This window comes from Leiobunum rupestre, chromosome 8 (assembly GCF_980474605.1).
Source record: "Leiobunum rupestre chromosome 8, qqLeiRupe1.1.hap1, whole genome shotgun sequence".
Taxonomy (NCBI): domain Eukaryota; kingdom Metazoa; phylum Arthropoda; class Arachnida; order Opiliones; family Sclerosomatidae; genus Leiobunum; species Leiobunum rupestre.
In genome coordinates this window covers 37,811,476-38,099,833 of record NC_143391.1, presented here as the reverse complement: position 1 = coordinate 38,099,833, position 288,358 = coordinate 37,811,476, and the positions used below count along the sequence as shown (strand labels likewise).

Below are 288,358 nucleotides of genomic sequence, written 5' to 3'. Positions count from 1 at the left end.
CACGAGCCGTTGCTTTGTGCAAAGCTACAGTTAGTGAACTTAGAGAAATGAGAACTGATACTAAATTTACTGAAATATGGGACGAAGCTTCCAAGCTTGCCAAAACAGTAAATGTTTCAATACCAGATCCAAAGAGTGAATTTGGTCCAAGGAAAAGGGTAGTTAGTAAGAAATTGAAAGAGTTCATAGTTTACGATAGCTTAGGAAACAGGGAAAATGAAAACATGAACGTGAGCCAGAAATTAAAAAGTACATATTTCGAGATTTTGGATAAATTTAGCGCAGAAATGAATAGAAGGTTGACCGATAACTCTTCTGTATTAAATTATTTATTGGCGTCTGATCCTCAGAGTGTTCAATTTCTAAACGAGGCTAATGTTATAAATTTTTGTAATATTTTTGAGAGATTTCAGTTCAATACTAGAGACATTAAAGAGGGAATAAAAGTTGTTAAACGCCTTATGACAACCGGAAACGTTGTATCAACTCAAGACTGCCACAAGGGTATTTTGGACATCAAGGATGGCTATCCAGAGATTGTGAAGTATTTTAATGTAATTCAGTGTATCCCGGTTTCCAGCGCGGCATGCGAGAGGAGTTTTAGCACCCTTAACAGAATAAAAACAAACACACGAACGACAATGCGAGAAAAACGTCTTTCAAACTTATCTTTGTTATCTCTTAATAGAGATCTAACCAATATTTTGAAAGATAATCCCATGAAAGTTGTTGATGAGTTTTCTAAACAGAACAGAAGAACCGCTTTTTCTTTTTGAATTTTTTTTAAATAAATAACTCAATTTGTCTCACTTAGCACATTCAACAATTTTATAAATTTAACATTTAGTTTTAAGAATAATATGTGGTTGGGGCCCACTTTTAATATTCTAGCCTACCTCGAAAAAAATCCTGGATACGCCACTGTTTAAGAAGGGTTCATTAAATTCTTTATAAGGAAAGGAACATGAAAACCATACCGCCAACACGAAAGTGAAAGATAACAGATGGACACAATGGAAAGAGATACCCCTAGGTCTACTGAGTCACCACTTTCCAGAACTGTCCCGTCGACAACACGATTGAAGAAATCGGCTATCCACATGGGACCAATTACTCAAATATAGGTTCCACAACCATAACCACTTACCCAATTAAAAAATAATTTGAATTTATAGAAAAGAAGCAACTGGAAGTGAAATAATTAAAGGGAAACTAACACATGACTGTTTTCTATTTGAGATTATAAACATAGGTATATGCCTAAGACCTGTCGTTACAATTATCACATAAACCTTCCCGAACTATGTCAGATGATATTTAAACCCAGACAAATTATTGTACTCTATTGGGAATTTGGTTACGTTTTACATATATTGGGGTCTCCAAAACGTTATTTAAAGAAGGTCTTTGGAAGAATAAATCGAGTTTTGATTGAAAAGAATTTGGCAAATACTCCCGAAGATTTTTAGTCTGCAATCAAGGGAATACTTAAGGTTTGCTTTTGGTTTTTCAACGCCCTTCCCCTGAAATAAATAAAGGGGGGAGGGGTGCAAAACGTAAGTGGATTTCAGATCAAAACGCGGGGTGCACAGTTTGTACCTCACCCAAAAATAAATCTTGGATACCCCTTTACTGCAATATCGGATCCTTAATGGGTCACGGGGTGCAATAACTTGTGGCTTTACATATTTACAATTCAGAAAAAATAAAATAAAATTCATAATCTTGACTAAAGATTTTCCATTTGGGCACCCACCGCGTACATAAGTATCGAGAGAAAGGTTAAGAAAGACAACTCTAGACTAAATGATAAAGTGTATCCTTTCGATAAACAATCCATATGACGAGAAAGTCTAATTCATTTAATTAGAGGTTGAAGATTCCGTTATACGCGCAAGCTTTTGGTATGGCAACATTGAAGAAGTGTTTCATAAAAATATTCTCAGATCAAAAGATTGCTTAAGAAGAGGTCATTTGATGCGTACGCGTATTATACGCGGGTACCTCTACAGCGAGACTTAAAAAAATGTCGAGGAAAATAGTGGTATCGTTTTGAAGTGGTTACAGCCAACCTACTACTAAAGTGGTGGCGACTGCCGCTTACGATAAAAGGACTTCAATTATTGGAAGAGGCGTTTTTCTATTTCGCGAAATATTTCGTTTTAATTTCCATTTTCCCATTTGAGATTGAAACAGAGTCGAATCATTAACTCTGCTTGACACGAAGGAAATGTCTTTTCGAAATAATGTATTTCAAGTTCAGTATTCGGCAGCTTTAAGTCGTTCTCGTTCTTTGAAGTTTATAGGTGAATATTTAATAATGAAAAAGGAGCGAAAGAAGAAAATAAAATGTGGTTATCACGTGAGGTATAGGTCATTTCGATTTAGAGGTGTAGTTAGGGGTGATTATATCAATTACGTCATGAGTTTAGAATTTTCAATGAACCGGATAGGTAAATACAGCAGGAATAATTGCAATAGATGAATTTTTTTAAAGGGCCATTTACGGAAAACAAGAGCGTAGCTATAGGGGTAGCAGCCTTTTCGCCGGTACCCCCCCTTGATTTCGAAGTTTTCGAAAACCTCCCCTAGCACCACTTCTCTAGTTGGTGAATAATTCATCCCCTCATAAAACATACCGCACTATGATTGGCCACATCACGATGTACGGAAGAAGAGGAGCTACTCGATTTTCACCCAGATTTATTAAAACGAAGGTGTGACCCTTTAATAAAAGTAAACACGGCGCTTGTTCTCATACCAGAGTGCGAAAATCACAAACCTCAGGCAGGAATTGAACATGCGACTTTTGGTTATCCATACTAACGCCTCAACAATTGAATTACCAAGGCCTCGGACACTCAATTTTGGAAGCAGTCGCTCGGGATCTACATCTGTAGAAACTATATCAAGGATGCTCATATTTTCAATTTAAAAGCAGGACATTTTGAAGGTCTAAATCACCATTTACAAAGTAAAACTCACCGAGTTTATAAGAGTTTTGTTAATTATAAACGTTATGTTTATTTTCGAGGGTGGTCGGTGCCAGGATTTTAGGAGGTGTAGTCTAATTTTTTTCTACGAGCGTTTTATCACTATTAAAGTTTCAAAATTGAGACAGAAAAACAACTTAAAAGCGCGCGCTGCTGAAGACGCAAATATTTGTTTTGCACGCGCGGCGCGTTCGAGTTATAAGAGACCTAAGCCTAAATTGCGCGATTTTAAAAGTTAGGATAGTTCGCAAATCGCTCATACGGGGTTAGGGGCGCTGGCGGCAGCCCCTAAGATGGCGGTGAAAATTTAAACCCAAACACCTGGCTATTTTTTTAAGACAAAATAAGGTACGTGTTAGTATATTGAACGTCTTGTTAATCTTTTGATACGGAAATAAGGCCATATTTGGAAAAGCTTGGCCGTTCCCCTTTAAAACGATCTGTAGGCCCCCAAGGAAAATGTAAGGTAGATTATAACTTGAGTATCCTACCTCTTGCTCCGCTACTGTTTAGGTTAGATAAACGTTTTAAAAGTCGAGATAACGATTTTGAAGTCAAGATTATATTTCAATGTCGAAATCACAATTTACTGAAGATCGCCACTTAGGGCACCCTTGATCTATAAGCTCTGACATGGAAAGCACGCGCCGTTAAATTCTTGATTAAAGTAATTTTATAAGCGTGGTTATATAATATTAAATTATTTGTAAACCGTTTATTGTAAAATTATGGAAAATCCTTTACAATTTGATATTGTAAGAACCACCGGTTTTTGTATTAATTTGAGGTTATGATGTTCGTGTTCTGAGTATATCCAATGGCTATGGAAACAATATCATACAGAATGAGATCAAGCCGCTACCTGAGAGCAAAGTTCACTCAAGTCTAAAATCCTCTATTTCAGAAACTTTGATTTTGTTTAATATCTAGAATAATAACAATTATGGCTATATTTAAAAAAAAGGAAATAAAAATAAAAATCATATAATGATTCAATCTGATGTAAAAACCCTAGAATTGTTCGACTTTTAATTAATGAAATTTAGAACAATATCCGTCAGTGAATTTTCATCCGAAAAGTGAAACAAAAAGAAAATAAAATAGTACAAAGTAAGTTATAATAATATAAAGGTATAAAGCTAGTAATAATAATATAAAGTTTCGGAAAATAGTATAAAGTTTGAGAAAATAGTATAAAGTTTGAGAAAATATTATAAAGTTTGAGAAAATATTATAAAGTTTGAGAAAATATTATAAAGTTTGAGAAAATATTATAAAGTTTGAGAACATAGTACAAAGTTTGTGAAAATAGTATAAAGTTTGTGAAAATAGTATAAAGTTTGTGAAAATAGTATAAAGTTTGTGAAAATAGTATAAAGTTTGTGAAAATAGTATAAAGTTTGTGAAAATAGTTTAAAGTTTGTGAAAATAGTGTCGCGCTACCGAACGGCCCTGGGAACGCCAAGGGAGAACCGGATTGAACCGGACAAGCAACGTTTCCCGCTAGGGAATAAACGGCACTCGTGTCGCTCCCGTCTCCCTTAAAAGGAGTCGTAAGCCCCAACTTTGGGGTCAAAGACTATGTAAGCCATCGCTATTTATATAGTCTTTGTTCGGGGTCTTGAGGTGGACTAACGCTGCAAAAGCTGAGCCGCTCAAGCAACGAGGTAAGGTTGCCGGCTGCAAAAGCCAGCCCTGCCCTCCTACTATCCGAATCCGACAGTAATTTCTGTAAATAAGTGTATGTAAAGAACATTTGTGTGTAAACTTTAGTGTAGTTATTTACCTACGTAACAAAAGTATAACGTTAATATAAAAATATGTTAGTATAAAGACCAACAACAATTAAAAACATATTATAGTATTTGTAGAGTTTAAATGTTTAAATGTATTTTCGTTGTTAAAGAAAAACTCGTATACGCGCAAGTAATTTTAATAATAGGAATAAAACCTGTCTATATGTAAATTATTAAATCGAAGCAATTGTACAATTATAAGAAAAATTAATGGCTCATAGGCGCCTTCGTAACTGGGGTCCCGAATGGCAGTCGCTTTTATCGTCGTGCATTTTTTCACTAACTAAAATATAATAATGCACGTTGAGAATCCCCTTCCTAATGATAACTAATAAAATATACTTAACCGCAACAAAAAAAACATGTTCATCTTCGGTCTCTCGCCTTGAGTCGGCGACACGAAATTAACTGTTTGATCGGATGACGTTATTTCCAGCGCGTCTGAGAAACAGATTTTATGGCGAAGAGCCAAGGTTTCGTCGTATGCATTGTAAATTATTATATTTTTGGAGGGAGAATCACAGTTGTAATAACTTCGCTAATTCTCCGCTTATATTAGAATCAGTTAAGCTTAGAATGGTCATTTCCTCATTAAAACTAGTAATAACCTTCAAATTTTAAGGTTCGTTCTTTAAATAAAACGGTGGCTTCGTCAGAAATAGTGCTGCCAAATTTGTCTTATCACGAGGCGCTAGTTGATATAGCTTATCGGCCAGATGAAGTAAGTTGGTAATTTTTTTCATTTGCCTCGCGAATATTTATATACTAGCTTTGGCGCGTCTATTTCATCTAGGTTTATTAAATACAACGCGGGAAAATTGTAAATTAACAATCTAGGTCATGTTATAATTTGCTAGTTAGAAAAGGCAAAGAAGCAGTATCACACAGGCTATTGACCTTGACCGAAAATTAAAAGTAAGCTATGGCAGTTTATAATTAGCGTTTTAAATTAGGATTCCGTACCCTTATTTTTAATCTAAACTAATAAGAATCTCTAAGTTACTCAGCCAATAGAATTTCACTTTAAAAGCAATTAATTCAGGTGGCTAGGTTACAATGCCAGCCCTTCATGCCACGCTCTAAGCCTCCATTGGCTACTTACTAAAATATTTGATCTTTGTTAGTCCCACCATTTAGCCGCCCATATAGGTGTCACTGTCGTATCATTTGTATGGCTCAATTTACTTCGAACAACAAAAAATTACTTTGGGTAAACTAAACTATACTGAGGGAATAATAAAAGCATATTAATTTTGTTGTTCTTATTATTTAGTATGCAAAGTGTAATATACCTTACGACAGAAGTATCCATCTACGTCAATTGCAATGAACGCGATTTTCCCGCCAAACCACGGATGAGTACCCTGCATTACGGCTGAAACATTTTAAGCCGTATTAGCACCTGGCGATGCAAAAAAGGAGAAATTTAAATGCGTAGAGATATTTAAATTATATTTATTATAGGGAGATGAATACCTCTCTCGTAAGGGGGGTTTAAGGTTTGTTTTTTAAAGTTGATTTTCGTACCATATCAAACGAATCATTGTAAATACCCATGTACTATTTTTAAACCGAACACAGATACTTCAATTCCACAAAATTAGTTACAGATTTTTACAGGAATTGTGCCGTAGGCCTAGTGCTTTCCACACCTTCGCCTGTAAGAAAAGGTAATGTGATTAATGAAAATCGGGAACTTAACATTTATATACCTTTGTTTCAACTTATTATTGTGATAGGACTTATCTATTGATCTAATGTAATGTAGTTTCCCTTGGGGGTGGGATGAGGTAATGTAACGAGATTTTATGTAGGATGTATCTTAAATATTAAATAGTATATAAGCCTATATTTATCATAACACATATTCGAAAAACACGGTCTTTAGAATTATAGGCTTAGCTTCCAACTTTGACCAGCGGGTATTTAACGAGCCCTTTTTCTCAAGTTCACAATAGAACGCAGGGGATATCCCTCAACGGAAATATATTTGTAACGCGAATAGTATTGTATAGCATTTTCGGATATTTTTGGTTGAGTAGTGGAAAACCCCAGAGCGGATATTGGTTGGTAGTGACGTGTGAAGAGTGGAAAGACCCCTATGGCCCAAGATGTGTCGATTTGTGGTGTAAGAACCGCGAAGCTTTTAAAAAGGGAAAACTCGACTTTGAGATGATGCACTCCGAGCAAGAACTCAAAGAGAAGCACGACCAAAATAGTCGCGACAGTTTCTACCATAGCGAAAAACTCAGTGGTACCAATTAGTTCGGGAGTGATAAAATTAATAACCGGCTATGTAGCTAACTATCCGCCGCGTCTCCCACTAGACCTTCGAGGGTGCACCCATGGGTCAAATAATGATAAATCCAGGACATGACTCTGGTACCTTCTCACGTACTAAATCGGTCGTCCACCAAAAGTAACAGGCGGCCATTTTAGTAGGTGGGGAAAAGGAGCAAAAAAAAAATTGGGAGCAAAATCAAGCAGAAATTTCCGGTTTCCCGAACGCCATCTAGTGTTGCTTAAGTCGGAATTCGGAAATAAGTGGCGGTTGTTATTCAAAAATCCTGCCATATTGGCCTCAGTTTTAGATTAATTTTAACTATTCTAGGAAAGTATTATATAATTATATATATTATACTAATTATGAACTTAGTACGTATAAAAATAAGTACTTACATTTATAACCACACTATATATGATAACTGTGAATAAATATTCCGGGATATTTACTACGACGACCACGTGTATTATTTTTGAAAACTGCCCTTAAAAAATATGCCCCCAAAATGACGTAGGTCCGCGATCGCGCGCTTTCCCAATAGGGGGCAATAGTGGTCGGGTGTTAGCGCTATTGGACGGGTTTTTCGCATAGAGTCATGTCCTGGATTTATCATTATTTGGCCCATGGTGCACCGTTACCAAGCTCCACGCACCGGAACCGATGGAGATGATGGAGATCTCTGGAAACCAGTCGCTGGATCATCAGCCGCTCGTATGAGCCACCAAGTGAGATAAGTACAATCACGGGTTACCCGAACTACGTGCCGCAGTAATAGGCCATTCGTTGGCAGCGAAAGAGAACTTAGTGTTCTTATTAATTAGGAGTTCGTCTCCCTTAGTAATTAATCGCGCGCGCACAATCGAGTGGGGTACCCCGGTGCTAATTCGTAACCGCTAACTAAGATCCACTACCAACCAAATAGTAATTAGTCTTACCGTATTAACTAGTGTTTAATTGTTTATAACCTGTTGTTTATTATTATTACCTTGAAGTGTTTTTTAGATTTAGTGATTTTGGCCAAACAGTAGTGGGATTGTATTCTAGGTCAACTATTGATTTAATTAATATTGCAGTGTAAATAATTATTTCTTAAAATTAAACGTATTCAATTAATCAATATTATCTGCGTCCTAATAATTGCAAAAACCTATATTAATTAAGTTACTTTTAATGTCAACGTTATTGACTACGCTGGTCGAGGTAGGAAATTAGTGCCTCAACTAGGGAAACGTTACAGTACCACTCTCAGTTTTAATCAATTTCAAGCGCTACGTTGGAGTTAGATGTCAGTTAGGTTGTACTTCGCAAATCTTACAAAAATTAAAACACCCGGTATTTGATCAACTACCAATTATTTTAATATTCTTTTTTCGAAAATAGAACAATTTAATCACCAATAATTATGCTATATTCTGGTTGGTATCAACGTTAGGAGATTTTTTATCAGAGCTCTACCTTAGGCTGCTAACATTCTGTAACGAAAGAACAGTCTTGATTTTAAACATTAATAATAATAATAATAATCAGCTAAGCTAATACCCAAGGCACCACCTTAGGCCTAAGTCATCAAGCGACTTTTTAAACCTTTAATTCAGGTGGCCGGGTTACAATGCGTAGGGGGTGATTGGGATGCCTATAAACGCACCCTCACCACCTACCACAAGTCTATCCGCGATGCCAAGAAGGCTTCATGGAAAGACTTCTGTGAGAACATAGCGGATGTTCCCAGTACGGCCAAATTAATGAAAATTTTGGCACACGATAATACTAAGCATCTTGACACCATTAAGTTGAAAGATGGAAGTTTTTCCACGTCTGGTAAGGACACTCTGACACATATGTTAGATGTACACTTTCCGGACTCTAAGCTCACTAGCAATGGTAACACTGACACTAGCCCTTTGAGGATCAATCGAACCTTTTTATTGGGCAGTGGCGAATAAGGTCGTCACGCATTCCAGACTTATATGGGCTGTAAAGTCATTTAAACCCTATAAGTCCCCGGGACCGGATGGGATTTTTCCTATCCTCTTACAGGAGGGCGTTGATATTCTATGCCCTATGCTGCTGAGAATCTACAGGGCTTGTATTGCTCTAGGGCATTTACCTAGCACCTGGAAGCTTTCTCAAGCAATCTTCATACCTAAGCCTGGTAAATCTGACTATATACCTGGAAGCCAAGGCATTTAGGCCAATTAGTCTTACCTCTTTTCTCCAAAAAATTCTGGAGAAAATGGTGGACAACTATATTAGAGAGGAGGTTCTTTGCAACTCTCCTCTGTCGGCTGCGCAGCATGCTTACCAGAAGGGCAGGTCTACTGAGACCGCCCTGCATGGTATCAGCAGCTGCCTGGAAAAAGCAATTGAGCACAAGGAAATTGCGTTAACAGTTTTTCTTGATATTGAGGGAGCCTTTGATAAGGTCTCCAGCGCAGTTATTAAGGCTGCGAAAAGGTTTGGTATCAATGACACATTGTGCCTTTGGATCAAATCTATGTTAACTGACCGAAAAGTGGTATCCTCCTTGCTGGGTGACTCCCTTATGGTCTCCACCAGTCGTGGTTGCCCACAGGGGGGCGTTCTTTCTCCCCTTCTGTGGTGCCTGGTGGTGGATGAACTCGTTCGGAGGTTGAACAGGGGAGGATGCCGCTGTTTCGGTTACGCCGATAATATTGCTATCATCATTACTGGGAAATTCCCGGTAACAGTGAAGGACGTAATGAGGAGGGCCCTAGCATCAGTTGAGAGCTGGTGCAGGGAGGTCAACCTCATGGTTAATCCTAATAAAACTGTCTTAGTTCCTATTTAGAAGGATAAAAGGCATGTTTGAGGTTATTTCCTTATTTAGAAAGGACCTAGTGGAGAGCACCGAGGTGAAGTACCTCGGGGTCATCCTGGATAGCAAACTAACATGGAAACCACACCTTGACTACATAGTCAAGAGGGGCAAAATGTTATTTTGGAGAACTAGAAGTGCAGTTAGCAAGACCTGGGGTTTAAGCCCCAGGGCTGTGTACTGGCTATACACCATGATCATCAGACCTATCCTGTCTTACGCAGCTGTGGTCTGGTGGCCAAGGGTTACTTTAAGGACTGTGCAGTTTGATCCGCGCACTCTGCAAAGGCTGGCTTGTGTCGGCATTACAGGAGCCATGAGAACAGCCCCAAGCGCTTCTCTGGAAATACTCCTGAATATGCTTCCTCTCCACCTTTTTATTGAGGAAGCTGCCCTTTTAGGTGCTGCCTATAGGCTTAACCAAAATGGCTGGTGGAAGGCTAATAATTGGGAGCATAGCCACACCAAGCTCTTCCGAGATATTTCCAATCAGATGCCGATTTTAACAATGGGTTCTGATCTGATGGTTACTAAACTCCACTTTAGTAAACCTTTTGAGGTCAACTTCCCTAGCCGTGCGGAGTAGAGTCACTTGACCCTCGGTACCAGAGGAGAGATCGTCTGGTTCACTGATGGGTCTATGACCCACTATGGCACTGGTGCGGGGATGTATTGCCTTACTAATAATTTTGGCTTTTATGAAAGCCTAGGGATACACACTAGTGTATTCCAGGCTGAAATTTTTGCCATTTGCTCCTGTGTTGCTTACTGTTTACATCAGGGGTATCATGGGAAGGTTATCCAGATTTATTCAGATAGCCAGGCTGCTCGTAGAGCTCTCAGCCAGTATAGTATTCTTTCTAAACCGGTTTTTAGCTGCTTGTATTTCCTCTGCACTCTTGGGTTGCACAATAAAGTTCAACTTTGTTGGGTACCTGGGCATAAGGGGCATCTTGGGAACGAAAGGGCCGACGCCTTGGCCCAGGAAGGTGCGAGGGCTGGGTTCATTGGTCCAGAACCTGCTCTGCCCATCTCCCGAGGACTTGTACGCGGCTTGATCTCCAAGTTTATGTCAGATCGTCAACTCAGACAATGGTCTGAAATTGAGGGTCAAAGGCAGGCCAAAGAGTTTACTCTTGGCCCTTCTAGGGAGAGAGCCAGATAATTACTCTCGCTCTCTAGGTCCAGTATTAGGATTGTTACTGGCCTACTTACAGGCCACTGCCATCAAAACAGACATCTAACGCTTATTGGGGTCAGTGATGACCCAATTTGCAGAGCTTGTCTAGCTGAGGAGGAAACTGCCTCACATGTACTCTGTAGCTGCGATTACTATGCAGCCCAGAGGTTTGAGCATTTGGGTATGCATCGGTTGGAGACGTATGACGTCTCTAATATCACGGCCGGGCAGATTTTAAGCTTTATGTCGGCAATAGGACTTATTTAAGTCACCCAGTTTGGGGATGCACAATGGACCTTAGGTCGAAGTGTTTGGCTTGCCACCCCACTCAATAATAATAATACAATGCGTAGGAGGGGGGTGGCAAGCCCTGCATGCCACGCGGGCCAACAGCTCCCTACACTAACTAATAAGAAAAATACCACCAACTCAAATTGACCATTATATCTTTGTATTATCGTAATAGGTACACCGGGCTATAAATTCTGACACACTGTATTATCGTAAAGCAAAAACGGACGGCCCTCAGAAATATTTACTATTTAGAAATTCCATAGAACTGCAATTGGAATCCTATAGAAAATCCATAGAACTGACATGAGAATCCTAAAGAAATTCCATAGAACTGCAATTGGAATACCATAAATATTCCATATAAGTGCAATTGGAATCCTATATAGAAATTCCATAGAAGTGCAATTGGAATCCTATAGAAATTCCATAGAACTGAAATTAAAATCCTGTTGAAAAATCACTTCTATAAAACCTTTTGAAATTGGCAAACATTTTATATAGCTAAAATTTTATTACATTCGAGAATATCCTTACAAAACTGTTCTATAAACTTCCGAAAAACCGCTTATAGACAGTTTCAAGAACAGTTTAGAAATAGCCCCTCTATCGAAAGAAAATGGAGCTCTATATTAAACAATAATAGAAGTTGATTTAATATGGTCATCTGTATGTTGTCAATTTAATTGGCAAACTTAGGTGGTTAACATTACTTAACGATATAACTGTCTTGACTTTTAAAGTATCATCTAGTTGATATAAAATTGAGATCAGCAAGATGACAATTTATTGAAAGATTTTGATTCTTTCACGAGATTACGGACTTGACTTTTTATTTTTCCTCTAGTCGATTTATAAATGTCATCAGCGATAGAAATGTCGTTTAATTGGTTAACTTTGGCTACTCTTATTCTTTAACAAAATTAAACTCTTCATTTTTGAGCTTACTTTCGGTAGATTATTTTTGTATTTAGCAAAAAGGCATTATAACGACATAAAATTAGCGAATAAGTAGATTAGTCCATTATGAAAAGGGATATTAAAGCTAAACCCTAAACAAATTTGAAGAAAATTAAAAACTTACTAATAGCTCGTACCGATAGGTCTTCGAGCAAACAAAAGACGCGAAACTCGGACCAAATAGATCTTAGAGTGAAAAAGTAAATTAAATTAAATAAAATAGCCAGAAATTTCAACGGTAGACCGGTTTCGTCCTCTTTGGGACTCGTCAGTACCGTGCGGGAAATCTGGCTTGCGACTATATCACCGAAAAGAGAAACTAAGCCTAAACATTAAAAATTTCAAAACGAGTTGCATAGCAACGGAAAGCCGAATTGGGGAAGAGTGGTGGAGATTGGCATATACGCAATGTTAAGTTAAAAGGAACCACCCAAATAGGACGAAACCGGTCTACCGTTGGAATTTCTCGCTATTTTATTTTATTTAATTTTTCACTCGAAGACCTATTTGGCCCGAGTTTCGCGTCATTTTGTTTGCTCGAAGACCTATCGGTACGAGCTATTAGTAAGTTTTTAAATTTCTTAAAATTTGTTCAGGGTTTAGCTTTGTTATCCCTTTTCATAATGGACTAATCTACTTATTCGCTAATTTTATCATCCTTTACAATGCAGTCCATAGGTGGTTCCTTTTAACTTATTATAACGACATATTGGATATAATTTTAAGTCTCTATTATGCCCAGTGCTTAACTTGGATAAAAATAAACTGTCTTACCAGAGCTGCGAAAGACATATTGCAAGCTCTTTTATACCCGTCAAGAAGGTGCTGGATGAAATTTTCAAGCCTAATTATAATAAGAACCGTCTAATTATATCTTCCAGGATTCACGATGCGTATAGGGTGCTTTTCATATATTATCTCTTAACTGAAATACATTCTTGTCATTGGTAATGACTGCATGACAAAATATAAAGGACTGCTTATATTTTTGGACAATGATCTGTGGCCCACCCAGGGGGAAGGCATTTTGAATTTTTGGCACTTGTTTTTATTTGCCGTATCTTACACTTCCACTTCCTTCTTTTATTTAATTTTTGGGTGTGCAAGGAGGTTATAAGCAAATGTTTAAAATCAAATTAGAAATAAATAATTAAAAACTTAAATCTATAGAGAAAACAACTCCCGCAAATATATTAGTAAAAAAAGTATAACGTTGTTTCAACCGTTTTTCTCAAAAACGACGTGACGGAAAATTATTAAATAGTCTGGGTATATACAATGCAAGTAATCAATTAAATTGGTAATTTTCGGGAAAATCGAAGCAATTATGTGCGTTTTAGAAAATAGCCATCGCTACCCTCAATTAGTGCGAAAAACATCGTCGGGTATAAAAGTGATTTAAAAACTAGCATAACCGCAGATGCTCAAAAGTAATGCTTTTTTTATAACTAGGACGTTGCAAAAACCGAAAACGGAATTTTCAACAAATACTTGAGCGGAGCGAGATGCAAATTCGGTGGTTAATTAGGCTTAGATTAATTAAACTCAAGTAGAGAAAGGAAAGCGAGATAAATAATTTAGTTTTTAAAGATTACTCTTTATTTCAATTCGTTTGCATTAATGAGTGGAGAAACAGTTATAAGATGCGGGGAACGACTTGCCGGTGTGGAATCTGAGGTCGACGTCGACGTGGCCCATTGTTTAAATGTTCTTTTACGTAAAATTTCAAAATAAATTTTTAAACGTGTTGTTTTTTTTAAATAAAAATATAAATTTCAAAACTTATTTAAACGTTTTGTTTTTTTCGGTCAATAAAAATATAAATTTAAAAATTCATTTAAACGTTTTATGTTTTTCGGTCATTGTCAGCTGTTGAGTCTTTTTAGTTTTACACGAGCCTAGTATAGGCTAGAGTAAAACTCCCGTAGCCGCTACGGTCCCCGCCGCCGCCGCTGCCGTTCGCAAACACGCCGTTTTCGAACGCCACGGTAGGATTCTCATCGTCCGCAATAACGTCGTTCTCTTACGCCACGGTAGAATCCTCCTACGCTCGCGCTTTAAACCAGAGAGGGAAAGGCCGTAGAAAGCTAGCCATATGCTGCTATAGTTATACCAGCTTTTCATCCCTAAAATTCACGCGGTTTAGACAACCAACAACCTTGCAAGTCAGGCAATCGGGATTCGGTGATCTTCTGGCGTTTCCGTCTCTGGCGTTTTGGCGTTTTCGTTCGCACACGGTTTCCGCAACAGCGCTTGCCTCTCGCTTCCATTCGGGTGGGGGAGGGTAAGATATGGCGACTCTCCCACTGAGCGCTCCTATCTATTGTTGGCGACTCTTCGGAGCCCAGCCATTCTATGGAATTTGGGAACTATGCTATCACCTTCCCTGAGCCCCTAGGTGTGAAGGGAGGGGAGGGGGCGGCATGGGTTTTCGTAAGTGCATCTCTAAACGTGGTGAAATCGCTTCTGTTGGTTTTTTAACCCTTTAGCCCAACCACTCTGGGTAATTTTTGAAATTGTCACCCCTATATTTCCCACAAACATATTTCGAGCGGTTCCCATATTACCTACAAAAATATTTCGAGCGGTTTTTCTCGACCGTTTATTTTATTTGTTCATGTTTCCGTTACCGGTTATACTACTATTCGTGTGTTCGTAAAGCTTGGCTCGTGTGAAACTATTATTTGGGACTGTCGGGCCCACTTGTTTCCCCTCTCGTGGCTCCGTCAGACAGCAGTTTTCTGGCGCCGGCTCTTCTGGAGTCGTTTTTCCCCCAACACGACCGATTAACCACTCTTTCCCTTTCGACTCGTTTTCCGAAACCCCCCCCCCCAATTCATCGCAGTGAGAGAATACCAATTTTTTTTAAAGCGCGGAACAATCACCCGTTTTTCCCTCTCGAGTCGTTTTCCGAAACGCCCCTTTTCGTTTCATCCAATAGCTTCTCTAGGACCGGACAGCCACTTTTTCTGCCAGTTTCCACAGTGAGAGCTACGCTCAATAATCAGCTAGGCCCAACCTTAGGCATAAGTCATCGAGCGACTTTTAAAGCCATTAGTTCAGGTGGCCGGGTTACCATGCATAGGAGGGTGGTGGCAAGCCCTTCATGCCACGCGAGCCAACAGCTCCCTACACTAACTATTACCGTTAACCTCCACAAGCTTTTATGGAAGGGGAAACCGAAGAACTCGGGGGGAAACCCCTTAAACCAGTTGGGAGAGAACTTGCAAACTCAACGCTGAAGGAGTTGTTCCGAGTTTTCACCAAGTGCCACAAGTTGGGATCGAACCCGGCTCCTCTTGCTGCGAGGCTAAAGTGCTAACCACTCCGCCACCCCACTTAAGAGAGACTGCTAGTTTTTGTTTATAAATAAACTAATAGGTGGGATTTAAATGTGCAAAGTCTTTATCTTTTCTCTCAAAACAAGTCATGCCGTTACAAAATCCGCTTGGAGTTCCTGCCGAGTTCACGACTAACTTGTCAAGTTCAAACCAATGCAAAAATATTTAGTGAGATATCATTAGGGTTAGATTTATTTCACCGTAATCCCGCGTTGTACCATAATAGCCTATGTTTATCCGTGGAATCTGCCATGTTCAGCATATATAAATATAGGAAGCGTAACGTCCTTGCTCGTATTTCGTTATTCTCGCATATTCGACTATAAATACTTGGTAGATATACTTACGCTACGATCTGGGTTCTGTCAGCTACGCAGGCGACCGTGATAGCTCGTAAATTCAGGGTTTAAAAATTAATTTGGTGAACTTCTCTAACACAATATGAAAAATTTGATTTAATTTTTCATCGCATGTAACCCTGGTTATTGAACCAACACATTTACTGTTAAACTTTCGTTATACCATAAGTAATATAATAACATTAATATAATACTTCCTATTATAGCAAACGCAAATTTTATTTATGATAATCTGTTTCGCCAATAACCGAATAAATCAAAATGTAGCTGGAGCTGTTAGATAGCGACGGCAGAAGCGTCGTCGTCTCCAGTCTTTTAATGGATCCAACCAAGGCTTACAGAAAATTGAAATTCTTAAAAAAGTAAAAATTTTGTTACTTTGACTTTTATTAATACTTGGTTCGTTACTGAAGTTTTTTTCCAAGCTGAAACCTAAACGAGTTTTCGCTCGTGTTTATCGGCATCAAACTATCTTTGCAGTAATTTTGGCAACAAAGGCAGGAGAAAATTACGAGTTCTATGTTCTTGACAGATTATCATTACCAAACAAGTTTCAGTCATTAATATTTGTAATTACGTTACTTATGGTTATATTAATTTTAGTACATACCGATTTCGCGCATTAAGAAATACATCTAGGATAACAAAATTTTGGTTTGTTTCGTCCTGAAATTAAATAAAAACAAATGAACCACTAAATGTGTAATAAAATCTTTTAATTTAAAAAGCGACGACTAGTTTCGCTAACCCATTCGTCGGCAACTCGGTTTTATATCACCTTCGTTCCGGTTATTTTTTTTGTTTAAGTTACAAGGACGATTTTTTTTGTGTACAAAACTAATTTTAAACATTTTATAAATATTTTTTAAACATTTCTAAAACATCTTTAGACATTTTTTAGACATTTTAAACATTTTAAACGTTTTTTCATTCATTTTAAATACAATTCTAGACAATTTCCCATTATTTCCCCCCCCCCCTTTTATAATTTACAATTTTTTATCCATGTTTGCGCTACGTAACATCCGGGACCGTTATCTTTATTTAATATATTACTAGGGTTATTTTTTATTTTTTCATGATTTCAATAGATTCTCTGACGTTTAGATTTTGTTAGTTAGCTATTCTACTTAAAATTTTAACATCTTCAAAGCGTATTACATGTTTTTCATTGGCAACGTGTTCGGCTAGGGCTGATATCTGGATTTTATTGTTTCTAACATAGCCTTTATGGTCATTGAGTCTAACTTGAAGGTTGCGTTTAGTTTGGCCTACATATACTTTATCGCAACTGCAGGGGATCTCGTATACTCCGTAGTGTTCTAATAAGTTTATTTTATCCTTAATCGGTGGGAAGTTATTAAGAAAAAAAAAACTAACCTGAACGAAGGTGATATAAACCCGAGCTACCGACGCACCAGAATTAGACCTGAGGAAGCCCCCGAATGGGTTAGCGAAACTAGTCGTCGCTTTTTAAATAAAAAGATTTTATTACACATTTAGTGGTTCATTTGTTTTTATTTCATTCGTATGTGTAAGATCCGTTCGAAATTATAATTATAATTGTTTCGTCCTGTTCTTTGGCGATGGTCGTAAATATAAAATACCCAACTTGATATTATTAATTTTGGAAATACACCATCGGACCTATCAGATAACACCAATCTTACACTTGCGAATTAGTGCAAATAGAGCGCGCTATGGTGTGTTTACAGCGCACAATACAAGGACCATACAAAACAAGGTTATATCAAGAAGCTATATTTACACTTGAAAAGACTAAGAACCGTTTCCCACCGTGCTGCGAAACGGGCGGGGGTTAAGCTACGTCAAATGTAAGCCGTAGCTCTTTTTTCAAATTTATTGGTTGTCTGCCGTCGCTAAGCAGACGCGGCTCGGGAAGGAGACGAAGGGCACTGACTCAGAAAATAAGAAACTCCGATGAATTTTCACGCTGAATATAATAATAATAATAATCAGCTAATACCCAAAGCACCACTTTTAATGCCGTTATGCGAGACTTTTAATGCCGTTAATTCAGGTATCCGGGTTACAATGCATGGGAAGGTGGTCGCAAAAACTCCATGCCACGCGGCCCAACAGCTCGATACACGAATTATTACCGTTAACCCCAACAAGTTTTTATGTGAGGCGCTTTACGAAACTGATTGAGGTAAGTGAATTTCTATTCGAAACAAGGTTTAATATCGACTACGCGCAATTTTTTGGTTAATTATTTACAATTTCTGTGAAACCGGTTTTGATACCATCAAAGAAAATCGCGCGATGGCAGATCAACAAACAACCACGCCTCTAGGCTACACTGAGCTTTAGTAAGCCCAGCCTGCACTACGTTACTGTCCTAGGATTGGTGTTTTCTAGCTAATCTGGCTTCCTAAGCTTTAGTCTACTCAGTCTTATCGATAGTCCCCCCCCCCTCCTTGACCTTCTTCAAGACTAAAGTACTAAAGCTACGAGTCAACTTACTGGAGTTTGGGATTTTAGCAGAAAATAGTGGATACTGAACATGTTGCAAAAGGTACAAAACAACTACGAGATATATATTTAATGCACGATTTTAATGTTTTACGAGGGTTTGTGGTCTATTTCATGCACTAGAAGAAGCACGCTTTTTTTAAATCAATTTGGCGCGGGAGGACTATTTTTCCGCCTTCCCTGTTGGTCCGGTGTCATCAAACGGTTAGGATATCTGACTCTCACTTACAAATCCCAGCATTGGAAGCGATCGGTCAGAAACTATTTAATCTAGAGTTTTTAAATTGTCTCGGCACCGCGTAGATTTGTATTATTTCTAACTTTAATATCAAATAAGTGGTCAACGTTTTTACTGCACAGTTAGTAGACTACACTATAAGAGATAATTTTTATCAGAACGAGCTTAAAGAGAGAAAAAAAAATTGAAACTCACTAATGGCACGACAATGTAGAAAATCCAACTGGAATCGATATTTTTATACATCTCGCAATAGGATGGGCAATTTGAATTTTCTAAGACGTTTTAGACTGTCGCGCTGCAAGTGAGTAAACACGTAAGCTTGTCCTTCTCTTCTAGGGTTATACTCCCTTTAACATAAATAGAATATAAAGGTCTCTAGAACCGAGGCTACAGTCAACAACAACGACGCGTCGTAACAGAACCAGAAAGCACTGACAATGTGAGTGTACTGGCATTATTATCCGCTTTTGGATTAAACCATGGAAATGTTAATACAGTTATCCAAGGAAAACCTCGAAAGCTACCAAAATAGAAAACAGAGGAATTCTACAGTGTAAGCCGCTTAGCGACAAAAATAGCCTTGAATTTGCGCGAAAGAAATTTTTTATAAGAGGAACTGCATTCACGTGGGACCTCCAGACTTTAGCTCCACCCTTACATCTATCGTAGATGAATCAGGGTGTGGTCACTTCCAATCGCTTGGGTCAGTGTAAGAAGATACGATATCATTTTTACCACCAGGAAAGACTTTGAGAGCTCAGCAAGACACTGCGTGTGTGTAGTTGGTATATAATGACTAAAATGTCTAATACGTTCGATTTTTCTAAATCTTATGATCACATTATTCAAATTTATCAAAATAAATAAAATTAGTATTTGTAATATAATTTAGAATGAGTGATAATATCTTTCCATTTTAGGTTTCAATATAACCAGCTTGTGATCGATCGATTGAGAAAGTGACGCGAAATCGCCTCGCCATCAACCTGAAACAATGTCAAACACAACTATGAACATTCGTCCCAATTCTTCAAATATTTCTCAAAGCGACTCTAATTTGGTTATATACATTACAAGAGGACCAGAGGATGACGCTCCCCTATCGTATCCAAGACTGAAGGACATTCAGAACGCAATTCACGCGGAGCTGGACATCGTTTCGATCGGCATTCCTGCGTTCCTGTATCTGGCGTTACTGGTCTTTGGAATAATCCTCAACGCGATTAACATTTTTGTTTTCACGCGACCGTGCATGAAATCTACGACAAGTTTTCTGCTGGCTTGTTTGGAATCCATAAATATAATTATATTCGTGACCTTCATTCCTGACACGATTTGGCTATTACGCCCGGACATACTTCTCTCGTATTGTTACGCTCTAACTCAATATGTGTTCATCTGCCTCATAGCTTTCGCGGTGAACGCGTCCAACTGGTTGACGGTGACCGTAAGTCTTTGGCGTTTCATGGCCGTAACATGGCCTTTATCTTCGCCTACAATTTGCTCTAAGCGAAGAGCAAAGCTAGCCGTCATTTTAGTTCTCATTTTGTCATTCGGCATATTTATAATAGCCGTGTTTGGAAACGAAATTCATAAGACTAGAGAAATAGTCGTGTTCGATCTTAACGCAACAACGGGTAGAAACGTAACTTTACTAATCGTGCATAACACTAACTTCGGAATTGAGTATATGCCCTTGGTGATCTTTTTCATTACGTTTGTTCCCTGCGGCCTGACAATTGTCTTCACGGTACTGTTATTGATCAGCCTTAAGGTAGCGAGTATGAAGAGGTCTACTCTTACGAAAAATACCTTGAAATGCGCGTTACGAGGGCGTAAGATTTCTGAACGGTTGAGCAATACGCCAAGTAGTGAGAAGAAGATTACGGTGACGTTGCTACTAGTTTGTTTGCTTTCCACTTTGGCGTACACTCCCGATTCCATCGTCAACACGGCATTACTCTTCAATCTAGAAAGCCAATTTCACATCGCTTTTATAAAGAAACTGGCTTATTCTCGAATAGGAATTCTGATTTCAAATTGCCTAACGTTTGTCGTTTATTTTTCTATGATTGATGGGTTTAGGAGGACCATTTTCAAAACGATCTACGACAGTTAATAGCAAAACTCCCGCCAGTATCGAGATTGGTTTGTTCCTCATCTGAACGTGCAGCTGACTTGATTTTCTAAAGACTGTACTGAAACATATATTGACTAGCTTGTCAATATGCTATTAAATCAATATTACACCTAAGAAGATACTAAGATAAACATTCAAATTCTCGAGTAATAGAAAGGGCTGTCGCGAGATGCTTTGACACTGCAGAAAAATGTTTTATGTAATTCCTTTCCATTTCATAAGCCACCGCGGGAGTCAGATAAGAGTGCATTTTTTTACGCGGAAAGAGGGGAGAGTCGTGCTAATTTTACCAATGAAGAAGCGAGTAACGCCGTCAGTAGAAGCGTTTGTGCATCATAGGTAATCTTGGCAATGCCTAGGACTTCGTACTTATTGGAGCCTAGCAGTACACGATCAACATTTCTATAAGATGGCTAATCAGCAATTATCATTAACTTTTTGTGTAATTACGATTAAACGCAAAGAGTGGACGTCTTTTAGGGTTGCTATGATATTCCTCAAACTCAGGTGTGGTCCTCTAAAAACGGAACGTATTTTAATAAAATTAAAATATTAAACATTTTCTGTTTAATTAATTTAGTAATCTATTAAAAATGAGTAAATTATAAAGTTAGTATTTTACTACAATTAGGCAATTACATTTTTTCAAACCAGTTATTTAGTAAAACCGTTTTATAAGTTCTAATTTAAAAATCCATTATAAATGATTAAATTAGATATTAGTATTTTAATACAGTTAAACAATTAAAATTTTTCTGAAACAAGTAAATTATAAAACCGTTTATTTTTTAAGTTGTTAATTTAGTAATTCATTAAAATTTATTAAAAAAGTATTTTATTTACTGCAATAACTACTTTAGTAACTTTTTCAAGTTAACGATTTGCTATAATAGCAACTTATTATTATATAAAAATCAAAATTTAGTAATTTGCAAAATTTGTAATTAAGTAAGTTACTAATTTATTTCAATAAGTAATTTGGTATTTTAAAATTGTTAGTAATTAAGTTTTATACAAAAACCATAACTTAGTATATAAAAATGCTTAAACATTTTCCATAAATGGAAAAATTAGCAATTAATTTGAGAAATTAAGTTACAAAAATGAGAAATCAGAAATTAGCTCCAAAAAGTTGTAATTTAGTAATTTACCAAAACATTATTATTAATTGCATATTTAAGAATTTGTTTATTTTCTTAGTGGATAATACGCAATTTGCTTCGTTACTAAAGTATTTAGTAAATTAATTTCCTTTATAGTATTTCTAATTTAACAAAATAAACAATGAAATTCCATAAAACGATACCAGAAGCTTTTTTCAAAAACCTCAATTTGCCTAGGCACTCACAGACGCCAACATGTCGGCCAGCCGTAATATACGTTCCTCGTCGTATGTGTTAATCTACTTCCCCAGGCATGTCTAAAAACATTATACTCAAAATTTTATATCAGAAAGGGAAACCCAGTATCGTGTAAAACCACGTACAGCGTCATTTAGTACAATACTTAATGGTATTATGTTACTTCTGATTGAACGTTACACAGCTTCATTTAAGGAACGTTACACAGCTTCATTGGAAATTATACTTATGAATGTAAGTTACATGGCTTCATTTAGTGTCATATTTATCGATATTGTTACTTATGATTTTCCTTCCACGTTACGTGTCAGGCTATGATAGAGTCGCAGAATATTTTGAAAATTAATTTGCAAAAACATTGTACGATCGACAAATCGGCTCAATAGGGACGATAGTTTTCGTACGTCTGGCAACGCTGCCCTTTATAGCCATTTCGAGCAAGCGCATTGAGAAACCAAAGGGGGGTCAGAGGAGAACCAGGGAAGACCAGAGCTAGGAGTTCCAAAACACAAAAACTAAGGTATCTTCGAAAGTTAGCGTAAACTCTCTCTCTCGCACGCAGAGAGGGTCGCGAGCGAAACCCACCAAGTCCAAGCGGGTCTCGACCAAGAAGATGTTTGAAAACATTTATCTACGAGTTAAAATTGATGACGTCACCCAGATGAGCCTCCGTTGATTTTCAATACGATATCCTTTGGGTGACGTCATGATTTTACCTAGCAACCCAAAAGCCGTAATATTTTGATAAAAAACCGTGCGATCGAGGCAACCTTTAAGTTCCCTTTTTTGCGAACCTTGCACCAAGTCTAGTTTTAAAAAAATATATTCACTCGACGCTAGCACCATCTTTAATGCTGTCGCGGCACAAAACTACTACTACTATTTCGATCATAGCAATAGTCCCATATATATACGGTTGTATTTTTTGTTCGAGCAAGGGATTTTTTACAAAAACTACTTAAGGTACAAATTAAAAAAATTTATGGTAAAGTAAATTTCATTGTTTTCTGAAAACAAATATGCAAGGATAGTGATCTCAAATTCCAAATTAGGCCAAACCACTCCACGAAACCTAGGTTTTACATTACCAAACTGTTGAAAGTTACTGACTGTAATTCTTAGCAGAAGGCGATCAATGAAGACATTAAGTAAAATTCAACTAATAATTTATTACACGGATTCAATCAGGTAATACTGGACACAATTTCAAGGAGGATTTATGATTATATATTAAAGTTTAAAAAAAGCGGCGATTACAAAAAACTATTATTAAACAATAATAATTAAGTGTAGTTCGATGATAAAAAACGATTACGTTCTCAACATTTCGGCCACCTTAAAATATAGGTCTTAATTTAAGTTGTCATGTTGATTTAATGGCCCCACGGAAGGAGGCATAATTTAACTACCGGACGTTTCAGTTCACTATCGGATGTTTTGATTGTCACCACTCGAACCAGTTCGTCTTGTCCTGGATGTAGTCGAGTCACACGAGCCATTTTCCACTTTGTCGGTGCCAGTTCTTCTTGAACAAGAACCAGATCCCCGATTTGCAGGTTCCTTACTGGTTTGGTCCATTTAGGGCGTTTGTTGCAATTGCGATAAATATTCGGCTTGCCACAGTTTCCAGAAGTGCAGCAAAATTTGAGTGAGATCAGCTTCCGGAATAGCGGTGAGTGCGTCCCCAACAAGAAAATGATCAGGCGTTAGAGCAGCAAGATCATCAGGGTCAGACGTCATCGGGATCAGCGGCCGAGAGTTAAGGCATGCTTCTATTTGGCGTAAGAGGGTTTACATTTCTTCAAAATTCAATTTAGTTTCCCGAATTACTCGTCTCAAGTGATGTTTAACTGATTTAACTCCAGCTTCCCAGAGTCCTCCAAATTTGGGTAAAGCTGGAGGGTTGAAATGCCAGGTGATAAGTTCACCAGTCATCGATCTCATAATGGATGGATCCTTCGATGTTCTTGCCATGACCTTTATATAATCCTTGAGTTCCCGGGTTTCTCCTATAAAATTTTAACCTCAGTCGCTATGAAAATCAGAACATCTACCCCGGAGAGTGATGAAGCGTTTGAAGGCGGCTAAGAAGGCTTCTGTGGACAAGTCACTAGCTAATTCCAAATGTAGGGCTCTTGTCGTAAAGCAAACAAATAGACAGATATAGCCTTTGAACGTCTTGCAGTTTCTTCCCTTCATGATTTTAAGGTTGATTGGTCCAGCGTAGTCTACGCCACATCGATGGCCTAAGGTGGTGCCTTGGGTATTAGCCTAGCTGATTATAGTCGACCGGGATAAACTCGAAAGACTGGTGAAATTGTACTGCATCGCGGAGACCCAGAATCCAGTACCTTGTTTGTAGTGATGTCACCATTAACTGGATACCGCCGGACGTGCTCATGTCTGATAATGAGGTCAGTTAGTTTACCTTGTCGAGGAAGGATGATGGCATGTTTCTGAGATACAGGAATTTTTGCATGACGGGGGCGTCCTCCAACTCTCAATATCCCTTCGTCGTCAATAAACGGGTTTAGTGGAAGCAACTTGTGTGAAATGTAGAGGTTCCAAGCTTGATTCTTTCAGAAGGTAAGTTGAGCGGAACAGGTACTCTCCAACATTAATCGTAAGAGGGATAGCCTAGGAATTTCGATGACATTAAAGACAATGAGTTTAAACTAAATAAAACATTTATTTTAGTAGCAGGTAAATCACAATCATTGAATTCGAACTGATTAATTTAGAATTTTGTATCGTATTATTTACATAGCATAAAATATATATTTTTGCCGATAATTTGGCGATTGTCAAGTTTTTTATTCAGATATGCTAACAATAAGATTTTAATGACGCATTAAATAGAAAAAAAGGGAACGCGAAAGATCATTTTTTAAGTCTATTTTTAACACACTCCCCCGGATGATGTTTCGTGTTGAGATTTGCCGTCCTTCAATTCCATTGGGTAAAGTAGTTGTACTGGTCGACGGAGAGATCCCTTTGCTGTTTTTAGTAGACAGGCTCGAACTTTCCCGTCTCTGCCAGGGTAGAGTTTTTCGATTCGTCCCATTTTCCAAAGATGTCGAGGGTTTTTGTCTTCGTAGATCAGAACTAGGTCGTCAACTTGAAGATTTCCAGTTGGTTTTGGTTTCGAAGAGATATGTGCAGAACGAAGCTCGAGAAGATATTCGCTCCGCCAACGTCGCCAGAAGAAGTTCAAGAGGGATTCTCGGTACAGCCATCTTTTCTTCATCTCGTCTCGTACTGAAATCTCCTTGATTTTGATCTTTGGCGGGAGGGAATTGAGACGTTGGCCGATGAGTAAGTGTGACGGCGTCAATGGGGAGGGTTCAGATGGGTCGCTGTAAAAATACGTTAATGGTCTTGAATTAATATTACCTTCTATTTCTATCTAGTTCTTCATAGCTGACTCGTGCACGACCCAAGGTTTTCTTTAAGCATGATTTCACAGTTTTTACCAGTCGCTCAAAGAACCCTCCCCACCATGGAGCTCTTTCGACGTTGAATTTCCATTTGATGTCAGCGGAAATGAAAAATTCTTTTAGTTCTGTCTTTGATATGTTTTTCCAAAGGATTTGAAGTTCTCCGTTCGCTCTTTTAAATGTTTTTGCGTTATCGGAGAATATTACTTCACATATACCTCTTCTGCTGATGAATCTTTTCAACGCAAGGATGAACGTTAGGTTGGTTATAAGTTCCAGATGGACGGCTCGGCTGACCGCGCATGTGAATAGAGTGACATACGATTTTTCCATCTTTGTTCCGTTTTTATTTTCCTTCACGTATATCGGACCCGCGAAGTCGATGCCAGTCACTTGAAATGGAGCTGATTCTACGATACGGTCGCGTGGCAACGGTGCTGTTTCTTGTGTGGCGGCTTTTGCTTGAAGGTTTCGGCAAATCCAGCATTTTGATAGTAGTCCTTTAACTATTTGCCGTCCTTTGGGAATCCAGAAACGATCTCGAAGATAGCTCAATGTGCTGGTAAGACCCATGTGAAACTGCTTCTCGTGACTGTTGTAGATGAGAAACCTTGAAGCCGAATTTGGATTGATGTAATCTTCCTCCCACTCTCAAGATCTGATGGTCGTCTAGGAAAGGATTGAGATTCTTTAATTTTGAATCGTCTTTGATTTCTTTTTTGGAAATAAGGCTTTGGATTTCGTTGGAATACGTTTCTTTTTGAGTTTGTTTTATCCAAAACGTTTCGGCGGCTTTTATGTCGTCTGATTCTAACTCGTTGCTGCTACGACGATTGTTCTTATATCTCAGGTTATGTAAGTACGCAGTGGAACGTAGAAGTTGGTTGAGTGCGCTGAATCGATTGACGTTTATGATCGGTTCTTCTTCTCGAACTTGACAGGCATTTTGAATGATTGTAGTTGTCTCAGTTTGTCTAAGTTCTGGATCTTCGGGTTCTTCCGATGGTCGAGCTGGTTGAGATTTATTCGTCCATTTTGTGTTAGGTTTTGAGAGGAAATCAGGGCCGCGCCGCCATTTTTTGCTTATTAGGAGTGCGTCGATCTTCATTCCTCTGCTGACGAGATCGGCTGGATTGTCTCTTCCTGGTATATGGAACCAATGAATAGGCTCGGAATTGGACTGTATTTCGATAATACGATTTGAAACGAACGGTTTCCAGTTTGCGGCTTTATCTCGGATCCAATGGTAAACAATTGTGCTGTCTGTCCAAAAGTATTGATTCGGTTGATCGTTTTTGAAGCATTCAGCGACAGATTTCATGAGACGGGCTCCAACGACCGCTGCTAGGAGTTTCTTGAGTGGGGCGACTCGTGATTTAGCAGCGACGATTCTGACATCGAATACGTCGTTGGGAAATGCTGACCTTAAATAGACGACAGCGCCGTAGGCGGTTTTGCTGCCGTCGGTGAAGCAGTGAAGTTCATGAAAGAGTCGTTGATTCTTTGGTAGCGAGTGGTAACATCTCGGGATTTGGATCTCGTTAAGTCGTGGGAGGTCCTGACACCAGTCATTCCATTTTTTTAAAAGATCGTCGGATAATGTTTCGTCCCAGGCGATTCCACGTTCCCACATCTCTTGGAATAGACATTTGATGCGAATGACGTATGGTGACAGGAAACCGATTGGATCATATATACGAGAGGCGGCTTGAAGGACGAATCTCTTTGTATTTTTCTTTCCATGTAGATATGAAAGAAGTGGCGTCACATCGAATCGGAATACGTCTTCGTTCGGTGTCCAAACTATAGCAAGGACTTTGAGAAGTGTGCAAGTGGGTTCGACAACTTCATTTTTTGTCAAAATCGTTTCTGAGGGGAATACTGTTCTCCGTCGATTTTGCAGTTCTTTGGAATTGGATTTCCATTTTCTGAGTGGCATTTTCGCGGAATTTAGGATCTTTTCAGCGTCTTTCGTAACTTCGAATGCTTCGTCTACGTTATCCGCTCCTCCAACCCAACCGTCAACGTAAAATCATTTCACTAATAGTTCGTAAGCTTCCGGATACGTATTCTTGAATTGACGAAGATGTTTCTTGATTGTACTGGCAAGTAGATACGGACTGGCGTTGACCCCAAATAAGACTCGTGCCATACGTAAGATAGTGAACTTGAGACGTTTATCATCATAAATGTTGCCTTCGACCCATAGAAATCTTGCGACGTCTTTGTTCTCTTCCATTAGACAAATTTGCAAATACGCCTTCTCAATGTCTGCCATGAATCCAATTGAAAATCTTCGGAAGCGAATAAGTATTCTCAGGAGGCTTGGATTCAGATTAGGTCCAGTATACAAACAGTCGTTGAGAGACAAACAGTTCTTGGCTTTCGAGGAAGCGTCGAAGACGATTCGCAGCTTTGTCGAGACTCTGTCATTCTTCACTATTCCTCGATGTGGTATATAATATACTTCAGTTGTTGCGGCAGATTCTTGAACCCTTTCGACAATGCCTCGTTGTAAGTAATCATTGGTGACTTCTGAGTATTGACCGTAGTACGTGGGATTATTTTGAAACTGATGAATCAAATGTCGAAATCGGCTTGCCACCACATTGTAATTATTGCTCAGATATTCACGTGACCTTTTCCATGGTAGTTGGACTTTATATATTCCATATTTTCCTTGGTGGATGTGATATTCAAGACTTTGGAGTACTTCCTTCTCGGATTGATCTGTCTGAGCGTTGTCAACGATTCTAAGAGCTTCTATGTCCCAGAAGGATTTCAGCTGTTGAGTGAGTTGGATTTCTTCGACGGTCTCCGCATGATTGGCTAGTATGATTGAATGTTGAGATACTCCGACATTTATAGAAGAGATCGCTGTGGGTCCGTGAAGCGTCCAACCCAGTATGGTATGTACGGCGGTTAAGGAATTTGAAAGTAGTTGTACTACTCCATTAATCATTTTCCAATAGACATCGATGCCAATGAGAACTGTTATTCCTTTTGAAGCGCTGGCTTGGTTCTTAGTCTGGTCAGCTAGCTGAAGGCCTCTGACTGCCATTTGTTTTCTGATTTCGTGACTAGGAACTTCGATAAGAGCACTGCTGACTTTGGGTGTTTCAAGAGCTTCAACAATGATCAGTTCTGAAAGGTCGACGCTCTTCAAGGTTAGGCGTACTCGTTTTCGGCGTTGAGGGACGGCGTTCTCGCCTTCGAATGCTTGAATGGAAATGGTTTCGACGCCAACTACTGGTAGATTTAGATACTTCGATACAGATTCTTTGATGAAAGTTCGAGTACTTCCTCCATCGAAGAGACATCGGACAACTTACTCTCGCTCGTCAGATTCGGCAATGGCGTATGCAGTTTGGAGGAGAGGGGTGACTGTTTTCACGTTAACGTCTTTAGGTGTCGTCGATGAGTTATCGGATATTGGATACCTTGAGGGACAAATGCTCTCGTGGTGGCGTACTTGGCAGAATTGACATTTAACTTTCGATCGGCATTTCTTAGATAAATGGCCTCTTTTAGCGCAGACGAAGCAATAACCCATTTTCTTAAACCTTGCTTGCCTTTCTTCACAGTTTAGTTCTTTGCATTCTTGGAATTCATGATTTTTGGAACAACAGAACAGGCATTGTGTGTTTTTCATCTTAACCTCTTCGATTTGCATATTCAAAGCGGAAGCAGATGTGTAATTTTTTGAACTTCTGTATTGATTTCTATCGTCACGTCTTCCCCAAGAGCTAGCCTTGTAATCATTGGAAGTGGAAGGTGACGGCTCGTGGTCTCGACTGGTTAAGGAAAACGTTCTCTCTCTACTTTCAATTTCTTTTTGTAAAAACTTTAGAAGTCTGTCAACATTCCACTCGGCGTTTGATTCGGAGTAACGACTGAATTGTAAGATAATTTCTTCCGGAATGCGTTGCATCAGGATCGGACACAGTAAAGTTCCATACGTATCGGATTCGACTCCCAGAGATGCCAGACTTCTTACTTGCAACTCGCAAGCGTCGTATAATCGTCTAAGACCAGAAATGTCTTTCACTTGTTTAACTGGTTGTAGATTGAGTAACTTGTTCATATGAGTGTTGATGACTAGGTCTGTTCTTCCGAAAGGTTCCTTTAGTATTCTCACCGCTTCTTGGTAATTTTCATTGGACAGAGACAATCCTGAGATGACATTGAAGGCAACTCCTTTTAGATAAGTTTTGAGGTACGTGAATTTGTCCGTGTCTTCAATATCAGTGTCGTGAATAGCGGCTTTGAATTGTGACCAGAACCCTTGCCAACTGCTAGCGTCTCCGTCGTACTTTTCGATACACTGAGAAAAAAAATCTTGTTAAATTTACAGGAAACTCTTGGACTCCGGTGAAGCCAAGAGGGTCCCGTAAATTTTACAAGTTATGATGTTATCTGATAATCCAAATTCGTAGGTGTAAATTTTACTGACAATATATTGGTCAATTTAACAAGACCTTGCTTGTATTTTTAATTATAAATCCTGTTAATATAACAATCCAGATAATGTAAAATATACAGGTTGGCGGTAAAATTTATCAAATACCATTTATTAAAATTTCAACTATCTTGAAGTAGTTTTTACAAGAGGATCAGTAATACTAATGTGAACAGAAACTAATTTTTACGGTTCCCCATGTAAAATGTACATTAGGTATTATGGTTAAATTACACGGTAAATAAAATAGGTCTTGCAAATCTATTTAAATTATCGTTGAAAAAGTCCATTTTACTGACAATATATTTGTCGATTTAACAAGACCTTGCTTGTATTTTTAATTATAAATCCTGTTAAAATAACATTCTAGTTAATGTAAAATATAAAGGTTGGCGGAAAAATTTATCAAATACCATATATTTCAATTTAAAACCATAATCAAGTACTTTTTACGAGAGGATCAGTACAACTAATGTTGAAAGAAAATAATTTTTCGGTTCCTCGCATAAAATTTACACCGAAAAATTATATTAATAACATTTGGACTTAACTAGCCGGGGTACCAGTATTTCCCGGGGAGTTAAGCCTTTATCAGTAAAAAGCAATTAGTTCCCGAGTATATACGCCTATTTGAGGTAAGGGAAGATTTTTAAAGGGAAATATGTTAATTACCGAAATTTATATTTATTTCCCGGGAAAATGCCTTTTAAGATTGAGTGCAGTTCTTTAAAGAATTGTACTCTGAAGAAAAGCGCCAGTGACGTTACTCCGATACAATACATACGATAATAGAACGCTTACATAACTCTCTCTACTCATGGCAGCGTACCCTATATAACCAACTGATTAATGACAATTTTAATCAATTATTCGTTGCCTACATAATAATTTGTCTTTTATTATACGGCTTAGTGTCTATAGAAGAAGGCTTTTAAAAAAATTATATAATTTAAGCGTTTTTCGTGTGTATGGCCAAAGAAACTCGGTCTTTTGGCTAAGACCAAAGTGTAGTATCTTTTATATATAATGCTAGCCCAGTTACATAAACAAGAATTAATCGTTGAAAAAAAGTAATAATCTGTAATAATATGCATTACAGAACTTATGTATAATAAAAATTTAAGTTGTAAAATTTAGTCTTTTGCTGTGTTAACTTACTAACCATACTGATGTAAAAATTACTAGTAATTAATTGTAAATAAACGAATGCTAATTTTTTATCTACAGTTAGTAAAAGTTAAAAACCAATTACAACAGCTTGTTTTAAAAAGTAAGGGGTGGACTTGTCAAAACCACAATAATGTAGAGTAAAATATATAAAATCAAAGGATATGTAGCTTATATTTGACATAATTGATTACTGTATAAACTATTTTTTCCTCAGTGTATATTAATTTTGTCGATTTAACAAGAACTTGCTTGTACTTTTAAATATAAACCCTGTTAATATAACAATCTATATAATGTAAAATATACAGGTTGGCGGTAAAATTTATCAAATACCATTTATTAAAATTTTAAATTATCTTGAAGTAATGTTTACAAGAGGATCAGTAAAAATAATGTTGAAAGAAAATAATTTTTACGTTTCCTCGCGTAAAATTAACACTGAAATTTTATATCATAAGGTTTTCTGAAAATTTTATAAGGAAGTACAAAACTTTTTTTAAATCAAGTCTGAAAACCCCTATTTGAGAAAAACCAGTTTTAAGTTCGAAATATAGCATATTATAATAATTAAAATTAATTAAAATAAAGTGAAAATATATATTGAAAATTCTGTACCAAGTCACCTTAATTTGAAAACCCACGAGGATTCTTATTTTGAAATGTTTTCAAAAGTTACGTATCTCGACTTACTTGACTCTTGCTCTTACATAATATTATTTATTTAAACCGATTTCAAGCAAATAAACTAATTAAATTTAAATGGTTATATTGAGGTATATTTTATCTTAATTCTAATTAAGTTAAAATATACCTCAATATAACCATTTAAATTTAATTAGTTTATTTGCTAGAAATCAGTTTAAATCAATATTGTGCAATAATATAAACAAGCCAATGTGTTTTTATTAAAAAATAATATATTCTTATTATCACTATTTTAATAATAATATGAATATTAAAAAATAGGTAATACCATGAAACTACACGCAATTTAAGGTCTACAGACCGTGGCGTAACGAAAAATCCCCCCCCCCCCCACAAGATATCAAGATATTAATTTTTAATTCTGTGTATTATTATGTCTATTTTCATTCTAATCATATGATTTACTTCCTGTTTATTTTGATGATTTTTGGTCTAAAACTTGCGGATTCATTGCAATGTGAATTCCTCCCTGTTACAAAAGGGATTTGTTTGTTGCAAAGTGTTCATAAATATTCATTCATTAATTCAGGGCCCTTTTATTTGTTATGAAGCATTTGCACCCCCTTCCCCTCGAGCCTATTCAAAGCGTTTTCAATCGTTTAGATTTGCACGCCCCCCCCCCCCCCGCCCTTGACCTTCTTCGGTGGGCCCTTAAAAACGAAAGGGCCTCCTATTTGTCATGGGCCCCCGGGCGGTCGCGGGCTCTGCGGGTCGTTAGTTACACCACTGTCTACAGACTTAATGTAAAATGAGCTTTACCATGTAAAAATTTAAAAATATTTTGGTTTGTTTTTTAAAAAGTAATATACCCATTTTACTAGTATTCAGTTAGTATAAAATACGTACTATTAGGTAATATTTAGTGTGAATATACTTTAATATCTAAATAATGCTAGCCCAACTACAAAAACAAGAATTAGTCGTTGAAAAAAACAGTAATAATCTGTAATAATGTATTACAGATCTTATGTAAAATTAAAATTAAAGTTGTAAGATTTAGTCTTTGGTTGTGTTAACTTACTAACCATGCCCATGTAAAAATTACTAGTAATTACATGAAAAAAATACGAATGCTCATTTTTTATTTACATTTAGTAAAAGTTAAGGCAAAATTGCACTACAGCGGCCTCATGTAATTTCGTGTTTTTTTTTGGTGGAGAATGTAGCACTTGACGCGTAGATTACGAAACTAATTTTTTTTGGGGCCGCAAATGATAATTAAATTAATTAACTTAATGTTAAAAATGTACTAATTTTAGGGAATTACCGTGTTTTTGTATTTGTGGGTGGCGGAGAATGTAGCACTTGACGCGTAGATTACGAAACTAATTTTTTTGGGCCGCAAATGATAATTAAATTAATTAACTTAATGTTAAAAATGTACTAATTTTAGGGAATTACCGTGTTTTTGAATTTTTGGGTGGCGGAGAAAGTAGCACTTGACGCGTGACGCGTAGATTACGAAACAATTTTTTGGGCCGCAAATGATAATTAAATTAATTAACTTAATGTTAAAAATGTACTAATTTTAGGGAATTACCGTGGTTTTGTATTTTTGGGTGGCGGAGAATGTAGCACTTGACGCGTGACGCGTAGATTACGAAACAATTTTTTGGGCCGCAAATGATAATTAAATTAAGTAACTTAATGTTAAAAATGTACTAATTGTAGGAAATTACCGTGTTTTTGTATTTTTGGGTGGCGGAGAATGTAGCACTTGACGCGTTGATTACGAAACTTTTGTTTTTGGGTCGAAAATGATAATTAAATTAATTAACTTAATGTTAAAAAGTTAGTAGAGTGGAAACCTAAACAAACAGTAACAAGCCGTGGTGTAGGCGACAACCCGACGAAGATAATTACTTCCAAAACACATAAAAGACGTTACTAAACTCCCCGTATTGGCGCCTGACGGCGCCGCGCACTCGCTTCGCTCAAGCGCTGGGGGCGCGCAGCGCCTCCCCAACCCCATACTAAAAAAAGCGATGGGCCATCTATAACGCGACCTAGAGGACAGTACCAAGCCTTACGCATCAAGTATATACTTTTAATCTCAACCAGAAACAAAGTGGCCCAATAATAGAAAACACCGAGAAAATGAACAAAAACTGTAATTGATTTTATACAAAAAGGGAATATCACGTGGAATTCATTAGGACACCGAAACTGTGTTGCCGGCGAACACACGACGGAAATAAGTACAACAAAACACGTGCAAATGCCCAAAAATTAGAAATTTAAAATTACATTAAAAAATTAAATAATCATTTGCGGCCAAAATAAAAATTACCCTCGACATCTACGTGACAATGTCTATCAGGTGCAACCAAAATTAATATAAAATTCAATGAAAATGAGAAATTTTTAAAATTAAAAAAATTAAGTTAAACAATTAAATAATCATTTGCGGCCAAAATAAAAAATACCCTCGACATCTACGTGACAAGGTCTATCAGGCGCAACTAAAATTAATATCAAATTCGATGAGGCCGCTGTACTACACTTCACCCAAAGTGAAAAACAAATTACAACTGCTTGTTTTAAGAAGTAAGGGATGGACTTGTAAAAACCACAGTAATGTGGAGTAAACTATATAATACGAAAGGATTTGTATATTTTACATTGTTGATTACTGTTGAAACTACTTTTTTTTCTCAGTGTAGTTATCGTTGGAAGCTTTATATTCATTCGAATAGATTGGTCCATTTCTTGTCTTTGATCCTTGGAACTGGTATTTTGAAAAGACTTTCTAGTAAGTTTTTCGTCTTTAGCGTCTTGAAGGTTGCGAATTCGTTAATTTGCTCGAGTCTTGGTTAAAACTATTTTCTCGGCGTAATCCATGTTTTTTGTGATTTCTTCTTCGAATTGGACTTCGATGGTTATTTCAGCTTCAATGAGTTCGTCAAGATCTTTCTGTAGTTCTTCTTTCAGCTTCAGTTGATCCAACTGTCGTTCTATTTCTTGTTCATCGTCAAGTTCTATCTGTTGGTTAATACTTGTGATTAGTTTTGTAACTGCAGTTCTAATAACCGTGCGCTTTATCTTTTGTTTATTCAAATTGTTCATCTTTTCGTTTGGTCGTTGAATTCCTTGAATCCCGGGATTCGGCACCAATGTGAAATGTTGAGGTTCCAAGCTTGATTCTTTCAGAAGGTAAGTTGAGCGGAACAGGTACTCTCCAACATTAATCGTAAGATGGATAGCCAAGGAATTTCAATGACATTAAAGACAATGAGTTTAAACTAAATAAAACATTTATTTTAGTAGCAGGTAAATCACAATCATTGAATTCGAACTGATTAATTTAGAATTTTGTATCGTATTATATACATAGCATAAAATATATATTTTTGCCGATAATTTGGCGATTGTTTGTCACAAACGTCTTCCAACGCTGAGGCGGTGCGTTTAGCCTTGCTAATACAATCTTACTATCACTCAAGCCGTGGACTTCAGAAATGGTGGTTTTCATCGAATCTTTTACAAGTTTAGTCAGTCGTACGAGAAGGACAGCGGCGCAGAGCTCCAGTCGTGGCAGCGTTATCTTCTTAAATGGCGCCACACCTTAGTCTTGGCTGCAATCAGACCAGCATAAGCCTTCTCTGAGGCATCGCAGAATCCGTGAAGACTGGAATGCTTGAGATCTTGTTGGCCTATGTACCGCTGGATTTTTAGTCTTTCAATTCCTGTTACGTCTTCTCTAAAGGAGCACCACCTATTGACCAGTGATTCAGTTAGTTCCTGATCCCAGCTTAGTTTAATCTGCCACATTTCTTGTAGGAGTAACTTTGTTCGAATAATAATCGGTGACAATAAACCTAATGGGTCAACGATCCTTGCTGTGTCAGATAAGATCGTGCGCTTGGTTACCTTGATTCTATTCATTGGAGCCTTGACAGCAAAGGATAAGTAGTCAGTTACTGGTGTCCATTGCAAACCCAAAGTTTGAATTGGTTGAGCGTCTTCCAGTTTCAAAGGCCCGGTAATTTCTCGTAGCTCTGACGGCAGGGACTCCAATAACGCTGCCTCAATTGAAGTCCATTTTCGTAAGGTAAACCCAGCTTCGGATGCAGCTCGAATTAATTCGACTTGAAGTCTCAGCACTGTTTGGACGTCATCAGCTCTGGACAACAAGTCATCCATATAAAAATCCCTGGCTAGAGTTTGTGAGGCTTGCGGGTATTCAGAGTGGACGTCCAGTGCCAGTTGTTGGAGCACCTTCGTGGCTAAATAAGGTGCAGCTGCAGTTCCGTACGTCACCGTTGTCAGTTCGCAATCTTGTATGTCCTCTTGTCTGTGACAATACGTTGGTAGCTAGCATCTTCAGGTCTTATCAGAATCTGCCGATCCATCTCTTCGATATCTGCAGTCAGGGCTATGGCATAGCATCTGAAACGAATTAACAAATTTAAGAGATCATCTTGAAGCTTCGGACCGGTACGTAGCACGTCGTTCAATGATAGCCATTAGATGTCTTCGCCGATGTATCCAAAACTACTCGAAATTTTGTCTTAGTACTTGATTCCTTGAAGACCGCTTGAGGTTCCAAGTTTCTTGGCGTCGTCTCGGATCTCACTTCTATATTTTTCTGTGCGTGTAACCAAAAAAATATAGAAGAGATATGAGGAAAATTTTTACTACTATTATACTGAAGATGGCGCTTCACAACACTATTGGCTTTCCTGTTTCTATCTAGGGTACGTTCAGTAACGCTCATCAAAAACATCGCTGAGTAATCGATGCCAACATTTTGTTACTGTACGATTTTTCACGTTTCCGATTTGACGTCACGTGATGGGCATCCGATGCTCATCAAAAAAACCATATCGGAGGGAAGGTTTTTTTGATGTCTTGACGTCAAACAGCGCTGACTAGAAATAACACCGTTCAGTAACTTCCTACGTCACTATGACGATAAGCGCTCATCAAGCAAACATAAAGTAAAAACAGATTTTCCCCAGATTTGCATTACCGAACGTACCTCTTATAACACCCGGCGATGCATGCCCAGCGGTACGTGTTAAGTGGAACGAACTTAAAGGCATGCGTCTCGCACAGTCATTAAATAGACGCGGGAAATATATTTTTTGAAAGCTGGGAGCAACGCTAAAAATCTACTCAAAATAGTCAATGTTTTGATTTTTTTCGTTATTCTTGATTCAAATAAACGCTCCGTTAAAAATTAATGTAATCGCCGTAATATTTAAACGATTTTGATTTAATTTAGTTTTTTTCTTGTCGGTTATTTTTTGTAAATCAACTGTCATCTTGTAAAATGACGTATTCATTTAAAATTGTCGGATTTTCTGGACTATTACTCTACTAAATGCTTGTTACTTTAACAGAGGCAGTTAAGAGAACTTAAAGGAAAACAAGCAGAATAAGTACTAGGCCTTAAAAGGTAATCCTGTGAATGTTTAATAGGTTCCACAGGATGGGAGAAGGAAATAAGGAATACACGAGAAATAATTTGTAGCTAGCCAATGGAGGAAAACTCTGAACGCTCAAAACATTTAATTAAGTCACAAGCAAAATAAGTAAATTAAAAATAAAACTTGTTACGTATTTATAAGTGTTGAAACTGAAAAAAATTGAAACACAGTCTACTATGATATCACAAAAGCCGGAATATATATATTCGACAACGACTTGAGCGGAGCACGCTCCAAGCAAATCTGAGTAATACGCTCCAGATGATCAGATATTATAGAATAAGTGATTCCATATAATAATTTAGTTAATTTTTATTAATTTTGGTGGAAAGGTCACTGAAGCAGCAGAAGAGAAAATTGGTTAAGCCCTAAGTCTGCGTCGGTCGGGAAAACGAGGAATAACTAATTTAAGCGACAGTGGTTATCAGTTGGCTTAAAAATAATGTCGATGACTTTCCCTAACGTAGGAAATCGCAATGATATATATTTCTCAAACCACGTATCGTATCGGTTGGGATAACGAGTACGGTTTGAAAATTATTCATAGCCCTTGCTGAAAGATTTTAATTCATTAAGGCGGGGAAAGATGGTGACACAATGCAAGTCGTGGCCTTTCGTAGCGTGAATGAAAACCGAGAGAGGGGAGACATTCGAATTCAGAATGGAAACCCTTTTTTAAGGCAACAGTGAAGAACAGCCCCCCCCCCCCCCCCCCCACTTTTTTCTTTTTTTTAGATGAAAGCGAGGGGGTAGCCACTCGCGTAATCAGGTGTACACAATAATCGTAATTCTAGAAAAAATTATAAAATAATCCGTGTAATCACAAAAATAATCCATAATCCGAAAAATATTCAGTCATCCTTTAATTTTTGGCGTAATCTTAAAAATTTTGGCAAAATCCCCAAAAAATTCGCGTAATCCCTTTAAATTTGGAAATAATCTTTGAACATTTTGCTATAATCCTTGGGTTTTTTTTTGGTAATCTCTCGTTTTAAAAAATAACCTTAAATTTAAACAAAATGAAAAAATCTGTAATGGTTAAAAAAATTACATTTTTTAAAGAATCCTAAGCTTTTTAGTATAATCTGAAGATTTCGAACTTAATTAACGCCAATTTGTGAGTATCATTCACCGTTCAAAATACAAAAATTCAGAGTACGTTCTAGAAATCGCTAGAAATTCATCTTTTCAGATAGGTAATAATAAAAATACCATACGAAATCCGGAATTCGGAAAGACAAAATGGCAATTATCAACGAGGCGCATAATTTTTAAGTAAACTAGGATCGAGGATGCCCGTTTTGTATATTTTTTCTAAACAAATAGTCCTAGGTTAAAAAAAATACCATTTTCTTCTACAATCATTTTTGAGTGTGATATAATGGAAAGTAAAAATGGAGACCCAACTTTGGATAAAAATCCCGTAAGTAAATATATTTGTTATTGAAATTGACCATTTAATTGGCCCTGGGTTAATTAACCATTCTCGTTTTATTTATATAGCAAGTGCCACTGTCAGATCAATTTTGGGGAATTTTACGTGCTGACCTTGGGATTGAAGTACCAACGTATCTGAAAAACCTTTTGACACTGGAGGACTTCAATAATCCCCTGGCTCTACGAAATTTAACTCTGGGCGATATAAACAACCTCGAAGAATTTGGAAAGACTTATGAAAAACCTCGTGGAACCGAATAGCGACCCAAAAGACTATTACGGTCCTTATTTTAGAGATCCAGAAACTTTCATAATTTCTGCAGGCAACAGGAAACTATTACTTTTAATTAGTGATTACGTGAAGAAGAAACCATTAGATTACTTCTTGAGGTACGACAGTCTCGGATCAGGGAAAAAGAAGAAAGCGACTCCGAAGAAAGCTGCGAAACGCAAATTTAACGAAGAAAGGCCCATTGATGAAATTAACGAATTAGCTACTACTTGTAAAGATTTTGAAGAAATAGATATGAGCGAATCTGCATTAGACAACCCAGAAAAGAAGAAAAATGTCCGTGATAGAGTTAGTGCCGAGGAAGATAAAATTCGAAATCTAGTCGTAAAATGGATTGGCAAGCATTTGAAGGATAACACGGAAGTTGCAGAAACACTTTTATCTTTCACCGTGTTGGTCGACAAGGGTCAGAAAACCAAGGAATTTATAGGACACGTTCAATGTCCAATTTGTGATGAAGCAATTAAAATGGCTACTACACCAAGAAAATATGGACTCAAAAGCTAGGTAATATCGAATTTTCCAAGGCATTTACAGACACATTTGAAGCTTTCAAAATTGGACAATGAGGTTGAAATAAAATCCAAGTCGAAATCAAAGTCTCAACTATCTATCAAAGCTCTTTTTGCAGCAAAAAAATCGTTGGATATGAATAGCAAGACGGTGGAGTTAACCAAGAATCCAACAACTGTGACCGAACCAACCCTTTCCTCGGAGATAGCGTCATATGACGTTATTGACATTACTGATTCTGAAACTATATCGACAGATAGTGAGAGTGAAGATGGAATTATTTTCGATGAAGACCCTCCGACCTCTCAAGAAATAGAAGATAGCAATCTAGAAGAAGACGGACTCAACGAAGATTTAATGGTTCTCTCTTCAGCTGGAGGAACTAGCCTTAAAGCAAATCAACCTACCAAATGATTTAAGAAATATTCAACATACAAATTTTCCCGTTTATATGAATTTAAATGTATTATAAAATCGTCTTGAAAAATCGTTTATTGCTTTATAACATTCAAAAATAATATTCTTAATGCGCCATGTAGATAATCGAACATCTGCTCGTCTAGGTAAAGTTTGCGTTGTCAACGCGCGTATTAGAAAGAAAAATGAGATTTTAGAAAGTAGGTTGTAATTCGGAATGATATTAAAACTTTTCACGAATTTAATCATCAGTGAATTATAAATATGAGTTGAAATAATTTTCAAGGTTTATTTAAAAGCTAGTTTCATAACTTTTCATCCATTGGTTCGTTCAGAATTATTCTTTAAAGTAGACGAAAATTTGAAGGCGGTGAATCTTTCCGAGTCTTAAGCCTCGGTTTAATCTACTGCTTTTTTTGAAACGGAAAAACCCGAGTACTATCATTAAATGATGGCGAACGCTAATTGTAATAGGAAACAAATAACGAAATACGTGGGATTTTTTGCGTTAAATGGACTTAGAACGTATTTCGTTATTTGTTTCTTATAGAGTGTTGTCGTCTGAAACCCTGCGACGTCACCATTGTAATTTGCCTATTGATAAAAATCGGTAACTGTCATGGCGGCCACTATTAACACTACAGCTGTGACGTTACAAATTTTCAAAATCGTATGAGACGACAACACTCTATTACAAGGAGCGTTCTTGTTTTTCCGTTTGAAAATACGCGGCAGATTAAACCGAGGCTTAGTACTGGGCAAGATTCCCTGCCTTTCATTTGCTTTCTAATACGCGGGTTGACAACGCAAACTCTACCTAGACGAGCAGATGTTCGATTATCTACATGGAGCGGGAAAAATATTAATTTTGAATGTTAAACAGCGATAAACGATTTTTCAAGACGATTGTATATTACATTTAAGTTCATATAAACGGGAAAAATTGTCAGTGGAATATTTCTTATATCATTTGGTAGGTTAATTAACGTTTAATTATCGCCAACTTTACATTAATTTCAATGGGGCGGGGAAAAAGGTTTAATCAAGTTACGCGCGAGCGCGCCTCTAGAGGCAGCACAGATGGCGTTACAGTCGTTTTAGCCTAGAATCTAATCGGTGCCTTGTCAGCTATTCGATTAATCGTTCTAGTTTGTTATCCGATTTCTATTTGAGTATGATGGTATTTTTTTTAGTTACCGCAAATGAGAATTAGTTAAGTGAACGCGTTTTCAAAATCGCCAATTTCAATGCATTTTCGTAACTAGTTTAATGGAAGTTCTATACTTTTCCCCCCGAGATAGAGCAGGACACGTGAAATCAAAATGTATGTTTGGTGTGTACTAACAAGGAGACTTAAATTCAGAGATAAAGTAGACCTTAATGTAACTTAAAAAACTCCAAAGAGAAAAAATGCGATGGTCTTCAGTTTTACCAGGGCAACCGAAAACGTTTTTGACAACTAAAATATTATATTTCTCTATGTAAATTAACATGGCAAAATTTCAAAGATTTTTTTTAAACAAAGGTGGTTAAATTTTTGTAAATATCTAATTTTGGGTAAATGTCTAATTTTGGGTAAATGTCTAATTTTGGGTAAATGTCTAATTTTGGGTAAATGTCTAATTTTGGGTAAATATCTAATTATGGGTAAATATCTAATTTTGGGTAAATATCTAATTTTGGGTAAATGTCTAAATTTGGGCATATGTCTAAATTTGGGTAAATATAGAAATTTAAGTAATAATTTGGGTAAATATTTAAATTTTGGTAATTATTTTAATTCAGGTAAATATTTAAATTTAAATATTTAAATTGAATTTAGGTAAATTCATATCTAATGTCTAAATTTGTTTAGATTTATCGGGTACTGTAAAATGGATAAAATTTTGTCAGGTACTGTGAATTGAATGAAATTTTATCAGGTTATTTAATTCTAAAAGCTTTATTAAGTACGTGTAAAATTTTCAATTTAGGGTAAATATCAAATTTAGACATAAAATATGAATTTATCCAATTTACAGTACCTGATCAATCTACCCAAATTTAGACATCTAATATGAATTTTCCCAATTTACCTGAATTTAGATATTTATAGTAAATTTACCCAGTTTACCCATTTGAATTTAGATTTTTACCCAAATTTATTCAGCTTTGTCGACCAGAATAACCGTAAGACTAATTTTTATCCAAATCTAAAAAGGTAGGGTGGAAAATTCCAAAAAGATTTGGTCGATTTGTCGTGGAATGACCCCATATTTAGAAGTTTACCAAAATTTAGATATTTACCCGAATTCAGATATTTACCCAAATTTTTAATACCCAATTTTAGATACTTACTCAATTTAAATACTTACCCGAATTTAAATTCTTACCTAAATTCAATTTAAGTATTTATCAAATTTAGATATTTACCTGAATTAAAATATTTACACAAAATTTACATACTTACCTGAATTAAGATATTTACACTAATTTAAGTAGTTACCCAAATTATTACTCAAATTTAAATTATTATTCAAATAAAAATAATTATCCAAATAAAAATGATTATGTAAATTAAAATAATTATCCAAATTTAAATATGCAAATTTAGACATTTACCCAAAATTTTACATTTACCAAAAATTATATATTTACCCAAAATTAGATATTTTCCCAAAATTAGTTATTTCCCCAAAATTAGACATTTACCCAAAATTAGATATTTACCCAAAATGAGATATTTACCCAAATTTAACCACCTTTGTTTTAAAAAAATCTTTGACATTTTTAATAATTTCATAAGGGGGGAAGAAAATCTACAATTTCAAAGCATTTGCGAGGGGAAGAAAAGTAATTTTTTATTGAAAGAAAATTTTTGGCCAAAGAATAGATGTTTCTATAAATTAACGTGGCCTTCTTGTTTTAACTTAGCTACTACGTCACTGCTTTAACTTCGGTAATATTAAGAGCGCGCGCTTAAGGCGCGAGAAACCTCGGATTTTCACGTGCGCGTGCAACCCGCGCGTGTCAAAACTTTTCTAATAAAGCCAGGACATCGTGACGTAGGAGCAACATAAAAACAAGTTCGGTAAGCGTAGATGAATTTATAGAAAGGCCAATTAATGCACAACAGTGACAAAGTGAGAAAAAAACATCTCAACTTGTGCAATCGAAAACAGAATACTGGCGCCTAACGGCGCCGCGCACTCACTTCGCTCGAGCGCTGGGGGCGCGCGGTGCCACCCCAACCCCTTTCTTCCTATCATGATGGCCCGTCTATAACGCGACCTAGAGGACAGTACCAAGCCATAACGCATCAAGTATTGTCCATATTCCCGATAACTTTTTCAAGTGCTCAATACGCGGAAAACGAAAATAATTAATTGATGTTCAATTCTTCACATTGGCCCAAATAATTAATTGGTGTTCAATTAGTATAGACCAAAATGAAAGTTTGTTTCCATGTGTCCCACTCTGTCTCGGGGGCAGAAGTATAGAACAGCCAGTGAAATCTGCGTATAATAACATTGAAATCTCAAATTCCCGATAACGTTTTATTTACATGTTTGCGGATAATAATTAATACACCATTAAATTCAGCGTAAAAAATGCTATCAATATATCGTAAAAAAAAATAGGGGGGGGGGGGCTATTCTTCACATTGGCCGTCTTGCGTAATTCGGAACACCGTAATCCGGAATTCCGTAAATCGAAGAGCAGCCACGAATCAAGTGATAAGTGGAAATTTATCACAATCCCTCCCCCCCTCCCTTGTAGAATACCCAGGGTCTAAATATGAAGAAGCCGGTGAAAACGGAGAGAATCATTCTTAGAAAGAAAGGATAAACCCTCGCTATCGTTCGGAGAAAGGTTAAGCTCATTCCGTTTCGTGTATTTATACAGTTAGGATTACCTATTTCGTTCGTGCTTTACCCTCGCCTTTGTCAGTTTTTGAGTTAATTATTTGCCATTGTTTAATTGTAGAACCTTTAATTGTAGTTTATTATTTAGTGTTTAGTGTATATTTGTTTTTCCCCGCTATCTTTCGAGCTAGAATGCCCGATTTTAAAAACACCGGAACTGATCCCATGGAGAATTGTAAGAGATAATTTCATTAACAAAGGACATCGCACTTCTTCTATGGGATTTGGCTTTCGACAGATTTTTTTCAAAATGAAACATGTTGCTAAGCTTGATCAAAGGAGCAAAATTGTCTATTGCCATTTTTCTCTAGCTCTTATAGTTTGTCCAGTATCAGCGGTCAAAAGTGGACAAAACTTAATGTAGTCTATTTGTTAAAAGGAGTCACGGCCCATCGGTTAGCGCTCTACGCTCGCGCGTCGCTAGTCCGGGCTCACTATCAATAGAGTTTTCTTGCCAAGATTTTTACACCTCTACTTCATTATTTCTTTTCTCGCAACTTATTATTCGATGAATTTTCGTACGTGGAATTAATTATTATTCAATATTTTATGAGCAATAATAAAATAAAAGAAATACTAAAGAAATCAGAATATATATGATTAACCGTTTCGTTGAATCCCACATTCAACACTCGCTCATAGGTAAGAAACAGTCACTCAACAACAGATCAAACACTTATTTAGCGATACAGCACATCCTCGGTTAAAGTCACGGTCAGTCGGTCACACGACAGTTAAGACTCAATACTTAACTATTTATCTACTGAGTTCGTTCATCGTGCGTTCAGAACGTCGTACGAACAGAACGAAACCAAATACGACGCTCGGTTTTGGGAAGCACCCGTACCCGGAATTTCGGCAAGAAACCTCTATTGATAGTGAGCCCGGACTAGCGACGCGCAAAAATAGAGCGCTAAGCGATGGGCCGAGACTTCTTTTAACAAATAGACTACACTAAGTTTCGTCCACTTTTGACCACTGCTACTGGCCCAACTATAGGAGCTAGGAAAAAATTACAATGGACAATTTTGCTCCTTTGATCAAGCCCAACAACATGTTTCAATTTGAAAAAAATCGGTCGAAAGCCAAATCCCATAGAAGAAGTGCGATGTCCTTTAAGGTCAAAGAGTGTATATTTTATGTTGAAATTTGCCCTCTTATTTTTGAAAAGCTAAAATAACCATAGTTGAGATGGAGGAAAATAGAATTATTCCCTCAGTTCCCCCTCATTTTGTTTAGTTTGTATCTAGTGTTTTATAAATAAGTGTTACATAAAGATTTTATGATTGATCCAAGACGGACTATGTGAAGAATGCCCCCCCCCCCTTATTATTTTTCGATTGGGCTGTTCTTCACTTTGGCCCGCAAGACACAGGCACACGCACACTCGTTTTCTTGGAGGGGCTCGGCGGGGGACTTTTTGTGTCTCGGTGACAGTTCCAAACTGTCAATTCGTCTCGCTTACGGCACGGATGCCCGGATTACGGTAACTAACGAGCCGGATTACGGTACGGATGTCCGGTTGACGACGACGAACTTCTTACAAGCGGGCGTAGGTACTTCGGGTCTGAATCGTCTGGTTAGGCAAGGGAATCGGCTTCGGTCATCTGGGTTTCTTCTCTCGGTAAGGCTAGATATGGGTGATCAACAGGTGATTTGAGGGTGTTGAGGGCATTACATTTCCCTGATTCATGGCTGCTTGGATTATGCTCTTCCGGTCGGAATTCCCTGGATGTAGGTCATCTAGGTAGTCAGTGATGGTTGTTTCGATCATGAGGGTTGCAGAGAGGGTTAATTAATATCTAAGCGCGACTTCATCGCACATTATTTTCTATTTATTTCGACATGGTCTTTCTCTTGCCCGAGAATCAGAGTTCTGTACCCCGCTACCAAAAGCAGAGTTCCGTCGCACTCCAACTCTCCGACTCTTGAGAATCCGAATTCTGTCTTTTTGGGGCTGTCTCCTGGTTTTGTTCTAGGGATTGTGGGCGGAGTGGAAACAAAAACCACTGGTGACCTCCCATTTTACGTGGATCATTGGTGCACCCAAGACTCGTGTCCTGTGATGGTACGGATGACGTCGCCTGACCCAGGAAAGTTCGCTCGGGGTTGCGAGGGGGGGGGGAGGCCAGGGAGTCTTGAGGTTACCTTCATTTTGTCTCCAAGCGGAAACGTCCGGGCGCCTTATAGACCCTGTGGCGACGGACTTGAAATTTTTAATTTTAGCCTTGCTGAAGGTGGGGATTTAGTTTATAACTTATATTAAGTACACTGTTTCATTAATTATCTCAATTTTATATTTTAAAGTGAGGGTAGATCGAGTTCTATCAGTTGTATAAACTATATTTAATTCGTATGGGATATTTAAAAGTAATTTAAGTTTTTAGTTAACGTTAATTTTAATTATATTTAACACTGGGATTAAATTTGATTAATTAGACCTTTGAATTCTAAGACAATTGGTATATTGGACTTTAAGAAAACTTAATATTAACTATCAATAAAAATGGTTAAGAGTGCGGGGGGAAATGTAAAGGCAAAAGTAAATAACACGAAAAAAATAAAAAAATTTAAGTATGCGGGGGAAAGTGAACCTGAAGGGTTACAAGCACCTCTGTCCACAAATTGATGTGCTAAAAGCTGTTCTAGGCCTCGCGCCGTTGCCCCCGTGTAGTTATTTGGTCGCACTTTCATTTCGGTGACGAGTTTTGCCTAAATCGCGAAGCTTTTGTTCGTTGAACTTGACGACCAAAACAACGTTGAACAAGCCACATACGTGCAAGTTGTTGTTTTTGCACCTCCCCAATGCCTTTTTTTTAAACCTCCCTCGGCTTCCCTCAACTCCAGCCAATCTTTCTCTCGCTTTGACCCCTACGTCCTTTCCCCCATCCAACTACCGACAACCAAATTTCCTAGCAAACCCGTTCCAGTGAGAGCATCTATCACTCGCTACGCTCAATAAAGCGCTATTAATATCAAGATGGCTATAGTGTGACTTCAAATAAATTTTTAAATAATTTTTATAAAATATTTAAGGGACTAAATTATAAAGGTTTTAAATTATTAGCTATTTAACCAAATAAAACCATAGAGAAAGAAGGAAGGGGAGAGATATTTAGAAAGGGGGGAAGGGGAGAGATATTTAGAAAGGGGATGACGTAAACTCGACGGTAGCGAGAAGCTCGTACACTAACGCGCATCGCCGTTGCGTATCGTCATAATATGTGAGAATTTGAAACTTTCCCACAGTGAAAGCTTGGATTAACAATAGGGACCGACTGAATAACGTGGAAACTGAATAACGTGCATCCTGATTTACGTGGAAAAGTTAGTAAAACCTGAATAACGTGGAAACTGAATAGCGTGGAAACTGAATAACGGGGAAACTGAAAAGCGTGGAAACTGAAAAGCGTGGAAACTGAATATCGTGGAAACTGAATATCGTGGAAACTGAATATCGTGGAAACTGAATATCATGGAAACTGAATAGCGTGGAAAAGATTCCTTTTGGCGTAGCTAGAAGTCGCCACTAACGGAATTTTGAAGGCGTCGTTCTCCATATAAACAAGTTGGTCGAATCGTACCCATAATTTCACTGGCTGATTTCTTCAGTGTAACATTAAATATTTCTTCCTCTCTTTTCTCGGCTTTTTTAGAGGCTGTTATTTTCTAAGATGATGTTCGCGGTAGTGGTGATCACTTCACGCGAAACGGAAATATCTCATCAACGGTGTATAAAGAAATTTCAATTGATACTTCGTTAGATATGTATTGATCACCTCTATATTATGGGTAATGCCACGAGAGATTGACTTGTTCACCCTACCATCGTGAAATTTAGTGAAAACTTGTATTTCACTTGTCCTAACGTTGCCAAATTTGGAATTTTTGGAGCGTATCTCATGTCTGCAACTCTGTTTCTCAGAAACTACCTCACCTAGGCGGTTGACTTTCAAATAGTCGTAAGCCACTTCCGGTCACTAGCAGACAAAAACTTTAGTCGTGGCTGGACGGAAACGGTGGCCGGCAGAGAATTGCTACCATACGTATAACTTGTGCTTACCGGACTGTCTCGAGCGATGCGCTAAGGGTCCTTGCTGGTATATAAACGTTAGACCTGGTGGTGAGTCGGGAAGCTGCTGTATTCAGGTCCTTCTGTTTCAGAGAAGACAGCAAGATGGAGTTACAAGGTGGTAACTACCTCTACCCAGGTGACTTACGGGAGGGACACCCAGCAGTCAAGGGAATTATAAACATCAAAGAGCAACTACCAATAGGGTAGAGATGTTTAAGGACGGTTCGTTGTCCAGTAGGGGTGCCTGCGTGGCTTTTGTTGTGTATAGGAACGGTGTAGAGGTCTATAACGTGCTCAGTTGCATTAATGAAAAGGTGGATGCGTTTTCTCTGGAGTTCTTAGCAATACATGAAAGTATTTGCTGGTTAAGGACGCAAGGTCAACGTCTAGGTGATGTTGCAACGGATTTACGAATTGTCGTTTTGCTATTAACGCAATAAGCAATCATAAAAACAATCATGGCTTATGCCATAAAATGCGTAAAATGTTGAAACGGATGGTCACGCCGGTCACGTTTACTTGGATAAAGTCACACACTGGGTATGTAGGGAATGAGAGGGCTTACTTTCTTACATATACTTAATTGTGTATGTCTTTTAGGAAGTGACTCCTGACTTCGTATACAAATCGGCGGCTCGGCCAGGACAAATGATGATAAGCTCCTGTAATGCTTAGGCAGTGCACGGGGTGTATAAATACAATAGTCTGATGCCGGCGGCAGCAGTCCCTTAATGGGTCAGATTGTGCGATAATTGGTGGCTTTACTGGGGAGTCAGGGTCCGGCTTTTCTAACCCATAAGGGCGGTCAGGAAGGGGCTGGTAACTGGGTTTCGGCTCAGGCTAACGGAGAGGGTACAGGAAAACTGGCTGCCTCGAAGGATTGGGACGGTGGGTCTCCGTATGAGGCGCAGAGGTCCTGTTTCCCGGCCTTTTGGGGCAACAACGGGTGTCCGGTGCCAACTGTGTAGGGTGTTGGCTGGAGTTGCACCTTCTGCTGGGTTGAGTGGCTTGCGCCGAAGGTGAGACCATCAGCGGTAGGGTTCTCTACCTGCCTTGACTGTGGACGCTGGCGTAAGGTATTATGAAGATAGACCTCCGGCGGCTGCGGTTAGACGGAACGGCTTCCTGCGGCTGCGGCTCGATGGAACGGCTTTCTGCGGCTGCGGCTCGATGTAACGGCTTTCTGCGGCTGGATGGAACGGCTTTCTGCGGCTGCGGTTAGACGGAATGGCTTTCTGCGGCTGCGGCTGGATGGAACGGCTTTCTGCGGCTGCGGCTGGATGGAACGGCTTTCTGCGGCTGCGCTGGATGGAACGGCTTGCTGCGGCTGCGGCTGGGTGGAACGGCTTGCTGCGGCTGCTACTGGATGGAACGGCTAGCGGCGGCTGCGGCTGGACAGGAGCGGCTGATTGCGGCTGCGGCTGGTTGGACGGGAGTGGCTGATTGCGGCTGCGGCTGCGGCTGGATGGAACGGCTAGCGGCGGCTGCGGCTGCAGTGGTTTGGAGCACCGGTATATAAATTCTGATCACATGGCTGCGGCTCGACGGGAACGGCTGATTGTGGCTGCGGCTGGACAGAAGGGCTGGCGGCGGCTTGGAGCATCGGTATATAAATTCTAACCACATGGCTGCATCTGGACGGCAACGGCTGGCTGTGACTGCGGCTGGACGGAAGGATTGGGTAGCCTGCGGGGCGGTGGGTCTCCGTATGAGGCGCAGAGGTCCTGTTTCCAGGCCTTTTGGGGCAAAAACGGGTGTCCGGTGCCAACTGTGCCGGTTAACGTGGGCCTCTGTGTACCCGTAGTTCCCCTTTAGGAGGTCTTTCTGAAGGGTATGGCTCTCTACATACGTGGGTAGGGTGTTGGCTGGAGTTGCACCTTCTGCTGGGTTGAACGGCTTGCGCCGAAGGTGAGACCGTCAGCGGTAGGGTTCTTTACCTGCCTTGGCTGTTCTGTCACCTGTCCAGGCTGTGGGTGCTGGCGTAAGGTATTAGGATGATAGACTTCTGGCGGCTGCGGTTAGACGGAACGGCTTGCTGCGGCTGCGGCTGGATGCAACGGCTGGTGGCGGCTGCAGCTGGATGAAACGGCTAGCTGCGGCTGCAGCGGCTTGGAGCACCGGTATATAAATTCTAACCACATGGCTGCAGCTGGACGGCAACGGCTGGCTGTGACTACGGCTGGACGGAACGGCTGGCGGCAGCTGCGACTGGGCAGAACAGCGGGCTGCGGTTGCGGCTGGACGGGAATGGCTGGCGGCGTCAGAGCTCGTTGCAGAAGCGGCTTATTAGACTCGAAGTCGGACTCATTCTCCCTCCCAAATAATATTTTATTTTATAAATCTTATCAGGAATTTGAGAAAAGTTCGAGGTCGGAAGTTATAGCGTCGTGGCTGGACGGGAACGGTTGGCGGCGGTGGCGGCTGTACGGGAATGGCTTACGGTGTCAGAACTCGTTAGGTATCATTAGTTCCCCTTCCGTTGTTTTCTCTCTTTACAGTTCTCTCGCTTTTGGGATTAGCGAGTCCCCGACTTCTTGATTTAACCCCTTCGCGAACCCTGTCTCTCTTTTCCGCCAGCTCCACTATTTTATTGTCGGTCCGAATTAAGAAATACTGTACAATAGATAAATTCTCGGAACTTGGTAATTGGCAACCCTCAATTCGGACCGACAATAAAATAGTGGAGCTGGCGGAAAAGAGAGACAGGGTTCGCGAAGGGGTTAAATCAAGAAGTCGGGGACTCGCTAATCCCAAAAGCGAGAGAACTTTAAAGAGAGAAAACAACGGAAGGGGAACTAATGATACCTTTGGCCACAAGGATTCCCAGGACACCCCCTTCCCGTGACCCGCGCGTCACCTTTGACAGGCGAGAGCGGTCCACTTTGAAGAAGGCTGAGAGCTTCTCACGAATCCCCCCGGCAACGATGACCAGTATCGTGAGTCGGGACGACCCAGAAAAACCCCATCTATCAATAAGAAGAACGCAGGGTTGAATTCGAAATGACATGGGAAAGTAAAATTTTGAAAACTTTTAAATGATGTGAAAAATATCTGGGGAACTACTAAACAAAATTATATTGAAAGAATTGGTTGCTACAATTACCCTGATTTAATCATTTTACTATGAACAAGACGCACCCAAAATGGAAGTGACCTGCCCCTCGTCTAAGCGTGGAAAAAGATGCGCTACATGTGATTAACTTCAGAGTACGAGGAAAAAGAACGATGAAGGATTAAAGTGCAAGAATTGTTAAGACTGGATTTGTTTCACTTGTTTGAAACCATGTGAAGGAAACTGTGAATAATTACCTAATGAAGTGCCGAAGTATTTATGCAAATACTATTTACCAGAAGAATAAATATTTCTATTTTATTAAATAACACTATAAACACTTATTAAAATTTTTCATATCTAAATATTTAGATTCTGTTTTTAATTGATTCTATGATCTGTATAAATTAAATTTATTATGTATCGCTCAAAATTTATATGGGGTTAAAGGTTAATTTTAATTTTTATTACTCTTAAATCAAAAGGGCTAGTTTTTATCTATTAGGGGTTGAGATTTAAAGTCTGACGTATTGAACATTCGAATTACATGTAATTAATTATTACTTATATGCTAAACATTACTCCTTATACGCGACAACAATTAAGATGGTCAATAGCAGTATTTTCTATAAGTATGGGGGAATTTATATATTATAATCGTTGGTGTAGGTCAAGAGTATATGATATTAAAACTAATGTCAAAAGTATACAAGAAAACAAAATTAGTACGTTCCTGTCTTGACAGCGCCAGCCGTTCCGTCCAGTCGCAACCGCCGTAAACCGTTCCCGTCCAGCCACGACGCTATAACTTCCGACCTCGAACTTTTCTCAAATTCCTGATCAGATTTATAAAATCAAATATTATTTGGCAGGGAGAACGAGTCCGATTCCGTGTCTAATAAGCCGCTTCTACAACGAGTTCTGACGCCGTAAGCCATTCCCGTACAGCCGCCACCGCCGCCAACCGTTCCCGTCCAGCCACGACGCTATAACTTCCGACCTCGAACTTTTCTCAAATTCCTGATCAGATTTATAAAACCAAATATTATTTGGCAGGGAGAACGAGTCCGATTCCGTGTCTAATAAGCCGCTTCTACAACGAGTTCTGACGCCGTAAGCCATTCCCGTACAGCCGCCACCGCCGCCAACCGTTCCCGTCCAGCCACGACGCTATAACTTCCGACCTCGAACTTTTCTCAAATTCCTGATCAGATTTATAAAATCAAATATTATTTGGCAGGGAGAACGAGTCCGATTCCGTGTCTAATAAGCCGCTTCTACAACGAGTTCTGACGCCGTAAGCCATTCCCGTACAGCCGCCACCGCCGCCAACCGTTCCCGTCCAGCCACGACGCTATAACTTCCGACCTCGAACTTTTCTCAAATTCCTGATCAGATTTATAAAACCAAATATTATTTGGCAGGGAGAACGAGTCCGATTCCGTGTCTAATAAGCCGCTTCTACAACGAGTTCTGACGCCGTAAGCCATTCCCGTACAGCCGCCACCGCCGCCAACCGTTCCCGTCCAGCCACGACGCTATAACTTCCGACCTCGAACTTTTCTCAAATTCCTGATGAGATTTATAAAACCAAATATTATTTGGCAGGGAGAACGAGTCCGATTCCGTGTCTTTAATAAGCCGCTTCTATAACGAGTTCTGACACCGTAAGCCATTCCCGTACAGCCGCCACCGCCGCCAACCGTTCCCGTCCAGCCACGACGCTATAACTTCCGACCTCGAACTTTTCTCAAATTCCTGATCAGATTTATAAAACCAAATATTATTTGGCAGGGAGAACGAGTCCGATTCCGTGTCTAATAAGCCGCTTCTACAACGAGTTCTGACGCCGTAAGCCATTCCCGTACAGCCGCCACCGCCGCCAACCGTTCCCGTCCAGCCACGACGCTATAACTTCCGACCTCGAACTTTTCTCAAATTCCTGATGAGATTTATAAAACCAAATATTATTTGGCAGGGAGAACGAGTCCGATTCCGTGTCTTTAATAAGCCGCTTCTATAACGAGTTCTGACACCGTAAGCCATTCCCGTACAGCCGCCACCGCCGCCAACCGTTCCCGTCCAGCCACGACGCTATAACTTCCGACCTCGAACTTTTCTCAAATTCCTGATAAGATTTATAAAATAAAATATTATTTGAGAGGGAGAATGAGTCCGACTTCGAGTCTAATAAGCCGCTTCTGCAACGAGCTCTGACGCCGCCAGCCATTCCCGTCCAGCCGCAACCGCAGCCCGCTGTTCTGCCCAGTCGCAGCTGCCGCCAGCCGTTCCGTCCAGCCGTAGTCACAGCCAGCCGTTGCCGTCCAGCTGCAGCCATGTGGTTAGAATTTATATACCGGTGCTCCAAGCCGCTGCAGCCGCAGCTAGCCGTTTCATCCAGCCGCAGCCGCCACCAGCCGTTTCATCCAGCCGCAGCCGCCACCAGCCGTTGCATCCAGCCGCAGCCGCAGCAAGCCGTTCCGTCTAACCGCAGCCGCCAGAGGTCTATCATCCTAATACCTTACGCCAGCACCCACAGCCTGGACAGGTGACAGAACAGCCAAGGCAGGTAAAGAACCCTACCGCTGACGGTCTCACCTTCGGCGCAAGCCGTTCAACCCAGCAGAAGGTGCAACTCCAGCCAACACCCTACCCACGTATGTAGAGAGCCATACCCTTCAGAAAGACCTCCTAAAGGGGAACTACGGGTACACAGAGGCCCACGTTAAACGGCACAGTTAGCACCGGACACCCATTTTTGCCCCAAAAGGCCTGGAAACAGGACCTCTGCGCCTCATACGGAGACCCACCGCCCCGCAGACTACCCAATCCTTCCGTCCAGTAGCAGCCGCAGCAAGCCGTTCCACCCAGCCGCAGCCGCAGCAAGCCGTTCCATCCAGCGCAGCCGCAGAAAGCCGTTCCATCCAGCCGCAGCCGCAGAAAGCCGTTCCATCCAGCCGCAGCCGCAGAAAGCCATTCCGTCTAACCGCAGCCGCAGAAAGCCGTTCCATCCAGCCGCAGCCGCAGAAAGCCGTTCCATCGAGCCGCAGCCGCAGAAAGCCGTTCCGTCTAACCGCAGCCGCCGGAGGTCTATCTTCATAATACCTTACGCCAGCGTCCACAGCCAAGGCAGGTAGAGAACCCTACCGCTGATGGTCTCACCTTCGGCGCAAGCCACTCAACCCAGCAGAAGGTGCAACTCCAGCCAACACCCTACACAGTTGGCACCGGACACCCGTTGTTGCCCCAAAAGGCCGGGAAACAGGACCTCTGCGCCTCATACGGAGACCCACCGTCCCAATCCTTCGAGGCAGCCAGTTTGCCTGTACCCTCTCCGTTAGCCTGAGCCGAAACCCAGTTACCAGCCCCTTCCTGACCGAAGTCGGTGGATGAGATAGGACCAATTGAACGGAGCTAACATCTCCTAGTGCGCCACCGCCCTTATGGGTTAGAAAAGCCGGACCCTGACTCCCCAGTTAAGCCACCAATTATCGCACAATCTGACCCATTAAGGGACTGCTGCCGCCGGCATCAGACTATTGTATTTATACACCCCGTGCACTGCCTAAGCATTTCAGGGGCTTATCATCATTTGTCCTGGCCGAGCCGCCGATTTGTATACGAAGTCAGGAGTCACTTCCTAAAAGACATACACAATTAAGTATATGTAAGAAAGTAAGCCCTCTCATTCCCTACATACCCAGTGTGTGACTTTAACCAAGTAAACGTGACCGGCGTGACCATCCGTTTCAACATTTTACGCATTTTATGGCATAAGCCATGATTGTTTTTATGATTGCTTATTGCGTTAATAGCAAAACGAACCGTCCTTAAACATCTCTACCCTATTGGTAGTTGCTCTTTGATGTTTATAATTCCCTTGACTGCTGGGTGTCCCTCCCGTAAGTCACCTGGGTAGAGGTAGTTACCACCTTGTAACTCCATCTTGCTGTCTTCTCTGAAACAGAAGGACCTGAATACAGCAGCTTCCCGACTCACCACCAGGTCTAACGTTTATATACCAGCAAGGACCCTTAGCGCATCGCTCGAGACAGTCCGGTAAGCACAAGTTATACGTAGGGTAGCAATTCTCTGCCGGCCACCGTTTCCGTCCAGCCACGACTAAAGTTTTTGTCTGCTAGTGACCGGAAGTGGCTTACGACTATTTGAAAGTCAACCGCCTAGGTGAGGTAGTTTCTGAGAAACAGAGTTGCAGACATGAGATACGCTCCAAAAATTCCAAATTTGGCAACGTTAGGACAAGTGAAATACAAGTTTTCACTAAATTTCACGATGGTAGGGTGAACAAGTCAATCTCTCGTGGCGTTACCCATAATATAGAGGTGATCAATACATATCTAACGAAGTATCAATTGAAATTTCTTTATACACCGTTGATGAGATATTTCCGTTTCGCATGAAGTGATCACCACTACCGCGAACATCATCTTAGAAAATAACAGCCTCTAAAAAAGCCGAGAAAAGAGAGGAAGAAATATTTAATGTTACACTGAAGAAATCAGCCAGTGAAATTATGGGTACGATTCGACTAACTTGTTTATATGGAGAACGACGCCTTCAAAATTCCGTTAGTGGCGACTTCTAGCTACGCCAAAAGGAATCTTTTCCACGCTATTCAGTTTCCATGATATTCAGTTTCCACGATATTCAGTTTCCACGATATTCAGTTTCCACGATATTCAGTTTCCACGCTTTTCAGTTTCCACGCTTTTCAGTTTCCCCGTTATTCAGTTTCCACGCTATTCAGTTTCCACGCTATTCAGTTTCCACGTTATTCAGGTTTTACTAACTTTTCCACGTAAATCAGGATGCACGTTATTCAGTTTCCACGTTATTCAGTCGGTCCCTATTGTTAATCCAAGCTTTCACTGTGGGAAAGTTTCAAATTCTCACATATTATGACGATACGCAACGGCGATGCGCGTTAGTGTACGAGCTTCTCGCTACCGTCGAGTTTACGTCATCCCCTTTCTAAATATCTCTCCCCTTCCTTCTTTCTCTATGGTTTTATTTGGTTAAATAGCTAATAATTTAAAACCTTTATAATTTAGTCCCTTAAATATTTTATAAAAATTATTTAAAAATTTATTTGAAGTCACACTATAGCCATCTTGATATTAATAGCGCTTTATTGAGCGTAGCGAGTGATAGATGCTCTCACTGGAACGGGTTTGCTAGGAAATTTGGTTGTCGGTAGTTGGATGGGGGAAAGGACGTAGGGGTCAAAGCGAGAGAAAGATTGGCTGGAGTTGAGGGAAGCCGAGGGAGGTTTAAAAAAAAGGCATTGGGGAGGTGCAAAAACAACAACTTGCACGTATGTGGCTTGTTCAACGTTGTTTTGGTCGTCAAGTTCAACGAACAAAAGCTTCGCGATTTAGGCAAAACTCGTCACCGAAATGAAAGTGCGACCAAATAACTACACGGGGGCAACGGCGCGAGGCCTAGAACAGCTTTTAGCACATCAATTTGTGGACAGAGGTGCTTGTAACCCTTCAGGTTCACTTTCCCCCGCATACTTAAATTTTTTTATTTTTTTCGTGTTATTTACTTTTGCCTTTACATTTCCCCCCGCACTCTTAACCATTTTTATTGATAGTTAATATTAAGTTTTCTTAAAGTCCAATATACCAATTGTCTTAGAATTCAAAGGTCTAATTAATCAAATTTAATCCCAGTGTTAAATATAATTAAAATTAACGTTAACTAAAAACTTAAATTACTTTTAAATATCCCATACGAATTAAATATAGTTTATACAACTGATAGAACTCGATCTACCCTCACTTTAAAATATAAAATTGAGATAATTAATGAAACAGTGTACTTAATATAAGTTATAAACTAAATCCCCACCTTCAGCAAGGCTAAAATTAAAAATTTCAAGTCCGTCGCCACAGGGTCTATAAGGCGCCCGGACGTTTCCGCTTGGAGACAAAATGAAGGTAACCTCAAGACTCCCTGGCCTCCCCCCCCCCTCGCAACCCCGAGCGAACTTTCCTGGGTCAGGCGACGTCATCCGTACCATCACAGGACACGAGTCTTGGGTGCACCAATGATCCACGTAAAATGGGAGGTCACCAGTGGTTTTTGTTTCCACTCCGCCCACAATCCCTAGAACAAAACCAGGAGACAGCCCCAAAAAGACAGAATTCGGATTCTCAAGAGTCGGAGAGTTGGAGTGCGACGGAACTCTGCTTTTGGTAGCGGGGTACAGAACTCTGATTCTCGGGCAAGAGAAAGACCATGTCGAAATAAATAGAAAATAATGTGCGATGAAGTCGCGCTTAGATATTAATTAACCCTCTCTGCAACCCTCATGATCGAAACAACCATCACTGACTACCTAGATGACCTACATCCAGGGAATTCCGACCGGAAGAGCATAATCCAAGCAGCCATGAATCTGGGAAATGTAATGCCCTCAACACCCTCAAATCACCTGTTGATCACCCATATCTAGCCGTACCGAGAGAAGAAACCCAGATGACCGAAGCCGATTCCCTTGCCTAACCAGACGATTCAGACCCGAAGTACCTACGCCCGCTTGTAAGAAGTTCGTCGTCGTCAACCGGACATCCGTACCGTAATCCGGCTCGTTAGTTACCGTATCGCTTAACCCGACGATTCAAACCGAAACCCGAAGTACCTACGCCCGCTTGTAAGAAGTTCGTCGTCGTCAACCGGACATCCGTACCGTAATCCGGCTCGTTAGTTACCGTATCGCTTAACCCGACGATTCAAACCGAAACCCGAAGTACCTACGCCCGCTTGTAAGAAGTTCGTCGTCGTCAACCGGACATCCGTACCGTAATCCGGCTCGTTAGTTACCGTAATCCGGGCATCCGTGCCGTAAGCGAGACGAATTGACAGTTTGGAACTGTCACCGAGACACAAAAAGTCCCCCGCCGAGCCCCTCCAAGAAAACGAGTGTGCGTGTGCCTGTGTCTTGCGGGCCAAAGTGAAGAACAGCCCAATCGAAAAATAATAAGGGGGGGGGGGGCATTCTTCACATAGTCCGTCTTGGATCAATCATAAAATCTTTATGTAACACTTATTTATAAAACACTAGATACAAACTAAACAAAATGAGGGGGAACTGAGGGAATAATTCTATTTTCCTCCATCTCAACTATGGTTATTTTAGCTTTTCAAAAATAAGAGGGCAAATTTCAACATAAAATATACACTCTTTGACCTTAAAGGACATCGCACTTCTTCTATGGGATTTGGCTTTCGACCGATTTTTTTCAAATTGAAACATGTTGTTGGGCTTGATCAAAGGAGCAAAATTGTCCATTGCCATTTTTTTCCTAGCTCCTATAGTTGGGCCAGTAGCAGTGGTCAAAAGTGGACGAAACTTAGTGTAGTCTATTTGTTAAAAGAAGTCTCGGCCCATCGCTTAGCGCTCTATTTTTGCGCGTCGCTAGTCCGGGCTCACTATCAATAGAGGTTTCTTGCCGAAATTCCGGGTACGGGTGCTTCCCAAAACCGAGCGTCGTATTTGGTTTCGTTCTGTTCGTACGACGTTCTGAACGCACGATGAACGAACTCAGTAGATAAATAGTTAAGTATTGAGTCTTAACTGTCGTGTGACCGACTGACCGTGAATTTAACCGAGGATGTGCTGTATCGCTAAATAAGTGTTTGATCTGTTGTTGAGTGACTGTTTCTTACCTATGAGCGAGTGTTGAATGTGGGATTCAACGAAACGGTTAATCATATATATTCTGATTTCTTTAGTATTTCTTTTATTTTATTATTGCTCATAAAATATTGAATAATAATTAATTCCACGTACGAAAATTCATCGAATAATAAGTTGCGAGAAAAGAAATAATGAAGTAGAGGTGTAAAAATCTTGGCAAGAAAACTCTATTGATAGTGAGCCCGGACTAGCGACGCGCGAGCGTAGAGCGCTAACCGATGGGCCGTGACTCCGTTTAACAAATAGACTACACTAAGTTTTGTCCACTTTTGACCGCTGATACTGGACAAACTATAAGAGCTAGAGAAAAATGGCAATAGACAATTTTGCTCCTTTGATCAAGCTTAGCAACATGTTTCATTTTGAAAAAAATCTGTCGAAAGCCAAATCCCATAGAAGAAGTGCGATGTCCTTTGTTAATGAAATTATCTCTTACAATTCTCCATGGGATCAGTTCCGGTGTTTTTAAAATCGGGCATTCTAGCTCGAAAGATAGCGGGGAAAAACAAATATACACTAAACACTAAATAATAAACTACAATTAAAGGTTCTACAATTAAACAATGGCAAATAATTAACTCAAAAACTGACAAAGGCGAGGGTAAAGCACGAACGAAATAGGTAATCCTAACTGTATAAATACACGAAACGGAATGAGCTTAACCTTTCTCCGAACGATAGCGAGGGTTTATCCTTTCTTTCTAAGAATGATTCTCTCCGTTTTCACCGGCTTCTTCATATTTAGACCCTGGGTATTCTACAAGGGAGGGGGGAGGGATTGTGATAAATTTCCACTTATCACTTGATTCGTGGCTGCTCTTCGATTTACGGAATTCCGGATTACGGTGTTCCGAATTACGCAAGACGGCCAATGTGAAGAATAGCCCCCCCCCTATTTTTTTTAACGATATATTGATAGCATTTTTTACGCTGAATTTAATGGTGTATTAATTATTATCCGCAAACATGTAAATAAAACGTTATCGGGAATTTGAGATTTCAATGTTATTATACGCAGATTTCACTGGCTGTTCTATACTTCTGCCCCCGAGACAGAGTGGGACACATGGAAACAAACTTTCATTTTGGTCTATACTAATTGAACACCAATTAATTATTTGGGCCAATGTGAAGAATTGAACATCAATTAATTATTTTCGTTTTCCGCGTATTGAGCACTTGAAAAAGTTATCGGGAATATGGACAATACTTGATGCGTTATGGCTTGGTACTGTCCTCTAGGTCGCGTTATAGACGGGCCATCATGATAGGAAGAAAGGGGTTGGGGTGGCACCGCGCGCCCCCAGCGCTCGAGCGAAGTGAGTGCGCGGCGCCGTTAGGCGCCAGTATTCTGTTTTCGATTGCACAAGTTGAGATGTTTTTTTCTCACTTTGTCACTGTTGTGCATTAATTGGCCTTTCTATAAATTCATCTACGCTTACCGAACTTGTTTTTATGTTGCTCCTACGTCACGATGTCCTGGCTTTATTAGAAAAGTTTTGACACGCGCGGGTTGCACGCGCACGTAAAAATCCGAGGTTTCTCGCGCCTTAAGCGCGCGCTCTTAATATTACCGAAGTTAAAGCAGTGACGTAGTAGCTAAGTTAAAACAAGAAGGCCACGTTAATTTATAGAAACATCTATTCTTTGGCCAAAAATTTTCTTTCAATAAAAAATTACTTTTCTTCCCCTCGCAAATGCTTTGAAATTGTAGATTTTCTTCCCCCCTTATGAAATTATTAAAAATGTCAAAGATTTTTTTAAAACAAAGGTGGTTAAATTTGGGTAAATATCTCATTTTGGGTAAATATCTAATTTTGGGTAAATGTCTAATTTTGGGGAAATAACTAATTTTGGGAAAATATCTAATTTTGGGTAAATATATAATTTTTGGTAAATGTAAAATTTTGGGTAAATGTCTAAATTTGCATATTTAAATTTGGATAATTATTTTAATTTACATAATCATTTTTATTTGGATAATTATTTTTATTTGAATAATAATTTAAATTTGAGTAATAATTTGGGTAACTACTTAAATTAGTGTAAATATCTTAATTCAGGTAAGTATGTAAATTTTGTGTAAATATTTTAATTCAGGTAAATATCTAAATTTGATAAATACTTAAATTGAATTTAGGTAAGAATTTAAATTCGGGTAAGTATTTAAATTGAGTAAGTATTTAAAATTGGGTATTAAAAATTTGGGTAAATATCTGAATTCGGGTAAATATCTAAATTTTGGTAAACTTCTAAATTTGGGGTCATTCCACGACAAATCGACCAAATCTTTTTGGAATTTTCCACCCTACCTTTTTAGATTTGGATAAAAATTAGTCTTACGGTTATTCTGGTCGACAAAGCTGAATAAATTTGGGTAAAAATCTAAATTCAAATGGGTAAACTGGGTAAATTTACTATAAATATCTAAATTCAGGTAAATTGGGAAAATTCATATTAGATGTCTAAATTTGGGTAGATTGATCAGGTACTGTAAATTGGATAAATTCATATTTTATGTCTAAATTTGATATTTACCCTAAATTGAAAATTTTACACGTACTTAATAAAGCTTTTAGAATTAAAAACCTGATAAAATTTCATTCAATTCACAGTACCTGACAAAATTTTATCCATTTTACAGTACCCGATAAATCTAAACAAATTTAGACATTAGATATGAATTTACCTAAATTCAATTTAAATATTTACCTGAATTAAAATAATTACCAAAATTTAAATATTTACCCAAATTATTACTTAAATTTCTATATTTACCCAAATTTAGACATATGCCCAAATTTAGACATTTACCCAAAATTAGATATTTACCCAAAATTAGATATTTACCCATAATTAGATATTTACCCATAATTAGATATTTACCCAAAATTAGATATTTACCCAAAATTAGATATTTACCCAAAATTAGATATTTACCCAAAATTAGATACTTACCCAAAATTAGATACTTACCCAAAATTAGATACTTACCCAAAATTAGATATTTACCCAAAATTAGATATTTACAAAAATTTAACCACCTTTGTTTAAAAAAAATCTTTGAAATTTTGCCATGTTAATTTACATAGAGAAATATAATATTTTAGTTGTCAAAAACGTTTTCGGTTGCCCTGGTAAAACTGAAGACCATCGCATTTTTTCTCTTTGGAGTTTTTTAAGTTACATTAAGGTCTACTTTATCTCTGAATTTAAGTCTCCTTGTTAGTACACACCAAACATACATTTTGATTTCACGTGTCCTGCTCTATCTCGGGGAGAAAAGTATAGAACTTCCATTAAACTAGTTACGAAAATGCATTGAAATTGGCGATTTTGAAAACGCGTTCACTTAACTAATTCTCATTTGCGGTAACTAAAAAAAATACCATCATACTCAAATAGAAATCGGATAACAAACTAGAACGCTTAATCGAATAGCTGACAAGGCACCGATTAGATTCTTGGCTAAAACGACTGTAACGCCATCTGTGCTGCCTCTAGAGGCGCGCTCGCGCGTAACTTGATTAAACCATTTTCCCCGCCCCATTGAAATTAATGTAAAGTTGGCGATAATTAAACGTTAATTAACCTACCAAATGATATAAGAAATATTCCACTGACAATTTTTCCCGTTTATATGAACTTAAATGTAGTATAAAATCGTCTTGAAAAATCGTTTATCGCTTTATAACATTCAAAAATATTATTTTTCCCGCACCATGTAGATAACCGAACATCTGCTCGTCTAGGTAAAGTTTGTGTTGTCAAAGCAAAATGAGATTTTAGAAAGTAGGTTGTAATTCGGAACGATATTAATACTTTTCACGAATTTTGTCATCAGTGAATTATAAATATGACTTGAAATAAGTTTCAAGGTTTATTTAAAAGCTAGTTTCATAACTGTTAATAGTGGCCGCCATGACAGTTACCGATTTTTATCAATAGGCAAATTACAATGGTGACGTCGCAGGGTTTCAGACGACAACACTCTATAAGAAACAAATAACGAAATACGTTCTAAGTCCATTTAACGCAAAAAATCCCACGTATTTCGTTATTTGTTTCCTATTACAATTAGCGTTCGCCATCATTTAATGATAGTACTCGGGTTTTTCCGTTTCAAAAAAAGCAGTAGATTAAACCGAGGCTTAAGACTCGGAAAGATTCACCGCCTTAAAATTTTCGTCTACTTTAAAGAATAATTCTGAACGAACCAATGGATGAAAAGTTATGAAACTAGCTTTTAAATAAACCTTGAAAATTATTTCAACTCATATTTATAATTCACTGATGATTAAATTCGTGAAAAGTTTTAATATCATTCCGAATTACAACCTACTTTCTAAAATCTCATTTTTCTTTCTAATACGCGCGTTGACAACGCAAACTTTACCTAGACGAGCAGATGTTCGATTATCTACATGGCGCATTAAGAATATTATTTTTGAATGTTATAAAGCAATAAACGATTTTTCAAGACGATTTTATAATACATTTAAATTCATATAAACGGGAAAATTTGTATGTTGAATATTTCTTAAATCATTTGGTAGGTTGATTTGCTCGCGTTTTTCACGTCGAACAGTCTCATTGGTAAAACAACTATTTCTAACAGTAACCTGTGAAAACATGTTTTTGTTTGAGTAATTACTCCTAAAATATTTAATTACGGAATTTTGAACCATTCTTCATTTTTTATTTAAAAAACTAGCTTTCTTTGATTTGAAAGAAACGCGTTTTCTAGTGCGTTCTTAGCGATTGGAAATTATGGTAAAAAGAAAACTATTTCTAACACTTACCTGTGAAAAGATATGTTTTCTTTATGAGTATGTACTCTTACACGATTTGATTACGCAGTTTTGAATCATTCTTCAACTTTAATTAAACATAAGTTACTTTAAAGATTTAAAAAAACCGCGTTAGCATCGAGCTAAAGTCGGCCATATAATTTAAGCCGAAATAGAGTGTTAGTTAACCAGTTTGGCACCGATGGCGTAACTTTCGTTGCCAGCCAAACGAAAAGCATGGGCCAAAGCAAGGCAGGGTTTTTTAAAGGTTCTAATCGGACCCCACGAAAAAATTTCAAAAATCGTTCTAGTTTGTTATCCGATTTCTATGCGTACTCCTTACACACTGGGCTTTCATCCGAGGGGGTAGTCACTTGTCGAAAAAGTGTACACCTGATTATAGATTACGAAGGTGTTTGTCTGTATTTGTCAGCAGCCAACATAGGGAAGATTTTCGTATTAAAAGTTTACGACCAGATTTGGTTTTTATCTGAACAAATCGTATGTCTTTGCTTAGATTACCATCTAAAGAGTAATCTTTAAGGCTAGTTCCTCCAGCTGAAGAGAGAACCATTAAATCTTCGTTGAGTCCGTCTTCTTCTAGATTGCTATCTTCTATTTCTTGAGAGGTCGGAGGGTCTTCATCGAAAATAATTCCATCTTCACTCTCACTATCTGTCGATATAGTTTCAGAATCAGTAATGTCAATAACGTCATATGACGCTATCTCCGAGGAAAGGGTTGGTTCGGTCACAGTTGTTGGATTCTTGGTTAACTCCACCGTCTTGCTATTCATATCCAACGATTTTTTTGCTGCAAAAAGAGCCTTGATAGATAGTTGAGACTTTGATTTCGACTTGGATTTTATTTCAACCTCATTGTCCAATTTTGAAAGCTTCAAATGTGTCTGTAAATGCCTTGGAAAATTCGATATTACCTAGCTTTTGAGTCCATATTTTCTTGGTGTAGTAGTCATTTTAATTGCTTCATCACAAATTGGACATTGAACGTGTCCTATAAATTCCTTGGTTTTCTGACCCTTGTCGACCAACACGGTGAAAGATAAAAGTGTTTCTGCAACTTCCGTGTTATCCTTCAAATGCTTGCCAATCCATTTTACGACTAGATTTCGAATTTTATCTTCCTCGGCACTAACTCTATCACGGACATTTTTCTTCTTTTCTGGGTTGTCTAATGCAGATTCGCTCATATCTATTTCTTCAAAATCTTTACAAGTAGTAGCTAATTCGTTAATTTCATCAATGGGCCTTTCTTCGTTAAATTTGCGTTTCGCAGCTTTCTTCTTTTTCCCTGATCCGAGACTGTCGTACCTCAAGAAGTAATCTAATGGTTTCTTCTTCACGTAATCACTAATTAAAAGTAATAGTTTCCTGTTGCCTGCAGAAATTCTGAAAGTTTCTGGATCTCTAAAATAAGGACCGTAATAGTCTTTTGGGTCGCTATTCGGTTCCACGAGGTTTTTCATAAGTCTTTCCAAATTCTTCGAGGTTGTTTATATCGCCCAGAGTTAAATTTCGTAGAGCCAGGGGATTATTGAAGTCCTCCAGTGTCAAAAGGTTTTTCAGATACGTTGGTACTTCAATCCCAAGGTCAGCACGTAAAATTCCCCAAAATTGATCTGACAGTGGCACTTGCTATATAAATAAAACGAGAATGGTTAATTAGCCCAGGGCCAATTGAATGGTCAATTTCAATAACAAATATATTTACTTACGGGATTTTTATCCAAAGTTGGGTCTCCATTTTTACTTTCCATTATATCACACTCAAAAATGATTGTAGAAGAAAATGGTATTTTTTTAACCTAGGACTATTTGTTTAGAAAAAATATACAAAATGGGCATCCTCGATCCTAGTTTACTTAAAAATTATGCGCCTCGTTGATAATTGCCATTTTGTCTTTCCGAATTCCGGATTTCGTATGGTATTTTTATTATTACCTATCTGAAAAGATGAATTTCTAGCGATTTCTAGAACGTACTCTGAATTTTTGTATTTTGAACGGTGAATGATACTCACAAATTGGCGTTAATTAAGTTCGAAATCTTCAGATTATACTAAAAAGCTTAGGATTCTTTAAAAAATGTAATTTTTTTAACCATTACAGATTTTTTCATTTTGTTTAAATTTAAGGTTATTTTTTAAAACGAGAGATTACCAAAAAAAACCCAAGGATTATAGCAAAATGTTCAAAGATTATTTCCAAATTTAAAGGGATTACGCGAATTTTTTGGGGATTTTGCCAAAATTTTTAAGATTACGCCAAAAATTAAAGGATGACTGAATATTTTTCGGATTATGGATTATTTTTGTGATTACACGGATTATTTTATAATTTTTTCTAGAATTACGATTATTGTGTACACCTGATTACGCGAGTGGCTACCCCCTCGCTTTCATCTAAAAAAAAGAAAAAAGTGGGGGGGGGGGGGCTGTTCTTCACTGTTGCCTTAAAAGACACCCTAGTAGCACAAAAAAGATGGGCCGACAGCTGTCGGAAGGCTGTTGGCCAACCGTGTTGGGGCGGCATTCCTTTTTTAAGTCTAAATGTCCTACCTGGCCAACACATGGTTTTACTGTTGGGGGGGAAGCGGCAAAAGCAATAAGCTGCGTAACGGCCACCATCAGACCATGCACCCCACCTACAGTATTTCGCTACTTATCCCGATACATACCCAGCATGAAATTAAATGCTTTACCAGCAATCCAGAACTATATGTTAGCCATTACCAGGCCGTATCCTACATTTACCCAGCAATATACTAGCCACTTTACCGGCCCTTATCCGAAATTAACCCAGCATAATATTAGCCACTTTACCGACATTTTGCAGATTACTACCCAGCAGTATATATTAGCTATACTTAATACTTTATTAGATATTTTCCACCAGAATTAAATATATAAAGAACATAAAAAAATTTGAATCAAATACTTAGAAGATTAAAATGATTTATTCAGTAGGTTTGTGCTTATTATTTATTAATTCAGTCAGATTCAGAGTCCGATGTTTGTTGAAAGCCGTCAGTCGTTTGTTGTATGTTAACATTTTTCCCCCGCTTTGACCTTCCACCATTCCTATCCCCAGCACCCCGAATCCAATTTTTAATTGTCTTTTCAATTTCGTCTTCTGTGTTGGAGGAAAACTTCCTTTGTACTGCAGCTGGAATAATGTATTTAATATAATTAGCTACAATAGATAGTGCAATCTTAAGTTACGTAAGAAACATAAGGATGACAATTCCAAAACTCCTAATGCCTTTTTAATGGTAATTAAGTCTGTTTCGCCAATAAAAACGTTTATCACTGCTACTGACGACTTAAAATTTTAAACTATTATTTGACATAATTGCGTTTTCGGTTTGTAGCTAATGCGTAATAAGTAAACCTATCAGTTATTTTGCTAAACCAAAAGGGTAAATTCAGATTACGCGTTCACTTCGCGACGAACCATCTTGAACAAAAGCATTTAGTGTCATATTTAAGTTTTTTATGTTAATAAACATTGAGTTATAAATTGAATTCAAAAAGTTCACCTATTATTGCGTCTTTTAATTTAAGCTTTCCAAATGCCTTTTTATCATGGGCCCCTATCCAATTATAGTGAAGGATCAGATCATTGCTCAAGACTTTACTCATAAGTTTTTGACAGCAGCCTTTCATAGATTTTCCGCCGTATAAAGAAAAGTTTTTAACCTGAGAAAGCAAAAATTGTTAAGAAATTTCTTAGAGAAATCCATGTGAGAAACTAGTAACAATTGGTAATAACCATTTCAAAGTACTTTCTAGTTGTAGGTGTGTTATAATTAATTTAAAAAATAAACAATACAATTATTTTCCTGATCTCTTTGTTTTGAAGAAGTTCTTCGACTATTTCCATATCCTCCATAGAGGTTAGTGGCAAATCAGGAAAACCCTCAACGTCCTCTCTTTCCTGTGAATGAGATCCTTTTGAATTTTCCATCAACCAGTTAATTTTTACATTTAAATCTGTTAGCATGAACAAGACTTGTTTTTGAAAATTATCTGGACTTTGATCTACACAAAAAAAGCGAAATTAGTTTCACGGAGGGAATTTGTAGTGGTAATTTCATATATTTGGAATAATTTATTCATAATTATTCCTGTGTCATAACTTAGGTTCTTTGGTTTTTAACTATTCACAATGAAGTCTCACCTATTCGAGATTGCACTGGGCTATTCCAAGAAGTGTAAATTGAGGTTTTACGAGGATTGAGCTTATTAATTGATCTTTCATCCCTTCCCTCAGACATTTGTGGTGTTTCTGCAAATTTAAATCAAACATTGTCTAAGTATTCTATGTATATAAAAATACCAGTTTATATTTGATTACCATGTGAAAGGCTTCTTCCATAAGACCCTGTTGGGAAGACTGATGAATAGACTGAGTTTGAAGATTCATTACGGCTTCTTCGGCTCTCCCTACTACGGTTGTTGTCAATAGATCGAATAGTTGTAGAACTTGGAAATTCTTCTGTTCTTGTTGAAATAGAAGTTCTCAAAGGTAGCAGGTCTGGTTGGTTTTTTAATTTTTCATAAAAAGTCATATTCTCTGGAATGCTCTGGTTTTGTTTTTTATATATTTCTGGACCTTTACGTTTAATAAAGCTATTATTTATTTGTGTGTTTACGGATTTATTAGAGTGGTTTTTAACTTTGGAATTCTTTAATGATTTTTCAGACTGGTTATCTTTTTGATTCTTTGGTGTTTTGTCAGAGCTATTTTTATTTTTGTGATTCATTAATGTTTCGTCACGGTGGTTTTTCTCTAATGGATTGTTTACTGTTTCAAAATCACTATTTACGTTTACTATTGAAGAATCGTTAGTTTTATCTAATAGAATATTACTATGTACGTGTTTGTCTAACATTTGGAAACAACTATCATCAGACACCGTTGCAATCCTTTCGTGGCGAAGATCCAGTTCAGAAGAATTCGGTCTTTCGGTGAAACCACTAATTTCATCTGTAGAATTAATTTTTTTTTAGTTTTTCTTCAAATTACACAAAAATTGTTCATACCTGCACTGTTCAATGAAACGATTGGTGGCATTGGCAATGCAATGGCTTTCCTTCCATTGAGTTTTTTTTGACTAGATTTTGAAAAATTTTCTTCTTCTAATTTTTGAAAATATAATATTATAGAAAATACTTAGCTATATTACGGTATAATTTACAAAAATTTACCACTATCACTGCAGGAATATTTTCTTTTTTTTGTTAAAGAATTTTTTTTTGCAAGCCGAGCCCCTCCACGACCAAGTTCAGCCTCGCTAGCTAAATCAGAAGTGAACTGTGATTTTTCAAGATGTGCATGAGCGTTGATATATAATTCTAAAACAAACAATTTTTTTAAACCAATTCCAAACTATATGCGAATTACTATAGACGTTTCAAGCCAGCCGAATATATCGATTTATAAAATAAAGGATAGCTTTTGAGACTACAACAAATTTTCTACATACATTACACCACATAAAACTGGCTTAAAATGTTGAACTATTAAACAATACTACTAACCAGTTCGATATATGATTTTTCCCTTGCATAGTGGCCAAGTTGATTGAGGACTGACATTTGTTTTAATCCATTTAGTTCTTTCCGAACTAGAACGGCATTTTGGCCAATAACAGCCTCGTTCTGTTGGGCACCAAGATAATGGCATGGCCTCAACCGAGTTGTCATTTTCAAAGTGAAAAATTACATACATCTAAAAAGAAAAAAAGATTACAAAATTCATAAAAAATGCATGCACCCAAAATCAACTAAAAATAAATCTCACTAATATAAAAATATTAAAGAATTATTGAAATGCTTATGAAGTAAAATTAACAATTCACTATAGTTACAGATCTAAAATTTTTAAACTTTAAAGAGACCCACATGCATGCTCCGTGGTTGTCTAAACACAATTATCATTTTAAAAGCAGCCGAGTATCGTTTCTAAAATCAACTCTATACCTCCCCAGGCTTTCTTAAAAGTTAATTTTATTTTTCTAAATCCAAACAATACTTCAGGAATGATGAAGCATGGGTATAACCGTATAAAATGAACCATTTTTAACTGGATTAAGAAAACATTTGCGTTCAAAAGAACTCAATGGATAAGGTTTTACTGTTTTAGAAATTCTCGCCACGAACATACCTAATTGCGAAGAACGTAAGGGATAAGTAAAAATATCATCATGAAATTTACAGACACTCCCTGCCAACATTATCTCCTTTTCTTTGGTTTGATATATATGTCTTATCTTTATAACTTCAGTTGTATTTAACTTTATGCAACTATCCGCGAGGCTTGTAGTTAAGCTATATTGAGGGGTTTGTAACTTTTTGAAAGATGTGACATGTGGTGGTACATTAGGACTTCTATCAACAAATTGCTTTTTAAGAACTATAGCTCTATTAACTTTCCCCTTCATCGAAACCTTTCTATTTTCATTTACTCTTTTTAACAGCTGCTGCAAAGGCTTGTTTGGAGAACGAATTGTTTTTTTTAGTAGCTGCAAACGGTTTTCAAATGGGAAAGCGCTGAAGGAATCTAATGGTCCAAAATTCTGAACATCCCTAGCTAAATGTGTTAAAGCATGAACATTCATTGAAATAAATTCTTTCCCATAAAAGTTTGGGGAAGACGACACAAACAAATTCAGTAATTCTTCGGCGTAATCACGTAATGAAATACTTAAATCAGGTGATGCGAGGATGTATATACCACAGTGCAATAACCGTAGGTGATTTAATACATCATCAGCTACTATACCTTCAGCTAAAACTGGGCCAGTGTAAAGCAAAAACTGCCTGAATTCGGTGGCTTTCCATCGATCAACATGCTTGAGAGATCTTGGCTTCCTAGCAAAGTCATTTGGAATATACTGTACGCAGGTTTTTAGTTTATTTGAAAATTCTTGTATCTGTTGGGCACCAAGTCGAACAACATATGTTCCTTTTTTGACCCAACTTTTCAAAACTCTCTTAACAACACCGAGACAAACTACATGCATATAATCTAATGGGAATTGGGTCACTAAATTCATATTCAATCTCGTTAATGGAGATTGATTTCCAGCTAAATGATATTCTTCGTCATTTTGATTTCGAAAATCGGCATTAGTTCTGAGAATAATTTCCTCCTTTGAATCTTCTTTTAAAAAGGTCATCCGTTTATTGTAATAAAACCCTTCTATATTACATTTGTCGCAACTGCGATACCCAGTATGTCCTTTTGTGTTTTTAACATAAGATTTAGCAGGAGTGTCTAAAATAAATGGACCATCCAGTGCACACTTAATAATTTTACCAGCGTAATTAATTCCATTTTCATTAAGATCAGTTATTTCATTTACGAAGAGGTCTAGATATTCATCTAAACAACCTGGTTTTGACTCCCCACAAAAAACACCAACAGGGAATACATCACCAATTATTCCTTTTTTGAGACTGTAAACACCAACCAAAATTGGCCAAAAAGAGGAGAGAGAGCTCTTGAATAAAGGAATACCATCTATATTAGTAGCAAATCTTATAACCTCATTATAATCAGGATGAGAATCTAAAAATTCAGTTAACCCTGCTTCGAAACCCACGTGCCAATATTCACCACCAGCAACACTTTTAATATCATTAGTGTGTCTGGGTGTTCCCAAAAGTGTCCTCGAATCTTTAGGTAATTCATGATGACCATGTTTCCTTAGAATTTGTAACAGGGCGTTGACTTTAACTGTGTCTACGTTATGTTTGAGTATCCAGATTTGAAGATCCATAATTAAATCATTTACACTTTCAACACTAGAGACTTCAGATAAACTACTAGAAATCGTACTATCACTAGAAAAACTACTCTCTAATGAACTCTCAACTGATGATTGATAACTATCAGAAATGTCCGTACAATTAGCGGAATCAGAAACGCAAGAATTTGCTTTGCTGATATAAACATCAACATTTTCAGTGTCAGACGAGTCATCAACTTCAGTGTAAGCATTAGATAGAAATGAAACACTTTGTTCTACAGTTTTTCTATAACATGACCTTTTTCTACGTAAATGACGTTTACTTAACTTTTCTTTCGCGTAAGTAATTCCCAATCGTTTTGAAATTTTATCACCATTCATTTAAAAAAAGAAATTAGAACATCGTAGTTTTAGGAAAAACTTGCAAGAATTGAGTATTCAAAACAAATAATGGTAATTTTAGCCCACACACGTACATGTATAAAAAACAGTACCTTTGAAATTTAAGAATTTATTCTGAATGATAAATGTCTTGAGATCTGTAAATAAAATATTTAAGATAAGTAATTTGGTCACAAAATACCTAGTCTATAATTAATATGCTATTTTTTAAGTGAAATGGTTATGCGATTTGTATTAAATATAACGGAACCTTAGGTTTTTAAATAAAAATTAATTTCAATTTAATTTAATGAAATTAATATTTACTATAATATAATATTTAAAATTTAATTTAATGAATGAAGTGTATATTTGAAATTAATTTTTATACAATGAAACTTATTTAAATTTATTTTAATTTTAAACAATTTTAATAATGAAAAATAATTTTATTTAAAAGCTTTATTTAAAAATGATTCAAATCTAATGAAATTTTTATTTAAAAATAAAAATATAACGAAATTTTTGAATTTAAAATTAATTTATATTTGAAATGAAAATTTAATGAATTTCTTTTAATGGTACCAATCTATTTTTATAAAAATTTCAAATTAACTTTAATTTAACTAAATTTGGCTCTCAGTGCTACTATTGCTATTGAAATTCCACCTAAAACCATATATAAAACCTCACTCTTTATTATATGCTAAAGAAAACATTGCCGTTATTCTTTCAAAGCCAAGGCTTAAACATAGATTTTAGTGAGCAATTTTTCCTGTCTTTTACGTATTTTAATTTTTAAATAGATTTTAGGAATTGTGTTAATACAACTTACCATTAGATATTGAAGTCTTCCGTCTTTTGAAAACCTTAATTGGTAGATAAAGTTGAATTTACAACCGTAAACCTTCTTACCACCAACAAAGAACACGCTGGCCGCGGCTGACTACGTCTTTTGTTTCTTTCTCGCTTTGCTGTGCAGGGTTACCGGCTTTTGAAAAGAATATCGCGCCGAAGTCAAGTGTAAAAACCGCCGAAATTTTGGAAATTCCGCGATTTCATTTCAATAGTTTAGTCTTTTTAAAAATTAAAAAAACATATTAATTAGTTGAGATTATAAATTTATAAAAACACTTCGTAAAAACAACAACTCGCGAGTGAAAATTTTCACAATACAATTGTATACCGCGGAATTCCGAAATAAAATAGCAAAAACACAATGGGGCAGACATACCTATCCCTCGACGATTTAGCAGCGAAATAATATATTTTTCTCAAATTAAATTTTTTATATTTATTTAAAAGGAATTTAGCGCAAGTAAAAATATATTATAAGTTTATAGTGTAATTCAAAACCTTTAAATTTCAAAGTTAAAGAAAAGTAAATAGTAAATTTTAAACTGCAGGTTCAATGCAGTTATGTGGCATTTTGCCGACCTACAAAAAATGTGACGCTGCCCCAACACTAATCCCACAGTCATGTGTCGGCTTCGAGCCGGTATTCGACACTTTTCCAACTCTCGGCAGTTTGCCATATCTGCGCCTCTGACCCAGCTCCGAGCCAACAGGCCTGTGCTACTAGGGCAAAGGGTTTCCATTCTGAATTCGAATGTCTCCCCTCTCTCGGTTTTCATTCACGCTACGAAAGGCCACGACTTGCATTGTGTCACCATCTTTCCCCGCCTTAATGAATTAAAATCTTTCAGCAAGGGCTATGACTAATTTTCAAACCGTACTCGTTATCCCAACCGATACGATACGTGGTTTGAGAAATATATATCATTGCGATTTCCTACGTTAGGGAAAGTCATCGACATTATTTTTAAGCCAACTGATAACCACTGTCGCTTAAATTAGTTATTCCTCGTTTTCCCGACCGACGCAGACTTAGGGCTTAACCAATTTTCTCTTCTGCTGCTTCAGTGACCTTTCCACCAAAATTAATAAAAATTAACTAAATTATTCTATGGAATCACTTATTCTATAATATCTGATCATCTGGAGCGTATTACTCAGATTTGCTTGGAGCGTGCTCCGCTCAAGTCGTTGTCGAATATATATATTCCGGCTTTTGTGATATCATAGTAGACTGTGTTTCAATTTTTTTCAGTTTCAACACTTATAAATACGTAACAAGTTTTATTTTTAATTTACTTATTTTGCTTGTGACTTAATTAAATGTTTTGAGCGTTCAGAGTTTTCCTCCATTGGCTAGCTACAAATTATTTCTCGTGTATTCCTTATTTCCTTCTCCCATCCGGTGGAACCTATTAAACATTCACAGGATTACCTTTTAAGACCTAGTACTTATTCTGCTTGTTTTCCTTTAAGTTCTCTTAACTGCCTCTGTTAAAGTAACAAGCATTTAGTAGCGTAATTGTCCAGAAAATTCGACAATTTTAAATGAATACGTCATTTTACAAGATGACAGTTGATTTAGAAAAAATAACCAACAAAGAAAAAAACTAAATTAAATCAAAATCGTTTAAATATTACGGCGATTACATTAATTTTTAACGGAGCGTTTATTTGAATCAAGAATAACGAAAAAATCAAAACATTGACTATTTTGAGTAGATTTTTAGCGTTGCTCCCAGCTTTCAAAAAATATATTTCCCGCGTCTATTTAATGACTGTGCGAGACGCATGCCTTTAAGTTCGTTCCACTTAACACGTACCGCTGGGCATGCATCGCCGGGTGTTATAAGGGGTACGTTCGGTAATGCAAATCTGGGGAAAATCGGTTTTTACTTTATGTTTGCTTGATGAGCGCTTATCGTCATAGTGACGTAGGAAGTTACTGAACGGTGTTATTTCTAGTCAGCGCTGTAGTGAGATCCGAACGACGCCGAGAAACTTGGAACCTCATGCGGTCTTCAAGGAATCAAGTACTAAGACAAAATTTCGAGTAGTTTTGGATACATCGGCGAAGACATCTAATGGCATATCACCACCACGACATCTCGTAGACGATCGTAGTAGCCTCATCGTATCTCCAACGTCTCAAGCCTTGAACTTGTCTCTACAACTAACCCCACTTTCGCCTTTCCTCAACCACGATCTACGGTGAGATACGAGAGGCCAAGGCCTCGGACTACATATATAGACATTTTCACACTTCATACGATCCCTCTCCTGACTACAAAATCTGTAGCTCACTCGGCGCATGTCCGAAGGTATCACAATAGGCGACCAGTTTTAAAAAATATAAGCTACATTGGCGTCTACGGTTTTTTAAACATGACCGCTCCTTATGATACCTTCGCACTTACGCAGTCGCTGTTACGACATTTCCCGGTAGGGAATAGGAAGAAGTGTTTCGCGCTTGTTAAAGAAATTCAATTGCACCGAAACTTCCCTATCTAAATTAGTCCAAGCTCAGGTGACCTTTTTTAATTTTATCTCTTAATTTAATGATTTAGAACTGAAAATTTGCGTAAAATTACTAGAATGTTTGAATTGTCAGGAATGGGAAGGAAGTTTTAAAATTTCCTTATGATGCGCAGTCTCTTAGCTAAATCACCCGGAATGACCTAGTGTAAAAAATTACCGTTTTCTTAAATTTCAACATATTGTTCTAAGCTAGCTGAGCTGGTCTCCGTTTGATGCTCCTACCGGTTTCCAGGCTTAAGGTCATAATTAGCAGATTGATAAAAAAGTGATTTTAACAGAAAGGAGTTTTACAAAATAGGGTTAAAGTTAAAATCATTTTAACTGTAATTTGAAGGTGAAGGGTTAAAGACTCAAATTTTGGAAAGCGTAAAAAAAATTTAAATCCAGTTTTGAAATACTAATTTCGGACTATTCCTCAAAGATATATCTAGCCTAGTTTAGGGGTCAAGACCATTTTCACCATGTTCTTAATTTTTTCAATGTATATTATCTCAAAAACAATTCCTCGAATATTAAAAATAATTCAGAAATCTGAAACCTTTTATAATCCAACCTCCTAAAGTTAAATAATCTGTGTGGGGGAAAAGGTTCTGTAAGGTAATAATCATTAAAGAATAGGAACTGTCATACTTATTTTTATTATGTTATACTATAGCATTAATAAAAAATAACACGCATTTTCAATAATTTAATAAAATATACTTTTTACATGTATAATTATTATTATTACATTAATTTTCATCATCCGGTACGACTTCGGAGTTTATTTGAGAAGCTAAGTTCTGTTCCGTGATATCTAAATGTAAATCATATTGTTGGTCCAACCCCAGGTATGAGTCACTCATGAAGTACAGTGTGTATACGTAGCGACCAGGTATCTCAGGGGAGAAAAATACCAACTAAAAAAAAAGTAAAAATAAAACTGCGAATTAAGAGGACATCTAAACAGACAGCGCCTTTTAATTCATTGGTAGTCTTGACGACATGCCTTTTTTCTCTTTATTAGAGGTCAAAGTTTCTTCTTAAATACGCATTGGTTACGAAGTGTCTCACCAAGAATGTATTTATTTATATTCAGGGAGAATGAATATGTCGAGACTATCGACGGACACGTTGAGGCCCTAACGCCGTCACGCTAAGGGGGGGGAGGAGGCGGTCTTATTTTTTTGCGTCCTCGCAGCAGCGTTAATCGCGTCGAAAAACGTAATTTTTAAGAACCAATGAGATTGCAGTATTATTTGATTTTATTAAAGCGGAGGAGCATACCGGGGGGCCCCAACGGGTGGAATTGTAGAAATGCTAAAAATGATCTCGACATATTCATTCTCCCTGAGTATAAATAAATACATTCTTGGTCTCACAAAAACTTAAATAATTTTTGATTGATAAGCACATACATTTTTGAAAGTGTAATGTCTCGAGTGTGAACTTACTGTAGAATACCCAATACGTTATTGAAATATACAATGATTACAATGATACAATAAGCTACATTTATAACCTGCATTGCTACATACTTGAGGCCCTTTTAACAGCGACACAGGGGAATTTAGACCGCGTGGGACGGTTTTGGCTAGCCCCTGCCACAATAGTAAAATAAAATTTGTTCTTTATCTCTGTATATAATGTATTATTTTCGTCTGGTGTGATGGACATTCGTGTCATTTTCTAGGCAAATAAACTTGAAAAATAGAGAAATGGTTCCCAGGTTTTCACAACTAATTTCAGCGGTTGTAAATTGGTAGGAGTCATTACCTATTGTGAGTAACAATGCTACATTAATTAATTGTGCAGCTATGGGAAAAAATCTTTTAAGTTATAAATGATGATTTAAACGTTCAGTAAATAGTTCTGACATCTCTGATGGTTAGAATTGGTAAAGCTATCGGAAAAATCTTTTGTATTATAAATTATTTAAGCATTCACTAACATCTCTGATGTGTAGAATTGGTAAATTTATTTATAGGCTGCAATTTGGCCCATAAATACTAAACTATGATTTAAATAAATAATTAACCTGTTGTGAAGATTTTCCTTTAACACATCCTACTCTCTTCATTGCAACAAGCTCTTTCTTATTGCCCAATACAATAAACCATCCTTCATCTTTCTGTTTGGGAAATCTTGGAGCAATTGCTTTTGTATCATTTTTCTTTGTTTTCTTGAATCTCCTGATGGAAATACATAGAACATACTCCTGATCAGCATGAACTGCCAACCAAGAATCATCGTTTAGAACTTTATCTACAAACAGAATTAAAGTGTCATTGTCACAAATTTTAAAAGGTATTTTTTTTTTATAAATTAAAAAAAGTACATAAATTAATGAACCATTTAGTTACCTGATGGCCCTGTACGTATCCTTTTTGTTTTTTGGTCACTGTCATTATTCCACCACCCTTTAATTGAGACCTCAACATCTATGAGCGGTAATGCAGTCAGTGTCTGATATATCTATAGCAAATAAGTTATTATTTTTATTATGGTAAAATATTATGGTTTTAAAAATTATTGTTATAAGCAATTATAACCTTTTTTAAGACTATAAAACAAAAATAGTTATTACCATGTCAATCAATTGTTAACACAAGTTCTTGAAGTCACTAAGAATGGATCTATTTATTCACAGTTTTAATTTGATCACTAAAGGCATTTTGCTAAAAACTTTATTGCCTAGAAATTTTCAGGATGTACACTATCGGGGAAGGTCGTTGTTATTTGTAAATTTCAGCAAAATCGTAACATTTTTCACGGTTTTGGATTTTTTTTAACGCTAGGTAGCAAAATAATTGAGATAAAAATTTATCCCGAAAGTGTTTTGCTGAGATTTACATACAAAATGACCTTCCCCGATAGTGTATATCCTGAAAATTTCACATTTCCAGGTAATATAGTTTTTGAGCAAAATGACTGGGGCGATCAAATGAAACCACCTTGTATGTAGAGATAACGTTTATATTCCGTCGTTTTTTAACTTCTATCCCGTTCCAGCTTTAGGACCAGAACCTGCCTCTTCCCCTTAAACGTCCATCAATTCCGGGCGGCACATTATTGGTTTCCTAAAACATTCGCGTAAGTGACGCGTTAAAATAAGACGAATGCAAACGTTATCTCTATATACCGGGTGCTGCGCGGACCCTTGAAACGAAGTCGGAGAAAGAGTGGCGAGGAAAGGTGGCGAAGGGGGGTATTAGAAAGCAATTAGATTGGAAATCCGAACTGGCGAAACACCAAAGTCTCGTAATGTACTCGCGCAAAGAGGCTCTAGCGATAGAAAACTTATACTCAAATAGCGTCGGCGGTCGCTTATTTTTCCAAGCGCGTTGTGGAGCTCTACCGACTGGAAAACGCCTCCATGAAATCTTTGGAAATGACTCAGCGTGCCTCTTATGTGGGGAACCTAACGAAGACCTGTGCCATATCGTTCGTGAATGTCTAGCGCTCAAGTTGTCGAACATAATTTGTTACCCATAGTGACCCTATTTGCCTTCGACAATGTGGGAGATCGCCATGTAATTGAAAACACGAATGAAGTACCTCCTGAAGCGGTGGTGGTTTAAAAGAAATGACATCAAGCGGGCCAGCTAACTAAACAATAAACCGCTATATAGAAACATTTGTATATATAATATACATAATTTCTTTTTAACAATTTCAATATACAGGGTGTCTCAATTTGCTCGATCAGGCCATTTTTCTCAAAATGTATTTATGCTAGGGTTCTGACATTTTCAGAGTTTATTTGTTAGGTATGGAAGGCTTTGGATACTAAATTTCAGAAAAATCGAACGTTTTTGTGCCGTTTTGGAAAATTTATTTTTTCACCGGTAGGTGTCACGCAAAATGTTTCAATAGTCGAAAGTGTAAACATAATTTTGGTTCGGTTGAAAAAGACCTATTTTTCATTGAGTTTGGAGGTCGGGGGGAAAAACAAGTTGTACTAGCAGGCAATAGCCTTTAACGAATTGTAGGTAACATGCATTTCAGTTATAAGATTTCGAAAAATAAACAAATAATAATTAGCCCAAGTGACAAATGTTTTTAATGACTTCTACAAAATGTTTTAAAAAATGCCACAAATATGCACGATGTTGCATATTGCGAAATGCTCCCCAAACCATTTCTGGAGTCACCCGGCGACATGCTTCGATGATTCTTTGTCGATAATCTTCAACGCTCGTCACAGGTGTTTGGTATACGTAGTCCTTTACGAATCCCCAAAGAAAAAAGTCGAGTGGTGTTAGATCAGGGGATCTTGCAGGCCAACGAACAGGACCAGTTCTTCCGATCCATCTTCCACGAAACTCGTCGTTTAGATATGCAACCACGTCACGATATTGGTGAGGTGGCGCCCCATCTTGCTGGAACCAGATGCGTCTGTACTCGGCCAGAGGAATGTCGTCCAACACGTTGGATATTTCATTTTGAAGGAACTCCAAGTAGTTTTGACCGTTCAGACGATTTGACAGGAAGAACGGGCCAATAATTCTGTCACCTAACAGACCAGCCCACATATTTAAGCGAAACTGCACTTGGTGGCGGTGAGGAAATCCCCAGTGTGGATTCTCGTAGTCCCACATATGTTGGTTTTGACGGTTGAAAGGCCCATCTCTTCCGAATGAACATTCGTCAGACATCAGTAGTTGATCGTGAAAATCCTGGTGTGCGTCAGCCATGAGGCAAAACCAATTGCAGAAGTCGAGTCGGCGCTGTCTATCACCGTCATGCAGTCCTTGGTGAAGTGTCGCTCGATAAGGATGAAAATGGTGTCTTTTGAGTGTTCTCCAAACGTAGTTTCGATCCAACCCTAAGTCAAAGCTGGCAGTCCTGACGCTCGCTCGAGGATAGGCGACGAAGTAGGCAAGTATGGTGTTTTCCATGTCGATGTCCTGGAGACCACGACCACGAAACCTCGGATTGATATTACCCCAGTTGTCGAAGTCGCGGACCACTCTAAGAACCGTCGTATGACTTGGTCTGCAATTGGGAAATCTTCGTCTAAATAACTGACTTACTGGAGTAGCATTACGACGACCCTCTCCGTAAAATAATTCTAGCATATGAGCGCGCTGATCTCGAGTGTAAAGAGGCATTCTGGACAACAATCGGCCAAGCTGAGATAATGTTTTAACTTTGAAATGTAAACGCTTTAAATACTACTCGGACAATTGATATTTCACGTTAAAAACAAACAAAAGAAAAATAAGCGTAATTTTTGGTCTACAAATCTTTGTTTGGTGATCTTACTCGTAACCACGTCGAAATGGAAGACGCGGTCTTTGTCTACTTTGTCTAATTAGGTGTTGAACGTAATAATTTTCTTTAACAATAACTTTTTGCAGATCTGATTATTAACTACATAGCTGAAAGCATAAGTTCCCTAAAATAAATGTACATGTGTGTTGTGATTATGTACGATTGTTTACGTTAAAGGCTATTGCCTGCTAGTACAACTTGTTTTTTCCCCCGACCTCCAAACTCAGTGAAAAATAGGTCTTTTTCAACCGAACCAAAATTATTTTTACACTTTCGACTATGCCCTACAAATTTTCTATTGAAACATTTTGCGTGACACCTACCGGTGAAAAAAATAAATTTTCCAAAACGGCACAAAATCGTCCGATTTTTCTGAAATTTAGTAACCAAAGCCTTCCATGCCTAACAAATAAACCCTGAAAATTTCAGAACCCGATCATTAATACATTTTGAGAAAAATGGCCTGATCGAGCAAATTGAGACACCCTGTATGTTCCAACATAAATATATATATTTATAACCTGTAATATAATTATAGCCTGTGAGCTTTGCTCCTTCCTGTTCGAAAAGGAATTTGGCAAATAAAAATTAATTAATTCATTGTGTGTTGGAGCAATACGGTATACTCGCAGGGGCAAACGCGCTGAGACAGGCGAGGCAGCGCAGCGCGAGGAGAGAGAGCGTAAAATGTGGCCAATTGTCTTATTTATTTGTGGGTTCAGGAGGAAAGGGGGAAAGGTACTTCGCGCTAATGATCTAATGGTTTTTATGTAGATAATGCAAAAGAAATCCGGTACCATACAATTAATTAAGACAGGTAAATAAAATGAAATTTCATACCTGTTCTATTTGATTATTTTCTAAATAGCCATGAAGAACGTGGGCTAAGGATTGATAGCCTTTAGAGCAAACAGCTGCAATCAATTCAGGAAGAGAAACACATGGCTGTCCAATATTTTTGGAAGAATTATACTTTAAGGACCTGAAAATTAATTTGATTTTAAGAAAACCATACCTTATTAATTAAGAGTTTCGTCCGGGTGGGCAGATCTGAACTACGCCACTGCTTGGTATAGTCAAATTTTCTGCCATACATTATTTCTTACCTTAAAGGTCCTAAATGGATATCTTCAAGATGGGGCAACGTCAAAATAGCATTGTTACCATACCACCTGGCTTGAATAATCATTTGAAGTAATTCCATGCACCTTAATGTTGTTCCTAGCCAGCCTTGATCCGCACAAATATCAATCATAGCTTGTATAATACGAACCGCTTGATCAAGAACTGATTTAAGGTCTGTATAGTAATCAGTGGATGGTAGACTCAGATGGCTAAAATGTGCTTGCAATAGAAGGTGAGCTTTTGTATGAGGATTGTCCAATGTATTATTATTCACTTCCAGAGGACAAGTCTTTGCAAGTTCACTAAAAATAATGTCAGAGTAATAAGAAATAGTAACATCGCAATGCATAAAAATAATATTTAAACTTGTTTTGTCAAAGCCACCAGATTAATAAATTTTGTACTTTCAAAACTAGTTATGATGTAGCAAACTTTTCTCTTATCGTCGTTTTATATCATGTCTTGGAAGTTAAAGAATTTACCTCACATCTTTTGAACAATGTTGCAGTATGAAAAATAGCTTTATAGCACACTTGAGTTGTTACGTTACATATGAACCAAATATGCAATCAGTGATTATTACTTTATCAATGTGCTAAAACTAATATAATTATAACTTTCGTTCTCAAATATTTAAAACACGATGAAACGTCGCCAAGTTCCACTGGAAAATTTGCTTAAATCCCTGGATGGCAAGGAACCAAAGGGTGCGATTTCTTTTTGGCGGAAATTAAAATTCATAGCGATATTAATAAAAAAAACAGGTAATTTTGCCAAGTTTTCGACGAAAAATAACGTTTGGTAAATCGAAGAGTGAAGTAGGCTTCACGAAGGCGTTTGCGTTTAGGATAAAATAATGATTTTTACAGCGTTATTGTCAATATTGCCGTTAGCCACGTGTTCTATAGCATGAGAAAACCACGTAAGAGTATTTTTTGTCTATTTTTCCAGTTATAGTTAATCATCGTGGGACGCAATGAAATCGTAACTATGTGAAATTTTTATTGTCTTTTTCACATTTATATTTCGCCGTCGCTTAGCCTAGTGCACTCGAAAAGGCACAGTGTTTAATCGTCGAAAAGCGGGAAAAATCAATGTTATATTTTGCCACCAATGTGTTCCTTTGGCAACCAGTGATTAAAAAATATTAATGTAACAAAAATTAGTTATTCGGGGCTATAATGATCTTCACCTGTTTAACTAAGTCAGGTAGATGTAATAATGTTTCTTACCCATTTACAGCATCTTCATTATGTCTAACAGGAAGTTCAGCATACTCTTCAGCATCAGATAAAATTTCCAAAAGTTTTTCATGTGAGTTATTAGCACTCATATTATCTTTGAACATCCTTATTGTCATGTGATTCAAGTAGTAGTAAGAACAAATGCAACCAAAAACTGTTGAACGTAGAGTTCTTTCATCCTGGAAACCAATAATCGTTTTTTTAGAATAAAAAATTAGTGTAACTTGCAATTTTAATAGTGGAAGCGCATGGTAATAAATTGTTCAGAAAATTGATACACACCCTGAACTATACTATAACATAGTGAAAAATATTTTTACAAAATTCCTATTGGTTCTATTTTTAGTAATTTAACCAGGGCCGGATTAACCAATAGGCCGAATAGGCCTGGGCATAGGGCACCAAGAGGGTTCGAAAAAAATATAAGTACAAAACTTTAATCATTTGCTTTTCACAAAATATTTTCCGGAGTAATTTTAGTAAATGCATCCACCCCTATGAACCAAAAACTTTTGATTGTCACATTCTCTGACGGACTGCCGTCTAGCCCCTAACGACATACTAAATCTGGCAGCAAAATTAATTTTCCTTCCATTTCTCAATTATAAATTGAGGAAGCGCCTAGCTCGCTTCGCTCGCTAATGAAAGGGGGCACCAAAATTAACTTGGGCCTAGGGCCCCATAAAGTCTTAATCCGGCCCTGAATTTAACCAATTGGTACTGAGATTGTGTTAGTAGAAGATCAATTTTCGATTTCAAATACAGGGTTTAAGAGACACCGCATCTCGTCGCCAAAAAATGAAAACACGCTTCTAACTTCGGTGGTAAAGCTGACTGACCCAAGCGAATGGGGGTGTACGTTAAGCGTGAACAATAAGTGTCAAGCTATTTGGTCACCCTCACCAGAAGTAACTACTTTGATTTATCTAATAAAATGCAACTGCAAAACGTACAAATGTACGACCTGCAAAAGTTAACATGAAATGCACCCTTATGTGTGAAATTTATTTTATACGTGTTTTTAAATTATTATTTTTTCACAAGTCGTGAATTAAATCATATTATATTATTTCAAATTTCTGTCAACAAAAACGGACGTTAGTTGCTGCACTGATATTTTGCCCCCCCCCCTCCCAATAACCAACTAAGTTTACGTAGGTCGCGTGGAGATAAAATTCAGGGTACGAAATGTGCATCCATTAAAGGCTATAGTTTACCTCTTCAATTTCCAGACATGAAGAAAGCTGAAGCTCTCCCAGAGCTTTATCAATTAGAGATGACATGAATTTATTTAAAACTGAATTGTCAGTGTCCATTAAACTGTAATAGCTAAAATTAAATAAAAATATTTGAAAGGGTGGTTAATTATTGTAGAGTGAAAACCTCGTTCAAGCCCCTATTAAAGACAAAACTAGGGCCATCACTAAACGAAGTAAAGTAATTAAAACCTAGGGTTTTGAATCAACCTCCTGAAGAAATATGTCCAAGTAAGATAATCAAGAGTATCTTGCTTTGTGGTTATTGTGCCAGCTACAACCTCTGCATTCAAATGGTCCGGTAAAACTTTCAACAAACTGTAAAAAGGAACCAAATAATCAATTTCTACCAAATTAAATTAGTGACAAACTACTAGCTGTAAGATATTTTATAGATAAAAAGCACACACACTGGATATTAAAGCCAAGAAATTACAATTAAACTTGGGTTCATGATGCTAAGAAACAACTTTTAATACTTAAAACCACGGGGGCGAATTGTACCGCTTCTATTTCAAAGCGGGGGCGCTGCCTCCCCTAATTTTTTTAGGGCAGACTTTGCACAGAGGTGTAGTTCACTCAGGATACTTATTCGGCAACCTGAGAATCCGACTAAACATGCGACACCCTTGGGTTTAGTTTACTATCTCTCGTCATTTTTCGGACGCAGCCTATTTAACAAAGTATGTCGGTTGACTGGGTTGCCTACAAGCAAACCCTCACTGCGTACCATAAGGCCATCCGCGATGCCAAGAGGGACTTGTGGAGGAATTTCTGTGAGAATATCTCTGATATTTCCAGTACGGCAAAGTTAATGAAAATTATGGCCAACGACCAGACTAAACATCTTCATACTATTAAGTTGAAAGATGGCAGTCATTCTTCGTCGGGTAAGGGGACTAACTCATATGTTAGATGTACACTTTCCTGACTCCAGAATTACGAACAGTACTGATTCTGACCCCCTTCCTATTAGGATTGCACGTACCAAAAGGGAGGACTGGGCGGTGGCGAATAAAATTGTCACGCACTCGAGACTTACTTGGGCAATAAAGTCTTTTAAGCCCTATAAGTCTCCGGGTCGGATGGGATAATTCCCATTCTGTTGCAGGAGAGCATTGATATTATATGCCCAATGTTGAGTAGAATCTATAGAGCCTGTATTGCCCTTGGATATATTCCTAGCACCTGGAAACTTTCTAGGGTGATCTTTATTCCGAAGCCAGGGAAATCTAACTATCTCGAGGCTAAGGCCTTTAGGCCAATCAGTTTCACTTCATTTTTTCTAAAGATTTTGGAGAAATTGGTAGACAACTATTTTAGGGGAGAGGTTATTTCTCATATACCTCTCTCGACGGCTCAGTATGCCTACCAAAAAGGCAAATCTACTGAGACTGCCCTTCATGGCATAACTAATTGCATTGAAAGGGCTATTAACTTTAAGGAAATAGCTTTAGCAGTGTTCCTTGATATTGAGGGCGCTTTTGATAAGGTGTCCAGCGCAGTCATCATGAAGGCTGCAATACGCTTTGGCATCAATGACACTGTGTCTCTGGATAAAAGCTATGCTGACGAATCGTGTGGTGGTATCCTCCCTGCTCGGTGAATCCCTTATGGTCACCACCAGCCGTGGTTGCCCGCAAGGTGGTGGATGAACTTTTGGTGAGGCTAGACAGGGATGGGTGCCGCTGCTTCGGCTATGCTGACGATATCGCCATCATCTTTACGGGAAAATTCCCCAACACTATTAGCGATTTAGTAAGAAGTGCTCTTGCAGCAGTGGAAAACTGGCGGAGGGAAGTTGGTCTTACGGTCAATCCTAATAAAACGGTACTTGTTCCTTTTACTCGTAAAAGGTTGCAAAACTCTTTTAATGATATTTCCTTATTTGGGACTATTTTGAGCGAAAGCACGGAGGTTAAGTGCCTTGGTGTTATTCTCGACAACAAACTAACGTGGAAGCCTCACCTTGACTCTATAGTTAAGAAGGCTAAGATGTTACTTTGGAGGACCAGGAGTGGAGTTAGCAGGTCATGGGGGCTTAGCCCTAAAGTGGTCTTCTGGCTGTACAGCATGATCATCAGGCCATTGCTCTCTTATGCTGCGGTGGTCTGGTGGCCAATAGTCCGAATTAAGACTGTGCAGAGCGATCTGCGCACCCTACAAAGGCTGGCTTGGGTCAGCATCACAGGAGCTATGAGAACAGCCCCAAATGCTTCTCTAGAAATTCTCCTGAACATTCTTCCTCTTCATCTTTTCATAGAGGAAGCTGCTGCTATGGGAGCCTATAGGCTCAACCAGAATGGTTGGTGGAAGGCGAATACTTGGGATAATAGCCACACCAAGATGTTTCGGGAAATTTCATGTCAGTTACCTGTCTATCTAATGGGTTCTGATATGATGACTACGAAGCTACATTTTAGTAAGTCTTTCAATACTTATTTTCCAAGCCGTACAGAGTGGGCCAATCATAGTACCCTCGGGGCCAGAGGAGAAATCGTCTGGTTTACCGATGGCTCTAAGACCCGCTCTGGCTCTGGTTCGGGGATGTATTGTCTTACTAGCAATCTCGGCTTCTTTGAAAGCCTTGGTGTCTATGCTAGTGTTTTTCAGGCGGAAATTGCTGCTATCTGCTTCTGTGTTGACTTTTGCCTTAAAAAGAAGCTTCATGGCAAGGTTATCCAAATTAATTCGGATAGTCAAGCAGCCCTCAAGGCTCTTAACCAGTTTCAGGTCTCTTCAAAACTGGTTTATAGCTGTTTGAACCTCCGCTTGGAGCTAGGCACCAACAATAAAGTTCAGCTCTATTTGGTTCCTGGCCATCGGGGGTACTATGGTAATGAGAGGGCCGATGTCCTAGCCAAGAAGGGGGCAGAGGCTGGGTTCTTTGGTCCTGAACCTGCCGTTCCTATCCCCTCTATAGCATAGTTCGCGGCCTTATCTCTAACTCCATGACTGACCGTCAACTCAAGCTTTGGCTTGAGATGGATGGCCAAAGGCAGGCTAAAGAGTTTATCTCGGGCCCCTCTGGGCAGAGAGCTAAGGAGTTGCTCTCGCTTTACAAATCTAATATCAGGTTGGTCGTTGGCCTACTTACAGGTCATTGTCTCCTTAACAGACATCTTTACCTGATTGGAATCAGTGATGATCCAATCTGTAGGGCATGACAGGCTGAGGAGGAAACCGCCTCTCATGTGCTTTGTAGGTGCGATTACTACGCGGCCCAAAGATTCTTTCATCTTGGTATGCATCAACTGGAAACTTCTGATTTCTATAATATGCCGGCCAAGAGGATTCTCCGTTTTGTGTCGGCTATTGGACTTTTCAAGTCTTAAGGTTCGGGTTTACACAATGGACCTCTGGTCGATGTGCGCACTTCATTAATAATAATAATAATAATGTGCTTACAATACTCTTTCTGCAACCGCTCACGTAAAAACGTTATCACGCCCATGCTGCACGCGGATTTTCAAAATTGCAATCTAAAATTGGAAGAACACTGCTAAAACATCTCGCAGTCAGACAGCTGTTTACTGACTATAAATTGATATCCAAAGTAGCGAATTCGTCGAACTGATTCTGTAAACGCGCTAAAACAGAAATGATAAAGTTTGACTAAAAATCTTCTGCAAAAGCAGCCACTTTGTTGAAATACGTAATTACTATATTTGTAACGAGGCTGCAAAAGCATCGCACAAACAGGAGTGATGTAAATCTACTACAAAAACCTCGACTACTCATTGCGCTGCAAAAGAAGCTGATAAACAGGAAAGAGTAACTACTGCTTAAAAGCTGTAAATGCCATTCAAAAGCAGCGACTATGTCGGAATTATATCTTTATAGACAAAATTAATTTATTTTTAAACTGATGCAATTATACAAACAACTAACCGGAAAAATGTATCCCTGAAATGTTAATACCGTAATTTTCTTATATTAAAATAAAAAGTCATTTAAAATCGCCATAAATTGGTACCTAAACATTGTTAATACTGACATATTCTACCACCTAAGTTGCAATTAGACTGAAAATTATCTATAAGCCAGCTGCAGTGCTGCGCTAAGCTGTTCGTAGTTATACTGCATTAGTTCTGGAAAATGCAATTATATTTTACTTTCTATTGTTCGTTACAATTACAGTTCTTACTGCTGTAATATAGCTGATATTGACCCCGATTCTGCCATTACAGCCTAATTTCATCGGACGAACCTTTAGGCTGAACGTTTTACGGAAAGGGGGAGACAATTTCCGAATTTTCCCCTTCCGACGGCAGCAGGCGCTTAAGCGTTTAACCAATGAAAAATGTACACAAGAAAATGCACGACTTTTGACGGGTTGCGTTTTCCTTGTGTGGGGTGCTGTGGTTGTTGCTCCTAAGTGGCTCCGAATGAAACCAGAAATCATTTGTTGGTGGATGCATTAAGAGTAAAGACCCGTTCTCAAGTTCCAGTGTTTTGCAGTTGTTGATGGAGGACCTCGTTTGGTTGAACCTTTGTCGTACGAAATCTTTATGGCTATTTTTGAAACGAGTTTGCTTAGTTCTTTAAGTACTGGTGGCCACGGTTTGGCAGGAAATGTGTTATCGGAATAACTATATTTCAACCCATCATTTCCGAACGCCACTTGTTGACGTGGGATATCGCGCCATTGTCCGTTGATTTTTACCCGCGACATTCGCCCATTCGTGAATAGTTAGAACGGGGGGGGGGGGGGGGGGGGCAGGGCGAACGGCGCAGTCCACGGAATTTAAAATAAATAACATTTTTTTAATTTTTCTTTTACGCACATCGTGTACCCTACTAAAATAGTTTCTTTTTCTAGAAAATCAAATAGTTCTTGTGCAAATTTTTTGTCCAAGATATTGTAGTACGACAATTCAACATTTTCGCCAACAATTGAATTGGGGTTGAAGCTGACATGAAATTCTTTATAAGGGCTATTAAATCTATATCTTTGAATTAAATTAAACTCAGATTTGAAGATATAATTTATGGAACTGCATTATATTTAAGTCAATGGTTTGAGCCACAAAATAACTTTTCATATTAAATTACAGATTCAAACTAGACCTAGGTAAAAGAGTCGATCTGATTGCAGAGTTGAAAATTGAGTAAATAATCTAATTGAAATTGCCATTATACTTCTTCAAATAAAAATAAATACAAATCGAAAACAGGGTTGGAAATAATCCTGTTTAAAAAAAAAAACAAATAACCGTTTTTTTGTTTTAAGCAGGTTTAATTAGTTGAAACTTTTTATAAAAAAAACGCTGGTTTATATTACTATTTAACTATTTTTCCGCTTGTGTTAACAGTCCTTAATGTGAGTTAAAAAAATTAAAGTACCAAAATTATATGCCCAGATTAAAAAATACCTTTTGTATTTTCTGGGACTACTTAAAAGGCTTACATCTTTGACTCTCTGTAACATCTCCGTTAAAGACTTTAAACAAAAACAAGTTTAGAAACTTTATCTGTGCCTAGTCGATAACCAACTATAGAACCGCTATATCGCTTTAAAATGTGTAGTTTTCAGTTTTGAATATTACAAAAGTTTGAGTTTCGATTATGTACAAATATTTTGGGCAAGATGACGTTTTGGTTTTAGTTTCGTAGTGGTTTGGTAAGAAAATGTACAAATTATTGGGAAAATTTTGAGTAAATCGAAGCAAAGTTTAAAAAACCGTAGATTAAAAAAAAACATTTGGTTCAAACCAGCCAGCCCTGATTGAAAATATATCGTATTTATTGAGATAAAAAAATTGGTCACCAAATATGAGGTTTAAAATAATACTAACCATGACTCAACTGGGAAAGGACTGTAAAAGAACTTCTTGTAAAACTCTTTTTTCGTATCATGCACAAGAACGCAAGCAATTCCTTCAGTGTCAAATTGTGGTCTACCAGCACGTCCTACCATTTGAAGAACATCTATTTAAAGGTAAAATAAGAATTGGCTTTTTTATTACAACACAAAAATTCGAAAGAGAGCAAAGCTTCCTAGCTGTACATTCCAGTGGAGCTTTTAGTCCAGTAATTTAAGAGTTTCACTTTGAAACAATTGTTAGCAGGCTGAATTTTTGCAGGCACCTTCAATTAGTTATAACATAAGTCTATAATATTATTCTATAAGTTAGTCACTTTCGGGAATATTTTACAGAGACCTAGTAATCTTCCCCTAGCGAGGCACTGTCAAAGGTTAAGTGTGACGCGTTAGCAAGGGGCAACGAAACGCGTAATGCAGTGTCTTGTGAATAGCTCTCAGTAAAACTTTTGCATGTTAAGAATAGGAAGTGTCACTACTATACACTTATGTTTATAATATATAGTGTCAAAAATCCTTATTTGGTTGTGAGCACAATCTTTTATGGCAGGAAATAGGCGCACAAAAATGGTATTTAGCTAATATCTCAGTTTGTATTAGATTTACGGCCGTAGAAACAATTACGAAAATTAGGAACCGTCTATTTTCTACAAAATCGTTTCTAAGGAATATTTCGGAATGTTTCCAATTGTCTGATTTATTTGTGGGTTCAGGAGGAAAGGGGAAAAGGTACTTCGCGCGGCCCGACTTTCTCCCCCCCCCCCTACGTGGGAGAGGAAAATAAACTAAAACATAAGATTTCTTTAACGCACCCGCGTCATTCGAGAACAACTTTCTCATCGATTAAGACAATATTGTTTAACTTGAGAAAAATATTAAAAAGCCAAAGTTTTTGTTTTAATTGTGCAGAAAATTAAATAAACAAAAATAAAAGAATATCAATACGAATAGTACCTTTCCTCCTGAACCCACAAATAAATAAGACAATTGGCAACATTTTACACTCTCTCTCTCCTCGCGCACCGCTGCCTCGTCTGGCTCAGCGCGTTTGCCCCTGTGAGTATACCGTATCACACCAACACACAGTGGACGCTAGCATTGCGGTGAAGCCAAGGGCTAGTCCAAGGGACCGCGCAGCACCCGGTACATGGACTTTAATTGAAGTTACATTGCGGATTAATCCCTCAATACTAGCTTCTATCGGAGTATTCAATCCACGCTTAACCATCACAATAGCTTCATTATGAAGCGTTTTATTACAGAAAAAACCATAGCTAGCCGAGTTAAACACGGCTACATGGATAAAAACGCGACATAAATTCGAGCGAATGCGAAGGAGTGCGGCGCCACGTTTTTAGCCAAGAAAGACACCAAATTGTAAAACGCGTTTCGGGTACAACGTTCAAACTGCGATACCGCCAAAACGATTGGGATTGGAACTAGTAGGGGCTTACCTTAGATATAATAAACGTGCGATTAATTAACCAAATCATACAAGGTTAAATAGGGAATGTAATTGATATGGTGTACAGAAGTTATTGTACTAAAGAAATGCCTTAGCAATTTTCCTTAAGTTCAATTGCTTAACAAGTCAAATATTTATTGTGATATTGTACCACACAAATAAAAAAAGTTGTTTAATACATGAAAGCAGATTGGTCTTAAGATTCGTACGGATACCAAGCTAATAAAAACTTTTTTCACTAGCTTGGAATGTAACTGAAAACAGTGAATCACGAACTTTTGTGATTTTACATGAAATATTTAAATTTATAATGTATATGATAAAAAAGCATTTACCTGTCACAGGGAAGTCCACATACCTCTTGGTTTTGCCATCGAAATATTCAGTACCTTTTACAATAACTAAATGAGCTGGAAGATTAACACCCCATGCTAAAGTTGATGTAGCAACAAGAACCTATATTTAAAATAACTATTTTAGTATATTGCTATATTAATTTAAGGCGATTTAAGCAACTTTCTTTCTGTCAACTTCGACAGGTAAAATGTTCAGAATAATTAATCGACAAGGAAATTGTTAAACGTAGTTTCAGGCATTGATTTGGTGTGAACAGTCTGCACAATAAAGCTACGTCTAAACTCTTACACATTCTTCTACGCGTTTTCTAACGTGGCCATAATCTGTCTAATATATTATTATTAAAGATATGATATGGGGTTTTTAAAAGGTTTTTATGTGGTTTTAAAAAGGTTTTTGTTACGTGGTTATACAAATGTTTATTTGTTAGCATGAAAATGACCCTTCTAACATAAGAGTTTATAGTTTAAAATCCTCCTTAAAATTGACTTTTACTTTCACATTTAAAACCAAACATTATAAGGTTAATAAGGAATTAATTTTTATATTAACTGTCTTACAATATTTCGCATTCCCTAACCTTTGTTCAAATTACTAACTGCCCCTTACATAGTGTAACCATAACTGGCTAATTCTTTCATAATTCTATTTGGCCTCATGGTGTTTTTCCATTGGGTACTTTGGTTTCAGATTCTTTGTTGTTGGAGTTCTGATCAATCGTTTCTGGCAGCGAGATAAGTTGATGTAATGGAGTAGCTCTGTACTCTAATAAAATATCATTTGGATCTACACTAGCGGCTTTTGCTTTACCTAATAGGTTTTTTAGAGTTTGGATGTGTCTTTTTGCCATGCCATTAGATTGTGAAAAGTTGGGACTGGACGTTATATGAGCTCTCCCCATTGTCGTAGAAAGTTAAAAAATTCATGCAAATTAAATGGCGGCCCATTATCCGGTCATTATCCATTATTAATCTCTGTGGACAACCATGCCTGGAAAACTGAGGCTTTAGTGCTCTTATTACTAATGTAGTATTTCCACATATTTTGAATAATAATCCACACAATATTTTCTTGCTTTTGATGGAAAATAAGTCCCATCCCCACTGTCTCCCAGGGTCTTTCGTGAACATGATGTGGTAATATTGTGACTCTTCATTCTGTCACTTGAACGACATATCTCAAGTCTTTATATTATGCAATAGATGGGATGTAAATTCTAGCCAAAATACATGTAGTTTGGTGTGTTCCGTGTAATTGGCCCATAATGTCTTTTCACTTGCTCTTAGGGATTATCAGTCTAGTCCTTCATCCTTATGGATTATCCTCCTTATAGGGCCACAATTTTCGCATATCATTATCCATATTCGTGGAGTGTGGGGGCCATCCTTGAGCACAGTAGTAATGTTGGATAGGGTTTTCATGATAACGCATCCGCAATGTACATTTTTGAATCAAAGTTATTTGAAATCGACTAAGGCGTATAACCAATCGCTGTGAATATTGTAAATGCGTTTCGTTTAAAGACGTTGATAAGTAATGGATTGGATGTCCATCTTGTAGAAGTACTGACGCAGTGGAAACTGACAAGAGTCGTCCCAATTCACAAGAAAGGAGATTATTCAGATGTGGGGAACTATCGTCAAATATTCATTCCTGTATGTCTGTCAAAACCAGTTGAATATGTATCGTGTACTCAGTTAACTGAACACTTAAATATATACAATATCTTAAATCCTTTACAATCTGGATTTTGAGCGGGACACTCGACCGTTACTGGTATTATGTACCTTCTTGAAACTATTGTATCCCGTTTAAATAGTGGACAATTTATCGGAATACTTTTCGTTGACTTAAGTAAGGCATTCGACTCAGTGGAGCATGGTCTCCTGGTCTCAATGTTACAAAAGAATGGTTTATCACATAACAGTATACAATGGTTTAAATAATATCTTCAAGAAAGACAACAATTTGTCACCATTGGAGAAGCCAAATCCACGGCCAGATATGTAAGAACTGGTGTACCCCAAGGTTGAATCCTAAGCCCAACACTCTATAATGTATACACCAGCGATATTCATAAACAATTATACGATAGTATTTCCAATGAATACGCAGATGATGATGAACTATTAATGTCGAATTATAACGTAAATGCTCTGTTAGACGTAATGAGTCAAGAAGCCATAAACTTAAAGAAAATATTAAAATCTAAAAAACGAACTATGAATGAAGATAAAACAGTGTATATGCTATTTCATCCAAGAAGACAACCAATTTCAAATGAAACTAGCTCAACCATAAAGAATACATCAATAAAAAGTGTTATAAGCTTTAAATACCTTGGGGTGAACATATAGAAACTCTAATTTCAAAATCAAAGCAACGGCTGGACATTCTTAGACCTTTATATAGAACCCTGCGGACAAAAGCCATCGATATTTAAAATTCGCTAATTTTGCCACTCTTTAACTATGGAGATATTTTTTACAACTCTGCAAATTTAATGCTTTTAAATAATCTCCAAATTGCTCACAATAATGGCTCAAGATTTGTCGCTAAAACGGATATGTTTGCCTCTGCGACAAATACTCGCCAAGAATTAAATTGGTTGACTCTGAACCAACACTATATTGTCAACCTTTGTGTTATTACTAATTTTTTTTTATTAACAGAGACACGCATGGATTTTTCAAAAATATTATTTAAAAAATCCATGCGTGTCTCTGTTAATAATAAAAAATTTAAGTTAAACAATTTCCATGGATAGATTAAAATCTTTTAATATTTGGGTTATGATGTATAAAATCTTTAACTCAGCTTGTCCTACTTATTTGAAAGAACTTTTCAGAAAGCCAAGAGACATTCACACCAAATCAACAAGAGCTAGTGCTCTTAACTTCTTTGTTGAAGATCTACTGGAGCACAAAATGTGCCAACTGCTACTAATTATAAAAAATAGTTTTAATTTATTGTTACGGGCCGCCTTGTAAATCAGTCATGTACTGAAGGTGAAACCCAATAAAAGAATTTTCATTATTATTATTATTACTCCTCCTGGGCCTACTTGGCTAGCATTGGCTGCTACGATATTTAGTTTCATTGGGTTCAAGAGTTGAAAAGATTTCGTAGCTGTACTGTTTTTTTCCGCATGATGTGGGATAAATTTACTTAGATAATTTACTACACCCAAGAAACCTTGAGGTTCTTTCTTCATTGTAGGTGCTGATATCAACAAAGCATTATGGTGAGGCATATCTTTCTGGTCTATAAGTAGATCATCTGTGGGTATATGAAGTTTATTGATTCCTTCAAAACTTTCTTGAATATATCTTTGAAATATTTCCGATGCGTTTGCTATTCCATATGATAATCGTAAAAAACGAAGCTTGCCATATGGTGTGGAAAATTTACACAATTGTAGGCTATACTCAGTCAGGTTGATTTGCCAAAATGCTCACGTAACATTTCAAGAGAATGCTGGTTGTAGGGGTTTTGTCTACACATATTTTATTATTATAAAATACACTTTTGAATTTCTAATAGTCTATCTTGATGTGCTCAGTTGATAGCATCGGTCTAAAATGACCCACCCCCCCCATGCGCATGGAAGCTTCTTAAATTCCAGAGATTTTCCCGTCAAAATCAAGAACACAGTGCAATCCCGTGAACGGAGTTCAACCTACGATAACAAAACCCCTGCTTTCCATAGTGGCCAAGGCACACGCCTCATTACAACATCTATGTCTGTAAATATCTTGGTTCCATGTAAGTCGCTGAATATTTCTTGACCTTTTGTAGAGTAAAATGTTCCCTTGTTAAAGCTTTATTGAGTGTGCGGGGATCTAGACATTGAAACGTTGAATTTATTTGAACATTATGGTTTTATTGTTGCGGACTTTTATACATAAGAGATTTATTCAAGTTTTATTGAATGAACGGCCGAGAGTTCTTGCTGCTTACAAGACCATCTCGACATGGTGTTAACCTTGGTCGATTGGATAGTTGATGATAAATTGTGGCTGGTATTACATTGACTTGTGAGCCAGTGGCTATTTAGAAGGTGACTTTTAAGTACAATGGAATCTTCCATTCTCATAATTATCGCACCTAGTCGCATATATGGTGAGGTAGTTGATGGTAAATGGATCCATCTCAAAGTAAGGATCAAAATCAGGTAGTGAATGTGAGTGACGTAATTGGACCATGTAATCTTGGTATTGGTGGGTCTGTTGCTCATTATGTAAAGTATCCAGTACGAGTCTGCCAACGTCCATGAGGATATTCATCATTTGTACCATGAGCGTTACCTTCATACATCATATACGTTAGTTGGAATTGGTGCGGAAAATGGTGTTGCCCATGACATTTATTACATGTGATATGCATGAGTTGTTAAATATCTGTGGCGTGCAGCATTGTAAATGTCACTATTATCGCTCTCCTCTTGTCAGCTTGTCGTGGGGGCCATGGACGCTGATATTTTTGCCACGTATGTGTGGGAGGTACGGAGTGGGCCCTCCAGCGGAAGCCCTGGTGAAAGGAGGGACGTCGATAATGTTGTTGTCCTAATACTATCCTTCACAATGCATCAACAGACAGTACTGCTTCCTCCGATGGTGGAACTGGAGAAAGAGGTTGATTAACAGTGCTTTTATTGATTGTGGATGTCATCACTATGGCGTGTCCTATACTTTCATCTGCTCTGAATAAGTCAGATTTTAGTTTCAAGAAGCTTTTTCCGTAGTTCAGGTTAGTGAATCCTTAAGGTGTCCAAATTTGCATTGTTTGGCCTTGGTTTTTAAATCATTGGCAAAGGCATCAAAGCTTTGGTAAGGGTTTTGTCTGGTCGTCATGAATCGATATCAACTTCTTAAAAAGGCACAAAATAGTTAGCAAAGAATTCGGGTGAAGTGAACTACACTTCAGCGGTCTCATTGAATTTCATATTAATTTTGGTGGCGCCTGATAGACCTTGTGACGTAGATGCCGAGGGTAATTTTTATTTTGGCCGCAAATGATTATTTAATTTTTTAATTTAATTTTTATTAATTTTAAAAATTTATCATTTTCATTGAATTTCATATTAATTTTGGTTGCGCCTGATAGACCTTGTCACGTAGATACCGATGTTATTTTGGCCGCAAATGATTATTTAATTTTTTAATGTAATTTTAAAACAAATCACATTTTTGGGCATTTTCACGTGTTTCGTTGTACTTATTTCCGTCGTGTGTTCGCCGACACCACAGTTTCGGTGTCCTAATAATTTCCACGTGATATTCCCGATATTCCCGTACTTAATAAAATCAATTACAGTTTTTGTTCATTTTCTAGGTGTTTTGTATTTTTGGGCCACAAAGTGATATTCCCGTACTTTATAAAATCAATTACAGGTTTTGTTCATTTTCTAGGTGTTTTGTATTTTTGGGCCACAAACGCTTATATCAGGTTGATATTAAAAGTATATACTTGATGCGTAAGGCTTGGTACTGTCCTCTAGGTCGCGTTATAGATGGCCCATCGCATTTTTAGTATGGGGTTGGGGAGGCGCCGCGCGCCCCCAGCGCTTGAGCGAAGTGAGTGCGCGGCGCCAATACGCGGTATCTCAAAGTGCGTCAGGCGCCAATACGGGGAGTTACTATTCAAGTTGATACGATTTCACTAATTACGATGCCACTAGGTACGATTACAGAAGAGCCACCGTCAATGCTCGGAATGGGGCTGGGGCGCATCTGAAAAGTTGTGTCGACGGATACACGACGAAACTATTTTTTCAAAAAACGTTACTAATCCCCTAAAATGACTATTTTTTTAAATTAAGTTAATGAAAAAAATTATCATTTGCAGCCCAAAAAATAACTACGTAATCTACGCGTCAAGCGCTACATTCTCCGCCACAAAAAAACAGTAATCCCTAAAATTACTTCTTTTTAAAATTAAGTTAATTAAAAAATAATCATTTTAGGGCCCAAAAAATAACTACGTAGTCTACGCGTCAAGCGCTACATTCTCCGCAAAAAAAACAGTAATCCCCTAAAATTACTACTTTTTTAAAATTAAGTTAATTAAAAAAAATCATTTGGGGGCCCAAAAAAATAGTTTCGTAATCTACGCGTCAAGTGCTACATTCTCCGCCAAAAAATAACAAAAAACATTAATTCCCTAAAATTACTACTTTTTTAAAATTAAGTTAATTAAAAAAATTATCATTTGCGGCCCTAAAAAATAGTTTCGTAATCTACGCGTCAAGTGCTACATTCTTCGCCAAAAAAAACAAAATTACATGAGGCCGCTGTAGTTCAATTTGGCCAAGAATTCATGTACTTTAGCTAGTGCACACACTTCCTCTTCTGCTTGAATTATCTCAATCCCACTTCTGATACCATGTTACCATACGATAAGATATGTAAGTTATAATAAAACAATCATCTAATTACCATGTTAATCGTCGTTCCCCCCTCTGGCGGTAGCTCTCGTCATAACCGCGATCATGTGATTTCAATCCTTGGGTAAATAATATTAGTTCCTACCTGGATATATCACTCTAGCGTTCTAGTGTTTGTTACGGGTTCTGTCTTGTGTTACGGGTGTTTCGGAAATTCTCCGTTCACTTCGCCAAAGCGTCGCTGCTGTCGCAAAAGCCATTTGCTTGTCAGGTTTTTCTCCAAGTGATATATCCAGGTAGGAACTACTATTCAGACCAATAGTGGATTTTAAGTTGTACCAAAATATTAACTTACTTGAATTTTCTGGTTTGTAAACAATTCTTCCACAGTTTTCCGGTCTCTCTCATGCAAACCAGCATGATGTAAGCCAATTCCGAAAGCTAACGTAAGTTTAAGATTTTGATCTCTACATTCATGAAGAATTGAGTTCATCTGTATTGCAAATAAATATTTTAATTATAATACAAAGTTGGCACTTTTTGATTTTTTGGGTAAATATCAACACACCAGCGCATGTCCGATTATTCTTATTTATTTATTTTTGGATACTCTAGATGGTACTGAACATTTCTGTGATAAAATTATTTTGCGGAAATAAAAATTCACGGAGATATTAATTAAAGGGAATATAACCTCAGGTATTTGGTGTGGAACACCAACGTTTGCAGCTCTGGCCGCTCTTGCCTTTGTATTCAAAAATGTTTGGCGCCACTGTACAGAGAATTTTGAAAAATTGAAGGGGTCTTCCATAAAGATTGCTTTGCAGGTTATATTCCCTTTAACGTTTTCTAGCGTTACTTTTGCGATTGTGGTGTAGTAGGATACACGAAATTTCCCGTTTCTGGAATATTGGGTTTAGACAAAGTATATCGTATTTTTCTTGGTAATATGTCCTCTGAGCTAAACGGCCCATCGTGATAGCAAGAATGGGGTTGCAGTGGCGCCGTCAGGGCCCAACACTTTGTTTATGATTATATTTTGGTATTGTGTGAATTCAGAAGGCCGTGTCCCTGGTCACATTCCTTGACCCGAGGAGGAAACGTTTTATCCTGGGGTATTTGGCCGCAGTAATGTTCCGCAATCGCGCGAATTGTCTAGGGGGAATTTTATTTGCCATTTTTGAAGGCAGCAGCTACCTTGCACTCGCCTGCTCTTTGACCATGTAACTAACATTTAACTTCCGTCCTAATTCACCTACAACTATGAAGCGGGCCGAATAATCCAAAATAGCGGACATGCGTTGATATTAAGCCGATTTTTTTTATAAAATCATATCAATCGATTTTTTTGATATTATGGATTTTAATACAATTAATGGCTTTTTATAATTAACTGACATTTTTCTTTTATAAGTTAGCTAATCTCGAATAAAATTAAATCTTAATTGAATTTAATTAGTATTTAATATATCAGTTTGCTCAGATTTTCTATGTATTTAAAAATTTTAAGAACCATTTTCTATTCCTCCATTGAAATTGTGTTATTATATCAATGATTGTTTTTTTCAAAAAACACTTAGATTTAAAGCAGCCAACCCTGAATAATAAATTAAAAGAAGCAAAACTACAAAACAATAAGTCTCAACAAACTAGAATATTAAACCCTAAATTACCTCATGTAATGTATAAAGATAATAAATATTGAAAAAATTCGAACCATCTCAAAATGACACATATGATGTGCTTTAATGTCATGAACAGTGTTGGAAATAAGCTTTTTTAAAGTACTGGTCAATATGACCACAATACTCCATACTTAAAAAATAATTTACTGGTCATGACCACTCTTTACTACCCCACTTATGTCCCTCCCTCTTTTATTTTACTTCTGAAAGTTAATAACGATTAGGAACTAAAATGATATTTATTTATTACAGACCAAAGAGCTTTGATATTTATCACATTTCTTAAGGAACTTTAAAACTATTTCCCCATCTTCTTAATCTTCAAATAAAAAGTTATCCGTATTTACAGTTTTACATCATCTTCTAGTCCTTCGAATAAAAACAGTTGTACTCCTTTCTGACTTTCTTTTTGTTTCTAAAAGCCATAAAGAAATTGCAGGATAGGCATCAATGTCTTCTATGCTTATGTTTCTTAAACATATTCTTAATGATTGATCTAGATGTTTCGCATTTAGCTCGACGAATCTGACTGATTGTAGCGGAAGCTGGTCAAATTGCATTACTGCCAGATGCCAGGAAATACGTTCGATTTAGGAGTAGAAATTAGTAAAAATCCGCAGTTTCATTGGCCGTGAGAAGCTATTTCTATTTTCGGTATAGAATTATACTTTTAATTAAAAATAAACGGGTCATTATGACCGGTGAACCCCCCAGATTCCATCTAATTTACTGGTCATAGCCCAAAATAAACTGGTCTTTGACCGACGCCACCGCCTTATTTCCAACACTGGTCACGAATACGAGAAATTGAATCATGTTAGCTCTTCGTTTGAACCAAGGATTAGTCCTACCAATTACTTATAGGTAGTCAGTCACCAAGTTAAGTTTACTAATATAGGTATCTGGAATACATTTGTCAGAGGCCAGGTAAATTTACTAGGATTCCTAAAGAAATGAATGTGTGAGCATGGAATTAGTCCATGGTGTGAGATTTAAACTCGCGCTAAACCTGGCGCCTTTTCGAGATATAATGCAATAATTCAAACCTAATTACGAGCGTAAGGAAGACTAATATTTATGGTGAAATTTTAAATTATGTTGAGGAATGTTACGATATGAGGGTGCCAGTAATAGGTTAGTCAGGTGGGGCAGAGGGAGTTATGAGCTTTGTCAGTTAGATGTAAATATTTGTGTTCTTACGGGGACCCTGCACCCGAAACTTTCCCCGAAAATCCCTGACATTGGTCCCCGTCCATGTACACGACGATCAAAAATCAAGTAGGGGACGGTTCCTGTTCGGGGATACATAATATATTTTTAGGTCCACATCGATATATATATATCGAGTGGGACTATTGTTTTCGTTAGAATGTTGTGCGGTGGCGGTGGCGGTGTCGTCCACATTGCAACACCTTCCGTATCTTTTTAACGGGCCGGTGACATAACCACGCCGTTTTTTCAAAGAAAACTTAATGGGGTTGCCACTATCTGCACAACTAAGTTCCGCGGGTTGAAAGTAGTTAGCGGCGATTTGAAACACCCTTCTATCCGACCCCCTTAAACCCTTTTTAAACAAATACACAGTCTTATAATTTTGGATACGATTGACTTTTAAATTCCGTTTCATTTTTAATCTATATTACTGCTATACCTCTACACCGTGTGCAAGTTTCAACTCTGGGATGGCGCAACAGCTCCTCAAGTAAAACAATTACGCAGTCTTATAATATTGGATCCGATTGACTTTTAAATTTCGTATAATTTTTATCTGTATTACTGCTGTACCTCTACACTGGTTTGGGTCCAATTGCGCAGTTTTCATTTGCGCGTTTCCCATTTGCGCAAATCCACGTCAGTTTTTATAATAAAGACGAAGTAGGTTATGTTCAACCAAAGAATTGTAATCGAATGTCAACCAATATTCCCATCGGATATAGGGCCAGTCACCAAACTCAAAATGGACAACCAGGTGGCGTATTCGGAATCATGTCGACAATGCGAGGTCGAGATATTTAGATCTAAGAGTTAAATTCCTAAGGGAAAGGCAGCTGAAAACCTGTTTCAATTGTGTTTTGTGCCATCTAAGCGAAATTTAGCAGATATATTCACAAAAGCCTTCAATTCTTGGTACTGGGGCTAAGTCATCTGGCGACTTGTGCCTTACCGAAGATTGTATTGTATCGCTTGTCGAATTATTTCGAATAAGTGTTGTTTAGTTTAAAATAGATATATGTGAAGCGCGGGGGGGGGGGAGATTGTGGTTATTAATCCGCATAAGGTCCACCATTTGTCTAGCTCTTATGTATGACGAAAGGATCGTCTGCTAGTTTTTCTGTTTGTTATGTACATGTAATTGACGAATTGAATGAAAAAAGTTCATTGTAGGTATCATTCAGTATTTCATAGCATAGCGCACCATGTTACCGATCTTGGCTCTCCTCTCAAATTTAATTCGGTGGGTTTTTGGTACAAATGCATAAGTGTTTACGATGTCGTAATGAAGGTGACGTGTCTCTCCATCTCCCCTCTGGGGTCACGTCTGGTAGTTTTGAATGAGGTAATCGGTTAGATAAATATACACTACATGTAATTTGGAAGTCTGGCATCTTCAAGCATCGCTCTAATTCCTCCTAATACTGTTCGATTACCTACAAATCATCTGGTATATGCTACCTCCTCGCAAGCTAAAGTACGTTTAGCTAATTGCACTAATTATCCGAAGATATCCTGACATGCTTTCAGGTGCATTATATTTCAGACTTAGAAAATTCAAACAAAACGAAGCTAGATATTCGTGCTCTTGACTTAGGTTCATAAAGGTCTTTAAGGGTGTTCCATACCATACCTCTACGGCTGTTTCATATTGCGACAATAAATTCTTTTGCTGGTCATCTACTGCCAGAGCTAATTTGGTTTTTTCATTTCATATCGTGTCACGCTGAAATTATCTACGGATCCTATGGGTTTCATTCCGACTTTCCTCAAAGTGATCCGTTTCCCAGAAAAGGTGAATTAGGTCCCTAGATCCCAGAGGTCGAGAAGCGGGCTTCCCTAAGTGGTTTCTCCTCTAGCGGAGGTCATGTCAGGGCTCCTCTTCCTAATTGTATTTTACCCTTTAGGGTTCTTATCTTAAAAATACCGTGCCGATGGTCGTAAAAAGACCCCGAGTGCTATTTCAGACATTTTTTTTCGTTTATTGTATTATAGAATTTGTGACCTTGTTTCGAAACATTTTGGGGGTATTATTGTATTTTGGTGGGTCAGAAGAAAATTAAGGGATAATTGCCAAGCCAAGTGTCAGGCCATGACATATAAGCCATAAAACCATTGCCGTGAAAAACTTTCCATCATAAATCTCAACTAATTGTCACGTAGATTCATGTTTGCAGAAATATTTGGATTGGGTATGGATATCTCCACCCAGGGTCAGCGATTGGGTCTCTCCTAAGGTACCTACACGTGACCCCGAAGATCCCGGATGTCCTGAGACATCAAAACCGGGAACTCTATGCAAAATAGTGGAGTTGTCATTCGGACAGGGTCCCAGAGTAAGACGATACATTCGGACGGGGTCCGAGGGTGAGAGTTAAAAAACGGGGGGTTTCCCGATTTAAATACGAACTCTTCGTTAAAATAAAGCTATATGAGTGAGCTATATGTGTAAATCAAAGTCGTCTCGAGGTTGGAATCGCCTTACGACACTGTCATCTCCAAACTCCTAGTCTTCCTCTGTGACATCTCGGGAGTCGGTACCGACAACACTTGGGATAAGAACAATTCAAAAAATTACATGGCTTTGGCTTGGCGTTTAGTTTTAATACATGGGGATTTGTAAATAAATGGTTATTGACTTGCATATCGTAAGAGTGTCGGGGCTTAAATTAGATTTGGGGAAAGATGTTGCTACTTTAACATGGGACGGGATTGTCGGGGAATTAATAGAACTGTTGGCAAAATTGAACTACAGCAGCCTCCTGCATTTTTTTGGCGGAGAATGTAGCACTTGACGCGTAGATTACAAAGTGATTTTTTTGGGCCGCAAATGATAATTTTTTTAATAAACTTAATTTTAAAAAAGGAGTAATTTCAGGGGATTAGCGTTTTTTTGTGCTGCAAATGATAATTTTTTAGTTAACTTATTTTTAAAAAAGTAGTAATTTTAGTGGATTACTATCGTTTTTTTAAAACATTTATGAAAAAAAGACCTACTTCATGGAGTTTAATGTTTTTAGTTTGATTAAAATATTTCGGAAACTTTCGGACCGTAGTCCTTCGTCAGCCGCTACCTACATTAATGATTATAATTTTACATAATTTTAAGAATACAACATTATCCTGGTGTCAGTTTATTTAACCATTTTAATTTTTTAATTTAAATCCCCCTCAACCTTTTAGTAATTGTCTCTTGGTTTGTCCTACGTATATTTTGCCGCAATTGCACTTAATTTCATACACCACTCCTGTTTTTTTTATATCCTCCGTTTTTGGTTAATTTTTTAACTCTGTTTTTAAAGTGTTTATAGTTTTACTGACTAAATTAATATATATTTTTTTTAATTGTCTGGGTTTTTTCCGTTATGCCACAAATGTAGGGGAGAGATATGATATGTTCCGGTTTGTCTTTTTTATATTATTTTTTACATTATGATCGTTAAATATTACATTTACTAATTTTTTAGGATAGCCACTGTTTAAAGTGACTCCGTCTCACAGCTGCTCCTTTTTACCCAATGGAAAACGTTTCGAGAGCGGTCGGAGTAGCTCAATGGAAAACGCTATTAGTAAAGAAAGCTATTTTTAGCAGACGACTTTCTATACAGGACTAGACAAGTATTTTTCAGGTGCAAAGCATAAAACTATTTCTAACAATGACATTATTTGAACGAGTGAGTTGACCCTTTGAGGTGTCCCGCTTCTGGGAACTTTGCAACTAAGGTGAGCGTCTCGACGCAATGGTTTTGATTGGTTGGTGGTCAGCCAAAGTCGTTGGTCCAAGCGCAATGGTTGGAAAATGAATTTCGCGCCAGCTCAAACCACTTGATGTGGTGTTAAAACAAAACCAGGGAGCTGGAAAGCGAATCCCCAGATCTGGAGCAGACCCGATTTTCTGAAAAAGGTCGAGATGGCGTGTCTAGCGAGAAACTTAAATTGCGCCAAAGACATAGGCGGCGAATCCATTACGACATGCTAACACAAATACTGGAAAACCTCAGCCGATAAATCTAGTGTGTGCGAGGTGCGTGTCAAGACACCAACTGCCTAATCTGGACTTTAAGTATTAGGTATTTTGTTTATGGCAGTATATTCTATTTTTATGTACCCTTTGGCTCAGCCATTATAAATAATCAATTTCATTCGTAATACGTATCAATATTTTAATGATTCTGCTAATTAAATTTACTTTGTTTTATGTTAACGATGGCAATTGTCACTCAATTAAATGTAAGAAAATAAATTCCTATACACCCTATTAAACCTAACTTAACCTAAATGCTTAAGTTACGTAAGAGACAGGATCACTTAAGTTAATGTAGGCTAGGTCACCGGGAATCCTTTAGGCTAAGAATAGCGAAGCTAGTCAAAATGTAAGAAAAACCTCTACAGTGTTACGGGCAGTAATAGCGAATTCAGGAATGAAAGGCGACGTAGTGATCTTTTTCAAGAACGTTTGTGTGTCAGTAACCGAGAGAGAAATGTCACCAGAATGTATGTGTTAGGACATCTAGGGTGCATGAATCAGAATGCAGATACTTCAGCAGACGATAGTGAGCTAAAGGTGAAATGCAGTGCCATCTGGTGGCAAATGGAAAACAGCTCATTTTGGAACTCATCCGATTATTCTCTTGGTACTGAAGGTAGCTGGTAGATAGATAGAAATATGCTCCCCAGTGATTTGATTAACTAATTATAGTAACATGTATATACTGTAAATAATAATAGCCTATTTTATTAAATTAATAAACCTTGACGATTTAACAGCACCGTGGGCGTTTTTATTGTTATGTGTTTAACAATTGGTAACAGAGCGTGGTTCCCGAGGTGACGTAACAGTTTAAAGCACACCACGGCCGATTTACGCCAAGGCTTCAGAACGGCAAGTTGTAGACCTAAGCCTAATAGGCCGAGTTGTGAATAAACCAAGATGGAGGGTAGCTCAGAATTAAGGAAGGCTATGGATTTTGAGAGATTAAATGAAGATAACTATAATACCTGGAAATTTAATATGAGAATGGCTTTATCTACTGCAGGGTTATTTGGTCTAGTAAATGGAAATGAAAAATCGCCAGATCCCAAAACGGCAACTAAGGCTGACATGGATAAGCATAATGATAGGGAAGAAAGGGCCTTTGCCAGGATAGCATTATCAGTAGATGAGCCACATCAAAGACTTATTGAGAATTGTACAAGTGCAGGAGATATTTGGGAGAGATTAAGAGATCTTTATCAACCTAAGTCAAGGGTCAGAATTGCTTCCCTGAGAGCTGAATTTATCAATGTAAGATACACACCACCAGAGGCGATGGCTTGTTACATTGCAAGGGTGAATAATACGGCTGGCCAGTTATCACAAGCGGGAAAGACACTGGGCGATGATGAAATCGCATATCAAATCATTTATAAATTACCTCCAGAGTACGATAATGTGGTTAGTCGGGCTTATGCGCTATCAGACACCGAATTTATTCCTTCCAATGTTAAGCGCTTATTGGTTGCTGAGTACGAACGTATAAGAAGAGGAGAAATAGATGAGGGAAAGGGAGATAAACATACATGTATGGTTGTAAAAGCTTATTTTTCCAGACATGAGAAGCAGACAAGGGAGGACTTGAAGAAAACATATTGTAAGCCATTGTATAAATCAAGCGATAACCAACCCTCGAATAATGCTAGTTATACCTGTGGAAAAGATGGGCATTTCTCCCGAGATTGCAGATTCAAGAAGAAAATGACTAGAGGAAGAAATAATAGACAACAACAACAGAACAACTCTGGTGTACAAAAGGGGAGAGTTTTTCATTCAATGTTTTCTTGAGCATTCTCATTGACAGCATCTGCAGAAGAGTTATCTTGGGCATTTGATAGTGGGGCAACTCACCATTTAACTTTTCATAAGGAATGGTTGTACAACTATCGAGAAATAAGCGAACCTATAGATATTGCTCAAGGGGTTGCGCAAGCAGTAGGTGTAGGAGATGTTGCTTTGGTCTCTAGGAATTATGACAGAGGAATTGGTGTTCTTACGAGAAATTATTTATGTACCCAATTATAGGAGAAACTTGTTTGCTGCCCGGCGTATTGATCAGCTGGGATATAAAACCATAATTCAGAAGGGAACTGTACGAATATCAAATAGGAAAGGAAGTGAAGTTATGGTAGCGCATCTGACAAAGAGCAACCTGTATATTATAGATGGTTATGTCAGAGTGGATTTAGTGGAAATACCAGCTTTTGAGGAACGAAGCAGTTTATCGTCAGTCTCTTTGGCACAAAAGGCTTGGATATACTACTCAGCGGAGGTTAATGGACGTGACAAGGAATAACTTGGTAAAGGGAATACCAGCCATTACTATTTCTGGAGGCGAGTTATGCACACCTTGTCAATTGGCTAAATCGACAAGAGCACCATGCAAAGGCATTGATGAGATCAGAACGAAACAGCTACTTCAGTTAGTCTGGGGACCATCTCCAGTCACCTCATTGGGAGGTGCCAGATACTATATCACGTTTATAGATGATTTATCCCGCAAAGCTACGGTCTATACGATGGTATCGAAAGGTGAAGCGTATGATAAATATTTGACATATAAGGCATGGGCTGAACGACAAACAGGAATGAAGCTAATGAAGCTACGAACTGACAATGGTCTCGAATACTGCGCGAGTAAGTTTGAGGAATGTTGTATAAAAGATGGGGTACACATTGAGAGAACCAACGTGTATACACCAGCTATGAATGGAGTAGCTGAACGGTACAATAGAACAGTAATTAATGGATTACGAACCCTATTGGAAGATTCAACATTACCTCAAGCATTCTGGGCAGAGGCATTATATGCATATACCTATCTGTGTAACAGACTACCACATATAAAAGTCAAGGATCAAGTACCAGAAGAAAGATGGACTGGCTATAAACCCTCTGTTCGTCATCTCAGGCAGTATGGTAGTCTCTCATTCGTCCATATTCCCAGTCAGTACCGCAACAAATTATCACGAAGGGCCAAACCAGGTATAATGGTTGGTTATGCGTTTAGGACAAAAGGGTACCGTGTATGGTTACCACGCGAACATAAGATAATAGAATCGAAGCATGTTAGATTTGATGAAACTAAGATTGGCCCAAAGAGTGTAAATGGGTTTGAAGATGAGGAGACATGCAGAGTATATAATGAATGGTGGCCTTCGTGGGAAGACAGGACTGAAAATGTAGAGATTTATGAGGAAGCAGATGACAATGGAAAAGAGGAGAATGTGGAAAAGGTATTCACGGAAGAAACTGTAGAAGAAATGCAGAATGAATCCATTGTCGATTAACAATCAAAGACTCCCGCGAAAGAAGCAACAATACGAAAGGAGATAGAATTACCCCCCGGGTGGCGACACGAGGAAAGAGCGAGACGAACCGGAAATAGGGTAGATCACGATTATTATGATGAGGATAACGTGCAATATAGGTCCCTGGTGGAGGTAAATAGAGTCCTAGAAGCACGAAAGCAAACTGAACAAGCTGCAGCTGTACAAAGTCTCAGAGGGCAGAAAATAGAACTAAACTGTATAGAGGTTCCAGAGACATATCAAGAAGCTATAGAGAGTACAGAAGCTGATAAAGGGCAAAGCGCGATGAATACGGAGATCGAGACAATAAATGAAAGAGGGGTTTGGGACGTTGTTCTAAGACCTGAAGGACGGAAGATAATTGGCTCCAAATGGGTTTACGCACTCAAGAAGGTATCCGGGGAAATTGTCCGATATAAGGCCAGACTGGTAGCGCAAGGTTTTAAACAGAAGTATAAGATAGATTATGATGATACATATGCCCCAGTGATTACATTTTCATTGGTCCGGATGTTACTATTGATATGTGTTGTCTGTATGGGTTGGTGCCATAAGCAGATGGATGTTAAAAATGCTTATCTTTATGGGACATTGGAGGAAGAAATATACATGGAACAGCCAAAAGGGTTTATCGAAAAAGGAAAAGAAAAAGATGTCCTACACCTAAAGAAAGCATTATATGGCCTCAAACAGAGTGGGAGGCCATGGTTTTCCGAACTTCTGAACACATTATTGGCACTAGGATTTGATAGAATCCACAGTTGTAATTGTAACAGATATGGATATCAAGCTTTGATTATTGTATATGTTGATGACATAATCATAGTAGCCAGAGATGAGATCATCATGAAGACAGTAGTAGACATGTTGAATGGAAAGTTCCAGATTACGGATTTAGGAGGCGTTAAAAATTTCCTTGGAGTGGAATTTGAGTTTACCGAGGGTGGCCTGTTGATACACCAGAGAACCTACATACAAAGGATGAAGACTATGCTGATAGGAACATTGGATAACGGTGCAACGCATCATAGAAAGAAGGATGTACCATTGCCCGTCGGTACCATATTAACCGTGAAAGATTGTTCAACTGAACAAGACCCAAAGACAAGTGACTATCGGAAAATAATTGGGATGTTGTCTTATTTAGCCCACAGATCACGTGCGGACATTTCATATATTATAGCAAGATTATCAAGGTTTTGTGCCAACCCAGGGGCAAAACATGAAGAGTATTTGACAAGAGTACTCCAGTATATATATGACACAGAACATTTGGGATTACTATATCACAAACCCAACGTGATTGGGATTGATGTCTACGCTGATGCATCATGGGGCTCAGATTTGGACGAAAGAACGTCAGTTAGTGGATACATTATTAGAATAGGTGATAACCCAATTGTTTGGAGGTCAGTAAAGCAAGACTGCATCGCATTGTCATCGATGGAGTCAGAATATATCGCGTTATCGGAGGCTGCCAAGGAGACAGTATGGATGTCAAGAATAGTTGCAGAGTTGAAGCCATTTCTTGAGTTGGTTACGGTAGTTCCAACAGTAATTCATTGTGACAACCAGTCAGCGATAACATTCGCAAAGAATAACATTGAAAATGGAAGATCGAAACACATCCAGTTAAGGTTCCATTATGTTAGAGAGAGCTATGCAAAAGGACTTTTTGACTTGCAGTATGTGAACACTAAGAACAACATAGCTGATATATTTACGAAGTTGTTACCGAGTAAACAATTTAATAACCTTTGTAGGAAAATGAAACTAGTATAAAATTAATATGTAACAATGTTCATTTAAATAATACATTCTGATTATCATAGCAAGGGGGAGCATGTTAGAACATCTAGGGTGCATGAATCAGAATGCAGATACTTCAGCAGACGATAGTGAGCTAAAGGTGAAATGCAGTGCCATCTGGTGGCAAATGGAAAACAGCTCATTTTGGAACTCCTCAGATTATTCTCTTGGTACTGAAGGCAGCTGGTAGATAGATAGAAATATGCTCCCCAGTGATTTGATTAACTAATTATAGTAACATGTATATAATGTAAATAATAATAGCCTATTTTATTAAAGTAATAAACCTTGACGATTTAACAGCACCTTGGGCGTTTTTATTGTTATGTGTTTAACAGTATGACTGTTTTGTTTGAAGTAAAAATAGTAAGTTAAATATATTGTTAAGAATAAAAAGTTATGGTTCCTTTAGTTTAAATTAGCTTGTTAAGTGTAGATCTATTTAAGGGAGTTAACCCTAAGCTCGCTTTAAAACATCATAAATGTAATACAATTTATTTTTGTTATTGAATGACTCCCTTTGGAATTTAGTAAAACCGTATTTGTAATTGGCAAAATCTCCATTTTTAACTTCTTCTCTCATAGCATAACAGTTGGCCATGTCAAATCATATAATTTTTTTTATATAAACGGCGAACTAGTGGAAACTAGTCAATTTATAACATTAGATTATATAAATTTTAACGTTCTTTTTGATTTCTTAACTTTTTCAAACTCAATTTACGTTAAAATTTAATCATCGTTATAATAATTATATGTAGTTGCTATATATTCCTAAACTAACAATTTACTGATTGATGGATTCAAGTTAGAGCACATAAATACAGAGTGGAATGAACTTTATAATTTCTCTTTGATCTAGTCTTTGGTTTTTATGAAGTTTATTCAAAGATAAATAGCGGAAGCGTTTTTGGGGAAAGTCTATATAAAAATTCATATATCCTGAGAGCTTCACTATTGATACTTTTAAACTTCATTGCTTCCCTACCCCTCCAAACCCATTGACGCTTCTTTAGGTAAAGATGTCACTTTTGCAGAGACTAGAATTTCAACTTAAGTAAAAAAACCTTAAAAAATCACAAAAAAACTTCTTACTGTGCTATCATCCATTTGTACCCATTTTTTGGGGTTTTCTTCAGCAGCTAAATAGGCTATTAAATCTAGAGCTGTGAGACGAGTTTGTCGTCTAGATGACACAAAGATTAAGGTTGGTTTGGTTGGTGAATGGGTTTGAATGGCTGTAAAACAAAGGAATTCACGGAAAATTACAAAAGATGTCATACAAGTTAAAGGTCTTTTGATAATTGGATCTGCTACAAAAAAGGAAAATCATTTATCTAGGGATGCACCGATATGGGTACAGCCGATATATCGGCTATTCGTAGCCGATTATATAGGCCGATATTAACAAAGTAATCTATCATAACAGTAGTGTATGTGATAAAATCATTGTTAAAGACTGTTTAGTAGATACCATTTTATTCTAATTTTTCATGAAAAAAAGCATATCCAAATGTTTCTTTTCTTTTACGTGATACATATTTTCTACCACAAATCAAATATTGTTGTTTTTTATTTGTTCACACTCGTAACCCCCTGTCTTAAAAAGGTATGATCTAGCTTCTGAAGTCTGGCGTACGTGGAGCGGCCAATCAAATAAAAAATTATCATTAGGTAATTGATAATTGTCTTATTTTATTAAATGTTTTTCTGGAAATATTTTTCTAATACCGGTATCGGCCGATATTGGCCGATACGGATATTAAAAATAAAGGTGCATCCTTACTTTTGTCGTTGACAAGAACTTAATACATAGCATTTTTAAGAGACAAATGTAGAAAGTACATTAAATATGTTTAAAAAAGTACATGCTCTTTGAATATAGGATATAAAAACTGTTAGCTACTAGTATTTAGAGAGTAATTAAAAAAATTGTGATCCTTGATATACAGGGTGTCCACTAGAAAACGATCCAGGGCGAATATCTCAGAAACCGTTTTCTCTAGCAATTTAAAATTTGTATGTTACGTAGCACGTGCAGGGGGCCAAAGAAGAATGATAACCTCGATGACCTTGAACCATGTCTTCAAGGTCGTCCCAAAACTATCGAACCGTAAGTGTTAGAAAGTTGGTTCCAATTAGAAAAGTGTTCCCCGTCACGTTTTATGGCTACATAGCGTAAACACGATCGGATTCGACCAATAGTAAGTCGAGAAAATTGTTACCAAAATCACAAAGGTCGTAAAAGGGAAAATTGCAAGACAGCGCTATCAACGTCATACTAAAATTATCTCGAGAACCATTAGGTTTAGAGCAAAAATTCCGAGGGGTTGGTCACTCCGCGAACTCGGTGTACACTGTCGTTCCTCTGTCTGTGCTAATAAGAGTTCGTGAACTCTTTAAAATCCGTACCTTTCACCAGGGCCGTAACCAGGGGGGCGGTCGGGCCGTGCCCGCCCTGAAACGTATGGTTGTATGTACATTTTTTTATTTGTTTCCATTGCGTGCCCTCCCTGAAATCAAATCCTGGTTAAGGTGCTGCCTTTAACAGTACTAAGTACGCGAACTCGGTGTACAGGTCATCCGAGTGACTTACGCCTCGAAAAATTCCAATTATAAAGTATAATTTAAAGTTATTAATACAAAAAATGTGACGAAGAACAACTTTCTAATTGGAATTTTTGCTCTAAACTTAATGGTTCTCGAGATAATTTTAGTATGACCTTTAAGACAATGGTTCAAGGTCATTAAATTTTCCAAATATTAAAATCTCCTACCATGATGCGATTGTCTAGCAAATTTCGATAATGTAGCACGACTTGTTTTGGCGTTATTAGCGCTGTCTTGCAATTTTCCCTTTTACGACCTTTGTGATTTTGGTAACAATTTTCTCGACTTACTATTGGTCGAATCCGATCATGTTCACGCTACGTGGGCATAAAACGTGACGGGGAACACTTTTCTAATTGAAACCAACTTTCTAACACTTACGGTTCTCGAGATAGTTTTTGTATGACCTTGAAGACACAGTTCAAGGTCATCGAGGTTATCATTCTTCTTTGGCCCCCTGCACGAGCTACGTAAAATAAAAATTTTAAATTGTTAGAGAAAACGGTTTCTGAGATATTCGCCCTGGATCGTTTTTTAGTAGACACCCTGTATAGGGTCATTCCAGGACAGATTTTCCCACTTGTTCACCCGACCATCGCCAAATTTCGTGAAAACTTCTATCTAGGGTTATTTTGGCCGTAGAAGTCGATTCTGAAATTTTCAGAAAGATTGGAGGAGCGGTTGCTGACATACAGTGTAGTCACATTTTTGAAAATGACATTGAACCCTACCATTAACCATTTTTTATCTCAGCTTCTACAACACACCTCGAAATGCAGGTTTGTTCATTGAGGCCATTCTGGGGCAGTAATGTTTTCCAGGAAAGCCTTGTATATGAACACTCAGTTGAACTGGTCTTACAGAAGGTTTGAAATTGTAAAGACCAACCTAATAAAAAAATAAATTATTTTAAAGATCACTAAAAAAACAATTTATGGCTCTCTGATCAATCATATAATATTATTACGCTTTGACTAGAAATAAGGTTACGATTTATTTTATAAGTGAACATAAGTGAGTAGCATAGAGGTAAAAATGGCACAGACATATTAATTTCTAAAGTGTAAGACGTACCTAGTTGGGACTATACAGTGGCGCACCCTGGCGAGGCCCCAGTACCATCCCGATCAGACTTATCCTCAATTTATTTAAATTCTGGTTGCGCCACTGGTACTATATTTGGCCATTCATATTTTATTTTATATGTGTAAAAACATTTACTTTGAGCACAGATGGAACAAAATATTAGTAGGTACAGTCCCGATTAAACGTTTCTGGCCATTTTCTCTTGGCAGCCTTTTGTTTTTTTTTTAGGGTAATTCGGTTGCTCGCCAAATCCAAAGTTACAACATACGCATTTCCGCCGCTAGGGGAGTTTTTATTTAGTCGGCCTACCCTAGTTTTGAAAAGTCAGTTGTGTGTTGGACACTGGTACGTGAAGATTTGGGGTGAGTTAGGGATTTCTAAGATATATAATTTAGGCTCATTACAGTTTCTATTTTAGGTAGAGAACTGAGTGGGGCCTTTTAAGAAAGAATACCTTCACGAAAATAATTCGTTAACATCATTTGGGAGCGAGCAAAGCTGTAAATAGGAAAACCCCGCCAAAATTAAGTCACGAAGAAATGAAAAAATTATTTCGTACCTACGTGTGATCACACTCAGAAACCAAATCTAGTTACATTTTTCCGAATAGGATTCGAACTTTTAAAGTTATTGAAGAAATAGTTACGATGAAAAACATGAAAATTAACCTTAATTTCATATTTAACTAAAACAAGAGCAAGTGTGGAAGAACGTAAAACATTATCGATCTAGACCGTGACATTTTTTGCTTCACCCCAAATATTAGCGTCGAAAGGCCATAGAATTGTGCATGATACATTTCGCTCTTCTAATTATGTGGAACCGAACTGTTACATTGGTGCCGTGACCAGGATCAGGCGTATTCAATAAGTTCTATTTTATGAAAAATTACGAGTAATATTATGTCGGTGGAAGATTTTATAAATGGCCTCGCGGCCGCATTGACCAGATACCAAGGTAGCGCGGACGAAAATGCAGCCGAATTTCACTTGTATTTAAACTTATAAAACCCTAAATGTCGAAGCAGTTTTAAATATGATTGGAAGATTGAACCCTTTCGCAAACGATCACACTTCTGATGTCCCAATATTATGTAACATGGGATTACTTTCAAGTGGCCTTTAGGGCGTATTTTTCTTCTCCCAATCAAGAGGAGGGCACTTTCATGACAATTATGCAGTCGGTTCAAGGGGACGATGAATGTGTAACAGATTTTTTAATAGGATAATTAGATTGAATCAAAGATTATCGGTCTTTGACCACGTTGTTGAAACGTAATGTCAAACTGTTAATAGTGGTTCGTAGGATAAATTAACATGCCAATTAAAATATCATTGATTTAATTTAACATAATTAGTATTGATTAATCCATTACAAAAGTATAAAGTTAGCACTGCCAAAGCTAGAGGACTTTATACCCACTAAGTCTACTTCAGTGTTGCCAACTTTTTTCTGACTATTTACAAAGACTACCTAATTAGACCTACTCTGTATACATACACCATTGAGTATACTTGTACCTCTACATGATTCAAAAGCTTAGCTCCTAGCACCATCTAACGGCTATTGACTACACTCTAAATAGTTCATTATGTCAAAGTTAGCTTTCAACACTCCCCCTTCTTTGGCATAATTAATTAATTAAGAGTTTCAGTTTAAGTATTAATAAACACAGATTCATACAATAATTAGGAATACAGTGTTACATTATGGTCGTAAATTGAGTAACCTAACACAATTGTCAAAATTGGTCTTATGAAGGAGTTTCGTAAAGATGTCAGCACAAATACTTTTAGATGATACATATTTTAAACTAAATAGACCTTTGTAATGGGGTGGACCTTGGCACTGCAAATGGAAACCCCTTTTTCCCAGATGGCGCCACACGACTGGTTTTGGCGGGAAGAATGCGCCATAAAAGGAGACGCTTTTGCCTGGGAGACTCATTCCGGACCTGGAGACTGAACGGTCAACAACGAGTTTAGTTATTAATATTTTGTATACAGTTTATTTACGAATAAAAGTTATTTCCTTGGAACTTAATTGAAAGGTATATCGTTTTTGACCCTACAACCCACATACACTTACATTCTTGGAGGAACCGCCGAGATATTTTGTTTGTTTGTATGGTGGTGAGTAGGGGTTTTTTTTTGCCGTTGTACTTAGTTTTCGTTGACCATAATTGTGTTAGGGTTTTATTGGGTTTTGTTTTACGTTTAAAGTTAGATTAATCTGTTAAGTTTTATACATTGGGAGAGTTTTTTTATTATTATTATTCTACATTTTTCTCTTGGTCATGTAAATCTGGCTTGTGGCTATTTTTGGTGCTCTGGCGGTTGTCCTTGGTTTCTGTTGTGGCAGTCGTTGGGCGGATTCCTTGCCGGTTTATCCTGAGGTTCCTCCATTACCGCGGGGCAGGGAATGTTGGGTACCTGAGCGGGACGCTTATAGGGAAAGGAGACGGAGATCGGTCATGGGTTCCGGGGGCGTCTAGTTCTGATGGGGATTCTGAGTATCGGGCTATGCGGAGGGCGGCACTCGATTCCGAACTTCGTCGCCAGCGTCCGGGTCCTAACCATGGCATGCGTGAGAGGGATAGGGATTTATTGGATTTAGTTGCCGGGCGTCCGTTGACTTCGGGGCATTTGCCTGTCCCTGGGGGGATCAACGTTCCACCTCGTCCTATGCCTATCCGGGATGGGCGACCAGCACACAGATGTGGCTGCGTCCTCGGACACTTTGTCGGTGGGAGGGGTTGCGGACAATGTAGGGGTTGAGCGGCTTGGGTCCGCGATTCAGGGGAATCAGGGTGGTAATGGTTCATTAGCTGGTCTTTGCCGTGTGGTAACCGATCCTGTGCAGGGTTTGTCCAGTAGGGCGTTTCAGTTAAGGCCTAGTTCCGCCAACCCATTCCTGCCTTCGTCACCTGGGCCTTCTGGGTCTAATTCTTTTTCGCGCTTTAAACTTAGGATTTAGCTTCGGTAAGAAATACAGTAACTTTATATGTAACGAAAACTTTAATATAGAACAAAACGAAGTTACATTCAACTACGCGGTTAGATCAAAAAAAATGAATGAACGGGCGCCAACTAAGCCTATTATTTTTCTTCTTTTTAAAAGTACACACGCGCATATCCAAAAGCTCGTAGAAATTGATCTCGTTTTTAGGATCGTGAATTTGAATTATATAAAATCAATAAGACGGAATTTCTTACAAATGACCCTAATAATATATTTTCTTACATTCTCCCCACCATGAACAACTTGTTCATAGCTATTCGTCTAACTCTAATGGGTATAACAAATTTATAGGGCGTTTAACTACAGTTCCATTTGGTAGTTTTAAGTTACACGAACGTATTCTTCCGTCTCGACCTTCAAAGACTTCTACTATTCTCGCTATCCTCCAAAGTTGACGTGGTTGGTTGTCGCCTTGTAATAGTACAATGTCTCCCTGTTTGATCGGTGATTTTGACGTGACGGACTTTAAATTGTGGGCAGTTTGTAGCTCTAACATATAATGTTTCTTCCACATTTTCCATATTTGGTTTAGAAGGCGCTGTTGGTAGTTCCATCTAGATATTGCTTGTTTTCTGGAAGCCAGCTGTGATGGTTCAAGATTTCCGTTTGGTGGTAAAGCGGTTAACCTCTTTCCGCCAAGAAAATGCGCTGGGGTCAAAGCTTCAGGTTCTCCCGCTGCGTCACTTTGATAAGTTAATGGCCGAGAGTTCATAACTGCTTCTACTTCACAAAGAACGGTGTACATTTCAAATTTTAGGAATGCATTTTTCAAAATTTTCTTTAGAGTTGTTTTAATAGTCTTTACGATTCTCTCATAAAACCCGCCCCACCAAGGGGCCCTTTCGACTATAAATTTCCATTTGATACCTGTTCGACCGAAGTAATTCAACACTTCTTCAGATTTTATGCTATTCCAAATAGCGGTCAAGTCTCTATCGGCTCGTAGAAAACTCTTTGCGTTATCGGAATAAATTGTTGCGCAAAGACCTCGTCTAGAGATAAATCGTCTTAGAGACATTAAAAAATATTCTGTGCTCATATCTGTTACAAGTTCCAAGTAAACCGCTCTTGTAACAGCGCAAGTAAACAAACAGATGTACGACTTCTTCGCTTTGTTGTTTTCATCTCTTATGTAGATCGGTCCTGCAAAATCGAGACCGGTTACTTGAAATGGAGGCGTCTCGGAAATTCTGTCTCTAGGTAACGGCGCTGTAATTTCTTCCGAATGTTTAACTCGCCATTTTTTACATACCAAGCACACATTTATTCGCTTTTTGACCAATTGTCTGCCTTTTATAATCCAATAAGTTTCTCTAAGTTTTGCTAACGTACTGGTCACGCCCATATGGCAGACTTTAAAATGCTCATCATCTACTACGAGCTCACAAAATCGGTGATTATTCGGTAATATAATTGGATGCTTTTCATTAAAAGTTAAGTTGGCTTCTTGTAAACGTCCACCCACTCTTAATAAACCGTTCTCGTCGAGGAATGGGTGAAGCTGTTTTATTACGGAAGTTGTAGAAATTTCTCTTCTTAATTTCAAGTCAGTTTCTTCGTACTGGAACGCTTCTCTTTGAACTTGTCGTATCCAAATTATTTTCGCCTCTTCTAGTTCCTCAGTAGTTATAGTAGAATTTGGTTGTTCAATGAGCCTTCTACTGAGTTTGATAAATCTCATTACCATCGCTGTAATGCGATAAACGGTGTATATTGAACTGTAGTTTGATAAGTTTAAAAGCGGTTCATTTGGTTCATTCGCGTGACAAATCGCTTGTATTATCTCTTTCGACGCTTTTTTTACTTCTTGTTCAATTTCCAATTTATCGGTTTCGTTTATGACATATTGACCACCGTGTTTGCCTTTCCATTGGTCGTCTTCCGATAAAAGCCAGCTTGGACCGTACAACCAAAATTCACTTTCATTTAATTCGCGCAACGATTTTCCGCGGGTTGGTAGGTCAGCCGGGTTTTCTTTGCCTGAACAGTGGTACCAACGCGAAGGCTGTGTTAAACGTTGAATCTCATCAACTCGATTTGCTACGAATGGGAGCAATTCTCTTGGATGTTCACGTCGAATCCATTCAATGGTGATGCGAGAGTCAGACCACAGGAAGATGTCGGTCTTAGGTACATTGACACTTTGACTGATCCGACTGGTTAAACGTGCACCAATCAGGGCACCCATGAGTTCCAACCGTGGGAGGGTCATTTTTTTGTTTTCACATGGCGCTACTCTGGATTTTGATGACAGTAAGCGACTTGTAATTTCTCCACTTTCAAATTGTGTTCGAAGGTAAATGACGGCGCTGTAGGCGACTTCACTCGCGTCGCAAAAACAGTGAAGTTGTTGATTTAAGATTGAATCTTCATTTTTATTTGGAAAAGCGAGACGTGGAATAGAAAACAATCGCAGATCTGCTAGTTCCGTATACCAGTTTTTCCATTCCTTTGCGATATCTGTGGGTAAGTCATCGTCCCAACCCAATTTTGCTACCCAAGTCTTCTGAAATATTATTTTGGCTCGAATGGTGTATGGAGTTATAAAACCAATTGGATCGAAAATTCTAGCTGAAAACTTGAGAACACTCCGTTTGGTGTTAGAAGTGTCCCACATTTGTTGAATTAAAGAATCCACTTCATACCGGAAGTTATCTGTTGTAGGTTTCCATGTCATTCCCAAAACCTTCGTCGAGTAAATTGAGCTTATCAACGGAAGAGTTTTTTCATTTAACTCCAATGAAGGAGAGTCTCCCTCTGTAAAACCTTCGTGTATAAATTTCGCTCTCAAACTAGCTGAATTTGTTTCCCATTTTCTTAAATTAAAACTGGCTTCTCCTAAAATTGACTTTGCTTCACTAGCCGTCCTATAGGCAGAATCTTCATTTTCGGATCCCGATATTAAGTCATCCACATATAAGTCCTCTGATAGAATTTGACATGTTTGTGGATAAGTATCCTGATATTTCTCTACGTGATGTTTGATTGTAGCTGACAAGTGAAATGGGCTGGAAGTGACTCCAAAAAGTACTCTATTAAACCGAAATTTGACTATATTTTGTGGCGCTTCCATCTTTGAGGGATCTTCTAACCATAGAAATCTTGTTGCGTTTCTATTTTCCTTAGCTATACGAATTTGAAGAAACGCTTGTTCTACGTCTGCTACCAGCGCTATGGGTTTCATCCGAAATCGTATAAGTACGACAAATACGTCGGGGTTTAAATTAGGTCCCGCCAAAAGATTGTCATTTAGAGACTTTTCATTTCGTTCGTGCGAGGACGCGTCAAAAACAATTCGAACTTTAGTTGTTGAGCGATCTTCCTTTATAACAGGACTGTGTGGAAGGTAATAGACCCTTGTTCCTTCATTCTCATGTTCAGGGGTTACACGCTCTATTATTTCTCTATCTTCGTAATCCTTTAAAACATCCCTGTACTTCAAGAATAAGGCAGTGTCTCGCGAGAACCTTCTGTTAAGACTTAGAAATCGATTCAAGGCCATTTTGTAGTTATCCGCTAAATTCGGATTTTCACTGACGAAAGGAAGGTTAACTTCATATCTTCCATCGACGAACTGTACTGAATCTTTAAACATTTTTATAGCAGTTACGTCGGCTTGAGTTTTCGCCGTGGGCTCATCTTGCAAAATACCTAATGATTCTGTTTCCCAAAACGACTGAAGCGTGTCGTTTATGGCCTGTTCTTGAGTTATAATTTTCATAGCCAAGACTGGTCTCGGCAATCCGTTTTCAGTGACGCAGTTAGATGAGGTTATCTGCGAAGGACCCTGTACTACCCATCCAAATATAGTTTTCATAGCTACTAGCGATGGAGTTAATCTAACGATATCAATGTTGACAATTTGCCAATAGTATTCAGCTCCTATTAGGATATCTATGGCCTCTTTTCCGTTGTATTTGTGGCTGCAATCATCGGCTAATTTTAGTCCTTTATAGTTAAGATGTTCTTTAATGTCGTCATTGGGAACTGATATCAAGGCTGTACTTATACGTGGTGTTTCTAGGGCTTGAATCGTTATACGCTTATTATCTACGAGGCTGTTAAGTTTCAATTCTACTCTTCTAAAAGTCGTGACGCTAGGATTTGAAGAACCGAAAGTACAAACCTTTAAGGTCTCTTCGCCAATCAATTTTAAACCTAATTCTCGAGACAAATTCGATGACACGAATGTCCTTTGACTGCCTCCGTCCAGCAAACACCTTGCGACTGTCTTCGTGGCCGTTCCCGATACTGATACTTTAGCAGTCTGCAATAAAATATTATCATTTCCGGTTGTATGTGTTGCTACGCTAGTTGTCTTCGAGGAAGCTTTGATGTCTTTGGAAGTATTACAATATCTTTCCTTGAAGGTTTCGCTCTCTTTGATTTTTGTCGACTCTCTACTCTTATTAGACACCTCGCTTCGTTTTCTCTCAATTTCTTCACACATTGCCGTGTGGTGGCGTCTTTTGCAGTGTTTGCACTGAATTTTAGTACGACAATTTCTAGAAAAATGTTCTCCATTTAGACATCGAAAGCAAATTCTTTTCTTAATTAATATTTCTCTCTTCTCTGTAAGCGTAGTGTTCTTGCAATCTTCTAATTTATGCGCTTCTTTTTCACAAAACATGCAGAATGATCTAGTATCATTTCCCATAAATAAAGCTGCTGAAGACGACATTCTTCTAGATGTGGAATCGTTATTTTGACTTGGGCTCTTAAAGCTGCTAGATGACGCTTTCTCTTTAGAATGGCCCTGAGTTAGCCTAAACGTTCGTTCCCTGCTTTCTAAGTCTTCTTTTACGTATTCCATAAATTCTTTGACTTTCCATTTCCCCTTTGATTGTGGAGTTTTATGGAAGCCAAGCGCTATCTCTTGTGGAATTAATCTTACAAGCATAGGACAAAGAAAACTCGCATAGCTTTCTGGTGAGGTCCCTAATGATTCCAAGCTTCGCATGTGAACCATACAGCTATCATAAAATTTTCTCAAACCTACTAAATCGTTCACTTTAGTAACTGCTTGTAATTCTAACATCTTTTCAGTGTGAGCGTCTATCAAGGTTTTTTCATCTCCGTATCGATCTTGTAATAGTTTTATCGCTACTTTGTAATTAACTGCGTTAACTGGTAGGCCATCGATTATGCTAGCTGCCTTGCCGCCTAAATGCGATAATAAATAATAAAAACGGTCCAAATCGTTTAACTCTTGGTTATTATGTACGGTAGCTTCATAATGGCTCCAAAACTTTAGCCAATGGCATTCGTCTCCTTCGAACGTCTTTATTTGGATTGTCGGCAGTTTAATGGCATTTAGGTTTGAACTTGCCTTTCGCTGTATCGATGCTTTCAACTTTTCGATAGCTATCTGAGCTTTTGTCTTCACAGTAATAATTTCTTCACGAATTTTCTCTACTTCTTGAAGTTCGGCTCCTAATTGATCCAAATTCACAATGTCTTCTATCGCATCGTCCAGTTTCTTAAGAACGTTTTCTCTAGGCTCAATTTGGTGAATAAGCTCCTCTAATTTACCGATGTTTGTTGGATCGCTGGTGAGGACTGTTTCAATCGTTCTGACAGTCTCTGCGATGAGATGTCTGTAGTATTTGCGCTTTTCGTTTTTTCTATCGTATTCCGACATTGCACTTCTTAACCACTTTTAACTCTCTAATTAAATCCAAAGTCCCGGGTTTCGGCACCATAAACTAATTCTTTTTCGCGCTTTAAACTTAGGATTTAGCTTCGGTAAGAAATACAGTAACTTTATATGTAACGAAAACTTTAATATAGAACAAAACGAAGTTACATTCAACTACGCGGTTAGATCAAAAAAAATGAATGAACGGGCGCCAACTAAGCCTATTATTTTTCTTCTTTTTAAAAGTACACACGCGCATATCCAAAAGCTCGTAGAAATTGATCTCGTTTTTAGGATCGTGAATTTGAATTATATAAAATCAATAAGACGGAATTTTTTACAAATGACCCTAATAATATATTTTCTTACATAGGGAAAGGAGACGGAGATCGGTCATGGGTTCCGGGGGCGTCTAGTTCTGATGGGGATTCTGAGTATCGGGCTATGCGGAGGGCGGCACTCGATTCCGAACTTCGTCGCCAGCGTCCGGGTCCTAACCATGGCATGCGTGAGAGGGATAGGGATTTATTGGATTTAGTTGCCGGGCGTCCGTTGACTTCGGGGCATTTGCCTGTCCCTGGGGGGATCAACGTTCCACCTCGTCCTATGCCTATCCGGGATGGGCGACCAGCACACAGATGTGGCTGCGTCCTCGGACACTTTGTCGGTGGGAGGGGTTGCGGACAATGTAGGGGTTGAGCGGCTTGGGTCCGCGATTCAGGGGAATCAGGGTGGTAATGGTTCATTAGCTGGTCTTTGCCGTGTGGTAACCGATCCTGTGCAGGGTTTGTCCAGTAGGGCGTTTCAGTCAAGGCCTAGTTCCGCCAACCCATTCCTGCCTTCGTCACCTGGGCCTTCTGGGTCTCGATGTCCTACCGGTAATCCATTTTTTCCTGTGGGGCCACCTAACCTCGGTCCAGTACCCTTGGTGGCCACCGGGGGGGGGGGGGGGGGGCATCTGGTCCCTTTCACGGGTCGGGGTCTCCTTAACTTTGCCTTCTTTTTCGGGGATTCCATTGGAGGACCCTCGGGTTTTTCTGGGCGACTTGGAAACTTATATTATGTTCCACGGGATTAGGCATCAGGTGGTTGTACACCTTCTGCCACATGTTTTGCGGGATGAGGCTGGGTTATGGTTTCGAGATCTTAAGATACAGCTCGCTGGGGTTTTGTCCTGGGATATGTTCCGGCGGGAATTCCGGGATCGATTTCTCTCCCCGGAGAGGGAGAGCGTCTTGCGGGCAGACCTGTGGGGGTTGTGCAGCTGGCGGGGGAAAGCATTCCGGCTTTTCGTCGTCGGGTGGTCACCTTAAATTCCCTCTTGGGGAGTTCTTTACCGGAGTCTGAGCTCCTAAGTCTCCTATTGTCTAGAATCGATCATAGGGTACGTGTATGTTTTCCCCGGGCGCCCTGTAGGTCGATCAAGGAGTTCGATGCAGTGGTGCGGAATTTGGGGTTGGAAACCTCGGTGGGGGTGAAACCATTCAATGATCCCTCACAAATTTCATTCGGCCCATGGGTTTGGGGATGTTTATAGACCGGCCGGGAACCCGGGGTCTGGTGTTTTATATCCTGGGCAAAGGGGTCCGTCTCGGGGTGGTCAGGGGGGAGCACCTGTTGCCCGACATCCTCCTACTTGTTTCCTTTGCGGGGAGCCAGGTCATTTTGTTAGGGATTGTCCCTCTCGGGCGGATATGGGTCGCCGTCCCCGAATCCGTGATGAGTCCGTCGGTCCTCCACAGGCCGAGTCGGGAAACTCTTGGTGAAGCCTTTGGTTGGGTCGGGGGGGGGTCTTCACCTAATGACACTGGCTCTAGTAATAGTACATTGAACTCTGTTAATTGTGAGGGGCGTCTACGAGGGATTGCGGTCCGGGTTTCTAATGTTGCCTGTATGGCGTTTTTAGACCCTGGGGCAGAAATTTGTGTAATGTCAGCGGGGTTTGTGGCCAGGCTGGGGTTGGAGGCCTTAGTCCATAGGGTGGAGTAGAGAGCTGCAGAGCAGCGAAAATACCATACCGTTTCCGCTCCGTTTTGTTTCCCGTTATGGTACATATATCCGTTTCCGGTCCGCTTTGTTTCTCGTCCATTGTTTCCGTCCGTTTCCGGTCCGTTTAGTTTATCGCCTATTATTTCCGTCCGTTTCCGCTCCGTTTTGTTTCCCGTTATGGTACATATATCCGTTTCCGGTCCGTTTAGTTTATCGCCTATTATTTCCGTCCGCTTCCGGTCCGTTTTGTTTCACGTCCGTTATTTCCGTCCATTTCAGCTCCGGTTTATTTCTAGCCCATTATTTCCGTCCGTTTCCGCTCCGTTTCATTTATCGTCAATTTTTTCCGTCCGTTTCCGCTCCGTGTGTTTCTCCGATATTATTTCCGTTCGTGTTCCGCTCAGTTTCATTAATCGTCTATATTACTTAATATTTATGCTCAGTTTCCGCTCCCGTTTTATATTTTGCCTTCCCTCAGTATACACTCTTTTTAGAAACGTTTACTGGGCGCCTCCATTATCGTACAGACAACCAATGAGCCAGCCCTCTACCGCAGAAATTTCATCCCCCCAAAACCGGTTTTCTCATCACCCTCCCCGTAGACTGTAAGGTAATGGCGGTCGATTGGGAAGGGGCGTTTAAGAGTCTATAGTCTTGAAAAATGAGGAAAAATTATTTAATTTTCCTGAATACAGAAATTTACAGAAACAATTATTATTTCTATTGAATTGAATGTAAAACTAAAACTTTACCGCAAGCCGGGTCACCCCGCCAAATTAATCCCCCTTTTCGCTAAACGGCCTTTGTACCTTTTGCGATTCTGCACATTGATGTACGCAACATAGTCGTAGAGCCGGTGAAGAAGGGTGATTATGATCTCACTGTCTGGAAAAGTGGGAGACCCAATCAGCAGCCAAGAGAGAAATTAAAAAAGTGTCCATGCTTCAATATACGACGTTTTTTTTCGGAAATTTGCTCCGATTCCGTTCCGTTACAACGATTTTTCGGAAATTTGCTCCGATTCCGTTCCGTTACAACGATTTTTCGGAAATTTACTCCGATCCCGTTCCGTTACAACAATTTTTCGGAAATTTGCTCCGATCCCGTTCCGTTACAACGATTTCTGAGAAATTTACTCCGATTCCGTTCTGTTACAGAGATTTTTTCGGAAATTTGCTCCGATTCCGTTCCGTTACAACGATTTTTCGGAAATTTGCTCCGATTCCGTTCCGTTACAGAGATTTTTTCGGAAATTTGCTCCGATCCCGTTCCGTTACAACAAATTTTCGGAAATTTGCTCCGATTCCATTCCGCTACTTTCTTATAAATTAGCTCCGATTCCGTTCCAGCGCCGCGGAACGGAACGGAGTCCGCGGAAACGGAATAATTTCCGCTCCGTTGCAGCTCTCTAGGGTGGAGCGTCTTCTTTCCCCGGCGGTGGGTCCCAGTGTCTCCTGTCTGGGATACGTGGTTCTCGATGTCGAATTTTCGGATGACATTGGGGCCGTTCCTGTTCCCTTTTGGGTGGTAGAGGGTTTAGGGTTTAACCTGGTTCTTGGGTTGGACTTTGTGGATATGATGGGGGTGAGGGTAGATTATGTACTGAATCTATTTCACAGCAAGAATGGTACGCTCCCATTGTGTTTTCTTGAGACCGGTTTGGGCGTTCTGGGGTCAGGTCCCAATGAATCAGTAATGGGGGATTTGGGGGAGTTGGTGGTCGGCCAATTAGCTGAGGGACAGCGGGAGGATTTGGAGAACCTGTGTCGGGAGTTCTCTTCCCTTTTCTCGAAAGAGGCGGGTCGTACTACTATCCTTCGCCACCGTATCCGGCTCCAGCCGGGGACGGTTCCGTCCCAGAGACAGCCTTTTCCCCGTAGCCCACATGAAAAATGACTTGATTGATAAGGAGGTGGCGGAGATGCTTCAGAGGGGGGTCATTCGTCCTTCGAGGAGTCCCTGGGCTTCCCCGGTTTTATTAAAAGGCAAGAAGAATGGCGAGGTTAGGCCCTGTATTGATTTTACGGCGGTTAATAAGGTGACCCTTGGGGATACTTTTCCCATTCCTCGTATCGATGAGGTTTTAGATCGTGTGGGTAAGCCCAAATTCATCACTCGGTTATACCTGAAGTCGGGGTTTTGGCAAGTCGAGATGGCTCCTGAAGATATTGATAAAACCGCTTTTGTCACTCGGGAGGGGAAGTTTGAATTTCTGGTCATGCCCTTTGTAATTGCCTCCCAGAACTGGGAAGAACACTTGGCTGCGTTACGGTATGTGTTTTCCCAGTTACGGAGTGCGGGTTTAACTCTGCGGCTCGATAAGTGTATTGGAATTGTTTGGGTTCATTATTAGTGAGGACGGGGTACAACTAGATCCTGGTAAGGTACGGCGGTGGCTGCGTTTCCCCGACCTCGGAGCGTACGACAGATCTCTCGGTTCCGGGGATGTGTTGCTGGCACTCACGTTTCATACCGCATTTCGCTACCTTGGTCGCTCCCTTGAATAAATTAAAACGGAAGTCTCAACGTTGGCGGTGGGGGCCCGAGCAGGAGGCATCTTTCCAGGGGTTGAAGGAACAGATCTCCAGCGCTACTATGCTTCGCGTCCCGGATCCTGCGTAGGAAAATTCTTCGTGACCACCGATGCTAGTGGGATTGGGATTGGGGGTATGCTGTCTCAGGTGCAGAAGGGGGAGGAGGTTCCTCTGGCATAAGTCAGTCGACTACTTCGGGGCGGCGAGTTAAATTACAGTACCCCTGAGCAGGAACGTTTAGCTGTAGTGTTCACGGTGGAGAAGTTCCGTCACTATCTTGAGGGCCGAGACTTCGGGGTCATCTCAGATCATCAGGGCTTGTGCTGGTTGTTGAAGCTGCGCAATAAGAAGAGTCGGCTGATGCGGTGGGCTCTTCGCCTACAGGAGTTTCTACCATTCGAAGTTTTCCATCGGGCGGGGTGGGAGAACCTGGTCGCCGATGCTTTATCGCGTTGTCCGGTTGATTCCTGTGGTGACGTCAACATCGTGGATGGACTCCCGGAAGCGTCTGAGGTTCCAGTACCCAATTGTCGGAGTGGGGTGCATTCCTTGGCATGGGCAGGAGCGGGGATGGCGGTTCCGGTGGAGGTGGTTCCTTTGTCTGACATAGTGTTAGCGCAGGAGGCCAATCCTCTCTGGGTGATGGTTAACAGAAGGTGTTATCGGGAGAAAGCCCGGATGTGGGGTTGTATGAAGTTCGGGATGTGGGGTTATTCCGGAAGGCGGTTGGTGGTAAACCGGCTAAGGTGGTCCTACCGGGTGCTTTACATTCTTTGGTTTTGCGGGCTTTTCATGATCATCCTTGGACTGGGCATCGGGGTCGCACGGCAACATACACTCGCCTGTTGGCTTGCTTTTATCACCCCCGGTTGTATAGCGTGGTTCGGGACTACGTGAAGGCCTGTGATGTTTGTCAGAGGTACAAGCCCCTTAATGTTAAAAGGACGGGTCTGATGCTGTCGTCCACGAAGCTGTATCCTGGGGACCTGGTGGGAATTGATATGATGGGGCCTCTGCCGGCGACAAAGAATCAGAATCGTTTCATGGTGGTTATTGTGGACTACTTCACGAAATACGTGGAGGTTTTTCCGGTCCGCAACATCACCTCTATCACCGTTAGCAAAGTCCTGGTTCAGTATGTCTCACGCCACGGTATCATGCGGGCTTTGTTATCCGACAATGGTCCACAGTTTGTTTCTGGGCTCTGGGCTAATGTGTGTCGCCTTTTACACATTCAGTCTAAGTTTACCACTCCTTACCACCCTCAGTCTAACCTGACGGAGCGGGTCAATAGGGTCCTGGGGGAGATGATTAGCATGTACGTGGGGAATTGCCATACGGCTTGGGACACAGATTTACCATTAAATCAGTTGGCCATCAACAGTGCGGTGCACCAATCTACGGGCTTTTCACCATTTTATCTCCATCATGGGTATTGTAGTGTCCTATATATATATATACATATACATGCATACACATACTATCTTTAATATTCAGTGTTCAAAACTTTGTAAAGATTCGAATTACGCGCGCGCTTAAAAAAACGTGAAAGATCACGAGCGCGCGTTGGGAAAATTAAAAGATTTAGTCGTTATTAAAGAATTAAACCGAACGGATGCATTTTATTTGAAATAGTAAATAAAACCTAGCTAACCCTACTTTAGAAGATACGAAATCGGCGACGGAGATTGGGGAACTCTTCCACAAATTATGGCTTTCCCAACACCAAATATTCCACCGTTTTCCATACAAGAATCCCGAGATGACGTCGGTCTTCGCTGGGAAAAGTGGCTTAAGCGGTTTGATATTTTCTTGGATGCTTTTGCTATCGCCGATCCCCATAGGAAGAAGTCGATGCTCCTATACTACGCGGGACCTGAAGTCCAGGACCTTTTTGACACGATCCAGTTACCAGCCCTTCTACCAGCAGCTCAAGGAGCACCCCAACTTGACGAATATGCCATCGCTACAAGGTCACTTAACACTTATTTCTTACCTCGCCGAAATACTGTGGTCGAAGAGTTTAAATTCCGACAAGCTACACAGTTTCATTATGAGACAATTGATGAGTATACCATTCGCCTAAAAACACTCGCTGTCTCCTGTGACTTTCATGATTTGAACAAGGAAATCTTGGGCCACCTAATCAAAACGTGCATCTCTGCCGCATTACGGCGGAAGGCCTTGAGAGAACCGGCTCTTACATTAGACGAATTACTAACTATCGCGAAATCTTATGAGCTAGCGGAAGAACAGGCAAGTGTAATAGAAAATAAACTTGACTCGTTTGCGAATGTCTTGGAAACACCAAGGGATCCTGGAAATGTGCAATCGTCAACTCAGCCGTCCCCTTTACACCAACGTTCTAATCAATCCAGTCTTGCCCATACGCAACAACAACAACATCAGCAACACCAACAACATCAGCAACAGCAACAGCAACAACAACAACGTCAACATCAACAACGTCAACATCAACAACATCACCCCCAGCAATTACTAATGTACCGATCACCTTACTTTCAACAACACTCGTTTACCCAGAGAATGACTTTCCCTCAACAACAGCTACAACCACATCCACGTCCACCTCATATACGGCAGAGGGACCAACGACAACTTAACATCAATCGTACTCCGCTTGCAGGGGTCTGCTTCAACTGTGGAGGAAATTTTCCACACTTTCAGGGCCGAGATACATGCCCCGCTCGTAATGAAACTTGTAAGTGGTGTGGAAAATTAGGGCATGTCGAAATAATGTGTCGATCAAAAGCCGACGAAGCTGTTTATCCCTCGGCTGCCGCTATTATGGATGACCAGTTCACTGATTTCGCAAAACACGATGCCATGGACATGGAGGAACAATATATCTGCACTCTAGTGGAACATACACTCAACGCATCTAAGGGTGATTCCCCAACACGTAACACCATGGTTAAAACGTTCAATGTTGGTGGGTGGGAAATACCGGCACTTCAAGATTCAGGAGCATGTGTTAACATATTGAACTTTCAAACGTTTTCAAAAATAGAACCACAACCAAAACTTGAAAAGTCTTTACTCAAAGTATTTCCTTACGCGTCCAAAGATCCCCTTCCGCTAATTGGGCAGTTTGCGACAACTATAACTTTCAAACAACACTCCATTGACGATGTTTTTCATGTATTACATCCAAGCAAGTCAGCGTATAACATCATCGGCGCTCCAGCGTTAGAACGATTGAATTTACTACTGAGCGTGGGTTCTATCGAACCTCATCACGACAATGGACACAAACAAACTTGTGATGACATTCTCCAAGGGTATTCTGGTCTTTTCAATGGTATTGGGAAACTTCGAAATTTTGAGGCACATATATATGTTAACGAGTCCATGCCACCGATAGCAATACACCACCAACGACTTCCGTTCCATTTACGGCCGCAAGTACAAAAAGAAATTGAATATTTATTGGAAAATGACATTATTGAGCCGGCGACAGGACCAACTACCTGGTTATCACCATTGGTCATTGTGCCGAAACCAAACAAACCAGAAGAAATACGTATGTGTGTCGACATGCGTGAACCTAATCGCGCAATACTTCGTGAGCGACACACCTCGCCTAAAATCGAAGACATCATCTATACCATGAACGGGATGAAAGTTTTCAGCCGACTGGATTTGAATAAAGGATATCACCAGCTGGAACTAGATGAAGCTTCAAGAAAGATTACAACTTTTTCGTCACACATGGGGTTATTCCGTTACAAAAGACTTAATTTTGGTGTGAAAAGCGCAGCCGAAATTTTCCAAAAGGCGATCGAGAATGTAATCAGTGGAATACCTAATACCATGAACACCAGCGATGACATACTAACAGGCGGAGTGGATGTTAATGACCACAACATGAAACTTAGAATGATCTTACACCGACTTTATGAGAGTGGTTTGACGTTGAACAGTGACAAATGCGAGTTTCAGAAACAATCCCTTACGTTTTTTGGCCATATATTTTCGGATGAGGGGATTCGCCCTGATAAAAAAAAATTGAAGCGTTGCAATCTCTACCAGCACCAAAGAATATACAAGAAGTTCGTAGCTTTCTAGGGTTAGCGAATTATTGTGCACGGTTTATACCGGGTTTTGCTACTCACACTGCACCGCTTAGGGCTTTACTACACAAGAATACTGAGTGGGTGTGGACTGAACAACAGGAACGAGCTTTGCAGACCATAAAAGATCATATGGCAACGGCAGCGACGTTACATTATTTTAACCCAGACAAGTTGACTGTTATACATGTCGATGCAAGTCCATTTGGATTGGCAGCTATGCTTACTCAGGTTGATTCGAAGGGACAGGAAACAGTCGTGGCGTTTTCTAGCAGAGCACTTAATCCCCCGGAGAACAGATATTCGCAAATTGAACGGGAAGCTTTGGCCATCGTGTTCGGATGTGAACACTTTCATTTGTACGTTTCTGGTTCTAAATTTATTGTCCTCACAGACCACAAGCCCTTAGTTACGATTTTTAACAACCCGCGATCGTTAACCTCCGTACGCATACAACGATGGATCCTACGGCTTCAACAATATGATTTTGAAGCCAAATATCAACCCGGGAAAGCCAACCCTGTTGATTATCTATCCCGACACCCACAGTTGAGTTGGGAAGATGAACAACAGGACGATATACAGTTAGTAGCCCTGTTGGAACCATTCCTGGAGGCTATAACATTGCAGGAAGTCAAAGAAGAGCTTGCAAAAGACAGCTTTCTAACTATCATTCAGGAAGCCGTACGAGACAATTCAAAATGGGATACATACAAACCAAATGAGGAGGATTTACAACGCTGGCAAATAATTAAAAAAATACGACATGAACTGTCCCAAGTGGATGGCTTACTTTTGAGAGGTACTCAAATACTGCTACCCAGATCTCTAGAATCCAGAGCCGTTGCTATCGCTCACGACGGACACCCAGGGATAGTTCGGACAAAGCAGACTTTAAGGGATAAATTGTGGTTTCCACACATCAATGAAAAAGTGAAGCAGTTAGTTGACGCGTGTATTTCGTGTCAAGCAACCACGCCTAACCATCAGTTTCAGCCAATTAAAATGACAACACTGCCGAATTACCCGTGGCACTCAGTTGCGATGGATTATTTTGGACCAACCCCTTCCAATGACTATATTTTAATCATGGCAGATGAATATAGCAGGTATCCTATTACAACGATCATGGCATCCACGAACGCTTCAGTAGCCATCCATGCTATCAAGAACATATTTTCACTCTTTGGGATACCGTTGAAAGTCAAAACGGATAACGGGCCTCCATTCCATGCCCATGAATTTTCAAATTTTTCCAAAGAATATGGATTTCTTCATCATCGCGTAACACCTAGGTGGCCTCAAGCCAACGGGCTGATAGAGCGACAAATGCCAATTCTGGCGAAAACTATACGAACAGCGTTGTTAGATGGAACATCTTGGAAAACCACCCTACCAAAGTACCTTCTTAATTTTCGCGCAACAACACATCCAACCACTGGAAGAACACCGGCGTTCCTTTTTTTCAATAGGAACATAAACACGCGCCTACCGACAATTTCCACTCCGCCTCCGTGTGATACCGAGGTTAGAACACAAGACGGCGTCAAGAAAGCTGCAATGAAAGAATATGCGGACGCAAGACACAATGCCCAAACTCATGACATTAAAATTGGGGATCGAGTCCTACCCAAAGTGATCCAGAAAAACAAGTTTGACCCTACTTTTGATCCAAACCCGTGGGAGGTCATTGCTGTTAAAGGGGCACATATCACAATCCGTAACTCAGATGGGAAGGTTCTCCATCGGAATTCGTCTATGGTTAAGCTACTTAAGAATTCCAGCCACACCGTTTTACCACGCGATATATACAACAAAGAATATGACGCCGTACTGTTACCCCACGGGATACTGAGTCAGACATCACAACCGGCACCCAGTAATTTACATCCAGTGAATGGTCCAATACATCCGGGACAAAACCAACTGACTCCTCGACAATCTCGACAAGCAAGAAACGCGCGAAACCTCTGAAGCCTCAAAGTTGCGAAGTCAATATCGCAGTTTACGCGAAAATATTACGGCTCCTAAACGTTATGCTGAGATATAATATTATTTTTGGATTTGTTTGTTTCTCAAAATTTTCCTTGGTCAAGGGAGGAATGTAGTGTCCTATATATATATACATATACATGCATACACATACTATCTTTAATATTCAGTGTTCAAAACTTTGTAAAGATTCGAATTACGCGCGCGCTTAAAAAAACGTGAAAGATCACGAGCGCGCGTTGGGAAAATTAAAAGATTTAGTCGTTATTAAAGAATTAAACCGAACGGATGCATTTTATTTGAAATAGTAAATAAAACCTAGCTAACCCTACTTTAGAAGATACGAAAGGTATGAGCCTTTGTTACCTTGGAAGTCGGTATGTTGGTATGGCGGGTCAACCATCGCAGGTCTCGGGCCGCTGAGCGTTTAACCAAAAAATTCCTTCCTCGTTGGCTGGGGCCATACCGCGTGGTGGAACGTTTGACTCCAGTCTCTTACGTCCTTATGGATATGGTTACTGGCGAGTTAGCTGGGACTTGGCATATTAATCAATTAAAGTTATATCTTTCGTCCGAGTCCCAGGATTCCGCGATGCAGCTCGAGGAGGTCCCGCATCCGTCTTTCCCATCTCAATCCGAGCCGGGTTCGGGGATGATTGAGGTCCCTGTGGGCGTCCTGGTTGATCTGGGATCTGACTCTACTACTCCGAAGGAGGTTGTTCCCGTGCCTGGGGTTCAGGGGGTCTCGGAGGTGCCGGTGGGGCCTTTGGTCGACTTGGAGGACAGGGTGGTGGTTTCGGGGTGCGATCCTTTGGTTAAGCCTGGGTTATTCGGTTTTAATCGCCTGGTAGTTTGCCGGAAAACTGGTCGGGTGGGTGATGTCTATTATTATTCTCCCGAGCCTCATCGGGTCAAACTACGATCCCGGCCGGAGGTGGTGGCCTTCCTCCAGCGCTACCCGGGGTTAGGGGGGGACCTGGGCATCGGTAATTTTTCGTTTTCTCCCCGTGCGGTTGGGGCCCCTCCGTTTGAGGAGTTCCGCGACGCCTTGTGGTGATGTCTTTTAGTTTTTGGGGGTGGTTGGTTTTTCAGATGGCTTCCTGTTCCGGCCCCATTGGCTTTGAGGATGTTCTCCTTCTGGACGAACCCGTAGATTTTGTCTTGGTCCCGGAGGTGGTTGGTACCGGGATGGCGGTTGCTGCGGCTTCTCCTGAGGTCCCTAATGCAACGGTTCCGGTGTTGGACGCGGCGTCTTTGCCTTCTGTGGATGGTGTTGCCGAACTTGTGGATATCCGGGGCGTGCCCTCTGCCCCATCTGCTCCAATACCTTCGTTCCCATATTTGGATGGGTTTTGCTACATCCCACAGATTACGAAACGTCTAGCTTTGCCGTCTACGGTCAACTTCGGTCTCTTTGTGTCAGCCAACCCGGCGTTTTTCCCTGAGAGGGTCGCCTTCGATCGGTTGGTACAATCTACCGGGGTCTGGGTGACTGTGGGGATCCCTCCTCATTGGGCCCCGGCGGCCCGTTTCCGGGAGCTTCTGGGAGACTTGGAGGCTTTGCTCGCGCATCGCCGGGTGATTGCCGTGGGGGCCTGTGGTTTGGATTTGGATCGCGAGGGGGGTATTCCTCTGCGCGTTCAAATAGAGGTCTTTTGTGACCAACTTTTACTGGCACGCCGCCTTGCTTATCCGGTGGTGGTACAATGTCGCCGGGCGTATCCTGATGTGCGGGACTGTTTGGCTGACTGTCTACCTCGGGACCACACGATCGTGCTGCATAACTATACTGGGGACTTGGTTATGGCCCGCCGGTTCCTGAAGGCATTCTCTAACGTCTATTTCGGCTAATCCACGATGGCCACATTTCCCTCCATGGGTGAGACCCGCGAGGCCTTTCTCTCTTTGCCGCCGTCGCGTCTGATCGTGGAATCCGCATGTCCGTTGTTTTCTCCTGTGGGTTATTCTGCTCCGCGGTTCCTGGGGGAGGGGGTTCCTCTTCCGGGGGCGGCTCGCCACCTCGTGGACTCCTTGGCACTCTTACGGGGGGTTGGTTCTTCCGATTTGGCCGTGTCCTTCTTGGATAACGTTCGTCGTTTCTACGGGGTTTACTTTCAGTGACTCCTTGGGGCGCGGGGGGGGGGTTTCTGGGTTTTCCATTTTTTTGGGGGCGGGATGATGTAATGGGGTGGACCTTGGCACTGCAAATGGAAACCCCTTTTTCCCAGATGGCGCCACACGACTGGTTTTGGCGGGAAGAATGCGCCATAAAAGGAGACGCTTTTGCCTGGGAGACTCATTCCGGACCTGGAGACTGAACGGGCAACAACGAGTTTAGTTATTAATATTTTGTATACAGTTTATTTACGAATAAAAAAGTTATTTCCTTGGAACTTAATTGAAAGGTATATCGTTTTTGACCCTACAACCCCCATACACATACACCTTCACTTAATTTCTCCCTAACGAAATGAAATTTAATGTCAATATGTTTTGACTTATGATTTTCTATATTGTTCTGACTAAACATAATGGCTGATTGATTGTCACAATATATAGTAAATTGTTCGAAATCAATGTCAAAACTGTTCATTCCCTTTAAAATCTGCATCAACCACATGATTTCTTTCGTTGCCTCCGACAAGGCGACATATTAAGCCTCCATTGTAGAAAGCGAAACTGACTTCTGCTTTAAAGATCGCCAGGATACAGAACATGATCCCAAGAAAAGCACATATCCGCTTGTTGACCGTCTGGTGTCGGTGTCCGAGCTCCAATCACTATCGGTGAGCATAGTGATATTGCGATGGTGTGGCTGATAGTCAAGTCTATATCAGCAGTAGATAGCACATATCTTGCTAGTTGTCGTAACCTGTTCCAGTGTATGATACCTGGGTTGTTATTGAACTGTGCCAAAGCGGTCACAGCAAACATTATATTCGGTCTTGTTTTTTGTGATAAATACAAGAGACATATAATTAAGGCTTGATATTCCTTTATATTTACTTCACCCGCAATATTTGGGCAGTATTTTTTCCTAAGAATAATGCTCGGGCTCATAGGAAGACTTACCGGCACATCTTGTATATAAAACCGTTCTGCAATTTTCTTAATGTATTTTGTTTGTCGTAATTTCATGCTGCCGTCTATCTGCGTTTCAAAGTCAACAAATAACGGGTGAAGTGTACTACAGCGGCCTCGAATTTTATATTAATTTTGGTTGCGCCTGATAGACCTTGTCACGTAGATGCCGAGGGTAATTTTTATTTTGGCCGCAAATTATTATTTAATTTTTTAATGTAATTTTAAATTTATAATTTTTGGGCATTTTCATGTGTTTCTTTGTACTTATTTCCGTCGTGTGTTCGCTGACACCACTGTTTCGGTGTCCTAATGAATTTCACGTGATATTCCTTTTTTTTATCAAATCAATTACAGTTTTTGTTCATTTTCTCGGTGTTTGGTATTTTTGGGCCACTTTTTTTCTGGTTGAGATTAAAAGTAAATACTTGATACTGGGTCGCGTTATAGATGGCCCATCGTTTTTTTTTAGTATGGGGTTGGGGAGGCGCTGTGCGCCCCCAGCGCTTGAGCGAAGTGAGTGCGCGGCGCCGTCAGGCGCCAATACGGAGAGTTTTTTATTAGAAAAACGTTACTAAACTCCTAAAATGACGCCTTTTTAAAAAGTTAAGTTGATTAAAAAATTATCATTTGCAGCCGCAAAAAAATTGGTTAAGTAATCTACGCGTCAAGTGCTACATTCTCCGCCACAAAAAATACAAAAACACGGTAATTCCCTAAAATTAAGTTAATTAATTAAATTATCATTTGCGGCCCAAAAAAATAGTTTCGTAATGTACGCGTCAAGTGCTACATTCTCCGCCACAAAAAATACAAAAACACGGTAATTCCCTAAAATTACTTAATTTAATTATCATTTGCGACCCAAAAAAAATAGTTTCGTAATCTACGCGTCAAGTGCTACCTTCTCCGCCACAAAAAAATACAAAAACACGATAATTCCCTAAAATTACTAAATTTTTTAAATTAAGTTAATTAATTTAATTATCATTTGCGGCCCAAAAAATTGTTTCGTAATCTACGCGTCAAGTGCTACATTCTCCACCACAAAAAATACAAAAACACATTAATTCCCTAAAATTACTTAATTTTTAAAATTAAGTTAATTTAATTATCATTTGCGACCCAAAAAAATAGTTTCGTAATCTACGCGTCAAGTGCTACCTTCTCCGCCACAAAAAAATACAAAAAACACGGTAATTCCCTAAAATTACTAAATTTTTAAAATTAAGTTAATTAATTTAATTATCATTTGCGGCCCAAAAAATAGTTTCGTAATCTACGCGTCAAGTGCTACATTCTCCACCCAAAAAAAACGAAATTACATGAGGCCGCTGTAGTGCAATTTGGCCAAAATAACAGTTGTTTTATGGGTCCTAGGCATTTAATTTCATACTGCCTAAATAACTTTGTTATTATCTCTTCAAGTATTTCGTTATTCTTGGCTAGTATCGCGATGTCATCAACATAAACCATTATTATGGCTTTACCAGGGATGAAGTATACACAATTCGTTCCGAGGACTTTATCAAAAAACCAAGAGTTGCAAATGTCCTATCTAATTCTTCAAACCATTGTCTCCCGCTTTGCGTTAAGCCATATAATGCCTTTTTAAGCTTTAAACAATAGACGTCTGTATCATGGGTTTCATACCCAGGAGCACATCTCCATAAAAACGCTTCTGTCCAATGTACCATATAGGTAGGCGTTTTTAACATCAAGGTGTGTATGAACCCATCCACAATTAATGACCAACAGCGCAATGAAGAACCTGATTAAGGTGAAGTTAACAACTGGAGAGATTGATTCGTCAAAATCAATGCCTTCTTTCTGGTTAAAGCCTTGGGCAACAAGTCGTGCTCGATATCGGATGATTCGGTCTTCACTTTCTCTTTTGAGGGCGAAAACCCAACGGCATCCCACGATTTTATTGTTATTTGGCTTCACTACATTTTCCATTACTTCTCTCTTCTGTAGTGTTTCAATTTCTTCATCCATAGCGGCTTGCCATTGTTCTTTTTCAGGTGAATTCATTGCTTCGGGATAGGTGTTGGGAATCCTAACATCTGAATAAAGAGCAGCTAAAGGTTCTGTGACTTTTGGTAATACTGTTGCAGTGGATAACATAGACTCGAGGTTTTTCTATGAAAAATCAAATAAATTAATATCATGTGATAATTGTTTATTGTCAAGATATGTTTTAACTTCAGGCTTGGAGCGTAACCTTTTTCCTTCTGGGTTACGATAATATATATCTACTCCCCCAGCCGTTGCAGCAGATTTTCTCGTCACAACCTCGTGACTCCATCCCTCAGGTAAGACTGTGTGATAGTCTGTGATGTTTCTTTTGTGACGTCTTCCTCTTGTTGTACCTCTTTTGAAGCAGTTGTTTCCTGTGGAGGTTCTTCTGATTTCTCTTCCACCTCCACCACTATTTCATCATTCGAAGTGATCGGCCAGTGATATACTTCGTTGTTTGTGGAGAGAAGGGATAGGCTCCCAAGCTGACTTTTATCAAAAGAGACGTGTTTTGTTTCACTAACGATATTGTCTTTGGGAAACCAAATTCTGTATCACTTGGTCTTTAAAGCGTAACCTACTAGGATACCTTGTATGGCTCTGGGTTCCAACTTATTTTTCCGTTTCTGATTTGGTACATGAACAAATGAAATACACCCGATGCGCTTTAAGTGTCGAGCGCTAGGCTTACTATTATACCATATCTCCAATGGTGTGGAGTCTATTAATTTACTATGTTTCAATCGGTTTTTAATATACGCAGCGGTAGTGACCAGCTCAGCCCATAATGTACTAGGCAGTTTCGCATCTTGTAGGTAGGTCCTCACCATATCCATGAGTGTCCTGTTCACCCTTTCTGCGACACCATTCATTGGTGATGAATAAGTGTTGGTACGCTGGTGAATGATACCTTCTTGCCTACAATATTGAGTCATGTGATCGGCACAGAATTCCATTCCATTGTCGGTTCGAATCGTCTTCAACTTCTTGCCAGCTACGAGCAAAAAACACAACACCCCACACAAGGAGAACGCAACCCATCAAAAGCCGTGGATTTTATTGTGTACGTTTTTAATTGGCTAGACGCTTTAGCGCCTGCTGCCGTCGGAAGGGGAAAATTCGGAAATTGTCTTCCTCCCCGCCCGTAAAACGTTCAGCGTAAAGGCTCGTGACGCTCGTCCAATGAAATTCGTACACAACCCTTCGTTAGCGTGTTTAAAGGCTAGCTGCGTTCTCCTTGTGTTTGTTGCTCCTAGTTGCCAGTCTGTTTTTCTACGTGCGCTTTATATTCTTGGAAATAAATAAGAACATCACTTTTCTTTTTCATAATATAGACCTTAGTAAAACGACTACAATCATCGACAAACGAGAGATAGTATTTCGCGCCACTTAACGAACCAATGGATGATGGATCCCATACATCCGAGTGAACCAATTGCAATATTTCACTGCTTCTAATAGTGTCCAATGGTTTATGTGGTTGCTGAGTGCTCTTTCCTATCTTGCATGGGACGCAAGTCTGTAAAGTCCCGTTCACCGAACCAAGTTCCTCTAACATTCTATGGTTGATCATATATTTCAGATCCATATCATTTATGTGGCCTAATCTAAGATGCCACATCTCTATCTCAGAAATAGAACTGGCCACGCTATACGCTTCTTCATCTTTTCGAGCGTGTAACTCTCGATCCTTGCGATATAATTTGTTTCGGGACTCGCCTGCATGTTCGCTTAACATGCCCATAGGCAAAGTCGAACTTTGAATTATTTCTTGACCATGCAGGCGAGTCCCGAAACAAATTATATCGCAAGGATCGAGAGTTACACGCTTGAAAAAGTTCAACAATTGACAATTTAACAGATATATTCAATAGAGCTATGGACTCTTCTGGTCCAATTGTCTCCAACTATTCATTACAAAAGAGGCTAGAAAAACGAAGCGCCATCCAACTTCCGAAAGCCGCGCTAGAATTACTTAAAGAACCCGACGAACCGCCATTTCCAAACAATGTATTTTCTTCAAACGAATCAACTGATATCTCTGACGAGGACCAATTCCTTGAAGACTTCACTAGAAACACATTGAATAATATTCTATTAGAAATAGAAGATGAAATGGAACTCGATAATTAAGAATATATGTGCAAATAAGGCGTTAGTCTTACTCTTTACATTGTAACATGGAAAAATAAAACTGAATAAAGCCAGGTACACGAATGAAACATTTTGTTTCAAAAAAATAACTTATTTTTTTTTCAGCCAAAGCTAGCCCAAAACTTTGGCGGTTTTTGGGCTATTTTAGAAATATTCTTTTTAAATTTCAAACGAATTTTTCTTTAAAATGCGCGGAGATCAACGCGTGAAAGTAATTACAACGTAATGTTGGGGTATTGTACTAGGAGACGTCGTTAAACTTTTGAAAAGGTACCTGCGGGTTTTTGAGAAAAATCTCTACCAACATGGACGAAAATGGGGTTTTTCACTTTTCTTACGGTGGCGGCAACAAATTGGGCTGTGGAAAAATTCTGAAAATTTTAAAAATGACTAGCCCGATGGCAAACTACAGATTGTGATAAGTGTTGTTGCGATATTCCGCCAGGGGGGCTAGTTTCGCCGCCAGGGGTCGCAGAGAATAGAAATTTCTGTGGGTGAAATCTGATTTTACACTGATTCATAATATGCAAAAAGTGTTTTTAAATATTCTATGGGGAATTTTAGCCGTTTTTTGTGCGTTTCAGAACATAGTGGACCCTCAGCCGTGGTTGTGCCCTCACCTATTGCAACATCTGTAATTTCGCAGGGGTTAAATGAATAAAACCATTCTCTATTATTGCAAAAGTGATGCGTAGCACCAGTATCTATTATCCACTCTTCGGTGGTGTTATCTGTAAGTAAAGCTGTAGCCAATAAACCCCTTTTATTTTTCACCTTGCACTCTGATGCTTTATGTCCATACTTATTACAAATATTGCAATTCCCTTTATTATAATACCGTTTCCCCCCTCAGTCTTTTTCTCCTCTTTGGGTTTTAGGTTTTGGGCCTTTGCCATAAATGCATCAGATTTATTGGGGAGTTGTGAGCCTGCCACTTGTCAACCATACTCCGCTAATATAGCTTTCTTTATAATTTCTGGTTGAAAATTGGTATCGTTGTTTTGATAGATTTGTAGGACTAAGGCGTTATATTCTTCAGGTAATGAACCTATTAATTGATATGACAATTCGTCGTCATCAATAGCCTTGCCTGCATTGACCAATTGGTTCTTTATACTATAAACACGACCAATGAAAGCTGGCATACTTTCACTGGGTTCGAAAACATCTGATAACGCCATTCGGACATTCAATGTTATCGATGTAGAGATTTGGACATTTTTCACGGGCGTGTCCAAATAGAGGAGGGTTAAACTCCAACGCTGAACGCGAACGGGGAGGCCACGCTCCCGGTGCGTCAGACGGCCGATCTCCCCGAAACTACTAGCTCTGTTACCAAGAAAAAAGGTGGGACCGCATTTAGCGACAGAGGTTGATTTTTTTCACGGGACTTTCGCTTCTCGTCTCGATTCCGGGGCTGAAGCTTCTTTTGTCAGTCTATCTGGATGATATTCTGTTCGTTTCCGAAACGTGTTAATCGAAATTAAAATCTTTAAAAAATGCCTGGTTAACCCTAAAAGCGATAATTCTCGGACACAGTGAATGAGACTGGTATTCACGTAGATTGCTCTAAATTTAACGCGATCTCCGAATTTCCCATTCCGCGTAACCTCAAGGAAGTGCAGCGATTTCTTGGTCTCACTGGATGGCAATCAAAATTAATACCACATAACTAATCGCTGGCCGAACCACTACATAAGCTGAAACGAAAGGGGGGTTCCGTTCCTTTGGGGTCAGAACAACAAAGATCTTTCGGGGTACTGAGTGAAGCGATCTATCTTTCGGGTCCTTTAACGACCTACAAGTCCAACTTGTCGTGCATTTAAACCACAGATTTAAGTTATTTAAAACTTGGCGCGATACTATCTCAGGTCCAAGAGGAAGCTGAGAAGCCTATGACAGCCGCTTTTTAAGTAAAGTTGGAAAAAAATATTCAACAACGGACAATGAGTGCCTTGCCATCCGGTGGGCCGTTAGAAATTCATGCCTTACCTTGAAGGGTTGCCATTCACAGAAGTCCCCATAAGTCCCTGACTTGGCTATACAATGTATGAGAGGGACCCTAATGCTCATCTTGTACGATGGGCCATGTATCTTCAGACCTTCAATTTTTCGATTGCTTACAAGGGGGTCGAAAATGTAGTCGGGTCATACCAGAACATCTGATATTGGGTAACATATCACAACTCCTCGTTGAGTTTCATGAAATTCGTCTCCATATAGCACAAGTAATCGTCATTCATGATGTAATAGGACCTCCCACGACTTCAGTATTGTCCTTGCAGTCTATGTATCGAAGTTAATGGCGGTTTATGACGATTAACCCATGGTTAATTGGCTTTCCAGTCAGTGCCCTTGGAGGAGGCTGAACTGCAAGAGCATATTCCGCATATCAGCGTCTCAACTCCTCCGTCTTCCACCCTGTTCAGTCATGCAACCAATATGATGTCTCCAAATCACACATTCGATCAAGATCATTCCTCACGAATTGGCAATGTGAAACTGTCCATTACTATAAGTCGTCCCTCAATCATAGACTATTAAATTATCTTTCAACCGTTTCCACCAATCTTCTGAGAATGCAGAACCCGAAACTGATCTCGCCGAAAAATCAGTAGTCGAACCAGAATGCTCATCAATATTGGACATCATCACTCTGACTGACGCTCCGCGACGCCTCATGGCCGATAAAAAGGCTGCCCGCACGAAGAAACAACCCCGAACTGCTTAAAATTCTTGTTCTGTCAAGTTGACTGAACGTCTTAATAAACGTTAGGAAAATTACTACTTAAGGAGGGTTGTCTTATTTTGTGAGTTATTCTTTATTATCTTTTTCAAATATTTGTTAAAGAACATTTAAAGATCTTTTTATTTATAATTTATAATAATAAAATAATAATAATCAGCTAGGGTAATACCCAAGGCACCACCTTAGGCCTAAGTCTTCAAGTGACTTTTGAAGCCATTAATTATTATACTAAAACTCCTGTCATAAATCCTCATAGATAAAACTTGCCTGACCCGAACCCTAATTTATGACAGTTAACCTAATCATGTTACATCCTCAATCGGCTACGATTAGGTGGAACAGAACTGTTACAAATGATAATGTTTTAAACTTCAGCATCGCTTAGGCAAAGATAATGTGTAAGTTTTGTGGGCGACGCAGTGCCCCAAGAATGAAGACTTAGCTGTTTTATATAAGATACCATAATTTATGTGTAGAAGAAAGTTTTATTTACTTTAGAGAAACATCCAAGATAGCGTATTCATGTAAGCACTAGCTACCTACGTTTTTCGTTTAAAAGTTAAAAAACAATAGTATTATCAACCGGAAATGTTATCAGATATTATAGCCTTGTAGCCATTCTTTACCTATAGGTTGGATAACGTGCCTACAGAGGCCTTAGAATGATCTACACAATAATTATACTAATATTATAAGAGACCAATAACTGTTAGTCATTCCCACCAAGGGAAGGGAATGCAACCTTGCAGCCACTGCGGGAAAATACTATTACTAACTAGCAGTCTAGCTGGGAGTTAAAGACCGAGAGGAGAGTGGATTTCCACCCCTCTTATAATGTTCTAATTTTTTTGACGAGTGACAACTGATTGACATATCTGACAACTTGCTTGACAGGTCTGACAGATTGAATGATACTCATTATTGATATTCAATTCAAAAACCTTTCTGAGCCGTGGGTCACACTGTCCACGCTGTCACTCAAGAAATCCACAAGCTCAGTTTTGTGGGGGTCAAAATTTGCCCATGAGAAAATAGAATCTCTCCTCTCAGCCTTTAACCACTCTCGTACTAGCTTCTGACTGCTACTAACCACTGCTTCTCATCTTTGTGCTGTTCTGCCCAATCTCTCTATGACTTCTCCTTTTTATACTAACCCCACACTGGTGTCCTTGGGAGTTCAGTCTACTAAGATAAAGGCCTGGCCATTTGGCCTACTAAACAATATGGCTGCCACTGACTATGTTGGCTACAGCTTGACTAAAAACCATTTCTTTGCCTAACCTTTAATTGTAAAGTAAGGGAAAAATTGGGAAAATTAAAAAAAATTGGAGACCTGTTAGAATATATGTAGTATCCATAGAACTAAGTCTGCTCCACATATGTCTAGCCCCTTGGAGACGAAAGTGTCGTCTGCTAGGGCGTCTGTTTATCCTTAGTTCTGAATGAATGTATATATGCAAGTGTGAATGATTAAAATCTTTAGTATGAATGTTGAAAGCAAACAGAGAGCTTGTGTCATTATTATGTTTAATTAAGCCTGAGCCAGTCATTTAATAATAATAATCAGCTAGGCTAATACCCAAGGCACCACCTTAGGCCTAAGTCATCATGCGACTTTTGAAGCCCTTAATTCAAGTGGCTGGGTTACAATGTGTAGGAGGGTGGTGGCAAGCCCTGCATGCCACGAGATCGAGCCAACAGCTCCCTACACTAACTATTACCGTTAACCTAGACAAGTTTTCATGGAAGGGGAAACAACAAGCAACAATATATTTGTATAAAAGGTGGCTCTACATATCAGCCATTTCAAACAGAGCTCAAATAGCCATATAAATAGTTACTAAAGAGTAGAAATTAAATCCACATATTGTCCGCTAACACGCTCTAAGACTTTTTTTAAAATCAGTTCTTGCTCCCATAAATTATTGCTTCTGTTATTCCAGGAGGCAGAAATTATCTCTTTAAGACTTAGTTTTGCACAGCTACACGCGGTAGCATACAGCAGTTGCTTTAGCAACACAGTGCTTTTTTGCTGTTTTTCTTAGACCAATAAAATATACCTCTACCTAATTTTCAAAATGAATCATGCATTGAACAAGTGTAGACATTAAATAATTTATTAATTTCTTTATGAGTTCGTGACTACATTTTGGAGGGGTTTTCTTATTTCCAACTTTGCTCGCTCCCAAATGGTGCTAGCGCATTATTTTCGTGAAGGTACTCTTTCTAAAAAGCCCCCCCTCGGTTCTCTACCTAAAATTGAGACAAAATTGCTGCTAAGAGAAAAAGGCCAGAAACTTTTGATAGGGACCGTACATTGCACAGACCTTAGCATGAGCAACTTAAAGATGTTAACTATCTGTAGAATTGGACCGCCAAGTATAAATTTTACTTCTCATCCAACAACAAATTCTGGTTAAGTTTTTGAGATTAAAAGTTATAGTTCATATATCATACAACGAAATTTAATTAATTTATAATAATTTAAATAATTTCAAACACTTACATCTTTTATTCCAAGCCAAGCTGCCAGATCTGTCGCATTTGCCAATGCTGTAGAAAGACCAATTATTCGCAATGGTTTTTCTGTATGTGCCGAAATGAAATTGGTTCTCGAAACTATAACTTCAAGTACAGGCCCTCTATCCTCACCTACAATCAAATAGCAGAGCAATTAAAATACTCAATGAAATATTATCAGAGCTACAAAGAGAGAAATGTTCCTCTTCAGCAAGACATGCCCTGATTACTGATAACAATCAGAATAAAATGCCTATAAAGTGGACAGTCCCCGGTTAACAGACTAGCTAACAACTAAATACTAACTTTCCATAGCGACAGTAATTTGTTGGCTATTTTCCCAAACTGGCTCTACCATGGTAAAATCTTTGACTTGTCTTTTACCAAACCTAAGACGGAGTTGTTAGTCAGTCATACATCTAGATAGAAGGTAATAGGACAGCGGGTACAGGGCCATAGAAACCAGCTTCTGCAAAACCTTTGCTGAAGAGTATTCACCTTTTCATTCCAAAGATAGCCTCAATGATCCAGCCCCCAATAAAGCTCTACTTTATTTCATGTGCCAAGTGCAGCATTACTAAGATATTTTCCCAACAATAATTTTTATTTCAGAATATCCTCATTGGTATGAAATCCAAAATTCAAATTGTACAAACATTTATAACTAAAGCTGAAATATTTACCTAACAGGTGAATTTCGTCAATTACTATTAAAGCTACGTCTTGCACATAATTCCTATTCTGCCAACTACGGCTAATGCCATCCCATTTTTCAGGAGTAGTTACAATGACATCTGCTTGAGCTATAGCTCTAGCATCTGGAGTTGCATCACCAGTCAATTCCACCACTCTAGAAAAGGTGTAGATCACAAATAATGAGTTAAATTCCAACACAAAGTTATATAATAAATACCAACTTTTTGTTAAGTCCTTCTTGAAGCCTGACTTTCCAATCTTCGATTCTTTCTCTAACTAAAGCCTTCAGTGGTGCTATATAAACCACCTATAATACATGGAACGTAAATTCAAATGATTGATAAACATTTAACTGCGATGTGACTTTAGTAGAGTGATTATGTAACTGATTACAGATTTAGAATTACCATAGGCTATGCTCAGTTTAATATGACTATAATCGTGTAAACATTTTTAGGAAGTGTTTGCCCCTAATGTTTAAGAAGAAAAATTATAAGCTTAAAAGGTATCTGTAACCTACAAACGAATATTTTCAAAACATAATTACCTTGGAACCTGGATGATCTCGAAAAACTTTAAACATTGCAATTTCTGCAACTATAGTTTTTCCTGAACCTGTAGGAGCTCCTAATAGCACATTATTTTCTGAGTGATAGAGAGTATGGAACACTTGGGTTTGAATGGGATTGAAATGACTAAAAGTGTAAATATCCTCATAATCTTTATTTTTTAAAGCGGATTTTGGTAGAGGCTGTAAATCTAGGAGTTCTGTAACTGGTACTTTTTGAAGAGGCATTTTCAGGTTCCTAAAATTAATTGCTGCAGTTCCTTCAGCACCAAGCCATTTATCCGAAATTGCTCGAACCATATACTGAGGTGGAAGATTTTGATCCACTGGTATGGTAAACACAAGATTCTGGTTTTCTCTCTTGATAACCTAGTTATTTAAAATATTAATTATGTAAGAAATAATTAGCTATAAAACGCTATAAGACGTAAATATTAGGCCTTTCTAAATCTATAACTTATTTGTAAATACTTTTAAAATTATAATAACAGGAGAAAAAAGGCATGACATTTCATCTTTTTTAGAATGCAAAACCGCATAACTTTGAATGTTGTGGAATTATCAAGTGTGTAAATGTTTTTTTTTATTTTATTTGGGAGCATGTTCAGTATGAAAACTCAATATTTAAACCTAGCCTCAGAGTTGGTTTTCACATCCTGCACTAACAGCTCTGAGGTTATAATGTGTTGCTGCAAGATTGTCAGAGCCTTGACTGCCTCATTGTAGTTACCTCAGAGACTGACTAGAGGTATTGGCAGGAATCCATACCTCTACTTGGAATGCTTATGGTGGCACATTTTCGCCTCGTTGTGGCTGACGGTTTTTTTGACGTCACTATGTTAACTTAATAAACAACGTGAGAGGGGAGTGCGCGCAAAGGGAAATTTTTGGTCATTGGATAAGGGGTTTGTTGGCAAACTATTGATGTTTTTCCCTTTTCCCATCGTTTTCTTCTCCAATTCCCTTTTTCATCATAAAACTTATTTTCCTACTTTGTTGTAAAGTTTTTTGTTAGGAGCTTTGTAAATTTGTAGTGGTTTTTGATTTTTTCCTTCTATTGTCATGCACGTTTTTGTCTCATTTAGTGTTTTGTGTAGTTTAAATTTTTCAAGAATGAGGATGAGACTTTTTTTAAATATATTCTTACTTGACTTTTTGAAAGAACAAAATATTCCGAATGAAATATAGCATCATCATCTGGGCTTTCAACCCATATCCAAAAATTCTCCGATGTTTTTCCATGTACTCTATCATTCCACGTAAAATCAGGTTGAATATCCAATTTGATTCGGAGAACATTACAAGTGATAGGTTGAACAGAAGGATCGATTATCAAAGCAGGAATAGAATGAACGCAGTTCTTAACTACGGTTCCCATTTTTTGATGACGAATTAAAATACCTTTAAAACAAAATAACAGGTTATAAAAGTATTTTTAAATTTAAAAAAATAACTTTACTAATTTAAAAATATCATAAATTTCATATATTTCTTAAACGAACAAAGTAGCCGTTCTTTTAATAAAATATACACTTATTTGGAAAATAAATATTTAATTAAATGTATGAAAATAATTTAACAGAATCATTCCAGAAATCAATCTTAATTGTATCCACCTAAATTATAAAGTATATAAAATAACTCAACCTATACTGCCAATGATATTAACTCATTTACCTTTGCCCCTAATGATTTTTTTTTGTCAAATGAGTGACTTTTTTATGCCAAAAAGGAAAGGGCTGACATTTGTCACTTGGGACCATAGCCAATGGCATATAATTAACTTTAATCTTGTCTCAAGTGTAGATTTTATTTTAATCAGTTCTTGCAATCCAAATACCTAAGTTATGGATAAACTAGACGAAATTTATGTACATATATTAAAAATTATGCAGCTCAGTAAGAAAATTAATAAAGGTTTCCTAAATTCTTTTTCGTTGGGGCTGAAAGAAGCATGTACTTCTGTAATAATAAATCAAAAAATTAAGGTTAGATGTTATACAGATTTAGATTAATAAAGGGCATACTAATCCATGTAGGACAGTTTCAGTCATGATGCAGGGTAGGTTTTCGCCCTAATAGGGGAAATATTAAACACTTTCACACTTTGATTATTGCCTAGGATTTTCAATAATTGGGTTTTAAACACGAGAAAATTAAAAGCATGTGTAAGTGTTAAATTTTGTGTTTCGAGTCAAGTATCGAGTATAAAAAAATTTATGTTTGAAGTATCGAGTTGAGTATTAAATAATATCTAGTTTTAAAAAATAGGAGTAATTAGACTTAAGGGTTAAGGCTCGAATGGTTAAGCTTAGCTGAAAAAGTGGTTTTTCATTTGTGTAATACATATTTAACTATACTAAAAGTTTCCAAAGTAAGATAATCTCAAAGCTTTTAAATATAGAACAATTTTAATTACTAGAATCTTCTTAATTCATTTCTTGTTCGATATTGCTCGGTTCTGAAATTAATAAGTAGAAAGATTCCCTCTTGTTATGCTTTTTTGAGGCCATATCTCATAATAATTGAAACAAAAACTTAGGTGTCAAACATCATCACTGACGGAATACAACAAAACAACCGACTAATAAATCGCTTAACATTACAGTGGCACGTACGGATGGATTTTAGTTTCATTTTAATTTGGCACTTTTACATTTTTTAAAAACATGCATAGAAAAAGCACAAAATATACTTTCACCAGCACCACTATTTGAATGGCGATTTCTAGCATAATTTTTTTTTTAATTCCAAAATAAGAGAAATGTAACTTGGTGCTACTCAATCAGTATCATACACAGGTTATTAATCAGCATTAAATCTATTTACCAATTTCTTTAGCATCCATTTCTTTTAGAGCTTGTAAAGCAAGTTTTTTCTCTTCTAAGTGTCGTATTATTTCCGGAGAAATTTCTCTGAACTGTCTAAGTGGAGTTTCATACCCCCATTGTTGTCGTTCCATCATTTTACAGAGAGTTAAAATTCTTCCAGACAACAATGCTAATCCTTTTTTCATAGTCATTTCAAAAAGAGCTCTCATTATACGTACCCCATTCTACATCAGAAAATAATTATTACTTAAGGATTGTGAAGTAAAAATACATTTGTATAGAATGAGTAATTTTCCATTGAAACAACATACTTGAACAACATAGGCTTGGTCCGATATCAATGAAAATGAAGTCAAATATCCTCTAGATATATAAGTCTGCAAGAGAATGTTGACCTTTCCGTGGGTATTTTCACTGCCACCGTAAACTGGAAGCTGGCAGCTATTATGAATATTTATGTCCAATTCATCCATTTCATCATCTCTCACCTTATAAAAAAAATTAAAAAAGGTTTTAGCAATTAAAATGTCTAGTAGTGTGCAACATTAATTACACAAAATCTTCTACCGTAAAACTTACAGTATATTTGGTATTTAATGTTTGAAAATTGTAGGGTACCACAATACTAGACCACTGTTACACTTTGTTGTGTGAAAAATTAATAAAAATTAATATAAGAAACGGTGAATACTAACTTTTAATTGGTCAAATTCTTGAGATTGGGCAACCATTTCTATAACTTTAGATTCATCCATCACAGACTGTTGTAACTCGAGAAATGTCTCAATTGTACTGCTACGAATGTAAAAATGACTAGCTATACGACCAATATCCAAAGACTGAAAATAGCCATTGTTTTCATCAAATCGAATCATTTTAGCTTTATCTAACTCCTTTGCTTTTTGAATAATTAACTCTTTTCTGTAGTCTAAAAGCATTGGATCTTCCTATTAAAAAAATCCAATTAAACCATAGAATGAGCTAGTTCAATCTATAAAAATTTACTAACCTCTAATTTTTTGTATGGAATACCATATACTATAGGATTTCTTCTCATCCTAATGAACAAATATGTGTAACTTAACCATTCAACAGCTTCATCAATATTTGACACAGTACCAAGGGAGATCTATAAGAAAAATATTTAGGAAATACCACGTAAATACTTCAAGGAGACAAGTAATAGAGTATGCACTGCCGTGCAAAGCACAAAAGCATTAACGACCAAATTTTTGATTTACAGATTTTGGTTTTATTTCACCTTATTTTACACGTTAAATTCAATTTTGAACTAATTTTAGAATTTAAAATTTTTGTTCTTAGAGAAATGACTTGTTGCAAAACACATTATTTTAGGTTTTTGCATAGGCTGGGCGAATAACCGAATTAACCAAATAATTGGATCGAATATCGAGACTAATAACCGTCTCGATATTCACTTCAAGCCTTTTTTGGTATTTGATCGAATATCGAATAGCATTTGCATTATTCGGTAATTATTATTCGTTAAATATTCGGCAAATATTCGGCGAATGTTCGGGAAGATATTCGGCTAATATTCGGCGAAAACAAATTACAAAAACTACCCTAAATAGTTAAAATGTGATTTTCTTATTTAATACCGAGATATACTTCAATATTGTAGTACCAAAGATCGTGTACTCTAGTGATATCTTAAAATAAAATATATTTTTTATTTTGGGATGCTCAATGGTACTTTAAACTGATACAATTCTACCATTTAGATATTATTTTTTTTTTATATTTAGACTATTCGATCTGTTATTCGACAAATATTTGGGTATTCGGTATAGTATTCAACGAATATTCGGACCTATTATTCGACGAATATTCGATAAGGTAATATTTGTACTAAGCCTAACTATTCGGTATTTTGTTCAAAAACTACTATTCGTCTCGGTATTCGATTAGTAATATATTGGGTATTCAATATTCGTCCTGATAGGGTAATAATGCTATTCGCCCAGCCTTTTATTTTCAAACCAAAAACACATTAAGGTGTTTATTTCCTTTAAAAGTCAAATCAAGACGCATTTCTTTCGCGTTTTAAAACATAAATAGTCCAACATATACGTGGTAAAAAGCATTTTTTTAATGATATTTCTGAAATATCGTTTGGCCTGTAAATTGTTTAGTACCAGAATATAATTTGAGTTGAAAAATCCAAGTCTACTATATAAACTTGAAAGAAGTAAGTTGGGCAAAGAAAGTTTGAATTTCGCAGGTTTTCTCCATATTTTGGTTTTGGTCGTTAATGCTTTTGTGCTTTGCACGGCAGTGCAGCCAGTGGCGTAGCTATCATGGGTGACACCTGGGGCGGATATCATGGTGTGCTACTTACTAGTCTCTAGTTTGTGTAAGTTTTGATTTTTTTCACAGTCGGGTGTCACCCCCAAATCACGCCCAAACGGGTGGCACCCGGGGCAGACCGCCCCTAGCTACGCCACTGTATGCAGCACATTGTTTTGTTCTTTTATATATATAAAATACTTACCTCGGCATTTAAATTGTCAGTTAACATATTAACAAAATTGCTTTCAATAGGATATTGACTGGTGAGTAGAGACAAATAATGAGAGAGTCTTTCATGAGTTGTAATGATGGTTCCATGCCCTTTTTCATTGAATTGTGGACGACCAGCCCTTCCAAATATCTGCATCACATCCAAAATTCCAAGGTCCACAAATGTACCATGTTTGGAATCATATATATCTGTACCCTTAAAATAAAAATTAATTCTTACAGTATTTCAAATACCCAACAGGTTTTAAAAATATTATCATAAAAATTAAGGAATTAACAGTTACTGATGGGTCATTTCACGACCAATCCGCAAAATACCTTTTTGTTTGCCCTTTTTAGATTCCATTGAAATTTGGTTCTAGAGGTTATTTGGTGAAAAACAACCAATTTACAATTTATTTTTAATGCAGGATAGACGGTTTTTGAGATATTTGTTTTTTAAATTATGCAATATAAAATGAGCTTTGTCGCATTAAAATCTGTCTCTTATTTAAAAAGACAAATTAAATACCAAATATTAAAAAACCATTTCTTGTACAATAAAAATAATTTGGAAATAAGCTTTTCCTCGCAGCCCTAGCCCCAAATTTCAATGAAATCTAAAAAGGTTGAATAGACTATATTTAAAAAATATATAAAATAACCTGTAATTTGAACAACAGATACGTTAAACACCAAACGGTTAAAGTGTTTTCTTGTCTCCATCAAAATTCTTTAATAATTATAATTTCAATCAGCTAGCAATACGAATAGCTTTTAATTATGTAGTAAAATATTATGGAAAATCATTTTAACAATTCTTTTAGGTATTTGTTAAAATACCCTTTGCTATATTGATCTAAAAAATGATCAATAACCTAACTCACCGTTTGGGAGTTAGTATGGATGAAAGTGTTGAAAAAAATAATGTTGTCACTCAAATTAAAAGCATGCATTCTAAAATATTTTATCGCTTTTTCATCGAAATTTCCCAAAAGGGGAATGGAAATATTAAAATGGGCGTTTTTATAAGCTCATATCTCCTTATCTAAATACTTCAGAGTATTGAGTATCTCATCATTGGATAGGCCATCATACTTGCATAAGGTCATGGGTCATTCCAAGCAGAATCGGTCAACGAGTTTACCATGGATCAACGGATTTCGATAAAAATTGGCAGAAATGATACTATGCCCATACAAACCATGCATATAAAGTGATTTCTCAAAATATTTCACGGTTCATTTTTTATTTCGAATTTTCTAACACCCCAGAAAAATCGCACTCTTGAAAGCTCATTTTGGTACCCCCGGGAAAAATGTCTAGTAAATAGCTTATTGTCTTTACAAATTTGCCTCTTATACTAAATATAGGGTGACAAAAACGTTAAGCTATTCAAAATTGGTGTTAAGATTTTACTTCTTGAGTTATAGACCCATATTTGGGAAACACGTCTGTCGGGGGGTTCAACTCTCAAGGGCTTATATCAAAAATCGCCTAACTTGAAAAAAATTATAATGTACATTGAAAAGTAGCCCCTAACCAGACCTTTCGAATGATATATTTAACTATTTCCGTATTTAATTCCTTAGTGTCGAAAATTGATTTAAAAAAAACACAAAAATATTTTAAAATGTTTATTATTTTCAATTTTAATTGAAAGATGGCGGCAGTGAGACTCCGGTAAGAAAGGTTAATGCCGTTTATTTTTAAGATGATTATTTTCACAACTTATATCCTTCGCAGTACATTTATTCAAGTCAACAGGTGTTAGACATGTCTGTTTCTAAATGTTCTATATGCGAAATTAAGGAAGAAAGTTGTCATAAAACAACACAATGTACGTTCTTCTAAGGATATTTATTTATATAATGAGCGAAATGATCTTGAAAATCTAATACAGATGTGAATCTTTTAAAAATTGTACGTCATCACCATCACTCTCTACTTTTGGTGAAGTATGACAGTTACCAAAGGAAATGCTGCAACCCTTTTAAATTTCGCAAGAAAGCTTCGTCTGGTAAGAGATAATAATTCAATATCCTCATATAAATATTATAAGATTTTATAATATAAATATACACTTCGTATGGAACCGTTTTGGTTATAAAATTAAGAAAAAGCGAAACCTACAGTGGGGTACCCGATGAGACCAACTGTTTCAAGACTATACTAAAAGAAACATTTTAGCGCAATAAATCAGCTTTCTAATTGTTTAAACTTAAATTATTTCCTATTTTGAAATGCACGTGTACCATTTCTCTACTTAACAATGATATAAAAAAATTTCTTTGAGCAGAACAACATACAATTTTTTTTGCTTTCAAGTCTTGGTAAAAACCACGTGTGTGGTCCGTCTTTTGAAAACTCCGACTCCACTGTAGATTACCCCTAAAATAGGTTATATGAATTATAATCTAATTTGAGTTAGATAGATGGTAATTTTACCCCAGTGGACTAGGAATATTAATTTATTTTTAATTCTGTTTCTAACTGGGTTTCTACGTCGTACATTTATTTTGGTGGGGGTGCTAATCTGACTTCAGTCTTCCCATTTTTAGGTAGAATTAGAGTTAACTGGTTCTGCTCCAATTATAACGTTTTTCCTATGATTTTGGTCTGAATAATTCAAATAAAATATTTAAAAAATCTAGGTTCGCCGGAAGTTTAATAAAAAATTATTTTAATAATTGGCCAAAATTTAGTATAATTGTTTTTTTTATTGTCGCGAGTCCTACTATAACGCGAAATCTCGTTTTATCTCGCTTTTCCGTCGGAAAATGAAAATAGTTATATTTGGAAAAGGTTAATTTTTTTATGGCAAAACTACATTTAAATAGCAATATTTTGGAAAAGGTGGTATTTTTTGTTTAAATACAGAAATTTAGTTTTTTTTTTTCAAATTAATTTTTTACACTAAAGAATCAAATACGGAAATAGTTAAATAGATCGTTCGAAAGGTCTGGTTAAGGACTACTTTTAAATGTAAATTATAATTTTTTTCAAGTTAGGCGATTTTTGCTATAAGCTTGAGAGTTGTACCCCCCGACAGACGTTTTTCCCAAATTTTTTACAATTTTTCGATGACCTTTAAGCGTAGGCCTTTTCAAAAAAGCAATGAAGTATTTTAGAATACATGCTTTGATTTGAGTGATGTCATTTTTTTCAATGCTTTTCATCCATACTAACTCCGGAACAATGCGTTTTACGGCACTGCATCACTGAACATGCCTTACTCTACGGGTGATTGCATATCCAATGCAATTATTTTCAGTTCTACATCGCTACTAGTTTTCGAGATAACAAGGCTTAAAAACGCAATATTTCATAAAATTTTTGAATTTCATCCGCGCCTTTAGGGGGGGGGGGAAGCTCCCCCCACGAATGCCCACCAATTTTTCCCATGACCCTTGGGGGTAGGCCTATTTGAAAATGTGATCAAACCTTGGTGAGCCAATTTGGTACTGGCAAGCCAATTTAGAGCTCACGGACTAAACTATTTGATAAAAGTTTTTATATTAGTTGTTGTGTGGTTGTTTGTATGAGATTATGATCATTTATCTGCCTCTGCTGGCGCCATCACGCGGCCAAAACGTGTACTCTATGTCAACAAACAAGCTCATAAGTAACTGAGTAAAACATAAGTAATGCAATTTAAAATGCCAAAGTAACTCGAATACGAATGTTTAACAAGACTCTTAGACTTCACTAATAAATTCAGTATAATCTCAACAAAATAGTATGGATTTAGATAAAACTAGTGTAGAGCTACCACAAATTAATGTCTACAAGAAAATTACCTAGATAAAAATAACTACACTCTAGTCAACCATGTAAGATTGTTAGCAAAACTATATTTTAAAGGAATTAGAGGAATACCAAATTAATGGATTAAATTTGTTCAAACTTAAGTAAATTTAAGTCTCTACAGATAGGACAGTGGGCGATTGACTTCCTCAGGGATCAGTGTTTTCCCTGGTACTGATTAATATTTATTAATGATTACCACCCTTGATACTACGGAGTCCTTGACTCTCTATGCCGATGATACAAGGGACCCTAATATTAATCAACTAACATTGGAAACTAATAGTTATATAAAATATACAATATATGGCTCCGAGATAAGCTTAAAATTAATAAGGAGAAAACAGTTTACATGCTTTTTCCTAATACAAACAAAAACTGTATAAGTGAAAATAAAATTTTGTTGCCTAATACCCCCTTAAAATAGGTATCGGAATATAAATATTTGGGGCTTTGGTATGACCGCCAAATAAAATGGTCCTCCCATATGGATAACATCTCTAAAAAATTGCTTTTGGTAATAATTATATAATAGGGCATAACAAATTATTATTATTCTGTACACCATTTTTATGACCTCCATAAATGATCTAAATAGATTACACATTCTTCAAACGAGAGCAGTATGTCTTTTTGAAAATAAACCTCCACTTACGCACACAGCTCCATTGTTTGAAAATAATACTTCAGTATTTAATCCTGATATATAAGTGCCTTAACTCATATCTTTATTATCCATTTGACTTTAGTCAACTATAAAGATATTTTGCACAAAAAGTATACATTTTGGAGGTTCCTTATGGGTGCACAACATTCAAACTTAACTCCATACTTTAAATTGCCCCCAAATTATTTAACGAAGTTAATCCTCCCTCAAATATTTGTTTTAATTAAGGAATTTAAAACTATGCGATTGTTAATTACTTAATATCTTCTCTCCTTAAGGGGGAAGAATACAGTAAAAGCCTCTTTTTCGTTCAAGCTGAACGTTTCTGTTTTAACAATTACAAAATTGAATTATATTTTTCGGCAAAATTGCACTACAGCGGCCTCATGTAATTTGTTTTTTTTTTGGTGGAGAATGTACCACTTGACGCGTAGATTACGAAACTATTTTTTTTGGGCCGCAAATGATAATTAAATTAATTAACTAAATTTTAAAAATTTAATAATTTTAGGGAATTACCATGTTTTTGTATTTTTTGTGGCGGAGAATGTAGCACTTGACGCGTAGATTACTAAACCAATTTTTTTGCGGCCGCAAATGATAATTTTTTAATCAACTTAACTTTTAAAAAAGGCGTCATTTTAGGAGTTTAGTAACGTTTTTCTAATAAAAAACTCCCCGTATTGGCGCCTGACGGCGCCGCGCACTCACTTCGCTCAAGCGCTGGGGGCGCACAGCGCCTCCCCAACCCCATACTAAAAAAAACGATGGGCCATCTATAACGCGACCCAGAGGACAGTACCAAGCCTTATGCATCAAGTATTTACTTTTAATTTCAACCAGAAAAAAAGTGGCCCAAAAATAGCAAAAACCTAGAAAATGAACAAAAACTGTAATAGATTTGATAAAGTACGGGAATATCACTTTGTGGTTAAAAAATACAAAACACCGAGAAAATGAACAAAAACTGTAATTGGTTTAATAAATAAAAGGGAATATCAAGTGGAATTCATTAGGACACCGAAACTGTGGTGTCGGCGAACACACGACGGAAATAAGTACAACAAAACACGTGAAAATGCCCAAAAATTAGAAATTTAAAATTACATTAAAAAATTAAATAATCATTTGCGGCCAAAATAAAAATTACCCTCGGCATCTAAGTAAAAAGGTCTATCAGGCGCAACCAAAATTAATATAAAATTCAATGAAAATGAGAATTTTTTTAAATTAAAAAAATTAAATTAAACAATTAAATACTCATTTTCGGCCAAAATAAAAAATACCCTCGGCATCTACGTGACAAGGTCTATCAGGCGCAACCAAAATTAAAATAAAATTCGATGAGACCGCTGCAGTGCACTTCACCCTATTTTTCTTATTAGGCTGAACCTTCCTCTAGTGCTTAAAATAATTTTGATAATTCTAATATTAATAGTTAACGAGATATAATGTCCTAACTAAAGGGTAGTTTGGGCGCTTGACCAACTTGTTTAGCTCCGAGGGTCCGAATTAAAACGTAATAACTTAATTACTTTTAAATTTAAAATTGTAAAAATTATTTAAGTCACTAAACAAGAGGCGGTTCTACACTTAAATATTAATTTTATAACTTAAAACACAAAATTAAAAGAGTTCAGCTTGAAATAGCGTGAAAGTAGACAATGGCCACTGTAGTCTTCCCCCTTAAAATATTGATGTAACCCAGTAAATTTTTTTCTTCAAATCATTCTTTAATTATTTTTTTTATTTTTAATTTGTTGTTCTTTGAAATTTATGATGATTTTGAGTGGAAAAAACACGGCTAAATAAGTCAACATTCCAACTTGGTCAATCGGAATATAATGTAACAAGGTTTATAACAGCTGAATAAATGTATTACTATTATCAGGAGTAAATTACAAAGGAGTCTGGTACGCTAGATTCAGTAGTGTTAAATTCGGTGGGAGTTTGGAACGTCATCAATTTAAAAAAAAAATGGTACAGCGGTGCCACCTACCGCCCTCCATTGGCATTATATTTTCAAAAAGTTTTCCACCAATAACGTGGCAGCAAAGTGCCGAAATGTGTTCTGGGAAATAATTTTTTTTCTCTTGAAAATTAAGTTGTCTGCTGCTATAAATTTACAAGGCTTATCGCTATGGCGTGAGCTGTATGGAGTTCGTTTAGGCAGGGTTTTGGTTAGATGGTTATTACTTACAGTATATTTGAAATGGATTTAAGTTCAGTTTTAGATTTTATGAAAGCTCAATTTGAAAAAGAAAAACCCAGCGAACAACGACAGCTCATCATTAACAATTTGAACACTGCTACAACCCCAAGTGTTTCTGAATACACACTAGAATTAATTGAAACCTACCAGAGAGTTGAAAAAGAAATATACTGTGAGCTTCTCAAGTCGAAATCTAAAGGTAGACCGAGAAAGAAGAAAAAAGTATGCCTAGAAGAAGATAATTTAAATACAAATAAAGATGAGCCTCGTAAACAAACTAAATTTGCAATGGCCAAATTAATGTTCGTTTACCACAAAGAAGCAACTTTAGTGAGAGAGGTATATTTCAATAGCTTCAAAATTCTTGTCTCAAATGATGGTATTTTGGAGTTAATATCTATTTTATCATTTTACGTAAGCAAAGTGTTTGAACATGCACAACTAATGGACCAAAAATAAAAGTGGAAAGATACAACCAACACCAACAATGCTTCATACATGAAAGAAGAGAATATAAGTGCAATATACAAACTTGGAGGAGGAGGTTTGGGTGGAATACGAAGAGTTTCGGTTAAAGGGAGGAAAAAAAATATGTCTGCGACACAAATAATAGAACAACATCAGCTCTTCAAAATGACTGTTCTTTTTAGAATGACTCACGTAGAAAAGGAAAATAATCTTCCAATAGAGCTAAAGGTGCTTGATCAAGGAGGCTTACTTTTCCCGAAACCAGGGTTTATCCCATTCATAAAAAGGATAAATGATGAAACTAGAAGCTATGCAAATTCCAAGTGCTACAATAAATATGGAGTTAATTTAATAAAAAAAAAACAACCGGACACGTCTTTAGCCAGATAGAAGAGCTTAGAGACTTATACGAAGATGGGCTTCTGAAAGAAAACATTCAAGTTGTCAGTCCAGAGATTTCTGATACTTTTTTTAAAATCTGGTTGAGGAAGATGGTGCATTGCCGGGTACAAGAATTTGTTAGTTCCTACTGTAAAATGCAAAAAAATAAGAAAACAGACCTGGGATTAAGGGACAACTTGTTGGCACTCTCAACTCGAGAATCTAAGAAGAAATTGAAGGGTACAGAAACCGCAAAGAAAAGCACTAGTCATTCTGGTAAAAGAAATCCTAAAAAAATTGGGAAGTTATGAAAAAGCAAACGGGTAGCGTTCCTATTTTTATTTCCATTACCAATTTTAAAAGTGAATAAGTGATAATCAGCTATTGTGATATTTGACAACAATAAGCTTATATATTTGGTAAAATATTATAATCCTTAACAATAAAATACTCAGTTCAAGTTACGAAAAGTATTATAATTTTATTACCTATCACCACAAAAATGTCAACTTATTAAAACTAAATAAAAGTAAAAAAATTGTGAATATTACAAATCTCCAGTTCGGATGTACAACGGAGCATCCCGGTAATCTTTGTTTGAGGAATGCCTGCTGCCAATATTTACTCTAACTGCTACAGATTTACGTGCGTGTGAGTAGTTAATGCTTGACAGTTTACTGCCTGTAGAATACTTAAATTGCGCGAATAAACTTTCAACAGCACTGCCATTTATACGAGTTGGTGAAATGAAATATCCAGGATGCCTTGATAAAAAATCCAATGCTAAGCCTTCCATTCCAAAAACGCCAATTCTCAGGAGGTCCCAAGTTTGCCAGGATATAAATTCAGTTTGGGTGGCGCTATTAGGTTTGAATTCAGGACGTTCTTTTATTAACTCAGTTAACCATTTCTCAAAAAAATTATATCCTTCCCTTATAGACTTCAAAATATCAGCCTCTTTAGTTTCGATTTTTCCCTTATGTAATAAACCATTTTCAAAAAGTTTGTTGCACACTTCCAGGTAATAATAACATTGTAAAGCTCCGCTACGGCTGGCCTGGGTTGAAGAATTGCTTAGGGAGTGTGCTTTCAACTCTGACAAAACTGCTGGTTGTTGCATTATCTTAGATGGTTTCACGTTGAGTTTAGACCACGGGTCCCTGATAATGTAACTTTTCAATAGCCTTGGTACAACACGCATTTGTAAGTTTTTAGCTCGTTATTCTTCTCGTTTGTAAAGGTCTTCTATTTGTTTCCACCCAAATTTACTTCCGTCCCTTGAAAAATCTTTTGGACCATCTTCTCGTGAGGCATATAGTTGGCCAATTAGATTTTTTAAATCATGGGTTGAGCACGTAACCCAATATATGTCTTGATCCTTCGCAAATGGCTGTTTGAACTTGGGCAATATATCAAAAGTGTATTCTTTATCTTCTGTTTTATAACCAAATGCACCTTTTGTATCCATTGTCAGTTTTATAAGAGATAGATTTGAACTTGCACCATCGCAAACCAGTCCAATAACTTTGAAATTAAATTGAGAAAAATATGTTCATAGAGTAGCTGGACGTCAAAATCTGAGGACATGTCTCTCCATAAGAATTGCAAAATATATTGTGCCGGAGTTGGCGTTTTTTTATGAGAATTAGAAAAAAGATGTAAATTTGCATATTCTTCCTCCGTCATAGCCAATCCCATGAAGGCGTGTGATTTGGAATTCCAAATGACTTGATCAATTACTTTGACCTCATCAAATATAAGCACACCTTCACCGAGAGGTTCTTTCTCTCCTTTTAATTTTTTTTCAGATTGAAATGACGTGTATTTTTGAGCTTGATCTTTCATGTAATCTAGGTCAATTCCAGTTCCACTATCATACATCTTCGCTTTGGTTCTCAGAGTGTCAAGGGAAGGAAGTTGAAGAATTCCAAAATCACGTATTGCATCGAATGCAGCTTTACTTCTGGTATAAATAGCCAAGGCTATTCTATACGTTATGGTATTCCATCTATTTTGTTTCGAGCCAGTTTTGCATCTAATTTGATCTTGGAAAAATTTCTTAGTATCGTCGCAATGCTGCCTTTCAGAATCTCTCTTCCAAATTTTCTTTAATGTTTCAGCGCTGGTTGGCAATTCGTTGCAACTTTCATTAATTAAACTATTAACTTTGTCTGGGTGCTCTGAATTAATAATGTCTACAAGTTTTTTTAATTCGTCTGATTGACTGTCATTCAAATTGATATCTTTTTCTTTAATTAAAGCTTCTAATTTCTTGAGCTTGTCTTGTAATAATCTTCTAGCGTTATTGCTACGATTTAACCTAATTTTTCTACTTTTTGGGGTTAAAAGAGATACCGGATAATTGCTAGATATTCTTAAGCGTTTCAAATTTCTTGTTGGCGTTTCAGCGTTTTTACGTTTCAACACTCTTGACAAATTTCTTTGTACTAAATTACAGTTTTGACATTTTTCAATATAATTATCAGCCTTTACTGCCATTGTCTTTGAGAAAAACACTGGACAATCACTAGCTTGATATCGCGACACTGGGGATATAATTTTCAAAACTTTTGGGTTTTCGATTATACGAGATAACGGCAACTGGTTAATTATATCGTGGTTAAGGCCCGGACAAAACACCTTGTTATTTTTCTCTGATTTAAAAAGCAAAAGATCAATATATTCAAAAAGTTTTGTTTCATTCACAACTCCAGAATTTAGTACGTTATCAATATGGTCCTCTTTGAACAATATGGATATACAGATTTTTCCACTCTCCGTGACTACCAGTGATATGGGATCATGTTCATCATTGAAGATTCCGCAAATTTTACTTGATGTAATTTCTATAGCAAACTCCCCTCTAATTAGCTTTTTCACCTAAAATATACATAGTTTTATTAATAATCTGTGGTGGATGTATTACGTAAAAGGAAAACAAAAATACCTTATATATCAAAGTAGAGTACGTTGTAGAATTTAGAATTCCTGTCACTTTATTGATCAGGGTCTTTTCTGTTTTTAATTCCGTTGTATCACCCTCAGGCGCAGTTTGTGAAGCACAATCACTAACATTAACACTGATTTCAGTCTCCTTGTCTTTGAAATTAGGTTTTTCTAGCAAATGTTTCTCTATCATAATATTACACTGGGTTTGAACAGATTTAAATTCTACTTTCTGATCTGTGGTTGTTATATCCAATGTGGGTAAAATATAGCATTGTGTTTTGGCATCTTTCAAAACTTTCTTCTTTCCCACAACACCTTTATCTTTTGATTTATTAGATTTAATTACCATAGGGCTCCCCACTGGTACTGGCAAGGCGATAGGCCGTGACTGAGTTGCCTTTGGTAAGGCTTTACAAAAAACATTTGTTTGTACGTACTTTGACGATTTTTTTACGTTATAATTATAAAGTGTAGACTTATCTTTTATTTTAACAGCCGTGACAATATTTTTTTGAAGGTAATAATTGTATTGAGTTGATTTATGACGAGAACCGATAGTTTGAATAGAAGCCATTTCCAAAATTACCCAGACTACCTTGCGGCAGTGAAACAAGACCTCGAGCGCGCAAAAACAAAATCAGCTTACATGAGTTTTTCCCTTTCGGTTTCATAGATGGCGGTACTATAGTGAAATATTGGTGACGTTCCAAACTCCCACCAAATTTAACACTACTGAATCTAGCGTACCAGACTCCTTTGTAATTTACTCCTGCTATTATATTATATAAATTTACGAAACATTTTCCAGCTATTGCTCACGCTGTGGAATGCTAATGGTACAAATCAATTTTTTTTTAAAGAAAAAAATTACAGTTGACAGTTTAGCAAATCTACAGGCAACATTTAGCCCATAATAAATTATTTTCCCAAAATTATCTTTAAAAAACTTACCCTTATTACAACAGAATGTGCTGGCAGGTTAACGCCCCAAGCCAGAGTCGATGTGCAAACCAGCACTTTAATAAATCCTTCTTCAAAATATTTTTCCACCATATTACGGTCACTTCTAAGCATGCCAGCATGATGAATACCAAAACCACAAGGGAACAGCTCACGAAGCTCTTTATTTCGGGATTTAGTAATCTAGTTAAGCATTGAAACTTTAATTATTCTGTACAAATTTTAAATTCTTCAAATCTAATAATTACTTGTTTGAGAGCAGAACCATACTGTGAACTTTCTTCAGGCAAAAAAGCCTCAGTACGTCCGTTTTTCTGAGCTAGTTCTTTCATGACCTTTGCTGTTCTTACAGTAGCAGTTCTAGCGTGTACAAAAACCATCACCTTGAAGGAAAGAATAAAACATCGTACTACAAAATTAAACAGTTGTGAGGAGTATTGAGTGATAAACTATATGAATGATTTTCCAAGTAACAGAAATCAACAATTTAAAAAATATAAATATACATCATGAATTTATCTAAGTGGTGTAGAGTAGTGAGCAACACTATTGACTCAAAGCAATAGCACACCCTGTTCAATGTGGCTATGTTAAAAGGGGTTTAACTATGGCCCTTACCAAAATGTGAGACTAGCTTTAGTCGCTAATTAGTCTCAATGAAGGATCGAGGATTTTTAAGTATTATCTAAGCACAAAAAACTGAGACCAGAATTTTGGGTCCTAATAAAATCTATTTTAGTCTCACTAAAAGAGTTTTATTATTATATATTTAAATGAAACTCATTATAGTCTCATTTGGGAAGACCAAATTCTGGAGACTTGAAAGAAGCTTAATTGATAGTTGATTGTGGGTTACAATATTAGATTAAAATAAGAATTATTTTGGACTTCACTTTAGTCTCATATTGGGAGACCCATTTTTGGGGACTTGAAACAGACTTAATTGAGAGTTTATTATGGGTTACAATTTTAGATTAGAATAAGGGTTATTTAAGACTTCACTTCAGCCTCATATGGAGAGATTCATTTCTGGGGACTTGAAAGAGACTTAATTGAGAGTTGCTTAGAGGTTACAATATTAGATTAGAATAAGGGTTATTTACGACTTCACTTTAGTCACATATTGGGAGACTCAATTTTGGGGACTTGAAAAAGGCTTATATGATAGTTGATTATGGGTTACAATATTAGATTAGAATAAGGGTTATTTAAGACTTCACTTCAAAAATAGCCTAGCATCTAGAGCCATCCATGAGGCCTGAAGATTTTAAAACTTGCAATCCAGCATATTTTTAGTCTGAGTTTTGGACTGTGGGAGACTTATTCAGGATTTATTATGGGCTTTGAAGCAGTCTTTTTTAAGATTTTATTTCGAAACATAATTTTGGTAAGGGGGCTTTTCCCCTTCATAAAACACAAAAGGTTAATGGTAATTGAATTTGCGAGAACACTAATTACTAGCATTGACATGAGTACTAATAGAGTCATACCTCTAAGAATGCAGACTGTTTTGGTTCCCCATATCAATCCCACCCCCCACATATTACTGTTGTAGTTGTTTTTAACTTTGTTAAAAAACTCCCAATTTCGATACACTTAACTGTCATTATGGCTTAAAATGTTAATCAGTTAACCAGTCCTATCTAAAACTGTGATATATATAAAGTGTAAGTTGTTAACCAGTCCTATCTAAAACTGTGATATATATAAAGTGTAAGTTGAATCTCCTCGAAAAACAGTTTTTACCTGAGCAATAAATATACTAGTCTAAATTTGTTATAAGTATACGCTTAACGAAAGAGGCGACCCCTCTTCCAATTTTTTCCTGTAGTATCTACTTTTCTAATTTCAGCTTAGTGTTTTTTTGCAGAAGTTTTTTATTCAATCAAATGCATAAGAAAATAAACGTATGCCCTCATGATGGGGGAAAAAGGTTTGGAAGAGCAAGAGTGAAATCAGCCGTGATAATCATTCCTAGCTTGGAGCATGGTTTCCTGGTAGATAATGAAGATCAATCTCCAGGGCCCCTTAATTATTTTCCAATAATTATTTTCTTTAAGGGATTTTCCTCATAAAAAGTCTTAAATTTTACAAGTTTTAGGAAAGTGTCTAACCTTTCTCTATATTTTCTCTCAGTATAGTAAAGTCGAATGAAGTGCAGTTATCTCAAAAATCCCCATATTCTTTACTTAATCATTTTAATTTTTAAATTATTTAATAATAATTTACTACATGTTATCATTTAACGTTATTAAATAAACAAATTAAGTTTTTCAAATATAAATTTAAAAAATACATACTTGACGGCCTTTGTTCACCATATTGTAAACTTTATCATAACAAATGTCATCCATATCTTGCATTTGTTTAAGAGAATTTAGTTCTTTAACTCCAACAAATGTTTGGGCTAAGGGAACAGGTCTAAAACGACCATCGAAAAAAAAGAGCCCAATATATGGGTTAACTCGTAGAAAACTAGCAACATCCAGGTAATTAGGCAAAGTAGCAGAAAGACCAACCAGCCTTATCATGCTTTGAGAAGATTCAACCTGCCGAATGGTTCTAGCTACTAGAGCCTCCAGAACAGGTCCTCTATCCCCATGTAGAAGATGAACCTCATCTAAAATCAGTAACTTTACAAGTTGGGTTAGAGCAACATCACCAGTTGACTTTCTTGTTACAACGTCCCATTTTTCTGGGGTTGTTACAAGCATCTAAGAAAAAAAGTATGTTCATGAAAAGTATCAAATAAAAACAGAAATACATGAACTGCAATTATCAGCGAACGCTTTTTTCGGGGGATACGTTTTCTTTATACACCAAGGGGATGGTGGAAATTTTCCTTCGATTATTTCGTCCCACCCGACCGCCAGGAAAATTGTTGTAGATGGGTTCAATAAATATAACTTCTTTATGAATAATGAGTAGTTTATTTATTTAATTAGTTAAATTAGGCATAGTTAATAATATACATTTTACATACAGTAGAGTGAACGATATAACGGCTTGGTCAGGAGTAAGACCACAAAAGAAAAACAAGAATGCGGACGCTATGATTTTTACAGGGTTGCCAACCACTAATACTAAATATTTCCCCAATGACGTTATGGCATAGATCTATTAACATTATCACAAAAATATCCGAGTGCACTTTGGCCACGACGAAGCGATGTTGGTCAATATTATCACATCAGAAACACTGTGTAAAAGCATCTATACTCGACATTTCAAAGGTTTTCGTACCAAATTTTAACAACTTATAAAAGGAAAATTCTCATATTTTTAATTTTTTACACAGACTAAAAATGATGATCGCAAAGCATAATTTTAGTTTGTGTTAACTCCAAAGTTTAACACCAGGTGGCGTATTCAAATGCTCACCCTGGAGAAGGAGATTCTCGTTTCTTGAGGAGGGCGAGATGACATACCGTGTTTAAGAAGGGGAAAACAAAGAATTTGCGTCTAGAACGCTGATAATTTCGGTTAATGTATTTCTGATAAAAATTAAAGTGATTTTTCTTATATTGTAAGGCCTAAATGACAGTGACTCAACTATTAGTTGACCGCTAAAGAAGGAATTAAAACATTGCTTTAAATAATTATACACTTTCTGTGTTTTAATGGCCAAAGTTTCCCTACTGGGTTCATAAAACAAGTTTACAGCCAGGGCCCAAGATTTTAGAAAATAGTGCTTGCTCTGGAAATCACTAGTTTTATATTGGGATAAAATCAATAGGTAATGTACATCAGTCACTTATAGCTTATTTCCAAGGGGTTCCCAGATAATTAATTTAAGCACTAAAATCAAAAGTAGCATAAGACCCAAAAGTGTGTGAGCTGTACCTTCGCGCCTATTAAAATTTCTAGTGAAACCTAGTCACACTATAGACTACATAACCTAATAGTTGGAATAGAATTAGCAACATTAAATAAGGTATTTTCCAACCCCCCCCCCCCTTCGTTTCCCTTTTTTAATTTGGGAAAACTCTAGCTACAATACCTTTCTGACACAATTTTGGGTCTTATGCTACTTTTGCTAAAATTGAGAATTTATTTTATATATTTCCAAGAAACACATTACTAAGAGTACTGAGAAGAATAAATTAGTTTGTTATTGTATTACAAATGGCACATTTGAAGAGAAGGATATCTATTATGTTTCGAATTTCATTTGGAAGGCTGTTCCACAGATTAATTCCCCTGGATTTCAGGGAGCTATCCCGAATACAAGAATTTAATGTTTAAGCAAAGAAATTTCGTTAGCTGCCTCTTGTATTATACTTATGGATGGTAGTTGGCATGCGAAAAAATTCTAGAATATAATTTGAGATTAGATAATAAAGATTAGATGCATGAATATTGCTTGATGCCTGTTACGTTTAACTTCGAGCTTTAATTGTGATTGACTGAGTGTTACAAGCTTCTGTAGTTGATCTCCGGAGATGTCCAAGTATAGTTTTACAGATTACATTTAATTGATTTCGTTGTTTATTAAGTTAAGTAGTCGTTGCAGAGCAATAAAGTATATCTCCGTAGTCATATAGAGGTTGATTATTCAGTTAACTAACATTGTTAGTGCGGATAATCCATGATCTTTTTCATACATCTCAAGAATGAGCTGACATGTTATGTTTTCGTCTAGTTCCAATCCTAGACACTGGAAATTCATTACTCGTTGTACTGTTGAGCTATTTAAGCCTTGAATATGATCCATACCATTATAATTCATTTTATAAAATAACAAGAAAAAGGACTTAATGGGGTTTAAGATCTGCTTTCTTTGTAATATTAGTTGTTGTAGTTTTAGTACATTTACATCGAGAGTCTTGATAAGAGCTTGTACGTCTTGATTAATATGAATATGAATAGATCTTTGTGGAGCATGAAGATCCAAGGCTTCAGAGATTTGAAGTTATCAGGTACATTGAGATTTTTTTGTAGATTCATGATAAAATTTGTTGGATTAAGTGTCGAGAAGAGTCTTGTCTACACAAATTTTGTTAGTTTTTTAGTGATGTGCGATTTACACACACAAATTAATTGATAGTTTGTGGCTCCGAAAGGTATAACTCCGCTAGCAACTATTTGGGATGGACGGCAGACATAAATATGATCGATTAAGGTCCCTGAGATTGGCCTTGTAATTTTGACAACAAGTTGTTTGACAGTGGTGGTGGCCAGGCATAATACCATGGTTTTAGTAGATTTAGATCATGGAATAAGATCACAATTGAAGTCCCTGAGTAAGATAATATTATTGTGTGAGTTACTCATAATTGACTCCAAATGAGGTTGAAGCTCCTTTAATGACTGTGGTAAGAGATCTGGTGGGCTGTAACAAACTCTGATGGTGATTGGTAAACTTTTGGGATAGCTTAATTGGCACCAGATAGTCTCCTTGAGGTTAGTCACACTTAAGAGGCATTCGGTTTTGAAACCATGAGATTTGGTTTGCAATAACGCTGTATTCGTAAGGGATGTGGGCCAATTTTCTAAGTTAAGCATAGTACTGTCTTGATTAGTAACTGATTCTATAATATAAGAATTCTTTCAATAATTGTGGCACATGGTTGGCCTTTTTAATTTTTTTTATAAAAATCAAATCAATTGCTTTTTTTGATATTATTGATTTTTATACAATTAATGGCTCTCTCAATGGATAATTAACGGATATTTTACTTTTATCAGTTATCTAATATTAAACTAAACTAAATAAAATCTTAATCAAATTTTAATTTTTAAGAATCTAATTTTTGCCAATTTTTATTCCCCCATTGAAATACATTGTGTGATTAAAATATCCCTCGATTTCTGCATCCCTTGATTTCTGTATCCATCGATTTAAATCAATTTTATGTAAATCAGCCAACCGGGTTTCAGAAAACTTAATTTTCCTTTATTTTTAAGTCCACACTGTGAAGGCTGTTAAAATTTTCAGAAACGCGGTCTAAGGATATTTCACTAGAGCAGTTAGAGAGGAAATACTTGTATGTTGGGTGGTTAGAGAGTAGGAGATCTTCGTTATCAATATATGTTCCTATTATTTTAGATTTCTTTCAGTCTGGTAGTTTATGACAAATGATATACCAGAGACATCGTTATTCACATTTAGTAAAGAGTTCTTCAATAAGACCACACTTGACTCGAGTGAGTAGTTTTGGAGTTTTTTTTATGGTATTTGTATTGGTTGGCTTATTATTGGTTATTGGGATTGTTAGGAGCAGTGAAGTTACTTTTTTCGGTTTGTACTTTTCTAGAGTATGAGCTATTTTTATTGGTTGGACTTTGTTGTAATACCACTTCTTTATGAGTGGAGGATCTTGAGTTGATTTTTGCTTCAAGCATTCAAGCGATTGAAGATATAATTTGGATTCTCTACCAAAGCACAGTGTTTCGAAATCGACTTTTTTGGGACAAAATTAATGAATAAAATATATTAAATGTGTATATATTTTTGATCAGACTTATATTCTTGTAACTGGCACCAGGGGGCCGAACGTTCCCCTCTCGGAATTTCGGTAAATTCCTTTTTTCATTGAATGTATAGACTTAAGTTGAACGCAAATTTAAAATTTCAATAAATTTGGTTGAACAGAAGCTCTGTAATAAGCACTCAAAGGGACCATTTTAACCAAAATAAGACTTTTTCAAAGGGCGATTTTCCAATATATCGCAAGTTGTAGCAATACTTTGCAACGCTGTCTTGTAGAGTAATTTCCGTAGAATAACCTGCAAAAAACTAGAATGCGACAGCGATCAAACTTCAAAAGATATATAAACATTTATCAAAAGAATTAAATTTGTTTGTAAACTCTATTTTATCCTGTCTCTGCTCATCTTTTTTTAATAGATAAACTTCTATTTTGTCCTACTGCTAGTAGAATTTATTATTCGTTTCATTAGTTCTCATGCACGCCTCGGATTCCAATATAATGTTAGAAAACTCTACCTTTGAGGTTTAGGTGTAGGCGGAACGTGGAAGGAAAAAACTAAATGAGACCAAACTAACACTTTAGCAAGCTTTTTTCGCTGTTTTCTTCGAAATTGTTTTGTTAGGCCCGTTATTTTCAAGAGAATGTCGCAGTCGCGGTGTTTTTGGATGATTAAAAAATAAAATTTAAGTAAGGTGGCTTTTTTTAAATAGCTAAATAATGCTGTAGTATGTTTTGTTTTAATTCACACTCGCTCTCTGTTTTCCGTCACGTACCTGCTGTATCTCAAAATTGACACATTCTTTAATTTAATTGTTACACGACAACCGATTGGAATCCATGGTGTGCGTGGAAACTAATGAAACGAATAATAAATTCTACTAGCAGTAGGACAAAATAGAAGTTTCTCCACTGTAGTATGGTTTATAGTGGACAATAAAAAACAAGATGAACAGAGACAGTATAAAATGGCGTTTACAAGCAAATTTAATTATTTTGATAAATGTTTATATATCTTTTGAAGTTTGATCGCTGTCGCATTCTAGTTTTTTGCAGGTTATTCTACGGACACTACTCTACAAGACAGCGTTGCAAAGTATTGCTACAACTTGCGATATTTTGGAAAATCGCCCTTTGAAAAAGCCTTATTTTGGTTAAAATGGTACCTTTGAGTGCTTATTACAGAGCTTCTGTTCAACCAAATTTATTGAAATTTTAAATTTACGTTCAACTTAAGTCTATACATTCAATTAAAAAAGGAATTAACCGAAATTCCGAGAGGGGAACGTTCGGCCCTCTGGTGGCATTTACAAGAATATAAGTTAAATATTCGTATAGAGCTAATGAATCTGATCAGAAATATATACACATTAATATATTTTATTCATATTTAATTTTGTCCCACAAAAGTCAATTTCGAAACACTGTGCAAAGTTGTCTAGGCACCAGGCTGTCTCTTCCTTTGAGATTTTGTTAAGTTCTCTTGTTAACTTTTCAAGATTTTCTAAAGCGTCATGCAGTTTATTAATTTGCTGGGTGAAATCATAAGCAATATCTAAAATTAACAGGAATCGCAAAACGTCTCTCCAACGGCAGGCCTTTAGTTTCATTGCTCTTTAATTTGGACAACTGATAACGAAAAAGGGGATGGTTGTAAAATAAAGAAAAAGAAAAAGGGAATTTGTGTGTTTGACAAACTGATTTGATGGCAACAAGGCAATTGAGAGGTTATGCATTAATTATTCTAATCGGCAATATAAAAATCAAATACGCATCTGTAGAAAATCTTGTTTGTTAATACTTAATACTTTTCAGTTGGCTTGTAAGACACTGAAAATTATTGTTTCAAGCTCAAGTTCTTTAATCTTTTTAAGGGAGGGCAAATAAGTTTTGGTATTTTTTTGATTTTACAGAAAGGACAAGGCTATTTCCTTCATTCTAGTAATTAAAGGAACCAACACTATTAATAAAGTAAAAATATCAGAAAAGATATACGAAAACAGAAATGAAACCAGCCTGTGTTTGAGCAATTTCTGCTTTGGTTGGTTGCATATCTCCAGTTAATTCTCTAACGCTGATTCCCAGAGGTTCCAATCGCTTCGAAAAGCTTCTGACCATTTCTGCTGCAAGCGCCTTCATTGGTGCAACATAAATTATCTATAATAAGGAAATTGTTAGAACTCAGATAATTTTCAATTATTAAATTGTAAAAATAATAATAACTTTTGACTTAAAAGATTTGAAAATTCAAGTTTACCAACAACTTGACATTTAAATATAATATTACATTATTTAAAAAAGGCATTCAGTTAAAAAAAAATTTAAGTGATAGAAACATTTATGTTTTCATAAGCAGGGGCGTAGCGAATAATGTCTAATTGTGAGGGGACCAACACCCTGCCTTCAGCTCTGGTTGGTGAAAGTTAGCAAGGTAAGGACTAGAGATGCTTTCCGAAATGTTGATTCGGCAACTGTGCTTCAACTCAAAGCTACACACCTGGATGGCAGCATTACACTTAATAATAATAATAATCAGCTAGGCTAATACCCAAGGCACCATCTAAGGCTCAAGTCATCTAGCGACTTATAATGCTTTTAAACAGGTGGCTGGGTTACAACTTGGATTAATAATATGTTACTGGATATTGCACTACAATTTTTAGGCGTCTCTCAAAATTCGCCGTTAACACTCAGCGCCATCTATCGCCGAAACATTGTTTTGGTGATACAGGCTTTACAACGTGCTTTACGGTATAGGCAGAGAGGCTGCCACGTGTTAACTATAATTAATTGTTAGGACACTTATGAGGAATTGGGAATCCCAAACGCGAAGATAGATAACAGTCCCAGCTCCAAAAGAAATGCTTCCAATTCTATTATTCCTCTGGTAAGAAACCTCTTTTTGTTCTACACTCAGGAAATAACCTTTTATTATTTACGCCAACGAAATTTCAAACCGTTATTTTCGAAATCCCGCGCCTGCGCCAAAGAGTTTGTCACACCGTATCCCCTGGAAATGCTATCCCGTACGCGCTTTAACAGGCGACTATTGAGAGACGCCCTTAAATGCCTTAGCGAAGGCTGTAGTGCAATATCCAGTAACATATTATTAATCCAAGGTTACAATGTGAATGAGGGTGGTGGCAAGGCCTAGGTTCACCCCATTTACTTGAAAAAGCGTTCAAGGATCTTCCCCCTTGTAACCCCTCTAAGCAGTTGGGCAGTAAGCCCTTATTCTCACTCCAGAGTGGGGTTTGGAGCTATCAGTGAACCAAGCAATTTCATCTTTGGTTCCAAAGAGTGTTCCCAGTCCAGTCAATCCAGATTAAAAAGTGAACACTAAAGGGTTTATGAAAGTAAAACCTATCTTATGTTGTCAGAACCCATCTTTATTATTAGTAACTATAATATTCTCAATTAGTAGATCTCAACCTCTAAGTATAGATGAAGGGGAAGGATATTCAGGCAGTGTTGCCAGGCATAAATTCAGCCCAATCGAAAATTAAACTAGCCATTGGCGTAGCCAGAAATCCTCCAAGGGAGGGGTTTAAACTATATAAAACACCTAAGAAGTGTCGAGAAGGGGGTGAAACTTTGGTACAGCCAAGATACGCCCACGGGGGCGGGTTGACACGGAAACCCTCCTCCTGTCTACGCCACTCAAGCCAGCCCAAAAAAGCGCCCATTGTCAAAAATGTGTTTTTTTTTTAAAAAACCCAAAATATTTGCCCATTTTAAAGTCAAATTTTCACAAAATGGAGTGCCATTTTTATAGAAGCGCGAATTTTTGGTGAAATACTTACTATGCATAAACAAAAACCAAACCAAAAAAATATAATTTTTGTTTTTAGCATATTTGACATGTAATATTAGGGTAGTCACTGGTAATCTTTATCCACTGAACAATTTTGCAAGCGCTCTTTGGTGAAAACCACAAAAGAAGCCAAAAATTTCGTCTCCCACCCAAGCCTTTCTTCCCTCGCCAAGCGCTTTGAAAAGGAAAACCACCCATCTAGCAAACTCTGTATTCAGGAGAAATTGGGGCAGTTCTCATTGCTTCTGTAATGCGAACAGAAGCCAGACTTCAGAATATTAATATATTCTGCCTGCTTCAATTTTATGAAAACTAGCAGACAGCTAACAAAAACTAGTATATTTATAATAACGAATCAAACGCGAGAGATTTCACGTCACTGAATTTTAAGGCGGCATAAGCTTTTTTGACCCAACCAAAAATGTCACGCCAAAAAAACCCACAGGTGATATTCATTCCAAGTTGCATAATGGATTCCAGATATTATTTTTATCTCAAATGGTTTTATTCGCATTAAAAGTCACTTTTTCCATTAACAATTTAAATAAAAAAAACAAGAAGTCACTTACTTTAAATTTATCCCTCCTAACAACACTTCCTTCCATATGTTGTTTAATTTGATGCAAAATTGTAAGCATGGCAATATTGGTTTTTCCAGCTCCAGTTGGAGCACAAATAAGCAAATTCTCATTTGTATAATAAGCAGTTTCATAAACCATAGACTGTATTGTGTTTAAGTGTTTTATTCCTTTGAATCCCAACTGTCCTATGTCATCCATGCTAACAACTGGAACCATTTTTTTACACAAATTTGAAGTATCAGCTTTAAAAGCTGGAATGTTGACTTCTTCATATTTTGCAGTATTATTTCTCTCACAATTAGCTGGAAGCAACATCTAAAATTTGAGAAACCATCACAAATTATTCAAGTCACATACAATCAAAAACATTGCGAAACTTATGGAAGTTTAAAATAAATTTTATCTTGAAATGTACCCACTAGACACATACAATTAGCAGTTTCGCAAAATCCAAATTTATTCTCAATAACTACCATTAATAGAGAATGGGGGCTGGTGAGTTGGGAAACTTTTTGGTTTATTCCCTGTTCTCAACCCTCATGGCTCAGAAAAGGGGATCACGTTTCTACCCTAATATATGGCTGGAGTAGCCTTATAAGTTTGACAGTGCTCTCCGTTGTTTGAATAGCCTTTGACTATATAGATAGAACCAAGTGATTTTTTTTTACTTTAAGAGGTTTTTTTTAAATGATATAAGCCATGCCAATTCATTAACTGTAAAATAATTAATTTTAAATGCACAAATGTATACATAAATGTACACACACAAATGTATACATAAATGTACATACACGAATGTATACATAAATGTACACACAAATGTATACATAAATGTACACACAAATGTATACATAAATGTACACACAAATGTATACATAAATGTACACACACAAATTTATACATAAATGTACACACAAATGTATACATAAATGTACACACAAATGTATACATAAATGTACACACACAAATGTATACATAAATATACACATAAATGTACACACACAAATGTATACATAAATGTATACATAAATGTACACACACACGTTACATAAACGTACACACACACGTTACATAAACGTACACACACACGTTACATAAACGTACACACACACGTTACATAAACGTACACACACGTTACATAAACGTACACACACATGTTACATAAACGTACACACGCATGTTACATAAACGTACACACGCATGTTACATAAACGTACACACGCATGTTACATAAACGTACACACGCATGTTACATAAACGTACACACGCATGTTACATAAACGTACACACGCATGTTACATAAACGTACACACGCATGTTACATAAACGTACACACGCATGTTACATAAACGTACACACGCATGTTACATAAACGTACACACGCATGTTACATAAACGTACACACGCATGTTACATAAACGTACACACGCATGTTACATAAACGTACACACGCATGTTACATAAATGTACACACGCATGTTACATAAATGTACACACGCATGTTACATAAATGTACACACGCATGTTACATAAATGTACACACGCATGTTACATAAATGTACACACGCATGTTACATAAATGTACACACACGTTACATAAATGTACACACACGTTACATAAATGTACACACACGTTACAAGAATGTACACACACACGTTACAAGAATGTACACACACACGTTACAAGAATGTACACACACACACACACACGTTACATAAATGTACACACACACGTTACATAAATGTACACACATACACACGTTACATAAATGTACACACACACGTTACATAAATGTACACACACACACGTTACATAAGTGTACACACACACGTTACAAGAATGTACACACACACGTTACAAGAATGTACACACGCATGTTACATAAATGTACACACACAATGCACACACACTTTACATAAATGTACACACACGTTACATAAATGTACACACGTTACATAAATGTACACACACGTTACAAGAATGTACACACACACGTTACAAGAATGTACACACACACACACGTTACAAGAATGTACACACACGTTACAAGAATGTACACACACACGTTACATAAATGTACACACGTTACATAAATGTACACACACGTTACATAAATGTACACACACGTTACATAAATATACACAAACTTTACATAAATATACACACACACGTATACATAAATGTACACACACGTTACATAAATATATACACACACGTTACATAAATATATACACACACGTATACATAAATGTATACATGTTCAATAAATGCATACATACATGTTCAATAAATGCATACATACATGTTCAATAAATGCATACATACATGTTCAATAAATGCATACATACATGTTACATACATGTAAGCATACATGTTACATAAATGTAAGCATACATGTTCAATAAATGCATACATACATGTTACATACATGTAAGCATACATGTTACATAAATGTAAGCATACATGTTACATAAATGTAAGCATACATGTTACATAAATGTAAGCATACATGTTACATAAATGTATGCATACATGTTACATAAATGTATGCATACATGTTACATAAATGTATGCATACATGTTACATAAATGTATGCATACATGTTACATAAATGTATGCATACATGTTACATAAATGTATACATACATGTTACATAAATGTATACATACATGTTACATAAATGTATACATACATGTTACATAAATGTATACATACATGTTACATAAATGTATACATACATGTTACATAAATGTATACATACATGTTACATAAATGTATACATACATGTTACATAAATGTATACATACATGTTACATAAATGTATACATACATGTTACATAAATGTATACATACATGTTACATAAATGTATACATACATGTTACATAAATGTATACATACATGTTACATAAATGTATACATACATGTTACATAAATGTATACATACATGTTACATAAATGTATACATACATGTTACATAAATGTATACATACATGTTACATAAATGTATACATACATGTTACATAAATGTATACATACATGTTACATAAATGTATACATACATGTTACATAAATGTAAACATACATGTTACATAAATGTATACATACATGTTACATAAATATATACATACATGTTACATAAATATATACATACATGTTACATAAATATATACATACATGTTACATAAATATATACATGTTACATAAATATATACATGTTACATAAATATATACATGTTACATAAATATATACATACATGTATGCATAAATGTACACACACAAATGTATACATAAATGTACACACAAATGTATACATAAATGTACACACAAATTTATACATAAATGTACACACACAAATGTATACATAAATACACACACACACAAACGTACACACACATGTTACATAAACGTACACACGCATGTTACATAAACGTACACACGCATGTTACATAAACGTACACACGCATGTTACATAAACGTACACACGCATGTTACATAAACGTACACACGCATGTTACATAAACGTACACACGCATGTTACATAAACGTACACACGCATGTTACATAAACGTATACACGCATGTTACATAAACGTACACACGCATGTTACATAAACGTACACACGCATGTTACATAAACGTACACACGCATGTTACATAAACGTACACACGCATGTTACATAAATATACACACGCATGTTACATAAATATACACACGCATGTTACATAAATGTACACACGCATGTTACATAAATGTACACACGCATGTTACATAAATGTACACACGCATTTTACATAAATGTACACACACAATGCACACACACGTTACATAAATGTACACACACGTTACATAAATGTACACACGCATGTTACATAAATGTACACACGCATGTTACATAAATGTACACACGCATGTTACATAAATGTACACACGCATGTTACATAAATGTACACACACAATGCACACACACGTTACATAAATGTAAACACACAATGCACACACACTATACATAAATGTACACACACCCGTTACATAAATATACACACAGACGTTACATAAATGTACACACACACACACGTTACAAGAATGTACACACACACGTTACAAGAATGTACACACACACGTTACATAAATGTACACACACACGTTACAAGAATGTACACACACACGTTACAAGAATGTACACACACTACATGTACACACACGTTACATAAATGTACACACACACGTTACATAAATGTATACACACGTTACATAATTGTATACATACATGTTACATAATTGTATACATACATGTTACATAAATATATACATACATGTTACATAAATGTATACATACATGTTACATAAATATATACATACATGTTACATAAATATATACATACATGTATGCATAAATGTACACACACATGTATACATAAAGGTACACACAACGTACACATAAATGTACACACAAATGTATACATGTTACATAAATGTACACACAAATGTATATGTTACATAAATGTACACACAAATGTATACATGTTACATAAATGACCACACGTATACATGTTACATAAATGACCACACGTATACATGTTACATAAATGACCACACGTATACATATTACTTATATACATGTATATATACATGTATATATTACTTATATACATAATTATATACAGGGTGTCTCAATTTGCTCGATCAGGCCATTTTTCTCAAAATGTATTTATGCTAGGGTTCTGAAATTTTCAGGGTTTATTTGTTAGGTATGGAAGGGTTTGGTTACTAAATTTCAGAAAAATCGAACGATTTTGTGCCGTTTTGGAAAAATTATTTTTTTCACCGGTAGGTGTCACGCAAAATGTTTCAATAAAATAGTTGTAGGGCATAGTCGAAAGTGTAAAAATAATTTTGGTTCAGTTGAAAAAGACCTATTTTTCACTGAGTTTGGAGGTCGGGGGAAAAAACAAGTTGTACTAGCAGGCAATAGCCTTTAACGTAAACAATCTTACATAATCACAACACACATGTACATTTATTTTAGGGAACTTATGCTTTCAGCTATGTAGTTAATAATCAGATCTGCAAAAAGTTATTGTTAAAGAAAATTATTACTTTCAACACCTAATTAGACAAAGTAGACAAAGACCGCGTCTTCCATTTCGACGTGGTTACGAGTAAGATCATCAAAGATTTGTAGACCAAAAATGACGCTTATTTTCTTTTGTTGTTTTTAACGTGAAATATCAATTGTCCGAGTAGTATTTAAAGCGTTTACATTATCTCAGCTTGGCCGATTGTTGTCCAGTATGCCTCTTTACACTCGACATCAGCGCGCTCATATGCTAGAATTATTTTACGGAGAAGGTCGTCGTAATGCTACTCTAGTAAGTCAGTTATTTAGACGAAGATTTCCCAATTGCAGACCAAGTCATACGACGGTTCTTAGAGTGGTCCGCGACTTTGACAACTGGGGTAATATCAATCCGAGGTTTCGTGGTCGTGGTCTCCAGGACATCGACATGGAAAACACCATACTTGCCTACTTCGTCGCCTATCCTCGAGCGAGCGTCAGGACTGCCAGCTTTGACTTAGGGTTGGATCGAAACTACGTTTGGAGAACACTCAAAAGACACCATTTTCATCATTATCAAGCGACACTTCACCAAGGACTGCATGACGGTGATAGACAGCGCCGACTCGACTTCTGCAATTGGTGTTGCCTCATGGCTGACGCACACCAGGATTTTCACGATCAACTACTGATGTCTGACGAATGTTCATTCGGAAGAGATGGGCCTTTCAACCGTCAAAACCAACATATGTGGGACTACGAGAATCCACACTGGGGATTTCCTCACCGCCACCAAGTGCAGTTTCGCTTAAATGTGTGGGCTGGTCTGTTAGGTGACAGAATTATGGGCCCGTTCTTCCTGCCAAATCGTCTGAATCGTCAAAACTACTGGAGTTCCAAAATGAAATATCCAACGTGTTGAACGACATTCCTCTGGCCGAGTACAGACGCATCTGGTTCCAGCAAGATGGGGCGCCACCTCACCAATATCGTGACGTGGTTGCATATCTAAACGACGAGTTTCCTTGAAGATAGATCGGAAGAACTGGTCCTGTTCGTTGGCCTGCAAGATCCCCTGATCTAACACCACTCGACTTTTTTCTTTGGGGATTCGTAAAGGACTACGTATACCAAACACCTGTGACGAGCGTTGAAGATTTACGACAAAGAATCATCGAAGCATGTCGCCGGGTGACTCCAGAAATGGTTCGGGGAGCATTTCGCAATATGCAACATCGTGCATATTTGTGCATTGCATCAGAAGGTGGCATTTTTAAAAACATTTTAAAGAAGTCACTTGGGCTAATTATTATTTGTTTATTTTTCGAAATCTTATAACTGAAATGCATGTTACCTACAATTCGTTAAAGGCTATTGCCTGCTAGTACAACTTGTTTTTTCCCCTGACCTCCAAACTCAGTGAAAAATAGGTCTTTTTCAACCGAACCAAAATTATTGTTACACTTTCGACTATGCCCTACAACTTTTCTATTGAAACCGGTGAAAAAAATTCCAAAACGGCACAAAATCGTTAAATTTTTCTGAAATTTAGTAACCAAAGCCTTCCATACCTAACAAATAAACCCTGAAAATTTCAGAACCCTAGCATAAATACATTTTGAGAAAATGGCCTGATCGAGCTAATTGAGACATCCTGTTTATTACATATATACATATATCATATATATATTAGGGATGCAACGGTTCCACGTTTTTGGACTATCTCGGTTCCGGGTCCGGTTCTGGTTCTTAAATTTTCGCTTTATCGGTTCCGGTTACAGTTACGGTTCTTTAATTTTTACTTTATCGGTTCCGGTTTCGGTTCCGGTTATCAAAATTTAGAACCGATTGGTTCCGGTTCCTAAACAGATCTTATACAGTTCCAGTGTGTTTAGTATTAATTAAATAAAGTTCAATACATAAGCAAATCAAATGCAATTTAGAGAAATAAAATCCACCACATATATTTATTTAGAATATAAGATTTGTTTCTGGTAAATTATTTTAAAAATTATAGCTTTTTTCAGTGGCGTAGCTAAGGGTTCGGGGCCCTCCCGCGAAACTGTTTTCAGGGGGCCCATTATAATCAATGAGGTTTTTCAAGGAGGGGGGGAGGACTTCCCTTCATTGGTATCGGGTGACGCATGCCGCGTAGCTACTCTTGCGAGTCGTGACTATCGCCAGGTACAATTATTATAACAAAAAAAGTTTTTCGAACTGAAAAAAAAGGTTAGAGCTCTTTATAGCTGCAGCCCTAAAGGGACTATTTATTTTGTTAAGGTTTGGAAATTTTTGTAATTGTTGTACCATTAAACTTTTAATATTTTTTTCATTTTTATTGTTGATTAATATGTAAAATTCATGGAAATAGTATTAAAAAATAATCCTGTGAACAACAGAATTATGTCATTTAGCCTTTCAAATCACAGTCCACTGCTCCTCCAATTTTTAACACCAAATCTTTGATCAAATTTTGCCCACAAAGGTATCCATATTTATATTTATTTTCTTCCCTACACATTTAACATTAAAATTTTAAAATTTTTATTATTATTTTATTTTTTTTGTTGCAGATTACTGCAATAAATAATAAAATAATTTATAATTTCGGGCAGCGTTGAAAAGTATCCTATACAATTCAGCGGGTTTTAAGGCGGAGGGAAATATACTCCGCGGCTGGTTCTTGTCAACCTTGGAAGTAAGGCTTCTTTCTTAACTGGTCCTTATGACCAGTGACCCCCTGGCTTTTGAATTATTAAATTTCTCTCATATAAAATGTTCTAATGTCATTTTATGGCCTAAAAAACATATACTATGTTTAGAAGTTAGATTATGTTGGTAACATAATTTTTTAATGAAATGGGAAAATGAAAACTTTTAGAAACCTTGAATTAATAAACTGGTCATCTATTTTTGTTATTCTTTCAAATTAATAAACTGGACACGGTAACCAGTGATCCCACAAATTTTGAATAAATAAACTGGTCTGAGCAATTAATAAACCGTTATTTCCAAGGCTAGTTCTGGTAGAATTTGGAAGATTGGAGTTGAGACTCCCAAGCTCGTTCAGAATCAAGATCTCAATGACTCATTGTAAAAAAATAAAAATTGATTTTTACTATTCTCTCGTAACGAATTCACGTAAGCGCATTTAGCTATTTCGATTGTTAATAATCAGCTAGGCTAATACCCAAGGCACCACCTTAGGCCCAAGTCATAATGCCTTTAAACAGGTTGCCGGGTTACAATGCGTAGGAGAGTGGTGGCAAGCCCTTCAACGTTTTCACGCCACGCGAGCCAACAGCTCCCTACACTAAAGTAGGGTAGAAATGAAATCTACTGTTTGAAAATTCCAGGGTTTCACCGTTTCAAGATGATGCGGGTGTAGAAGTTATTTACTTTCAAGTTTTGGAAAGATAATACCTTCCCTCCCGGTCCTCATTTCATTGAAGAAAAGATAAAGGAGGAATTTTAGTTGAGTAGATCGTTCGAAATGGATTCTACATTATTTCGTTAAATAAGGGTTCGTTAATGTAAAAGTTGCAATTTTAGATTTTCTAAACCAAAACTTCCCAGGCCAGCGATTAAAGTATGTAAACAAATTAACCTTACCGTAAAACTTGAAATTTAAACTTTTAACAGCAAAGACAACTTAGTTATAAATTTACCGCGTTTAACGAATAACGATCTGCTACAAAACACCTGTCTTGATTCTTTTCACAATTCAGTAAAGTAGGACTCCCAACTCGATGTTACTTTCACTATGTACGTTGTTGGGATAGTTATGCGACGGTTATTTCTGTTGTATTTATTAAGTTTGGGCTCACCTGTTGCTAGTACCCGGCCTTTCGGCATATAAATCTAAATAAATATTTGAAACAAGCAAAGCATTAACTTGAGCTAGTGCTCGGAATTGTTTATTCATTATCCACAAATTTTCGGATTTATTTAAAAAACGTTGGTAAAAAGAATATCATTTTAACTTATTTAATTATGTTTTTTTACGCAAACAAACATTTATTTGAATAAAAGTGGCATTTATTTAAATAATTGTTTGTTTTATTTAAATAATAGGCTTATTCACTTTCGATTATTCAAACATTTTACAAGTTTTTTTACACTATTGGTTATTTAAATAAATATTAGTTAAATATCGCCGAGCTTGTTTTATTCATGGATAAAAATTAATCGAAATCCGAGCACTAACTTGAGCTGATAAGAGGAAAAACACTGCACACAGCCCCATAGGCAATTTGTTCCCACCCATTGTGCAGTTTGTGGGGGTGTTATTTACACCACTGGCTTTCCCGCCTTTTCTCCTATCAGTTGGTTCCGAAAGGGGTCGTGAATTTTTTTCTGTCCCACACTGATGGCATAATGGCACACTAGTAGCACTACATTTGGGAAATTATGCCGAGCTGCCAACTGAAGAAAATAAAACCAAAACTATCGCGGATTGCCAGTTTACAAAGCAAACATTTTGTAGATGAGTCACTAGCCCATTTTAAATTGAGAATGCGTAAGGCGGTGTCATTGACACTTACGTAGAAACGCACATAGCGGATAAAGATGGGCTTATATAAAAAACAAATAATAGTAAATTAGAAAGTTTAAGTACTAAATTTCAACATGCGCTAAATGGTGGTAAAAAAGTTATAGAACCGTTTAAAAACCGTGAATAATATTAAAAAAACTCGGTTTCGGTTATCATTTTTTTACAAATATCGGTTTCCGGTTCCGGATACGGTTAGCAAATTGTTATTATTGGTTCCGGTTCCTAGAATTTACCCGGTTCTTCTCGGTTCCAGTTCCGGTTATCCGTTGCATCCCAATATATATATATATATATAAATATATTACATATATACATGTATATATATATTACACATATACAGGGTGTTTTTTTGCTCAAAAAAGCGATTTGTTTCAAAAACTATGTTTCCTAGAAAGTTGAAATTTGTACTCTACATTATACGTGCCGGGGGACACTTTCTACCAAAATTGCATCTAAATCAAAAAATATTTTCAAGTTTTTGAAAATTTAAATTTTAACCGCTAGGTGCTATAAGAAAATTGTAGAGCGTCACCCAAAACGTACAAATAGCGTTGCCGCGAAAAAATAGACGTCTTTTTCACTGAAAAAATACGACTTGAAAAAGTGACAAGTTGGGCAAGCTAAAATAACTTTTTTTAAATTCCATTGGGAGAGTAGTGTAACTTTATGAAAGTCTTGAAAACATCAAGGACATCTACTGGCAACTTACTCAAGCATGTTAAGGTAAGTCGAAATTCCAAATCCAAAATGCTACTACATTTCGAGCTTATTTCAACCATGAATAAATGTCTTCTTGCGGTGTACTATCGTGGTCACGAAAAAAAGTCGCAGAGCTTAACCAATGTAATAGAAGTATCGTAGTTCAAAAATAACGAGCTACAACGCCTTGTGCTCGAATCTCGGTGTAAGACTAATTCTATAATATACTTTTTTTTGCGGTATTTTCATGGGCAAGTCTGTTTTTGGTGTTTACCTTTCAGCCCCGTTCTCCATTACGGGATCCCAAAGAATAGATTTTGTAAGTTTTGTGGCATTTGATAAATAAAGACTATCAAAACGTTTGTTTAATATTAATATAAGTTAAAACGGTTAAACTTTACATAATGAGTTGTGAGAGAGAAGTGAGTTTAGTGCTAGCAGACACCCGCGTAAAACAAAAACAGGGCTGCCGGATGCAGTTACATATTAGATAAGGGCCACGCATAAGACCCTAATTGGCAAAGTTCAATATTCCAACAGATTTTAGCCTCCCAAATGACGGCCCAGGCAATAGTCTACGAGCCATCTAAATTCCTTTTCAAACTCGGCTAGTAGCCCGCGACACTTCTACCTAAAAGTTTATCTACAAACGGGGCCTATAGCTAACGAGCGGGACCTGCGGGAGACAAGAAAGACTGGTGGAATAAAGGCGAGAGCCGTGTGAAAAGGAGTGTATTGAAACTATATGTTCATGGAAATACTGTATATAGTTTTAAATGCGTGAATACTTATTTTTTTATTTTACATAGTATCGATAGTATAGAGGCAAGTTTTTATGAATCGTGTACGTTAGTAAACGAGTCATTATAGGCTGGTATCGTCCATGTGTGTGTGAATGGGTATGACTGGGAACGCAAAAAAACGTAGCCAAGCAGGGAAAATTTCTCTTAGTCTGAGTTGTGTAGATCATCAAGAGCGCTATACAACGGCAAATTGACGTGGCAACACAGGTTGAAGTACATTCGTTTCACCACTGCACCAGTGCGCGCATGCGTTTTTCGGCTTCCCGGCTAGAAATGAAATGTAAAAAATATGGCCGAACGACGTCGAGTATATACGAGCACAAAAAAAATAACTAAGAATTTGGTAATTGCTGTATTTTTCACTTATAATTATTTTTAATACTATTTAATTTTAGTAGTATTTCCAAAAATATTGTTAAAAATATTAAATTACACTCTTTTAACTAAAATAACTACTGACAATAAACAATCTGAGCAAACCAGCACCTACACACGGGTACACGATTCATTTTACAAAAATTTATTTTTGTTTCCTTGTATTTTTTCAACTTGAATATTATACACGAAATTTGAAAGAATTATGGACATAAGATATCCTTTTCAAAATCGTTATCTATATCAATTATCTTCAGTAATTAAATGGACCGCGTGTTAATGAAAGCGAAAGTAACGTAATAACAATAAGTATGACACTTCCTATTGCTTTAATGCTAATTTATCAACCAAACCTTTTTTCGGCACTTATACTCTCTTCAAGCTGCGACTTGTACTCGCAACTTACTGTTCTTGGCGAATACTTTTTGATAAGAATTTAAACCTAATATCGGAGAGCACTTTCTGGAGTCGCAAGGGGCTTGGGCTTTGTTTTGAATAATGTGGAACAAAAAATATACTTGAGCTTGTGGCGCTGAGAAAAACCATTTTTTCATTTTTATCATTTAAACCTAATATTGTGCCTATCTATTGGAAACCAGATATTTCGCCTTAGGCGGAAGTCTCCCATATTTTAGACACTAGAAGCTCTGTGCTGATCTTGATAGGTCGGTTTACTGTTTGTTTGATGGAGAGTTAACTTTACAGGGGTAAGCAAAAACTCTGATTTGCTTTAGATTTTTTCAAGCCATCTGTTCCTAAACTGCAGCGAAATCGTACTACTGGCGCCATCTCAAGAACTTCTGAAATTAAAAAAAATTCTAACTTCGCCCTGCCCCTGTCGCGTACTTCCCAGTTATACGTGAGTAAACCCACCATCGAAAAACAATTTCGTTGTAAATCGCGATAATTTTCATGTTTATTGTTATTACGTTACTTATGATGAAAGTAATTTCAATTGAAACTGGGTAGTTTTTAGGCGTATTTGGGTATCAATAACGGTTAGGATTGTACATTTCTATTATATGCAAATATTATATTTTCTTTTAGATAAAAAATCCTGATATTTTAGATCAACTTCAAAGAAAGAAGTCCTCTAAAAGGACATACCGCAATAATACCAGTTCAAAACGTAAACGCGTTTATCCTCCTACTAAAGATCAAGTAAATATTTTTGGTATCTTAAAAATTACAATTTACTTCCCGTCTTTAACTAACATTGTAAGTGCAATTCCATGTTATTTGCCCATTTTGAAAAGGTTGACGAAGCCTTGCTGGATTACGTAATTTCGGCGCTTGATTAATTGTTTGTCTGGTGGTATAGAATCACCTTATGGTGCATGTTTCAAGGAAAAACTATTGGCGAAACGTCAATCCATGGAAGGCGATTTAAGGGTTAAATTCTTACAAGTCAAATATGCCTGTACCATCGTGTATATATGGAGCGCTAATCGTAAATCGTTCATGGGAGTAACTGGACATTATTTAGATCCTTCGTCTTTGAAGCGTATATCTTCATTACTGGCTTGCCAAAGAATGAAATTTAAACATACTTTTATTGAAATTTCTTCAGTGTTATTTTCAGTGTACTCCAATTATGGTTAGAACGTTCCGAAACTAGTTGGCTGTGTAACGGATAATGCGTCGAATTTTGGTAAGGCTTTTCGGATTTTCAGCATTCCGGACGACGTTTTAGAAGACGAGTTGCATTTTCTGGACGACGAGTATCGGAAGACCACAAAAGTTCATGTTTTTCCTGATGACTCTTTGAACCACGAAGAAATTGAATATTCGAGGTTACCCAAGCTCTAATTGTTTTGCTCACTCCTTAACTTTAGTCGCGACGACAGACGTGGATAAAGCACTGAAAGACGGAACTTACAAAAAACATTACAACGTAGTAATAGCGAAATGTTGTACTATGTGGAACAAAATTAGTCGCTCTTCATCATCAGCCGATTATGTTCAAGAACTTCTACCGAAACGATTGCCTATTCCATGCCCAACCAGATGGAATTCATTTTACGATTGTCTCTTGGAAATTTTTAAATCGAAAGAACACATTCCTGCTATATCCAATAATCTTGGTCAACCGAAACTAACAGCTACTGATTTTGAGTTCATTGCGGAATACCTTTTAGTAATGCGTCCGTTAGCTGCTGCCTTAGACATTCTTCAAGGAGAAGAACAGCGCTTTCTCGGTTTAATCCTTCCTACGTTATATCAAGTAAAACTTTCTTTAGCATCTCTTGATAACCTGGGAAAATGTACAGCCTTGAAGAAGTGTGTTCTTCAAGGAATAGATACTCGTTTTTCGGAAATAATGGCCTTAGGAAATCCTCAGAGTAAACCATATATTTTAGCTACTGTGTCGTTACCAAAATTTAAGCTACAATGGTTATCTATAAGTGTTGAAGGAGATAACCTAGAATTTTTGAAAAACCTGTTTATAACAGAAGCTATTGAACTTTCAAATTTGAGCAAACCATCAACCAAATTAACTAATACCACAGAAATAGCTGATCTTCTATCTTCGTCAGAGAAAGAAGACACTTTTTTTACATTCTTAAACAACAAAGAAGAAAATGATCTTATTTTGAAAACAAAAACCGAGACCTTAATATTTTGAATCAATATCCAGTAGTCAAAGAAATATTTTTGAAATACAACACTGTTGCCATCTTCAGCTCCAGTTGAGAGAGCGTTTAGCGCTGGAGGTCAAATTCAAACACCAAGACGAAATAGATTAGATGATGAAATGTTCGAAACAATGTTAATGCCGATATTCAACCAAATTATATAATACTGTGTGTATAGGATGCACCAATAATTCCAAACACAGAGTATAGTATAATATAGGTAACTTTAGATTTTGGAAATTTCTTACAAAATAAAGCGTATTTATTTTTGTAATAATTGATGTAAAAAAAAGTTGGTTGAAAATAAATTTGTCGAATAATCACTCGAGAATATTGTTTCTAATTCGAACATGACACACAATCCTCCTAATGTGTTAAGTTTGTTTGAACTTTACACCGCAGCCTGCGACGCCGGTGATCTAACCAATATATATCCACAGCCTTGCTTAATTGTATTTACAATTATTAGTTACTTCTGTGGTCACACGTTGAAAGTGTCGCACTTATTTGTTTCTTCTGTGATTACTCATTGAAAGTGTCACATTTATTTCTTACTTCTAATCATACGTTGAAAGCGTCGAGTATTACTTCGATCAGTGTCACACTTATTTGTAACTTCTGATCACACTTTTTGTTACTTCTGGTCAGGCGTTGAGGGTCAAACTTAAAGGGAATATAACCTGCAAAGCATTCTCTGTGGAAGACCCCTTCAATTTAACCAATTTCCTTGTACAGAGGCGCCAAACATTTCTAAAGCCAAAGGCAAGAGCGGCCAGAGCTGCAAACGTAAATACCTGAGGTTATATTCCCTTTAAGGCTCATTCACACTATCTAACTTTAGTCAGCGGACTAAATCAGGCAGACTAGTCAGTCTGACTTGTTTTGCATTAGCACTATCCAACTGACACGTTCACATTACCCGCCTTGTTCGTCCGACCAAAATCTTTCAATTTGTCAGCTGACTGAAGTTGGATAGTGTGAATGGGCCTTTACCCACCTTGTTCGTCCAACAAAAATCATTCTAGATGTCAGCTGACTGAAGCTGGATAGTGTGAATGGGCCTTTAGCCGCCTTGATCGTCCAACAAAAATCATTCTAGTTGTCAGCTGACTAAAGTTGGATAGTGTGAAAGGGCCTTAATTTTTTCTGGTCATACCATGAAGACTAGTTCGATCAGTGTCATACTTAATTGTTACTTCTGGTTGAAAGCGCGGCCTTAAAAATGCGAGACGGAAACTGGCGCGTAGACCTCTATAAACACGCGGATTTACGATGTCGGAAATTGCGGATGTCCGTATACGCTGCCCAAAAAGCCTTACTTAGAATTAAAAATAAGGAACGTATTTGCAAATCTAGGTTTAAGGGAAACCACAGCTATACAAAAATATAAATTTAATGAAAATCGAACTTAAATTAAGGAACGTTGTGCAGACTTTTAGGCGAAAATATAAAACCACGAAAATTGGGGTCCCGTAAATTACCCTGGAAACTATACTTAATTTTAATATTTACTGATATAGCCCTAACCTAACCCAAATATTTTTTAACGTTATCGGACTTAATTTTAAATAAAATATCCACAGCACAAAGTGAGATCCCCGAAAATAATAAATTAGGCAAATGCCCAACTTCTGTAGGGCTCCGATTTCAACGGCTACACTCTACGTAAAAATAATACACAAATCCCAAGGATTGTGTATAAAAACTTTCAAATTCGAAATCAGTATCTTACCCTTACCAAAAAATAAGTTGGATTTCAGTTTGTATTTAGTTTGTATACACATTATTAGTTGATATTGAGTTGGTATTAAGTAGGCTCAAGTTGTCAGCATATTTCAAGTTACTATTAAAGGGGTAATAAGTTGTTATTCAGTTGGTAGGAAAATACTGCTTTTGCTAAGTTTATGATTAGTTGGTTTTTAGTAGTCATGAAATTACATAATATTTTTAAGTTGGTTTTTAGATGTTTCCCTAGTAGGATTTAAGTTGCTTTTAAGTAGTTAAGTGTAAATGTTGATTCTGGTTTAGTTGGAAATAAGTTGATTGATAAAGAGGATTTAAGTTATTTTTAAGTAGGCATTTGTCCCAAATACAAACTGAAAACCAAGTTGAAAAACAAGTTGTCCTAATTGGTTTTTAACCACTTACTACAACTTGTTTTTCAACTTGGTTTTCAGTTTGTATTTGGGACAAATGCCTACTTAAAAATAACTTAAATCCTCTTTATTAATCAACTTATTTCCAACTAAACCAGAATCAACATTTACACTTAACTACTTAAAAGCAACTTAAATCCTACTAGGGAAACATCTAAAAACCAACTTAAAAATATTATGTAATTTCCTGACTACTAAAAACCAACTAATTATAAACTTAGCAAAAGCAGTATTTTCCTACCAACTGAATAACAACTTATTACCCCTTTAATAGTAACTTGAAATATGCTGACAACTTGAGCCTAATTAATACCAACTCAATATCAACTAATAATATGTATACAAACTAAATACAAACTGAAATCCAACTTATTTTTTGGTAAGGGTAAAAATAAATACGTATCTAAAAATAAAAATAAAAATTGTTTAGATATTTTTCATCAATTAAAAAAGTATCTTTTTAAATTTTACTGGTAGATACCTTCGATAATTTGGCATTACGTAGTGTTATCTTTTTATCTACTATCTGATATCTTTTACCTAGTTACCGAATCGCTGATTACTGCCTAGCGGTTAAAATTTAAATATAAAAAAACGTGAAAATATTTTTCGATTTAGATGCAATTTTGGTAGAAAGTGTCCCCCGGAACGTATAATGTACAAATTTCAACTTTCTAGAAAACATAGTTTTTGAAACAAATAACTTTTTCGAGCAAAAAAACACCGTGTATATTACATATATACATATATATTATTTGAACTAATAACATGTCGAGCAACAACTTTCTAATTGGAAACAAATCCGTAAACCCAATGGTTCTCAGTTTTGAATTACCTTGAAGACATGGTTCAAGGTCATTAAATATATATATTTATATATAGCATGAAATGACTTGAGAATTAAGATTATTTCATAATCATAAGTGGGAATGAATTTCAACTTACTTTAGCACCAGCTATGAAACCAGATGAATTTTTGGCTTCTACCATAGAGTCATAAACATTTGGAAAATGTTCTCTGACACCAACATTAACATTTTTATTTGAAAACAATGGAGTCTGAGAAGCTGCAATGAGCTGTGCATCTCTAAACAGCAAAAATTTCAAATATAATATGGAGTTTGGAAGGTAGAAAATATTTAAATACCTCTGTTGCCTTAAATATTGTGGATCAAAATGTAACTCTCCCTGATTTTCTATGGTTTTTCCTACATCCTTGTGTAACTTTTTATCTTCTTTGCGAATGAACTTTTTGAAAAGCTTCTCATCTTCAGACTGATAAATATAAATATTTTTAATAAATTAATAATTTTATTCAAGATTTTACATTAAAAAGTTATGGATTACTCAAAATTATCAAAACTATTAGGAATAATCGAAAAAGTATTGTTAAATACAAATGGTACAAAACCGATTCAATTTATCAATTCTTCAAGATTCTTCCGAAGGTTATGCAAAATTTTATGATAAAAAAGTAAAAAACCAACTGTTTGAACATGCTAAATAATATCCTAGTAGGAGGCAGGTATGCATAAGCTACAGAGGCGCGTAAATAATTGGGTTGGCTTACAATATTACTACTTGTCTCTGGTAGTTTTAATGCATCAAGTATGTAGCGCAAAGGCACATACCGGTGTATATTCATTAGTGTTCTGCACATAATATTCCTGGTTATGGTACAAGAAATAGCATATGTAATTTTTCTATTGATCAAAACCAATTTAGTAATCAGAATTTGGAAATAATTCGCAAAAAACTGTGCAATAACTTGGCATCGCCTAGAGGACATATTCCACTAACGGAAAATTTTGCGTATCCTACTATACCACAAACTGAAAAGTAACACTAGAAACTGTTAATTTTGGTTAATTTTCAAAAATTAATATCTCCACGAATTTTCATTTCCGCAAAATAATTTTGACACAGAAATGTTCAGTATAGTCTAAAGTATAAAAAAAAAGTTAAAAAGAATCGAACATGCGTTTGTGTATTGATATTCACTCCGGTTTTTAAATCTAAACAAAATTATGGTTTTTAGTACAGAGAATTCAGACACCGAATATGGGGTGATCCTAATTTTCTCACTTGCTCACTTTTCTCACTTTGCTCACTCATATAGAAATAAACAAGTGCGTCAAGAGGAGGCAAAGGAATTTCAGTGAGCAAAATTCAATTTTTCTCACTGAATTTTAAAGGTGATAAACAAGTGCGTCGAGAGGGGGCAAAGGTATTTCAGTGAGCAAAATTCAATTTTTCTCACTGCATTTTAAAGGTGATAAACAAGTGCGTCGAGAGGGGGCAAAGGAATTTCAGTTAGCAAAATTCAATTTTTCTCACTTCCCCCATAACGTAGCTATCACTCATAGCCCAGTGAGTAAAATCCAATTTCCCATTAAAATGATATATCAACTTTAAATCCAGTGAGAAAAATTCGATTTTGCTCACTTCCCCCGTAAGGTAGCTATCTCTCATAGCCCAGTGAGTAAAATCCACTTGTTTATCACCTTTAAAATTCAGTGAGAAAAATTTAGTTTTGCTCACTGAAATTCCTTTGCCCCCTCTCGACGCACTTGTTTATTTCTATATGAGTGAGCAAAGTGAGAAAAGTGAGCAAGTGAGAAAATTAGGATCACCCCGAATATGTAATTATTTTGTGTGTAACTTAATTTATATATTTAATATAATTATATGACTCCCTTTACTATAATAAAGCTTTATTATTTTCATTATTTCAAGTCTGAGGTTTGGGGCTACACAATGGAAGATTTGTTCGAAATGCAACACTTGGGCAGACCTGATCTAACAGATTGTAACTTTTTTTACTTAACTATTAATTATGATAAAAAAGAGTTACGGTTTTGCTGGAAACCAACAACAATGGATTGGGGATGAAAACCCAGGGATCACGTCTAAGCATACCTCCAATTAAATTTTTTCATAAAAAAACCATTTGAGGAGCCAAATTATAAAATCTTCATACCTGGATAGTAATTTGGCAGCCATAACTGGGTCGATTTTCCATCTTGGATTCCATAACCACATCAGAAGTCTTTTTAGCAATTAAATTTCGATTTTCAATAATTTCTTCAATGATTGGTATATGAATATAACCAAGAAGTTCACAAAGCTATAATTTTAAATAAAATTTATGTAAGCATTAAAATACTATACAATATTAAACTATCATTATTAAATCTAATAATAATAATTAGCTATGTTTATAACTTGCATGGAAACAGGCCTGAGCCCCTTTTAATCTCAAAATTAACTTACAGTATCTGGGTTATTTAAGCAGTATTTTCAACTGTAGTATGAAAGGTATTTTCACAAAGAAAAATTAATTTTAAGATACATCATTTAAATTTGGGGCTCTAAAAAGGGTGAGTAAATCCTCAATTTCTATAAGTATATCAACTTACCTCATTTCCTAGTTGTTCTTTAGGCATTGTGGATGATAATAGCTGAATAACTTGATTCAAAATAATATCAACTGAATCAGAGTCACAGATTTTATTAAGTTCGTGAGAAAGCCAATTTTGGTCATACTTTGTGATTAAATTTTCCTTCCTTTTAGATTTCCGGTGCAACAGTTTTGGCTCTTTCACTTGCATGTCAAAATCATCACAAGATATTTTAGGATGATAAAATTTCATAGGTATTCCACATTCTTCAGTAAAATTTGGGAATTCAAAATTAATATCTGAGCCAAACTCTTCTGCCATTTCATCTTGAAGATATTCATTTGTAAACAAAAGTTCCTTTTCTTCATCAGAAAGGCAAGTCAAAAGATTTTTGCACTGCCCAAATAATTTTGTTATTTGACTTCGATCAACCTTCCCAAAAATTCGTTCAAGTTCAACAGAATGTACACTTTCCTCATATACATCACATTTGTGAAAAAGTTGTAGTACAAAAACTGCACCACACTCAACTACATTTTCAGGGGACTCTGAACCAACTGAAAGAAATTGAAACAATTTCAAGTTAAAAGAATGAAAAGCTGGGAAAATTAGATGAAATTTGATCATCAATGGCAAAAGTAAGGGAGGGTAAACTTCCATATTTATCAGGAATCAACGAATTTTACATTTCTGTCACCAAGTTTCCAATGTGTGGTTTTCTAATATTTTTCAATACAAAGGAGGTTTGCTAATATCTCATTCTGACTACCTTAATCAAAATATTTTTACTATATACTTTTAGATAGTAGAATTTTCAATTGTCTAGAGCCCTTGGCACCTGACAAGATCATAAAGGAAAAAGATGTACTTACAGAGATTCCTTAGGCTTTTAAAGAAGTCTTTGACTAAATTCTTAATTCTCTCAGACTGTTCAATTTTAGAGTCAAAAACCTCTTTCAACTTGTACCAATCTGCAAAAGCCTTTCTAAAAGGGAAAAAAAGCATTTAAAAAAATCTTCAGTCAAGGTACTGTACCGCCTAGAACAAAGTTCACTAAGCGAGCGCTCGCTTAAAGGGGTGCTTATGGGGGGGAAACATGAGCTAGGGCTGCTGCCAGACCCCCGCTTCGCTTTAAGCGAGCGCACGCTTAGTGAACTTTGTTCTAGGCGGTACTGTAATGACAAAATGAAAACATGGAAATGGTTCTTTTGTGCAATTAAGAGAAGTTTGGGATTTCCCATTATTTTATTTTATCAAAAATGTTGTTCTAGTTCTCCTACACCACAAGAAGGGAAGGAAAAAGTCACCCACGTGTTTCAATCAAGTCAGAAGATTATGTTTTAGCTAGGATCGATATCAAACCAACTTGGTTGATTTGATTGAAATTTAAGAGGCTGACCGTGAAGTGGATTTGGAGAAACAACAAATTAAGCCATTTTCCCTAAGTATTTATTTTTTAATAAATGAATTGTCCATAAAAAAAGGCTATTAGAATGGCTCTGTTCTGACCAAAACACACACCCACAGATGTAACATAAACAAAGATAGTTGATACTGTATTGCCCTTTAATAGAGAAGTACTATTCACTATCCATTAAATATTCTACAGAACTGCATGGGCTCCAGCTTTAAAATTAGCCTTTTTGTGAAGGGAAAAAAAGGGGGGAATTTTTACAGTTTTTCTTTGCTTGCAGACATATACAAAAATGGTGGTTTGCTGGAGTTAATTTGTAAAAGCTTTTACGAAGCTTCTATAAATGAAAGTGATATGTATTTTACAATAAATAGGTAAAACTATTTTAAACTATTATTTTACTTACTTGCTGGCATTTTCTGCCACATTCCATCTCTTTCTTATATATAACTCCGAGGGATTAATAGATGTTAGATTTAGAAATTTCTCGGGTGAAACGCCAGATTTAAGCTGCTTTCGTAAAATACCAGATATTCTTATATAATTAAATTTTGTATCCATTTCTTTATCACAGCTGCACCCTTTAAAAAGAAACAATGTTTAAGTTTTCAAGAGTTACAGGATGTGAAAGTGTGGCCACAAGCTTCCAGATAAATAAAAATGTTCTTAGAATAACAAAGCTAGATTTTCATAGATATAAGTCGAAAACATATTTCATACCTCTCTCACGTACACTCAATAAGGCAGTGTAACCATAAGTTTATAGTAAAGGTCCCTATAGTTTAGACTGCTACATAAACTGTGTGTTAGCTTCAAATTATCCAACCTTAAGCTCCAGTGAGCCTTTGTAATTAACTTTACTACTACAGTGGGGGCATTTCCGCTTTAGATGGAAGCAGAAAGTAATGTTGTAGAGTTATGTACAGTCACCATATTGGTTGGTACATCATGTTAAATAATATACAATAGACCAAGTGTCCAAGATTACCATTGGTGGCGCCCTAGGCTCATTTATTAATATATAAAGGATCTTGTTATGGGTATAAGGGAGACATTCTAAGAGTGGCCTAGAGTGAGTATAGTTAAGGGAGTGGTGAACTGCCATTTATTTAAGTCCTGTTTAAAGCTTGATTGGTCATTTGATAGAGTATTGCTGGTCAAGTCCAATTCTCTTCTGGCAGTTCTTTTATATTCCGTCAGTCTTCTTGTTTATTTGTGTTAATATTAGTCCATTATTTAAAAGTAGAAATTAAACCCAAATCTTGTCCACTTTCTACAATTCTAGACAATCTCGGCAAGAAATATTTTTATATCAATTTACTAAAAGTAAATTCAGTGTATTCCTTTGAACATTGGGGTTGGTAGTAAATACCAGTTGCTTTTCGGCATGCAATTAACAAAGAATTACATTTGTGTGGAATCCAGAAAGGCGAGATTCATTTTAAAGAGGATAAATATCATGCTAGTTACGTTGAAGAATTAATTAACTTCTTTAATCAAGCATTGAAAGACAGAGCTCATCACTTAATTAAAAACCACTAAGCCAGTACGAATTAAAGGTGATGATAAAATGAATAACACAAACCAAGACTACTTGTAGGATGTTAAACTGTTGTATTATTTAAGTTAAAACAAGCTAGTGAATTTAAAACAAAATTCTTAATTGAAAAAACCAACCTTTAATAAAAGATCAGATATTACATGTTCGTAAAAAACGATTCTCAACCGCTGTGTAATGGATCCGGTCGCTGGATGGCGTCCGGGTCCGTTACAGTGAACCCTCCTATTTTTTATACAAACATTTTTTAGTTATTTTCGCTATCAGCAGTCTAGCGTGGGCAGTATATATATCCTGCGCTACGGGATTTTGTATCTTTCTCCTTGTCTCGCCCGGAGATGGTTGCCCCAAGAGTGGTGATTTTCCCTTATAAGACTGGCTTAGCCCGAACCCTAACTTGTAACCGCTTACCCTAATCGTGTTACATCCTTAATGGGATACGATTTCGGAAGGCGAAACGGTTACAGGTGAAAGCAATGCACTATCAATGGGAAGAGGTCATTCCGTGAGTATAGTTTTAATAACCTTATCTTCATTTTTACATGTTAATAAGTGGGGTTATGAGCAAGATATTATTCTCAGGTTTGTGTTCCAACAGTTGTTTTACTGCGTGGTAAATCAAGTTCAAAAAAATTTCTATTTATACATTTATATTTCTATTTCTACTATATTAACATTAACAAACGTTAGATTTTCAACGAGAAAGTTTGTACATCGCATTGAGTTTCTTTAATTTGTTGTAATAATATTGATATGAAATTCATTTTAATAGTCATCTTAAAATTATAAATAATACTACATTTCTCTCTGCGGAACTTCAAGCGTGAATCGAGATACACTGAGGGAAAAATAGATGACCGGATACATTTCTTGTTAGATTAAGTTACTAGAAGGCGCCAACCACCTTTTGGGGTAAATCGCTGTTAACACAGTTGTAACGGGGAGCCGTATCGGGAAGCCTCGGTGGGTTTGTTAACGTTCATAGTACCCTCGGGAGTGGAGAGATGGCGCCAAGAGTCCAGCGGCGGTCGGCCGTATCTGGAGTTCAAGGGTCGACAACAGCGGGCTTTCGGGTGGGTATAAAGAACGTGCTGGAGAGTCCGAGGTCATTGCGAATCCTGGGACCGATCAACGATCGACTTACCTCCTGTATTAAGTTTAATTTGTAATCGGTTGGTTTAATAAAGAGTTTATAAAAATGAATCCTGTGGTTTCAATTCGGTTGGACAACAAATAACTCAGTGGCCAAACCTTGGTCTCCCGTTCCAATACATTTTGGAGACACCGCCGAGAAACATTTTTTTTATTCGTAAGTCTTGGAGTTTTTTTTCCCGCAATGGCTTTCCTATGGCGAATGGGCTGGTTTTAGGGGTTTTTTTTTATATATACAATGTGGGCTATCTTCCGATGGTCATGGTTTATTTTTAACGGGGTTTATAGCAAGTTTTAAATGGGAGTAAGGAATCTTTATAGCCTGTTTTCCGTAAAAGGAGATATGGTTGGTGGCGGTTCTTTCTGGGGTCCGTTGGTTTTGGTATTTATTGGTGGGGCAATATTACGGGCAATGGTTGGAGAATTCAGGGTTTATCGACGGGTTGACTTGGAACAGTGGTCTTTTCCGGGTCTATCACCATGGTTGGCGATGGTTCAGGGCCGTAGGTACAGGAAGGTACGGAGTCGTAGGATGGTAGAGGATGGTTTCTTATGGCGCCCTGGCTGGCGTGCTGGCGGTGGTATTCAGGAAGGGTTGGCTATGAACGTAACGTTGTTGGGGGGTTAGCCGGTCAGAGTTGGTGTGGTTGTCGTCGTCTGGGACTGGGGCATGAAGCATTATGATGGTTCTCACCTGGCTGATCTCGGGGCTGGCGCTAGTGGGTTGAGGGAGAGTTTTGGCGACGGTTTCCCTCTGTGGGCACCATCAAACTGGTGGTTGGAAGCTTACACCGGGTGGGGACATTGATCGACAGTTCCGTCAACTTCTTTGGGGGTCCAGGGAGCAGGTTTTGGTGATTTCTTATCACGTTGGTAACATACGTACTGGCGGGTTGAGTCCTCTTCTTGGTTCCGGACGGGGTATGGCTGCGTTTCCTTTGTTCGGCTCCATGTGGCAGGGTGGACCTGGGGGCAGGGCCTTGTCATATTTTTTGGGGTAGTTATATTACGGTTGGTAACTGGGGTTTTTTTCTCTCTTAGGGGTTTAGTATGTCGGGGCCCGTTGCAAGTCGTTCGCCGAGATATTAAAATTGTGAGTCATGGAGTTTTCCCGAGTTTCTTTTCTCCGTCATGTTCTTTTCCTTTGGTAAATGGGCCAGTTTAATTTTAAATCTTTATCATTAGGGGGTTTTAATGTGGTTATTTCCTTTGGTTCTTCGTTCTTATAGGGGTTGTTCCTCATTTTATAATGAATTTTAATGGGTGGAGTTTTTTTGTGGCCTATTTCTACGGGTAATTCGGTTGGTTGATTCCAGGGGTGTCGGCGATATTTTTTCTGGTTCCCGGTGGGACGCGGAACAGGTTCTTGGGTTATTTTCCGAACCTATGGTGGACTATCTTGCGGACATTTTGGTTCCGTTTCCGGGGATTGTGGGGGTGCTCATTGGTCGGTGGTCGTTTTTGAGGGGATGTGAGGTGGATCCTTTGGCGGCGGTTTTGTTACGGAATTTGCAGGAATTTTATGGACTTTATTTGTCGGATTGAGAATTGTTCGGGTGGGGGTTTTTTCCCCTTTACTTCGTCTATGTGGTTTTTTCTCTGGTGGGTTTTTCCCGAGGCTTCCCTTTTTTGGGGAGGGGGAAGATGTAACAGGGAGCCGTATCGGGAAGCCTCGGTGGGTTTGTTTACGTTCATAGTACCCTCGGGAGTGGAGAGATGGCACCACCAGTCCAGCGGCGGTCGGCCGTATCTGGAGTTCAAGGGTCGACAACAGCGGGCTTTCAGGTGGGTATAAAGAACGTGCTGGAGAGTCCGAGGTCATTGCGAATCCTGGGACCGATCAACGATCGACTTACCTCCTGTATTAAGTTTAATTTGTAATCGGTTGGTTTAATAAAGAGTTTTTAAGAATGAATCCTGTGGTTTCAATTCGGTTGGACAACAAATAACTCAGTGGCCAAACCTTGGTCTCCCGTTCCCCCACACAGTCTATATAGAAGTCTAACTTATAGACATCTTCATTATAAACTTATGATGTAATCTAGCCTAAACTATTTGTACCTCCCTTCTAATAATGAACAAAAGTGGTCAAAGACACCACAGATTATACCCTTCACTAAGGACCCGAAATTTCTGGGTGAACTGAATTGCAAAATTGGTATGAATTATTAAAAATTTTGGATTTCAATTTGTATTTAGTTTGTATACACATTATTAGTTGATATGGAGTTGGTATTAAGTAGGCTCAAGTTGTCAGCATATTTCAAGTTACTAATAAAGGGGTAATAAGTTGTTATTCAGTTGGTAGGAAAATACTGCTTTTGCTAAGTTTATAATTAGTTGGTTTTTAGTAGTCAGGAATTAACAATATTTTTAAGTTGGTTTTTAGATGTTTCCCTAGTAGGATTTAAGTTGCTTTTAAGTAGTTAAACGTAAATGTTGATTCTGGTTTAGTTGGAAATAAGTTGATTAATAAAGAGGATTTAAGTTATTTTTAAGTAGGCATTTGTCCCAAATACAAACTGAAAACCAAGTTGAAATACAAGTTGTCCTAAGTGGTTTTCAGCCAACTTATTTTTTGGTAAGGGTTTGTTTTGCCAAATCTCCATCAATCAATATAAACAATGGTAAAACAAAAGTTAAAATAGTTCGTTGAGCACATCATATTGGTTAGTTATGTTTTGTAAAAACAAAACTAATGTGGTTGTACGAAAGTACAGATGTGGTACATGGAGGTTTTTTGTGTTAAACAGTTTGCCAAAATGTTTTATCAATCTTTATCATATTGGCCATAAATACATCATGGTTTTAAATGATAGATTTTGCCATCAGCTGTGGAAGTTAACACAATGCTTTCCACATGTATAGAAAAATATAGTATTCCTTAAAAAGTTGGTTATCATAGGATGCCCAAATCCACTTTGTACACCTGCCTTTGTAACCGCTGATATTGATTATGAATGAATAAATTAGCTTCACAAAACTACGTTTCTGCTCCTGCTCTTAACAATATCAGAACCCTATGACTAGCTAGCCTTAGCTCTAACAGACCAAACGCTATAGAAAACACATAGGTTATGCCTAGGTGTATTTTCTACTTACGAATAATTATTTGTTATTAATAAGTACTTAATTTAATATGGATTATTATAAATATCAACTTTCATAATTTTCTAGTAAGCTTATGTAATATTGTTGCAGCTACTCACGTAATTCAAACTTCGTATTAGAATATGAAGCAGACAACCAGAGCAGAGTTGCTAGTTGGGCTATTTTCTCGCCCAATTGGGCTTCTTTTTAAAGCACTTCGCGGGAAAAATGTCTTGGGCAGCCTTGGAAAGTTTTTTTTAAACTGGTCCTTCTGACCAGTGACCCCCTAGCATATAAATTATTAAACTGGTCCTTATGACCAGTGACGTCCTTATGACCAATAACCCCCTAGCTTATGAATAATTTAACTGGTCTCATATAAAATGTTCTAATGTCATTTATAAGCCTAAAAAACCTATATTACATGTTTAGAAGTTAGATTATGTTGGTAACATTAACTTTACACGTATTCAAAATAGTTAACTTTTTTTTATGAGTACCACAAGAATAGTACAATATGGTACTATCTCACCTAAGACTTCTACCATAGCCTAGAAGACCCTCGTAATTTACCGTATTATCTCTCTTTCTCTAGGCCCCGTAACTCCAGAGTCCCCGGTCCGTTGCCGCGTAGCCAGGGTAGCCTACCGTACTTGGGGGAAAGCGAGACTAGAGGATTGAGGGTTTGAAGCCGGAGGGGGGTTAGACAGTTCCACTCGTTTGAGGGATGCGAGCGAAGGGACTCTACATTAAACCTCGGCGTGCGGTCGCGGCGGTAGTAAGCGGAGTCGCTGTACATAGAAATCCAGTGAATAGGGAAATCAAAATTGATATAAACCTTGAATTAAAAGGTCATCTCCTATTATTTGGAATTATTAAACTGGTCACCTTCTGTTTTTTGTTATTATTTCGAATTAATAAACTGGACACAGTGACCAGTGATCCCCCCCCCCCCCAAATGTTTAATAAATAAACTGGTCTGAGCAATTAATTAATTGGTCTTTGACCACCTGACCACCGTTATTTCCAAGGCTGGTCTTGGGCGGGAGGTGGATTTTTGGGCTTGTTCTCATGGTTTCGACCGTTTCCACGAAATAGTGGCAGCGCAGTGGTCCAGGGGGTAATTATATCAAAAAATGGTTAAAATGAGGGGAAAGTTGAATGGAAAACGAAGGGAAAGCGGCATCACAGATGTGAAAACAGTCCAGGCCCTTCAGTAGGTAAACATTATGCGTGACTAAAACCTCAACTCCGTCGAAAACGGAGTAAGAGTTAAAAGTGAGACTAGGGGATGAAATTTCACGGAAAGCCCAGGAATGCCTTTATCGTCGAGCTATCATTTCCGCTGTCTCCTTAGTGCCATAAACCATTGACCACTTAAGGGGAAAACCGTTTCTTGGAAAAATATGGAGTTTTGAGTCAAAATATTATAAGTCTACAATATTATTTATATACGGTAATTATTTGAACAAACTTCGCACTACTAGATAAAATTTGTCTATAAATTATGGGCGAGAAATTGGGCTCTATTTTGAAAAACATTTTCAACGGTGGGCGGTTTTTTGGGCTTGCTTTATTTCCTTTTGGGCTGCAGGACGTAAATTTTATCTGGCAACTGAGACAACTTGTTCCAGCATTTTTGGAACCATCACCATCAGGCCGAGAAATAAGGATTTTTTTTAAACTGGACCTGTGGCCAGTAGAGCCTAGGTAGTTTAATTAAAAAACTGGCACCATTTTCAACCTTCAAAATCAGGTTTTCATAATTTATGGTCAAATTATCTATTCTTGACCCACCCATACACACAATTGACACAAGGCCAAGCACACAGCATAGAAGCTAAGACCAAACAATTTTAGGGATTAATATAGTATATTTTTAATCTAAACTAAAATCTCGAAGGGAAAAAACTTTGAATTAATTAAGTGGTCACCAGGGCCACTAACACCCTAAACATTTAATTTTTAAACTGGCCCAGCTAATTTTTAAACTGGCGATTGGCCTGTGAGAGTGCCTTATTTCTCACACTGAATTCACCATTGACACCTTAGACTAGTGGCGTAGCAATAGGGTGGCCTGGGTGGCAAATGCCGCGGGCCTTGGACCACGAGAGGGCCCATCGGGCGGGAACGTCATGCCTTGGTCGAAACATAGTTTCAAAATCAAAAAATATACAAAATATAATTTAGTATTTTAGTAACTACTTACTTTACTTACTTTTCGTAAAACGATTTAAAACATAATTTAGACGATCGGGATCCTTTAACTTTAGGCTTTTTTTATAAAGTAGTACTAGGTTAGTTTCGTGATATACTTTTTCGTATGTGTCGGGTACCCGGTTTTACTACGAATATCAAAACTATCATGTAAAAAGGTTTTATGTATACATTTAGCTATTTCTGCGATAACTTTTCCCGCCTTTCACAATTTTTTCATCCTCTTTAAAGCGGCTAGTTGTCAGTTGACTCGGTCTTGTTACTTAACTTACTTGTAACTTAAGTTAGAAGAGACCACCTATGGACTGAGAGAAGGATGATAAAATACGCGAAAAAGTAGATTAGTCCATAATTAAAAGGGATAATATATCTAAATCCTAAACAAATTTGAAGAAATTAAAAAACTTACTAATAACTCGTACCGATAGGTCTTCGAGCGAATCTCGGATCAAATAGATCTTCGAGTAATAAACTACATAAAAAACTTTAGTTTTTTTAGTTTTTTTTAGTCTGCCAGTTTCTCTGAACTCTACACGGCATTACTACTTTTTCTAACAATACCAGTGACATCTTCCAGTGCCGAGCGCTCATTTTCTAAACTAAAAATAATTAAAAACTGTCTGAGAAGTAGCATGAGGCAAGAAAGGCTATCGGGGTTGGCATTGTTATCAATCGAACAAGACACTGCACGTCAGTTAAATACTGATAAACTAATCGATCAATTTGCAGATTTGAAAGCAAGAAAGAAATATTTTACATAATGAAACATAATTATGTGAAAATGAACTTCGTTCTAATCTCCTATTCCTAGACTCTAGTCGAACTGTAGATATCAACTTTAACTAGTAAAAAAATAGTTGTTGAAAGTTAACTACGTACTATTATATATGTTCTGTAACCGTCGTGAATTTTAAATTTTTTGAACTACCGTCAACTTCGTACTATTTTAACAGTGTAAAATATAAAAGTTCAATTTTTAATTAAAGTTTTAATTTTTGCCATATTTCTAGCTATGTATTAGGGGCCCCAAAGAAAAATTTGCCACGGGCCCATCAAATCATTGCTACGCCACTGCCTTAGACACCACAATCATAACCCCAAATTAAGTTATTATTTTTTTTATTGTAAGTCAAAACATGTAGCCAAATGTAGTATCACATTTATTATTAGCTTTCATTACATTGTGGTGAGATGTACGAGTTAGATGGCTGTCATGAGAGTGGTATCACCATAGAGATATAAAAGAAATAGCGGGAAGATTACCGCGTTAAGGCACCCCTGTTTTTGACCGGGAAAATTTATCTCCCCCCCCCCCCCCGCCACGCATGTACGAAAGCGTCTATCATGGAACTAATAAACTAATTACTTCCATGCGTCTATGACAGGGCCTGTCACCTGTTCGCCCGGGGTTGTCGTTCAGCCAATGAGAGGCGATCGAGTGACTACGCTACGCCCGACGCGTCATCCCTCGGTAGGTAAATATGAAAGCTGCAGACGATGCTTGGGATAGCCAAGCTCGAGAAATTCCCATCGGATTATGCTGGGTTTTTTCGATTTTGATATCTTAATCGTTTTGGAAAAATAACGTAATTATAACGGTAAATATTAATTTTTTTAAATATGTATAAATAAGGAACATTTGGAAGAATATATCTCCGTTTAACGGTTTCTTTCGTTGGTGCGCTTCGAAAACATTAAGCCTAGGTCAATCTGCCTGGCAAAAAGTGGCGAGCCGAGGATCATAAAAACTGCGTATGATGAGGCTGATAAGTGATTTGGTCGAGGGGTCGGACATTTGTACAAAATCCCGTACACTTCAGAAGAAATCCCCGACGAAATCGCGAAATCTTTGACGAAATCGCGAAATCTTAGACGAAATCGCGAAATCTTATAAAATCACGAAATATTATGAAATCGCGAAATCTCTAATAAAATCGCGAAATCTCAGACGATATCGCGAAATCTGATGAAATCGCGAAATCTCTGACGAAATCGCGAAATCTCCGACGAAACCGCGAAATCTCCGACGAAATCGCGAAATCACAGAGATTTCGAAATCCTGTACGCTTTTTTTGGGAATGTCCGACCCCTCGGATTTGGTAGAAGAAAACATTTAATTTTAAATGCACTGTATAAAACCTTAGGTTTGTGTCTAGCTTGCCCAAAACAATAATCCCTCTATTTTAATAGTCATATCACTATCTCTCACTATTTAACTTTAACTTCATTCATTCAGAGAACTTTTGCCTTAATATCAAATCCAACAAATTTGCCAAAAATTAATTAAAAATTACAAATGTTTTGATAGAATAAACACAAATCTAACCACAAATTTCATATGGTACAATCTGTGATACAGTCCCGTTTATGAGACAATTTGGGGCTACGTTGCTTATAACCAAGAATGTATTTATTTATACTCAGGGAGAATGAATATGTCGAGATAATTTTTAGCGTTTCTCCAATTCCACCCGTTGGGGCCCCGGTATGCTCCTCCGCATTAATAAAATCAAATAATACTGCAATCTCATTGGTTCTTAAAAATTACGTTCTTCGACGCGATTAACGCTGCTGCGAGGACGCAAAAATAAGACCGCCTCCTTTTACCCTCCCACCCCCCCCCCCCCCCCCCCTTAGCGGGACGGGTTTAGGGCCTCAACGTGTCCGTCGATAGTCTCGACATATTCATTCTCCCTGAGTATAAATAAATACATTCTTGGTTTTACAAAGATAAGAAACTGTCTCAAAATGTATTTATGCTTTAACATAATCCATCTGCTTGCCAGAAACACAACCATAAAGGACACCGCACTGTCCGCACACGGCCTATGGAAAAAAACTTTCGGACAATTTTGTTGAAATTTAAAAATGATGTACTACCGACCACGGTGAACTAATATACGTTTGGATCATTGAACAAAAATTATTTGTTTTGCCGCTAGGTACCTTTGAAAAAACCGATTTTGCCATTGAAAAACATACTGTTAAGTTTCTACGATTAGTATCATCTAGTTTAAAAATATTCTCTCTTCGCGAGTCCGACGTTACAATATATTAATTAAAACGTTACACAGCCTATAATATTAACTATTTTTCAAACCACTTTTGAACGACACATCCAAAATTAATTTTAAGGCTAAAGCTGGATACGTGGCAATTTTGTAAATGAATAGACGTTAGTAAATTGTCTAACTGTAGTATTTCTTCTCGTTATTATATTAAATGATTTATAGCTATAGAAATATTTAGGATTTTACCTTTGAAAAAAGGGGTCAGCAAACTACATTACATTGGCGGAGCATTAATTAAAATTATCTTAGCGATAGCTATGACCATGGTTTATCTACACAACTTAGAATTCAAAAGCGATGTATGGGAACCGTTACGAACTGCAAGCCCGCGACCCAAGATAATTATGGCGCTCGACGCCCTATCTATTTATGAATTGTTGATTTTTTTTCTTAAAAATTCGCACTTTTTGCGCCTTGGCAATAGAGCCCATTATAGTGAGTTGCAGGCTAAGAAAGACAAAATATATAGTACAATTGGCGCAAGGATGCCTCAGATCGTTTCCGGTCATTCCACCGCGCGAAATTTGAATTTGGCCATTTTACGGTAAAATTCGAATTTTGCTCTTTTTGTCGTCTTTTAGCGCCATCTAGAGACCGAAATTGGAATCTTTAATTTTTAATTTCATAATTGTGGTGGCGAGCGAATTTAAAAGATAAGGCAGCCCTATCATTCTTAAATTTGAAATAGTATGTATAATTATTTATTTTTGTAAATTTATTTCTACGTCTTACCAGTTAAATCGGCAGTTTCTTTTAAAATAGTTACCACGCTTGCTTGGGGGTAACGTTGTCTTAATGAGCTATAGACGTTTAAAATTATATTTTTCTCTTTACTTGTTAACAATAAACCTTTATCATGCTTTTTATAGTAACCTCTTGGGCTATTTAAAATATTTGGAGCTTCAATTATCGAACCTTCTTTAGCTGCATTCAGTAATTAAACTCGTGACAACATGAAATTAAAAAATAGATTCCAATTTCGGTTCCTAGATGGCGCGAAATAACGATGAAACTCACGAAATTGGAAATTGACCGTAAAGTGGTCAAATTTAAATTACGCGCGGTCGACTGGCCGGAAATGGTCTGAGGTATCCTTGCGCCGACTGTACTATATATTTTGTCTTTCTTAGCCTGCAACTGACTATAGTAGCGCCATCTGCATTCTAATTTTAAGTATTGATAATTCATATATAATTTTTAAAGTACGAAAATATTTTATAACAGCTTTAGTGATGATTAAATTATATTTACATTTAAAATAACAATAATAATAATTATTAATTAGTTATTTCAAGACTTTGTAACAACATTTAATTGAAACAAAACACGCGACGATGAAACTCTGACTAGACTAGAGTGAAGCCAGAAATCTTTCAGGGGTGAACTGAACTGAAGCCAATGACTAGGGGGAAGAAATGGGGGATGGCAGCTACTATTAAGTAAAAGACTAAATCTAAATAGGAAAATAATAATTAAAAGAAATACTACAATTAAACTCTTTACTAATAGTCAGGTTGTGTGTGTAAAAATAATTCAACTACTTTGGAAAATTTGCCAAGTTCGATTTTTCAATTGAAATAGTTCAAACACATGTTAAACTAAATATATGGCCTTGTCTTAAAAAAATCTTTAACTTCTTTCAATTAGTTTTAATCATTTAAAAAATCGCAAAACTTTCGAAAAATGTTGCCGGGTTTTGGTGTTACTTAGCACCAGTAGTCTAATATTTAATATGTTTTATCATTCACAAAGAAAGCCCCATATGTCAACAACATTGTTTTAGATTATTAAAAAAACTTATGATTTAAATATTAATTAATTAAATATCAAACACAAATATGAACATTAAAATAATTAAGATAATTTAAAAAATATAATTTTAGAAAAAGATAAAAACCACTTTTTAAAGTTTATTTAAACAAATTGAATGAGAGTAGAGGTCTATTGTCCGAAGTATTGGGAAATTCGTAGAAATAGAACACAAAGGTGAAAAAGGTGGGGCTGGTTTGCTATAAGTATAGAAAGCGGTCATTCGTATTTTTAAAGCGTTTTTAATCAGTATAACACTTTTCTTAATTTTTGATCGAAACTTAAATATTAATCGCGATGGCGGAAGCCCAATTTGAAAAAGTTAGATTGTGTGTAATTTGTTATGAACAGCGTGACGATAACTTTTCAAAAGCCACGCTAGTATCCATGGAAACCATTAAAAACCTCTCAAAACGCTGGAATACCGTGGGCAAATATATGGAATCGTTTAGTCGAATACAAGCGATTACTATCACGGAAGAAAATTTAATTTTCTACCACAGAAAGTGCTACAAAACGTTTTGCAACAAGAGCAACATTAATCATTACGAAAAACAGCATCAAGTGTCTATCGAAAAGTTAGCACGGAAGAAAAGAGGTAGACCAAGCAACTGGGATCATACGAAAACTATACTTAATGAAACTCAATATAAACGCGCAAGAGTATCGTTTAATGAAAACCTCTGTGTATTCTGTCAAGATCAAAGCGAACATAGCCCTGAAACCTTTGGTGTCAAATCAGGAGATATGGGTAAGAAGTTTTTATCGATCAAGATTCATAGTAAAAGCGAAAAAGTTCGAGCTAGATTAGCATTTCTGATAGACGAGCACGACGCGTTTGCCAAAAATATGCGTTATCATAGGAACTGTCTTCGTGATGAGACAAGAAATGTTGAAATATCCGAAAAACCTCCAGAAACCAAAATTTTCATGGTTGTTGAAAATGCTGTTTGCGACCTCGAAATAGTTAACATCGTTAGATATTCTCTGTTGTCTCTTCAGGATGAAACAAAGCCTCGAAGTATAGACATGAACGCAATTCACTTGAAATACAAGTCTTTACTAGAGGAAAAAAATGTACCGTATTCGGCCGATTGCAATTTCAAACCGCACATCAAGTCTATATTGAAAGAAAATATAAAGGGCTTAGAATTTGTGAAGAGAGGTCCTAAGCCAGAAATGGTCCTTTGTTCCGACGCGAAAAACCTCATTTTACAAGAATATTTTGAAAATGAAAATGTTGACAGTGACATGGCGTGTGTGATGAGGGCTGCTAATATTTGTAGACGCGAAATTCTCGAAATGGAAGAGTGGACTTTTAATGGTTCCTTTACTGACTTCAAAAATCCGGTAAAACTACAGCAATTAATGGAGTGGATTATAACAGGCGTAAAACAATCTCTTACTGGTAAAAGAAGCGAAGAAGCTCATTCGTCGTCAAAACATTTGGCTCAATATGTAGTCTCCAGCTTTAAAACTAAGCGGCAAGTCTCATATGAATCCCCTTTACACTCTGGTTTTAAGAAAAATCGCGAAACGCCTTTAACTGTTGGGAACGCGTTAATGCTGTACAAAAAGAACAGATCAAAACAAGATTTGGAATATTTTCATGCTCTAAACCTTACTTTATAAGAATCGTGATGAAAAATGTGCAGGGTCGTTGAGACATCTTCGTTGGGAAATGTTTGCGAAGTTAGGAAAGGAAGGTAGGCAACTTCCGCCGACAACAGCCACATTAATTCCCCACACAAATCGCGCCCATTTTCACACTTTGGTTTTAAAGAAATCCAAAGAACCATTGCCGGGATTACCACTCGCAACTGACTTTGGATGGGAGTATTTGGAACATGTGTATAGGCCAAAACAATGCAACCTGCCTCCCGCACCAGAAGCTCTTTTAGAGCTTCGAAAATGTAATTGCACAAAGGGATGTAAAAACCGATCGTGTGGGTGTTGCAAAAACAATCTTGAATGCACTGACCTATGTAGTTGTAGGGATAATTGTCAAAACAAAAGAGACATTGAAATGTCGACAGATGATACTATGTAAACTTAGTCGGTTAAACATTAAAAGCGAAATATTGTAAAAAATAAATATCTTAATTATTTCAATGTTCACATTTGTGTTTGATATTTTAATAATTAATAATATTTAAATCATATCAGTTTTATAATAATCTAAAACAATGTTGCGGACGTACAGTGCGTCTTAGCGATTTCGATAAAACTTATTAAATATTAGGCTACGGGCTCTAAGTAACACCGAAACTCGGCAACAAATTTCGAAATATTTGCGATATTTTAAATGATTAAAACTAATTGAAAGAGGCCAAAGAATTTTTTAAGACAAGGCCAAATATTTAGTTTAACATGTGTTTAGACTATTTCATTTGAAAAATCGTACTTGGCAAAATTTCCAAAGTACTTAACAGCTGCTACCTGACTATAACGTCTAATCACTTAAACAATTGTCACGTACCCAGCTTTAGCCTTAAATTCATTTTGGATGTGTTTTTCAAAAATGGTCTGAAAAATAGTCAATAGCATAGGCTGTGTAACGTTTTAATCATTATATTGTAACGTCGGACTCGCGAAGATAGATTTTTTTAAATTGGATGATACCAACCGTGGACAACTTAACAGTATATTTTCAATGGCAAAATCGGTTTTTTCGAAGGTACCTAGTGGAAAAACAAATAATTTTTGTTCAATAATCCAAACGTATATTAGTTCACCGTGGTCAGTAGTACATAATTTGTAAATTTCAACAAAATTGGCCGAAAGTTTTTTTTCATAGGCCGTGTGCGGGGTCCTTTCATTTCAAAGACATTTATGGAATCCATTCCAGTTTGGTTTACTGACAAGGAGACGACCCGAGGTGTAACCCACCGATTTTGCTTAAACTCGGTGAATTAGTAGACCTTAACGTAACTTCAAAATTCCCAAAGGGAAAAGTTACGCTGGGCTTTCGTTTTGCCGTGGCAACCGGAAAGGTTTTTCTCTCCAACACAAAGAAAATCACAACGATTATGAGTATAATTTTAATTTCAGCAATACCAGCATTAATTGAACTCCGTATAAATAGTCCGCTGCTTTGATAACCACGAAATAATGTTATAAACAAACATTTCAAATCAACGGCCGTTTCCAACCCGAGGGTTATACCGCTATATTACCTGTACACATTCGCGCCCGATTCAAGGGGTGATTATTCCTCGTTTCGGTTTGTCTCTCCGTCAGAAAATCGAGAGCTCCTCTAGTCGCAGTCGCGTGTGACGTAGTTGGATCCCTTCTTCGAAGCGCCTACGATCTAGACACAATAATGAGGCGTCTTACAATCTCAAAACCATGTATAAACTATGTCTGTCATTTTAAAAACTTCAATCGTTTTTATAAGAATTTAGGACTATAAGGGAACTTATGGCACACCGTTCAGGACTAAATTCAACCAAAAATATTTATATATTTTTAGTAAATATAAAGGTGTTTTTAAAATATAAAGGCGTTTTTGAAATATAAATTACTTTTCAAAATATAAGGCGAATTCGTCTAAGACATTCGAGGCCAGTTTAAGAAATGTACTACCTACCTGGAAGGTACAAACGCACTAGAGTAACACATACCTCACAGGCAGTGTCGTAGACAAGGGGGATTTCCGTGTCACCGCCCCCATTAGGCCTACGTTTGACTGTACTAAATTGTCACCCCTCCTCGACCCCCTTTGACGAATTTTTGACTACGCCACTGCTTACAGCCTACAAGGATAGTTTTTCATGTTTATTTCCTGCAACTATGTATTAGGAGACAGCAAATAAACTAAAACTCTCTCCTACAATGCAGGAAAAATGGAGTACACCCTAAATCATTTCTCCTAAGCATACCAATGGAAAAAGGACAAAACCAGAGACCCTATATTTTAAAAACACCTTTATATTTTAAAAGTGCTTTTTATTTTAAAAACGACTTTATATTTTAAAAGCAGCTTTATATTTAAAAAAAATACCCCCATATTTACAAAAAAAATGTCTATTTTTTTATTGAGTTTTGTCTTGAACAGCGTGCCATAGGAACTCTTATTTATTTACATCTAAATAATCCAAAGTTTATATTTTCATAAAATCACTAAATCCAAAAATAGTTCTCAAGTACAGAAATATTTATCACACAGGCATGTAAAATGATAAAACACCTTTCAATTAAATTATTAATACTAGTTAAGTGACACCTTTCAATATATTAACGCTTTTAATATTTTATACATTCAGTAACTATATAACGTAATGTGATACCTTTATTATATAAAATTATAGATTTTTACTTTTAAGTATTTTAAAGTATATTAATTATACATATTCAAAATTTACATTAACAATCAACTAGAACTTTAATTACCAATTTTATAATATAACACCTTAAATTTAAAATTTTAACATTAACAGAAATCTATAAATTCCTGTTACTTTAGTAAATTTTAAATTTGTACATATTTAAACTTTAAATAACACGCTACTAATACTTTTATCACTTTCTTTATACTATATTTCATTTCTTGTTCTTTTTTGAAGGAATGGCAGTGGGTATTCAGAGCCTCTTTGTATTGGGTTCATCAATTCTACTCTCAGATCTCTTGGATAATCTTCTTCATAGAAATGTTCTGAGCAAATCCTTGCATATTTCACATTTATTTTGTCTTGGGAACGTCCGCAAGCGGTTATCCATTTTTGCCTTATAGTTATTTGAGATGGGAATAGATGGTATGACAAATTCTTCTTTCGGGTGACAATTAAGGAATTATTGCACCCGAGAACCGAGCATTTTAATCCGTGCATTACTGTATTATGTTGAGTTCATGACACCTTGAGGCAGAAGTGAAGAACAGCCCCCCTCCTTTTTTTGGTTATTTATTTTCTTAGATGAAAGCCCAGTGTGTAAGGAGTACGAAGGTATTTTTTTTAGTTTCCGCAAATGAGAATTAGTTAAGTTAACGCGTTTTGAAAACCGTCAATTTCAATGCATTTTCGACAATAGTTTAATGTGAGTTCTATACTTTTTCTCCCGAGATAGAGCAGGACACGTGAAATCAAAATTTTATTTTGGTGTGTACTAAGGAGTAATACTGAAAAGGAAATTTGTAGTGGTAGTGTAGACTATACTTAACTCTTACAAATAAGGGATTTGGGAGGGAATATGTTAATGATACGTACCTCAAAGAACGGGATTTTTTAACAATGCAAAAAGTTTTAACCGCAATTTATTGTTTAAAAAGATATGATCAATGTAAAATTGTTACCTGCCAGCAATTTTTACAACGGGAAATACGACATATTTCGAGATTTGTTTGTTTATTTCATGTCGTAGGACTGATGAGGAGGACGATTCTTTAAATTTCTAGATTTTAATACGTTTTGGAGAACGTAGGACTGATGACGAAAAAGGAAAAGGCTGAAATGCAGAACAGTACTAACTTTTAAGAGTTGGGAATTTTTCTCGTATTTCAACGCATTTTAGGTTTTTTTTTAATTATACCTGACTTCTGTGTGATGTTGAATTATACAACGTCGAATGTACTCTAATGCTTGTTTTCCACTGGCGCGCGCAACGACGCGTTTCTCAGCTTTGAAACGTTCAAACGTTTTTACGCGCGTAAAGAAAATAACATTATGACGCGCGCTAGTGGAAAACAAGCTTAAGTATTGGCGCCGCGCACTCACTTCGCTCGAGCGCTGGGGGCGCGCAGCGCCTCCCCAACCCCATACTAAAAAAAGCTATGGGCCAACTATAACGCAACCTAGAGGACAGCACCAAGACTGACGCATCAAGTATCGTAAACCCGAAAACAATAAACAAAACCAAAAAAACCAAAGGTACCTATTGTTAAAAAAAAGCCCAAAGGACTTTGTTAACACGTGTGAAAAATCTACAATTTCAAAGCATTTGCGATGGTAAGAAAAGTTCTTATCGACTGAATTTCAACTTGTGCAATCGAAAACAGAATATTAGTGCCTGACGGCGCCACCCCAACCCCATTCTTGCTGTCACGATGGGCCGTCTATAACGCGACCTAGAGGACATTACCTAGCCATAACGCATCAAGAATTGTCCAAATACGCGGAAAACTAAAATAGTTAATTGGTGTTCAATGCTTCACATTGGCCCAAATAATTAATTGATGTTCAACGCATTAAGTATTGTCCAAATACGCGGAAACGTAAAATAGTTCATTGATGTTCAATTCTTCACATTGGCTGAAATAATTAATTGATATTCAATTAGTATAGGCCAAAATGAAAGTTTGTTTTCATGTGTCCTACTCTATCTCGGGGTAGAACAGCCAGTAAAATCTCAGGATAATACCAGTGAAACTTGAAAAATCACATTCCCGATACCTTTTTATTTACATGTTTGCGGATAATAATTAATACACCATTAAATTCAGCGTAAAAAATGCTACCAATAATTCGAATAAAAAACGAAAAATAATAGGGGGGGGGGGGCTATTCTTCACATTGGCCCAACTGGACAAGCCTTTATTAACAAAATTCAAAATAACCGCCTTTAAAATATTAAAAGTTAAGCCTCGGCTATAAAATTCATGGTTTAAAATAGTCAAAAATACTATTATTATATAACTATACCATTTAACACTAGTAAAAATGTAATACTATAATGGATCTAATTTATGGGTAAACGATTAATGCTTACCTGAATTTTAATCCACAAAGGAATTTTATAAAAAGGCGGACGCGGGCTGCCGGCCGAAGAGGAATGTTTACAGTCAGCTCTCCCGCTCGTGTCTTCCCACCGCGGAGTTTCTGAGGTACGCGACGCCTGTTTATTTTCGTTGTAGATCGTTCGCTGGGATCCAGCCACGTCACACACCGGGAAAAACCGTGTTTTCCCCCCGTTTTTTTCTCAGCAGATATCTCTATTCCCGACCCCGCGTTATACGGAGCGAACGAAGCGAGCGTAGCTCCCTTAGCAACGACTGCTATGGGGAAAAATTGCTGGTCCTGTGATTGTCCGAAGCCGTCAAAATAACCTATGCGAAGCGCGCGTAAAAGGCGAGAGATTATAAACCGCCCGAAGCCTGGCGCCCGGTGAACACCCAGTGAACCTGGAAGCGCGCGCAAAAGGGGACCGCGTGTATAAAGGGAGAGAGTAGGGAGAGAGAGAAGCCAGATAGCGCGCGTATAGAGGGAACCTGGCAGCGCAGCGCGCGTAAAAGGCGAGAGTAGAAACCGTCCGAAGCCTGGATCTAATAGTATCACTAGATAGCATGTGTGTAAGGCGACTTTCGATAGAGAACCTGGCAGTGCGCGTAAAGTGTGTGTAAGAGGGGAGGGGATTGAAAGGCTTTTTTTATGCATTGCAGGAGAGAGGGAGATGAGAAGAATGAAAGGCGGTTTTTTATGCATTTTTTTATTTAATTCTGTCCAAAATGAAATTCATGGTTTCCACAACTTCAACTCTATTGGCACTTTGTTTAGATAGCAAAATGCTGCTATTACAACGATTTGGGTTTGATTTTCCACTTTTGTTTTAAAAAATAAATTTAATAACCCTTTCGGGCATTTATGATTCCCGATTTCACGTCTCGCTCGCTCCGCTCAAGTCTGTGTCAAAAATACCCTTTGGGGTTTTGTGACGTCCTAGTAATACACAGTATTTTTACCAACCTTGCGCCCGATTAATATTTTGTTTGCACGTCCATGGCCAATTTCGCGCGCTCACTACGCTCGCACCAGGCGGCCTACCCAAAGAATTTCAAATCCATGTATTGGCGCGAAATAAAAGGTTGGTTTTTATGGTCTTCGACGGCCGTCGGGAGCGCCACTTCCAGACCTTAATTTTTACAATATAAAAAACATGGTTTTCTATGGCACGAAACTTAACCATAATGAGTAGATAGTACTGGAAATTATTTAAATATCATAAAATTGTAGTTATTTTATACTTAGGTTATAGCTTAAAAGTTCAATTTCCATATATAACCCCACAAATACTTCATTACTTAGGTTTTTTAAATAGTTTGTATGAATAGTTAAGCCTTGTCGGATTTTAGATTTGTCTGTCTTTTAAAACAATTTTCACGGCGGGAAATTCGAACACTTGATAATTACTTACTGCTGAATGATATTTGATTAATGTAAAAAGTTATTTATTTCATTTTTCAATTATTATTTAAAGTTGTTACATATCAATAATTTTTGTATAAATTACCCAAAAATGCCTTCGAGTTGTGTTCCCTATGACCCATCTGTAAAAGGCAAAACACCTGGAGTTTCTTTCCACGAGTTTCCTTCTGATGGGCCGTTGAGAGGCATGTGGCTAGAGAATATCTTTCGGGATAATTTTCAAATCAATGACAGATCAGAATCGAGCGTTGTTTGTAGTTTACACTTTTGTGAAACAGATTACCGCAAAGGTCTTAAATTACGAAAGCTGGAAAAAAATGGCAATACCTACGGTATTCCCACAGTATCCAACTTATATGATACCAAATGCGTTGAGTAAAGAGCCTGACACGCAACGAACCACTTTAAAATTGGCAAGTTTGGCTTACGTAGCTGGTTTTGTGGTACAGAAAATGGAGCAAGCTGAATTTTGTAGCTTGTGTCTCGAGTGCATTTCCGTACCCTGCTCAAATTCACCACTTTTAGACCTAATTAAAACATCCGACAGAGGCGGCCTTAGTTACCAATTAAGAATTTTCGGCCCTTTTAGCCTGCCGTCCACAAAATTGCTATTTGGGCAGAAAGTTTCGGCCCATTTAGCTTCACGACTATTGTAAGCTAATTTGGCCGACAATTTTAAAATTTCTACATTTTGGCCCAAATAGCACTCTTTTGAAATATGGTTATTTGGGCCAACATTTTGTGAAATCTGAAATGTGGGCCCATTTAGCAACGCCAACTTGGGATATCTATTTGGGCCAATTTTTTTTGAGATGAGAGGAACAGCGTATATTTATTTCGTAAATTTACACTCCCTGCGTTCAAAAAGGACCACACACATTTAACATGTATATGTGCTCTCCGCTAATTTGGATGAAAAATGGATTTTGGGGAAATTGCGATCTGCTGATGAAGGTTTCAATGGAACGAAAAATCCTAAAATGTACGGTTCGACCTGTAGAGGGCCTCAAAAGTTTTACTTCGATTTAGTATAGTCTATTTAAAAATTAAAACATTTTTAGATTAGATTTAAGGCGGTTTTTAACAACCTACCGATTCACAACCGGAAAACACGTTTTTCGGACAACGTCTGCTACCTCTGATCGTTACTTAACAATATATAACCGATGATGTCCAACGAATCTTCCGGTGGATAAATCTGTTATATTTGAAGTGAATCGTAGTAGTTTAACGTGGATCACAGATTTTATTGGCCGATATATTTAATATTTGAATGTCAACTGCTTTTGATTTTGTGGATTTTTGTTCTTTAACTTCTGAATAACGCGAACAGAAAGATGGGGTTCTTATTTCTGGTTCAGATATTTCTGTGGGTGGTGCGTCAAATGAAGGCTGTTATGCCGGACTCAGGCGGAAGTCGGATTGCTCTTAATGTCATTGATACGTAGTTGATTAGTTATTGTTCTCGGCTTACAAACTATACCATTGTCGCCCCGTTGGCGATGGTGAAAAGAGATATTTCCAGGCCCCCATATGAATATAATGCGTACGTGAAATTGCTATTGCACCATTTTGTAGCCCTTTATCTAGCTACACAAGTGTCGTCCTGCTGGTCATGGTGAAAGGAGGAGTTTTGAGCCCCGAATGAAAAAGAAATACGAAAGGAGAATGAGACTACTATTAAAGCCTGTGCCATCTTGTTTTTATGATTTTTAAGTTTGAGTTTATCAGCGCTTGAGTCTAGTTTCAGTGCTTGAGTCTAGTTTCATTACCCAATCTACAATTCAACTAAAAGACACAACAATGGCGACGAAAATCGATTGCGAGTTCAACTACTCCATTTAAAAGAAGATCACAGCAACAACACTGTTCCTGTTACTGTTCTCGTATGAGATGACTACTTTAATTCTACTGTTCCTGTTTCAGTTGAAGGCATCTACCATTACTACAACTAGTAGTCATGGCTCTTACTGAAAACCCTCAACTTGTTGTCTCGTCTACTAGGAATTTTAAACAGTTCGATACATCAAGTGATCCATGGACTTTATATGCGGAAGGAATGGAACTAAATTTGAAGGCTAAGAAAATCACAGACGATGACATGAATCTTTCGACATTCCTAAAGCTACTTAGAATAAAAACCTATGGCTGATTGAGAAGTCTGGTGAGTCCTGCCAAACCTACCGGTAAAACGTATGATGTTCTTGTCACTATTCTTAACAATAACTTCGATCCCCCACCTTCTGAAATAATCGAGCGGATCAATTTTCGTAGTCGAACTTTGACGTCTAGCCCGGTTTTGTTACTTCGGAACTAACTCAGACAACATGCTACGAGAGCATTTCGTAGCTGGAATTGAGAACGAAGCTATACAAGGACGCTATCTTCTGGAATGAACGGCAACCTTTACACTGCAGAAAGCCATCGACATTGTAATCAGCGCGGAGGAAACAGCTAAGAACCTCTCGAGCCTTAATGACAAGTCCTCTTCTGCAACAGATTATCAAATCGAAGTCTATACACACATAAAAAAATGCTGTCAAAAAACCAGCAAGAAGCTGGCAGCAGCTGACACCATTGCGATACTGTTTAAATATCAATACAAACACACTGGAAATTTTACAAAGCTACTACTGGTTTTTCGACTACTTCTTACTTGTTTCTTTATTATTGGTAAAAGGGTTATTTAGTATACCTTACTGTTATACCAATTACTACACGCTGGTTTTTCGACATTTCCCTACCGTTTGGCCGACAATTAAATACTGTTTTTTTTACAATTCCTTACATTTTATCAGGCTACATCTCACTGGTTTTCGTTTACCGCTTACTGGTTTTAGGTTGCGCCTTACTGGTTTTGGGTTACTAGTTAGTAACATATTTTTATTAGAGCAATGCAATGCAATTTATAATGAAATCTATCACGTCTATTACGTGACAGGCAACTTTCCTACTCTACCGAAGTCTAAATTTCACCTGAATTTCAACAGCAGACCGGTATCCCTTTTTGGGGCTCATCAGTATTGTATAATATACTAGACTATCCTCGGATTAACACAACTAACCTACAACCAGTTTGCCATAAAGTTGAGCGGTTCTATGCAATTTATAGTGAAATCTTTCACGTAAGTACATGGCGTTAGACAAACGTCAAACCACTCTTTTCGCTCGGGCACCCGTCGAAATTCGATGTTGGGATAAATACACTAAAGTAAAAATTTCAGAAAGATTCCAGGATTTTGTTTTTCTGGGAGGGGCCCGAAGAGTTACAAAATGTTTTGACTGCTTTAGTTGTGATGATAAGCAAAAAAAGGTTTTATGAAGGCTTCTTCTCCCTGGAAGGGGCCCAAACCCCCAGACCCCAGGGTGCGCCACTGCCGGAACTTCCCCACCTAACATACGTACCCCCTTGATACTAAAATACAATTCCTTGCCTTAAACTGTATTTTATTCACCCATGATTTTTACATGTACAGAAACAGTAATGACCTGTCAATAATACGGCAAATTGACCTCATGAAGCATAAACCGCGGGTTACTGCTATTAAAACAGCAACATTGCCGTCTAATTTCTATTTAGTTACTGATTTCTATTGAAAACGTTACAACGCCGATTCTATTATCTCTGTGTACTGTTGAAATTACAATACCGTACTGTTATTTCTAAAAACCAGTAAATACATGTAAATTATACGGCATATTGCTGATAAACACCGAGAACAACTTGTTACTGTTTATCAACCAGTATCAATAGAGTCGAATTTACAGTTACGTCTGACAGTGATGGGACTTGGACGCAGTTGATTCCTGCCATCGAGGGAAATAAATGCTGTTTTCACATTCAGTAAAACCAATCACTCTTGCATGCGAACTACCTCACCTTAAAACGATTGTCAAGATCACCCGATAGCTTTATTTTCACGCACACTTAGCAAAACAGAACAAAACTACAGCCAGTTTGAGAAAGAAGCCCTTGCTTTAATTTTGGTTGTTACAAAGTTTTGTGAGTATATCCTGGGATGAAAATTCATATTACTCACAGCTACACTTCTTTCTCCTGAGAAGCAAATTACCAATCGCAACTGCATCGAAAATTCCAAGATGCATGGGCTGTCACTCTATCTGCATATGATTATGAGATCAATTACCGACCAGGATCCAATAATGGCATCACAGACGCCATGAGCCGTATACCTTTACCGATACCATTCCGCCAATAACAACAGAATACAACCTGATGATCGAATAATAACAAAAATATCAACTTCATTGCAAAGACATCGTTCAAGTTATAATAGGCAACCTCACCCAATCTTGGCGCATGTACCGAAATTCATTAAAGACGGATGGCCTTCAACGTCATAATCTGGATCCATATTTCTATTCAGGAGCAGTTCCATATAGAATTATTCTCAATGAGCTACAAGATGGTCATCTCGGTATTACCAAGACGAAACGACTTGCAAGAACTATAGTCTGGTGGGCGAAACTTGACGCAGACATAGCAAATCTAGTATCATGTTGCTCAGAGTGTAAACAACGATCATCAATAGCGACCGTCAGATGATTCATTGGCCGAGGACAGAAATAGCGACGGAACGAGTTTATGTCGATTATCTCGGACCTATTGGCAAGTACATGGTTTTGGTTTTGCAAGATGAATTAATTAAAAAAATTTATAACAGATATAAAAATAAACCCGTTTACGAGATGAACTCGTACCAATCGGAAATAAACTCAAACTGAAGAATCATAAAACCAAGATGGCACAGGCTTTAATAGTAGTCTCATTCTCCTTTCGTATTTCTTTTTCATTCGGGGCTCCCAACTCCCCCTTTTCACCATGACCAGCAGGACGACACTTGTGTTGCTAGATACAGGGATACATAACTGTGCAATAGCGATTTCACGTACGCGTTATATTCATATGGGGGCCTAAAATATCTCTTTTTTTCCATCGCCAACTGGGCGACAATGGTATAGTTCGTTAGCCGAGAACAATAACTAACCAACTACGTATCAATGACATTTAGAGCAATTCTCTTAACATAACTGCCTCCATTTGACGCACCACCAACAGAAATATCGGAACCAGAAATATGAACCTCATTTGGCATTTCCCATTGGAAATGAGGCTAAAAAGAGAGACGCTGTTTCTGCCATATAACGTTCACTTCAGATTACCACTAAAAATACTGTACCTAGTTTGAACAACCAATCAGAGTCGTTTTGTCTGTCTGTCTCTGTTTGGCTAACGAACGAACGAACAAACGAATGCCCTTAGAACTAACTACTAAGCGAACAAACGAACGAACTAGCGGTTGAGCGAGCGAGCAAATGTGGACCTCTCCCAAAACCCCGGGTTATTGCTAGTATAACACTTTTACAGGGGTCACTAGGTTAAAATAGGCCACAGCGACCAGATAATGTACGACGGAATACTTCTGTCTGCCTCTCTTTCTGAACGAATGAACTAGCTGTTGAGTGAGCGAAACCAGCGAGGCGGCTAGTAAATGTAATATCGCCCCATCTTTCGGTTCGAGTTATTCAGATACATCATAAGTTAAAGAACAAAAATCAACAAAATCAAAAGCAAACGACATTCAAATATTAAATATATCGGCCACTGAAATCTGTGATCCACGTTAAACTACTACGATTCGCTTCAAATATAACAGATTTATCCACCGGCAGATTCGTTGGACACCATCGATTATATATTGGCACGTCACGATCAGAGGTAGCAGATAACGTCGGGAGTACAAATTTACGAAATAAATATACGCTGTTCCTCTCATCTCAAAAAAATAAAATAAAAATCGGCCCAAATAGATATCCCAAGGTTGGCGTTGCTAAATGGGCCGACATTTCAGATTTCACAAAATGTTGGCCCAAATAACAATATTTCAAAATAATGCTATTTGGGCCGAAATGTAGAAATTTTAAAATTTTCGGCCAAATTAGCTCACAATAGTCGTTTAGCTAAATGGGCCGAAACTTTCGGCCCAAATAGCAATTTTGTGGACGGCAGCTAAAAGGGCCGAAAATTTCGGCCCAAATAGCCACTTCGTTAATTTTTACGTCAAACAAATTAAAAGTATTTTTTATGCTCGTTACTCTAAAATTTTAGTTCCATCACTTTAAATATCAGTTTAATAGTTTATCTACTTGCCATCAAATAGTTTAAAATCCAAACCAAAACGTTTGATGAAAAATTCCACATGTCGGTTTGTTTACATTCTATTCTAAGCACGTGATTTGTCCCTAGTGGTATTAATCTCTCGAGATAACCCTTAAAGATATATCCGCAATTCAGAGTTATTTATTAAAAACGTAATCCCGGTTCAATCCCGCCCGGTATAAAATTTTAATTTTAATTAAAATAATTGAGACGAAACGACCGAGTTTAATTTATTCAGAATAATATAAATTAAGTAGTTACAACAGCGAGTTAGACGTACTAAAACAATGCACAATTGTATTGAACCCTATTTACAGAACAAGTGTATCAGTTAAATATAATACGAAGCAAATTTTAATGAAAGAAATATCTACAGAGGCTATTTCTATTTTTCTCGCTTACGAAATACTTGCCGCATCATTAACGCTCATTTTATTTCAACACTCGGCCGTCATGAAGATACCGTAGAATAGCTATATTCGACATCTGATACTGGACGACTCGTAGACTTCCTGTTGACGTTGTGACACATACCGCATGAAAAAGACCAATGCCGTCCAATTTCCAATATCATATAATGACTCGCACACCCAGGAAATCAATGACTGCATTAGGAATCGTAGATATCCAAATATCCAAACAATAGAAAATGTAATTATAGCAAGAAGTGCGACACCTTACCATTAACAAACAGGAATTTTCGACGTTATTATAATGAAACCGGATAAGCTAAAGCCCACGACGTTCACATTATAGTGTCCTCCAAAACTGGACGTTTTCGTGAAAAAAATAAGCTAAAAATATTTATATAAAAATATAAGATCAAAGAATAGCCAAAAAAAAACATTATATCGATTAGTAAAAAAACATACGACCTTTCCTTTGCCTAAAACCCAGATGCATATTATATTAAAAACAAGTTGGCAAGCCAAATTATACCTCTCCTCGGAAGAATTGTCCCTAGAGGTATTAATTTCTTGAGATGACCCTTAAACATATATCTCCGCAATTTAGAGTTATTTACTAAAAACGTAATCCCAGTTCAATCCCGCCCGGTATAAAATTTTAATTAGAACTAGGACGTCTCAAAACCCGGATCCGGCATTCTCGACAAAGACTTGAGCGGAGCGTGGGCGCTACGATAATCGTGCATTACGGAGTTGTTGAAGAGTTGTATAACTTTAGTAATGTCGTATTTATGTTAATTGAACATTAATACCAAAAGAAAACTAAACGAATTTTATTAAGCTACAAACAGTTTATTAGTACAAATAGTACAATTACAACATTAGTAATTTAAGTCTTTCTAGTTCTTATTTTTTGGCGGATAAGCCGCTCTTATTGTTTACTTTTAAAAGCCGGGCAATGTTAAAACCTGGATCGAATATTATTCCGTCTAAAGTCTCTTTTCTTGTCCCCCCCTCTCTCGCGGCGAAGGTCTCCCTCTCCTAAATAATATTTTATTAGTCCCATCTTTTTTATAACTTATATTAAGTCCACTCTTTATTTTTCACTTAAATTATATCCTGAAGGGCAGTGCCTTGTCCCCCCTCTCTTTTATTGGCCCCCCCTCTTTCGCGGCGAAGGTCTCCCTCTCTTTTGGACATTACTGCGAATTGCCTCTCTCTTCTCCGTCTCGTTCAGAGTCCCTTTCTCCTCTCCCCCAAGTGTGACACACACACATACCCACACACACACAGCCAACTTTCCCATTGAAGTCACCACAGTGAGAGCTCCACTCACTCGCTTCACTCGTTCGCTCCGCTCAATTAAAATAATTGAGACGAAACATCCGAGTTTAATTTATTCAGAATATTATAAATTAAGTAATTACAACAGTGAGTTAGACGTACTAAAACAATGCACAATTGAATTTAACTCTATTTACGGTACAAGTTTATCAGTTAAATATAATACGAAGCCAAGTTTAATGAAAGAAATATCTACAGAGGGTATTTGTATTTTTCTCGCTCACGAAATACTTCCTTTACTTTAACATTTTCCCCAAGGAATTCAATGGCTCGGCGGTGAACTATCCGCGTGGTAACAATGCAACCCGAGTTCAATTCTTGTTCACGATCAACTTTTACATTAAAATACTTAAATGTTTAATGAAATATAATTTATAAATATTTAATGAAATATAATTTATAAACATTTAATGAAATATAATTTATAAATATTTAATTAAATATAAGATTAATATAATTTATAAATATTTAATTAAATATAAGATTAATATAATTTATAAATATTTAATTAAATATAAGATTAATATAATTTATAAATATTTAATTAAATATAAGATTAATATAATTTATAAATATTTAATTAAATACAAGATTAATATAATTTATAAATATTTAATGAAATACAAGATTAATATAATTTATAAATATTTAATTAAATACAAGATTAATATAATTTATAAATATTTAAAATGAGGTAGAATAAATTATAGTACCTAACGTTATAACTTCGTAAAGGACATTCGCCAAAGCTGTTTTTTAGAAAAATACCGTAGCTTAACAAGCGTCGGTGGCTCAGTGGTTAGAGTAAATCTCTTGCACGCCGCAGACCCCGGCTCGATTCCCGGCCGGCGCCAATAAATCGCAAATTGACACTAAGACGGATACCGTGAACAATTGGTGGAAACCCTGCCAGTGGACGTTGAGATGTTGCATAACACTCAGCACTCGGTCCGTCCCAAAAGTCATTAAGAAGATGTTGAAGAGAAAACGCCCGTACAAACACAACAAACTCAACACCCACAAACGTCATATCACAAACACAACTAACTCAACACCCACAACCGTCTTAACACAAACACAACATTCACACCCTACTTATAAACATTAAAAAACGAAATATCCAATCAAACTGAGTTAAAACTGTCGCGACGATGAGCGTTAACGAAAAAAAACCATCCAAACCAAACCCAACCGCAAATTAATCCGTTAACGCTCACCGTCACACGGGGGTTCTGCCAACCCTTTGAGAAACTGCGAACACAGAGATTTCGAGAAACTGCGTACGCAATGATTATCCTTTGCACGGAAAATGCGAACGCGTTCGCAGGACACACAGACACACAGACAGACACGGTGATTGTATAGACCCTCCTAGGGGACTTTGTCCCCTCGGAGATGTAATTATTACTAAATATAAAGGGTGGTTTTTTTTGCTCGAAAAAGTGATTTGTTTCAAAAACTATGTTTTCTATAAATTTGTACTGTACATTATACGTGCCGGGGGACACTTTCTACCAAAATTGCATATAAATCGAAAAATATTTACACGTTTTTTGAAAATTTAAATTGTAGAGCGTCACCGAAAACGTACAAATAGCGTTGGCGCAAAAAAAATAGACGTCTTTTTCGCTGACAAAATACGACTTGAAAAAGTGACAAGTTGGGCAAGCTAAAATAACTTTTTTTGAATTCCATTGGGAGAGTAGTGTAACTTTATGAAAGTCAGAAATTTGATAATCTGGTGTTTAACTTTACTTTATCTTACCGAATTTCACTCGTATTTTCCGTAATATATTAACATTTAGCTTAAATTATCAGTATTTACCCAAATTAATCGACTTTGTCCAATTTAGACGATTTAAACCAAATTAATTAAAATTTACCCTTTATTATTTGTATTGTCGAATATTTATCGTATTTCACTCAAATTTACCAAATTTTACTGAATTTTTCGGTTTCACCCAATTTATTGAAATTGATCCAATTTAGTCAAATATATCAGAATTAACTTATATTTTGTTCATATATTCACAAATACTTTAACTTACCTCAATTTATGAGCATTTACCCTAGCTCGCTTGAATTTACCCAACGACAGAATAATTCACCCAAAAATACTAAAATGTTCCCAATTTATATATTTTTAGTTATTCATCTTATCGTATTTAACTCGCATTTACCTAAAGTAATATATTTTTAATTTAATAGTATTTACGAAATTTAATCGTCTTTGTCCAATTTAGACAAATTTACTCAAATTAGCCGTAACTTACCGAACTTTACTATCTCTTACCGAATTTCACTCGGATTTTCCGTAATATATTAACATTACCCAATTTAATCGACTTTGTCGAATACAGACGAATTAACTCAAATTAATTTAAATTTACACGTTATTACTTATATTGCCGAATATTTCTCGTATTTAACATAAATATACCAAAATTTATTGTGTTTTTACAAAATAATGTTTTCGGGGATTGGAAATATTTCTATAATTTCAATTTTTGATACATGAACGCAGTCAGGTTTTATTTCGAGCGGAGAAGGTTTAGGAAATTTTCTCGTTTGAACTTTTTACACCTGCTGCTTTTACGAATTCTTCACTATAACCGTGTGAAATGACTCCCCTTCTACGCCTATTTGTAGCTTGTTTATAATTCAGTAAGTGGCCACGGCCCGTCCCATTTCTAGAGGAGACGATACTCCTTTCTTCACAAAAGATAAGACCCATTGTATCCGTGGTGAGCAGTTCGACCATCGACAAATAACTACTTGTCGATGGTCCGACTTTCGCGTATTTTCTGGTCTCGATTTCCCCACGAAATGGGGGATGGCCCTGCTCGATCTAGAACGCCATCTTGTGTCAGAAATCGGTAACTTTTGGCGGAAGACGAGCCTTAAATCATATAGAGAAGTGTGTATTTGGTGTTGTCAAAAACCTTTTCGGTTGCCATGGCAAAACGAAAGCCCAGCGTATCTTTTCCCTTTGGGAATTTTGAAGTTACGTTAAGGTCTACTAATTCACCGAGTTTAAGCAAAATCGGTGGGTTACACCTCGGGTCGTCTCATTGTCAGTAAACCAAACTGGAATACATTCCATAAATGTCTTTGTAATGAAATTTATATTTGTGTTTCTGACAAGCAGATGGACATTGTTAAACCATAAATACATTTTGATAAACTTTCTTATCTTTGTAAAACAGTGTGGTTATAAGAAACGTAGCCCCAAATTGTCTCATAAACGGGACTGTATCACAGATTGTACCATATGAAATTTGTGGTCAGATTTGTGTTTATTCTATCAAAACATTTGTAATTTTTAATTAATTTTTGGCAAATTTGTTGGATTTGATATTAAGGCAAAAGTTATCTGAATGAATGAAGTTAAAGTTAAATAGTGAGAGATAGAGTGATATGACTATTATAATAGAGGGATTATTGTTTTGGGCAAGCTAGACAAAAACCTAAGGTTTTATACAGTGCATTTAAAATTAAATGTTTTCTTCTAGCAAATCACTTATCAGCCTCATCATACGCAGTTTTTATGATCCTCGGGAATTGCTTTCAGACGGTAAGCAGAATATTTTACTATATGTACGATCGGAAAAGCTCGACATTCTAAATTTTTATTTTTACGACGATTAATTTAAAAGACTAATATATTAGCACCGCATGGTAATATCGTGGTTCAACTTTTAAATTCCAAGGAAGCTTCTTTCCCTATTTTCTCCCCCCCCCCCGGTTATTTTGAATCACCAGCCTATACAAGCATTTTCTGTTATGCCTGCGAGTACCGCTAGAGTGCGTCGATGCTTGTTCTTTTTACTTTTTTCCCGGGCCGGACCGTGCCTGTTGTTAATTAGTCCATGGCTTGGCTATAGAAAGCATCGTCTGCAGATTTCATATTTATCTGCCGAGGGATGACGCGTCGGGCGTAGCGTAGTCACTCTATCGCCTCTCATTGGCTGAACGACCCCCGGGCGAACAGGTGACAGACCCTGTCATAGACGCTTTCATACATGCGCGGGGTGGGGGAATGAATTTTCCCGGTCAAAAACAGGGGTGCCTTAACGCGGTAATCTTCCCTCTATTTCTTTTATATCTCTATGGCTCCCACAAAGAATACTGATGATACCACTCTCAAGACAGCCATCTAACTCGTTCATCTCACCACAATGTCAATAATCATTGTAATGAAAGCTAATAATAAATGTGAAACTACATTTGGCTACATGTTTTGACTTACAATAAAAAAAAATAATAACTTAAAGGGGCTCCAAAGTTCGGTGGCAAAAAAGAAAAGAAAATTGAGCATGCTTTTCCTTCCCCCCAGCCCATCACTCGGCCTTGGCAGAGGCGGGCCGAGTCAACCGTAAATTTTGCACTTTACTGACTTACACACATTTTGCCACCGAACTTTGGAGCCCCTTTAATTTGGGGTTATGATTATGGTGTCTAAGGTGTCAATGGTGAATTCAGGGTGAGAAATAAGGCACTATCACAGGCCAATCGCCAGTTTAAAAATTAGCTGGGCCAGTTTAAAAATTAAATGTTTGGGGTGTTAGTGGCCCTGGTGACCACTTAATTAATTCAAAGTTTTTTCCCTTTAAGATTTTGGTTTAGATTAAAAATATACTATATTAATCCCTAACATTCTTTGGTCTTAGCTTCTATGCTGTGTGCTTGCTTAAAGCCAATGTATAACGTTGGGACAAATGATATTTCGGACATTTGACCAATTTGACAAACGGATACTATACATACGCTAATATAATAATAATATTTAATAATAAACATATGCTAATTCGCACTACACTGAATGGTTAAAATGTGTTAGGAATTTATGTTTCATCAAAAGTCTGATTTGACATTTTGTTTCAAGGATCTTCATATTTATATCAATCATAATTTACGAGGTTAATTTTGTAATAAATTTTTTTGCATTATAAAATATAATTTTATTCATATCCACTACAGCTACAAAGTAGAGTTGGCTCTACTACTGGCCTACCGTTTATGGGATATGGCATTAGCGGCGCCTCCGAAATAAGTAAAGGTCGGCGCGAGCTATATTCGCAGTAGTGGACAGAAGCACCCCTTAGTAGAACGCCTCCTTTCCACTAGGTGGCGTCGTTTTTCAGATTTTATCGACTCTCACTGAAGAGTTCCCGCGTTTTTCAAAACTGCTAAAACTTTATCAGCGTATTTATGCAAAAAGGAATTTCTAAAGATAAATATTATTTATCAAAACTTAGTTAAATGTGATATTTAAATTTATTTATATATTTTTTTAATATTTAAATTTTACAATAAATTTTAATGTTGTAATTAAAAATCATACAGAAGATGGAACATCCATAAATTTAGGAATTTACAAACAGTTAAAACTTAGCAGAGGAATGTGTAGTTTTTGTACATTATTATTCAGGAAAAACCTCTACTGTTAACACTTTTAATACTTTCCATTATAAGTTTGTTTTGTTTAATTTCTTATTTCTGTCGTTATGATCTGTGGCGTCTCTCACAGACTCACATGGTTATTTAAAAGAGCTTCTAAATATTTTTCAAGGATAAGTTTTAAAAGGCTCTCATTAGAATAGTGGCATTTTAATGGTTCAGAAAAATAAGGTAAAATAGTTGTGGTATAGGTTTCTACCAGCCTATTCCTTGGGAATAAATCAAGTGAAGATCCTACAAAGTCTGTTACTAGAATCAAAATTGACAGCAGAAGTCTACTTGGATATTTCAATCCTTCTCAATTAGAGTAAGAAGTGGGGAATTGGACGCAGGCTCAGGCGGACTTAATTTTTCCAAACAGTCGTCACACTCTGACCTCTCCTCAGCTACTTTAACTATGAATCCTGCTATTACAGCTACAGAACAATTGGCGTTTCAGGGCTGCTCTGGAAGCTTCCATAGTGCCCGGAACCTAGAAGTCGTATAAATAAATAGAACGATTTTATAAAATTTTGGTGCGGGGCGGGCCGAATAGAACCGTACTTTTAGCCCGTGCTTTTCGTTGGCTGGCGTACGACAGTAACGCCTTCTCCCAAAATTCCAAAATAAAATGGCAGTCTCAAGCTCGTCGTTAGACGCATTTTATTGAAACGCGGTTTATTTTATTAAATGTTGAGCAATGATTCAAAACTGTTATTAAATCTTGTAAGAGTGATTACTCAAACAAAAATAGGGCAAAGTCTAGAATAGCTGCCGCCAATGAATCTTACCAAAACTACTAGCAACTAATTCTTCACCACTTCCTCTTTGTTATACAATTAAATTTCGGGGCGGAAATGTTTTTTTTTTAAATTTTTAAATTAAATTAAATTAAATTAAATTTGTAAAAAAGCTTCCGTAGATACGATTTCACTAGTTACGATGTCACTACGTACGATTCCAGTCTATATTTTCTACGGACCTTAATGGCTGACCGTGTATTATAAGAATGGGGCTGGGGGCGCAGCGAACCTGAGGCGCCAATACTTAGATAACGAATGTATTTCTTACAGTAGTTTATAGTTTTCGTTTTTAAAAAAAACTTAAACTGTATTAGCTTTGCAGGCTTAAGCCTAGAACACACATACGTAAAAATATCGCGGAAACTATTCAGAAAATTGAAACGGAAAAAAAATATATTTTACGTTTCCGTTTACATTTAATGTTTTGACACACACTTCAAACCGTAAATTTTTCTGCCAATTGAAATTTTACCTCAGCGCCATCCCAGAATCAGACTTGAAACTAGGGAATCTTATACCGCAGCGCCATCCCAGAATCAGACTTGAAACTAGGGAATCGTATACCGCAGTGCCATCCCAGAGTTCAGACTGGAAAAGTGCTAATGAAACACAATGGCATCCAAAAACACTTGGCGGCGATGTGGGCCGCTTATTCTAACCAGTTTATGTTTTTAATGACCATGTATATGAATTTGAAACGAACAAAAAAGAGAACAATATGGGTGAGGAAAATATTTCAGCTACGAGAACAATATGGGTGAGGAAAATATTTCAGCTACGAGAACAATATGGGTGAGGAAAATATTTCAGCTACGAGAACAATATGGATACTGTAATACGTTGATACCTCAGTTGAGAAATCACGACCAGGAATACTACTTTCAGTAAGCCTTGGAAAAGCTAGATCTATCTATCTATTATAATTCTAATTTTCTTTCCAAACTATAGATTTATGAGAATGACACCAGAGACATTTGACAATATATTGAGAAGAATAGGTCCAACCATTGCCAAAAAAAACTACTAGATGGAGAGAACCCATTTCTTCACAGGACCGATTAGCAATTACTTTAAGGTAAACATTCTTGATTAGTCAGATTCCATATCCAAAAACCTTAATTTATTGAAATTTTACTTTAGATTTTTAGCTAGTGGAGAAACATTCCGCAGTTTAAGCTACGCTTTCCGAGTTGGGCGCTCAACAATTTCAGTGATAGTGAAATCCACATGCAAAGTAATGTCTACTAGTTGTTGATATCAAAGTATAAATATTCCAAATTAATTTTATAGGCTATATGGGAAAATTTTAAAGATGATTATATGCGCATGCCTAAAACTCCTGATGACTGGCGGGAAATTGCAAGTGTGTTTGAGAATAAATGGCAGCTACCTAATTGTGTCGGCAGTGTGGATGGGAAGCACGTCGCTTTGGAATGCCCTAAAAACACAGGATCTTTAAACTATAATTATAAAGGGACATTTAGCAAAGTTCTTTTAGCTGTTTCTGATGCAGATTATAAATTTATTGCTATTGACTTTGGCCATTTCGGATCGGAAAGTGATGGCGGCATTTTTAGTAAATGTTCATTTGGCAAAAGTGTTATTACCAACTCACTGAACCTTCCACCACCATCCGCTTTACCTAAATCGAACATACTATTTCCATATTATTTCATTGGGGATGAAGCTTTCCCTTTAAGATCTAATTTAATGCGACCGTACCCCAGAAGATCGAACTTTAATCATTCAGAACGAATTTACAACTATCGTTTAAGTAGGGCACGCAGAGTGGTAGAAAACGCATTTGGAATTCTGTCGGCACGATTTCGTATTTTTAGGCGCTCACTTATAATTACAGTGAAACAGCGATATCATCTACTTAATGAAGCACCTAATATCTATTGCCCCTTTGGATATGCAGACAGAGAAGATGCTAACTATGAAATAATTGAAGGACAGTGGCATCACGAGGATTTGGCAATGCCAAACATTAACGAAAGATTGGGCTCAAACATGTATAGCCAAAACGCCAAAAATTTAAGAGACATGCTAGCGAAATATTTAGTTGACGAAGGTTCTGTGGAATGGCAAAATGATATTGTGTACAGGGGTTTACAAACTTAATGATTCACTATCTATGTAATTTGTATAAAAAAATACAACCATTTATTGAAGTAAAAATTTATTCAAAATATTTTATCAAGCATTAATAATTCATTTTCTTTCATCGAATTAAACCTATCTCTGGCATCTAATTTTTCTAGCCGAATTTTCAATAAGTTGAAAAATTGTCGAATTTTGTTCGGTGGTTCTTCCACCTCACTATTGATTGCTCGTGCAATTTCATTGGACGTGGAAGAAAAAGCCTTGAGTGCTTCATTCATTGAATTGTTTATGTCTAATCCTTGACGAGTTCTTTTAAATTTCTTAACTTGTTGAATTGTTTTTATTTGTCCATTGTCATTGACAACTCCTATGGTAGGATTCACACTTGAGCTATTTTTTGATTGATTCGACCTTGAATTTAATTTATGCAATTTATATGGCTGACAATACTACCCTAAAAAGCATTAAGCGTCAACTTTAAAAATTGGCGCTTAATACTTTTTTGTACAAAATTTATAATGTACTTCACTACCTGGGAATAATCTTCAAGCAAGTCGAAATAGGTGATTTTTAAAAACCAATTCAAAATAAAAACCCCCAATTATTTTACGTTAGACTGATTTAAGATTTAATTATTGAATCTATTTTAAAGTTTTATTTATTATATTTCTATACTTAGATTATTATGGGGGTATAAACTTTTTTCATAATCTCAGGTAGTTACTTTTAAAATAACTATTATTTACACTTCAGGTTGGAAACTTTCTTCTTCGGAGAGTCCCTGGTACATTTTGGCTTCTACTATATCTATAGGCAGGAATCCATAACGCTACTTGGAATGAATAACGGCTTCGATTCCCCGCCGTTGTGGCGGAACATAGTAGGCGAAGCTTATAAGCCTTTGTTTGTCACTGAATTTGACGTCATTTAAGGCGGTATAAGCGTTTTTAGCCCCTCCCACAATGTTCCGCCACAAAATAACACAGGGGATATGGGGAGATACTCATTCCAAGTAGCGTTATGGATTCCTGCTATAGGCGAGAAAACTTCAGTAGAGGTATCATTATGTATGTCAATGGAACTACCATTTCTGACAGTACTGAAACAGATAAATTGATTTTAAAACTAATAACTATAGCCAAAACCAGTGGCGTAGTCAAAAGGTGGTCAGACCAGATAAAATAAAATTTCTACTGAAAGCGGAATTTACATAGAAACCCACACCTCTTGGCAACGCCACTGATAAAAACAAGAAAATTTACTCTTCTGCCTGGGCTTCACAACTTCCCAGGATGCCATCGATCACATCCAACAACTCCCATTTGGACTTAGCTACAACTTTCGTTGCACAACCACTGACTATTGACTCTTTTATTTTTTTTGTCCCTTCTATATCTGTCTCTTTGTGTAACCCATTTTTTCTCAGCTTCAAAAGCTGTATATTGAGTTTCAAAATATTCACTATTCATTTAATACATGGCCGATATATACTGACCTCCCATATTAAACGTAGATCCAATAGCTTGCCAAATCGTCTTTTTAAACACCGAATCTTTATAATTAGCGTCCTTTTTGTTAAAAAGACAAGGGTAATTTCTAACCTTTTCAAGAAAATCTTCTATTTCCTTGCGGTTAAAATTTCTCTTTTGTTCAGCAGCCATTTTTCTTGAGCAAATTCACGGTATGACGTCACACTACAAGGCTGATTTCCTATTGGCTCACTGAGACCGTAACTTATTTTACGGCGGAAGAAGTTAAACACTTTTCAGTTCCCTTTTCCGTAGTGATTACGCCGTATTTTTACGTAATTATTTTAACGTTTGCATTTCAGTTTCCTATTCCGCGATATTTTTACGTATGTGTGTTCTAGGCTTTAGGCCTAACGGAAAAAAATTCCGGTCATTGAGACTGGAGAGGACGGTTTTACGATAGATGCTGAAATGATTCGCGGATTAAATTTAATACCAAGTATTAACGAGCAAAACAACGTTTATTTTACAAATTAACACAGTACACTTTTTCCGTTCGTAATTTACGAAGTTCTCCTTCTTACTGACCAGCGTTGCCAGATCAAAAATCTGAAATTATCGTATCTAGGATAAAAAATTATCGTTTATCCTGGAAAATTATCGCACATTTCTTTTTGGCGCTAAATTTGAATTCAAACCTAAATGCGTTGAATTTATATGATTTTTTGAAAGCACTACCGTAGTTTTGTTTCAGGGAAATAAAAAAATTTCTATCTTTATTAACTGAATTTTTTAATTTGTTTAAAAATGTATAAAAAATATTTGAAGATTTTTACTTAAATCTTTTTTACATAAATAGCACAATTGCTATTAAGAAATATAATTTCTATTACGAAATATCACTATTGCTATTAAGAAATATCACAATGTGCATTACGAATATCACAATGTGCATTACGAATATCACAATTTCTGTTAAGAAATATCACAATTTATATTGTGTAATATCACAATTTATATTGTGAAATATCACAATTTCTGTTAAAAATATCACAATTAATATTATGGAAATTCTTTTTAGATCACCTAGTTTTTTTTGACTACATCAAGCTTATTTATAAATATTACTCTTAAACCTATTGAACATATCTTCAGTTGGTTCAAATTTCACACACCCTCCAGCTTCAGCAATACATTCGCCGCTTAATAAGGTTCCATCCACAGTTGCAGTTTCTAGTTTATTTCTTGTTTTGGTTTTTGTTAAATTAACCCTGGTCAGTAGATTGAAAGGCAATTTTATGTTCAACCAAAAATGCACTTATTTTAAGTTCTGCTCTCTTAGTCGAGTTCTTAACAGTATTTTCCGCTCGATTTTCTTTGAAAAAATTTCCAACATCTTTAACAACAGTTTTAGTATCCTTCACTTTATCTTGATGTTTCTTTCCTTTCATGTGATTTTTTATTACTTGTTGTTGTGCCAGAAATGTAACGTTGCAAAAAGTGCATTTTGCTTTTGTACAATCGTCTTTAACGCCTTGAAGCCAAGGGCTAAATTCAGGCTTACACTCCAACTCTTTACGATACTTTGTTATCCGTCTTTTCCGCTTCGTGCATTTAAGCCTGTCCTTTTCTGGAGTTTCGTAGCCTTCAGAATCACTACTTATATCTAGTAGAAACGTTTTACAATAAAATTAAAAATAACTCAAATACTAACCTAACAAAAACCAAGTAATATTTACCATTCGACCAGTCTACATTGCACGCCATTTTTGTCAAGCAGCCGCAATCGGCGGGGTCCCGGGGATTACCTCTCAGCGGCTCAGCAGCAGCGTTGCCAGATCAAAAATCTGAAATTATCGTATCTAGGATAAAAAATTATCGTTTATCCTGGAAAATTATCGCACATTTCTTTTTGGCGCTAAATTTGAATTCATACCTAAATGCGTTGAATTTATATGATTTTTTGAAAGCACTACCGTAGTTTTGTTTCAGGGAAATAAAAAAATTTCTATCTTTATTAACTGAATTTTTTAATTTGTTTAAAAATGTATAAAAAATATTTGAAGATTTTTACTTAAATCTTTTTTACATAAATAGCACAATTGCTATTAAGAAATATAATTTCTATTACGAAATATCACTATTGCTATTAAGAAATATCACAATGTGCATTACGAATATCACAATGTGCATTACGAATATCACAATTTCTGTTAAGAAATATCACAATTTATATTGTGTAATATCACAATTTATATTGTGAAATATCACAATTTCTGTTAAAAATATCACAATTAATATTATGGAAATTCTTTTTAGATCACCTAGTTTTTTTTGACTACATCAAGCTTATTTATAAATATTACTCTTAAACCTATTGAACATATCTTCAGTTGGTTCAAATTTCACACACCCTCCAGCTTCAGCAATACATTCGCCGCTTAATAAGGTTCCATCCACAGTTGCAGTTTCTAGTTTATTTCTTGTTTTGGTTTTTGTTAAATTAACCCTGCTAAATATTCTCTCGCAGTCCGCATTAGCGTGAGGTAACGAGAGAACGGATAAAGCAAATTTTCCAATTAAGTTGAACTCCTTTTTTCCAGATTCATCTTTAAGTTCCATTATTTTGTTCCAAAATACGTCAATCTCCCTTGTATTTTTGATTTCATCAGGCAAGTTGTAAATACTTAGGTTCCTATATTGATCGTCTAATTCTTGTATTTGGTCTTTGTTAATTATCCTTGGAAGCTCTATTGCCAAAGGAATTATAGAAGGAGCTCTCCCCTCAGTTACAGAAGCGGGAGATAAAAGAGATACCCGTGAAAGCACAGGGTCATTGAAGTTATACCTCTGTTTTATTTGCATACATCCCATTTTTAGAAATTCTCTACACCTTGTTAGAAAGTCTCTCTGTAACATTTGGAATTCAGCACGAGATCTGAGTTTTGGATCACTTAATTCAGTTAGAACATTAGCTCCAAGATAGATTTGTTGAAGCGGGATATACTTGGACTCATTCATGACATCAACTTTATTTAAATCTGTGTGTGAGTTAATATATTGTCGGTCCATAAAACATGTAAGGAGCTCTTTATACGTAAGCAAAACCTTCTGATGAACTGTTGCAATTACTACCTTTTGTGATTGAAAATACTCGTTTAAGCCAGTAAACTTTGGAAGCACCCACTGTAGAAATATGTAAAAGAGTTTAATTGTTGGGTCATGCAGACTCTTAAAAAATTCTTCGGCTGCAACCAATTTTTCTCTATTCCACATGTTGGAAAATAAAAACTGTAGGGCCTCCCATTGCTCTAAATTTCGGTTAACCACTCCTACTAGTGAAAGCCACCTAGTTTGTGAAGGGTGAAGTATTTTGTGGACAGGAATATCTAAGATGTCTTGGAACTGTTTCAGTTCTGCTAAGCGCTTATGACTACTTTTCAAAAAGTTATAAATATTTCTCGCAAGATCTTCACATCGCCGTGGAAGTAGTTTGCACGCCTCACTAGCACATAATGCCAATGAATGGCAAATGCATTTCATTATGAATATACCAGGGCATTGCTCTCTAAACCGACTTGATACAGAATTATTCATACCCATCATGGTATTACATCCGTCAGAGCCAAAACCTATTATGTTATCCAAACTGATATTTTCACATTGAAACGCATTAATTACAGATTTAAAAATATCGCTAGCTGTGGCTTTTCCTGGTTCAGTCGTATTTTCAATTTGAATTAGTTCATAGAATCTGTTCGCAATTTTCCCAGAGTCTTCATTATAGTGTCTTACAATAATACATGTAGTTTTCACTGCCGCAATGTCTGTACTCTCATCAATTAAAATACTAAATTTAGTATTTTTTAGTGTATGCACTAGTTCTTGCTTGTGGGACGCTCCAATTACATTTGTTGACAAACATGTGGTTTTGGTTCTCTTAAGTTTCATTTCTTGAGCTATCTTTGAATCAGGGAAGCAAGACTTTAGAAGATCAGTCAAATGGTCAGTAGATTGAAAGGCAATTTTATGTTCAACCAAAAATGCACTTATTTTAAGTTCTGCTCTCTTAGTCGAGTTCTTAACAGTATTTTCCGCTCGATTTTCTTTGAAAAAATTTCCAACATCTTTAACAACAGTTTTAGTATCCTTCACTTTATCTTGATGTTTCTTTCCTTTCATGTGATTTTTTATTACTTGTTGTTGTGCCAGAAATGTAACGTTGCAAAAAGTGCATTTTGCTTTTGTACAATCGTCTTTAACGCCTTGAAGCCAAGGGCTAAATTCAGGCTTACACTCCAACTCTTTACGATACTTTGTTATCCGTCTTTTCCGCTTCGTGGATTTAAGCCTGTCCTTTTCTGGAGTTTCGTAGCCTTCAGAATCACTACTTATATCTAGTAGAAACGTTTTACAATAAAATTAAAAATAACTCAAATACTAACCTAACAAAAACCAAGTAATATTTACCATTCGACCAGTCTACATTGCACGCCATTTTTGTCAAGCAGCCGCAATCGGCGGGGTCCCGGGGATTACCTCTCAGCGGCTCAGCAGCAGCGTTGCCAGATCAAAAATCTGAAATTATCGTATCTAGGATAAAAAATTATCGTTTATCCTGGAAAATTATCGCACATTTCTTTTTGGCGCTAAATTTGAATTCATACCTAAATGCGTTGAATTTATATGATTTTTTGAAAGCACTACCGTAGTTTTGTTTCAGGGAAATAAAAAAATTTCTATCTTTATTAACTGAATTTTTTAATTTGTTTAAAAATGTATAAAAAATATTTGAAGATTTTTATTTAAATCTTTTTTACATAAATAGCACAATTGCTATTAAGAAATATAATTTCTATTACGAAATATCACTATTGCTATTAAGAAATATCACAATGTGCATTACGAATATCACAATGTGCATTACGAATATCACAATTTCTGTTAAGAAATATCACAATTTATATTGTGTAATATCACAATTTATATTGTGAAATATCACAATTTCTGTTAAAAATATCACAATTAATATTATGGAAATTCTTTTTAGATCACCTAGTTTTTTTTGACTACATCAAGCTTATTTATAAATATTACTCTTAAACCTATTGAACATATCTTCAGTTGGTTCAAATTTCACACACCCTCCAGCTTCAGCAATACATTCGTCGCTTAATAAGGTTCCATCCACAGTTGCAGTTTCTAGTTTATTTCTTGTTTTGGTTTTTGTTAAATTAACCCTGCTAAATATTCTCTCGCAGTCCGCATTAGCGTGAGGTAACGAGAGAACGGATAAAGCAAATTTTCCAATTAAGTTGAACTCCTTTTTTCCAGATTCATCTTTAAGTTCCATTATTTTGTTCCAAAATACGTCAATCTCCCTTGTATTTTTGATTTCATCAGGCAAGTTGTAAATACTTAGGTTCCTATATTGATCGTCTAATTCTTGTATTTGGTCTTTGTTAATTATCCTTGGAAGCTCTATTGCCAAAGGAATTATAGAAGGAGCTCTCCCCTCAGTTACAGAAGCGGGAGATAAAAGAGATACCCGTGAAAGCACAGGGTCATTGAAGTTATACCTCTGTTTTATTTGCATACATCCCATTTTTAGAAATTCTCTACACCTTGTTAGAAAGTCTTTCTGTAACATTTGGAATTCAGCACGAGATCTGAGTTTTGGATCACTTAATTCAGTTAGAACATTAGCTCCAAGATAGATTTGTTGAAGCGGGATATACTTGGACTCATTCATGACATCAACTTTATTTAAATCTGTGTGTGAGTTAATATATTGTCGGTCCATAAAACATGTAAGGAGCTCTTTATACGTAAGCAAAACCTTCTGATGAACTGTTGCAATTACTACCTTTTGTGATTGAAAATACTCGTTTAAGCCAGTAAACTTTGGAAGCACCCACTGTAGAAATATGTAAAAGAGTTTAATTGTTGGGTCATGCAGACTCTTAAAAATTTCTTCGGCTGCAACCAATTTTTCTCTATTCCACATGTTGGAAAATAAAAACTGTAGGGCCTCCCATTGCTCTAAATTTCGGTTAACCACTCCTACTAGTGAAAGCCACCTAGTTTGTGAAGGGTGAAGTATTTTGTGGACAGGAATATCTAAGATGTCTTGGAACTGTTTCAGTTATGCTAAGCGCTTATGACTACTTTTCAAAAAGTTATAAATATTTCTCGCAAGATCTTCACATCGCCGTGGAAGTAGTTTGCACGCCTCACTAGCACATAATGCCAATGAATGGCAAATGCATTTCATTATGAATATACCAGGGCATTGCTCTCTAAACCGACTTGATACAGAATTATTCATACCCATCATGGTATTACATCCGTCAGAGCCAAAACCTATTATGTTATCCAAACTGATATTTTCACATTGAAACGCATTAATTACAGATTTAAAAATATCGCTAGCTGTGGCTTTTCCTGGTTCAGTCGTATTTTCAATTTGAATTAGTTCATAGAATCTGCTCGCAATTTTCCCAGAGTCTTCATTATAGTGTCTTACAATGATACATGTAGTTTTCACTGCCGCAATGTCTGTACTCTCATCAATTAAAATACTAAATTTAGTATTTTTTAGTGTATGTACTAGTTCTTGCTTGTGGGACGCTCAAATTACATTTGTTGACAAACATGTGGTTTTGGTTCTCTTAAGTTTCATTTCTTGAGCTATCTTTGAATCAGGGAAGCAAGACTTTAGAAGATCAGTCAAATGGTCAGTAGATTGAAAGGCAATTTTATGTTCAACCAAAAATGCACTTATTTTAAGTTCTGCTCTCTTAGTCGAGTTCTTAACAGTATTTTCCGCTCGATTTTCTTTGAAAAAATTTCCAACATCTTTAACAACAGTTTTAGTATCCTTCACTTTATCTTGATGTTTCTTTCCTTTCATGTGATTTTTTATTACTTGTTGTTGTGCCAGAAATGTAACGTTGCAAAAAGTGCATTTTGCTTTTGTACAATCGTCTTTAACGCCTTGAAGCCAAGGGCTAAATTCAGGCTTACACTCCAACTCTTTACGATACTTTGTTATCCGTCTTTTCCGCTTCGTGGATTTAAGCCTGTCCTTTTCTGGAGTTTCGTAGCCTTCAGAATCACTACTTATATCTAGTAGAAACGTTTTACAATAAAATTAAAAATAACTCAAATACTAACCTAACAAAAACCAAGTAATATTTACCATTCGACCAGTCTACATTGCACGCCATTTTTGTCAAGCAGCCGCAATCGGCGGGGTCCCGGGGATTACCTCTCAGCGGCTCAGCAGCAGCGTTGCCAGATCAAAAATCTGAAATTATCGTATCTAGGATAAAAAATTATCGTTTATCCTGGAAAATTATCGCACATTTCTTTTTGGCGCTAAATTTGAATTCATACCTAAATGCGTTGAATTTATATGATTTTTTGAAAGCACTACCGTAGTTTTGTTTCAGGGAAATAAAAAAATTTCTATCTTTATTAACTGAATTTTTTAATTTGTTTAAAAATGTATAAAAAATATTTGAAGATTTTTACTTAAATCTTTTTTACATAAATAGCACAATTGCTATTAAGAAATATAATTTCTATTACGAAATATCACTATTGCTATTAAGAAATATCACAATGTGCATTACGAATATCACAATGTGCATTACGAATATCACAATTTCTGTTAAGAAATATCACAATTTATATTGTGTAATATCACAATTTATATTGTGAAATATCACAATTTCTGTTAAAAATATCACAATTAATATTATGGAAATTCTTTTTAGATCACCTAGTTTTTTTTGACTACATCAAGCTTATTTATAAATATTACTCTTAAACCTATTGAACATATCTTCAGTTGGTTCAAATTTCACACACCCTCCAGCTTCAGCAATACATTCGCCGCTTAATAAGGTTCCATCCACAGTTGCAGTTTCTAGTTTATTTCTTGTTTTGGTTTTTGTTAAATTAACCCTGCTAAATATTCTCTCGCAGTCCGCATTAGCGTGAGGTAACGAGAGAACGGATAAAGCAAATTTTCCAATTAAGTTGAACTCCTTTTTTCCAGATTCATCTTTAAGTTCCATTATTTTGTTCCAAAATACGTCAATCTCCCTTGTATTTTTGATTTCATCAGGCAAGTTGTAAATACTTAGGTTCCTATATTGATCGTCTAATTCTTGTATTTGGTCTTTGTTAATTATCCTTGGAAGCTCTATTGCCAAAGGAATTATAGAAGGAGCTCTCCCCTCAGTTACAGAAGCGGGAGATAAAAGAGATACCCGTGAAAGCACAGGGTCATTGAAGTTATACCTCTGTTTTATTTGCATACATCCCATTTTTAGAAATTCTCTACACCTTGTTAGAAAGTCTTTCTGTAACATTTGGAATTCAGCACGAGATCTGAGTTTTGGATCACTTAATTCAGTTAGAACATTAGCTCCAAGATAGATTTGTTGAAGCGGGATATACTTGGACTCATTCATGACATCAACTTTATTTAAATCTGTGTGTGAGTTAATATATTGTCGGTCCATAAAACATGTAAGGAGCTCTTTATACGTAAGCAAAACCTTCTGATGAACTGTTGCAATTACTACCTTTTGTGATTGAAAATACTCGTTTAAGCCAGTAAACTTTGGAAGCACCCACTGTAGAAATATGTAAAAGAGTTTAATTGTTGGGTCATGCAGACTCTTAAAAATTTCTTCGGCTGCAACCAATTTTTCTCTATTCCACATGTTGGAAAATAAAAACTGTAGGGCCTCCCATTGCTCTAAATTTCGGTTAACCACTCCTACTAGTGAAAGCCACCTAGTTTGTGAAGGGTGAAGTATTTTGTGGACAGGAATATCTAAGATGTCTTGGAACTGTTTCAGTTATGCTAAGCGCTTATGACTACTTTTCAAAAAGTTATAAATATTTCTCGCAAGATCTTCACATCGCCGTGGAAGTAGTTTGCACGCCTCACTAGCACATAATGCCAATGAATGGCAAATGCATTTCATTATGAATATACCAGGGCATTGCTCTCTAAACCGACTTGATACAGAATTATTCATACCCATCATGGTATTACATCCGTCAGAGCCAAAACCTATTATGTTATCCAAACTGATATTTTCACATTGAAACGCATTAATTACAGATTTAAAAATATCGCTAGCTGTGGCTTTTCCTGGTTCAGTCGTATTTTCAATTTGAATTAGTTCATAGAATCTGCTCGCAATTTTCCCAGAGTCTTCATTATAGTGTCTTACAATGATACATGTAGTTTTCACTGCCGCAATGTCTGTACTCTCATCAATTAAAATACTAAATTTAGTATTTTTTAGTGTATGTACTAGTTCTTGCTTGTGGGACGCTCAAATTACATTTGTTGACAAACATGTGGTTTTGGTTCTCTTAAGTTTCATTTCTTGAGCTATCTTTGAATCAGGGAAGCAAGACTTTAGAAGATCAGTCAAATGGTCAGTAGATTGAAAGGCAATTTTATGTTCAACCAAAAATGCACTTATTTTAAGTTCTGCTCTCTTAGTCGAGTTCTTAACAGTATTTTCCGCTCGATTTTCTTTGAAAAAATTTCCAACATCTTTAACAACAGTTTTAGTATCCTTCACTTTATCTTGATGTTTCTTTCCTTTCATGTGATTTTTTATTACTTGTTGTTGTGCCAGAAATGTAACGTTGCAAAAAGTGCATTTTGCTTTTGTACAATCGTCTTTAACGCCTTGAAGCCAAGGGCTAAATTCAGGCTTACACTCCAACTCTTTACGATACTTTGTTATCCGTCTTTTCCGCTTCGTGGATTTAAGCCTGTCCTTTTCTGGAGTTTCGTAGCCTTCAGAATCACTACTTATATCTAGTAGAAACGTTTTACAATAAAATTAAAAATAACTCAAATACTAACCTAACAAAAACCAAGTCATATTTACCATTCGACCAGTCTACATTGCACGCCATTTTTGTCAAGCAGCCGCAATCGGCGGGGTCCCGGGGATTACCTCTCAGCGGCTCAGCAGCGCTTTTCTCCCTGAGACTCGCGCTGAGTCAGCAGCGCGAGTCTCAGGAGTCAGGGAGAAAAGCGCTGCTGCAGCCTGAGCTGTTACCGCTGTGGCGCTGTTAACCGTTGCAGTTACAGCGGTAACAGCTAGGAGTAATAAACTCACACTCAGGACTACGCAATACGTTCGCCGGAAAATGCATATCACTCATTTTCAAGTAGAAGTTATATACATAAATAATAAAATTTGAATAGCTCAAAAAAATCTCAAAATTATCGTACATTATCGCACGTTGAGGCCGAATTATCGTAATAATGGTACGATATCGCATGCCATGAAAATTATAGTACCACCTAAAATTTTCGATGAAATTATTGCACTGTGCGATAATTATCGCACATCTGGCAACGCTGTTACTGACCCTTCGTTCTTTTTTTTTCCTCATCTCCGCGATGCCCCTTACCCCCTTTTTCCCAGAAAAAATGGTGGGTCCAACGGCATACCAGAAAGGAGGTCCATTATTACATTATGACAGTTTCCAAATATAGCTCAAGGTCAACCGGTTTTAGCCTCGTTTAGGAAGACCTTTGCTCGAGTTATTTTCCGTATATTCATAAAACAAAATAACAAATACCAGAAGTAATATAACACCATTTTTAAAAGATGCTTATCAAGTTCCAGCTACTTAATCATTTCCACTGATCACATTCAAGAAATAGGCTTCGTGCGTAGTTTAAATTTTGGTCATAAGTTTCGCCACCTACCGACCGAGTTTTAAATTGAATATATGAAAGCTGTCTGCTCGTTCATAATTATCTCTGCATAACAGCTGAAAGTTCAACCAGAAAAACTAGAAATTCAAAGGGTGTCTGCTATTTCTTCACATATTTAGTTTACGGATATTAAGGCAGATGGCGCTATATTCCCTTAGCTCGAAGCCTATAGTACCTGCCATATACGTTATAAGATAGGCAAAATATTTACCTAAGATACATACTTTTACTTGTATGTTCGGTGTAAGCAAAAGCGACATAAGACCAATAAGGGTGTCAGAAAGGTAAATCGTTCAGTGGGAGCTTGTTGCACTGAGGGGAATGAACTGGGATCGGGGGGCAAGAGTAAAATGCAAGTTAATTCATCAAAATTAAAAATTTTCTCCACTCCAGCGCCGCCGAGTGAGGCGTTTAAAACATATGTCTATGGGCGAGAAAATCGAAGAGAGAAAATCGCTCCAGACCATAGACTAAATATAATGTTGCTAGTGCTATTCCAACTATTAGGTTATGTAGTCTATAGTGAGACTATAGCTCTCGCTAGATGTTTTAGCAGGCGCGAAGGTAGAATTGACAAACTTTTGGGTGTTATGTCACTTTTGGAGTTAAAGAGAGGGGTTTTCGAGTTAAGTTACGTTGCCACATTTGAGCAATAGCGAGACACAATTTAAAAAAACCATCATATTGGTAACGTGGGAAGTTTCCCAGTTTTACCAATGGCGATCATTTTGAAAACCGTTATAGCTCTAATATTAGAGTGGATAATCCAGGGCCGTCGCCAGCCCAAAACCTTTGGTGGGGCCATGGTAAGACACAATCTTTTAGTTATAGTGTTACATTTTTAATTATTTCTATTAGTCCATAATTTGTATTATTTTATAGAGTGGGTCAAACCAATTTTAGGGTGGGTCGGGCCCGCATCCTTCCCCCATAGCGACGGCCCTGCCATAATCGAATAATTCTGAAATTGGGTGGGCCCCTTGAAATACTTTTTTGGAATTTCAGCAAAAAGTTCGGTTGGAAGTGAAATATTTTAAATGTCAATGAAATAATATTCATAAACTTGGTTTTGATTCAATACAATATTTATTAAATATACCATATTTTCGTGAAAATTCTAACCAAACAATATTAAAAAATATTTTGAAAAAATAAAAATAAATAGATATGAGTGGTTTTGGATTTAAATTTCGGAACGCTTAGGGGATCCAGATCCTCGGATTTTTCTTCTCTCAATTCATAAACGTTCGTACGGCCCTGTGCAAATTTTTACTTTGTACACATTACCTTTGAGAAACGGTTTTTAATAAATTTCATAACAATTGATTAAAGGGCCTCAAAATGAAAACTTCAGCCCAAATATCTTTTAGCTCCTCCCCTTCCGTACGTCGTGAAAATTTGGCATTTTCTCGACTTTGTTTCCAGAGAGTAGCGCGAGTATCTAGAGAAATTTGAAGGATTCTGTAACCCTTTTATATTAATAAAAAAACTTTGTACACAAAAGAAAAAGTATAAACCACAACAAAGAAAACACTCTCGCGTCCTGCGATTCAGTAATTTAGATGTTAATTACGTATAATTAATTTGTAACGAATGTTAAACAATGTATTATAATTATCATAATCATTGGTGTAATGTAATTTATCCACCATGTGGGCTTGATCTACCCGTTTTCATTGTACGGATTCAACCGCTTTCATACCACGAAATACATTACTCACAATTGGTACTACCAAGAATAAATTCAGATAATGGAGCTTTAGCTAATAATAGGATAAGCTAATACCCCGTAGCGAAAGCTCGTTTTCTTTTTCATCACACAACCTAATCATAGATGGCTATTGTCTGTGTGAAAGAGTTGCGAAGAATCAAAAGCAGAGGAGCTTTCGCGAGGGTTTAGTTCAGATTCTCTGCAGTTCCATATTACTAAATGCCTGATATCATTATTGGCTCTACAACAGGGTCATAGTCTACACCAATAAGCGAATTTCGATAACCGCACCGCCATCTATCGACTTCAAAAATAACTATTGGGATGGCACTTTTCACAACAAAGGAAAGCCTAATCTGAGGTCATACGTCACCGAGGTCACGCAGAGGTATGATATCAAAGTACAATTAGTAGTCATTATTAGTCATTTCAGTTTACATATAGCCAAAGCGAAAAGTTAATTAACTGCTGGAGTTTCGCCTGCTAAGCAGCAGATTTGCCATTTTTCAGTGACTGCTTAGCAGACGAAAATCCGTCAGTTAAGTGAGCTCTAATACTTGATTAAAGATATCATATTAACATGCGCGTATCGGCACTAAATATGGGCATTTCAGGACAATTCCGGTATAAGAGAAATACAATCATCCAAATTTAATGTTCTTCATAAATTTTATGGGAAAAATCGATGAAAGTTTCGATTTCGTAGCGACGGTAGCTTTTCCTGGCATAGTTGGCAGTAATTGTTGAAATTTCGCTAATTCCATTGGATGAATATCATTGTGAAACGGGGCGTTTACCACAGAATATATCGGCAATCCAGGAAAATCGTTTGAAGGGAAAGTGAACAATGGATGATGTAGTGGCGTAGGAAGCCAAAGCAAGGGGGGTTTCTGTTGATGGAACAGTGCTAATTTCGGTATTCTTTTTTGGGACCAACCATGTTTTATGGCGAAATATTCATCTTTTTCGACGGGTTTGGGATTACTTTTTAGATGCGCGTAGAGTACAAGCTAAAAATAAAGAAAATGTGTTCTTGGAATATTGAGATTTTTTTCTTAAGTGCGTAATGGTGCGTAAAATAGTACAGTACCTTTGTGATTCCCAGCGCTGATAATGCGAGTAAAGGTACAAATGGATCTTCCTTTGTGATACCACCATGTAATGGCGCTACGAGGGTCGTGAAAGCGAATGGTGAAACCAAGTTGAAAGAGTGAACTGGCTTTACGGAAACGGTCAGTAAATAGATGAAAAGCAGACACAAGATCTTTTTGAATGGATTAAACAAATGTATCCTGAAAGTTAATTATTGCTATTAGACGTCCTCCTTAACGACCACTTTAAAGATATCTTGTAGAATAATTCTGAAATCTCACTTTAGATAGTAATTATAATTTTGAAAGCTGTAAAGCTCAAAGCGATCGGGTAGATTTTTGATTAGGATAACATGAGCGAAAAATGTTTAGAGATAAACATATTCTTTAAGGACCAGTTTTTCTTCTGCCTGTCCGCCTTGAATTTTTCTTACCTGCAACACTCCCCTTGCAGAAGAAAAACTGGGCCTTTAAGGAACTGGATATACAAATAAAGTTTACAATAATATAACGCGGTAAAGACTAACAAATTTTGCATAAAATAAAATTTTATTAACTTAAAAATGTCGTTCAAATGAGCCTTAAAATTTAGTAAACGTATTACTATCGAATAAAACCAATTATTAAATTTATCTAAACGTTTCCGGTTATTAATTTAAGAAGTGAAGAGCAATTAAAGTGCAAGCCATTTTCAAAAATAAATTGTTTTTGTTCATTAGAAAGAGTAGAATTAAATATACGCTCGCAGAAAATTCCACGATCATTGGTAATTAGTACCTGAAGAAAAAATTGGATTAACAAAGTTTGTGTTAATTATTTTGGCTTGCCACAGTGTATGTTCGAAGAGTATCATTGATTCGCCCAATGTAAGACGAAATTGCCCAAAACATCGATAAAATAATTAGCATTTCTAAATTTTTATCGGGTAACAGTAGTTTAAGGATTTCAAGTGGTATTCTTTGCGGAATATAAGTATAGTTTATAATAATGATTATCACCAAAACTAAATAATATTATTATGTTTTTCATTTTGTTCTCTCCTTTAATTGACTTCTCGTTTAAATCATAATTATACGTTTAAAACTTTTAAAACTATCCTTACCTGATCGTCGATATCATTATCGCTTTGTGCCGGCTACTGCTATCAATGAATTAAAATTGAGACGAGTTATTTCGATCCACTGAGCATCGTTTTTCGGGTAAAACGGGTGGATGTTTTCATATAGCGGTCATTTTGATCCTGACACAGATCTTGAGCTTATTTACTATGCTCTAAATTGGAAATTATGACCTCAAGACACGAGACGATCTTCATATTTTGCCGTTACTTGTTTCCATTTTTCATCCTTAAAAAACATCCGTTACGTTCGCGGGAACTGGTTGCACCGATTAAATTCAAAAGAAATTGACCTTTTTTGGTTAATGGGCGATACTACTTTTTTCTCTCACAAATCAGGTTATTAAATTATGCCACTTATATTGTTTTTAATTCAAAAAAGGTAACTGTACGTGTTAAATTATAACATATATCTGGTATAATAAACATAACTAACCCCCCCCCCCCTTTGTTTTTCAATGTTTTGGTCCTATTGCGGTCAGACAAGGATTTGTGATAAAAATAAAATTTAAACTTGAAAATTGAGAAATACACTGCAGCGATTAAATTTTTCAATGGGACATTGTTAAAACACTACTCAAAACAAATAGCAACTCACGTCAGTCGGCGCGCGAGTGAAGCGACAGTGAAGTAGACGGTGATAGGACGCGCGGGTGGCGGGCGAGGTGTCGTTGCCCGCCCCGCCGCCGGCGCTTTGTCAAGCAAGTGCCACGGATTACTTCACTAAAACGTGTGATAGTTCGATGCTTTCGGAGACTCTTCACTGAAAACGGAACAATTCTGCGTCCCGAAGCTTTCCCCGGGGACACCGGGACGCTTCAAACGGGACGTATAGTCACGTTAGGTATGGGACAATTCGTTCAAAACACGGTTTACACTAATGTAATTAAAATGCTAATTTTCTAGTTATTCTTTCCCAACTCCTTGACTATAAAGCCTGGTTTAGGTGGGTTAGGATTACATAACGTCTTAAATACTATTGTAGTGTTTATCTTAACATAATTTTTTAAATAATATGAAAAATCAACGTTTATTATGTTTTTTTAATATTAATCTACTACTCGGTCCAAAGACTTCAGACACTTGTTTTATAAAAACAAACGCGAAGAAATGAGAAGTAAACAACTATTTAAAATTAAATTTTAAATCGTCAAAGGTTTATTGTTTAATAATTTTTTTTTTATTCTTGTTGTTGAAATCAGCCGAATCGAATATTCTTCATTACTCTTACCGGGAAAATTGAGAAAAGTTTTGATTTCAAAGCTTTAGCTTTATCTTGAGTAGGAATATGATTTGGATGTGATAATTTTCCCAATTGAGCAATACCAGGATGAAATGGATCATTTAGCAGCGTGTTTACGGGTAATCCGTGAATATTTTCATTTATCGGGAAAGGATACGGTGGATAGTGCATTGGTGGTCCAGGAGGCCAGGGTGACGGCATCGGGCCGTGAAACGCTGGTTTTTTCGGCCAACCATGTTTTATAGACAAGTATTCGGATTCGCCTATTGGTTTGGGAATTTTTTTAATACGCGCTATCAACACCACCTGGAAAAAATGAGAAGAAGAATGAAATAACTGTCTAGCATTTAAGTTATACTTTTGAGCTACGGCGATGAATATAATTTTTTTTATAATTTGGTCGTTTTATAGAAAGGGTTATTGTTAATAAGAAATATTCGATATAAGAGGGGCTATAATTAGCAATGTTTGGTGAAGGTGCCGTGGGAAATAATATCTAGAAAATTCTAAATATTTCTTAACTTATGTAAACAGCCATTTTATATTTAACTTGCAATCTATCGTACCGTAGTTTTTAATTATTTTTATGCAAAGTAACTTATTTTAAAATCAATTTTTTTGAGGTGGCTTAGGGACGCCACTGGGGCTTCAGATGTGTGTATATCTCCAATCTTTCCTAACTCTCTTTTGCCATCGACCAATTGATAAATACCTTTGTTAATCCCAGAGTGCTCAGTGCTACTAAGGGCACCAATGGATCTTGTAGCTTTAGAAATCCGTCAACAGGAGCGACGAAAGTAGTGAAAGCAAATGGTGAGAACAAATTTAGGGAACGAACTGTTTGAATTGCATACTCATTCACCAGAACGATGCAAAGAAGATACGCAAATTTCGGTTTCGGAATCCACCTGTATTGCCGTTCCCTGAATCATTCAAAATAAACAGGAACATTTATCCGTTAAATTCGACTATCTTCAAAGTTTAAAAATGGAATGATGAAAACTGAAGATTTTTATTTTGGCATTTAATCATTGATAATATACTTAAATCGTTTGAAATATTGTAAAAGTTGTTCTTTAAAAGATTTTTCTTAATATAAGGAATTATCTGTATCCTTATGTTTATCGGTCACTTTAAAGCGAACGAACCCGTTTCGTACCGAAATAAGTCTTCAGGTCTGGTTTTAGGGTCGTACACCGCAACCTAATTTTAAATCATACTCAATTTACGAGATTTTTTAAGTTTTTACCCGTAACATACGAGGGCTATAAGTCGCACGACGACTTGGCCCTCTAACCCTTTCATTGTAAATATAATAGTAATTAATAAAGAATTGAATTGAATTGAATTTTAAATTGCCTTAAACAGTCTTTATTTTTTCATTATTCATTTTTAATTGTATTAGAATATTCGTTTAGTAGCTTGCGTAAAGTAATCTCTCATTGTTGTGATTACTCATGTTACGTATGACAGTGAAAAAATACTTAAGCAATATATTTTCGGCTCAGCAAGGAAAAATTGTTAGGTTTAGTTAGTATGTTAGTTAGTCACCGGAAATATAAACTGATATGGCAGACTGCTATAACCAGGATTTTAAATTTAATCAAAACATTTTAACCAAATTTATATTCTTATAATAACAATTTCCCAAACACTACTTTTCTTTAAAAAACAATAATATGAAAGTTTACTAACCAAAAGCAATTGCGAAGTATCTTCATGAGATTGGTTTCAAATTTTTTTGGCGCCGGTGAATGTAATACAAACCGCGAATCAAATAAGAAGTTTCTAGTTCGGATGCCGCCACTAATCTGAAGAATATTTTCAATGAAGTTTTACGCGACACAAAAATCAAATTTTTCTCTCTAGCAGAATCTTTTTTTTTTCTTGATATATAAAATAATAATAGTGTTTATTCAGTTCCTTTCTTTTAGTAATTAAAAACTAAAACGAACTGATTCGTAATTCCCCTAAGGAAGACCTCCATCCAAGTGATTGGCACAAAGGCGGTGAGATACTTTACATAGCACCTATCTTCGTTTCATTAAAACGGGTTTTGGAATTGTATCCATTTGCCTCGGCAGTTGCTTTAGGGCTAATACATTTCAACGAAAAACAAGGTCAAGGATTTTTATATTTTTGCTCTCGACTGGCCGTTGGCTACGCGTATTCTCACTTACACCAAGATTGTTTTTATTTCTTCTTAAGGATAATGACTATGTAAAGACGATCTGTTGGGATCTTGGTCGAATTTCCTGCTGGCCGCAATGGTGGGAGGAAACATTTCACCGGCGTGCGCTTTAATCGCGTCGGAAGAAGCTTACTTTTCGAGAATGAGGGGGATTAGAAAAACGCTAAAAATCGTCCCAACATAGTCATTCTCCCTAAGTAGAAATAAATACATCCTTGGTTACATCTGGTTCGACAAGAAACTCTATATTTAGTACTATTAATTTGAGGATAAGAAAAGCTCATTTTGTTAATTTAATGGAATGACTGTTTCAAAATCAACTAGCTGAGATTTTACAATAAATAGACCTGAGCTACTTTTTTGAGTATGAAGATAATAATATAATAAGTAATATAATATCCATAATCTTTTACTTGAAACTTCTTGGCTATGGTGAACTGAAGTAAAAATTAAAATATATAGAGACTGATACTGCTTAGAAAACAAATCTTTTTATTAATAAACGTTTTTGGGGAACTTTCAGATTATAGAAGTTGGTTGTTTTTTAAGATAATATCCATATGGATTTATGTTAATGATAGTCTCTTACAGAGCGATTCGTAATCGGAGGTTTTCTAACAGGAGATTCGTAACTCCCTTCAATGACAAAAATACTGCTACGCTAGTCCGATGCTGATAAATACGAGAGCAAACGCGTTTTGGTATAAATTATTTTAAATTTTTTTTGAAATTTGGCGAGTGTTTATAATTTTCAATTTTATGATCCGATTCAACAATAGACGGTAAAATAAATGAGGGTGGAATTTTAAACCGTCATTGCCACTTAAAAACTGGACACTAGCCAGGGAGGGAACACCGGATTGGTTGGTATTGGAGACCAATTTTTAACTGTAGCCGAGTAACCATGGAGGAATAGCTATTCCTCTATGGAGTAACAAATATCTAAATCATGATTCTTCGTAGAGCACGTGGCGCCATCTAAGTAAACTGACCATTATATTTTGGGAATAAAAGCTAGACAAAATGGTTGTTTAACTTTAATTTACCTATAACTTGAAGTCTTTAAATTAAAATACAAATTATTAATTGAGATCAATCGTAATAGACGTGAAAAACGATTGAATTGACTTCAGTGACAATTAAAGTCGCGAAGTGGGGAGGCTGGCAGCCATGCTGTCACGAAACGTTTCCCCTTTTTTCCTACCCCCAAATTCAAAAACCCTTCAGAGGCTGGGAAGACGTTGGAATTTATTTTACCGTCTATTCACCATTATATTTCAAAATACAGTTTTATTTTACTTTTGAAATAGTTTTTAATAATTTATGGACTTGGGCTGATTTGTAGAATAAGCTGGCTTCGATGATTTTTTACCTGACATTTACAAAGACTAGTAAATAATAACTATCGTTATAATTATAATTATATAATTCTATATAAACTGAAAAAACGACTCCAACCCTCTGATTTTGGTTTTTATTGGCCGTAGGTATCTCTTACATAGTAGTTTTATATATAATTAATACTCCCATTATACGAACAGGATCAAAATTATATCAAGAACACTCATGATTGGCTTTGGGCTTAATTATTTAGTCTAAACGAAGATGATTTATTTTGACACTAATTGTTTTTTTTTTTCTGTAGCGAAGGTATCCTATTCAACGTAACCCTAATTTGTACCACCAGAATTAAAAAATATAATTTATAAAAAATGATTATACGGAATTAGGTTTCAGTATGTCAATTGTTCAAACAAAGTATCTTGAACATCGGCCAAAGTAAATGTTCAAGACACCTGCAAACGCGGGCGAAACTGGTCCAAACTACGAAAGGAGTTATCCAAATATGCGTCCAAATTTGCGTGTAGCCTCATTTGCAAGGTCAGACATCCGATTTGAGATTCAAATCCGTAAGTTGTAAGAATAATCGTTTTTTTTTCATGAACAAATTCCAAAATGAATGAGGAAATGGAGATTGTAGGAGGGTCCTGTCAAAAATAAACCCTCATCCCTAAAGTAGAGATCATACAGTAATCATTATTCAATCTTTGTTGCGACAAAACTTGAGTAACTAATCTAGGTGTCATTAGAAATGTAAGCTACGTTCGTGATTGTAAAATACGTGTATTCAATTTAAAAAAGAAATATGGACTTAGCCCTATGACGTCATAAAACGTCACCCATGTTTTTTCAATTATTTAAAAAAAATGGAAATGAACATGGTAACTATGGCTAAAGTGATATTACCCTATTGCAAATAAGTTCAGTGAACTTACGAATCTTCAAAACTTTCTTACATTTGTTTTATAAATTATAATATTATATTTAATTCTATCATAGCTAACTTTAATGATATCATAAGTAACATAAGAATGACAATTACCAAAAATTATCACCGAACTTATTTTCAAATCTATGGCGCAATCAAGGTTTAGTTCAGCACAGAGCCCTCAGTAGAAGGAAAGTAAGGTCGACACGCCGATCCCGGGATCGGGATCGTCGGGATCGTCGGGATCCAGGATTTAAGGGGTGAAATGGGGGTAAAATCGTCGAAAAGTCAATGTATTTATGATATTTCTCGCGAAGATTTGTTTTTTCGTATATCAACATATATGTTCAGGCCAACTTGTTCATTTATCTCTGCTTATCGCGAGTGACACTTGAACGTATATCTTATCACGTTTTATCGTACGGAATAAGTTGAAATGATGTAAAAAGTGATAACCTAGACTAACCCGGGTGACGCGGTTAATTTGAATTTAAGAGTGTTTTGACGTCATGGAATATGGGACGCGGTTAACGTGTGCGGATTGGGGTGCGGTAAATTTGAATTTAAAACATGGATTTGAGTGTTTTGACGTCATGGAATATGCGTTGTTAAAATGACGTAGAATGGAAATATTTTTAAACTTCATTTTAATATCATTGTAGTACTTAAATATGCTTGACACTTGTACCTATCTCACGAGTATTTCAAACGAATATCTAAAGTTTAAGTATGAGAAACGTATCGTTCTCAAGTATTGTATTTGTACGCGTGATCCCGTATGAGGACCGGGTAAATTCCTATATACGTAACGCGATACACTTCAAAATGCGTATACGAAGAACGGAATTAATTTTAAACTCCATTTTAATAAATAAGATATCGAAGATAAATAATTTCAGAGTATAAAAAGGGAAAACCGTATAATAGTAAGACCATATTTAGAAAGTTCACCATCTGAATTGTATTGGAAGTGACTCCGAGGAACCTTAAAATGTAAGTAGGAATACTCAGTGATAATTCTTAACTTTGTCTTAATGTATTTATTTTATAGGAATTGTTCATTTCCTGTGTCTGCTGACAAAGGGTTAATCGTTTATGCAGATGAAACCATCTACTGCGGTCTATTAGACTTAACAAAGGGTATCAAACTAACAGAAGCGGAACTGCAAGAGCTATGGACAAATAAAGATGCCGTTGAAGCTTATTTCAATAACGAAGCTGAAACTTCGTGGGTTTTCACAGGTTCTGAAACCAAACGGTTTTCGGTTCATAGATTTGCCGAACAAAAGGTTTTAGATGTTAGACAAATGTACCATGGTTATGGAGTAAACTATGGAAAACTGTTACCGACTAAAGAGGGGGTAGCTTTCGCTCAATCTTCTTGGTTGAATTTCCTCGACCAGTACGAGTCTATTCAGAAGTGTATAAAGAAAATCAAGGAAATAAAGGAGGCGATGACTAACGTTGTAATTAAACAATTACACGAAGCTCTTAAGAAAGCGTGCAATGGCTGTCAAATTGATCATCCATCTCAACTCCAGCATGATTGTATCATGACGGATTATTCTAAGCGTGTAGATTTGCATTTTTATGAAATTATTATGTCGGTAGATTGTGAAAATATTATTGAAATGTTTACTATTCGCTGTGAATTGTCTAAAGAAATTTTAAATAATATAATGTCACTAATAATATGCAATGCTAAAAACTTGTTAAAAAACTAATAAAATTGATTGCACTAATGTTCCGATTCTCATTTACCATTATGGATTTAAGCTTACAACATCCAATGAATGGGCTTGTAGCCGGGTCCACCCAATGCGGAAAGTCATTCCTGGTGGGACGGTTGATTCAATATAAGAAGACCTGTATATCCCCTCCTCCGGAGAGGATAATATGGTGTTATACCGAGTATCAACCGAAACTATTTCAATCAATATTAGAACACACACCTTCAGTCGAGTTTCACGAAGGGCTACTCGATGTTAATATATTAAACCCGCAAATTAGGAATTTAGTTATTTTAGACGATTTATTATGCGAGATATCTAATAATAAAGATGTAACTATTTTATTTATTCGTGGATCTCATCACAGAAACACCTCCGTACTAATTTTAATGCAAAACCTTTATTACCCCGGAAAAGAAATAAGAACTTTAAATTTAAATGCTCATTATCTATTTATTTTTTAAATCACCACGAGATAAATCAACATTTTATCATCTCGCGAGGCAGATATCTCCAACCAATAGCAAATACGTTATTGATGCGTTTTAACAAGCTACGTCACGGAAATTTGGGTATTTATTAGTTGACTTGAAACCTCACACCCCAGATCAGTATTTACTACGAACAGGTTTAATACCGGGTGAAGAATATCTCATAACATTTGTCATCTTCGATGGAATGACGGCGAACGTCCTTACAGAACGAGACGTGACATTTGCAATCAGATAGCGGAAAAAGCGACTTCGTTTTTTACCAAAGGTTTAGAAAAAGCTGCAGTATTTTCAACACTCCTCGGTGTTCCAGTAACTAACATCGAAGATACCGGTTGTCCTAAATTATCAGAACTAGAAGACGTTGAATTAGACTGTCCTTTTCATTCCGAAACTGTTCATTGCGCTTTAAGAAAGGCTAAGAAAATCTCTAAATGGATGTCTCAAAACGAGTTGAGAAAAACATAGACTTTCTACGTTTCCTGACATCCTGTAATCTAAATCAAAGAAAGACAGCTATTAAATATGCTAGCAAGGAAGCTATATTGGCTCTCGTTGAATGTTGTATAAATGTATTGCACGGAACAATTGAACTGTCAGAACGTCATCGTAAGCGGTTAAAGAAACATAGCGCGGTTATACGAAACGTGTCGAAGAAGAACCCTTTATCAAAAAGACGAAAGATTCTGGTACAAAAGGGTGGTTTTCTTCCATTTTTATTAGCGCCACTGCTATCTATCGTTAGCTCAGTCGCCGGAAGTTCAATAAGCCGAGCTATAAACCGATGATGGCTCGAAAAATGCTTCTAGTACCTGAAGATGTAATGGAGAGATTAAAAAACACTACACCTTCCAAAACAGAAGAAACACCTGAACTTCAAAAAGAGAAGACACTCGATGATGAAATGAAATCTATTCTAGATAATCCAGATTTAAACGAATCAGAGAAATTAGCATTATACAATCAAACTCTCCAACGACGGTTAACTTACGTACGTAAAGAGCAAATCTCTCCCGTTATTGAAAACTCTGAACGACCTAAAACTTGGTTCGCGCAAATATCTTATTATCTACCTGCAACTTATGTTAGTGATGCAATTTCATTATACCGAGCGACTACGGAAGATCCGAGATATATTAGATGGACTAACTCAGGAGAGCTTTCTATTCGAGGGCAGGTGATTGGAGGATCTAATATAATCGATCTTTTGTATGACGCTGTGAGAAAAACGCCTGGAACAGTGATTGATCCTATAGGAGTTACTGAGTTTTACGAGGGCATTCATAAGTCAAATATTTCAAAACGTTTAATTAAAAATCCAGTAAGATTGACACTGTTAAAAACATTCGCTGTATTTCATACACCACCAAGTAGTTCAATGTTATCATCATCTTCACCTAGTCCTCTAAGACCTTGGATACATACTAAATAAAATATATTAACCTGATAATGTTGTTCTCATTTCATAGTATAAGCCTACAATGGAAGGTTGTACAGAAACGGTCTCTTTAGGACTTTTAGCCTATTTATCACAATCATTTTTAATATCACCGAAAATTATCACAGCTGTATTAATTATCATAGTTCTTATAATATTAGAATTATTTAATTTCCTTTTTTGGCGTTACATGCCATTACATCAAAATATTATCCGATATGGAGAAAGAACTTGAGAAAATCTATACTAATCCCGCAGACCCAGGGTCATTCGCTGGAGTTCGAACGCTCTATAATTCAGCTCGACATAACGGTTTAAAGGTTTCATTGGAAAAAGTAAAACAATTTCTAATAAAGCAGGATACATATACGCTGCATAAACCTGCTAGAAGACGATTCAAACGAAATCGAACTATTGTTTATGGAATTGACGAACAGTGGCAAGCGGACTTGGCAGATTTTCAGAAGCTGTCTAAATATAATTCAGGATCTCGCTACGTATTATGTATTATTGACATATTTAGCAAATACGCTATGGCTGTAGCGGTTAAAAATAAGAAAGGTGTAACAATTTTAGAAGCGTTACGTAACGTTTTTGAAAAAGGTCTTCAACCGAAAAGAATTCAAAGTGATCATGGAAACGAATTTGTCTGTCAAGAAGTGCAGAGTGAATTACAGCGAAGGGGTATTAACTTTTTCGCTACTCGATCAGAAATGAAAGCGTCCATTATTGAAAGATTCATTAGAAGTTTTAAATTTCGTTTATATCGCTATTTCACGCAGAATAACACCCTTAAATATATCGACGTTTTAGATGATATTATAAACGCTTATAACAATAGTTATCATAGATCAATTAAATGTAAACCCGCGGAAGTTACTCTAGATAACTCTGCTAAAATATGGAAAAACTTTACGGTTCGGTAAATGTTTCTCCTCCGTTAACATACGCGTTTGAAATTGGAGATATTTGTAGAATAAGTAGAAATTTATCAATTTTCGATAAGAAATATAACCCGAATTTTACTACAGAATTGTTTAAAATAGCTGAGAGACTACCACGTGACCCACCTGTATATAAACTGATGGATTTAAATTCTAACCCCATTTTAGGAGTATTCTATCGAGAGGAGGTTCAGATTGTTGGTCGAGATTTAAAAGACTGTTACTTCATAATCGAAAAAGTAATAAAAAAGAGGAAAAAATCAGACGGCCGCGTAGAACTGTATGTCAAGTGGCAAGATTACGACCCTACATTTAATTCTTGGATACAAGAAGTGGATTTAAAATGAGTTTTTACGTAACGCTACCTTCAGATTCCTCGTCATTATATTACCAAGATAATAGCGTTGGTAAATTTCGAACGTATTTAGCTGAACCGTTAAGATTTGAGGAACAGTACGAAGTTGGGTTAGCGGAAATAAGCTATCCTCGGACATGGCATAACGTTCGAAAACCTAATCTATTGGTTATTAAAGACCCTCTCGAATATGATAAAATGACTGATAACCCTCTAGTGAAAGACCCTCTCGAATATGATAAAATAATTGAAGTTCCCGCGGGTTTTTATAAAACTCCGGAAGAACTATTACATGTTATGAACGTCCACAACCAGTGGTGGATTTACCATAAGGCTGAAAAGGCTGGAGCCTAGGGCGGCAGATTTTAGGGGCGGCAAATTTGGGGACCGAATTTTTTTAGCCGGTTTTCTGATGTCTTGCAACTAAAGAAGTCTACAAGAAATTTTCCGGTGACTTTCAATTTCATTGTTCATTCAACGTACCGCAAATTTATATAAGTACTCTAAGTTCTATGCTAAGACATCCAGTTCCCGGCCCACAACCAGTAATCGGCTTCTGCGTCTCTGCCTGTACTTTGTATGAGTGAGAAGAAAGCAAAATTACAGTACCCCCTGTCATACAAGTCCGACTATAGTAACTGGTCAGGGGCGGCGAAATAGGGTACGCAGGGTACGCAACTGCGTACGGGCGCCAGGGTTTTTTGGGGCGCAAAAAATTCTAGGACTATTAGGTAAGCAAATTTTTTTAGTTGGCCCAGTGGCAGCGTTGGGAAGTTGTTTTAATTTAATTTAAAAAATAGAAACATTTATCCTGCAAAATGTATCTGATACACGTTAAAAAATTAAGTTACGGAGTTAAATATAAATAATAAATAAATTAAATAATAAATATAAATGCATCTGTATTAGTATTATCGAAGATTCCAAATACGAATTTTGTTTTCCTGAGTCAGGCGGCTATTAGTTTTTTATTTTCTGTATTTTTTATTATGGCATTAATTTTACATGGCATTGATATATATAGGTATTTGTTATTGTTAACCAAGTTTATTCACTATTCATATCGAATTAACCTTTGAAATCGAAAATTTTACATAACCGAAACGCCCGAAAGTAAAACTAAACTAAAATATATTTTTAACACCTTTGTAGTTATTATCTATATTCTTTACCGAAAATTCAAACACGTGTAAACAATTTTATTCTCTTAAAAATTAAAAAAGCTTAATCAGTATCACATGTGCACTTTAGGTATTGTAAGAACTTTCATAGCTTCATGCAATTTGTATTTTTTTTAACTGTTTGTAAGCAGGGTTCGAAATAAAAAAACCCATACAAAAAACCCGCGTTTTTTTTTAAAACCCTGAAAATTGCGGAGTTTAACGGTTAAGTGTAGCATAGCCGGCTGTATTAGAGAAGGCCAGGAAATAGAATTTTCGGAGGCGGCGACATGAGTAATTTTTTCCTGCCGCTAGATGGTACTTATTGGAGTAGTAACTAAAGGCGCGCGATTCAAATATAAATATATATTTATCTTTCCTGTAAGTTTTTGAACAAGCTATTTGAAACCCATTTAGGAATACTATTTTCGTCTATCATATTGTTAGTGTTGTTCTACTTAAATAATGAAACAAAATAATTTTATTTTGAACTTATTTTAATAAAACCTTTTAATTTTTAAGGAATTTATTATTTCTTTATAAAGTTTTAGCATATGCAGCTTTTTCGCTATTATATTAAACTTTAAGCCCATTCTAGGGACAGGAACTTTGTACTTTAAAAAAAAGAACATTTGTTTTTGATTTACAAAATCACATATCACAAACCTTAATTTAAAGTTTAAGATATTTTCTAGATAAAGGCTTTTTCTTATAGTTTACATAACAATGAAAAAAAATCTCGGTATAATCTCAAAAAAGGAAGATATAAATATTACATTATGAAACGAATTATTACAAAACTGTACTTACATTTTTTTGTCGGTACTTATAACAATTAGACAGCTGACACCGCCACCTAGCTAGCAGACGCTCACCGTGGAAGAAAAATTGTAAAAATCAAAAAGCAATGACATCATTAAATATTTCCTACTCCAATAAGCACCATCTATCGGCGGTTGGGGTCTGGCCGCGTGCCAGTACATATTTTTTCAACCGCCGAGATTTCCCGGCCTTCTCTAATACAGCCGGCTATGAGTGTAGGGAGCTGACGGTAAGCTCGCGTGGAATGAAGGGCCACTCGTAAATAAGGCAATAAAAGTCGTTTTTTTATTAAAAAAAATATACCCAAAAACTATTTCCTGTGCAATTTTAACCAAGTTGTTGTATTGTAAAAAAAATGGGAACTGACAATTGTAAAGGTAAGGGCGGCAAAATGTGAACAGCCTCCTTTTGGGAAATGTGTAAATCCGCCACTGTCCACAACAAGTTACATTCGCTTATTTAAATTATTCTAATCGAATTAAAGTTAAATTGCAACCGAAAATCAGAGCTGTAATTGGTCCCGATCTATCGATTTTACTAGGTTTTAAGGATAGAAGAGATAATGATTTCACCATTTTAAATTCAATGATAACCCCCTACCCAGTTGATATGAACGCTGGGCTACATTCCTTATTAGTTTATTCAGATCTGATTGAAAATAGCGTTGTTGGGGATAGTTTAGCACCTCTATTAAGAATCATAAGCGCCGAAGAGAAAGCCGAGTCTAATGGGAAAACAGCTACAAAAATATTTTCACAGACTCATTACCTACCAGTCGTGTGTAATAATATTAAGACTATAGAGATTAATATAACAGATGATTTAGGTGAGCCAATACAGTTTCATAGTGGAAAAGCTCACGTTGTATTACATTTTAAACCCCGTAAAATGTGGACTTCACTATAAACCTTTAATCATTCAGGACACACCCTCATTCTAGCTTAAGAGAGCGAACAGTTAACATCATGAGGTCTGAATATTCACCCTCAAGAACTGATTATGAAAGTTACTATTTAAACCAGGTTGGTTTCGGTGGAATACCTATATATAGAGGTTTAGCTGTGCAAAGAGGATATGGACTAGGAAATATATTATCTTCAGCGTTTAGATTCGCGGTACCTTTACTGAAGAAAGGCGCTTCTTACTTGGGAAAAAAACTTTTAAGTACCGGAGCGAAAGTAGCGACCGATGTTGTTAGCGGAGTCCCAATTAAAACAGCGCTTAAATCGCATTCTATTAACGCTGGAAGGGAAACTTTAGCTTCAGCAGCTGATGAAGCCATGAGACTAACATCTTCAGCTACGGATCATATTAAAAGAATGACGGGTTCCGGAAATAAAAGGAAACGAACTCAGTCGAAAAGCGCCATTTCAACAGCAGGCAGGATAGCGAAAGGACGGTTTCCTAAACGTTCCGATATATTCTCATAATGTCCCTTTTACACCCGCACTCAGTTGAGTGTATAAATTTCGAGCTAGATTTGTTTCAAGTACCTATGACACAATCTTCGATTATTGGTGGAGAATGGGTTGAGTATAATCCAATATCAAATATAGTTGATAACGCATCAATTACATTTTCTATCAACGGTCACTCTGAAACGTATATAGACCTTTCACAAACTTTGTTGCACGTTCGAGTTAAGGTAACTAAAGATAATGGTCAACTACCGCAACCCGCGGTTCCAGGTGTTGCGGGTGGAGCCGCCGGAACTCCAGCCGACAATATCGCCCCCGAGAATTTGTTTCTTCATTCGCTTTTTAGCGACGTCCACGTATTTCTTAATGAAAGATCAGTAACACCTTCCAGTCAAAATTACGCTTATAAAAGTATGATACAAACTTTATTAACGTTCGGAAATTCTGCGAAAAAAAGTTATTTAACGAGTTCACTTTTCTATCGGGATACGCCTGGGAAGTTCGATTCATTTTTCGATAACGATGGTTTCTCTAAACGAGCGAGTTTAGCGCAAAAAGGGGCGATTGACTTGTTAGGCGTAGTCCATACTGATTTATGTCAACAACCACGCTTTTTATTAAATATGGTTGATTTGAAATTTAAATTCGATAAAAATAGAGCAGCTTTTTGCGTTCACTCCGACGTAAAATGTAAAGTGGAGATTTTATCAGCTTCCCTTTATCTGAGGAAAGTTAAAGTGATACCGGAACTATCGCTCGCTCAAGCCAAAGCGCTACAATATGGAACCGCTAAATATCCTGTAACTCGTTCGGAGTGCACCTCATTTTCTATACCCGCTGGTCTTATGACTAGTGTGCAAGATCATTTATTTACCGGACAAGCACCCAAGAAAGTTGTTATCGGGTTTGTGAAACAAAAAGCGTTTCTAGGAGATTTGAAAAAATCACCGTACAACTTTCAGCATTTCGATTTATCAAGCATTGGATTGTACATTGACGGTAGCAGCGTCCTTCATAAGGCGTTATCTCTAAACTTTGAGGAAAATCAATATATTCAAGCGTATTGCAATCTTTTCATTCAAACTAATCAGTGGAACGTAGATGAAGGGAATCAGATAAGTCGGGAAGATTACCCTAGCGGAAATTGTTTATTCGCGTACAATTTAACCTCGGATCTTAATAACAACGCTAATCACTTGCATCTTGTAAAAAACAGTAACCTGAGATTAGAATTAAAATTTGCAAAACCGTTACCGGAGACGATTTCCATTCTAAAATTTGATTGAAATTGATAAAAATCGAACCGTGATTTTCGATTACAGTAATTAATGGATTCGCTACAGATAACTAAAATTCTTGAAAAAGATTTAAGTACTAAAAGTATATTTCGAGGCGTGTTCGCGGCTGACAAGCTACCTAAATATGTACAAATATTCCCTTCTCTATTTATTGTAAATACCGATACGAGTGCTGAACCTGGAGAACACTGGGTTCTAATATATTTTTCTAAAGATAAAAATTGTGAATTCATGGATTCCTTTGGAAACCGGCCAGATTATTTTAAATTTAATGACTTTATTGAACGTAACAGTAAAACTGTTACTTTTAATTCTAATCAATTACAGAGTAATTCTAGTAATACGTGTGGAGCATTCTGTATCTATTTTGCTATAAACAGGTGTAAAGGAATAGAAATGTATAACATTGTGTCTAGGTTTAAGAAAGATAAAAATGTAAACGATAAAATGATTAAAGAGTTTATGTGCAAAATGTATTCAACAAAATAATTTTTTACAATTTATAGCTATAGCTGTTTTTATATATACATAAATACAAGAATTCATTATCAATTTTCAATATCTTTATGACCGTGCGCTAATGTACGAACCCTGCAGGGTAGAATATATCTCTTATCATCATTTGGTGATAAACAAAGTTTTCTAGTATTTAAAGTAAATAGCTCATGCTTGAAACTAGCTATACGCATCATCTCGGCTGACATGGTTTCTTGATTAAAAAGACAACGTTCATAGTCTTCGTGGCGGATGACGTTTCTAATAACGTTCATGGCAACGCCCTTACAAACCTTTTTATGTTTTAAAATTGACTCTAAGATTTCCCCAATCGCAACTCCTTTTCTATCTCTTCAGCGGTCTTAGACTCCCCGTACAATTAAATAGAATAAAGCTTTGGACGAAGTCCTACAAAACTTTGAATTAACTGTGAATTTGTCTCGTCTTTAAAATAGCCGAGAGCTTTTTTATTCTGATTAGAATGAAGGAAATGCGAAGGTGGATAATCAGAGAAGTCAAAGCGGTTTTTATGAACTTCAAAGTCTTTATAAACATCATCCGTCTTAATGTTGTACGTTAAACTGTCTGTAAATATTTTATATATTAGTACTATTTGAATAAAAAATTGATATTAAATTAAATTACCAGTGTCTGTAAATAATAGTGATGCTTTGTTCCCGTACGTATTTTTTATGAATCCATAATGGAACCGATACATGAGCTCCTTGGATAAATCTAGAATGGTGAATCCGGTAAATATAGGCCGGTTAAGAACAATTTTAGCTCTCTTCTTATGAGCGCCGGCTAACTCTTCATTAAAGATGGTAAAGTGTTCAAACTGCTGGGAACTTGTAACTTTTAACATTCTTTCTGGTTTATGAATCAACTCGAAATTTATATGCTTCCGTAAATTTTCCATTGTTTTTCTAAAGAATTAAATGAAGTAAGGGAAAAAACAGCAATAAATTATTTAAATTGATTTACCCGAAATTATTTTCAAATGAGCTCTTGGATAATTTCCTCTGTTCAGTGTTGAATTTAACATATTTTTCTAACCATTTCCCTTGAGTGAAGGTTAGAGCTCGATGAACCTTGGTTATTTTCAAACCTAATTCTACATAATATTTTAAATTGCGGTAATGTACTATGTATTTCTCTTTATTATTTAAATTAGGAAGAAGTTTTGGTAGACTTTGATTCTCCTTAATATTTAATTTTCCTAATAGATCTTTGGAGTATGGAGATAGCATATCACGTGTAATAACTTTAGATTCCGCCGCTACTGGGAGATCGTTATGTAAGTCATGCAACTCTGGAGGATATTCAAGATCCACCTGCAAAGGAAACAATTCTTTATAAATATAATTCAATAATTATAACACTTGTTATTTACCTCTAAAATGTATCCGTTTTCAACGTTATTGGGAATACTCAGAATATTTTCACAGAGTGTTTGCAAATCATCCTCCTGAACCCACTGGAAGTCGCCTAGCGGTAGTGGTTCACACATAACAGCACCGTACAAATTATTCGCATCTTCAATTAAGTTAAATTAAGTTAATTAAAATAATTAAAATTAAAAAAATTAAATTTTTTTTTTTTTTTAAATGTAAATTACCTAAATAGCATATATAACTGCTCTCTTTAGACAAATCATATGTGTCGGGCATATATTTGTTATTCGCTTCAGAATAACGAGTTGAGATCATTGAAACACCACCTCGAATACCTTAAAAATTTAATGTAAATACAATAATATTTAAAATATCAAAAAGCTTTACCCTTTTCAATATATAAGTGTTGATCTATATCAAGTATGAGATCGAGGCGAACATCGGTCATCTTCAAAGCTGCTTGCCAGGCTAAACCTGGTGCGGTGTAAGCGTGAGCGGGATCTAATTTATAATGAGTTATAGATAATGTTCTAAAATTTTCAAAAACGTCGGCTAAGAGCAACGCATCGCTTTTAACATAGAGGTCGGTGTATTCCCCTACGAAAACCGAGGTTAAGAGATTTGAAATATTTATACTATAGTAATTTTACCTAATGTTTGAATATTAAACGCTGTCCAAACATTTTTGGCGTGTAAATAATCAGATTCTAAAATATTTTGATTTTTCAATGAACTGAAAAACGCTTCTCTAGGTGGCAGCATCGTCTCGTCAAATTTCTTTTCATGGTCCATATAGACCCCCTTCCGCAAAAGCAGTTGAACTTTCTCACTTTCAAAATCTTAACAATCTGGAATTTACTGGCTCCTTCCAAAACGAGATTAGATACTAGAGCATCGAGGCTATCACTTAGAAATCGATAAGAATCTAAAAACCGAAATCTCCCTAAAAAACAATAAAATTAATGTTAAGGTTAAATTCATAATTAAATATATTTTACCTAGTTTCAGCGAAATATAATTTTCGCAAGTGGAAGGAATACAGTCAAGTGTCTGTTCCTTAAAATGACCAATATCCTGACATATAAGATGTAAATCGTATCTATGAAGATTTATTATTATTATTACTATTCCTGGTTAATTAACTTAATAAATTAACCTGCTAAGGTTATGAAGAAAAATAGGGATAAATTCTGGAACTTTCTTTTGAAGATTACAGAGGTTATGCGCTGGCCCCCTATATTTGCCGCTGAAATGACAATGATCTCGAACAGCGGGCATATTTCCCTGATTTAGCTGCTTCTGACAAATGTAGCAAAGCGTAGCAGCTTGAAACTGTTGCTCCTCCTCCGGGGTAATAATCATTGGTACATTGGTCTCAATGAGTTCCATCAACTCCTTCTCTAATTCCAGAATAGAATCCAGAAATCTTCGAGTTGCATCTAGTCCTCGATAGCAATCGGTTCGAACAGGTACACCTATAAGTATTCTCTTATAATATATCTAAAAGGAAATTTTGCCAAATAACTTACCGTTAGGTCCAACAAGCACCCACGAATACGCGCAGCTGATATGCATGTTTACTTTGCTGGTATTTAAATCGGGATCTAGATCACATCCTGGAACTCTCGGTAGGATTGCTTCAAAATCGGCGTAAAATACATACTGCACCTAATAATTTCATTTCATTAAGAGTTAGATTAAATAATTTTTATTTTTACTTTTTCCGTCCACTCATATTTATCAAAATAAAGCGTCTTCTTCTTGGTAGGGAAAACTGTTTTTTGGACGCTGTGGGTGGCGCATTCTTCGATATGCGCATCACGTCGCTGTTCACCGTTATTACCGCTGAATCGGCGAAGACACATTCTAATACAGAAAAGAATTAGTAGATTGCAAACTAATATATTGGAAACTAAATTACCTGCAATAATAACTTGTACTTCTGTTTTTTGTTAGATGCTGTAACAGTTTTCCTTGGTCTCGTATAAGACAGTAATTTCTATTCCCATCGTCAATATCCTTAGTTTCATCGGTGATGTATAGTAAATCAACCTCCCTTTCCTTACCACACTTGTTAGCGCTTACGTAAAGGGGGAATATATCTCCCGAGAAGCCAAACACAGATATTGATAAATTATTCATTAATTCAAATTTTTTAAGTTCCGTAGCGTTTAATTTGAAAGGGAAAGATATATCACTGGTATCAAGTTCATTTTCATAAGGTGTATATTTGGAAACCCTGTTAGAGTGATGAAGCCAAGAAACTGGGTGAAGTTTAGCTAGAATTGACCAGAGAAAACATTTCTCATCATTTTCGTTTCTAATATTAAGAATCGCACGATGTTGAGAAAGTTTTTTAGGTAGTTCCATATACGATGACCCCCGTAGCGGCTGGTAAGATGCTACATTTAATTCTACATACAGAATACGATCAATTACCCAACCCGATCCTGTTAAAAGTATAATGTTTTAGTTCAAAATATAACTTATAAATTTTAGTACATACCTGTCGCTTCAAAGTTTTCCGCTGCTGACTGTATTGTTTCAATGCAGTCATTCAGCTGGTTTTCAATGACGTCGAGCGTTAATGTAATAATAATAATAATAATAATAATAATAATAATAATAATAATCAGCTAGGCTAATACCCAAGGCACCACCTTAGGCCTAAGTCGTCAAGCGACTTTTGAAGCCTTTAATTCAGGTGGCCAGGTTACAATACGTAGGAGGGTGGTGGAAAGCCCTGCATGCCACGTGATTGAGCCAACAGCTCCCTACACTAACTATTACCGTCAACCTCAAGTTTGCATAGTGCTCCGGAAATAGGGTCGTACTTCCGCTCTTTGTTCCGCACCTCCTAATGGTCTCATATAAACAGATCTTACGAGTAGGAACCATTTAATTCCACGTTTACTGGCGAGTCTTTCCATTAGAAATTTACTGAAAGCGGCTCGGTAACGTTCAATAAACATCCCCGCATCAATATCATAGTCTTCGGCATTATAACGAATAGATGCTAACGTATCATTCAAGGCCTGGACCATACTTGGAGATGCTGGTGGTGTTTCATCAAGTGTTGGTGAGTCGGGAACAGGTGATGGTGTTAGGTTGTTGGGTAAAGCTGATGTAGATGGCTGTGTACGGGTAGATTCCAGTTGAATGTCTTGAAGCAAACTAGGTGATGGTGTACGGGAAGGTGCTGGCGAACGTTGCATTGGTGATGGTGTGCGAGACAGGTCCATGGGTTCGGAAGGGCCGGGTGCGTTCAAGTCATGAGTTCGTTGATGGCTCTTAAAATTCTCTAATCTAGCAACATTCTTACCACATACTTCACAGATAAACTTATGTCTATCACCGTGTACTTCTCTAACATGCCGATTTAAATTTGATTTGATAGAAAAACTTTTCGCGCACGTAGGACATGTATACTGAGCTTTAGGCATATTGAATATAGCTACCGCAGTTAACTGTGGAATGACCTCCCACAACGCTATACAACCCCTTTTATAGTATATTCAAGTATCATTTGAGAACGATACGGTTCTCATACTTAAAATATTCGTTTTAAGAAATACTTGTGAGATAGATTCAAGTGCCAAGCATACTACAATGATATTAAAATGAAGTGTAAAAAATATTTCCATTCTACGTCATTTTAACAACGAATATTCCATGACGTCAAAACACTCTTAAATTCAAATTAACCGCGTCCCCCGGGGAATCCGCGCACGCGCCATCTAGGTTATCACTTTTTACATCATTTCAACTTATTCCGTACGATAAAACGTGATAAGATATCGGCGTGTCGACCTTACTTTCCTTCTACTGCCCTCTAGTGTCAAGGTGAAGCATACAGAGCTCTACTAAGGACGATATTTGTTTATTTTTCTGTATTTTCCAAAAATCCTATAAATCGACGGCAAATTTAAAAATTTTCCTATTAATTTTTGAGCTTTTCTGTGGTCACCCTGCTTTAAAATTATTATGAAGAATTGACCTTGGTTTTGTATATCTATTATATTATTTTCTCATATAATCGTTGACAGCGGAGGGAATATATTTGGTGGGGAAGAAAAGTGATAACCTAGTGGGAAACCGTGCTACTGGAAGGTATAAAAAATCAGATACCGGCTAAATACTATTATCTAACCATTGTTTCTTTTTTTTTGTTAAGCAAAAAGTATAATAAATAAATAAACCAACTACTTACATTTCGTAGCAGTTAATAAGACCAGAAATAACCAATTTAAAATGCAGAAAGTGTCTCCTCTCTGAACATTTGACCATGAATACTAGCTAGGATTGCAAATAGAACTTCGCTCGAAGAAGTGCCTTGTTAATCGATTGTATTTCACCGGAGCGGAACCATTGACAAAATAAATAAACTAAAAAATAATAGTCCGTGTTATATTATGTATTTGGCGCACGTATGAGATTCTGTTAACCTAAACAAAAACAATTACTTTTTTTTAAGGAAATACAAATACATTTTTTCGGATGATTTATTTTTAATAAAATCACATAGATTAAAGCGTACTGTAAAACAAGCAAAGCAGGCTAACTTTTACAAATGAGATAAAGAAATTTATCATTAAATGGGTTTTATTGTCGAGATTATAGAAATGTTTTGTATTTGGATCATTCCATTTCTTCCTTCTATTACGTCCAATTCTTTTTACGTCTAATCCTCCTGCAAGAATGTATTTATTTATAGTCATTACGCCTAAGCGTAAACATATACAAGCTTACCTTCAGCTTATATCGCTAACGACTTACCAGATCAAAATTTATCTTATTTTAACTCGGTTTCAATTAACTTCTCACCAATTCCTTTCGACTTTCCAAACAAATTGCTAATATTTTCCACTTTTTAGGAAATGCAAATTTAGCTTTTTTATTTAAAAGTTTTCGTTCTTTGTCCTTTACCAATTTCTTTCTAGATTCGACAGCTTGCGTGTCTTTAATTCCGAGTTGGACTTTTCCGCTTCACTTGGGAGTGGGGCTGCGTGAGAAGTTCTGAAGAAAGGGATTGTGGCCTAATCTTTCCCCAATTTTCCGTAAAAATGATTAAGAAACCTTATTCAGAACCATTTTTTCCGGTTGCGATCGTTAATTGCGCAGTTGATTAAAGTTGACTTTCAAATATATTACCCCAAGATTATTTTCAGTTCGTGGTCGAGGTCCACTGAGAAATAATTATTTGGAAAGCATTTTCGTTTGAAACCAACAAAGCCTATATACTCTATTACGAAGTCGGCCATTTCATTACAGGCCTAATTTAAAATAGTACAGGCAAGGGCGCCTGCACGTGCTCATCAGCTTGAGACGTCGTGTGCACTTGACCGCGTGAAGCGGCCTTGCATGCACTATTTGAAATCAGACCTGTAATAAAATGTCAGCTCTCACAAATAAGGATATAAAAGAGTGTATAGGCTCTGTCGGTTTCAAACGAAAATGACACGCAGCGCCTCTCGTGACGAGATCAAGCGTAACTTGGTTAAAAGTTTTTCCCCACCCCCATTGAAATTAATGTAAAGTTGGCGATAATTAAACGTTAATTAACCTACCAAATGATATAAGAAATATTCCACTGACAATTTTTCCCGTTTATATGAACTTAAATGTACTATAAAATCGTCTTGTAAAATCGTTTATCGCTTTATAACATTCAAAAATAATATACTTAACGCGCCATGTAGATAATCGAACAGCTGCTCGTCTAGGTAAAGTTTGCGTTGTCAACGCGTGTATTAGAAAGCAAAACGAGATTTTAGAAAGTAGGTTGTAATTCGAAATGATATTAATACTTTTCGCGTATTTTGTCATCAGTGAATTATAAATATGACTTGAAATAAGTTTCAAGGTTTATTTAAAAGCTAGTTTCATCCATTGGTTTGCTCACAACGTATCTTTAAAGTAGACGAAAATTTTAAGGCGGTGAATCTTGCCCAGTCTTAAGCCTCGGTTCAATCTACCGCGTATTTTGAAACGGAAAACCCCGATTAGTATCGCCAATTGTAATACGAAACAAATAACGAAATACGTGAGATTTTTGACGTTAAATGGACTTAGAAAATATTTTAGAGAATCTACGTATAAAAAAGGTCAAGCTCTTTTGGTAGGCAATCGTATATTTAACGTTAGAGAAACAGTTAACGAACACAGCTCATTAGTTCAAGGGCAATGCATAGGAGAGACGTTGGTGACTAAAAAAGTCTACGATATAACAATTAATGTAAGTAATTTAATTTTAATTGACATATAATTTCTATAAAATATTACTCGAGGTTTTATTTAAAATTCACCGGGAATCACCGCTCTCTAATTTTATCATCCTTTGCAATGCAGTCCATATAGGTGGTTCCTTTTAACTTAATACTTTTAAAATGCCTAAATATTTAAATTCTTTTAGATCTATAGAATTTGAAAATACTCCAACACCTAACTTCGTTTTTACGAAAAATTTTCAAATGAAAAGTAATTGCATATTTAAGTTTCTACTATTAGTTATGCATTGAAACTCTATATTTGCAGCGTCGCGAAGGTCTCGATTGAATTTTTTCCACTTGAAAAAATAGATTATATTTTTAGATTTATGAACGGTCAAAGGAAAATGAAGTTTTATTCTTACTGTTTGCGAATCCGAGAGGTTTAATACCGATATACACAGGGTGTTTCAGCGAAATCTGTCACAAATTTACAGGCGTGATCTTTGGATAACAAGGAGTGAAGAGGGTCCTTAAAAAACGTTTTCCTAAATTGAACCGTATCCGATTAATTGGCCACCAAAAATCGACCTCCAAAACGTCGAAAAACTCGACAATGGGCAGTTTCTATTATTCCTTGGACCCAATTTTTTCCTTTAACTAAGCATTTAGTTTTTTATCGAAAAAGATAAGAAAACGATCACTAGTATCAAAAGTTCGTTTTTAATTGAAAGAAGTATTCTACGTGTAGAAATTAACAATAAATTAACAATCTTTGGTGGCCAATTATATGGAATTTAGCTTACGCATGATAATTGGTGTTTTTTGTTATCCAGTTTCTGTGTTAAATTTAACACCATCTGCTTCCTAAACCAAAATTTCCAGCTGTTTCTCTTTTCACAAAATGGTGATGCTGTAACACCGTAATATAATATCAGGGGCGTAGCTGACGCGGTTTTTTAAAGATACGAAATGAAAATTATGGGTCTCTTAATTTTCGAGGAGTGTGATTACCTTCTTCACTGCTAAGTTAGGCAGAATCACGTTACCGACTAGAAAATTTGCCAGGACCGATTTTACACCTAGGTCCCGATTTTTATCGTGCTAAACGTATCATCGTAATTTTTTTAGTTAGATATCGAGGGGATGATCACTCTACGTAATCGTTAAGTAACGAGTACTTAATCTCATCGTAATGCGTGTACATCGTTAGTATAACAAAATGAGCGTATTCTCCCTCTAATCTCAGCGTACTCCGAGTAATTGGTGTACAATCTTAAGAGATTAGCTCCTCGTTGTGCATAACATAAAACTTTACAAAGGTGCAGAAAGGGTCCCCTTCGCCAGGGGTCTCTAGCGGTACAAATGAGCCTCTACAGAGGTAGAAATGGGCTTCTATCTCAATTGGTGCGACAAAAGTAGTGAAAACGAATGAAGAATAAACATTGAGGAAATGGACTGATGGATTTGAAGTAATGAATCAGAAGGATCAACCAGATGATATTCAGATGAAAAAGATGTTATGTATCAGAAATAATTATTTTTTGTAGCTCATATTATGTGTCACCTAATTTGGTGAGGAGGATTGGTCTTGCCCCGAGTCCTTACGTTTCTCCATTTTCATTTGGAATTAATGGTTATTAATTTTCCATAACAAGTACTTCTAAGACAAAAGATTCAAACTAACAATTAACAGAAAAATATTTATTTTTACACAGAAATAAGCAATAATTAAATTAATATTGCATATAAACAACGTACAATAGGAATGCCCTTTAAGATTTATATGGCTGTTTCCCAACTGAGGCTGTTATCAATGTCACTTAATGCTTCCTCCCTAGGTATGGACGTCGATTTCATTTAATTATAACAACTCGTTTTTTTAAGTTTTACTCTTTAATCGACCGTCAAATTTATAAACGAAAAATTCTGTATTTGATGTTCGGAATAGTACATGTTGTTTACGTGGTTTCAAATATTTAACAAGCTCTATTGCGTCTTTCATTGTGACGATTTTAAGAACAAAATACCAAAATTTAACCGCTAAAACGGCCAGATGAATTAAAAATGGTAGTGTCTGCAATAATAACGATATAAATAAATCCAACAGGTTAAAAACTGGTTTCTGTCATAATATTCGTGTCATGGTAAAAAATCATTCGAAATGACCATGCTGTTACATCAATTAGCGTAAAAACGGTAAAATTGCAGTGATCTAATCGCAAAGTTTGATTTGCTGGATTTTATTACTTAACAAATTTTTACGATCAAGTTACTCTGAATACAAATGGGAATTATGATTATATTCAATTTTACCTTTTTTAAGGCTCTTTTGCTACTTCTTAACGACGTTTTAACATTAATTATCACCCTAAAGTTGGTGAAAAGTACCGAAATCAGGCTCAATTGGTAGTCTATTTTTTAATTCAAATTTAAAACTAGAAAATATGTCTTTAAAATTAGATTGTGAAGATAATTTCGGTTGTATTACATCTGGTCGAAACCCGTGTATAATTCCCTCTGGTGGCTGTGGAAACAAGTCGTTAAACGGCTCGTTTGTCCCAGAATGAAAATGCATTTCTCGATTGTTTGGATTCGTTGTAAACGAGAATCCTGGTGGGTGCAGATGACCATTTGGCTGAGGTGGCCACCGTTTTTTTTTCAAGAACGGTAATGGACGGAATTTAGGAAATCTTCTGATGTTCAATTTCGGTATAGTTATTCCTGGAAGATTCAATCCCGGTTTAATATCCCACGGTACCGGTGGAGGCCTCTGGATGTCGTTTAATTTTCCGCCGTGTTTTATTGAAAAATACTCTGTCTCTCCAATTGGCTTGGGAATATGGTGGATACGATTGAAAATAACCAGCTAAAAAAATATTCCAATTACATTTTCGGTACGTTTTCTTATCAAATTCAAATTTGTTTAGGGTTTAGCTTTTTTATCCCTTTTCATAATGGACTAATCTACAAATTCGCTAATTTTATCATCCTTTAAAAGTATTTATTTTACTGATCTTAAAAATATTTATTTTACTAAGCTTAAAAGTATTTATTTTACTAAGTTTAAAAGTATTGTTTACTAAGCTTAAAATAATTTATTTTACTAAGTTTAAAATAATTTATTTTACTACGCTTAAAAGTATTTATTTTACTAAGCCTAAAAGTATTTATTTTACTAAGCTTAAAAGTATTTATTTTACTAAGCCTAAAAGTATTCATTTTACTAAGCTTAAAAGTATTTATTTTACTAAGCCTAAAAGTATTCATTTTACTAAGCTTAAGAGTATTCGTATAATCGTATATGTTTAATTTTTTTACCATGGTTTAATAACTAATTTAATAATAATTTTTTTCCAACGACGGATACTTCATGGTATCCATGAAGTATCCGTCGTTGGAAAATTTTTATTATTAAATTACTTAAGAGTATTAATTTTACTAAGCCTAAGAGGACTAAAAATCACCATTTTTATCGAGTCTTCTTTTTATGGCTGGAGGTTAGTTCTCGATAAATTGAATTATTTTGGGGTTCGCTGGGATCAATAATAAAGCATACGTCATTCACAGTTACTTATTTTTAATAAAAAAATAAGTGACCAAATTTATAGAAATAAGCAAATAAATAATCCTTTATTAGGAATTTACATGACAGATTTTGCTTGCGTGTATAAGGAGTAGAAACGAAAATTAAATTTGAAAGATTTATTTTACCTCAAGCACGATGGAAACATACCACGGTGTTTGAAATATAATCGCCATAAGGTGTGAGCACGTAATTTTGCGGCATATTTAAGCAGTTGACCACCCACAACCCATTGGGATGTTTCTAAAAATTGGATTCTAGTGTTATGTTTGAACGAAGAAACCTCCTGACGCATTTAATCCCTCACTAAAGCTTATACCAAAAATCAAACCAAAGTATTTTTAATTAAGCCTGGCATATTTTTATCTTTAAGGGAAATCCCCAAAAACATGTAATCAAAAGATTATAAAAATAAACCCAAAGGAATAAAACTGATCAACCTGAGATATTAAATAAGGCGAAACTGTTTCATTCACAAAGCTCTTTAATTAGAACATATCAAAGGAAAATGATTTCGAATATCAAAAAAAACGGCGAGGAAGACGTATTCTAAATTGTAACAAACGCTTCAAAAGCCAAACTATTCCGAAATCCGAAATGACACTATTAGGTGACGATGAGCGTTCTGAATAACGAAAGTAGATCATCGTTGCCAGGCCACAAAAATGAAATTATATTATAGTACATTAGTACAGGCAACTTTGATTACTCGCTATAGTGTGGTAGCATTTGGCCATAGCTGGCCGTAACTCACATTTATTTTGGATCAAATTTTAAATATTGGCATATTATAACCACGTATTTACATTACTAAGTTAACAAAAAGGTACATTCTAAAACTCCTTTAATTATCGCACAAATATCGGAAATGTATTTAAATCATCGCGATTAAAATTAAAGTTATTTTGTTATCTCTTCGATACAGCCCAATTCCTGTCCAAGGAAATCGCTGTTATCTGATGATTAAAGCAATGAACTACGAAGGCAATTTAGCCTTTGGTAGTGGTATCAAGGAAGATGTATAGCCTTTTGAACGATAATTCGAAAAAATAAAGAAACTTATAGAAGTAAGAATATTTATCGTAGTACATAATAGATTATGAAGCATGAATTTTACATAATTTTAAAAATTATGAAACTATGATAGAATTAAACATTTTTTAATTGTCATCGTACATTGCCCAACACTTCTTTTTCCGCAATAGCGTTCCCAAAGTAGCCCAATTTTGGCGGGAAACCACCCATCTGGCAGCTTCCCAATACCTCTTTCAATATTTCTTGCCCAGGGGCACGAAATTGAAATAATGTATCCTTACCTGCGTAAGTCCAAGGGCACCCAGAGTTACAATTGGCACGAGAGGGTCGCTAATTTTGGCAAAGCCATCAACAGGTGCCACAATGGTAGTAAAAGCTAATGGCGAAAATGCGTTGAGGCTGTATACTGGTAGAATCTCTTGGCAAAACAAGTTGATGAGAAAGATATAAAATCCACTCTTCAACAGATATGACGTAGAGAGCCTAAATTTATGTTAGACATTTTATGAACTTATTTGTTGTAATTCTGGTTATATTATCAACAAAATGTTAAAATCTTAATCATTTGATTATGTATTCCGTACGGCGTGCATTACCATTTATCGGAGTGGCGTAAACACGCGGAGAATAGCGAATTGACACATTTAAATAAAACATACATATAAATAGATCGTTTCCGGCCGAAATTTGCCTGACTTTAAAGAATATATATAAATATATTTAGCTTAACTGATATCGCGAAATAATTTAAATGTTCTGCGAAATTATACAATAATAATTTCTTGGATAGTAAAATACTTAAAACTCTCAAGCCAATAATATAAAATTGCTTGCTTACTAGTGGCAGGTCCCTCTGTTACAGGGTATCCTAATAATCAAGATTAAAATTTAATAATTATTTAATTTTTATACAGACAAAGCTACAGATTTCATTTTAATCAGATTTAATCATGATTTAATCATACTCGGGCGTTCTAATAATCAACGGCGTGATCGGTTTCTCACATTTTCAGCCACCGGCTCTCACGCGAAAGGTTTAGAAACTAGTTCTTATACAACAAAACAAAAAAGACAGCCTCGATTTGTTATTGATAATGTTTATATTTACGATAAATATTTATCAACGTATTATTTTACTTCGATGATAGATATCTAAACAATTACTATTGAGATTTAAAGACGAGGGTAAAGAGGACTCACTGTAATGAAAGCATGATCCTCTTATTCCTCTGGCTTTGGAGTCGATTGCCTGAAAGAAACATAAAAATCAAGGGGGCATTGGTATCGGGCTACCTCTTCTTGACACATTTCTTTCTTTTCAAGATCATTGGTTTGGCTAGAAACTTCCTCGCCCCGAGGATGCCGTTGACCTCTTTCGACCAGTACTAGATTATATTAGCGTTTCACATTGAGAATAAAAGATATCGAAATCCTGGTTTTGGAAATACTACTCGCGAAGAATATCAATTAGAGATGAAAAATCCCCGGCTCTGAAAATTGGGATAACGAATTGTTGTGGGCCGGCATGATCTGGACGAAAATTTGCCTTAAGCGTAACGTTTATTTGTCTTCAAGAAATTGATACAGACAGGAATCTGCTTCAATTATATTAAATTCATTCTATCATTTTAACGCAGGTTTGAAATTCATTTATTAATTATAATAATGAATAATTAATTTATTAATTAATAATTAAATTAATTTCAAAATCAATGTTGTAAAAGATTAGTAACATCGACATTTTTATAATTAATATTTACCGGAAAACAAAATTGCGACCATCATTTGGCCACTTAATTGTGTCGAAAGTAAATCGTTTTAATTAGGGATACTAAAAACTACGCACGCGTCTATCTGCCTACCAATTCGGCTAGAAGGAAACTAAAATCATTGAAGCCCAACTGAAATTATACAGTTATATTATTTCATTACTGGTTATCCAAAACTAAATTTGCAATTAATGAAATGTTGCGTGATTAAAAAACATTATCTATAGAACTCTGGCGCTTGGTGGGAGTAAAAGCTTTATGTTGTTCGATCAATCGCCCGCAGCCAGCAAGTTCTCACGAGACGTTTTAGTATTTTTTAAGCTTTGTTTGGCTAAATCGTTGATTCCTGACCTTTTCGGGCGAGATTATAGGTTTCTTCGTGCATATAAGAAGATAAAGAAAGGTCACTCTGCGAATACCCTCATGTGAATTTCTTTTTCAATATTTTCTCAAAAGATTTCTATTATACAGTTTTATTTAAAAAAACACGACATATCTATACTTTTTTTTTTCAACAATGTTGCTTAGGGTTATAGTCCTAGTGTTATCGACATTCGTAGCTCAACTAATAAACCGAGTTCTCTTTTTATACTTTATTTAAGTTAAACATAATTTCAATCCTTTCATAATCAAACTAAAAACAATAATGGAGCTCGAAAAGATGAGACTTCCAGGTGTGCAAATTTGTTAGGTAGCGCATCCAAATATCTGGAACGACGGCGATTCTAAGAAATAAAAATGATAGGTCTACTGGAACAAATGATTGGTAAGTTTATATTTAATTATAAGTAGACGATATCTAAATGGTACATTAAACGTGAGACGTGATCTTACTGAAAGAAATTGTCTCCGTGATAATTATATTTTTCGACAATATTAAAATAACGAAATGAGAAGCAATCATTTTACGTAAAACTGTTTTATGTAATAATTTGGCCTAAATTAGGGTGACCTATTGAGGTAGGGAAGAATCGTTTTCAAATTAGCATAAACATTAATAGCATTAACGTTAATAGCACCACTTCCCAATGGGCAAACCGCCTTAATTATTGAATGAATAAAACATTATGTAAATTTAATTTCAAGGCATTTATGATTCGCGCGGTTAAGAATTATAAATTCGTTGGTTTCTTCTCTCGTTAGCCGCGGTAGGTTTCTTAGAATTTTACGGGTATGTTTAAATTATTTTTGCATTTTATTAACTGAGATACGCCTTTTTATAAATTCCGGCTAACGCTGCCTTTTTTAAAAAAAAACCTTTTTCTCAATTTTCGTTGCATAAATGAATACATAAGCCATATGCAAATAAGGGAATTTTCATATTAACTGCACCATCTATTCCTTATAAATACAGTTAATTAAATACACATTACAAACCTATCCCTATCTTGAAAATTATGACTTAGACCTTCAATATGTTTATATCGTAAATTTATTAACAATTGATACTAATAATATCTACCTTGTAGCACTTGATTAGATTTAATTGTTTTTACTCGGATGTAGCACTTGATTAGATTAAATGATTTTTTCTTATATAGCACTTATTTTATCTTCGGGAAATAAATAAATAATGAAGTTGATCAGTCCTTAACTAAAATCCAAATAACAGAATCTATTTAGAGAATGCCAAAAGAGTGAAACAAGATAGTGGAAAATTCCGACATTTTAACATTAATTAAGTTCATTAAATAAGGTATTAATATGAAATAATTCTATATCTGTATAGTCCCATTGATACTAATTTGAAAGACAAATTAGGAAAACCATCTTGCAACGCTAATTTCTAGAGGACGATTAAACGTGTCTATTGGTTTCCCTAGCGTTAGCAAAGTAGAAGGAATCTCGTGAAAAACAACCTTAACGTTAAGTAACCGGGTTCAAGAATGTCTAGGGGTATGATATAGGTAAATATACAACGAGAGTATGGGTGTCCAAACGGTTTAATATATTATAAACCAAAATAATAATAACAATACAAATAACAATAAAATACTTAAACACTTAATAATAATAACAATAAGCATGCAAAAACACGAAATACGCGGGGGGGGGGGATACGCGGGCTCTCTCTCTTTATAACAATAGTTTGAAGCCTGTGGCTTTCGCTCACCGATTGATGAAACGGTCTGGTGCCGTTCAACGTCGCTCGTTTGGGTCTCCTTAACCCTTTGGCTCTGTCCGCTCTTTAACTCGGCCCACTCTCTGGCTCGATCCGAACTCTGGCTCGATCCGAATTCTGGCTCTGTACGAACTCTAGCTCTGTCCGATCTCGGGCTCTGTCCGACCTCTGGCTCGATCCGAACTCTGGCTCTGTCCGACCTCTGGCTCTGTCCGATCTCTGGCTCTGTCCGATCTCTGGCTCTGTCCGGTCTCTGGCTCTGTCCGGTCTCTGGCTCGGTCCGGTCTCTGGCTCTTCTGTCACTCAGGGCGCTGAGGACTGACTCAGGCCTCTCAGGACTCACTCCATCTATCTGTGTCTAAATCTCTCCAACTCCCTGGTTTTGTTCATCCCCATTTCAGTAGGCGTGGTTTAATTACGGAAACGGACATTTGGTGGATTCTTATTGGAGAGGTTAAAAGGTTAAGGGTAGCTTGGAGTAGGTGGCTTGGCTTAAAGATTATTGGCTGTAGAAGGTTTGCGTATAACAGTAGAAAGATGAAATCATCTGGTGTCTTTCCCAGGAAGAAGGTCGCACGACGGTACCACATGTCGCCACGTGTCTTTCGGGAAGGGTACACGTGGTTGTAGTTTTTATTTTTAAAGGTGGCCGTTTGAAGTAACACTTCTTTCAATAGTTTACTATAGATGCCCGAACGCCGTACAATAGAGAGCACGCATCTCTAAGTCATTTACGATACGACGCCGAGTATTTAACAATAGAGAGAGAGAGAGAGAGAGAGAGGGGTTATAGCGCACAATGGATGAGTCAAGATGTGCGTGCTTTCCCAGCACCGAACGCTGGTTAGGGGAGAGCCACATGTAGAGGGGAGACGATGCAATACACGGACAAAAATAATTCATTTTACGAGAAAATACTAATGATACCTTTTTACGACTTGGACACCCGTAAGAAATTGAAAAATATAAAAGGGACTTAAAAACTAAAAGGCTCGGGGAAAACATGATTTCCTCCTACATATGGGAACGCATGTGGTAGGACTTAATTAAGGAAGTGAATGTGAGAAAAGGTAAAATCTAAATAGGAAATATTTTAAATGCAATAAGTTTTAAATAACACTAATCTTTAAATAACACTTTTAAAAATGAGCGTTACACTCCTCCCTCCCCAAGACCGAACGTCCCCGTGAGGTGTTAACTTAAAAAAAAATCATTGGCGGGATCGAAGATTGTACCCATGAGCTGGAGTTGTATCAATATGGGGTGTAGTATGCCTATGCGCAGTACCGCCGTCTAACGTTGCGGTATCCCTATTCAAGCGTGGGATGAAGGTTTTCAACTGGGAAATATGGTGGGTGCCTTTGAGTGGCTTTTGGTTTTTTTGGTGACATAACCTAAAAGTGTGGTCGGACAATTTTTCGGCGATTTCGTAAGGACCATCCCAAACGGGTGCTAATTTCCTGCCGAATTTATCAGCCGCGGAGGAGAGGTAATGCGTTTTCTTTAGCACCAGTTCTCCCGCTGTCAGGGAAAACGGTCTATGCTTTTTATCGTATATCCGTTTTTGGCGATTTTGGGCTTTGATTAGCTTTTCTTGGGCTCTTTTGTAAGCCCGCTGAACCAGGGGTGCTAAGGTCAGACCGTAATTTTTAATATTAGCATCCTTTAACTTTTCGTCAAGGTCGACCACCTCTGGAATAAAATGGTGGGGCTCTCTCAACTCGCGCCCAAAATTTAGATAGGCGGGGGTATAACCTGTGGATTCGTGTACACATGTTCGTAGCGAATATGCGTACTGCTGCAAACCCAGATCCCAGTTTTGGTGGGTATCTTTGACATAAGATGCGATCATAATACCGAGGTTTTTGTTTGCGCGCTCAGTCTGATTGCTCTGTGGGGAGTAGATAGAAGTAAGACGGTGTTTAACTCCCATTATTTCGAAAGCGGAACTCATAACCTTTGATACGAACTGCGGTCCATTATCCGAAACGACCCGTAAGGGAGCACCATTCCGCGTAAAAACGTCGTCTACCAGCTTATCCACTATCTGAGTGGTGGTAGCTTTCTTCATGGGGAATAACTCAACCCATTTAGTACCATAGTCTATGACCACTAGAATTTGCGTATGACCCCTTTTACTAGTGGGGTAAGGTCCTTTCAAATCAATCCCGATAACTTGCCAGGGCTTGGAGGGTGATGCTGATTTCATTAACCCAGGGGGCTTAGTGTGAGGGCTCTTGTATTTTTGACAGGTTTCGCACGACTTAATGTAACGGGTAATATCAGAATTCATTCCGTCCCACGTGTACATTTCTTTAACCCGCTTGTTTGTTTTAAAACTCCCTAAATGTCCCGACGTTTTGTTGTCGTGACAGCAATACATTACTAGTGATTTAAGGGTATCTGGGACCATAACCCGGTAACCATTGTATGCCTTATCCGCATATTTCGTAATAAATTTACACACTAAACCGTTTTCAATAGCGCAGCCGGTAGCTAATCTTTTTAACCATTCAGGAGGGTTCGTTACCGAAGCAGGATTGGTTAAATACTTCTTAACTAAGGAGATTGTCTCGTCTTTGGCTTGTTCACTAACGATTCTATCTAAATCCAGCACCGCTATCTTGTTTGCCTGCGCGGGAGAAACTATTGCGGCCGACAATGTAACTTCCGCGGGAAAACTCGACTCGGGGTCGTCATTTTTCTCCGGTATGCGGGAAAGCGCATCCGCTACTAAATTAGTTCTACCTGGGATATACTCAATCTGGAAGGGTTCAAAGGCCTGGAGTCTAGGCATCCACCTAGTCAACTTCCCGGTGGGGTCCTTTGCCCTATGTAGTCATTCTAAACTTTTGTGATCGCAGAACACTTTGAAATTAAATCCCTGAATATAGGGGCGAAAATGCTCGATTGTTTCAACTATCGCTAGGCATTCCCTTTCGGTGGTAGAATATTTACGCTCACCCGTGCTAAGGGCGCGACTGAAGTATTGAATTACCCCTTCTTTTCCGTCGATCTTTTGACTTAAAACACCTCCTATTCCGACGTCAGACGCGTCCGTCCTAACCGAAAATGGAAGATCATACCTCGGGGTCATTAGGATAGGGGTCGTTGATAAAGCGGTTTTCAGAAGATTGAAGGCCAGCTCCTGATCAGCTTCCCACGCCCACCTATGAATCCTATCCTTATGCAATAGCCGCGTGACTGGCTCCGCAATTTTCGCGAAACTAGGGATAAATTTGCGATAATACGACGCCATTCCCAAAAATCTCCGAACTTGTTTTACATTTCTGGGAGGGGGGTACTCTCTAATTGATTTTACTTTGTCTGGGTCTACTTCTATTCCCTCCTTAGATATGATATGCCCTAAAATACGAGTTCTACTTTGGCAAAAGCGGGCCTCAATTAAGTTTTGGATGAATAAAAATTAAACGTTTTTCATCACCTCGTATCTCCGTGAAAAATTGGTCTTTTTCAATTTAACCAACTTCTTTGTACATTTTCGATAATTCTCTACAACTTTAGCCCGCCGCACACTGGAAAAAAATGTCTTTAAGTTGACGCTGGCGCCGGATATCAATTTTTTTCAAAACACGTTTTTGTCGTCAGCGCGAAAGAACGCTGGCGCTGACGTTGGCTTCATTTTCGGCGAATCACACACTAGCAGGTCGCTACTATAGAAAACAGGAACACCATCGGATGCGCGCGCAGTCGTTTGTTTTGATATCCGTCGTGTCTGTCGCGCGGGCATAAATATCGTTTCGTATAGCTACTTTGATTTCATTTATCATTATTCTCTTTAAATATTATAATAATTTTGTGATATTTTACAATTTTAAAGTAGGTCTGAGTTTATTATATTATAAATATGAAAAAAAAAACCGGGTTAGTAAAGGGTTAAATATATTTTACGAAAATGTTTTATGCCTTTGTAATAGAAATGAATACATCTTTCATCCCAATTTAAACTATCACAGTCATTTATATCGTTCATTGCATTTTCACGACCCTCATTATTTTCAAAAATAATTGACATTATGTCATCTGCCATAATATAAGCCGGCTGATAATAATTAAATTCAACAAAAAGAAAACATCCACGTGTTTCGTGGCGAGGTGCAATCTCACGTTTTGGCGGAAAAATCTAGTGTACCCCTTTCCCCGTATGCTTAATGGATAAAAAGAGTAGGAATGTAGTGACGTCAGAGACCGAAGCTGAGAGGAGCGTCAAAATGTTCAGACAAGTTGAAGTCGGTATGAAACGTACGTTCGTCCGAACAGCAGGTCGCCAGCGTCAGCGCGAGTTTAGGCTATTGTAATGTGCGATATATTGTCGCCGATACGAGCAACGTTGGCGGTGCCAGCAACGGTTGCTAGGACGAGCAACCGTCCAGTGTGCGACGGGCTTTAATCAGTAGCGGCGCTAAGGTTTTTTCACGGGTTGGCTAAATATTTTGTGGCCCCTAAGAATTTTGTGGCCCTTACCATTTTAGTTACCCCTTATAATTTGGTGACAGCTGTGGCTTGCCCTCCAATATGACTCTTATAATGTAGCTTCTACATATTTAAAAATTTGAAAATTTAACTCAAAGTATAAATTGCACTCTTCTCTTTTTTTACTAAACTCGTCAACAACCAACAAAGGATTGTCTCTTAACCTATTAGATAAATCTCTATTTATAGAGAGCAAGGCTAAATTTGTTAATCGATTTTCAGACATTGTTGTTCTTAAAAATGATTCGAGTCTATTAAGTGTACTAAAACTACGCTCTGAAATAGTATTAGCAACAGGTATGCATAATACAATTTGGAAATATTTTACGAGATCTGGGAATGCCTGCTCGTATGTCAATAAATATTTATATCAATCGGAAACATTTTGCAAATTTTGAGGTTTAAGATATTCATTGGTTTCAAGCTGCGTTTGCAAACTTTCTGTGTTTATGTTTTCACCGCTTTTGGTACTAAATAACATTTTAGCAACGTTGACCTGATTTTTCAGAGACTCCATTTCAAAATTAAATCTTTTGTAGTTTTGACAAAACGCAGTAATTTTTTCAACGTTCAAAAACTCGCTCGGATTTTTGGTCTGATGCTCCAAGTTCTTCATAAATAGAACAATTTTCTAACAATCTTTTTTTCATTTCTAATATGAATCTATCTAAAATTTCAAAATAAGTTGCTTTAAGTTGGTCGCTAATAGTTTTGAACTCCGTTTCCCGACTTCCTATAGTACCCGTTATTATGGTACCTTTTAACCTTTTGTTTTGAATAATATTTCTTTTCATGGGTACTTTGACGGAACTATTCTTTTCTGGTACTGGAATTGAGGCTGAGAGAGCTAATTGTTTCGCAACATCCCAAATTTGATCGAATCTTTCAGAATTTCGGTCTGTTTCTAACTTTTTTATTGTGGCACCGCAAATTGCTACGGCTTGAGTTATAACTGCTTTTGGATTTTGCAAATATTCAGACAACACATTTGTTACGCTTAAAATCTCATCTAATGCTACGACCATTAATAAAATGCTGAAATTTTGAAGCTGGGAATGGTACCCTCTACATTCGGCTGCTTCCTCAGATTTGCCACTTTCAATTAAGTTTTCTAAAGCTAAAACTACAGCATTATATCTAGTTCTAAAAAAATGTATACATTTTTTTTACTGGACCATCTAGTGTCACAACTCTGGGGTAATTTTATTATTACATCGTATTCAAGCTCTTTTTGGGCCTCTTGAAAATACTCACTTCGAAGTGACGAATTACTTTGAAATGTATAAATTGCCTGTAACAAACCAAGTGTTTCACGAATTATTGGTACATTCTTAGAGGTATCCATCAAAACTAAATTTAGGCGATGGGCGTAGCAGTGCACATATGGACACATCCCACCCACAGCATCCTTAATCCTAATTTTCACTCCCGACTTACTTCCACTCATTACACTCGCTCCGTCATATGTTTGCGCTACACAGTTTGATATTTTTAACCCATTTGATAAAAAAATATTTATAATCGCGGAAGATAAAGATTCAGCGTCAAATTTATGTAAATCAACAAAAGACAAAAACCTTTCAAGAACCTCTCCCTTAGTGGTGGTAAATCGAACACAAAGACATAGTTGTTCTACACCGCCTTTGTCCCTAGTTTCGTCAGCAATTATTGCGTAAAAACCACCCGAATCATTAATATCCTGAATAATCATTCTTTGAACAAGTGCACCACTAGTGTTAATAAGCTCGTTTTGTATTGATCCGTGGGTATATTTTGCTGCATTGGGCATGCTATCTACTTTTTTCTTTAAGTCAGGTGAAATGCGCTTTAACAATTCTAGGATTTCAATGAAATTTCCACGATTTTGCTGATCGTCGTTCTCTCGATGCGATATCCTGTTGAGCGCATGTTAAAACAATTTGCACATGGGCGGATAAAACTTCTCTGTTTCGAATAGTATCTAAAGGGTGTTGCTTATATATCAGTGAAGTTATAGCTCCTCGTTTCTTAGACTAGTAAAATGTTCGTTAAATTTCTCATTAATATTTTTCCAATTTTTAAAACCAGTTGTGAAATATGTTTTTTTACCACTGCTTGGAAAATGACGGCAGCAAAAACTGTATACCATGTCATTTTCTACAGAATATTCCAAAAAGGGATATTTTACATAATAAATACTATTGAAACTTCGTTTTTGACCCCTAATAATCGTTTGGGGAAATGATAAGAGCCTAGGTTGAGCGAGTGGAGAATCCATGTCGATACTAATGTCAGGAATAATTTGAGTTGCATTTAAATCAGATAGAGCAGGAGTTAAATGGTGCACGATAATGCTATTCTCATGGAGTTCTCGGGAATTCCTGGAAGCGACAAATGAAAGTGCAATATCATTTGAATTGTTTGATTCACTTTCACTAGGAGCTCCTATTAAGATATTATCAATAACTGATTCTTCAATGCCTTCTACAACTTTATCGAAAACATTTTGACTCGTTTGCAACATAGAATGTTTATTTATAACATCGTTCGATTTATTAGTTGAAAGATTACTTTCAACATGAACCGCTATAGCATCCTTCAATAAGCTTATTTTATTGTCAGTACTATTTTGTTTTGGTTCGGATTCTAGCGATTTGTTTTCGTTGTGGGAAAGTTGATTTTTTAAAGATTCAGTAGTGGTTGGTAAGTCAAGTTTGTTCGCAATTGCATTTAATTGAGTTTGTTCTAAGACTGGAATTGATGTTTTGAAGT

General features: G+C 36.9%; 7 protein-coding genes across 8 annotated transcripts; 1 reads left to right on the top strand and 6 right to left on the bottom strand.

The window, feature by feature from the left end:
• The first annotated feature begins 15,345 nt into the window (after positions 1-15,345).
• Positions 15,346-21,677, top strand: LOC149933352 (uncharacterized). Of its 2 annotated transcripts, none has more exons than XM_090155605.1 (2): positions 15,346-16,402; positions 19,698-21,677. In XM_090155605.1, the coding sequence occupies exon 2, from the start codon at positions 19,772-19,774 to the stop codon at positions 20,894-20,896; it is 1,125 nt and encodes a 374-aa protein (XP_090011731.1). In that variant the 5' UTR covers positions 15,346-16,402; positions 19,698-19,771; the 3' UTR covers positions 20,897-21,677. The 2 variants fall into 2 exon arrangements, with proteins under 2 accessions (XP_090011731.1, XP_090011732.1); XM_090155606.1 differs by lacking the exon at positions 15,346-16,402 and adding an exon at positions 18,200-18,213.
• A 3,500-nt stretch (positions 21,678-25,177) lies between these two features.
• LOC149933351 (uncharacterized) lies at positions 25,178-25,525 on the bottom strand. The gene has a single exon (XM_090157278.1). The coding sequence runs from the start codon at positions 25,523-25,525 to the stop codon at positions 25,178-25,180; it is 348 nt and encodes a 115-aa protein (XP_090013404.1).
• A 692-nt stretch (positions 25,526-26,217) lies between these two features.
• On the bottom strand, positions 26,218-27,654 carry LOC149933350 (uncharacterized). The gene has a single exon (XM_090157277.1). The coding sequence runs from the start codon at positions 27,652-27,654 to the stop codon at positions 26,218-26,220; it is 1,437 nt and encodes a 478-aa protein (XP_090013403.1).
• Positions 27,655-27,747: 93 nt separating this feature from the next.
• LOC149933349 (uncharacterized) lies at positions 27,748-29,024 on the bottom strand. Its single transcript, XM_090157276.1, has 2 exons — positions 28,982-29,024; positions 27,748-28,934 (listed from the first exon to the last, which is right to left on the bottom strand). The coding sequence occupies exons 1-2, from the start codon at positions 29,022-29,024 to the stop codon at positions 27,748-27,750; spliced, it is 1,230 nt and encodes a 409-aa protein (XP_090013402.1).
• Positions 29,025-66,644: 37,620 nt separating this feature from the next.
• On the bottom strand, positions 66,645-73,409 carry LOC149933348 (uncharacterized). Its single transcript, XM_090155977.1, has 10 exons — positions 72,680-73,409; positions 71,958-72,002; positions 69,251-69,440; positions 68,918-69,064; positions 68,753-68,848; positions 68,064-68,696; positions 67,887-67,994; positions 67,539-67,747; positions 67,246-67,405; positions 66,645-66,872 (listed from the first exon to the last, which is right to left on the bottom strand). The coding sequence occupies exons 3-10, from the start codon at positions 69,438-69,440 to the stop codon at positions 66,697-66,699; spliced, it is 1,719 nt and encodes a 572-aa protein (XP_090012103.1). The 5' UTR covers positions 71,958-72,002; positions 72,680-73,409; the 3' UTR covers positions 66,645-66,696.
• Positions 73,410-75,912: 2,503 nt separating this feature from the next.
• On the bottom strand, positions 75,913-201,623 carry LOC149933347 (activating signal cointegrator 1 complex subunit 3-like). Its single transcript, XM_090156298.1, has 35 exons — positions 201,593-201,623; positions 196,080-196,254; positions 195,132-195,244; positions 194,278-194,816; positions 193,839-193,985; positions 192,006-192,133; positions 191,804-191,945; positions 174,563-174,889; positions 172,196-172,336; positions 166,049-166,462; positions 163,997-164,131; positions 163,740-163,931; positions 152,297-152,521; positions 150,791-150,910; positions 150,477-150,728; positions 150,093-150,269; positions 149,780-150,005; positions 148,098-148,351; positions 146,930-147,319; positions 146,604-146,689; positions 146,370-146,536; positions 145,673-145,818; positions 113,577-113,697; positions 111,295-111,437; positions 98,505-98,642; positions 91,743-91,863; positions 89,917-90,049; positions 84,311-84,436; positions 84,080-84,191; positions 82,851-83,041; positions 81,600-81,920; positions 81,334-81,475; positions 77,580-77,691; positions 77,255-77,481; positions 75,913-76,136 (listed from the first exon to the last, which is right to left on the bottom strand). Exons 2-35 carry the CDS (start codon positions 196,232-196,234, stop codon positions 75,969-75,971), a joined length of 6,531 nt encoding a protein of 2,176 aa, XP_090012424.1. The 5' UTR covers positions 196,235-196,254; positions 201,593-201,623; the 3' UTR covers positions 75,913-75,968.
• A 64,358-nt stretch (positions 201,624-265,981) lies between these two features.
• LOC149933346 (uncharacterized) lies at positions 265,982-266,697 on the bottom strand. The gene is made up of 3 exons (XM_090157275.1): positions 266,620-266,697; positions 266,395-266,537; positions 265,982-266,335 (listed from the first exon to the last, which is right to left on the bottom strand). Exons 1-3 carry the CDS (start codon positions 266,669-266,671, stop codon positions 265,982-265,984), a joined length of 549 nt encoding a protein of 182 aa, XP_090013401.1. The 5' UTR covers positions 266,672-266,697.
• Positions 266,698-288,358: the final 21,661 nt, after the last annotated feature.

What these genes read in the sequence shown, in the direction of transcription:
- LOC149933352 (XM_090155605.1), top strand. Translation starts at nt 19,772, where the DNA reads ATGTCAAACACAACTATGAACATTCGTCCCAATTCTTCAAATATTTCT.
- LOC149933351 (XM_090157278.1), bottom strand. Translation starts at nt 25,525, where the DNA reads ATGAAGAAAAGATGGCTGTACCGAGAATCCCTCTTGAACTTCTTCTGG.
- LOC149933350 (XM_090157277.1), bottom strand. Translation starts at nt 27,654, where the DNA reads ATGCCACTCAGAAAATGGAAATCCAATTCCAAAGAACTGCAAAATCGA.
- LOC149933349 (XM_090157276.1), bottom strand. Translation starts at nt 29,024, where the DNA reads ATGGAGGAAGTACTCGAACTTTCATCAAAGAATCTGTATCGAA. An exon ending in ATCAAAGAATCTGTATCGAA is followed by an intron (nt 28,935 to 28,981) that starts GTATCTAAATCT and finishes TTTCCATTCAAG; the next exon opens with CATTCGAAGGCGAGAACGCC.
- LOC149933348 (XM_090155977.1), bottom strand. Translation starts at nt 69,440, where the DNA reads ATGTATGTAATTTTTCACTTTGAAAATGACAACTCGGTTGAGGCCATG. An exon ending in CGTTTCATTGAACAGTGCAG is followed by an intron (nt 68,697 to 68,752) that starts GTATGAACAATT and finishes TTAATTCTACAG; the next exon opens with ATGAAATTAGTGGTTTCACC. An exon ending in CCCAGTGCAATCTCGAATAG is followed by an intron (nt 67,748 to 67,886) that starts GTGAGACTTCAT and finishes TTTTTTGTGTAG; the next exon opens with ATCAAAGTCCAGATAATTTT.
- LOC149933347 (XM_090156298.1), bottom strand. Translation starts at nt 196,234, where the DNA reads ATGGATACAAAATTTAATTATATAAGAATATCTGGTATTTTACGAAAG. An exon ending in CTGACAATTTAAATGCCGAG is followed by an intron (nt 150,911 to 152,296) that starts GTAAGTATTTTA and finishes TTTTTCTTATAG; the next exon opens with ATCTCCCTTGGTACTGTGTC. An exon ending in AAGGAAAATCTTCACAACAG is followed by an intron (nt 76,137 to 77,254) that starts GTTAATTATTTA and finishes CTTTTTTTTTAG; the next exon opens with TTGGTATTTTTCTCCCCTGA.
- LOC149933346 (XM_090157275.1), bottom strand. Translation starts at nt 266,671, where the DNA reads ATGCCCGACACATATGATTTGTCTAAAGAGAGCAGTTATATATGCTAT. An exon ending in CAGTTATATATGCTATTTAG is followed by an intron (nt 266,538 to 266,619) that starts GTAATTTACATT and finishes ACTTAATTGAAG; the next exon opens with ATGCGAATAATTTGTACGGT. An exon ending in AAAACGGATACATTTTAGAG is followed by an intron (nt 266,336 to 266,394) that starts GTAAATAACAAG and finishes TTTCCTTTGCAG; the next exon opens with GTGGATCTTGAATATCCTCC.